Source organism: Lynx rufus, unplaced genomic scaffold (genome assembly GCF_022079265.1).
Source record: "Lynx rufus isolate CCGP_SWC_20201006 ecotype Redwood Valley unplaced genomic scaffold, mLynRuf1.p SCAF_3, whole genome shotgun sequence".
NCBI classification, from domain to species: Eukaryota; Metazoa; Chordata; class Mammalia; order Carnivora; family Felidae; genus Lynx; species Lynx rufus.
This window is the reverse complement of record NW_025814845.1, coordinates 30,194,635-30,445,821: the sequence shown is the minus strand read 5'-3', so window position 1 is coordinate 30,445,821 and position 251,187 is coordinate 30,194,635. Positions and strand designations below refer to the sequence as shown.

Genomic DNA, 251,187 nt, shown 5'->3' with positions numbered 1-251,187 from the left:
GTTTCCCCCCCTTCCCTGGTCGTAGTGGTCACATGGAGGAGCAAGCCCTTTACAGTGTGGCGGGTTTTCGGGGAAGGCGGGAGCTGTTTTGAGCCCGTGAACGTATCAATAAGGGGCCCCTTTGCCGAAGTAAAAGGGCGCGGTAAACCACAGCTGTTTCTCGCCCTCTTCACTCTCCCAACCTAAAAGGCAAAGCAGAAACACAAGGTCGTATTCGCTGGTCGAGGCGGGGGAGGAAACGAGAGCCGGGGCGGGCCAGTCAAGGCGCGGGTCCCAGCGGCAAGTTGGGAGGGACCGCGCGGCGAGCCAGACCGCCTCGGCGTTCCCTAACTGGGCTGTTGACTCGGGGCGTGTAGGGCGACGGGCGCGTGAACGCCACCCATGCGCGCGCCGCGCTGCCCGCGAAGGTTTTAGGGCCCACCGGCCCCCTCGCAGCCGGGAGACAAAGAGGTCGACGGCGGCCTCCGCCCGGACGGAGACTGCCGGCCCCCAACCTGCTCTGCCCGACGTCTGTCTGAACGCGCTGGCGGAAGCACCAAAACGTGGGCTTGTTTGCGATGCCGAGCTGCAGGCCCTGACCTTTGCCCTCCAGTTAGAGCTTCAGTTTTCAGGTGCCGAGAAAAAGCAAGAGGCTTTCTTTTCTTTTTCGATCACTGCTCCTCTCCTACGCCTGCCCTATTTTCCCCCGTAAACTCTGCTTTCTTTGGTTTGTTTCTTCTGTGTTCTGACGTGTAATGTTCAATGTTTTAAGGTACACGACTTTTTTTTACCCTTGCTTTCTGGTGGTGATTTTGCTTATCCATGTGTTTTCCCTCTGTTCGACTCCCTTTGCAGTTACTTTTTATTCCACCTTCATTATTTTTCATAGGGAAACAAAATAGCCTCGTGACAAAGTATTCCTTTGCATCGAAGAGACTGTCAATGTTGTAGTAATTGCTTTAAACTGAGTGGAAATTTGGGAACAGTTCAAGTGGATTTTTATCTTCATCTGAGTCTAAATACTCACACTCAATGGGAACATTCTAATGGGTTTTTTTTAGACTCAAATATTTGAGCAGAGACCTCGGATGGTAAATTTTCTAATGAAGCCAACTACACACAAAAATACAAAGGAAAAAAAAGGATTTTTCCTTTTGTATGTTTTTTTGTATTAGAGATCCTTGAGTGCCAGTGTTAAGAAAATTACAACAAAAATCTTTATTAATGCTTTTATTAAATTTCAAAACAGCAAACATTTTAATCAAGTACATAGAATCTCAAGCTATAAACAGCTGTTGCTGAGAACCTAACATTAACTCTGCCTCTGAACAGCCATTAAAAAAGACTAATAACAGTGATATATGCCACTTTAGAAATGAAAGAGCCCTAGTAATTATCAACTTCAAACAAATCTAGCAAATTAATATCAATTTTGTTCGTATGATATATGTTCACCACGATAATAAAAGCAGACATTTAAATTTTTTATTTTCTTTTGAACATTGTTAAAGATTCATCACATCTTGTCTGAACAATTAGGAAGTGTTCTTAACATTGGAAAATATTTTTCAAGCCAAGACATCGGCCAGCCTGAATTTTTTAGAAACAAATGCTTACTACTCCAGTAAAAGGAAAGCGTTGATATTACAAAGTTCTGAAAATCAGACTCAAAGAACAAAACAATCTTTGCTCAACACTCACAAAGCCAGCCTTCCTTTGTGAATAGTTATAAAATTTTTCTCCTTCCTTATTGGTTTAAATTCTAAACCAATAGGAAAAGAACAACACATCTTTCAAAGGATGAGACATCAGCATTGGATAAAACTTTGGATAAATAGATTGTTTATCATGCTCATTCTCATTCAAGATCATATACCTTTCAATTTCAAAGACGAAATTTAAGAATCTTTGAATAAGTATCTTGATATACCTTAAATACCAAAGCGCTACTCCTGATCACATTCTGCTCTCTGTAATCTTCCAATTGGTACATTAAAATTAATTATGTTAAAATATTTAATTCTCTGAAATGTCAGATGAACCTGAAGAATGATAAAATGCCTACAACCTAACACTTTAAATAAGATGAACCCTGTTGTTTCTTCATATGAAAGACTGGCCTTTAAGGAAATGATAAAGTTTCTGTTTTAGAAAATGTCTTAAATTTTTATACATAGAATGACCAATGCATCATAAATAAATCTTTCATATTTGTCTAAAGCCATGTTTGGCCTGCTTAATGGCTAAATTCTAAACCTGCTTGTTTGTTTATATTTATGTTTAGAACGTAAGTATGATTTCTTCCCAATCAAAAATAATCTCTGCCTTCACATTCCTATACTTTGATTTTGACTCAGAGCATTCCACTTAATTATAATTACTTACATATTTATAATTTCCCATAGTAGTTCATCAGTTCCTTGAAGATAAGTTCCATAACCCATTCAATCTTTTATTCCTCACTGCCAAGTGCAGAGCCTTGTACAAAATAAATACTCTATGGATATTTGCTGAGTGAAAGAATGAGTGAGCATTACTCTGTAACACAGCATATGGCAAATCAAAGAAAATCTGTCTCAGGATTTTTTCTTCCTCTACATAATAGCTAATAAATACTTGTTTTCATTCCCAATTAAACTTAGAATAGCATTGTTGCAAGAACTTTAGTGAAAGAAAGTAGGACCAACATATGCTGGAACTCCTGTGCTTTTCAATTTTGAATCTGGTAGAAACTGGATAGTGGGTAATATTGCTATTATCGAAAGTAAATAAATATCAATGAGCTTATCTTTATAAAGGATTGCTTTACCGTACTCAACAAGAACTGCAAACCCTGTGACTTTGGGAAAATTGCTTTAAGCTCTCTAAAACCCAGGTCTCTCATCTCTCAAATGCATTCATTATACCTACTTTTTGATTAATTAATAAAAGCATGTAAAAGTAAAAGCCCAATAGATGGTAGTTATTATTACTTTACAGATATTAGTGGACTCAATCAGGAAGAAGAATAATTTTTTTGCAGTTATTTATCTGTAAGAGGCAGGTATAAAGTGCTGTTTAAAAAAAATGTTTAATGAGGAAATAAATACCCTGAGGGAATGAATAGAATACTAAGAACATCTACCAAGAGGAGATAACATTGGAGAATTGAACTTTGCTAAGAGACTAGATCTTAAGTTTTCTAGATACATATGCACCCACAAGATAACCATGTAAGGTAGCAGATGTGTTAATCATTTCACAATATATATTAAGTTATCTTGTACACATAAGTATATATAATTGTATTTATTATACATCAGGAAGGGGGGAGGGGCAGAACGAAGAGGAGAAAAAAGTCAACCTACTGAAAAACCAAACAATACAAAAAATAAGCAAGCAAACAACAAAAACAAGCAAACTAAAACAAGAACAAATAAGGAGAATGGATGGCATTCCAGGCTGAGTGAAAACTTCATGAAAAACCAAATCTATGTTTCAGAAAGTTCACAGCTCCCCACTATTTCTATTGGCTTTTCTCAAACTGTAAGAAAATATGTAAATGAAGGATAAATAAATTATACATTTCTTTTAAACTAGAAGGCTTCTCATTGCACTCTGCTTTTCCTTTGAATAAATTCTCATGAGCTTTTAATATGACAATATGCATTATAAAGGAGAGGAATAGTATTATATAGTTCCAAACTTACTTGACCAAAAATCTTTATCCACGGAGAGTATCTCAGGACCCAGGATTTTATATCACATTTGTGAAGAAACACTCATTTGTATGTTTGAAGATAAAATCCCAACTCCTTAGCCCACACTTCCAAATCCTGTCATTAACCCTACAGAAATGGACTTCAAGTAGACTGAAAGCCTAGAAACACTGAGGAATGCTCTTGAAAATTTTATCTTTATTTTACCGAATTTCTCCATAAATGGGTAGGCAGGCATGAGGCAGTCTCCAAACTTGACAGAGAAGGGTGGAGATGGGATTGGCAAAGAGAGCATTAAAAACAAAAGCAAACAAAAGCCCTAAGAGAACTAGAACTGCAGAATAGCAAGGATAACTTTCTCATGCCTGGGATAATCCTGAGGATATGATAGCAACCACAATTCTTTGCCTATGTGGAGGATTTTTACAGGAAGCCACACTTCAGAAGCATATTATGGTAGCTCCAGCTCTATATAACTGTTAAAATTTCATATTGTTTACCAATAAGAAAACATAACATCCAGTAACCATTCCTGTTGACATCTGTCTGTCAAATACTCTCTCATCTGTAACAATCATACGCTTCCCCATATAACCTACTATCAATGATGTTGAGCACTGGCCAACAATCATTTATTTTCATTTATATTTGTCTTTACAAACCCAGCTCAAATTCCTTTTCTCCTGTAAAGTTCTCCAGTTACCCCAAACTTAATGAACTGCTTCTTCTTCTATGCCCACAGCAATTCATATGTAGTCTCTTACCCAGTTGCAGTGGTGACTGTTTATTGTTGTATATCTTCACTAAGCTGTGAGCTCTCTTCCCCTAGGCAAAGAAATGTATCCTCAGTAACTAGAAAATGTTCTTTAGCCATTGAAATGTAGTAGACCCTTTGTAGGGTACCTTCCTTGCTCACAATTTCCCCTTTAATTTTACTTACCCCAATTCCATAGAGTGTACTCCAGAATTTAAAAAAAAATAACTCCACCTCCCCAGCCACAGTGAATTAACCAAGAGTGGGTGTCTTTATCCAATTAGCCCTTCCTGGGAAATTTCAGAATTAGAACAAAGATGAAAAGCATCATTAGTAAAATCAAAAGACAGATGGTAAGCAAAAAATGCAATTCATATCAGAGACAAATGACTGATTTCTCTAATATACAAATACCTAGAAATAAGAAAAAGACCAATAATCCAATAGAAAAAAATAGGCAAAGCATACAAAAGATTACTCACAGAAAAAGAAAAATTACTCTTATATGTATGTGTGTTCCAGCTTTTATTGCAGCATTATTTGTAACAGCAAAAAATTGGGGAAAATCTAGATGTTTATCGATAGGAACTGGTGAAATATGTGATATCAAAATGTGGAATCATATGGCATTCTCTCAAGGCTGATACAGTACAGTTTCCAGAATAAATTGCTCATTAAAAATGTATATATGCTATACTGCCATTACTGAAAAAAAAAATGGAGAAGGAGAATACCTAGGTAGGTAGGTAGGTAGATGTATTTTATCGCATATACATAAAATAGCTTTGGTAGGAGATGGAACAAAGCGGTATCACTGGTTGCCTTGGAGAAATGGAAATAGGTAACTAGAGGGAAAAGCCTGGAGAGAATTTTCACTGTACATTTTGAACCAAAAGAATCTATTTACTATTTTTTTTAAATATCATTTAAGTAAGAATAAAATATTCAGGATTCTAGAGAGATTCAGTTTCTCTGTTCAACTAAGCCTGTATGAGGTTAACTCAAGAGTTGGGGGCAGCTATATTCTGCAAGAAGCCTGGGAAGCAAAGGAATCTGTCCTAGAAAGAATGAAGCAGACAAAGCGAAGACACATTGAGAGTTGGGAAGAAAATACTATCTGGCTCTCAGTGATTTGGTTGTAGTCTTTCCCCAGGCTAGCTGCATCCCTCTCCTTGGTTTCTTTAAAACACTCCTATTGTTGTAAGAAACCTCCCCTCTTTCAGGCTAACTTAAGGTGTTTTCTAATAGTGGTGTCCAAGAGAGTTTATTTTAGTAGGTTTTTGTAAATGCTTGTTAAAATGAAATGTGAAGTCTTTCTAATGAAATCCATTTCAGTTCTCAAAATGTGATTGTACTATTTAAAAATTTAAAAAATAAAATTAAAAAAACTCACTTTTTTCAAGTTGAGAGAGGGCAAGGTCAACAGGCATTCTAAAATATTCACCCTAAGCAAAAGTAGTATTTGCTGATGGAAAATATAAACTGGGCCTAGAGCCAAGTAGCACCTTCCACCTAATACACCTTCCTTTCAGATCCTGCCCAAGACCCAAGACTTCTCAGTTAATGTTTGGTGAGGGCATGCCTGAAAGATGAATTCTTGAATTGTGCTAATTAGGATGGAGCTTGAGGATTGGAGGACCCGTTTGTCGGTTTGGTTTAAGCTGATTTGTATTTTGATAGGAAAAGCATTAGGGAACAGAGCAAAAAAAAGCACCAATCCCAGTGCAAAAAGCCCCTGGGTGGTTATTATTTGAGCATATTCAAATATAAATTTTCAAGACCTAGGACTAGTTAACACTTTGAGGCTAAAACTTTCTGAAGGCAGTGTCTATTTCTTTTTCCATGTTTTCAAATCCATAGATAATTCTATTTATTTTATATCATCCTTCTTAGTATTGAAAAGATAGAAAGTACTTGGGAAATTCCTAGAAGGTCCAGAAAGGTATTTGGGTTTTTTTGTTTGTTTGCTTTTTGGTTTTTTAATGTTTATTTATTTTTGAGAGAGAGAGAGAGAGGGAGAGGGAGACACACAATCTGAAGCAGGCTCCAGGCTCTGAACTGTCAGCGCAGAGCCTGATGTGGGGCTGAAACTCACAGACCGTGAGATCATGACCTGAGCTGAAGTCGGACACTTAATGGACTGAGTCACTCAGGCACCCCCAGAAAGGTATTTGTAAAGCAGCTCTTAAAACAGCCTACAAATGAAGTTAAATATATTTTGTATGAGCCTGGTATTGTAATGGACATTCCAAGAATTATAGCATAAAAGCTGCATTTGCATTTATACACCTTTTATATAAGGTAAGTTTAAATAGGATGATGAAATTAGTCTGCTGTGAAATAAGTCAGAATAATTGCATTTAAACACTAAGGGGTAGAAGAGCACAATTTATTTCTATCATTGAAATCCCGTTGAAAAATTAAATAACATTATGTAAATATCAGGAGCTATTCTCAATATTTCTTGAGAATTTAGGGATATTGCATAACTAAAAGACACAGTGCCTGACCTTAAGGAGACTGTGGCAATTTTCCTGAGATAAGACATATGTATACAAAGTATCATCATTGTCATCTTTACTAAGAGGAGTAGGATGGTGAAATGGAAAATAATATTGGCTTTTAAACAGGTATAGGGTTCACATTTTTAGTTCTGCCATGTCATTAATCTATGAGCTCTGTGAAGGCAATTAATTGCTCCTAGCCTCAATTTTCTCAATTATAAAGCAAGGATAAGGATGCTAACTTGAGAGAACCATGTAAGAATTACATAGGACAATGTAGATGAAATTATCTAAGAAAATGCATACATATCAGGTGCTTGATAAATATTAGTTTACTCTCTAACTGAACTGAAAGGATTATATGTGTTTTTGAACTCATTTTTATTCGTTTGTAAATAATAGCGCATTAGTTCTATCATTGGTGAATTTTTAAATAAAGTTAGCTAAAAACTTCAATCATTTTGAGAATCAAAACTGTAACTGCTTTAAAATTAAAACTAAAAGAAATACACAGGGTTTTGTTGGGTTTTTTTTTAACGTTTATTTATTTTTGAGAGACAGAGAGAGACAGACTGTGAGTGGGGGAGGGGCAGAGATAGAGGAACAGAATCTGAAGCAGGCTCCAGGCTCTGAGCTGTCACCACAGAGCCCAATGTGGGGCTCAAACCCACGAACCGTGAGATCACAACCTAAGCAGAAATTGAATGCCCAACCAACTGGGCTACCTAGGCGCCCCCCAAAATAGACAGGGTTTTAATCAAGTAAACTAGGTAGGGGAAAAAACTAAGAATATAATTATTTTCATAGAAAAATGTTATTTATAATTCCAACTTGCTCTTTGAATATAATAATATCACCTAACATAAGTGCTTTTCAAATACGTAAAAATATTTACAAACCAAATATGCAGGTTTTGCTTTGTGTTCCCTACAGATGTAGGTGTTTCAAAATATGTCCTATATTGGACATTTGTTCATGATAGAGCATAGAAATTTCTCATTGTTTTGGTGGGTTGCTGGGGAAAAAAAAAAAGTGTTCCAATAGGTGAAAGTCCTATACTCTGAAAACGTTGATGAAAGAAATTCAAGATGACACAAAGAAATGGAAAGACATTCCATGCTATGGATTGGAAGAGCAAATACTGTTAAAATGTCTATACTACACAAAGCAATCTATACATTTAATATATTCCCTATCAAAATACCAACAGCATTTTCACAGAACTAGAACAAACAATCCTAAAATGCGTATGGAATCACAACAGACCTGGAATGGCCAAAGTAATCTTAAAAAAGAAAAGCAAAGCTGGAGGCATCGCAATTCCAAACTCTAAGTTATATTAGAAAGCTGTAGTAATCAAAACAGTACGGTACTAGCATAAAAATAGACACATTGATCAATGAAACAGAATAGAAACTCGAGAAATAAACCCACAACTATATGGTCAATTAATCTTTGACAAAGCAGGAAAGAATATCCAATGGGAAAAAAATGCTCTCTTCAACCAAATGGTGTTGGGAAAACCAGACAGCAACATGCAAAAGAATGAAACCAGACCACTTTCTTACATCAGACACAAATATAAATTCAAAGTGGATTAAGGGCTTAAATGTGAGACCTGAAACCATAAAAGTCCTAGAAGAGAACACAGGCAATAACTTTTTTGACATCAGCCACAGCAACTTCTTTCAAGATATGTCTTTTGAGGCAAAGGAAACAAAAGCAAAAATAAACTATTGGGACTACATCAAAATAAAAAGCTTCTGCACAGCCAAGGAAACAGTCAACAAAACTAAAAGGCAACCTATGGAATGGGGGAAGATATTTGCAAATGGCAGATCTGATAAAAGGCTAGTATCCAAAATATATAGAGAACTTTTAAGATTCAACACCCCAACAAATCTAACTAAAAAATTGGCAGAAGACATGAACAGACGTTTCTCCAAAGAAGATATCCAGATGGCCAAAAGACACATAAAAAGATGCTCATAATCACTGATCAACAGGGAAATGTAATCAAAACTACAATGAGGTATACCTCACACCTGTCAAAATGGCTAAACTCAAAAACACAAGTAACAACAGGTGTTGGTGAGGATGTGGAAAAGGGAGAATCAATCCTCTTACACTGTTGGTGGAAATGCAAACTGGTGCAGCCACCATCGAAAACAATATAAACATTCCTCAAAAAGTTAAAAATGAAACTACTTTATGATCCAGCAATTACACTACAGAATATGTATCCAAAGAACACAAGAACATTAATTCTAAGGGATACATGCACCCCCTATGTTTATAGCAGCATTATATACCATAGCCAAGATATGGAAGCACCCCAAGTGCCCATCGATTGGTGAATGGGTAAAGAAGATGTGCCATGTATATATATATATGTATATGTATATATATATATACACACACACATATACATATATGTATATGTATATGAATATATGTGTATATATACATACACACATTCAGCCATAAAAAAGAATGAAATCTTACCATTTGCAACAACATGGATGGAGCTAAAGAGTATAATGCTAAACAAAATAAGTCAGTCATAAAAAAATGAATACTACATGATTGCACTCATATGTGGAATTTAATAAGCAATGCGAACAAGCAAAGGGGAAAACATAAGAGAGAAACAGAAAGAAACAGACTCTTAATATTCTTTTTTTTAAGATTTAATTTTTAAATACCCTCTCCATCCAATGTGGGACTCCAGCTTAAAACCCCAAGATCGAGAGTCACATGTTCTACTGAGTGAGCCAACCAGGTACTCTTAATATTCTTTGTAGAGAACAATCTGATAGTTACCAGAGAGGAAAAGGGTGGAGGGATGGGTGAAATAGGCTATGGGGATTAAGGTGTTCATTTATCATGATAAGCACAGGGTGATGTAACTAACATTTGAATTACTATATTGTACACCTGAAACTAATATAACATAGATGTTCTATGTATGTTAACTAACTGGAATTAAAATAAAAACTTAAAAACAAAAGCAACAACAAAAACCTGTTCCAAAGCAGAAATCAATCATGATTTGTAGGATGATGTCAATGCATTTCCTCATTTTTCTTTTGGCTGATTCCAGAATATAGAAGGATTTGATCTGCATGGAACATAAAAGAGGAAAATTAAATAAGAATATTTTTGCAAAGTTGACTGGCATTGATCAGGGTAGCCCTACTCACTACACAAATTTTCCAGTCTTCATTTCAATTCACTAAATATATATTCCTTTGATGTATGTTGGGGTCCTGAGGGAACTTAGTGAATAGCTTCTCTCTTCTCTACCCAAACTGAGAGTAAAGAGCAAAAGTAAGTTAAATGAAGGGTCAGATATCACCTTGAACTGATGAGGGCTAACTGGAGGATGTAGCTCATGAGAACCAAACTGACCTGTCACTTAAACCCCAGAATACATTGTGTCCTGCATGGGGCTATAGGCACTTCTGCCTTTTTGGGTACCCTCTTCCATTTAAAAAAAAATGTGTTTAATTATATTTTACAACACTGATATAAATATATCAATGTTATATTTTAAACATTTTCTTTGACCTTAAAGTTCATTTTTTTTCCTTCTGATTTTAAATTAAACCATTAGAGACCTCTGAAAATATGCTAGACCCTAGACATTGCATCTTCTGTGTCCAATGGAGAAGATGGCCCTGGACAACACACTGGACCAAGTAAGTCTTAAATCCTGAAAAAAGTGTGTGCTCTCTGAGAGCAGCCTTACTCAAGAAAAAGAGAAGAAATGAGGCAAGATGCCTAGTCATTCTTCCCAAATTTACCAATTAGATGTCATTCATTCTTCCCTGGGATGGGTAAAGGGATAGTGAGAAGCTAGGAGTTATACCATCCTAGCTCAATCCACATAAAAGAAAATATCAGTAGAGAAAAAGCACCCTTCCCTTAGCAAGTCTGTCCTTACTACTGAAATGTTTGCTTTCAGTTATCATAATCTGATAATTCTGACCTTTCAGATTACGCATCTAGGGGTGCCTGGATGGCAGTCAGCTGAGCGTCCGACTCTTGATTTCAGCTCAGTCACGATCCCAGGATTATGGGATCAAGTCCCGCATTGGGCTTCACACTGACCGTGGAGTCTGCTGAAGATCCTTTCTCCCTCCCTCTGCCCTTCTCCCCTGCTCGCTCTCTCTCTCTTTCTCTCTCTCAAGTTAAAAAATAAAATCACACATCTAACTCTTCTTGCTCCAGTTTCTTGTTTGCCAGAAACCTTTCTGATTATAACTATATGGCTTTCCATATAGATTTTCCTACAAAGTAAGTATATCAAGCAGCTGATAAAACATACAATCTGCTCTTTGGTTTCACTTATCATTGTAAATTAATAAATTAGCCCTCTGATTTAATATTATTCTCACAAGAAATTGGTTGGCATGAGAATCCATGGATTTGTTTAACTCATTCATTTAAGTGATTTGACCATGTTACCAAACCAGGAAAATTGAGATTCGAAATCTAAACCATTGATGGCTTAATCTAAGGTACTATAACCCCAGAGGACCTCACCTCAGCAATCTGCAAATTTTTGTTAGCTGCAATTCATCTTTCCCATTCTGTAACCACAACATCCCTCTGCCCTCTCAGTTTCTAATAATAGTCTACCCTCAAATTAGACGGGTAGTGGGGGGAAAAAAAGGAAGAAACACTGTAAATTTTTTCCACAACTGTTATTGCCTTCCAGTTCTATCCAATGTCAGGGAATTATAAATACATGACTTTTTTTCCATGGCTCATAATTAGGGAAGAATTAATCATTATCAGTTAGATCTGTGTAAAAAATCATATTCTTTGCCTTTATTTTTCTTTTTAATTTTTTTTAATGTTTGTTTATTTCTGAGAGAGAGAGAGACAGAGCACCAGCAGGAGAGGGGCAGAGAGAGAGGGAGACACAGAATCTGAAGCAGGCTTCAGGCTCCGAGCTGTCAGCACAGAGCCCAATGTGGGGCTTGAACCCACGAACTGTGAAATCATGACCTGAGCTAAAGTCGGAAGCTCAACCAACTGAGCCACCAAGGGGCCCCTCTTTGCCTTTATTTTTTTAAGTTTGTTTATTTATTTTTCGAGATAGAGCATGCACACAAGTGGGGAAGGGCAGAGAGAGGGAGAGAGAGAGAATCCCTGGCAGGCTTTGCACTGTCAGTGCAGAGTCTGATGTGGGGCTCGAACTCACAAACCATGAGATTGTGAACAGAGCTGAAGTCAGATGCTTAACTGACTGAGCCACCTAAGCGCCCCAAAAATCATATTCTTTACAACAAATTATCCATTGGAAATTTTCATTTAGTCTTACCTACTTCCCTGGGCAGACAAGATGTCATCTTGGATCAAGATGAAGAGTAACTGGTAACACAACAAAGTTTATAATGGAACATGCCGATACTTATTCTTCGTTAAATATATATGGAGAGCCAATGATGTGCCACTCAGTAAGCTTCTAACATAACTGGAGACCAGGAAGCATTATCTAGCTGTGTGCCCAGGAAGAAAAGGAAATAGATTTTGGTAAATATATATTAATTTCTGGCTCAACAACTGGGATTATTATCCCTAATTTCAGAGAAAATGGAGGCACAGAGAGAGTAAATAACTTTCCTAAGGTCATATCTAGAGATCATAGACCTAAATCCAAGCCTGTTCAGTTCAATAGACATTTGTTGCATCCCTACTCTCTGGCAGGCCCTATGGTGGACATTGAGGGTACAGCCCTGGTCTTTTCTTTAAAAACTCCATTAGTTTCCTGACATCAATTCAGTAAACCGACCTCCATGGCCACTCATGCTTTCTGCCAGCCTTCTTGGTGGCATAGCTCCTCCTAACCAGGAGTGTTTTTACCCTATGATCTAGCTGCCACCTTTCACCTTTATTCCTTTTTAAAAATATTTGTAATATGTTTTGTTTTTGTCTTTTGAGACAGACAGAGTGTGAACAGAGGAGGGATAGAGAGAGAAGAAGACACAGAATCTGAAGCAGACTCTAGGCTGTGAGCTGTCAGCACAGAGCCGGACACGGGGTGGGGCTGGAACTCACAACTCTGAGATAGTGACCTGAGCCAAAGTTGGAAGCTTAACCACCTGAGCCACCCAGGCACCTCAATGTCTTCTTTAACTTTTTGTTCTGAAAAATAGTTTTAGGCTTACAGAAAAGTTATAAAAATAGTACTGAGTTCATGTATACCCCTCACCCAAGCTTCCTCTAAGATTAACAATTTGCATAACCATAGTTCAATGATCAAAAGCAGAAAGTTAGCATGCTATAATGCTATAGACATTATTGAGATTTTACTGGTTTTTGCCTTAATGTCTCTTTTTTATTGGCAGGCATTTTGCAGAATGTCTCTCAATTTGGTTTCTCTGATATTTTCTAATCATCAGATTGAAGTTATGCATTTTGGGCAAAAATACCATAGAAGTGATAGTGTATTCTCAAAGTATCATATCAGAGGGTAAATGATATCAATACATCTTACTGGTGGTATTAATCTTGTTCACTTAGTTACGCCAATATCTACCAGGTAGTAAAGTTACTTTTTTTTTCCTTTGTATTGATAAAAATCTCAAGGGAGTTACTTTGAGACTATGCAAAAATCCTGTTACTCCTCAAATTGTCACTCACTGATTCCACCATGCATCAGTGGATCTTGTCTGCAACAATGATTTCTGTTGCATTTGCCTAATAGAGATTGTATATTTCCCTTATTCATTCTACACTTACTAAATGGAATTTTTCTGTGAGGAACAGTAATTCTTTCTCCTTAATTTATTTGCTTAATTATATCTATGTCAATATGGACTTACGGATATTCTATGGGTTATAATTCAATATTACTATTTTGTTTCTCAAATTGTTCAACTTTAGTCATCGGGAGTTCCTTCAGGCTAGTTTCTGTATGCTTTTGACCTGTCTACTTCCTTTTTTAAGCACTTCCTTATTTTCTCATACCACAAGATATTCCAGTCTCCTTGGAATCAACAATTTCTCTCAGGAGCCCCTGGTTCCCTTTATGAAGGGATGGCATTTAGGAACCAACCTGAGTGCTAGATGTGCTCATTGCTTCTAGGGTATCTTAGTGAACAGAGCTAAGGGATTACATGTATGTATATTAGTGCACATATGCACCACACATATTTATATTTATTTCTATCTGTGTGTGTGTGTGTGCATAACCATGAGTTTTTCTGACACCATTGATTTCAGATCACAAAGTTTGTTCTAGCCTTTTCTCTTCCTTTGTTTTTTTTTTTAATTTTATTTATTTATTTTGAAAGAGAGTGCATGCACACTCACGCTCAAGAAAGGGGCAGAAAGAAAGGGAGAGAGAGAATCCCAAGCAGGTTCTGAGCTGTCAGCACAGAGCCCAACACAGGGCTCGATCTAATAAACCATGAGCTCATGACCTCAGCCAAAATCAAGAGTGGGACACTTAACTGACTGAGCCACCTAGCACCCTTCTCTTCCTTTATTTGTAACTTTCTTTCTCCAACAATAAGAAACCTGGCACTCATTATCTACAATTATGTTAAATCCTAGTATACACATAAAGTAGAGAATGCTAACTCATACCAATGTGAGAAACAGATTTATTAAGCACAGTATTTGTGTAGGTTTTTTTGTCTTCAGTCTACAGTATCTAGTCCATACACTGTTCACTTGTATTTTTAGTATCTTTTTTTCCCAACTAACATCTTCATTTACTAAAGTGTAAGTAGATTTAATCCTTTTTTAAAGTTTTTATTTAAATTCCAGTTAGTTAACTTACAGTGTAATATTAGTTTCAAGCATACACTATCACTCAGAATAGAAGGGGAAATAAAGAATTACCCAAACAAAAACTAAAGTTCATGACCACTAAACCAGTGCTGCAAGAAATATTAAAGAGGACTCTTTGAATGGAAAGAAAAGCCCCAAAGTTACAAAGACAAGAAAGGAATGGAGAAAATCTCCAGAAACAATAACAAAACAAGTAATAAAATGGCACTAAATACATTTAATACCTTTTTAATGCCTTCTTATCAGCATTTAAAGACGTAAGCCCTCTCCCAAATGAAAACCACTGTTCTCTCACCCCACATCCATTGTTCACAGTCCCCAGGGCTGAAGGCAGTTGAGTAGTACTATATTCACCATCTCCATTTCCTCTGCTTATATTCATTCTTGAAGTCATTGCCCTCAGACTTCCATCTTCACTACTCCCCAGAAACCACTCTTATTAAGATCACTTCTAATCTCTGTATTCCTATAATCAGCAGACAAATTTTTGCTTGACCTCTCAAAAAAATATTTCACACTGTCCAGCTCTCTCGTCCCTTGACACCTAGGGCAGAGATTAGTTTTCCTGCTTCTTCTCTGGCTAATCCTATCTGTTCTTTTTATCCCTTAACTGGTGATGCTTCCTGATTCTTTTCAGCACCCTCTTCCATTCTTACTGTCCAACTCCCTGAATAATATCAACATATCTGATGATTTTCATTACCATCTGTATGAAGGACCCAAAATCTAGAACTGCAATTTAGCTATTTCCAGCAGATGCCAGAATCATATAACCAAATGCCATTTAGCCAATCTTCACTTGAATATCTCAGAGAAATTTCAGAGGTAACATGTTCAATTGTTAACCTGTCATCAGACCTGATTCTCCTCAATAAGCCTATTTTCAAACACTTTTTAAAACTCTCTTTCCCTTCACTTAGTCTAAGACTTCAGGTATAAATGAATTAATCCTTTTTCATACTTAGTTTCATATTTCATTCAGTAATAATTCTGAAATGTGATACCTATTGCTGAAAACAACACACTTTCTAGTATTTAAATCATACTTGTCTAAAATCAAATGGAAATTTACTCTATAACACTTTCAGAGCAGGAAAACTTTTTTTTTTTTTTTTTTTGTAGCAATGAACTCCTTGCATACAAACATCATCTCCTGGCTTCTCTCAATAAAAAATAATTAAATATTTCTATGTTCCATTTACATTGCATTCATTTCAGTTCCAGAAGTTTGAAATGTATATATTTAAATTTTGTTTAAAGTACCAACTAATGAGGAAAATCCATATTTAGTGTTCCTTTAATTACACTTGCAATGTGTCCTGAAGTTTCCAAAGCCAAAGATTCCTGGGTTTCCTTCATGATTTTTCTGTATTATACCCTTTGCTCACCTACACACAATTAGCTGTACTGCAAATGGAATATTCTTTCTAAAATGTAAATCTGATTAGGTCACTTTCCTATCAAAACTCTCTCTTCGTGCTTCAAAAGATACCATCAGGAAAATGAAAAAACAATCCACAGAAGAGAATTGTTTTGCAAATCATATATCTGATATGGGACCTGTAGCTAGAATGTATAAAGAACTATTGCAACTCAACATCAAAAAAAACCAAATAACCCAATTTTTAAAATGGGCAAAAGATGGGGCACCTGGGGGGCTCAGTGGATTGAGTGTCTGACTCTTGATTTCTGCTCAGGTCATGATCTCAGGGTTGCCAGATTGAGCCCTCTGCTGGGTGTGGAGCCTGCTTAAGGTTCTCTCACTGTCTCCCCCTCTGCCTCTCTCCCTTTCTCTCACACAAGCGCTCTCTCTCTCTCTCTCTCTCTCTCTCTCTCCCTTTCTCTCTCTCTCAAATAAAAATAAATGAAAAAATTTAAAATATAAATAAACAAAAATTAAAATGGGCAAAGGATCTGAGCAGATACTTCTCCAAAGAAGATATACAAATGGCCAATAAGCACATGAAAAGATACTCAATGTTGTTAACCATCAAGGGAATTTTATTAACCATGTGCTGATGCTGAAGCACCAGTCCCTCCAGGGCTATCCAATAAATACTTAGATAGTAAAGGACTTGCCTGCATGTGCCTTTCATATGCCAAACCAACCAACCTAGAGCCCATATCCCTAAACACTCCCTTATCACTCTTATACTCCAGGCTAGTATTTCCCTACCCCAATTACCCCAAGGCCAGGTACCAGACAACTGGAGCAGCCCCTTTACCCCAGGGCCTGTAGAAATTATTCAGCCTAGCCAATTCTAAACCTGCTTACCTGCCTTGCCTATTTCTTCCCACAGAAACCACAGTAAAAGCTCTGGCCCTCCCCTCTTTACCTAACTTGGTGCCTCCCCTTTGGCTTCCTCAGCCATGGCTTGGTGTATCCCTTCCTCTTGAAATCTGTGAGTATGACAGCTGTCTTTTCAATGGCAATCTGATCTGTTGGCCTTGCCATACCTGAATGATAACAAAACATACATTTTAAAACAGAAATGCAAATTAAAAATATAATGAGATGCCACATCACACCCACTAGGATAAGGGTTATCAAAAAGATAAATAACAAGTGTTAGCAAGGATGTGAAGAAATTGAAAACCCTCATTCATTGCTAGCAGAAATGTAAAATGTTGTACCTGATTGGAAAACATTCTATAAATTTCTCAAAAAAAAATAAGTATATGGTTATCATATGACCCAACACTTACACTCTTAGGTATATGTCCAAGAAAAATGAAAACATGTACACACAAAATCTTGTATGTGAATGTTTATAGCAACATTATTCGTAATAGTCAAAAAGTAGGAACAATCCTAATGTCTATCAACTGATAGATAAAATGTGATATATCCATGCAATGGAGTATTATTCAGCCATAGAAAGGAATGAAGTATTGACGCATGTTGCAACATGGATGAAACTTGAAATCATGGTAAGTGAAAGAAGCCAGTCACAAAGGACACAAAATGTATGATTCCATTTATGTGAAGGGCCCAGAATAGGCAAATCTATAGAGACAAAAAGTAGATTAGCTGTTGCCTAGGAACAGGTGGGATGAGGGATAACAACTAAGGAGTACAGGTTTCTTTTGGGAGTAACAAAAATGTTCTAAAATTGATTTTGATGATAGATGCACAATTCTGTGAATATACTAAAAGCCATTGGATTAAACATTTTCAATGGATGAATTATATGGTTCATGAATTATATCTCAATAAAGCTATTTAAAAAAAACAAACTATGGGGGCGCCTGGGTGGCTCAGTCGGTTAAGCGTCTGACTTCGGCTCAGGTCATGATCTCACGGTCCGTGAGTTCGAGCCCCGCGTCGGGCTCTGTGCTGACTGCTCAGAGCCTGGAGCCTGTTTCAGATTCTGTGTCTCCCTCTCTCTCTGCCCGTCCCCTGTTCACGCTCTGTCTCTCTCTGTCTCAAAAATAAACGTTAAAAAAAAAAAAAAACAAAACTAAAACTCTTCAATGGCTTCTCACTGCCCTTAAGATATAACCTAAATCACTAAGATTAATAGGGCAATAAGAAATCTGGCTCCTGAGGCACCTGACTGGCTCAGTCTGTGGAGCGTGTGACTCTTGATCTGAGGTTTATTAGTTTGAGTTCCATGTTGAGTGTAGAGATTATTTAAAAATAAAATCTTAAGAAAGAAAAGAAAAAGGAAGAAAGAAAGAAAGAAAGAAAGAAAGAAAGAAAGAAAGAAAGAAAGAAAAATATGGGCCCAACTCACTTTTCCAATGTCATCATTCACTAGTCTTCTCTTCATCAGTCATTACTCTCCTCCTTTTACTCTAATTCTGGCCATGCTGGACTTTTTTTGCTCATTTCCCCAAACATGTGTAGCAGTTTTAAAATACGTTGACTGGGCGCCTGGGTGTCTCAGTCGATTAAGTGTCTGACTTCGGCTCAGGTCATGATCTCATGGCTCATGGGTTTGAGCCCCACATCGGGCTCTGTGCTGACAGCTCAGAGCCTGGAGCCTGCTTATAATTCTGTCTCCATCTCTCTCTCTGCCCCTCCCCTGCTCACGCACTCTCTCTCTGTCTCTCTCTCAAATATAAATAAACATTAAAAAATTTTAAATAATAAAATAATAAAATCTTAAAAATTAAAGAATGTAAAATTTTCTGATTTCTGGAAATAAAAGAATATTTCTAAAAAGAATATATCTTAAAAGAATATAAATTGTTTTGAGTTGAGAGAAAACATAAGGTAACATTTGTATGTATGATGTTTATTGCTACAAAAAAAATTTTCTTGCTCTTAAAGTATTGTAACCAATTTTTATTTAATTTTAGAAAATATTGTTTAAATACTAGAAAGAATATTATTTTAGCAGTATGTGTCATATTTCAGAAATATCATTAAATAAATATGGAGCAAGATATAATTAATTTATATCTGAAATTGTAAACCAATCCAACAAAAAATATTTTTTTAAGTTTAAAAAGTGTCTCCATGGGGCACCTGGGTGGCTCAGACAGGTATGTATCTGACTTTGGCTTAGGGCATGGTCTGTCTCACAGTTCATGAGTTCAAGCCCTGCATCAGGCTCTATGCTGACAGCTCAGAGCCTGGAGCCTGCTTTGGATTCTGTGTGTGTGTGTCTCTCTCTACCCCTCCCTTGCTTGCACTCTTTCTATCAAAAATAAATAAATAAACTTTAAAAAAAAAGTGTCTCCTTGCTCATAGAAAACATTTAAAAATATATGTAATGCTTGAAAGGAGACCAAATAAATAATATGAAATATACTTAATTTTTAAGTGGGCCAAACCAGCCTATTCCCTTTTATTTCTCCCCCCAGGAAACTTGAATATACCACCCTATTATTAATTTGTCCAATTAAAAAGATAAACATCATCACACAAATTTTTCCCCATTCCAAGTTTTTTTTTTTTAATTTTTTTTTTCAACGTTTATTTATTTTTGGGACAGAGAGAGACAGAGCATGAACGGGGGAGGGGCAGAGAGAGAGGAAGACACAGAATCGGAAACAGGCTCCAGGCTCTGAGCCATCAGCCCAGAGCCAGACGCGGGGCTCGAACTCACGGACCGCGAGATCGTGACCTGGCTGAAGTCGGACGCTTAACCGACTGCGCCACCCAGGCGCCCCCCAAGTTTATTTTATGACACAAGTCCTGATAGGTATTTGATGACTTTCAACAAAAGGGAGAAGTTTTGGTAAGCAGAATTCTAAGACGGCCCTAAAGATTCCTGCTCTTTGATGTATATGCCTTGCATATAATCCCCTCCCCATGAGCATGAGCCCAGTGAATATGATAGAGTATCATTCCCATGATTAGATAACTAAATTGGACTTCGAATTAATCAAAAAGGAGATTATCTTGGGTGAGCCTGCCCTAATCAGGTGAGCCTGTTAAAAGAAAGTGAATGTCAGATTTTCCTCATCCCTTGAAGAAAAAGTAAACTATCATTGTATCATATCATATCATTCCTTTATCTCAGGAAGGACCTGAGAGCAACCTCTAGGAACTAAGAATAGTCCTCAGCCAATAGCAAGCAAGAAACAGGAACTTTAATCACATAACCACAAGGAATTAAATTCTGTCAACATCCACAGTGAGCTTGAAAAAGGACCCTAAGTCTTAGATGAGATTGTAGCCATGGCCAACACTGATTTCTGCCTTAGGAGACCCTGAGCAGAGGACCCAGCTAACCCAAGACAGACTCCTGACTAATGTGAACTGTGAGATAATAAAATGTGTGTTGTTTTAAACTATAAGTATGTGATAATTTTTTATGCAGCAAAAATAACTAATACAAAGGAGACAAGAGACAAGCCTGCTCCCCACAGATTCTTTTTATTATTATTATTATTATTATTATTATGGTCAAAACACAGAGCATAAAATTCACCATCTTGTCTATTTGTAAGAATGTAGTTCAGTAGTGTTGTTTATTCACATAGTTTGAAACACATCTACAGAACTTTTTCATCTTGCAAATATGAAACTTTATACCTATTAAACAACAACTGTCCTTATCCCCTGGCTTCAGCCCTAATAACCTCTTTCTACCTTCTGTTTCAATGAATTTGTCTACTTTAGATATCTTGCATAAGTGGAATCATACATTATTTGTCTTTTTGTGACTAGCTCATTTCACTTAGCATGATGTCTTCAAGGTTCATACATGTTCAAGAACATGGCAGGATTTCCTTTCTTTTTAAAGCTGAATAATATTTCACTGTGTACATATCTATACTACATTTTGTTTATACATTCATCTGTCCATGTATATTTAAGTTCCTTCTACTTCCTGGCTATTGTGAATAATGTTGCAATGAACATGGATGTGAAAAATATCTCTTTGAGATCCTGTTTTCAATTATTTGGGGATGTATACCCAGAAGTGGGATTGCTGAGTAATTCTATTTTTAATTCTTTGAGAAAGTGTCATACTGTTTTCCATAGTGGTTGTACTATTTTATATTCCCACCAACAGTGCACAGGGTTCCATTTTCTCCACATCCCTGCCAACACTGTCATTTTTTTTTAATGTTTATTAATTTCTTTTGAGAGAGAGAGCAAGCAAGGCAGGGACAGAGAGAGAGGGAGAGAGAGAATCCCAAGCAGCTCTGCACTGTCAGCACACAGCCGGATGCGGGGCTCAATCTCAGGAGCCTTGAGACCATGACCTGAGAAATCAAAAGTCAGACACTTAACTGATTGAGCCACCCAGACACCCCTGCTTTTTTTTATAGTGGTCATCCTACTAGGTATGAGGTAATATCTCAATGTGGTTTTGATTTCCTTTTCCCTGGTGATTGGTGATGCCAATAATTTTTTCATATATGTATTGACCATTTGTATATCATCTTTGGAGAAATGTCTAGTCAAATCCTTTGCCCATTTTTTAATTGGGTTCTTTGATATTTTTATTGTTGATTTAGAGTTCGTTATATATTCAGGACATTAATCTCTTATCAGATATATCAAATATATGATATGCAAATATTATTTCCCATTTAGTAGGTTGCCTTTTCACTCTGTTGACTACGTCCTTTGATGCAAAAAAGTGTTCATTTGAAGTAGTCCCATTTGCCTATTTTTGCCACTTGTCTGTGCTTTTGATGTCATATCCAAGACTATTGTCAAGTTCAGTGTCATGACTTTGACTCTTTCAAATCTCAAGGAAGAATGCTCAGGGCACCTGGGTGGCTCAGTCAGTTGGGCATCTGACTTCAACTCAGGTCATGATCTCCCAGTCTGTGACTTCGAGCCCTGCATTGGTCTCTCTGCTGACAGCGCAGAGCCTAGAGCCTGCTTCGGATTCTGTGTCTCCCGCTCTCTGCTCCTCCCCTGCTCACGCCTCTCTCTCTCTCTCTCTCTCTCTCTCTGTCTCTCAAAAGCAAATAAATATTAACAACAAAAAAACTTTTTTAAAAGAAAAAAAGAAAAAAAAAAGAAAGAATGCTCTCCAGATCCAAATTCTTCAAATTATCTATGGTGAAAGCCTAGTTCTTTTACTTTCCAATCCATTGTCAACTAACACTTTTATAAAGTATGATAAACATTAATTATGAGAAAATGAATTTAAAAAACAGACATCAGGGGCACCTGGGTGGTTCATTCAGTTTAGCACCTCACTTTGGCTCAGGTCATGATCTTGTGGCTCATGGGTTTGAGTCCCAAGTCGGGCTCTGCACTGACAGCTTGGAGCCTGCTCCAGGTTCTCTGTCTCCCTCCTTCTTTCTGCCCCTCCCCTGCTCACACTCTCTTTCTCTCAAAAATAAATAAATAAACATTAAAATAAAAAAACAGACATCAAAATACAAGCTGACATTTAAAAAAAAATTAGTGTTTATTTTTGAGAGAGATTGTGCACGTGAGTGGGGGAGGGGCAGAGAGAGGGAGACAGAGAATCTGAAGTAGGCTCTGCACTGTCAGTGCCAAGACATGGGGCTCAAACCCACCAACCTCCATCATGATCTGAGCCGAAACGGGTCGCTTAACTGACTGAGCCACCCAGGCACCCCCAAGCTGACATTTTCATTATTAAATTAAACAGACATAAGTTATTCTGTCAAACTGCTATAACAATCTCTAAATGCTTGCTCTCAATTTCTACAATTATGTGGACACAGACAGGTAACACTAATTTAAGAACGAATTCTAGCCCACAGTGCAGACTCTAAGACTTTGAGTAGCACTTCTCTAGATCTTCTTCAAGGTATAATATGCAAAGATGAAGTGACCACCGTCTCAACGCTGGTGCTTCTATGGCTTACAGACAGAGCATCCCAAATAGTTATAATTTCCTATAACCACACAAAAACTGAGAATGCCTTTAAAGGAGCCACTCCAAAATGTGCCACTATGGCATGTGGATCATTTTGAGCTGAAGTCAATCAAGGCCCAGCAGACTCAAGGAAAACTTACCTCTCCTTTAACTACCAAAAAGAATTTAAATAGGGGGCTTGGCCCAGAAAGAGACCTATTCAACGTTTATTTATTTTTGGGACAGAGAGAGACAGAGCATGAACGGGGGAGGGTCAGAGAGAGGGAGACACAGAATCCAAAACAGGTTCCAGGCTCTGAGCTGTCAGCACAGAGCCCGACGCGGGGCTCGAACTCACGGACCGCGAGATCATGACCTGAGCCGAAGTTCGGCCGCCCAACCGACTGAGCCACCCAGGCGCCCCGAAAGAGACCTATTCAGAGACAACTTTTATCTGTGTGGCAGGACAACAACTAATTACCAAACAGGCTTTTGTTATCTCCTGAGAATCACCCTCCTCCTCTTTGAAGCCCCAGGCCATCATCCCATTCTTTGGCTGAGGATGGCATATAAGCCTCAACTACCTTACACGCCCTTGAGTCTCATATCTTTGGGGCTCTGGTATATAGGAAATTTAATTTGTTTTTGTACTGTTAATCTATCTTATGTCAATTTATTTATTAGACCAGCCAAAGAACCTAAAAGGGAATAAGGGGAAATTTTTCCACCCCTGCAGTTGGCTATCATAAAGGGACTTTCACTGATTGGACCTTGCTCACTCTAGGACTGCTCAGGTGAGAGATCCTGAGACCTCTGAAAAAAGCCAGCAGAAGGTTAGAATTCTTCCATGTCAGTCTCCCAAATCTCTACCTGCAGGATCTGATGGAAGTAAGGGTGGTGAGAGTCCTTTCCTTTTTCTAAACATAGATTAGCAGGATGGGAGCCTGGGTGGCTCAATCGGTTGAGCATCTGATTCTTGATTTCGGCTCAGGTTTATGATATCACAGTTCATGGGATCAAGCCCTGTGTCAGGCTCCACCTAGCAGCACGGAGCCTGCCTGGGATTCTACCTCCCTCTCTCTCTGCCCCTCCCCCATTCACATACATTCTCTTTCTCCCTCTCTGTCTCAAAATAGATAAACTTTAAATAAAAAAAAAAAAAGATAAGCAGGAGAAAATATTTGTGTAAACTAAGTTCCTTGGGTATAGCAACACTGGTAAAGATTTGGTATCAGTACTCTTGATCCCTATTGATCCCTTTCCTCCCAGAGATGGTCATTGTTTTCTTTTGTTTCTGCCATTGTGGGCTTGGCTTTATGACCAATGAGACTATTCTGTCTGGTCTCCATCAATTATAGGATGCATGTACCAGTATGCATCTGGCAGACAGCCAAATAGGCTGTGGATCCAATATGAAAAACCATACTGGGTCCAATTTGAACTGGACTAGGTCCAGTGTGAGGCAGCATTCCCTTTGTCTGACTGTGCCAGCTCTCAGAAGACTTTTTTATAAGGAGTCCGGTCTGTAAGGGGCCTTTCTCGTCTCAACCTTCATTGTCTTCGTAGTGCTAAAAGCCCCATTCTGGGGGCGCCTGGGTGGCTCAGTCGGTTAAGCGGCCGACTTCGGCTCAGGTCATGATCTCGCGGTCATGAGTTCGAGCCCCGCATCGGGCTCTGTGCTGACAGCTCAGAACCTCGAGCCTGTTTCAGATTCTGTGTCTCCCTCTCTCTGACCCTCCCCCGTTCACTCTCTGTCTCTCTCTGTCTCAAAAATAAATAAACGTTAAAAAAAACAAAAAAAAGTCCCACTCTGGCAGCATCTGCCTGGTGTCACAGAGAGCAAGTCTGTGACTGGGGGCATCTCACGTTCTTGTAGGAAACCAGAGAACTGTTTTCACTATATCATTCTTGCCACCTGTGACAATGGATGCCTCTGCTTTCTTAGGCTAACTCTGGGAGTGAATTTATTGGATCTTGTGAGGGCTGCATCTTTTGCACTGTCCTTTGAAATGCCTCTTTTGTTCTTGGTTGAGCCGTGAAAAGGCATATTGGTTGAATCACTATTGAGATTAATATAAGATTCTATTTGTCAATGGCCATATGATGGATCCTTTGAATTGGCTATTTTTGAAAGAAAAAAAAATTTAGAGAGCTCCCATCCTAAGCAATTGTTTTATTGGTACTAATGGAAGCACCAAATTAAAGAGAGGACACAAAGGAGTATTATAGCTGGCCTTAGAGACTCCCTTAACAAGATGAGAGAACAGAGATTAGACTTAGAACAAAAATGAATGTCCACATCCAATGTAAATTCCTCTTCTTAAAATCTGGCCCCATTTGCCTATTTTAACTTCCCTCTTCCTACAAGACTGGCAGAGAGCACTCCAGACTAATCTTCAGGCCCAGTGCATATAGGTTACTCATGTAAATGCTGAGAGCCTAGAATTGAATTTAGCAGAAATACCTGAAACAGGCAATAGGGCTCACTTTGCTGTTCCTACAAATTCTACTTCCCAGGGCTCTATAATCTTGCTCTTCCAGCTTCAGGCCTTCCTATGCAATGTCCTTTGTGGATTTATCCTGGACCCTGCTACAAAAGAATTCATGTCCTGTCTACAGCAGCAGACCTTTTAAATTATAAAGCCACAATATCTCCACTTTCAAAAGCTCGTACCAAATTTAGAGAAGAGTTAGAAAGATCAGTGGCCACTCACAATTCCACTCACAGGGAACTTGATTATCTGTTAAGGGGTGTTCTTCCCGCCCACAGTTATGTGTAGTTAAAAGAAACCAGACAGCTCCCTGAGGAAACCACCCACCCTCACCATTAACAGAGGAAACATAACCAGAATTTCCCCTAGGCCTTCCTACAATTGATCAGCTGAAGGCCGATGTTTAGGGGCTGATAGAAGCAATAGTAGAGGCTTTTCCCGCTAAGGTAAAGTGGTCCAAGGTTGACTTGTGAAGCAAATCAAAGGTAACATAGTTGGATGGATAAATCAATCTACAGTGCCATTTAGGCTGCAATCCAATTGTTTGAAGAGTTGACAGCAACTGTGCTTCTCTTACAAAACTTTGCAAAACTACAAATGCAGCTCTAGAAGCAGTTCAAAGTTCACCTATTCCTTTTTACCAACTCCCAAATCTCCCCAATTTATGTCAAAGGCTTATAAATATGGGCCTCAGAAAACCAAAGTCCTTCTTGGAGAAGTGTGTATTCTTTCTCTATGCCTTTGTGATGTAAGCGTTAATTTATCTAGGCCATTTCTATAAAGTACAAACTTCAGGGAAGTATTTCTTACCAGACGAAGAATGAAAAAGGGAAAGGTCATTTGAAACTTAAGACAAATGAAAAAATTCTTAAGTGTCTTCTCCAGAAATATTGGGTTTTTTAAAATGCTTATTTATTTTTGAGAGAGAGAGAGAGAGGGAGAATCTCAAGCAGGCTCCAGGCTCAGCACGGAGCCCAATGCGGTGTTTGATCTCACCACCCTGAGTTCAGGACCTGAGCCAAAATTAAGAGTCAGATGCTTAACTGACTGAGACATCCAGGCTCTCCTCATGGCAGTAATTTTAAAACAGAAGCTATAACATCTCTGTTTCTGTTTGTCTATATATATATACATGTGTTATAAATATATGGCATTTTCCTACCTCCAGATGGTATACTAAAATTAATTTGTAAAAGAGCTCTAATTGACTTAAAGAAATTTGTTTATATAAATTAAGTATTCCTAAAAAGTTCAGAAATAGAATAGAAATGAGCCCTAACACTTTCAGGTTCGTGTAACCTGAGAAAATAAATTTAAGTCAGTTTAAGTTGATTGGTTTAGTTAAAATATGTACATCTTTAGAGTTACCAACATTAAATAAAATATATTTATTCTACCTAGGGTTACTAAAGGTCAAATGAGTTCATGTTATCTGTTACAAAATTTATCAGCAAGAAAAATAGGTTAGTATGATGGCTGACTTTTGTCTAATGTCTCAAGAAGTTTGTGTGGGTAGCCTAAGCATTATTGTTAGGAAAAGTAAATTAAATGGATATGAGTAGGATAAAAAGGTTTTAGGTGAACTTTTTAAGTAGTTTCCCCAAATATTTTTGGTAAGTTGAAGCCTTAAATTTTGCTACAATAAGTTAAAGAATGAGTTACATTCATTAACTATCCAGTTCATTTCCAAATAAGATAAAATATTGAAATATTAATTACTGAGCATAGGCTTATCCACTTTTTGCTTCCTTATACAGAGGAACTGAAGATATTTGGATGTATTAGTAAACATGTTTTGTGTCATGCTGAGAAATTTACCATGAGAAATCACATGTTTCAAAAAATTATAAGTGTTTGTTAATTTGCCAAGCTGCAGAATGCTAATATAAAAGGAAGTTCATAATAGTTTAGTTCCTTATTTTCACTAAAAATGAAGGTTATTAGGGGTTAAAATTTTTCTTTTTTTTTTTATGTTTATTTTTTAGAGAGAGAGAGAGACGGCACATGCAGGGGAGGAGCAGAGAGAGGAAGACACAGAACCTGAAGCAGGCTCCAGGCTCTGAGCTGTCAGGACAGAGCCCAATGTGGGGCTTAAACTCAAGAACTATGAGATCATGACCTGAGCCGAAGTCAGACACTTAACCAACTGAGCCACCCAGGTGCCCCAAAGTTTTAAAAAAATTCCAATGTCTGTATTCTACCAAACATTTAAGGAATATTTAATAACTATTCTCAAACTATTACAAAACTAGAAGAGAAAGGAAAGCTTCCAAATTCATTCTATGAAGCCAACATTACCCTGATACCAAAAGAGGGTAAAAACACTACAAAAAAAGACAACTACAGGCTAACATCCCTGATGAACATAGATATCCTCAACAAAACCTCAACAAAATATTGGCAAACTGAAAAAAAAATATTGGCAAACTGAATCCAATAATACATTAAAAAAATCATTCACCATGATCAAGTAGGAATTATTCCCGGGATGCAAGTGTGGTTCAATATTCAAAATCAATCAATGTGATACATCACATCAACAAGAGAAAGTATAAAAAACATATGATCATTTCAATTGTGCATAAAAAGCATTTTACAGATGGCACAAAAATAGACACTCAGTTCAATGGAACAGAATAGAGAACCCGGAAACGGACCCACAAATGTATGGCCAACTAATCTTTGACAAAGTAAGAAAGGATATCCAATGGAATAAAGACAGTCTCTTCAGCAAGTGGTGCTGGGAAAACTGGACAGTGACATGCATAAAAATGAACCTGGACCACTTTCTTACACCATACACAAAAATAAACTCAAAATGGTTGAAAAACCTAAATGTAAGACAGTGAGCCATCAAAATCCTTGAAGAGAAAGCAAACAAAAACCCCCTTTGATCTCTGCCACAGCAACTTCTTACTCAACACATCTCTGGAGGCAAGGGAAACAAAAGCAAAAATGAACTACTGGGACCTCATCAAAATAAAAACTTGTGCACAGCGAAGGAAACAATCAGCAAAACTAAAAGGCAACCAACAGAATGGGAGAAGATATTTGCAAATGACATATCAGATAAAGGGTTAGTATCCAAAATCTATAAAGAACTTATCAAAGTCGGGGTGCCTGGGTGGCTCAGTCAGTTGAGCATCTGACTTCAGCTCAGGTCACGATCTCACAGCTCGTGAGTTCGAGCCCCACGTCAGGCTCTGTGCTGACAGCTAGGAGCCTGGAGCCTGCTACAGATTCTGTGTCTCCCTCTCTCTCTACCCCTAACCCACTTGCATTCTGTCTCTGTCTCTCTCAAAAAGAAATAAACCTTAAAAAAATTTTTTTAAAAAAGAACAATCAAACTCAACACCCAAAAAACAAATAATCCAGTGAAGAAATGGGGAAAACACATGAATAGACACTTCTCCAAAGAAGACATCCAGATGACCAACTGGCACATGAAAAAATGTTCAACATCATTCATCATCAGGGAAATACAAATTAAAACCACAATGAAATACCACCTTACACCTGTCAGAATGGCTAACATTAACAACTCAGGCAACAACAGATGTTGGCAAGGATGTGGAGAAAGAGGATCTCTTTTGCATTGTTGGTGGCAAGGCAAGGTGGTGCAGCCACTCTGGAAAACAGTATGGAGCTTCCTCAAAAAACTAAAACCAGAACTACCCTATCACCCAGCAATTGCATTACTAAGCATTTATCCAAGGGACACAGGTGTGCTGTGTCGAAGGGACACATGCACCCCCATGTTTATAGCAGCACTATCAACAATAGCCAAAGTATGGAAAGAGTCCAAATGTGCATCGATGGATGAATGGATAAAGAAGATGTGGTATATATACACAATGGAGTATTACTTGGCAATCAAAAAGAATGAAATCTTGCCATTTGCAACTACATGGATGGAACTGGAAGGTATTATGCTAAGCGAAATTAGTCACAGAAAGACAAATATATGATTTCACTCATATGAGGACTTTAAGACACAGAACAGATGAACATAAGGGAAGGGAAGCAAAAATAATATAAAAACAGGGAGGGGGACAAACCATAAGAGAGTCTTTAATATAGAGAACAGAAGGTTACTGGAGGGGTTGTGGGAGGGGGGTATGGGTAAGGGGCATTAAGGAATCTACTCCTGAAATCATTGTTGCACTATATGCTAACTAATTTGGATGTAAATTTTAAAAATAAAATTAAAAAAAAATTAAATGGGTTTAATTTTTAAAAAGGCATTCTTACAGAATACAATGTCCATTCATGATAAAAACCCTCAACAAAGTAGTTTAGAAGGAACACACTTCAACATAATAAAGGCCATATATGAAAACCCACAGCTAACATCATACTCAATGGTGAAAAACTGAGAGCTTTTGCCCTAAGATCAGGAACAAGACAAGGATGTCCACTTTTACCTCCTATTCAACGTAGTGCTGGAAATCCTAGCCACAGCAATCAGACAAGGGAAAAATGGCATCCAAATTGGTATCCATTAGTGAGAAGTAAAACTCTCACTATTTACAGATGACATGATACTATATATAGAAAACCCTGAAGACTCCACCCAAAAAAACTACTAGAACTGATAAATGAATTCAGTAAAGTTGCAGGATACAAAATTAATGTAGAGAAATCTGCTGCATTTCTATATACTAATAATGAAGTAGCAGAAAGTGAAATTAAGAAAACAATCCATTTAGGGGCACTTGGGTGGCTCATTCGGTTAAGCATCCAACTCTTGATTTCAGCTCAAGTCATAATCTTGCAGTCATAAGATTAAGCCCTGCATCAGGCTCCCTGCTGAGCGTGAGCAGGCTTGGGATTCTCTCTCCCTCTTTCTCTCTGCCCTTTCTCCACTGGTGCTCTCTCTCCCTCTCAAAATAAATAAGTTAACTTTAAAAAAAGAAAGAAAGAAAACAATCCCATTTACAATTGTATCAAAAATTAATACAATACCTAGGAATAAATAAAAGAGATGAAAATCCTGTACTATGAAAACTACAAAATACTGAGGAAAGAAATTCAAGACAATACAAATAAGTGGAAAGATACTCCATGCTCATGAATTCAAAGAACAAATATTGTTAAAATGTCCATAGTACCCAAAGCAATCTATACATTTAATGCAATCCCCATCAAAATACCAACAGCATTTTCACAGAACCAGAACAAACGAACCTAAAATTTGTATAGAACCACAAAAGACCCTGAATAGCCAAAGCAATCTTGAAAAAGAAAAACAAAACTGGAGATATCACAATCTCAGATTTCAAGTTATACTACAAAGCTATAGTAATCAAAACAGTATGGTATTGGCACAAAAGTAGACACATAAATCAATAGAACAGAATAGAGAGCCCAGAATAGAGAGCCCATGAATAAATATATGGACAATTAATCTTCAATAAAAGAGGCAAGAATACGTAATGGGGGAAAAGAAAGTCTCTTCAACAAATGGTGTTGAGAAACTGGACAGCTACATGCAAAAGAATGAAACTGGACCACTTTCTTACACCATACACAAAAATGAACTCAAAATGGAATAAAGACCTAAATGTGAGACTCAAAACCATAAAAATCCTAGAAGACAACCCAGACAGTAATTTCTCTGACATTAGCCATATAAATATTTTTCTAGATATATCTCCTGAGTGAGAAAAAGAAAAACAAAAATAAACTATTGGGATTACATCAAAATAAAAAACTTCTGCACAACAAAACAAAGCAAACAAAAAACAATCAACAAAACTTAAAGACAACCTATTGAATGGGAGAAAATATTTGCAAATGACTTATCTGATAAAAGATTAGAATCCAAAATGTATAAAGAGTTTATACAAGGGAGATTTAGGGAAGATGGCGGCGTAGGAGGACGCTGGGCTCACCGCGCGTCCTGCTGATCACTTAGATTCCACCTACACCTGCCTAAATAACCCAGAAAACCGCCAGAGGATTAGCAGAACAGAGTCACCGGACCCAAGTGCAGACGAGAGGCCCACGGAAGAGGGTAGGAAGGGCGGCGAGGCGGTGCGCGCTCCACGGACTGGCGGGAGGGAGCCGGGGCGGAGGGGCGGCTCGCCGGCCAAGCAGAGCCCCCGAGTCCGGCTTGCAAAAGCGGAGGGGCCTGACGGACTGTGTTCCGACAGCAAGCGCGACTTAGCGTCTGGGAGGTCATAAGTTAACAGCTCTGCTCAGAAAGCGGGAAGGCTGGAGGACAAAGGGAGGGTGAGCTGCGGAGCCCCCGGACGACAGAGCTCAGTTTGGCGGGGAACAAAGGCGCTCTCCAGCGCCATCTCCCCCGCCCATCCCCCAGCCAAAATCCCAAAGGGAACCGGCTCCGGCCAGGGAAATTGCTCGCTCCGCGCGAACACCCAACTCTGTGCTTCTGCGGAGCCAAACCTCCGGCAGCGATCTGACTCCCTCCGGCTGCACAGGGCCCCTCCTGAAGTGGATCACCTAAGGAGAAGCGAGCTAAGCCTGCCCCCCCTGCCGCCGTGCACCTTGCCTTCCCACCCCAGCTAATACGCCAGATCCCCAGCATCACAAGCCTGGCAGTGTGCAAGTAGCCCAGACGGGCCACGCCACCCCACAGTGAATCCCGCCCCTAGGAGAGGGGAAGAGAAGGCACACACCAGTCTGACTGTGGCCCCAGCGGTGGGCTGGGGGCAGACATCAGGTCGGACTGCGGCCCCGCCCACCAACTCCAGTTATACACCACAGCACAGGGGAAGTGCCCTGCAGGCCCTCACCACACCAGGGACTATCCAAAATGACCAAGCGGAAGAATTCCCCCCAGAAGAATCTCCAGGAAATAACAACAGCTAATGAGCTGATCAAAAAGGATTTAAATAATATAACAGAAAGTGAATTTAGAATAATAGTCATAAAATTAATCGCTGGGCTGGAAAACAGCATACAGGACAGCAGAGAATCTCTTGCTACAGACATCAGGGGACTAATGAACAGGCACGAGGAGCTGAAAAACGCTTTAAAGGAAATGGAAAACAAAATGCAAACCGCCACAGCTCGGATGGAAGAGGCAGAGGAGAGAATAGGTGAACTAGAAGATAAAGTTATGGAAAAAGAGGAAGCTGAGAAAAAGAGAGATAAAAAAATCCAGGAGTATGAGGGGAAAATTAGAGAACTAAGTGATACACTAAAAAGAAATAATTTACGCATAATTGGTATCCCAGAGGAGGAAGAGAGAGGGAAAGGTGCTGAAGGGGTACTTGAAGAAATCATAGCTGAGAACTTCCCTGAACTGGGGAAGGAAAAAGGCATTGAAATCCAAGAGGCACAGAGAACTCCCTTCAGACGTAACTTGAATCGATCTTCTGCACGACATATCATAGTGAAACTGGCAAAATACAAGGATAAAGAGAAAATTCTGAAAGCAGCAAGGGGTAAACGTGCCCTCACATATAAAGGGAGACCTATAAGACTCGTGACTGATCTCTCTTTTGAAACTTGGCAGGCCAGAAAGAATTGGCACGAGATTTTCAGGGTGCTAGACAGCAAAAATATGCAGCCAAGAATCCTTTATCCAGCAAGTCTGTCATTTAGAATAGAAGGAGAGATAAAGGTCTTCCCAAACAAACAAAAACTGAAGGAATTTGTCACCACTAAACCAGCCCTACAAGAGATCCTAAGGGGGACCCTGTGAGACAAAGTACCAGAGACATCACTACAAGCATAAAACATACAGACATCACAATGACTCTAAACCCGTATCTTTCTATAATAACACTGAATGTAAATGGATTAAATGCGCCAACCAAAAGACATAGGGTATCAGAATGGATAAAAAAACAAGACCCATCTATTTGCTGTCTACAAGAGACTCATTTTAGACCTGAGGACACCTTTAGATTGAGAGTGAGGGGATGGAGAACTATTTATCATGCTACTGGAAGCCAGAAGAAAGCTGGAGTAGCCATACTTATATCAGACAAACTAGACTTTAAATTAAAGGCTGTAACAAGAGATGAAGAAGGACATTATATAATAGTTACAGGGTCTATCCATCAGGAAGAGCTAACAATTATAAATGTCTATGCGCCGAATACCGGAGCCCCCAAATATATAAAACAATTACTCATAAACATAAGCAACCTTATTGATAAGAATGTGGTAATTGCTGGGGACTTTAACACCCCACTTACAGAAATGGATAGATCATCTAGACACACGGTCAATAAAGAAACAAGGGCCCTGAATGAGACACTGGATCAGATGGACTTGACAGATATATTTAGAACTCTGCATCCCAAAGCAACAGAATATACTTTCTTCTCGAGTGCACATGGAACATTCTCCAAGATAGATCATATACTGGGTCACAAATCAGCCCTTCATAAGTTTACAAGAATTGAAATTATACCATGCATACTTTCAGACCACAATGCTATGAAGCTTGAAGTCAACCACAGGAAAAAGTCTGGAAAACCTCCAAAAGCATGGAGGTTAAAGAACACCCTACTCACGAATGAGTGGGTCAATCAGGCAATTAGAGAAGAAATCAAAAAATATATGGAAACAAACGAAAATGAAAATACAACAATCCAAACGCTTTGGGACGCAGCGAAGGCAGTCCTGAGAGGAAAATACATCGCAATCCAGGCCTATCTCAAGAAACAAGAAAAATCCCAAATACAAAATCTAACAGCACACCTAAAGGAAATAGAAGCAGAACAGCAAAGGCAGCCTAAACCCAGCAGAAGAAGAGAAATAATAAAGATCAGAGCAGAAATAAACAATATAGAATCTAAAAAAACTGTAGAGCAGATCAACGAAACCAAGAGTTGGTTTTTTGAAAAAATAAACAAAATTGACAAACCTCTAGCCAGGCTTCTCAAAAAGAAAAGGGAGATGACCCAAATAGATAAAATCATGAATGAAAATGGAATTATTACAACCAATCCCTCAGAGATACAAACAATTATCAGGGAATACTATGAAAAATTATATGCCAACAAATTGGACAACCTGGAAGAAATGGACAAATTCCTGAACACCCACACTCTTCCAAAACTCAATCAGGAGGAAATAGAAAGCTTGAACAGACCCATAACCAGCGAAGAAATTGAATCGGTTATCAAAAATCTCCCAACAAATAAGAGTCCAGGACCAGATGGCTTCCCAGGGGAGTTCTACCAGACGTTTAAAGCAGAGATAATACCTATCCTTCTCAAGCTATTCCAAGAAATAGAAAGGGAAGGAAAACTTCCAGACTCATTCTATGAAGCCAGTATTACTTTGATTCCTAAACCAGACAGAGACCCAGTAAAAAAAGAGAACTACAGGCCAATATCCCTGATGAATATGGATGCCAAAATTCTCAATAAGATACTAGCAAATCGAATTCAACAGCATATAAAAAGAATTATTCACCATGATCAAGTGGGATTCATTCCTGGGATGCAGGGCTGGTTCAACATTCGCAAATCAATCAACGTGATACATCACATTAACAAAAAAAAAGAGAAGAACCATATGATCCTGTCAATCGATGCAGAAAAGGCCTTTGATAAAATCCAGCACCCTTTCTTAATAAAAACCCTTGAGAAAGTCGGGATAGAAGGAACATACTTAAAGATCATAAAAGCCATTTATGAAAAGCCCACAGCTAACATCATCCTCAACGGGGAAAAACTGAGAGCTTTTTCCCTGAGATCAGGAACACGACAGGGATGCCCACTCTCACCGTTGTTATTTAACATAGTGCTGGAAGTTCTAGCATCAGCAATCAGACAACAAAAGGAAATCAAAGGCATCAAAATTGGCAAAGATGAAGTCAAGCTTTCGCTTTTTGCAGATGACATGATATTATACATGGAAAATCCGATAGACTCCACCAAAAGTCTGCTAGAACTGATACATGAATTCAGCAAAGTTGCAGGATACAAAATCAATGTACAGAAATCAGTTGCATTCTTATACACTAACAATGAAGCAACAGAAAGACAAATAAAGAAACTGATCCCATTCACAATTGCACCAAAAAGCATAAAATACCTAGGAATAAATCTAACCAAAGATGTAAAGGATCTGTATGCTGAAAATTATAGAAAGCTTATGAAGGTAATTGAAGAAGATTTAAAGAAATGGAAAGACATTCCCTGCTCATGGATTGGAAAAATAAATATTGTCAAAATGTCAATACTACCCAAAGCTATCTACACATTCAATGCAATCCCAATCAAAATTGCACCAGCATTCTTCTCGAAACTAGAACAAGCAATCCTAAAATTCATATGGAACCACAAAAGGCCCCGAATAGCCAAAGGAATTTTGAAGAAGAAGACCAAAGCAGGAGGCATCACAATCCCAGACTTCAGCCTCTACTACAAAGCTGTCATCATCAAGACAGCATGGTATTGGCACAAAAACAGACACACAGACCAATGGAATAGAATAGAAACCCCAGAACTAGACCCACAAACATATGGCCAACTCATCTTTGACAAAGCAGGAAAGAACATCCAATGGAAAAAAGACAGCCTCTTTAACAAATGGTGCTGGGAGAACTGGACAGCAACATGCAGAAGGTTGAAACTAGACCACTTTCTCACACCATTTACAAAAATAAACTCAAAATGGATAAAGGACCTAAATGTGAGACAGGAAACCATCAGAACCTTAGAGGAGAAAGCAGGAAAAGACCTCTCTGACCTCAGCCGTAGCAATCTCTTACTCGACACATCCCCAAAGGCAAGGGAATTAAAAGCAAAAGTGAATTACTGGGACCTTATGAAGATAAAAAGCTTCTGCACAGCAAAGGAAACAACCAACAAAACTAAAAGACAACCAATGGAATGGGAAAAGATATTTGCAAATGACATATCGGACAAAGGGCTAGTATCTAAAATCTATAAAGAGCTCACCAAACTCCACACCCGAAAAACAAATAACCCAGTGAAGAAATGGGCAGAAAACATGAATAGACACTTCTCTAAAGAAGACATCCAGATGGCCAACAGGCACATGAAAAGATGTTCAGCGTCGCTCCTTATCAGGGAAATACAAATCAAAACCACACTCAGGTATCACCTCACGCCAGTCAGAGTGGCCAAAATGAACAAATCAGGAGACTATAGATGCTGGAGAGGATGTGGAGAAACGGGAACCCTCTTGCACTGTTGGTGGGAATGCAAATTGGTGCAGCCGCTCTGGAAAACAGTGTGGAGGTTCCTCAGAAAATTAAAAATAGACCTACCCTATGACCCAGCAATAGCACTGCTAGGAATCTACCCAAGGGACACAGGAGTACTGATGCATAGGGGCACTTGTACCCCAATGTTCATAGCAGCACTCTCAACAATAGCCAAATTATGGAAAGAGCCTAAATGTCCATCAACTGATGAATGGATAAAGAAATTGTGGTTTATATACACAATGGAATACTACGTGGCAATGAGAAAAAATGAAATATGGCCTTTTGTAGCAACGTGGATGGAACTGGAGAGTGTGATGCTAAGTGAAATAAGCCATACAGAGAAAGACAGATACCATATGGTTTCACTCTTATGTGGATCCTGAGAAACTCAACAGGAACCCATGGGGGAGGGGAAGGGAGAAAAAAAAAAAAAAGAGGTTAGAGTGGGAGAGAGCCAAAGCATAAGAGACTGTTAAAAACTGAGAACAAACTGAGGGTTGATGGGGGGTGGGAGGGAGGGGCGGGTGGGTGATGGGTATTGAGGAGGGCACCTTTTGGGATGAGCACTGGGTGTTGTATGGAAACCAATTTGTCAATAAACTTCATAAAAAAAAAAAAAAAAAAAAAAAAAAAAAAAAAAAAAGAGTTTATACAACTCACCACCCAAAAAAACAAATAATCCAATTAAAAAATGAGCAGAAGACATGAACAGACATTTTTCCATAGAAGATATACAGATAGCCAGCAGGAACATGAAAAGATCACTCATCATCAGGGAAATGCAAATCAAAACTACAATGAGGTATCACCTCACACCTGTCAGAATGGCTAAAATCAAAAACACAAGAAATAACAAGTGTTGGGAAGGATGTGGAGAAAAAAGAGCCCTCATGCACTGTTAGGGAGAATGCAAACTGGTGCAGCCACTGCGGAAAACAGAATGGTGGTTTCCCAAAAAATTAAAAATAGAACTACCATATGACCCAGTAATTCCACTACTGGGAATTAACCCAAAGAATTTGAGAACAGTAATCCAAAAAGATATATGCACCCCTATGTTTATTGCAGCATTATTTACAATAGCCAAGATATGGAAGCAGCCCAATGTCCATCAATAGATAAACAGATAAAAAGGAGCTAGTATACATATACAAGGGAATATTACTCAGCCATATAAAAGAATATAATTTTGCCATTTGCAACAACATGGATGGATCTAGAGAGTATAATGCTAAGCAAAATAAGTCAGTCAGAGACAAATATCATGATTTCACTCATATGTGGAATTTAAGAAATGAAACAAATGAACAAAGAAAAAAAAGACAAACAAAAAAACCCCAGACTCTTAAATATGTATATAGGGAACAAACTGGGGAGGGGTGAAATAGGTGATGGGGATTAAAGAGTACACTTACTATGATAAGCACTGAGTAATGTATAGAATTGTTGAATCACTATATTGTGCACCTGAAACTAACATAACACCCTATGTAAACTATACTGGACTTAAAACTTTTTTTAATGTTATCTCTTCATACAAAAAAATATATTCTAATATATGTAATTAAACCTACTCGAAATAATAGGGCAAACATCTAAGAATGCAGGGAAGGTAGAATGTGTGTTTTCAAAAAAAGAAGTATGAGGAAAAGAAATGCATTTTTGTTAAGGGAAAGGAAGGTAATTTTGTCCTAAAGGGAGACTGGTTATTTCAAAATGGGAAAGAGGGAAAACTATAAGACAAAATCTGAAAATTATGCAAGGTTTGTGGAAAAGGAATCTTTAGAAAGAAATTTTATGCATGGTCAGGACTGACTGAGATTGAAATGAATTTAATTAGATGAATGAGTTTTATCAACATTTTTTTTTCTTTTTTTTTGGGGGGGGGACACAGAGAGACAAAGCATGAACGGGGGAGGGGCAGAGAGAGAGGGAGACACAGAATCGGAAACATGCTCCAGGCTCTGAGCCATCAGCCCAGAGCCCGACACGGGGCTCGAACTCACGGACCGCGAGATCGTGACCTGGCTGAAGTCGGACGCTTAACCGACTGCGCCACCCAGGCGCCCCGGATGAATGAGTTTTAATATGAAAAGTAAGCTGGTGCAAAATTAGAATTTAGTTTTCTATCTGTACAAAGGGCAAAGTTTTCTTAGACTATTGGTCTGCTCTTAATAGATTATAAAATGTTTTTTCTTTACCTGTTAAAGTAATCTGCCTAGAAAACAAAGACTCTTTTTGCCAAAATAATTTTCTTGTGCTGCCTTTATCCGATCTTTGCTTAAGAAAGCTGAATCTTAGGGGCGCCTGGGTGGCGCAGTCGGTTAAGCGTCCGACTTCAGCCAGGTCACGATCTCGCGGTCCGTGAGTTCGAGCCCCGCCTCGGGCTCTGGGCTGATGGCTCAGAGCCTGGAGCCCATTTCCGATTCTGTGTCTCCCTCTCTCTCTGCCCCTCCCCCGTTCATGCTCTGTCTCTCTCTGTCCCAAAAATAAATAAACGTTGAAAAAAAAAAATTTAAAAAAAAAAAAAAAAAAAAAAGAAAGCTGAATCTTGGGGCACCTGGCTGGCTCAGTCGGGAAAGCGTGCAACTCTTGCTCTTGGGGTTGTGAGTTTGAGCCCTTCACTGGGTATAGAGATTACTTACAAATAAAATCTTTAAAAAAAAGAAAAAGAAGAAAGCTGAATCTCTTCTATTAAAAGATTTAAGCTTTTTTTTTTTTTGACAACTATTTAAGTTTTTATATTTGCCTATAGAATCTTTAATTGTCACTGTGGTAAAGTGGATAACCAAGTATTGCTTCACAGTAACCTATAATCCTATTTGATCAAATGTTTTAAAACTTTCTGAGGGGCGCCTGGGTGGCTCAGTCGGTTAAGCGTCCCACTTTGGCTCAGGTCAGGATCTCGCGGTCCGTGAGTTCGAGCCCTGCGTCGGGCTCTGTGCTGACTGCTCAGAGCCTGGAGCCTGTTTCAATTCTGTGTCTCCCTCTCTCTCTGACTCTCCCTTGTTCATGCTCTGTCTCTCTCTGTCTCAAAAATAAGTAAACGTTAAAAAAAATTAAAAAAAAAAACTTTTTGTCATTCTTTTACAAACTTCCGAAAATCAAATTCTGAACGAAGTCTTTTTGACCTCCAACTTTAGGATTTTCCACTGGGTTCCTGGAACATCTCAAAGGTTTGTTCTCTTGTTACAGAAAAAGAGATGTTACACGAATTAGGCTTATTTGCCATGTTAAATTTAATGGGAAGCATCGTCAAATAATTGATCCTAAAGCTTCTCAGAGTAGATTTGTATGGATATGTTATTAATATAAGTGTTCTTGATATTGTATGAAATGCCTAGAAAAATTGATATGTCCTGGTACAATGGTATCAGTCATAATTCTAACTATTCCCTTAAAATGTATGTCACATAAACAGATTTCCTTGTCAATTGCATTATAATGAAATCTCATCAGATCTTTAACCATGGCCATTTTTGGTGTTTTGTCATTGACAGTTATTGTTTTACCCCTGATCCTTTTATAAAAGTCTTCCTGCATGTGCTTCAACTTCAAGGAGATTCACGGCAAGAACTTGGACAAGTACAGGTTTCTGATAACTTTTTGGTCATAAAATGAATTGGATGAGAATTTCCAGAACTGATGAAAAAACTGGATTCAAGCAGAACAAATATTAGTTCAATGGGACTGAATGAACTGGGGAGAATGATTATAATTTTTTATGGCTTTTTGTTTGAAACATTGCTGTTTCCTTAATGTTTTGTTTTTCCAGATTTAAGGAAACCTTTTGTCTTAAGGTATCTATGACTTACAGCAATTTGGTAAAATACACCTTTGTAAACAAAGATGAAACATTTACCTTTTCTCCCTAACTGACCCCCCCACCCCCACCAGAAGTCAGAAACTCTTGACTCCTCTTTTCATGGCAATATAATTATTTGCATAAGTTCAGTAAGAGTCTGTTGTCCTTGTACCAGGACACAATTGGACACACATTGCTTACATTACCAAGGCTTTGGCTGGAATGTCTATTTGGAGAATGTGCATATGACCAGACAGCTTTAAGGGACTAAGGTTGGCTTTATGGAGCCAAGAAAGACCCTTGGAAAGATTGGCCTGGTAACTTGCTTACAGAGTTCCTGATAGCCTTACCAGGTGAGTAAGGAAGGCCACTTCCTGGCAGGCTCAGAAACCTCAGTCTATTTTTGGGGACCTTGAAAAGAAAGAAATTTACTCAAATCTGTAAGTACTGCAAGCAAAGTCAGATGCTGAGTACTTGGCTTGACTTCCTAGCCTCAAGAGGCTTTTAAAAGTCCAATCTGAGATTCCTTATGAAAAGTCTCAGCAAAGCAGATTTAAAAGAGCCTATTCTATCAATTACTATTCTTGCTATACTTATATAAACAATCAGGCCAACTTTATTGAAACCAGACTTAATTTGCAAACAAATCAGTCTTACTGTGGTTATCTTTGATAAAAGTGGGAGTGATTATAGACAGAAAAATTATGTTTCAGTAATACACCTTTGTGGATATAAAATTCTAGGGATATAAAATTCTAATTGTCTTTGAGGTTTTGTTTTCTACCTGTATACTGGACTAGATACTTAATTCTTTTAGTTTCCTCCAATATGTGGCTACAACTCTCCAAACTCACATTTTCAAATTTCTCTCACCCTTCTGACTTGGAATCATTGAAAACTAAAACTGCCCTTTACCTGAAGCCACGTACACTAACGCTGGACAACTTGTTACGAACTTTAAAGAAATCACCACAATAGCTCACATATGGACAATCTCCATGAGCTGTGTGGCTACTCAGAGAAATCACTAGAGACATTCAAAGTACAAACCAGCAAATTTTATCAGATTGCCACTGCCAGCCCTCACTCCATCTGAAGATGTTTCAAGCCTGGCATCTAGAAAGCTTCTTGATTGGCTGCCTTCAGAACCCAGAAACAAATTATAATCTGCTCCAACTTTTTTCATGTTTATTTATTTTTGAGAGAGAGAGAGAGAGACAGAGCGCGATCAGGGGAGGGGCAGAGAGACAAGGAGACACAGAAACTGAAGCAGGCTCCAGGCTCCAAGCTGTCAGCACAGAGTCCTCCGTGGGGCTTAACTTCACGTACCCCGAGATCATGACCTGAGCTGAAGTTGGACGCTTAACCAACTGAGCCACCAAGGTGCCCCTGTTCAGGTATTCCTATACCTACTATTAAATAGAGGCGAGTGTCAGAAAAGGATCCTCCCTTCTTAATTACAAGATTTTTGTTGGCTAAGTGGGAGGTGGAGGAGGAAAGTGTTTTGGCTGCTATGGGGCACTATGATGCAATGAGAGTAAATTTTTTTATCCTTTTGAATTCTTGTTTTAATTAGCTATCGTGATGTAGGTGCTTCTTATAGACCACTGTGCATTACCACATGAAGAAGAGTTGTGTTAAAGGTGTAGGGACTGAAAAATTTTCCCTTCTTCCTTTTTATATTCTTTGGCTGGTCTATTAATTAAATTGACATAAGACAGATTAACAGTACAAAAACAAATTAAATTTCCTACATACCAGAGCCCCAAAGATATGAGACTCAAGGGCATGTCAGGTAGTTGAGGCTTATATGCCATTCTCAGCTAAGGAATGGGATAGTGGCCTGGGGCTTCAAAGGGGAGGAAGGTGATTCTCAGGAGATAAAAAAAAAAAAAAAAAATGCTTGGTAATTAGCTGTTGTCCTGCCACACAGATAAAAGTTGTCTCTGGTAATAGGTCTCTTTCTGGGCCAAGCCCCCTATTTAAACTCTTTTTTGGTAGTTAAGGAAGAGGTAAAAGTTTTCCTTGAGTCTGCTGGGCCTTGACTGACTTCAGCTCAAAATGATCCACATGCCAAAGTGGCACATTTTGGGATAGCATATTCTGCTCCCTTTAGTCCTGCCCTTGAAATTTCCCCAAGAAGTTGCATGGTCTATAAGCTGAGTTGGTAGATTGCGCCATCTCATTGAACTAGTCTTTTAGTCCTAAGGGTAGGTCAGTTCACTTAAAAAGTTGTGTTTCATTTCTGGAAGTGGAGATGTGGGGGGCTCCTGAAGTTCGATCTATAGTTCAAATGATCAGGTATTTAATAAAAAGCATTTCTGGGTCCCCTGGGTGGCTCAGTTGGTTAAGCATCTGACTCTTGATTTTGGCTCAGGTCATGATCTCGCAGTTCATGGGATCGGGCCCCTCTCAGGCTCTGTACTGTCAGAGTGTGCTGGGGATTCTCTCTCTCCCTCTCTCTCTGCCTCTCCCCTAATTGCACAAATATGCGCACACTCTATCTTAAAATACATAAATAAACATGAACAATTAAAAAAAGAAACACCTGAAGAATTTATTTCTTTTACTTCATCTCAATGTTTTTAGCAAAAGAAAATCAACACCAGAAAAATTGAGAGGATGTGTTTCTGATTTTGTTGATGCCATGGCCTCTTACTAAAAAAAAGCTGTGGACCTGATTATATAGGCAGCCCCATATCTGTCCTTTTACATTTTGCAACATGATTCAATAAAACTCTGAAATCTCAGGGTGCCTGGGTGGCTCAGTTGGTTGAGCATCTGACTTCAGCTCAGGTCATGATCTCAAGGTTCATGAGTTTGAGCCCCACATGGGACTCACTGGTGTCAGTGCAGAGCCCGCTTGGGATCCTCTGTCCCCCAGTATGTCCCTCCCCTGCTTATACTCTCTGTCTCTCAAAAATAAATTAACACTAAAAAAAAAAGTTTTAAAAGTCTGATACCTCAATTACACTGGGAAGAACCCGCTTTGACACATCCTATATTTCCTAGAAGAGACCAACTACTGCTATGAACAGAGGAGAAGACTCAAGAATATGTAGGAGCTCTTAGGAAGGCAAACTGATTGGAAGGGTAATTGGGATTGGTCTCAAAGCTTAAGTTTGCATAGCAAGCAGGCTGCTTTTACTTAGATTATATGTTTATTTGTAGTGGTTTATGGTGGGGAAGGCAGTTGATGAAGAATGTGATTCCCGTCTGTCCTTGCACCCTGGGATTAGGATTAGAATGAAGCAAGTAAATTACTCAGCTAGGCTGTAAAATTTAAAAACTTCATAATCAAGGGGTGCCTGGGCGGCTCAGTCAGGTAAGTGTCTGACTTCTGCTCAGGTCATGATCTTGAGGTCTGTGAGTTCCAGCCCCCTGTCGGGCTCTGTGCTGATGGCTTGGAGCCTGGAGCCAGTTTCAGATTCTGTGTCTCCCTGTCTCTCTGCCCCTCCCCTGCTCACGCTCTGTCTCTCTCTCTCTCAAAATAATAAACATTAAAAAAAATTTTAATAAAAAAATAAAAACTCCATAATCAAGACAAATAATGCTTTAATGCAATGTTTTAAAAATTCAAATTTGGTGCAAAACCCCCCATAATGAAGAAAATATCAAAGCTTAAAAAAAATAGGATCAGTATTATTAATTTTCTCTTTTGTCTTGGGCACAACACTGGCACTGTCACTGAGCAAAGAGTACATGCAGACAGGACACGAAAGTTTGGACAGTGGTGATCAAGGCAGATGCTGGGATGTCACCTCCACAATTTCCAGAATTAAGATGGCGGAGCATTGACCTTTCTAAACTCTTCTTTTGAAACTCTCCTCCAAACACAAATCCGAATGAGAAACAGAAACACCAACCCCATCTTCAACAAAACTAGGAAATATCTGCACCCTGAACACAGTCTTTATGAAGACCAAAAGGCAGGTGGAGGAATGGTAACTAAATAAGCAGAGCAGAAAAAGGCCAAACTTGGAGAATGCTCACGAGTAGCAAGACCACTCACCCCAGAAAGGGTTAGCAGTTGAAGCCCGTACCCTGGAAGGCAGTGGTAGGAATGGGGCACTGAAAGCAATGAAGGGTGTCCGAAAAGATTGAAAAAAAGCAGTTAGCCCTACAAGCCCTTGCTCCACTCCCATCAGTCAGGCACCCACCCCTCCCCCACTCCCACAAGTACTTTATTGGGGGGAAACAATCTGAGAGGCCTTGGGGGAGCACCAGGCAGGAAGAGGGCGGAGGTGAGGATTTAATAAAAGTCTGCATACTGAACTGTGAGATTCCTCAGTCCCTTACCTCACCCTGTGGTACAGCACCAACAGCCAGGCTTATCCTTCTCAGGCAGCAGATTAGAGGCTCTCTCTAAAACTAAGTTGTTACAGAGAAAACACCTACATATACTGACATTTGGGGGACCACACCCACACCCACACCCACAAGCTGGCTGACTACCTCCTCAATCTAAAAATAAGCCCACAAACTGACAAGACCTGCCCACTCACACAGAGTTTCCAATCAGCTTTGCAGTGATTCATTTAAGAACCTGAACAAACATCCAAGGATCACCAGATCTTAGAGGAAAGCTTCCAACAGTAAAGACAGAGGCCAAAACAAATAAACCAAAGGGGGAGAAAAAGAATTCAGAGGAAACAGATAATGCAGATGGTAGAAGAAATTTTCAAAAAGTAAATTAATATTCTCAGGGAGATTATAAGCCTATGAAATAAGACTGAAATCCTCTCAGAAGGAAGGAAGGAAAGAAAGAAAAGAAAGAAAGAAAGAAAGAAAGAAAGAAAGAAAGAAAGAAAGAAAGAAAGAAAGAAAAAGGGGGGAGAAAAATTAGAAACAAAAGGTGCTTTGGGAAATAAAAAATAAGGGTAAAGTAAAAATAATAAAATTAAAGTATTAATCCAAGAGTTTCAGTATCTAACTATAAAAAGAGTTCTCCAAAAAAAAAAAAAAAGAACATTGGGAACAAAATTATCAAGGAAATAACACAAGAATATTTCCCAGAAATAAAGGCCAAGTTTCTAGTTTAAAAGAGCAGATTGATTCTCTCTCTCTCTCTCTCTCTCTCTGTGCCTTTCCCCTGGTTGTACCCTCACTTTCTCTCTCTCAAAATAAATAAATAAACTTTAAAATAATAATAAAATAAAAGAGCGTATTGAATATGCAATTATGTAATCATTACACCTAAAGCTAACATAATGTTATGTGTCCACTGTATCTCAATTAGAAAGAGCATACTGAGTGCTAAATATAATAAATTTTAAAAACACCAAGACATGTCAGCTTGAAATTTCAGAACACCAGAAAAGAGATGATGCTAGAAGTTTCAAAGGAAGAAGATAGATCACATAAAGAAATTGAGAGTTAGAATAGTATTGAATTTCTCCACAACACTGGATGCCAGAAGACAATGGATGATTGCCCTCAAAATTCAGAATTAAAAATTGTTTTTAACTTAGATATATTTAGACATGCATATCTCAAAATGTTAAACTTCCTTCCGCTCTTCATCAAGATATCATTAGAGGATACACTCCAGCAAAGTACGACATAAACCAAGAAAGAGTAGGTCATCAGATCCAGGAAACTGGGTAGTCCAAGGATAACTGTTGTGCAGTAGGTCTAGAAAGAAATCAGTACAGATCCAAGTAGGAAGACAAACACCTCCAGGAGGGAGGTCTACATGGGGAAGAAATGGCAATGATACCATGGAAAATGGAATTTATAGGCATTTTACAGAGGTCAGAGATTCAAAGAAAACTAAGCGGGGGCGGGAAGGAAGGCAGGGACTAAACATCATTATTCTATACTTACAGGCTTAGCAGTAAACAATATTTACATGCTAGTGGTATTGAAAACTCTGGAAAGTTAAGGAGGAATCCCATGTTTTCCTAAATACAGAAAAACTTGTATGCAGAAAAATATCCTTTACAGGATATAAAATCAGATATCAAACATAACCTAAATGTCCAATAAGAGGAGAATAGTTAAGTAAATTATGATATATCACTTGATAGAATTTAAACTAATAACATTACAGTCTTTTCTGTATACCAAGGACTCATTTTAGAGCCTGCCTGGAGAGCAGCTTATTACATTGAAAGGAGGAATTGAGAAAAGGAGATTGAAAGTTGCTTATGTGTTACTGTTGTGGGAAACTAAAACTAAATGCCTTGTAGAAATGTCAACCAAATACATCCAAAAACAGGCAACCTCAGAGCCCCATGTTGTTAGTATTTAGTATCATCCGGATGAAGTAGGAAAAAGAAGGTCTAAACCTAAATGTTTAGGTAGACCTGTCTCTGATGGCTTTGGGAAGAAAGATGCAAGGATTAGCGACATGATCTCAAAATGGTAGAGCCTAGAAAGAGACAGATGACTATGGCATTGGTGACCTACCACAAGAGTGACTGATTCACTGTGCAATAGGAAATAAGGAAGGATCTTGGATATAACCAGGAACAGAGGGCTCACGTTCTCCTTTTCCCAAAACAAGATCCTGGGCCAAAGAAACTGCCCTTCTACCCCAGCAGCTCCAGGCATGAAGTCCTGGCTGCTTCTGAACAGGATCAGTGAGGCAAGGAGGCAGGGGTCCCTGGAAAATCTACTGGTGACTCCAAGTCCAGAGGCTCCAAACTATATCTGCCAGAACTCTGAGCCTTTTATGCAATAGAGCTATTAGATAATATCAACAGAAATGCCCCAAGTGCTTGAAAATCTGATCAACTTTGCCTCTACATTAACTCCAAACCCACAAACAAGACAAATAAAAACACAGTATGAGAGGTACAAGAGTCTATATTACATTTTCTTAGTTAAGACTGTTTTGAAACAGAAACTGTTCCAACTCCCTTCAGACAAAAAAAAAAAAAAATTGCATAATGATACAGGGGAATCTCTTGAACCCATGGGTTGGAAACGTAGCTGGGAAACCAGGAATAGAAAACTGTCACAGTGACAAATGCCCTTTTAGTCTGTAGTCTGTTTCTCTGCCTCTCTCCCTTTCTTCCCTTTCCCTCCCTTTTTCTTTCCCAGCTTCCTCCATCTCTCCCTCACCCCTCCTCTTTTTCTGCCTCCCCTTCCCTTTTCCCTCCTCCTCTCACAGATTCTCCCTCTCCTTGGGTCTGCCTCATTCTTTTCCCTCTCCCACCCGTTGGCAAACCCTGAAAGGTAGTCTATCTTGAGCTCAGGCTGCTTTAAGAGAAACGTACCCCTTCCACATGCTCTCCCCAACTCTGTTGAATAAAATTCTCTGTGGTTTATCTTATCAGTCACTTTTGACCAATATTTTGAACTCACTGATTCCATTGTCCTTCTCTGGCAGCAGTGTGGCAAAAATCCCAGCCCTGGATCAATCCAACATTTCATATTATCTGTGCTGCTATGGACACCTGGAGAAAACCATTCTGTGCAGATTGGTATGATCGGAACTATGAATTCATGGTCTCCAATATCCACTGGGCCCTCAACACTGCCCAGGGTTTCTTTGATTCCCCTATTTGTTCACATACCTATTCTTCACAACTCTTCTCTGATCTTCTCCCATCTCTAATCCTACTGTCTCTCCCTCATGAGTACCAAGTCCCCTCATCTCTTACTTTAGAAAGAAAGGGAAAGGGTGCCTGGGTGGCCCAGTTGGTTAAGTGTCTGATTTTGTCTCAGGTCATGATCTCGTGGTTTGTGGATGGAGCCCCACATCAGGCCTCACACTGTCAGCATGGAGCCTGCTTGGGATTCTCTCTCTCCCTCTCTCTCTCTCTCCCTACTCCCCTCCTCTCTCTTGAAATAAACAAATAAACTTTAAAAAAAAAAAAAGGAAAGTAAAGTATAGTAATAATACAAGATCACTAGAAATAATACTAGAAGAATAATATAATAATAATAGAACTCTGTTAACTCTCACCAACTAACCATTGTTTCATCTTTCTCCCGTTAATTTTTTAAAATATTTATTTATTTTTGAGAGAGAGAGAGAGAGAGAGAGAGACAGGGTGAAAGCAGGGGAGGGGCAGACACACACACACACACACACACACACACACACACACACACATACACAGAATCCAAAGCAGGCTCCAGGCTCTGGGCTGTCAGCACAGAGCCCGACATGGGGCTCATGGGGCTCTGACTCAAGAAACGCGAGTTCATGACCTGGGCTGAAGTCTGACACTTAACCAGCTGAGCCACCCAGGCGCCCCTCATCTTTCTCCTATTAAATAGATAAGGCATTTTTTCCCCTACCTGAGGCTAACCCCTTTAGAGTGTTTCTTCAACCTCCCCAGGGATCTCACTCCACTGATAATCTGTCTTACATAGTATATGCTGAAAACTCACACCCTCAGCCCTTCAACTCCTACCAGCTAACACCCTTTCACATTTTTAGCTTAAATTTTTTTGAAGTATGGCTTAAGCACAAACTATTTTAGACTGTGCGCTGGAGGACATTGTGGTGACCTAGACAGATGTGGTCCATGTGAACTTTCCAGCCCAGGAGACAGTCTTTGAGTAAAGAATTCTAAGTCTGATTTGTGTTATTTAATGGAAAGTACAGGAGGCTGTGGAAATATATAGCAAGGAAATTTCACCTTGTCTGGGAAGTCAGGAAAGACCTTCTTGAGGAAGGTAAAATTTAAAGTTGCTGCTTAAGAAATGTATAAGAATTCAATAAGAAGAAAGAGGGTTAAATTCCATGCAGGCCCAACCAAATCCTATCAGAGTTTCATGAAACTTGACAAGTGTATTCTAAAATTGAAATGAAAACTGGGGCTCCTGGCTGGCTCATCCAGTAGACCGGGGCAACTCTTGATCTGGGCATGGTGAGTTTGGGCCCCATGTTGGGCATAAGCTCATAAATAAACAAACAAACAAACAAGCAAACAAACAAATAAATGAATAAATAAATGAGAGAATAAGGTTAAGAAGCACCAACACAATCTGAAGAGGAAAAAAGATGGAGGAACTTGTCCTATCAAGACCTATGATAAAGCTGTAGTCATTGAGACAGTATGGACTTGGTGCAGAAATAAAGTTAGAACAATGAAATTCTCTCTATGTTTGTACTTTCCTACTCATCGTTTAGGGCACAATATGAATTATTACTGCCTCCAGGAAATCTCTAGCTGTCCCCACTTTCAAAATCTTGACTAGGTTCCATCTCACGGTGCTTCCATAGCCCCCTTACTTCCCCAATGTAGAACTTAACACATTTACTCTAATATCTGCCTCCCCCACTCACCGTTAGTACAGAGATCGTTACTCTTTTTCACTGCATACTGGCATTCCTTTAAGGGAAGACTGAAAGTACTACCTTAAAAGCAGTATGAAGATAGTGCTATCCCACCCCACCTCTGCCCATTTCTTGCTACTGTTGTCTCCGCAGCTACTTTCCCTCATTTATTGAAGACTTTAGTAATTTTTACCCAGAGTCATATTCTCATAAAGCCATCCGGTTTTCTGGGTTTTAACCTCTACAAAGACAATCCATTCAAAATTTGTCTTTGCAGTTTCTTGACATTCTCATATTTCAGTAGATTCACCCTACCTCGGCTTCTCACTTGAAGGGTCATTAAGTCTATCTTCAAAATCATGAATTCAGCCTTTTACTGTGGGCATAAAGGAAGGTCACCCAAATGAGAACAGAGGTTATTTATTTAGAGCTTCCTATAGCAAAAGAGTCAGCCACCATCACTTACTTTTGAGACTCAAAGGCAAGTGGAAAAGCTTTATAGTAAAACAAAGAGAGAGAGAGAGAGAGAGGGAGAGAGAAGGCTCCAGGTATGCTATGATTGATGGTTGTTGGCATGAGGAAGCTGGAGGTATGCTAGCTAGAAGTGAGACGTCTTATATGATTGCTTTCAGAAGCACATTTAGCTCTCTCTTGTTCTGCGTTGGAAGGGAGGGTGAATGAATGAATGAATGAATGAGACCAGCAGTCATTGGCCAACTCCCGATCATTCCATGCCCATTGCTGCAGAAGTTGTGGTCAGAATTCTATTGCCATATATGGTTTGGCCATCATCCATTTCTGTATTCTGTCTTTTGCTACTTATTAAGCATAATCTTCAGTCTTTCCAGTTTATCTGTCATTATTCTCTGTTCGATGATTCCTCACCTTAATTTTTACTAGTTGCTGTCTCTTACTGGATTTTCAACTTCTCTCTACTGGATATTTTCCTTCAATATCCAAGTAAGTTGTAGTCTTTACCAACATAAAAAATAAACAACAAACCATCTGAACTCCATCTTTCCATCTACCAACATTCTACTACCTTTTGCAAACAAAAACCTTTTGAGAAGTTTGCAAACTTCTCAATTTCTCTTAATTTTTGGATTCACCAAAAGCCTCATTCCCACCTCTTCTCTCTACTTTCCTTGAGGCAGTCATAATTCTAAAATTGATGTGTGTCAGTACCATCCTTGTATGTATTTGAATTTTACCATTTACAAAGTTTTAATATTTGATCCTTTTGAAGTACAAAATAAACTCATTTCATTCAAGCAAATGTAAATGTACATAGATCTACACAATATGTACTATGGGTTTTTCGCTAAAACTTCACAGAAATAGATCTTTAAAAGCTTGCTTCTGGGGCACCTGGGTGGCTCAGTCGGTTAAGCGTCCGACTTCGGCTCAGGTCACGAACTCGCGGTCTGTGGGTTCGAGCCGCGCATCCGGCTCTGGGCTGATGGCTCAGAGCCTGGAGCCTGCTTCTGATTCTGTGTCTCCCTCTCTCTCGGCCCCTCCCCCGTTCATGCTCTGTCTCTCTCTGTCTCAAAAATAAAATAAATTTTAAAAAAAAGCTTGCTTCTTATGAATAATTGTATTTAATTTTTTTAATTTTGAAATAATTATAGAATCACTGGAGGTTGCAAAGACAGTACAGAGACATCTTGGGAGCCCTTCATCCACTTCCCCCAACAGTTACATTTTATATAACTATAGCACAATTTCAAAACCAGAAAATTGACATTGTTACAATGTATGTGTATAGTTTTATACCACTTTATTATGTGTAACCACCACTGCAATTGAAACACAGAACTATTGGGGCGCCTGGGTGGCGCAGTCGGTTAAGTGTCCGACTTCAGCCAGGTCACGATCTCGCGGTCCGGGAGTTCGAGCCCACGTCAGGCTCTGGGCTGATGGCTCGGAGCCTGGAGCCTGCTTCCGATTCTGTGTCTCCCTCTCTCTCTGCCCCTCCCCTGTTCATGCTCTGTCTCTCTCTGTCCCAAAAATAAATAAAAAACGTTGAAAAAAAAATTTTAAAAAGAAACACAGAACTATTCCATTACCATAGCCATACATACACACTCTACAAACTCTGATAACCACTAATTTATTTTTCATTTCTATAATTTTGTCAGTTGTAGAAAGTTATATACATGGAATCATACAGTATCCTTTCGGGATTGACTTTTGCACTCATCAATATGCCCTTGGAATCCATCTAAGTTGTTACATGTATCACCAGCTTGCTCCTTTTTATTACTAAGTGTTTCATGGTATGGATATTCCACAGTGTATTTTTATTTGTTTTTGTTTGTTTGTTTGTTTGTTTGTTTGTTTGTTTTAGAGGGAGAGTAAGAAGGAGTGGGTCAGAGAGAGAGAGAAAGTAGGCTCCACACTCAGGGCAGAGCCCGATGCGGGACTCAATCCCATGACCCTGGCTGGGATCATGACCTGAACCAAAATCAAGAGTCAGACACTCAACTGACTGAGCCACCCAGGTCCCCTGGATATTCCCCTGGATAGTTTATTTAACCATTCACCTATTGAGGAACATTTTGGTGACTTTTAGGTTAGAATAACTACAGATAAAGCTACTATGAGCTTTCATATACAGTTTATATGTGGACATAAATTTTCATTTCTTCAGGATACATGCCTAGTGTGCAAGTGCTGAGTTGTGTGGTTAGTTTATGTATATTTAGGGTTTTTTAAGTTTGTTTATTTATTTTGAGAGAGAGAGTGGGCGGGGGAGAGGGGAGGGCAGAGAGAGAGGAATTGAGAGAATCCCAAGCAGGCCTCACACTGTCAGCACAGAGTCCAATATGGGGCTCAATTTCATAAACCCTGAGATCATGACCTGAGCTGATACCAAAAGTCAGACACTTAACCAAATGAGCCACCTAGGCACCTCTATGTATGTTTAATTTTTAAGAAATTGTTGGGACGCCTGGGTGGCTCAGTTGGTTGAGCGTCCGACTTTGACTCAGGTCATGATCTCACAGCTCGTGAGTTCCAGCCCCGCATTGGGCTCTGTGCTGACAGCTCAGAGCCTAGAGCCTGCTTCAGATTCTGTGTCTCCCTCTCTCTGCCCCTCCCCTGCTCATGCTCTGTCTCTCTCTGTCTCAAAAATAAATAAATAAATAAATAAATAAATAAATAAATAAATAAATAAAACATTTAAAAAATTTTAAATAGAAAAAGAAATTGCCAAGTTTTTTTCCAGTCTGCTTATACCATCGTACATTCCCACAAGCTATGTATGAGCGATCTAGTTTCTCTACATTCTCCCTATCATTAGCTATTGTCACTACATTTTGTTTGTTTATTATGGCATTTCTAATAGATGTGTAGTTATATCTCACTATGACCTTAATTTTCATATCACTAATGGCTGGTGAAGTTGAACATCTCATTTGCATCAGTCATTGTATATTTTCTTTGGCAAAAAGTCTCTTCGTGTCCTTTACCCATTTTCTAATTGGATGTTTTTAATGTTGAGGGTTCTTTTTATACCCTAGATGTAAGTCCTTCATCAGTTTATAGTTCTACATTTTACTTTTTTTTTCATTTTGCTTTGGAATCTATAATCTGTTTTAAGTTAATAATTACATTTATCCATGTTGATACCTGTAGTTTAGTCCATTTATTTTAACAACACTTTAGAATCCCATTGTATGTCTAAATCAGAGAGTATCTGTCCTTTCCTATAAACGGGACAGTCAAGTTATTCCCATAAACAGTGATCATCCCTATTCATTTTATTTGATGGGATATCATTTTGTGTACACTATTCACTTCTCAACTCATCTCAAGAACTTATTTTGCTAATTTTAATCATTGCTTTTCATTTGTCATCTTACTTGATCACTCAAAAACGTTTTATTTTTTTGACAGCTTTCCAGTGAAACATTTTTTCCCTTGAATTTCTGTTACAACACACATTTCTGGTTTTCCTCCTACTTGTTGGGTCACTACTTTTCAGCTTTTCTTTGGAATTTCTTTACCCAGTCTTTCAACATTGGAGTCTTGGGGCACCTGGGTGGTTCAGTCAGTGAAGTGTCCAACTTTGGCTCAGGTCATGATATCGAGGTTTGTGAGTTCAAGCCCCGTTTAGGGCACTCTGCTGTCAGTGCGGAGCCCTCTTCAGATTCTCTGTGTCTCTCTCTCTCTCTCTCTTTCTCTGTCCCTCCCTCTTTCTTCCTCTCTCTCTCTCAAAAATAAATAAACATTAACACACACACACACACACACACACACACACATGCACATTGAGGTCTCCCAGGCTCAGTCATTAGCCTTCTCTTCTTGACACTATACATCCTTCCTTTCCACTGTACATTCTGTCCATTTCCATGATTTCAAATACCAAATTAATTTCTTTGTAGAAGACTTCTGAGCTCCAGATCTCTATCTCTGACTCCCAATTCAAGTCTCCATTCAGATGTCACACATTTGGTTATCTCAAAACTTAACATTGCCAAAACCTCAGTACATCCATAGCCATTTTCTTATAACTTAAATCTAATTTTATGTAACTTTCCAAGCTCCCCCACAACCTTTGAGCCTCTGTATATGTCACTTTTCTCTGCCCAGAATACCCTCTCCTTTTTCTTTTTTTCTTAAGAAATTTTTTTTAATCTTTTTAAATGTTTTTATTTATTTTTGAGACAGGGAGGGACAGAGCATGAGCAGGGGAGGGGCAGAGAGAGAGGGAGACACAGAATCTGAAGCAGGCTCCAGGCTCTGATCTGTCAGCACAGAGCCCGACACGGGGCTCACACTCGCAGATGGTGAGATCATGACCTGAGCTGAAGTTGGACACTTAACCAACTGAGTCACCCAGGCGCCCCTCTCCTTTTTCTTTACATAGCTAATTTTTCTACTCATTCATCAAGTCTCATTTTATTTTATTTTTTAATGTTTATTTGTTTTTGAGAGAGAGAGAGCAGGAACAGGTGAAGGGCAGAGAGCAAGAGGGAGACAGAGGATCCCAAGCGGGCTCTGTGCTGACAGCAGAGATCCTGATGCAGGACTCAGACTCAAGACTCAAGAACTGGGAGATCATGATCTGAGCTGAAGTTGGATGCTCAACTGACTGAGCCACCCAGGCGCCCCTCGTCAAGCCTCGATTTAAATATCATTTCCTCTGCAATATCTTCACTAATCATCTCCAATTCAGGGTCATATTCCCCTTTACTTTTCCTTCATAGACACTATCACAGTTATAACTTAAGTATTTTGTTTATGTAATTATTAATATCCATCTCCCCCACTGTGTATTTTTTAAATTTATTTTTTTAATGTATTTATTTTTTAAGTTTATTTAGTTATTTTGAGAGAGAGAGAGCACAAGCAGGGGAGTGGCAGAGAGAAGGAAAGACAGAATCCCAAGCAGGCTCCAAGCTATCAGTGCAGAACCCAATGTGGGGCTCGAAGCCACAAACTGTGAGATCATGGCCTGAGCCAAGATCAAGAGTCAGATGCCTAACTGACTGCACCACCCAGGCACCCCCACTATATATCTTGCTTACTGTTATATTTCAGACATTAACACAGTGCTTGGCACATGACAAATGTCTAATAAATATTTGTAGAAAGATGCATAATTTTTAGGGCCACCTGTGTGGCTCAGTCAGTTAAGCGTCCAACTCTTGATTTTGGCTCAAGTCATGATCTTACAGTGTGGTGAGATTGAGCCCTGTGTTGGGCTCTGTACTGAGCATGGAGCATGCTTGGGATTCCTTCTCTCTCTCTCTCTCTCTCAAGGAAAAGAGAGAAGAAAGAAAGAAGGAAAGAAAGAGAAGAGAGAAAGAGAAAGAAAGAGAAAGAAAGAGAAAGAAAATCATTTTTATATGAATATTTGAGTAGCTGAATGAGGAAATATTTGAATGAAATATTTCAGGAATCTTAAAAATATTTACCTTATTGACTCCAAATTTACTTATTTCCAAATCTAGTTGGTTATCAGAATCCCCTGAGAAACTTCTATAAAAATAGAGATTTCTGGGTCTCACTCTGGACCTACAAAATTAAGCTCTCTGTGAAAGGACACAGGAAAAAATTCCTTAGATTCTTCTGATGATTAGCCGGGTTTTGGAACCACTGGGTTCAGTGGGAAGAATATGGGTTCTGAAGTAAGACTATCCTTGCTGTTTATCAGCTCTATAACCTTAGGGAAGTAAATTTTGAGACTTCCATCAGGCACAGTCTCCTCATCTATAAAATACCAATCCCTGGTGCAGAAGAATAAATACAATGATGTATATAATGTATTTGACATGCATGTTAAGTAATTTGCAGTTAGTGCTAAGGTACATTGGCAGTATAGAATATTCTACAGCTGTCAAAATAATCTTCCTAAAAATTCTTATCCTCCTATGTCTGAGTCAAAGCCCTAGAAGAAAGGACATTATTATGCTTTATGCTTCTTTATGCTAAAGAATAATTATTATGTTTTTGCCTACTTTTAAGTTGTATATGATTTATATAAATGACATAAATTTCTTGGATGTTTCTGCATCTGGGTTTAACTTTTTTTTTTTTTGCTTATTATAATATTTCTGAGACATATTCATGTTGGCTCATGTAGCTATACTTCATGCCACTTACCCGTATTTTTAAAATTCCTAGCGCCCCAGAACTATATTACAGTGATAGAAATCAGAAGAGTGGCTGCCTCTGGTAGGCTGGAGCAGACTAGACTAGACATAAGGGAATTTGAAGATGAACGAAATGTTCTATGTCTTGTTTCAGGGAGTGATTACTGAATGTATGTAATTGTCAAAATGTATTTGAACCAAACGTTTAAGATCTATGAATTTCACTGTATGCAAATCTTATCTACATAACGTGATTAAAAGCAAACAAACAAAAACAACAAAAAGAAACTGTAGTCTCAGGCATTCTAATTCAGTAGGTCTGTGCTGGGGACCAATGCGTATTTTTTTAAATAAAGTTCTAGATAATTCTGAGGGGCACCCTCAACTGAGCAGAACTGAGCAGAATAACACAAAATTGGGGCAGGAATTAGGAAGAAAAGTCATCTGTCAAAGATCTAGAAAACATCTCATGGCATTGTGTGACCTCCCTAGACTTCTTATAGTATAGTTGGCATATTTTACAATAGCAGAAATAGCAGTGTTTGACCCCAAATCAAGCATTAATGGCAGCTAGGCCTGACTGCAATAAAGCTAAGATTTTTACAACTTAGTAACAAACAATATAATTGAATTGAAAAATTTGTTAATATTTTTGAGAGAGTCAGAATGTGAGCAGGGGAGGAGCAGAGAGAGGAGACACAGAATCTGAAGCAGGCTCAAGTCCCAGAGCTGTCAGCACACAGCCTGGTGCAGGGTTCTAACCCACGAACTGTGAGATCACGACCGGAGCCTAAGTCAGATGCTTACCCTACTGGGTCACCCAGGCACCCCTTAACCAAATTTTTTTTATAAAAAAAATTTTTAGAGATTTTTTTTTTAATTTTTTTTCAACGTTTATTTATTTTTGGGACAGAGAGAGACAGAGCATGAACGGGGAAGGGGCAGAGAGAGAGGGAGACACAGAGTCGGAAACAGGCTCCAGGCTCTGAGCCATCAGCCCAGAGCCTGACGCGGGGCTCGAACTCACGGACCGCGAGATCGTGACCTGGCTGAAGTCGGGCACTCAACCGACTGCGCCACCCAGGCGCCCCTAGAGATTTTTTTTAATGTTTATTTATTTTAGAGAGAGAGAGAAAGACAAGAGTGCGAGTGGGGGAGGGGCACACAGAGAGGGAGACAAGAATCTGAAGTAGGCTCCAGGCTCTGAGCTGTCAGCACAGAGCGGGATGCAGGACTTGAGCTCACGACTGTGAGATCATGACGTGAGCCAAAGTCGGATGCTCAACCAACAGAGCCACCCAGACACCCCTCTTACCTGAATTTTTTTAAGTTTATTTATTTTAACTTTTTTTCTTAACGTTTATTTATTTTTGAGACAGAGAGAGACAGAGTATGAACAGGGGAAGGTCAGAAGAGAGGAAGACACAGAATCTGAAACAGGCTCCAGGCTCTGAGCTGTCAGCACAGAGCCTGACACAGGGTTTGAACTCACAGACCGCAAGATCATGACCTGAGCCGAAGTCGGATGTTTAACCGATTGAGCCACCCAGGCACCTCAGTTTATTTATTCATTTTAAAGTAATCCCTACACCCAATGTGGGGCTCACACTCACAACCCTGAGATCGAGTTACTTACTCTTCTGACCAAGCCAACCAGTTGCCCCACAACTTAATTGAATTAATTCTTTCTCACACATTGATAGAGGCACTACTAGGAATATATCTACACCTTACATATGTAGGTGCTCTTTACCTCTTTAAATTATCTAGTCTCCCTCCCACCTCCTTTTTTACCTTTTATCTTTTTTCTCCTATCTTATGTTCCTCTCAGAGTCAAGTCAAGGAAGGGATCTCTCAGTTCACTCTTTGCATACGACTTGATTTTTTTAAATATAATTTTCAGTAGACATTTTGAGAAGCTCTTTTGTGCAAGTACCATTTTAAAGATGATGTGCATACTCATAAATTTAGAGAGAGTTACCTCTCCAATGATGCCAATTGAGGGATTAAATTCAACTTCAGTTGGATGCACTCTCTGGAGAGGCCCCTAACATGGCATTCCTTGTATGCATTTTGCCAGTGTCCTGGCCAGAGTTTTCTGCCTCTTATCTTTCATGTTCTCACTGCATTATTGAAAATCCTCTTCAAATTTCAGTTCTCCTATAATAGGTAAATGTGAAAATTCTCACTGTGCTCAAAAACAGTTGGGCAAAGAACAATTGATTAAATTGGAATCTATTTATATTTCCACTGTAGAAAACATTTTTTCTCATTATAAAAGCAATACATGTGTGCATCAATTAGGAGTCTATTGTTGCAAGCAGCAAAACACAAATTTGGGTAACTTAAGCAAAAAAAAAAAAAGTTATCAGAAATTTGTCAGAGTAGTTCACAAAATAAAAAAAATAATAATAAAAATAAACTAAAAATCTGAGAAGATGGGTACAAGGGCAGGGCCAGGAATCCAGAAGAAATGACCAGTCTTTTCATGGGCTGTCTTTCCACAAATATTTGCCAAGCTCCAACCACACGTCTGGTACCACCCCGGGCCCAGTTTGATCAGACATGGGAGTAAAAGAAAAGGGGAGGGCCAAGCAAGGGTTTACCAAAGAAGAAATGCTTGAAACAGGTCTGAGAGTTTCCAGGTGGCCAAAGGAGAAAACAGCATGGATAAACATACAAAGATGTCAAAAAGGACAGATGGCAAGTAAGGGGAGGGAAAATGGTGAAGAAAGCAGGGAAGGATACCAGAGGACTTTATGTCTAGTCCCAAATTTTGTGTGGAACTGAGGGTGTAGAGATGGGGCTCAGGAGAAGGGAGAGGAATTCTATCTAAATTGTACCCAGACAGTATTGATTGTTAAGAATGCCTCTATCTGAAGCTTCAACTACACCAAAATCACATAAGAATGTGAAATTGGACACGGGGACACCTGGGTGGCTCACTCAGTTGAGTGTCCAGCTTCGGCTCAGGTCATGATCTTGTGGTTCATGAGTTCAAGCCTCACATGCCGGTGCAGAGCCTGCTTCAGATCTTCTGTCCCCCTCTCTCTCTGTCTTTATTCTGCTTGCACTCTCTCAAAAAGAAATAAACAGTTGTTTTTTTTTTTAATGTGAAATTAGTGTGCCAAGGTGGCTCAGTTGGTTGAGCATCCAGCTCTTGATTTCAGCTCAGGTCATGATCTCACAGTCGTGAAGTTGAGCCCCATGTTGGGCTCCTCCCTGAGTGTGGAGCCTGCTTGGGATTCTCTCTCTCTCTCTCTCTCTCTCTCTCTCTCTCTGCCCCTCCCCGCCTTGTGCTCTGTCTCTCTCACTCTCTCTCTCAGATTAAAAAAAAAAAAAGGAATGTGAAATTAAAATCAAATGGGGCTGGCCTGAGACTAATCGGGTGGTGAGATGATTCCAAATTGGTTAAAAAGACCCAAAAGTCTGATATCAATTTGGTATGCAAAAAGTCAAATGATCAAAATGCTTGGACAACAAGAACAAGAATGTTCTGGGTAAATACGAGAGACAGGAGCTTAATGCTCATAGGCAAACTATGCGTGAGACAGCCAGTTCTACTTTAAGAGCTAGGGATGTTATAGACCCGTTTATTCATGAAATATTCAGACTTAATCATAGGCAATTAGGAAGAAGAAAGGAAGAAAAGGAGACACCAATATGTTTAGTATTTACTAACGCCAGGCCTTGTTTTAGGAGTTTTATAAACATTATATAATTTAATCCTCAAAATAATAAGATAGAAGCTATTATTTATATATGTTTTATGGGAGAGGAAACTAAAGGTCAGAAATCCTAAGTAGTTAGTAAGCTATGGAACCAGAGTTTGCTGGCCTTAAAACTCAGACTCTAACTCACTCTGAAATGACTTTAATCAGGGGAACATTATCATTTTTGAAATGTAGAAAGACCCCTCTGGTAACAGCTAAAAGGAATTCAGGAGAGTAAGGGTATGGCAGTGGCAAGGAGGTAAGCAGGGCAGTGTGAATGATGCATGAAGCCTGGAAGACTAATTAGGAGTCTATTGTGGTAGTCTGGATAAGAGATGTTTAGGATCAGAGCCATGGTGATTGCAGACAGGATGAAACACAGAGCACAAATTAAAAGGGGGAAAAAAGGAAATAGAATTATTAGGATTTGGTGACCAAAATCCTGGCCCTGGGGGCATGTCATGGAGAGAGGGGCTGGCTCTGTGCTCTGTGTGTGTTTGAAGAACTAAGTGTTGGGATTCTGGGTGTGTGGTGATTTGGGTCAAGTACAGTGAAGCTCCAAAGAGATGTCTCATTTTGTGGCCAACCTTTATATATGCAGGGTCACTCAGGAAATGCACAGGGAGTTTGTGGGGAGCAGCCATTGAGATTGTGGGAGGACAGGTCCTCCTTGGACCTTGGGCACAGGCCCAGACAAACACCATGCTGAGCCTCCAGTGTCTAACTGCTATGGTGGTAGAGAGGTAGCTATGGCAGTGGTAGCATGCTCTCAGTTTCAAAGGTAGACATTTGAGCTTTAGCCCCCAAGGTTCCTTGGAAAATTCAGTGGTCAGGGTCTTGCCATGGCTGACCCAGCAATCCGTAAAGAGCAAATGGAACAGACTCTCCGATTTCTTTGAGGTCATTATCTACAGGCCTGAGTAAACACCTGGGGTTATTGGATTTATTATGAGTAAAGAAACTCTTGGAAGAAAATAACCTGTCCTTTAACCACGAAATGGAGGCTCCAGCTACTTAATTAGAATAGTGGGGGAAAAAATGTGACCTGATGTGTAGTGGCACATCAATTAAACATTACATTTTAGGTAGAGGAACAGCATGCATGAAGTTCAGGGTGCAAGATAAAAAACCCTGATTTGAACTGGATTACACAAACAACATTCTGCTATTTCCACAAGCAAGCTGCTCTTCCTCTTGTATTGTTTACCCTAGCTAATGAGTGAAATGTAAAACTAGAGGAGTGATGACAAAAAACAAAAATTAAAAAGCTTAAGAAGGGCTATCATTTGGGGTCTCGTAAGCCATGTTACTCTTTGTTCAGTTATCCATTGATTTTGGAAAAGTCTGAGTCATTATCTCTTTGGATATTCCATTTCATTCTATTATCTGCTTCTGAACCACTATTAGGAATATTTTAGATCTTCTTGCTCTATTCCCAATGTCTCTTAACTTGTTATTTTTCATTTCTTAATCTCTGTATACTATATTCTATGTATTTTTCCTAGATAAAATTTCCAATTCCTTAACTCTCTCTTTAGCTTGTTTGATAAGCTATTAGGTCTGACCATAATTTCTAAAATTTCAATGATTGCATTTTCCTTTTTGGAAATTATATTTGTGAAGTAATTATATTTCTTCTTCCTCTTCTTGGAGGAAAGAGTGTTTTCAAAGCTCTGGACTTCTTTATGTTCTGAAATTTTCAATTCCTTATTATATGTCTTAATTAGTGTATGTGTATTTTAAGTATATATCATTAAGTCTATATTAAATAATTATATTTTATACTCTCTACTGAATAGTTATCTGTCATCCTTGGGTGTCTCATTTGGATGATTATTATGTCTCTTTTGATGGACGCTAGAGTTTCCTTTTACGTTTTGAAATTTCTGTATTGTAACCTCATATTCAGCTAAGTTTTACTTTGGGAATCTTGTGAAGCTGGAGTTAAGAGTGTGTCTCTCCAGAGAAGTTTTTACTGACACTAAGCCATTTTTTTTCACCAGCTTTGTTAGTGAATTTTAATAAAATTCACTAACTTTAAGTGTACAATTCAATGAGTTTTGATAAATATAAACAGATATGGAACTGCCACCATAATTAAGATATGGCCTATTTCAGGGCACCTGGATGGCTCAGTTGGTTAAGTGTCCAACTCTTAATTTCAGCTCAGGACATGATCTTGTGGTTCAAGAGATTGAACTGTGCCTACAGTGCAGGGCCTGCTTGGGATTCTCTCTCTCTGCCTCTCCCCCATTTGTGGCTTGCTGTCTCTCTCTCTCTCTCTCTCTTTCTCTCTCTGTCTCTCAAAATAAATAAATAAACTTTAAAACTTTTTTTTATGTTTTATTTATTTTTGAGAGCAAGAGAGACAGAGCACAAGCGAGAAAGGGGCAGAAAGAGAGGGAGACACAGAATCTGAAGCAGGCTTCAGGCTCAGAGCTGTCAGCAGAAAGCCTGACATGGGGCTCAAACTCACAATCCATGAGATCATTACCTGAGTTGAAGTCGGACGCTTAACCAACTGAGCCACCCAGGTGCCCCTAAATAAATAAACTTTAAAAAAAAGATACAGAACATTTCTATCAGCCTAAAAAGTTCCTTTATGCTTTCTTGTAGCTAATCCTCTTCTCTTATCCCAGGTAAATGTTGATTTGCTTTATGTCATTATACTCGATTCCTGTAGAATTTCATATAAATGGAATTACACAATATGTAGTCTTGTTTCTGATCCTTCCATTTGGCATAATCCTTCTGGTATTCTTCTATGTTAAGTGTATCAATGATTTACTCATTCTATTGCTATACCACAATCAATATAACTTATTCATCAATCAGTGGACATTTAGGTTTTTTCCAGTTTTTGAATACTGTGAATAAAACTGCCATGAATATAGGGCAGCTGGGTGGCTCAGTTGGTTAAGCATCCAACTTCAGCTCAGATCATGATCATAGTTGGTGAGTTCCAGTCCCGCATCTAGCTCTGTGCTGACAGCTTGGAGCCTGGAGCCTGCTCAAGATTCTGTGTCTCCCTCTCTCTGCCCTACCCTTGCTTGCACTCTGTCTCTCTCTCTCTCTCTCTCTCTCTCTCTCTCTCTCTCTCTCTCTCTCAAAAATAAACATTAGGGGCGCCTGGGTGGCGCAGTCGGTTAAGCGTCCGACTTCAGCCAGGTCACGATCTCGCGGTCCGTGAGTTCGAGCCCCGCGTCGGGCTCTGGGCTGATGGCTCAGAGCCTGGAGCCTGTTTCTGATTCTGTGTCTCCCTCTCTCTCTGCCCCTCCCCTGTTCATGCTCTGTCTCTCTCTGTCCCGAAAATAAATAAACGTTGAAAAAAAAAAATTTAAAAAAAAAAAAATAAATAAAATAATAAACATTAAAAAAAATTTTTTTAACTGCCACGAATATTTGTGTACAAGTGTTTGTGTAGACTTTTGTTGTCACTTCTCTCAGGTAAACACCTAGAAGTGGGATCCTGGGTTATATGATAAATGCATGTTTACCTTTATAAGAAATTGTCAAATTTTTCCAAAGTAGCTATTTGGAAACTGCCAAACTTTTCCAATATGAGCATTTATTTGCACTCCCGCCAGCAATATATGTGAGTTCAGTTGATCCATAATCTTACTACCACTTGGTATTATCACTCTTTAATTTTAGCCAATCTAGTACAATGGTATCTAATTTTGATTTTAATTTGCTTTTCCCTAAAGATTAATGATGTTAGGCATATTTTCATACATTCATATATATTCTTTCATGAACTTACAGCTCCCACCTTTTGCCTATCTTTTTTAAAATCATACTGCTTGTTTTCTTTTTATTGAGTTGTAAGAGGTTTTTTTTTAATGTATTCTAGGGGCGCCTGGGTGGCTCAGTCAGTTAAGCAACCAACTCTTGATTTCAGCTCAGGTCATGATCTCATAGTTCATGAGATTGAGCCCTGCGCTGTCAGCACAGAGCCTGCCTGGGATTCTCTCTTCCCTCGACTGCTCACAGGCACACGCGTGTGCTCTCCCTCTCTCTCTCAAAATAAATAAACATTAAAAAAAATGTGGGGTGCCTGGGTGCCTCAGTTAAGTGACCAACTCTTGTTTTCGGCTCAGGTCATGATCTCATGGTTTGTGGGTTTGAGCCTTGCGTTGGGATTCAGGGAGACAGCTTAAGATTCTCTCTCTCCTTCTCTCATTCTGACCCTCACCTGCTAGCTCTCTGTCTCTTTCTCAAAAAAAAAAAAAATAATAATAATAATAATAAACTTTGAAAAATAAAAAAATAAAAAATGTATTCTAGATACACGTTCTTTGTCAGACAAGTGTTTTGCAAATATTTTCTCTCACTACGTGGTTTTTCTTTCATTTTCTTGACAGAGTTCTTCAAAGAGTAATCATACTTAATTTTTTCTAATGTTTATTTATTTTTGAGGTGGGGGAAGGGCAGAGAGAGACTGAGACACAGAATCCGAAGCAGGCTCCAGGCTCTGAGCTGTCAGCACAGAGCCCGACGTGGGGTTCAAACTCACGAACTGTGAAATCGTGACCTGAGCCGAAGTCAGACGCCCAACCGAGCCACCCAGACACCCCTCAAATTTAATTTTTATAACAATTTTTTTTCTTTCTTGGGTTGTGCTTTTTGTGGCCTATGTGAGAATTTTCTTCCCCAGCCCAGCCTTGTTTTTGGAAAAACTTAGGTTTAGGTCTATGCTCCATTTCAAGGTAAAATATTTTTATGATATAAGGATAAAGCTTTATTTTTGCTTACGGATATCCAAACATTCCAACACCTTTGTTGAGAAGGTTATCCTGTTTCCCATTAAATTATCTTGGGACATTGACCATATATTTGTGGGTCTACCCCTGGACTCTCTATTCTGTTCTATTGATCTGTACATGTCAATCCTATGCCAATATCACACTCTCTTGATTACTGTAGTTTTATAGTAAATCTTTTTTTTTTTTTTCAACGTTTTTATTTATTTTTGGGACAGAGAGAGACAGAGCATGAACGGGGGAGGGGCAGAGAGAGAGGGAGACACAGAATCGGAAACAGGCTCCAGGCTCCAAGCCATCAGCCCAGAGCCTGACGCGGGGCTCGAACTCACGGACCGCGAGATCGTGACCTGGCTGAAGTCGGAGGCTTAACCGACTGCGCCACCCAGGCGCCCCGTTTTATAGTAAATCTTAAAATTAGGTTGCATGCATTCTTTCAACTTTGTTCTCTTATAAGATTGTTTTCACTATTATGGGTCCTTTGCATAAAATATCAATTTTAAAACCTGTTTGTCAGTTTATACAAAAATTCTGCTGAGATTTTCTTTAGTATTACATTGAATCCATAGACCAATCTGGGGAGAATTAACATCTTAACAATATTGAGTTTTCTGATCCCTTAATGCAATATCTGTCTCTATTTACTCAGGTAGTAAATTTTTCTCAGAATAGTTTTGTAATTTTCAGTGTACAGGTCTTGCACATACTTTGTTAAATTTATCCCTAAGCATTTCATGATTTTTGGTTCTATTGTAAATGGTGTTTAAATTTTTTAATTTCCAATTGTTCATTGCTAATATGAAATACAACTGACTTTGTGTATTGACCTTATATCTTGAGAGTTTGTTGAAATCACTTATAGAATTAGAACTTCTTTGTAGATTCCTTAGGATTTTCTGTATAGATGATTGTGTCATCCACAGACCATTTTTTATGTTAAATTCTAACTGGGAGTTCCCAGACTGATAGTAATACACTGATGGTATATATTCAAGCTCCAAATTTAAGTGTGGACGTATTAGGTTAGTAGCTATAAATTCAAACAGAATACTTTCATTTTACTGTCTGGATCCCAGGCCAAAACAGACAAGCTTTCTTGTCCTTTCCCTATGCCAGGAAGCAGAGTTTTTCTTCGCCCACTGTCACCTAGAGTTATAAGTCTTGACTTTATTTTTTTTAATGTTTATTTATTTTGACAGAGAGAGAGAGAGAGTGTGTGTGTGTGTACGCATGTGTGTGTGTGTGTGTGTGTGTGTGTGTGTGTGTGTGTATGAGAGAGAGAGAGAAGAGGGGAGGGGCAGAGAGAGAGGGAAAGAGAGAATCCCAAGCAGTCTCTATGCTCAGCAAAGAGCCTAACATGGGGCTCGATCTAATGACCATGAGACCGTGACCTGAACTGAAATCAAGAGTCAGATGCTTAACCAACTGAGTCACCCAGGAGCCCTGAAAATCCTGACTTTATTAAGGGGACTTTATCCCAGCTTCCTACCTCATGAGATGTCAAAGCCTTGTTAAAACCTAAGCCCCATGGTTATCAAGATGGGAAAACCCCACCTAGGTCCAGGGGTACCTGAGAGAGAGCCCACTTGCCTACTGCTCTGGTTTTACCTTCTTTGGTTTTAGCTCTCACGTAACAGTTACCCATTACTATAAATGAACTAATGTGTCTCTTCATTTGGCTGGTCCTGATTAGTATCCTTTATAACAAAACTGTCATTGTAAATACACCACTTTCCTGGGTTCCATAGTCATATTAATGAATTGCTGAACCTGAGAGGGAGAGGGGGTCATGGGAACCCCCCCCCAATTGGTAGCTAGTTGGTCAGAAGTACAGGAAGCTGGAGGACTTCACTTGCAACTAGCACCCACTTTAGAAAGTGGGGCAGTCTTGTTGGAGATTGTGTCCTTTAATCAGTGGATTTAACTCCAGATAGTTAACATTAGAATCAAATGGTATTGCAGTACATCAGTTGGTGTTAGAAGTCAAGGGAAGTCCAGGTTTAAAGGTTGAAGGAAATAGACTATTTCTTGAGACAAGCAGGAGCAAAGTCACACTACAAAGAGACATGCATACTGGGATGGGAGGAATTTGTGGCCATTACACAGGTTTATTACACCTACCTTCTTGCTGGCTTAGCTCTTCATTTCAAATAATGTTTGGGGGCACCTAGGTGGCTCAGTTGGTTAAGCATCCAACTTTGGCTCAGGTCATGATCTCGTGTTCCATAGGTTCCAGCCCTGTGTCCAGCTTTGTGCTGACAGCTTAGAGCCTGGAGCCTGCTTCAGTTTCTGTGTCTCCCTCTCTCTCTGCCCCTCCCCTGCTCATGCTCTGTCTCTCTCTCTCTCTCTCTGTCTCTCAAAAATGAGTAAACATCAAAAAAAATCTTTTTTAGGGGTACCTAGGGGTTCAGTCGGTTGAGTGTCCAACTTTGGCTCAGGTTACAGTCTCACGGTTCCTGAGTTCAAGCCCCAGATTGGGCTCACTGCTGTCAGCATAGAGCCAGCTTCAGATCCTGTCTCCCTCTCTTTCTGCCCCTCCCTGCTTGTGCTCTCTCAAAAATAAATAAAGCATTAAAAAAAATTTTTTTTTTAAATAATGTTTGTTAGGGGCACTTGTGTGGCTCAGTTGCTTGAGCTACTGACTCTTCATTTCCGCTCAGATCATGATCATCCCAGGGTCGTGGGATCCAGTCCTGCATCAGCCTTCATGCTGAGCATGGAGCCTGTTTAAGACTCTCTCTCTCTCTCTCTCTCTCTCTCTCTCTCTCTCTCCCCCCTCTGCTCCTCTACCCCTCTGCTCCTCTCCCCAGCTCTGTGCTCTCTCTCTAAAAAAAAAAATTAAAAATAAAAAAATTAATTTAAAAGATTGTTTATTTTTCAATAGTTTTTATTTATTTATTATAATTTTATTTTTTAATAAAATAAAATAATGTTTGTTATATTTTATGCATCACTTCTAGATGTTTTGTAGGGAGGTTCTCCTGGTTATCAGTTCACAGTATTACCAGATAAGGAAGCTCTCCGTATTACTTAGTATACTCAAGTGGGTAGTTAGAGACTAAGAAGGAAAGGCTGAAAGGAAAAACACTGCCAGTACCACAGAAAGATACACTTAAGAGGAATCTAGAGAATAGAGAAGATGAGGGGATAGGCACCACTAGTTAAATGTGTAAAAACAATGAATTATCTAGGCAGCTGGGGTGGGAGTTGACTTTGAGCTAAAAAAAAGAGTATAAAATATAGAAGAAATCTAGCAGAAACAAAAAGAATATAAAATATTAAAATGGCGTAGAAATCCTCTCTGGAAAGAAAATTCCTGCAAGAAAGGTAAGTTTCTTCTCAAAGGAAAAAAAACAATGCTTCAAAATACCATCTTTGTTTACCTACAGAAATAAAAAATTACCCAAAGCTGATATTCTTATTACTGTTGTGCTTGTACAGTGTCGTCCTTCCATTTAAAGTCACAGATACAGCGGCTAACATTGGAGCAATCAGACAGAAAAGCACAAGGAAGTAGCAGTTGACTTTCCGTAGCAGAGCTCAGCACAGGAATTGTTTTATTGCTGGGACTGCTTCTGTTGAATATGCAGATACATTAAAAGTACCACTGGGTTATACAGAAAAGCTAGAGTTACAGAGCATGGCTATCAGGCCAGTCCTTTAGGGGAAGTAGGAAAGCGACAAGGGGAAGTAAGATTAAATCACTTGACAGGGGATAAATAGTCTCTCAGGTAGTAATGGATTCCTGTTTAGACTGGAGGGTGTGTAGACAAGATAGGTACTCCACCTTCAGGCATCAGCAAGAATACTTTCCTATCTGGACATTTTCCCTTTCAAAGTATGGTTCATGTATCAGATGTTGTAAATGTGGAACTCAGGCTAGGCTGCTGCCATGTCCGTGTTGAATTACCTGACCCAGATCTTCTTATCTGTAGACTCTAGAACCCAAATACCTTCATGAGGTCAACAAAAGAAACAGGTGGGTATTGAACTGTTCTTTGCACTTTCACTACAACTTTTGCGCAGCACACAGCATATTCTTGGGTCTATACTGCAGTTTGGTGGGAAAAACAGTAGACTAAAAATATCACATCTCTTTTACAAAAATGTTCAGAGCAGCTCTCTTCTTAATGACCAAAACCCATAAATAACTCAAATGTCCATCAAGAGGTAAATGGATAACTTGTAGTATATCCTTACAACAGAATAATGTTCAGCAACAAACACAAATATAAGCGACAGCATGGATTAAATTTAAAAACAGCATGCTGAGTTAAAGAAGCCACATATGAAAACATATATGTTATATACTCTAAATTTCACTCATGCGAAGTTTTAGAATAGGCAAACTAATCTGGTGGATTCATTCACCACTCTCCCCACTATTATGACAAGCTAGCTACACTGGCATTCTTTTTGTTCTTTGACATCAACAAGTACTGTAGCTTTCCACCTCAGAACCCTTGTTCCTATTCTGCCCCCTGAGTAGAATATTGTCTTCCTCTTTTAATCAGGATGATTCCCACAGTTTACATATTCTTTTTTTTTTTTTCCTAAGGAAACCTACCCTAAAACCCAGACTTAGGTCAACTTTCAGAACATTATCACAATCATCCTAATTATAAATAAATAATTATTGATATTAGTACTTGTTAGGGACTTCTCCACCTTCAACTATGACTATCTCGATGTCAGGGACAATTTATGTGTGCTCTCTGTTCTATTCCCAGCCCCTATCACCATTCTTGAAAATATAGTGAGAAAATAATAAATATTTGTGGATCAAATAAACAGCCAAATGAATGAATTTCCACGTTCTCATTTTCAAAAAATGAGACTTTTTTTATTTGACAATGGTTTTGTAATATTATTTTCCTTTTTTTCAAGTTTTTATGTTATTTCAGTTAGTGAACATAAGTGTTATATTAGTTTCAGGTGTAAAATATAGTGATTTAACAAGTCCTTACATCACCTGGTGCTCATCATGTTTGTAATATTATTTTCTTTTTTTAAATATTTTTTAAGTTTGGGGCACGTGGCTCAGTTGGTTGAGCATTCGACTTTGGCTCAGGTCATGATCTCGGGGTTTATGAGTTCAAGTCCCACATTGGGCTCTGTGCTGACAGCTCGGAGCCTGGAGCCTGCTTCGGATCCTGTGTCTCCCTCTCTCTCTCTGCCCCTCCCCCGCTCATGCTTTGTCTCTCTCTCTTTCCCAAAAATAAAAATAAAACATTTAAAAAAATATTTTTTAAGTTTATTTATTTATTTTTGAGACAGAGAGCACACAGACACACACAAGTGGGGCAGCAAGGGGAGACAGAGAGAGAGAGGGAGCTGGAGAATCAAAGCAGGCTCCAGGCTCTGTGCTATCAGCAGAGAGTCTGACTTAGGGCTCAAACTCACAAACCATGAGATCATGACCTGAGCCAGGGTGTCACTTAACCGACTGAGTCACCCAGACGCCCCTATAATATTACTTTCTACACAGGAAATGAAAAAGTAATCTAGTCTTCTCTCTAATTTGGTTATTCAACTTTTTTCCCTATGCTAGTTTTAAAACATTTATTTTGGCTCTACAACTTCTTCTGGTAATGACATATAGAGTTTTAGAATCATTGTTACATTTGAGAAACCCCTGTCAATTTTCTTTCGTGTATGAGATACAAGATTACATGGCATCTGAAGATCTCTTGTGCAGTGACAAACCTTGAATGCTCTGCATTGTCAACATTCATTAACAGTGTGCAGTAGGAGAATTCCTGGAAGCCATTTCTACATTGAGACAACTGGCAATAACTTAACACAAAAGTGATTTCAAACTACATAAATGCATTCCACTAAATCCAAACTAAATGTATCCAAACTCAGCTGGATTCCAAAAATGCCTAAGGACACACCAATGCCTCCCCACATGAGGGAGGTACTAAGGAGGGTAGTCAGAGTGGATAGTAAAGTAGTCTTAATCTATGGTTAAACATTTTGCAACAAAATCTTATAACTGTATGACTCTGCTAAGGTCCTTCTCAGGCGGTGCTGAAACTTGAACTTCGTTAGCTTCAAGGTAAATCAATCTCTGCCTACCTCACTGGGTTGTAGATAGCATTAAACAATATACTGGATGTGAAAGTAATTTTTTAAACTATAAAGAATTACACAGAGGTAAGATGGTGATAATGATGATGGGCTCCCAGCCTCAGTCCAAGTTTTGTCCACTGTACATATGTGTGGGAGCTCCTGGTGAGAAGGTTTATCCTAAGAGGACAGACAGGACTGACACATCTCACTCAGTAACAAACCCTTGGTAGATACAGTAAGAGATGATTTCTTTTCCAGTCAGGCCCTCCATGAACCATGTCTCTCATCCTTTTGTGGGAATCACGTGAGGGGTGCATTATGAACAAACACTAAAATAACTATTTCATTGCAATAACCTTATATAAGTCATTGGGCCAAGGAAATTTTGTTGGAAAACTCCAAAACTCCACTCCAGAATTCTTAGAGTTTCAAAGAAACTCTATGGCACAAAAACAGACACACAGACCAATGGAATAGAATAGAAACCCCAGAACTAGACCCACAAACGTATGGCCAACTCATCTTTGACAAAGCAGGAAAGAACATCCAATGGAAAAAAGACAGCCTCTTTAACAAATGGTGCTGGGAGAACTGGACAGCAACATGCAGAAGGTTGAAACTAGACCACTTTCTCACACCATTTACAAAAATAAACTCAAAATGGATAAAGGACCTAAATGTGAGACAGGAAACCATCAGAACCTTAGAGGAGAAAGCAGGAAAAGACCTCTCTGACCTCAGCCGTAGCAATCTCTTACTCGACACATCCCCAAAGGCAAGGGAATTAAAAGCAAAAGTGAATTACTGGGACCTTATGAAGATAAAAAGCTTCTGCACAGCAAAGGAAACAACCAACAAAACTAAAAGGCAACCAACGGAATGGGAAAAGATATTTGCAAATGACATATCGGACAAAGGGCTAGTATCTAAAATCTATAAAGAGCTCACCAAACTCCACACCTGAGAAACAAATAACCCAGTGAAGAAATGGGCAGAAAACATGAATAGACACTTCTCTAAAGAAGACATCCGGATGGCCAACAGGCACATGAAAAGATGCTCAACGTTGCTCCTCATCAGGGAAATACAAATCAAAACCACACTCAGATATCACCTCACACCAGTCAGAGTGGCCAAAATGAACAAATCAGGAGACTATAGATGCCGGAGAGGATATGGAGAAACGGGAACCCTCTTGCACTGTTGGTGGGAATGCAAACTGGTGCAGCCACTCTGGAAAACAGTGTGGAGGTTCCTCAGAAAATTAAAAATAGACCTACCCTATGACCCAGCAATAGCACTGCTAGGAATTTACCCAAGGGATACAGGAGTACTGATGCATAGGGGCACTTGTACCCCAATGTTCATAGCAGCACTCTCAACAATAGCCAAATTATGGAAAGAGCCTAAATGTCCATCAACTGATGAATGGATAAAGAAATTGTGGTATATATACACAATGGAATACTACGTGGCAATGAGAAAAAATGAAATATGGCCTTTTGTAGCAACGTGGATGGAACTGGAGAGTGTAATGCTAAGTGAAATAAGCCATACAGAGAAAGACAGATACCATATGGTTTCACTCTTATGTGGATCCTGAGAAACTTAACAGGAACCCATGGGGGAGGGGAAGGGGAAAAAAAAAAAAAGAGGTTAGAGTGGGAGAGAGCCAAAGCATAAGAGACTGTTAAAAACTGAGAACAAACTGAGGGTTGATGGGGGGTGGGAGGGAGGGGCGGGTGGGTGATGGGTATTGAGGAGGGCACCTTTTGGGATGAGCACTGGGTGTTGTATGGAAACCAATTTGTCAATAAATTTCATATATATAAAAAAAGAAGGGAAAAAAAAAAGAAACTCTAAGTGATAGACTTAAACCTTAAAACAGTTCAGTTGACTGAATAATAAAATACCCCTGATTCTGCCTATGCAATTTCATATTCAAATATAATAAGAAGCTATTTATTTACATGCATTGCTATATTGGCATGCATAATGAAAGCTATGGTATTTTTATTAAAACTTATTTAAAGTCAGTATATAACACTTTCCTATTTCTCCTGGGTCTTCGGCCAAGCCAGTCCATTTCAGAGTTGAAATGATTGGATAAATAATGTAAAAAAGGAAGAAGAGAGCAGCAGATTCTATATTTAAAATTTTTTCTATATTAAAAAAAAGTTTTTTTCTATGTTAAAAAAAGTAATATTGGGAAAATCTAATTCTACTCCATGTTGACCCTAATTTCTCCCATATCTGGAATGGAGTCAAGGATAATAGCAGTGAAAGTCTAATAATACAACTGGATGTAAAGTATCTCCTTCTTCCCTTCCTCTCCTTAGTACATCATTTGACAAATGTACTAGTTCACTTCTTTAATTTGTTTGTTTTTAATGTTTATTTATTTTTGGAGAGAGAGAGAGAGACAGAGCATGAGCAAGGCAGGGGCAGAGAGACAGGGAGACACAGAATCCGAAGCAGACTCCAGGCTGTGAGTTGTCAGCACAGAGCCCAATACAAGGCTCGAACTCACGAACTGTGAGATCATGATCAGAGCTGAAGTTGGACACTTAACTGACTGAGCCACCCAGGCACCCCTGTACTAGTTCATTTCTAATGAAATACCAGAACTATACTTTGAATAGGGAAAGCCAGAGAAGTATATCTAATATTAAACAACCATATTGTTGGCCAGTCACACATACACACATAGTTCAGGATGTTTTGATTCAATTGAACAAATATTTATTGAGTGTCTATAGATCCTAGGCACGGTTCTAGGTGTTTCCCACACAGCTGTGAACAAAAAAGATCCCTGCACTCCCACAACTTATATTGTAGCAGAATATGTACAATAGTGCGTTGCTTCAAGTTAGTGTCAGATTTCCTAACTCAAGAGTCACAAGGCAGTTAGGATTTGGAAAGAGCTCGTTTACTCCTTTTTTTTTTTTTTTTTTTTGAGAGAGAGAGAGAGAAAGCAGAGGAGAGGCAGAGGGAGATGGAGAGGGAGAGAGGGAATCTTAACCTTAACCAGGCTTCATACCCAGTGCGAGGCCCAATGCAGAGCCTGACACACACAACCAAGAGATCATGACCTGAGCCAAAATCAAGAGCCTGATGCTTAAGTGACTGAGCCACCCAGGCACCCCATCCTCTACTTTTTTCGTATCAGCCTCCCCAACCACCAATGGGCAGGGGTCCTGCCATCTAGGCCCACTGTGCTGTCCTATTCGGCTATCCCTTTCACTGCTAACAAAGAAAAAGCATCCTTACCTTTGGCCCTTCCCTTTCTTTTCTTCTCTCTCCATGACACCTGCACCCTTTCCCCAGGATCCTATCTCTTCTTCACCTCTGGCACAAGGTGTGACCCAGTCAGCTCTATGCTACTTTAGATGTGACCTGGTGTGTATAAGATCCTATCAGTGGAGTACATATGGTCAGACTTTCACATTACAAGACTGACCTCTCCAAATGTGTTAATATTCCAAAAGCGTCTCTGTCTCTTTCTTGGCATTCAGTCACACCATTGCCAAATGACTTTCTGTTCCCCATGGTATGTGCTATGCCCTGGTAAGGGAACAGCATACAGAGAGGAAAAGAATGTCTGTCCTGCCACACTAACATCGAGACAAACAGGGATGCAGATCAGGGCACAGAAATGGAGTTTCTTATAGATAGTAGTTTTCTGTTTCATTTTATGAAAAAAAAATACTGTATTATAAATTTTGAACTTATTAATATATATTAAATATTTATTAAAATGTGAATAATGTATTCATTTTTAAGATTAAAGAAGTCAAAACTCTGAAAATTGCATTTAAATAATTGAATTCAATGCTAATGGAGATTTTTTTTAATAAATTGGTGGGTACATTGGGAACTTTGTGTGTGTGTGTGTGTGTGTGTGTGTGTGTGTGTGTGTGTGTGTATTACATCTTCTTTATCCATTCATCTCTCAGTGGACATTTGGGCTCTTTCCATACGTTGGCTATTGTCAATATCGCTGCTATAAACATTGGGGTGCATATGCCCCTTCAAAATAGCACACCTATATTAAAGGTATATTTTAGACATGACCCTGCCTATCTGGCCCTAGCTGATTAGACCAGACATGGACCCTGGAGAGACAAACCATAAACAATAAAAATAATAGATAAATAAATTATTTAGTATGCTTGATGATAAATGCTATGGGTAAAAGAAAACAGAATTAAATCTGTTGTATTTAGCATTTGGGATTTGGACTAAGAAATTCTAGTTTAGTCTGGCTGATCTAAGATGAAGGAGATCTAGAATCAGAAGATGAGGGATGGTTCTCTTCTGCATGCCAGGTAAACTGAAAAGCAAAGAAACATGTCTCTTCAAAGAGCAAGAATGAAGCAGGTGTTCAGAAGAAAGTAGACTGTATCCTGATGATTCTCAGTTCTTCCATTCCTTTCTTGAGGCATAGCTGTAATTCTTCTCATGGGTTCCCTAAATACTATCTTGTTTATCTATCAATTGATCTATCTATTATCAATTAATCTATCTGAACAAACTTTCAGAAAGCTTAGAAAGTACATGAAAGTGTGAAGAAAGACAAAAGCATATATATCCCATAACCTCATGTACTTTCCAAGCTTTCTGAAAAAGTTTGTTCAGAAAAAAGATGGTTCCAAAATATTTAAATTAGGAAAACAAATTTATTTTTTAAATGTGACAGAAAAAATCTACATCTACTGAGATAAAGTACCTAAAGTGCTTAGCATGGTCCCTGGCACCTAATAGGGGCTTAATAAACATTGGCTACAATTGTTAATAATATTATTATTATTATTATTATTATTATTATTATTATTGCTGTTAGTTCTCTTTGATTGAAAGGAACAAAGGAAACTAACACTAGCTTAAGAGATACATAGATAGATAGATAGATAGATAGATAGATAGATAGACAGATGATAATGTTACCATGAAAACATGGTAATAAAAACACACTAAAACTTCAAGTTGCCTGTTGAATTCAGGGACAATATCTTGTCCACCTCTGCATCCTCAACATTTATCTGCCTGATAGTAAGTACTAAGTAGTTTAATGTATCAAAACCCAAAGGTTCTTAACTGGCCCCTCTCCATTGTATTTTTTAAAATACACATGGGGACGAAACTAACTTCCATGGAAAGTTCTAGTCTCAGTACGTGTTTAGTTCAATCAATCACTGACTCTATACCTATGGTTTTGATATTTAAAGTGGCTTTCAGATTGACAGCTCTGAGGCACTGGGTATGCTCAAACACCAAAGATTCTGCCATTATGTTCACTATCCTGTGCTTTATAAAGACTAAAAAGATAACTGATATATTCCAGAAATATTTTCAATGGTGGACAGAAAAGGAGTTTTCTGGTTAAATTTCAATTTGTCGAAGAATTCAATTAACAGGAAACTTCCTATCCCCTGAAAATCATGATGAATCTCAGTTATGATTAGAAGGTGAAACAGCTCTTATTAAATTTCCTACAGATTCACTGCTTAATTTTCTTTAGTCTCTGGACAAGTCTATGCATAATTGAACTCCGAAGAGTTTTTCCAAAACAGTATCTATCTAGGTAGCCCACAGTCCAAGAACTATTGAGTTTCTGGAATTACTTGAAGCAATTCAGAAGGCAAAGTTGTGCAAATTCTTGGCACATTCCTTCGACAAGTCAGATAGTGTTGGCTACCAGTTCTAACGTGGTTACATTTCCAGTTCAACCAGAAATTTGAAGTTCTGCTATTTATACTTACAATCTGCCATGGTTATTATTATAATGACATTTGATAGTTGTAAGTCACAGAAAATATTACATTTAGAATTATTTGATTATTACACAGGCAGACAGTGACTTCAGTCCATTCAAAATTACACAACCTTGTTTAGTACATTATACATTCTCATTCCTAAACTGCTTTCAAAATTCCAGTTTTGGACTTTTGCATATAAGCTGACAAATGAATACTTTGAGCCAAAGCTTGGTGAAGCTGGGTGCCAACCAACAGTTCCATTTTTGCAGTTTCTCCACCGTAGTCGTGTATTTATTTAAATATTTGTTTGCATATTGTTCTTATTTCATAGGAATGTGAGAAAATGGAAAAATGAAAATGCAGATTCTAGATAAATTGAGGCTCACAAACAGTACAATTGAGAAAAATGTAGAAATAAGATAAACTGTTGGTCATAGCTTTATAAATGTTCTACAGGTCTCTTTCAAAAGCATAGGGTTAGATTCAAAAATGAGAGTGATGAAATTTGTATCTCAGAAGGTAAAATACTAACCAATCAACTTTAAGGTGAATTTTACATGTGGCTGGTGTATTGGTTTCCTAGAGCTGCTGTAACAAAGTACCACAAACACAGAGATGTTTGAATAGCAATTCATTCTCTTACTGTTCTGTCCAGAATTAAGAGGTCAGCAAGGCCATAATCCCTCTGAAGGCTCAAGGGAGGAATCCTTCCTTGCCTTTTTCCTTGCTCCTGGTATTTGCTGGTCATCCTTGCCATTCCTTGGCTTGCAGCTATATCATGCCAATCTCTATCGTCACCTGGCCTTCTTCCCTGCATATCTTCTTATAAAAATACCAGTCATTGGATTTAGGGTCCGTTCTAATCTAGTGTTACTTCATTTTAACTACATCTGCAAAGAACCTACTTCCAAATAAGATCATACTTTGAGGTTCCAGGTGGACATGGATTTGAGGGGGTACTATTTGATTCAGTAAAGCTGGGTTCATGGATCATGATTAAAATTTCATGAAGTCCAATTGTTAATTCTAAACCAGGTCATATTTGGTGGTGTAAGATCAGAAATGTACTCAAATTAGCTCAAGTAAAAGAAAATTTACTGTAAGGAAACAATTCTTAGGGGGAGTCCAAGGAAAACAGAACAACGAAGACAAAAATTAGGACAGGTCAGGTTTCCTTAGCCTACACATAAGTAGAGAGCTAAAGACTGTTACGGTTTTGCATTGATATAATTCAGCTAAAAGTCCCATCTGTTGCTGAGTCTTAGTTCACATCCTGTCTCATGATATTTTGTTTGGCTCAGCTCCGCCTATGGACTGCATGTTCTTGGTTCAGGTGTCACTGCAGGCTCAGTCAGCTGTGTGTGTGTGTGTGTGTGTGTGTGTGTGTGTGTGTGTGTGTGAAAGACAGAGAGAGAATATGTAGGGCTGGGATAGGAACTGCTCTCTTAAAAGAGTTTGCAGTTTGCAGGGGGGGGGAGGTAATTATTATTATCCTCTCTAATACATTTCAATAAATGAATCTCTTCTGTCTTTACTATAGTGAAGAAATATTTATCATAAGTTTACTTTCTTATTTTAATCATATAAAACAATAGGAGTCTGACATCCCAAGCTTCATAATAAAAAATACATTGTAATGTGATTGTTCAAAGTTTAATTGCCCTGAAAATTCTTTCAGTCCTATAATCATTTATCGTACTAATACTAGCAACTTGAGGAAAGAAGCAATTTGAGAAAATATAACTCCAAATAATTTCTCATTTTGCTACCACAATTAGAAAAAAATAATCAGGGGTGCAGAATTTCTTTGACTCTGGGAACTGTAATTTCCAAAAATATTAGATTAAAATATAAATATTTTTTGAAATTTCTTGAGTTTGTCTTCTTACTTTTTTCTCTTCTGAACATCAGATGCCCTGAAATGGTTTAATCATAATCTTTGGGTTAAAAACACATCCTTCATTGGTACATGGATTGTCTTTCTTCATTTATACATTCATTCACTTATATAAAGAACATATGTGAAGCCACCACTCTTCCCAAGACGAAAGCTTCAACAGGAATATATCTACTTGTGCATTCATTCTCCCATCTTGTTCCCCAGGGTTCCCTGCTTCTCTTTGTACTTCAGGGGTAACCACTACCTTGAACTTTGCTTTTGAATATTATAAACAAGATGTCATATTATGTCACTAAAATTTACTCATGTTGTTTATACCTGTAGTTTCTTTCATGTTTTGAAAATATTTAGTTTTAGTTTGTTGTCCCTGCTAGTTAAATAATATTTAATTTTGATTATACAAGTTTAAGAAAGTTAATGTAACTAATGATGATGCAGATCAGCCTTCACAGTTTAAACTGAAGAGAGATGTGCATGGAGACTAAGATATTAGACAAAATTCAAAGAAAGTTTTTAAATTACTATGACAAACAAGTTAATCATTAACATCTTGGTCATACTAGACCGAAATGATTCAGACTTCATATTTTTTGTCTTTATCAGTCATTAGTGAAACATGTCAAACTTACTTAGTTCACTGTAGATATGCTATTGTATGCCTAAATATTAAATTTTAGCAAATCTAAGCCAAGATGTCAGTGATATCTGGAAAAACACTAAAATAAAGCACCATTTTGTTCAAGTTTCATAGTGATTATGCAGATGGTTAATTTCTATGTGACCAGAGGTACAGGGATGATTCATATTTATAACTTGCGAAATTACTCAGGACAGATTTAGCTAGTTACATTTCAAATTGAAAAGCAAATAAGTAATTTCAAGTAAATGGAATAAACACATTTTTAAGAACTGCTTTAAATATCTTGAATATTTTTATCTTTGGTTATATTTTTACTTTAGTCCACTTTCACTATGCACAGCTTTACTCTCTTATTACCCCAGTTCATCCTTTTAAACTACCATCCTGCTCAACATCTGTAGCATTTAGTATGAACAACTTATTTTCCACCCTCATCTTCTGTCAATCACTCTTCCAAACTCTGTACTCTAGAACTGTACTGTCCAATAGTCACTAGCCATATGTCGCTATTTTGATTTTAAAATTGTTTCCCTGTTTGCATTAGCCACTTTTCAAATGTTGTATAGTCACATTTTTCATCATCTTCACTGTTATTACCTGGTCCTTATTAACATCTTTCCTCGGGATTTTTGTAGTTGTCTTATACTTGGTTACTCTACTTCTACACTTGCATCTCTATGCTGTTTCCAACCCAGTAGCTAGAATGATTCTTTCATATTATATGTACATACATATATATGTGTGTGTATATATGTATATAAATTATGTACAGTTTAGTATGTGCCAGTAACTACTCTAAGCACTTTACAAATGGCAACTTATTTACTCCTCATAAAGATCCTCTGAGAGAGAAACTATTATCCCTGTTTTACAGATGAGGAAAATAAGGGACAGAAAGACTAAGTAATTTGCCCAAAGTTGCCTGGCTCATGAAACACATATCATGTTAGTTCTCTGTTTAAAATACTTCAGCAATTCCCCATCTCAGTTATAGTACAAGCCAAAGTCCTTCCAAAGACCAAAATGCCTAAAAGGCTAGATGTGATCTGCATTCTTCCTATACTCATTTTCTTCCATAGCAATTTATTTATTCTCTTGTGTATCTCTCCCCAAATGAATTAAGCTCCGCCAGGGCAGGCAGGGATTTTGGTCCCTCTCCCCACTATCAATTTTTTTCTCAGTGCCCAAAACAAAGCCTTGCTAGCAGGCACTTTAAATAATTGCTGCACAAATAAACATATCCCTTCTCATTTACTCCAAGTGGAAATAAAGTTTAAGGAAAGAGGTTAAAAGCAGAGATTTCAGAATTCCTGAATTTTAGAACTGTATAAATTCAGTTTTATTTATGTGTTGTAATCCTTAGGACTTACTATCTTGTGAGTGTTCATAAAGACAAACAATATTAACAAAGTCATAAGTTGTGTAAAATTAAAATTTATGAGCATATACAAAACTCCACTTAATAATGGGTAAATTACTCAGAGAAAGAATAAAAATGAAAAGCACCACTCTTTTGTTATTTAAATGTGACAGGGTAAAAAAAAAACACTTTGAGAGGGAGCGCCTATAAGAGAGTAGATTTCGATGGGTTTAATGACCATTGAAGTTCAATGGATTGTCTGGTACTCTAAATGTCCAAGAACAAAGCATTGACTTTGGGGCAGTCCTAGCAAATCAGCAACTGTGGCCAGTTCTATTCCAAGATGATCACTCCCTCGAGTAATATATCTGAAAAACAATTCAGTGAGTACAGTACCTTTAATATTTTTCAGACCCAGTAAATACCAATGGATATCCATCAGAAATAATAATCTAATATAATTTTAAACTTTGGTAGTGGTCAGTTTCAAGAGCTGAATGCTATTTCATATTATTGCATTCTTTTTTCAACTTCCTCTTCTGATATGTGTGCATCTGAGGTTCATTTGCTTCATTTTTTTTTTTTTTTAATACATTAAACTTCTCAAACCTGCAGCATTGGGTTTTCCTTTGGATGAAAGAAAAAGTTATGCTGGGTATACTTAGAACATTTTTTAAACATATTATTTTTTTCCCCATATTCACAAAAACCATCTAGCTAATTTGTAAACATGCTCACTTCTGGGTGCCATTCTCAGAGATCCTTATTCTCTAGGTTTGAGAGTGGAGTCCGGAAACCTACGTTTCAGACCTTTCGTTGAGAACTACTCGACTCAATGCTATTTCATATTTTGCAACTTTCAAAATATTAATTTTAGAAATCCAAAGAGGGGAGGGCAAACTCCAGTGACTGTCCGAAGAAACAAGACTGAGTAGCTCATGTTGTGCCATATTGTAAAACTTTTCCTCAGTTTGCAGATCTTCTGTCCCTGGAGAGGAAATCTGTTCATTTTCACCGAGTAATTAACAGTCTTTCAACCAGTTCCGTCAAGTCTCTCATGATCCCCAAAAGTCATGAGCTCATCTCCACGGCATAACGTAAAGCTCCTTTCGTCCCTCGTGCCCTTACAGGACCGCCGGGACCGGGTTCGCTTCCCGCCACAGGGGCTCCTCCTCTGCTTGCCCTTTGGTTTCAATCCTCCCAGAGGCGCTCGGCGCGGCAAGTCTTGGCGCCAACCGGGTGGCGGCGCTGTCCGCCCCGCGCGCGGCCGCCCGGGGCCCGAGGGAGGCGGAGGCACGGCCGGCGGAGGAAGGGGAGGGAGCGAGGCGCGCTCCCTGCTCTCGCGTGCTCTCGCACCGCTCGCGTGACCGGCTGGTGTGTGCGCGAAGCGCCGGCTCCCGGGGGCACGTACGGCCGGGCGCGCGCCGCTGCAAGGGGCGTCCGGGTCCCGGTCGGCGGACCCGGCCGGCGCTAGGTGCCGACGGGCGGGCCGCGGGGGTCCGGGGCGGACACAGGCGCACACGCTCCCGGAGGAGCCTTCTCTGAGGCTGCTCTTCCTCGGCCAGACGGAGAGCGGCAGTGTCTCCCCGCCCAGCGCACAGTCGCCCCGCGTCTCCCCCCGCGGCGGCTGCTCCTCCTCGGCACCGCCAGCCCCAGCGCCGCTCCGGGGCGGGCGGCGGCGGCGGCGGGACCCGCGGAGCCGCTTTGTGTGCAGCCCGACGAGGGGCGGCGGCGCAACCACCTGACAGAGGCCCGGGCGCTCGATGCACCTTCCGCCCGCATGAGGAGGAGGTAAAGGCGGCGGCGGCGGCTCGGCTCCCGCCCTCGGTTGGTGGAGGGAGAGGACGGAAGGGGAGACCGGAGGGGGGGGGGCGCGGGACCTAGGCCCGGCGGGGCTGCCCGGAGGTACCAGTAAGGCCTGGGCAGCGCCGGACGGCGCCGAGCAGTCGGAGCCGAGAGAAGCCGCCAGGGTCCCTCACCCGAAGTTGAAGGAACAAAATGTGAAGTGCAGAGCCGCGTCAGCCGCTTCCTGGCGTGGGGTTTGGGGTGGAGGGCGGCTTGTTTTCCCCTCCCGCGGGACAGGGGAGGGGCGAGAGCGTGGCGGGGACGCCCGGGGTCCCGAAGCTCGGCCCGGCAAAGGCGTTCGTCTCCCGGAGCCGCCGTAGCGTGTGGGTCCGGTTGGGTCCCTAGTTTTGCGGCCTAAGCCGAGCCCTATAGGCCTCGCGTCTCCTTTCCCGGAGGGGACCGACCGGGCGGGGACTCGGGGTTTCTCTCCGACCGAGCCGGAGCCTTGGGGGCCTCGCCAGGCTCGGGAGGATCCCAAACTTCGGACCTCGGTGCTTGGGGGTGGATTTCATTGTGAAAGGTGGAATGGGAAACTCCTGGCGCTGCCTGGCGCTTCCCGCGGCCGCGGCGGCTGGTGCTGGAGAGCCCCGTGGGTCCGGGGCTGGCGGGGCCCGCGTGAGTGGGGGCGGCGGGGCGGCCACCAGGGTCCAGGCCCGGGAGGATCGAGCGGCGGGGCCGCAGCCGAGTCTCCGGCCTCCCTGGAGAAAGCGCCCTTTGCAGATTAGAGATTTTTGAAATGAAAAAAGAGGTTACAAAGTCTCCCCTTTCTCGCTGAACTTTTGTTTTCTGACCGATAGAGGCCGGTAGAGGACTGTGAAAGAAAAGTTGTCCCCCAGGATGGACTTCACCGCGCAGCCCAAGCCTGCCACTGCCCTCTGTGGCGTCGTGAGTGCAGATGGGAAGATCGCTTACCCGCCGGGGGTAAAGGAGATCACCGACAAGATCACCACGGATGAAATGATCAAGCGACTGAAGGTAAGCATCTGGACACAGTGTTCACACTTAGACCTCTGTGGTGGGAGGTGCTCTCTCCTGTTACTGCACTGCTAGGCCTGGCCTTTACTGTGTCACCTACCAGGTTTTCTTAGGTATCTTATAGTCTCCTTTTTTACTCTCTCCGAGAAGTATTGTTCTATCTTGGCTATATCTTTGAATAGTAAGTTCTGTAGAGACATAATCATTATGGGAAATTAAAAGGAGTGTGCCTGTTTTTTCAAACATAAGAATTTAAGTGTTTCTATAACTTTTTTCTAGAAATATTTATAAGAATACTGTTCATAGTAGATTACAACCTTAAATGTAGGCAATAGTTTGCCTAGGAAAGTTCCTGTTTTCATCAGCTTCTAAGGAGACTGATTTAATCACAAGGGCATTTTATTAAATTGTCACAATTTTCTAATATCCAGAAACTTAAATATGTATTTAGTATGGTTAAACTTTGACAAGATGTACTGACTTCAAAATTCAGAATTGAAGTAAGGTGATGATTTAGGTCCACATGTTCAAAGGGGTTTTCAAGAGAGAGTATTTTAGTTCTTTTTAATAAAGTTAGCTTATTTAAAGCATGATGATCCTAAGATTAAAGTTGTAAGTTTCAGCTTAGGTTGGTCAGTTTTTTTGCTTTCTGTTGCATAGACATAGATTTTGCCCACAGCCTTACAGGATAAGTGCTGTTTTTGTCAAGGGATCAACTTGATGCAGTGGTTCTCAACCAGGGCATCTTTGACCCCCCACTCCCACCCTGGAGACATTTGGTTGTCACAACTGGGGCTAGGTTGGAGCAAGGAAAGGGAAAGATTTGAGGCAGGGAGTCCTGCTAGGAAACTGTTAATAGGAACATAGGTGAAAGATGTTGAAATCTTGAAGTGGGGCTGTGGTAGTGAGAAGAGAGGTAGGGAAGGATCTAAGAAATGTTTCCTACTTAGAAATCAATTAGACTTGGTGGGAGGTTAGGGAAGAAACAATGTTGATAGTATTTCTATCTTGGGCAACTTGATAAAGTGTATTTTTAGGGAATCATCTTGCCCCTTTGTTCTTAGAGCTTAGTGTAGTGCCTAGGAAGTGTTTACAATGTTGTGAGTGTTTAATGAATATTTAAAGTATTCCTGTAGCTTAGTTTTTAAAATCTAATTAGATTCTGCAATTTGTTGCCTCTCGGGAAGGAAGAGGACACAGTAGCTTCCATTAAAATAAACTTGATACTAGGTATATGTGAAGTGAGGTGCTTGATTGATGCTCCTTAAGGTTATATTGAATGTTTGGAGATGCTGAAAAATTATGAAATACAAAGCTGTTAAGTATAGATCTTTTAATTTTTATTTTCATATTAAGAATATTGAAATCTTGATTTCTGGTGATGGATAATCTGGTTAAAAAAGAGTTACCACAAGCATCTGGCTTCGGCTTGCGTCATGATCTTGCAGTCTGTGGGTTCGAGCCCCAAGTTGGGCTCTGTGCTGACTGCTCGGAGCCTGGAGCCTGTTTCAGATTCTGTCTGTCTGTCTGTCTGTCTCTCTCTCTCTCTCTCTCTCTCTCTGCCCCTCCCCCACTCCCGGTCTCTCTCTCTCTCTCTCTCTCTCTCTCTCTCTCTGCCCCTCCCCCACTCCCGGTCTCTCTGTCTCTCTGTCTCTCTCTCTCTCTCTCTCTCTCAAAAATAAATAGACATTAAAAAAAAAAAAGAGTTACAACTATATGTACTTCTGTGCTTGAAGGTAGATTATCAGAAATACTGTTACATAAATGGGCATATGACCAAGTTTACAATGAGCATTAGGTTAGAATATCTTTTTTTTTTTTCTTTTTAAAGTGTATTTTTGAGAGAGAGTGAGCATGATCAGGGAAGGGGCAGAGAGGCAGGGAGACAGAATTTGGGCTCCATGCTGTCAGCACAAAGCCCAGCATGGGGCTCAAACCCAGCAACCAGTGAGATCATGACCTGAGCCTAAGTCCGATGCTCAACCAACTGAGCCACTGAGGTGCTCCTGGGTTAGGATATCTATTTCTTATGAGTTCTTGTGGAAGTTAAAATTAACATACATATGAACCATTTTGAATATCCTGCTAAAATTTTGCTTTTCTTAGGTGCCTGGGTGCCTCAGTCAGTTAAATGTCCACTCTTGGTTCAGGTCATGATCTTGCAGGTTCTTGAGTTCAAGCCCCAAGTCAGGCTACAGCTCAGAGTCTGGAGCCTGCTTCGGATTCTGTGTCTCCCTTTCTCTCTGCCTCTGCCCTGTTCACACTCTGTCTCTCTCAAAAAAAGTAAATAAACATTAAAATCTTAAAATTTTTTTTTAAATTTTCTCAACAATCTTATGATTTTGTTTTTCCCCTGTTTTTCTAAATCTGTTTTGACTTTGTACTTTCTAGGAATCCCTGGTTGGTTAAAGTAGTACTGTCTCATAGGAAGTGGAGATTTTTAACAGTGTTTAACTATTTTTGATAATTTTTGTGTTTATTAGACCATTATGCACCAGTATTATAAATTTAGTAGTTTTTTTTATTATAGCAACAATGTTCAAATGCTGTATAAGTACAAACAGGGCTTAAAGGCAGGTAAAATCTTGGTCAGTGGAATTCAGAGATGTTTGGTCCATTCTCTTCAGTATTCAAGAATGGAACAAGCATTTTTACAAGAGAACCGTAATTGTGGACTTACAAAGATGTTTAAAGAAATTTTGGAACTCCCCATATTTCACAGAAGAGAAAATTCGGCCCAAAGTGGCCAAGTAACATGCACCAAGATCAGTCATAGAGCAACTAAATGGCAGAGCCAGAACAATAGCATCATATTTATTTTCATTCTTAGAGCTGATTTCCTTCAAAGGAATCTAAACTGAGTAGAACTAAGAAGTTGTGATTTTTGTTATGCGTTTGAAAATGGTAAAGTGAAAAGAGAAAGGAGTCTAAGTTAATTTGCTGTTTTGCAAGATGTAGGACAGCATTTTTTTTAACATTAGAAAGTATTATGATGCTTTGAAACTTTCTTGAAAGTAGTTCTTAGAGTAGGTCTTTGGAATTGCTAAAACACTTAGATACATTAGAAACTTTAATTTCAGGGGCGCGTGGGTGGCTCATTTAAGCATCCAACTCTGATTTTGGCTCAGGTCGTAATCTCACTGTCAGATTGAGCCCTGCTTTGGGCTTCAAGCTATGCGCTGGGCGTGGAGCCTGTTTAAGATTCTCTCTCTCTCCCTCTCACCCTCTCCCATTTGCTGGCACATGTGCTCTCTCTCTCTCTCTCTCTCTGTCTCTCTCTCTCAAAAAAAAAAAAAAAAAGCAAGTTTTAATTTCAGCTTCTAAGGAATTCACATATTCTTATGTCCAATCACACTGGCCTTCTGTCACTTCCTTGTACATGCCATGTTCATTTCTGCCTAAACTGATTCCACATTATGTGATCATATGTGTACCCGTCTCAACTTCATGTGCCATTCATTTGTTCTTCTGTCACTCATTTGTTCTTCTTAGAGGAGGTCTCTTAGATTTCCCATTACATATTTTTTTAATTCCTTCATATCACTTATTACAGTTATATACATTTATGCATATGTGTATTGGGTTTGTCTCCCCAACTTGTATGTAATCTTTGCGAATACAAGGACCATGTCTGTTTACTTTTATACCCTGCCAACTCCCAAATTTAATGCCTGGAACATAGGTGCCCAACAGATACTTGTTCAGTGAATGAATGTTGGATTAGAAAAGATAGTAATAGAATAGAGAAATAATTTTGTTTTTGAAATAGGATAGTTTGAAAATATTGTGAATGGCAACCAACTTTTTATCTGAGATTATATACCAGAGATGATAATGTAGATAGTAGAATTTTAGAACCAAAAGGTAGCTTAGAGGTTATTTGGTTTTGTCCTGATTTTCCAGATGAAGAAATGGAGCCTGAGATGTTGTGACTACCCCTAGTTACAGAAAGCTGAAAATGATCATTAACAGTTTTGTTATTTAGGGTTGCCTGGCTGGCTGAGTTGGTAGAGCATGCAACTCTTTTTTTTTTTTTTTTTTTTTGTTAATGTTTTATTTATTTTTCAGAGAGAGGCAGAATTGGGGGGTGGGGGGTGGGAAGAGGCAGAGAGAGAGGGAGACACAGAATCCAAAGCAGGGTCCAGGCTCTGAGCTGTCAGTACAGAGCCCAACGCAGGGCTTGAACTCACCAATTGTGAGATCATGACCTGAGCCAAAGTCAGATACCTAACCAACTGAGCCACCTGACACCTCAGAGTATGCAACTCTTGATCTCAGGGTTGTGAGTTCAAGCCCCATATTGGGTGTGAAGCCTACTTAAAAAAATAATAATAATATATAAACAGTTTTGTTGCTTACATATGGTACAATTATATGCTGTACAAATGTTAGTTATCTGTTAGAAAGGATAGCAGGTAGCTTACTACTAAGGTTACATTAAGCATCAAGATCAATAGTTCACAAATGGCCTGCCTTCTATATAGTTAAGGATTCTGAAACTAATGTAGCAGTCATGTCTGATAACTTTTATAACATATTCAAATACACCTATAAACAGTGTTGTACAAAGTTCCATTAAGTGCTTCTGCCCACAATTTGTTATATGCAATCTGTCTCATATCATGTATTACCAGAGAACTACATGCTATTCACATTTTGTTCATTACTTGCTTTTTTGGAAATGGGAAGTCCTTGATAAGGCTTGGTTTTTAGAGAGGGGGCGGGCAGGTTAAAGATTGTTTCTTTTTTTTTCTTTTTTCTTTTTAAGTATGTATGTTTTTATTTAAGTAACCTCTACTCACAGTGCCAAGATCGAAGAGTCATATGCTCCTCTGACTGAGCCAGCCAGCTGCCCCAAAGATTGTTTCTTATGTCCATTTCTTATTACTTGGTCTTAAGAGCTCAGTACCCCCAGACAGTTCTCTGGCTATTAACTCCATACCCAAATCTGCCATATTCTTTTTTTCACAGAAATCAAAATTTTTATTACTTTGGTGCTAAGAATTAGGAAAGATAAAGTAATAGGGTTTTATTGTTGTGAATATGTCCCCCATTTTTCTCCCACCAGCTGTTATTTCTGTGTTTTTGTATTTTTCTGTCACTTTCCTCTATGTGTCCACAATTCCCCTCTGCCCCACACTCTCACTTTTGCTTTCTGTAGTATGCCTTGTTTGATATAGTTAGGAATTAGGATATAGAGTGCTTGATTAAGGTAGAGCATCACTCTTTTCTCATCAAATGTAGGTTGGGAGAGGGGAGGAATAGATTAGAGGCAGGAAGGCCATGAAATCTTTTCCTTTCTTTTCCTCCAGGTGGACCCCAGAAATACATACTTTGGTTATAATTATTTTCACTTCCATGAAAGAATTTTATTTATTCCTAAATGCCACATAGGATGCTAATTTTACATATAATTCAGTATGTAACTTCTAGTCTCAGTTCTGTCCATATATCATATTTTAATATTTGTTTTAATGCAAAAGATTCTGCTAAGAAATTAAAAACTTAAATAGGCAGGGTGCCTGGTGGCTCAGTCAGTTAAGTGTCTGACTCCTTTGATTTCGGCTCAGGTCATGATCTCACCATTTGTGAGATCGAGCTCCATATCAAGCTCTGCGCTAATAGGAAAGAGCCTGCTTGGGATTCTCTCTCTCCTTCTCTCCCTCTCCTCCTTCCCTGCTTGTGCACTTGCTCTCTCTTAAAATAAGTAAATAAATATTTAAAAAAATAGGCAAGATTTCTTAAAATGAACCCCTAAAATATAGCCAATGTGTATTTGTGAAGTAATACTAACTGTAGCACAGTTCTTATTTTAGACTTCCATTTGCATAGAGGAACTATTTTGGTCATTTGCTGCTGTGTAACAAACACCCCAAACCTAGTGTTTAAAAGAGCAAGTAAGGGGCGGGGGACAAAATAAATATAACATAAATTTTATCATTTCAGTCATTTTTAAGAGTACAGTTTTGTGGTAACAAGCACATTCACATTGTTGTATAACCATCACTACCGTCCATCTTCAAAACTTTTTCATGTACCCTAACTGAAATTTTGTATCTATTAAACAGTAACTCCTTAATTCCCCCTTCCCCCAGCTTAGGCAACCACCTTTCTACTTTGTGTCTCTGAATTTGACTACTCTTAAGAGCCTAGTATAAGAATCATACAATATTGTCCTTTTGTGACTAGCTTATTTCACTTAGGATAATGTCTTCAAAGTTCATCCACATTGTATGTATCAGAATTTACTTTTTAAGGCTGGATAATATTCCACTGTGTACATGTGTCTGTGTGTGTGTATGTATGAAACCACTTTTATTTATTCATTTGTGGACACTTGGGTTGCTTCTACCTTTTGACATCTGTGAGCAAATTTTCTTGTTAACAATTTTGTGAATCAGGAATTTGGGTAAGTATTGGCTTAGCTTGATTATTCTTCTCTACATTGCTTACTGTGCTCATTCAGTAGTATTCAGCTGGTGTCTAGACTGGTCTAGAAGATCCACACTGACTTCTCAAACAGTTGGTGCCTTGGAAGGAACAGCTGTAAGGCTGAACTCAGCTGTGCTCTTTTTTCCTATCTATGATGTAATCTTTGGGCTTCTCTGCATGGTTTCAGGGCTCTAAGACACTGTGGAGGAAGTTGCCGGTACTTTTTAAAGGCTTGGTTCAGAACTGGCAATGTCATGTCTACCTTACTTTAATGGTTAAAGTAGTTGTGGCCCAATCTACATTCAATAGGAGAAAAAATGATTGCTTCTCAATGGAAGAAGAAAGGAATTCGTAGCCATCTTTAATCTACCACAGGAGCTCTTATGACAAATTAGAGTATGCTAACTACAAACTTTGTAGCTGTATTCATAAATTTGAAAAACACTTAATTTCAAAAACAGTAGTATATATCTGCAGCCAACTTGCTAAATTTGTAAAGTTTATTTTAAATACTGTCGGAAAAATTTGTAAGAATTGTTTTTTTTTTTTAATAAATGGGGAGCACTTGGGTGGCTCAGTTGGTTGAGCATCTGACTTCAGCTCAGGTCATGATCTCACGGTTCTTGAGTTTGAGCCCCACATTGGGCTTTGCACTGACGGTGCCAAGCCTGCTTTAGATTCTCTGTTTCCCCTCTCTCTCTGCTCCTCCCATGCTCACGTTCTCTCTCAAAAATAAATAAAACATTTTTAAAAATTAAAAAAAAAATTTTATATGTGCTAGTTAGAGAAAAATTATGGGAGAGTCTCATGATTTGATCTTAAAATCCTGTTTCTTTTATTATTTGAATTTTTACTAGAGAGTATTTCTGCCTAATTATGATGATGATTTTTCCAGTGCTACCCCCTTTTTAGGAATTATCTAAAAAGAATTATCTCAACTTTTTTGGGGGGTGCCTGGGTTGTTTCGTTGGTTGATTGTCCCACTTTTGATTTTGGCTCAGGTCATGATCCCAGGGTCATGGAATTGAGCCCCAGGTTGGACTCTGCACTGAGCATGGAGCCTGCTTAAGATTCTCTTTCTCCCTCTACCGCTCTCCCCCACTTGGCTCTCTCTTTCTCTTTTTAAAAAGAAAAAGATTTACCTCAACTTTTTATTTTGAGACATTTCAGACTTCTGGAGAGTTGGAAAAAATTGTACCTTCAACACCCATATCCCTTCACTTAGATTTACCAATTGTTAACATTTTGTTACTTTTGTTTGCTTTTATGTTTCTCCATATACACGCACCCAGAGGGAGACAAACCTACACTTTTTATTTGAGAGCTACCTGCAGAAATCATGACATTCTGCCTGTGAATGCTTCAGCATTCTTCTTAGAATAATGATCATTATCACACTCAAATTGGTACAGTTATCTGTTACACTATCCATAATAAAATTCTCCCAGTTGCCCTAAAAATGACTTTTTAAGAGTTGGGTTTTTTCCTCCATCCAAGTTTCAGTATAGGATCATTTGCATTTGTAATGTTTCTTTAGTCTACTTTAATCTAGAAAGTTCTGTCACTGTTTTTGGAGGGGAGAGTTATTTACGATGTGACATTTTTGAAGCATTTGCCTTATAGGAGTTCCATAGTCTATTTTTGTCTCATTGCCTCATGCTTAGATTCAGGTTGAACTTTTTTTAGCAAGTACTTTACCACGCAAGTGGTAATGTATAGTTAGTTGCATCATCAGGAGGTGTAAAATGTCATTTTATCCAGTTGGTTTATGCTAAATTTGATCACTTGGTTACAGTTGGTCAATTCTTTACATTGTAAATGTACCTTTCCCCACTTTGCAATTAATAAGGAATGTTTAAGGTGGCAGTTTGATTTGTTTTCCAGCAATTACTTATCTGATTTAGCATCTACTTTGGTTGTTATAAAATGTCACCTTTTTTGACTCTATCACTCCTGCTACATGTGTAGATTCTGTCATTCCTTCTACATCCGTAGAGAAGAGCCTGCCCCCACTCCCCTTTAATTACTCATAAGGGCTCCTGGCTGGCTCAGTCCGTCAAGTGTCCAACTCTTGATTTCAGCTCAGGTTATGATCTCATGGTTCGTGAGATTGAGCCCTGCATCAGGTTCTGTACTGACAGTGTGGAGCCTGCTTGAGTTTCTCTCTCTCCCTCCCCCACAGTGTCTCTCTCTCTCTCTCTCTCTTTCTCTCTCTTGCTGTTTCTCTCTCAAAATAAATAAACATTAAATATTAAAAAAAAATAGTCATGGATTCTTCATTCAATGCATTGTAATATATTAGTATCTTTATTCTCTTTGAGAGACAAATTATCCCAAAATGAGCATGCTGGCTTTGGTGTCCTTTTGAAACATCTAGTATCTTTTTGACATGTCTCTCTGAGTCTTTCAGCACTCCTTTTTTTTTTTTTTCTGGTACAAGTTGTTCACCTTGTGCTTTCTTGCCCCAGATTTGGATAGCTCATTTTTTCCAGAGAGGCCTATTTCCATTTTCAGTAGAGAGTGGTGTTTATAAACCAAGGTCTAGGCATTGGCATCATGTTCACATTGGTAGTAGGATTTAATTTATCCAGGTCCTTTCAGTGTGTAGACCTAAGAAATGTACATAAATACTTTAAACCATGTATTCATTCTGTTTAATTAAAATCCAACACTGCAGGGGCACTTGGCTGGAACAGTTATAGAGCATGCAACTTTTTTTTTTTTTTTTAAGTTTATTCATTTTGAGAGAGCACACGTGTAAGTAGGGGAGAAGCAGAGAGAGAGAGAGAGAATGAGCAGGGGAGGCGGGGGAGAGAGAGTCCCAAGTAGGCTCTGCACTGCCAGTGTGGAGCCTGATGGGGGGCTCAAACTGATGAACCATGAGATATGACCCTGAGCTAAAATTGGGTGCTTAACCAACTGAGCCATCCAGGCACCCTTAGAGCATGCAACTTTTGATCTTGGGATTGTGAGTTCAAGCCCCACCTTGGGTGCAGGGCTTACTTAAAAAAGAAAAAGAAAAAAAACCCAGCACTGCGGTTTTTCTTAAACTTCTCCATTTCCTATTTGTTGTTTTTTTTTTTTAATGTTTGTTTATTTTTGAGAGAGAGAGAGAGAGAGAGCACGAGCAGGGGAGGGGCACAGAGAGAGGGAGACACAGAATCTGAAGCAGGTTTCAGGCTCTGAGGTGTCAGCACAGAGCCCAACGTGGGGCTTGAACTCATAGAGTCTGAGATCATGACCTGAGATGAAGTCAGATGCTTAACCAACTGAGCCACCCAGGCACCCCTCCATTTCCTATTTGTATCATCCTTTTCCTACAGTATAAACCCTGTTTTCCCTTAACTTTGATAAATTTGTTTTCTTTGTACTACCCTAATCTAAGCTCAAGAAAAAATTCAGTGCTATACCAGTATCCCTTGCAAGATTTTTTTGCAGTTTTTTTTGTCCCCCTAGGGTTGTACAGAGTACCATATTTATTAGTTACTTGAATTTGAATTCTTTTGTATGATTATGTTATCAGTTTTATATATATACAGTTGGTTTCTGTTTGTATTCAGTTTTTATTTTAGGAGAGAGAGAACACAAGCAGGGGAGGGGGCAGAGGGAGAGGGAAAGAGAATCTTTAGAGCCTGATGCAAGTGTCAATCCCGTGACCCTGGGATTGTGACCAGAGCCGAAATCAAGAATCTCCTGTTCAACTGACTGAGCCACCCAGGTGCCCCTGTTTGTATTCAATTTTTATACATACATATATAACTTAACTCTTTATTTCCACTGATAAATGTAATCTTTGCTTGATTTTTCCTTATTGTACTGAAAAACACATATAACATAAAATTTATCATCTTAATCATTTTTAAGTCGACAGTACAGCATCGTTAACTATGTGCATTTAAAATATATATATATTTATTTTGAGAGAGACAAAGCAAGCGAGGGGCAGAGAGAGGGGGAGGGAGAGAGAACCCCTAGCAAGTTCCGCACTGTCAGTGCAGAGCCGGACCTGGGGCTCGAACCTACAAACTGTGAGATTATGACCTGAACCAAAATCAAGAGGTGCCCCTGTGCATTTTTTGTGTGCCTCCCTCTGCCCCTTCCATGTGCACATTGTTAGTACAACAGATTTCTGTAACTTTTTCATCTTGCAAAACTGGAACTCTGTACCCACTTAACTCCTTTCCCCCTCAGCCCCTGGCAACCATCATTCTGTTTTCTGTTTGTAAGAGTTTGACTGCTTTAGATCCCTCATATAAGTACAATCACACAGTATTTGTCTTTTTGTGACTGGTTTATTCCACTTAGCTCATGTCCTCAAATGTTAATAATAAATTGATGCCAAATTATTAAGTTTAATACTTGAAAAGTAAGTTCAGTGGCAATGTGTAATTGTCCTATAATTTCAAATGTCTGAATTAAATATCCTTCATCTAGACATTATAAAATAAGTAGAGGTAAATTTTTCATTGTACAGAAAGAAAATCATTGAATAAAAATGTTTAAAGGATGAGTGAGCATGTATAAGAAGACTAGTTTGTTTTTGGCAGAAGTTTAGAAATTGGTTTTCTTCTTGAAGCATGTACCTAAATTGCTTTGAAAAAAGTGGTAGAAATCACCAGGCAGTAATAAAATGAAATTGATTTTAGATCTCTTGGGAGTAATGTTAAATAATTTTGTTTATTATATTCATTTATTTTAGGTGATATCAAATTTTTAAAATTATAACATACTATTGCTGTCTCAATTCTTTATATTTTTCTATACTTTTTTATTAATCACTTAATGCTTTTTTTAAATAGGCTATTTTTTAAGAGCAATTTTAGTTCATAGCAAAATTAAATAGAAAGTACAGAGTTGGGTGGCCCAGTTGGTTGAACATTCCACTGCTCTTCAGGTCATGATCTCACAGTTCATGTGTCCAAGCCCCACATCAGGCTTGCTGCTGGCAGTGCAGAGCCTGCTTTGCATCCTCTGTCCCCCCCCCCCCGCCCCTCCCCTGCTTTTGTGAGCACACACACTCTCTTTCTCCTTCAAAAATAAGTAAACCTAAAAAAAAAAAAAAATACAGAGTTCCCAACAACTTTGTCTGCCCTCCTATCCCCCCGTCTTTTCCCCACCTCCTCCTCCCCATACATCTAGTGCCAGAGTAGTATGTTTTGTTATGGCTGGTGGACATTAACACATCATCATCACCCAGAGTCCATATTCCTTTTTTAAATTTTTCTAAATAAAATTTTGATTATATTATAAATGTATTGTTTTCATTTTCATTGAATGATACGGAATGAGTATATCCATATTATTAAATAATCCCTTAAAACATTTTTTAAAAGAATTTATTTTTTAGAGCAATTTTTGTTTCACAACAAAATTGAAGGAAGGGAAGGTATAGATTTCCCATATACACTAAATCCAGTAAAACCTTGAATTGTGAGTAACTTGTTCTATAAGTGTTCTGCAAGATGAGCATACATTTCTAATAAATTTTAACTTGATAAACGAGGGATGTCTGGCAATATGAATGTCACATGATCACAATTGAGCCAGTGGTTCTTGAAATTTGCTTTGATATATGGTGCTTTGGATTACAAACACGTTTCTGGAATGAAATATGCTCACAAACCAAGGTTTTGCTGTACCTCCTTCCCCCCACATGCATGACTTCCCCCATTATAAGTATTAGTCACCAGAATGGTACGTTTGTTATCAACAATGAACCCATGTTGACACATCATAGCCACCCAAAGTCCATAGTTTACCTTAGGTTTACTCTTAGCATTGCACATTCTTTGGGTTTGGACAAATTCATATTGACATGTATTCATCTTTACAATAACATCTAGAGTATTTTCAGTGCCCTAAAAATTGTCTGTGCTATGCTAACTAACTTGGATGTAAATTAAAAAATAAAATAGTGCCATGCTTATATATCCTTCCCCCCTTCATGGAAAATCTCAAATGTTTATTATTTATGTATTACTTATTTTTTTTTTTTAATCTAAGTTGAATTGTTCTCTTAATATTCCTTATTTTGACTTCTCTTACTTGGCCAAAATGGAAGTCTGAGTGCCAAATTTACTGATTTTAACTGGATGCAGAAGTTTGTTTGTTTGTTTGTTTTGAGAGAGAAAGAGGGCGTAAGTGAGCAAGGGGCAGAGAGAAGGGGAGAGAGAGAGAAGCCCACAAGGGGCAGAGGGAGAGAGAAATGGGGCTCACCCGCTTTAAAACAGGGCTCATGCTCACCCAAAGTGGGGTGGATGCAGAAGATTTTAAATCTTGGAGATAATGAGCATACTTTAATCTACACTAGTGGTTCTTAGATTTGTAGAATTCTTAAATATTACCTGGGGCACTTGGGTGGCTCAGTTAATTGGGTGTCCAACTCTTGATTTTGGTTCAGTTCATGATCTCACTGTTGTGGGATCCAGCATCGCATGGGGCTCTGTGCTGACAGTAAGGAGCCTGCATAGGATTCTCTCTCTTCCTCTCTCTCTACCCCTCCCCCCCACTCATGTATGTGTATACACATGCATGCTCTCTCAAAAAAATATTTTATTTTTTTCAAAAAATATTTTTTAAAAATGTTTAAAGTGAATCTCATTCTCTCATAATAAATAAATAAACATTAAAAATAATTAGATACCTGGTTTTAAAAAGAATTAGAGGAGCATCTGGGTAGCTCTGTCAGTTAAGCTCCTGACTTCTGATTTTGGCTCAGGTCATGATCTCACAGTCCTTGAGTTTGGGCCCCACCTTCTCGTGCTCAACGCTTGCCTTGCTGGAGCCTGTTTTGGATTCTCTCTCTCTGCTCCTCCCCCACCAAATAAATAAATAAACTTAAAAAAATTAGATTATGTGGTACTCTCCCACCCTCCACCCCCAATTTAGTAGCTTAGAGGTGGGCTCAATTTTTGCACTTTTCCCCCTATATTTTTAGTCAGTCCCTCCAGTGTTCTTGATACAGAGAATATGCACTGAGAACCCCAGAAAGATATTTTACTTACTGCTAAATTTCATATTAACTATTCTCAAAAATTTTATCTAAAGATTTTTAAAATTAGTTCTAGGATTTTTACATTAAGCTTAAATTCTGCCCAGAAACAAACTTTACTCCCTAATTATTTTAAACTTAGCTCTATCCTGAAAACATTTGAATTTATTTGGAAGGCACACAACTATGTATACCATGACCTCTTTTACCTTATTTGGTGGAAGTCTATTATTTAGAACTCTTATTAATCTACATTTTGTTATACAATTTTACTAGTAGTTATACAAATTTAATCTAGCAAAAATAATCCCTAAGGGTAATTAGCTTACAAGCTCATTTGATGGGTTTATTTACTTATGAAAGCAGACATTCTGGGTTTCCAAATGAAGTCTTCATTCTAACCTAGTCTTTCTAATTTGAGCTGATGGCTATAAATATAGCATGTTGGAGTTTTTAAAAAATTCAAATTGGTAATTTGTATATATTTTACTAATGAGAGTTGTACTTTTTCCAAAATAGAAGGGTCAGTAAGCATTGATCTGTTTTGCATTTTCAATAGTTTGTGGCATTCCAAAACTAATTGTTCTTATTTACATATGTGATATGATTCCTGTGGGACTTTTTTCTTTTTCTTGTGGGATTTCTGAATCATCAAAAATACAGTGTTTATGGCTTTATCACTTATCACCTCACTTTAATTATTTGCAAACTGGCAGTGCTTGAAATATATGATAGTAATTAAATAAAACATTTCAAATAGCAAATCACCCTATCCTTTAGTAAGAGGGCTGCTTTTGGGATTTTTTTCTTTTTCTTACTGTTACGTATCTTTTATGTATTTCTTTGTATTTATCTGGTATAGGGTTCTCTGAGTTTCTTGGATGAATAGTTTATCTTTCATTATTGAAAAATATTATCTCTTGAAATATTTCTTTTCATTTTTTTCTCTTTTCCTACTGTGCCTACAGTCTGTTCAGTAATGTTCAGCAGTTTCATACGGTTTTTGTTTACATGCTGAAATTCCCCATTTTTTTTTTTTCAACGTTTATTTATTTTTGGGACAGAGAGAGACAGAGCATGAACGGGGGAGGGGCAGAGAGAGAGGGAGACACAGAATCGGAAACAGGCTCCAGGCTCTGAGCCATCAGCCCAGAGCCTGACGCGGGGCTCGAACTCACGGACCGCGAGATCGTGACCTGGCTGAAGTCGGACGCTTAACCGACTGCGCCACCCAGGTGCCCCTGAAATTCCCCATTTTTAATGCATGTTGTCCACCTTTTCTATTATATCTTTGAACATATTATAATTATTTTAAAGTACTTGTCTGATAGCTTTAGCATTTGGGCCATTTCTAAGTATGCTTCTACTAATTTATTTGTTGACAATGGAACTATCTCCCCTACCCGCCATCTTTTTTGATTGAATGCTGGACATGATGTATAAAAAAAAACAGACTGAGGCACATAATATTTATGCACAGAAGTAAACATATCTCTTTTGTCAGATTGTTAACTTTAGAGATTGAATCAATTCTTATCTAATTGAACTGGATTTGCTATATATTGCTTTTTTGTCTGTGTGTATGTGTGTATGAATACATCTATCCATCCATCCTTTTTTAATGTATTTCAAAGTGAGTTGCATTCATCATATATTTTACCCCTAAACACTTTACCATGAGTATCATTAATTCACGGTTAGTATAGTTTTTTTATGTGAGAGGGTAATTAATATACATATTTTAACTACTGTTTGATGAGTTTTAATAGATGCTTGTTCATGTATAACCCAAATTCTTTTTTAGGGTTTTTTTTTTTTTTTTTTTTTTGAGAGGTAAAAAAAGAGGGAACACACACATAAGCGGGGAAGGGGCAGAGGGAGAGAGAAAACCTTGAGCACACTCCATGCCCAGCGCAGATCCCAGCATGGGGCTTGATGCACACAACTGTAAGATCATGACCTGAGCCAAAATCAAGAGTCCAATGCTTGACCGACTGAGCCCCGGAGGCACCCCTAACCTAAACTCTTATCATGATATGGAACATTAACATCATCCCATAAAGTTCCCTCATGCCCCCTTTTAGTTAATCCCTGCTCCTTTACTACCCCCGTAAGGGTAACCACACTTACAGTTTTTTAAAACCAAGGTTAGTTTTGGGGCGCCTGGGTGGCTCAGTCGGTTGAGCGTCCGACTTCGGCTCAAGTCGTGATCTCATGGTCCGTGAGTTCGAGCCCCGCATCGGGCTCTGTGCTGACAGCTCAGAGCCTGGAGCCTGCTTCAGATTCTGTGTCTCCCTCTCTCTCTGCCTCTCCCCTGCTCATGCTCTGTCTCTCTCTGTCTCAAAAATAAATAAAAACATTAAAAAAAAAAAACCTAGGTTAGTTTTGCTTCTTCTAAAACTTCATATAAGAACTACATAGTATGTATTTACCTGTGTGCAAGGCCTTTTTCATACACTGTAACGTTTTTGAGATTCACCCATGTATCATTAGTTTGTATCTTTTCGTGGCTCCATACTATTCCGTTGTATGAATATTCCAGTTTGTTTTACCATTCTTGTATTGATGGAAATTTGGACTGTTTGTACTTTAGGCTATTGTGAATAAAGGTGCTATAAACATTTTTGTATAAGTCTTGTATTGGGCATATGCTTTTATTTATATTGGATAAGTACCTATGAGTGTAGTCATTGGATCATAAGATAGGTTATGTTTAATTTAGTAAGCAACTGCTAGTCTTTTTCCCAGAATAGTTGTACTGTTTTACAATTTCACCAACAATGTATGGTAATACTGTATTTTCAAGGAATTTGTCCATTTCTTCTAAGTTATTTGGCCACATAAAGTTGATATTCTTTTAATGTCTATAGGCTCTGTAGTAATACTCCCCTGTTGCATTCCTCATGTTGGTTCTCTTTTTAAAATTGATATGTCTTGGATGAGGTTTGTTAAATCTGTTACTCTTTTCAAAGATCTCACTTTTGGTTTTGATAATTTTCTCTATTTCTTGTTTTCTGTTGATTTCAGTTCTTTTTTTAATATAGATTGGGTTTCCTAACAGGGTTTTCTCAACCTCTGCACTCTTGACACTTTAGAACAGGTAATTCTTTGTTTGGGGGGGGGGGGTGTCTTGTGCATTGTAGGATGTTTAGCAGCATCCTACAAAAGTACCCACTAGATACCAGTTTCAGGTCCTTACCTCCCAGTAAAAACATCTAAAAATGTTTCCAGACATTGCCAAATGTCTCCGGGGGGGAACACCAATTGGTTTGAGAACCACTGTCCTGACATAAGCTTTTTAAAGCTATTCATTTCTTGCAAAACACTGTTTTAATTGCATCTCACTAGTTATGATGTTTTCATTATCATTTAGTTAGAAATGTTTTCTCATTTTCTTTGTGATTTTTTTCTTTGACCTATGAGTTCTTTAAAAATTGTGATTTAATTTCCAAATATTTGAAGTATTTGTAAGTATCTGATTGTTAATGATTTCTAATTTCTGTGATGAGAAAACATATTCTATAAGATTACAGTCTTGGAATGTATTAAGTTTTGTTTTTTTAACCTAGCAATATGGCCTCACTTGGCAAGCATATCATTTGCACCTGGGAAGAATGTGTATTTTGTTTGTTGGACATAATGTTCTATAAGGTCAGTTAGTGTCCTTTTGGTCAGGGGATTGAAATGGTTATTCATCGTCTAAGTCTTTACTGATTTTTACAAATTTTGGCCTGGTTCTACTGCTGAGAAAGAGTGATAAAGCCTCAACCTATGATTGTGGAATTGTATATTTCTCCCTTAATTCTATTGATTATTTTTTCATTTATTTTATAATTCTGTTCCAAGGCACATATTGTTGGTTTTATGATTGTTAGACCTTCATAATAAGTTGGCATTTTAACATTATGAAATGTTCTTGATATCTAAGCTCCACCTTTTTTTATGTTTTTGTCTGCATTATATATTTTTCAATTTTTTTTTAACTAGTATGTCTTTATATTTAAAACGCATCCAGCTTATGATTGGGTCATGCTTTTTAAATTTTTTAAAACTGCTATATCCATTTGAACAATTTTTGCATTTAAATTAGAGTGTGTAAGTCACTTATATTTAATTGATGTGGTTGGATATATATCTACCATTTTGTACTGATTCTGTTTATCTGTTTGTTTTTCTCCTTTCCTGTCTTCTATCTTAATTTGCTTTTTTTTTTTAGAATTCCATTTTAATTATCTATTGGCTTTATGGGCATACTTTTGTGTTCTGCATCTATATCTGTCTGGTTGCACAGGGATTGTAGTACACGTTTTTTAATTTTTGTAGTCTACTGACTTTTTATACTGCTTTGTGTAAAATGTAATGACCTTTTATCAGTATGGGTCCATTTATCCCCCTCCCTTTATGCGACAGATATATTTGTAAACCCCACACTAAACAGTTTTGTGTATTGTATTTTTTTTAAAGTTTATTTTTTTTTTTTAGAGAGAGGGCGCATATGTGTGAGCATGAGCTTGGGAGGGGTGGGGGAATTGTGGGGGTCAGAGGATACAAAGCAGGTTCTGTGCCGATAGCAGAGAACCTGATATGGGGCTCGAACTCATGAACCAACCATGAGATCATGACCTGAGCTGAAGTCAGATGCTTAAACAACTTCTAAGTTGGATGCTTAACCACCCAGGCACCCCAACATTTCTGTGTATTAAAAAAAAAGAAAAAAATTTTTAATGTTTATTTTTGAGAGAGGGAGACAGAATTCAAAGCAGGCTCCATCCTGTCAGTGCAAAGCCTGACGTGAGGCTCGAACCCACAAACTGTGAGATCATGACCTGAGCTGAAGTTGGATGTTCATCCAACTGAGCCACCCAGGTGCTCCAACAGTTCTGTGTATTTTAAATAAATTGCAGGGGAAATAGACTTTAATATTTTTGCACTTACTGCATTCCTTGGGTTTTTCATTTCTTTCCCAAATATTGGATTTTCCACCTGATGATAATATCCCTTCAGCTTGAGCAACTTTCCTTTAGTATATTTTAGTGAGGATTTGCTGAGGTAATTTTATATAGTTTTTATTTGTCTGGAAATGTCTATTTAGCCTCCATTTTTGAAGGATATTATTGTTTTGGATATAAAGTTCTGAGTTGAGAGTTTCAGTACTTTATTATTTTTTAAATTTTTTTAACATTTATTTTTGAGAGACAGAGAGTGTGAGCAGAGGAGGGCCAGAGGGAGAGGGAGACACAAAATCCGAAGCAGCGTCCAGGCTCTGAGCTGTCAGCACAGAGCCCAATGTGGGGCTCGAACCCATGAACTGTGAGATCATGACCCACCCCAAAGTCGGACTCTCAACTGACTGAGCCACCCAGGCGCCCCATGAGTTTCAGTACTTTAAAGACATAATTCCATCATCTTGTGTTCTCTAGTGTTTCAGATGAGAAGTCAGTGATTATATGTATTTTTTGTTCCTTGTATGTAATCTGCAATTTCTAACTGCTTTCAAGGTACTTCTCTTTTTCTTTGATTTTCAGCAGTTTTCACTGTGATGTCTCAAAGGATGTGTTTCTTCCATACTTGTCCTGCCTTGATATCACTGAGCTTCCTGGATCTGTAAATTTATGTCTTTAACCAGATGTAGAAAATTTTGGGGGGTGCCTGGGTGGCTCAGTCGATTAAGTGTCTGACGTTGGCTCATTGTGATCTTGTGGCTCGTGAGTTCAAGCCCCACATCGGGCTCTGTACTGAAAATTCAGAGCCTGGAGCCTGCTTTGGATTCTGTGTCTTCCTCTCTCTCTCTCCCCCTTCCCTGCTCATGCTCTCTCTCTCTCTCTCTGTTTCTCTCTCTGTCTCTCAAAAATAAACGTTTAAAAAAAAAAAAAACACTTTGGTCATTTCTCTTCTGTAGAATCCAGTTACACAAGTTAGATTTTTTAATGTTTCCCTCAGATCACTGGAGCTCTATTTTTTCTCAATCATTTCTGTCTGTGTTCTTCAAATTGGATAATTCCTATTGATTTTCAAGTTTACCTACTTTTTCTTATGTCCTCTTCAACCATATGTACAGCCTGAAAAATGTAAAGTCTCAAGGACTTGGGAGATGATCTGTGTGGCATTAACATGTGTCTTCTTTTTAAAAATGTATATAATTTATATAAAGTGCATAAACCTTAAATGTAATATTCTGTTAAGTTTTATATGTGTATTTACGCACAATCATTATCCAGACAAAAGTGCAGAACATTTCTGGCACTGTAGCAGGCTGACTAGTGTTTCCTCACCAGAGATAGACACTCTTCTGATCTCTATCAAAATACATTAGTTTTGCCATCAAACTAGATACAAATGGAATCATGCAGTATCATGTCTGAGATTCAACCTTATTGTTATGAGGTGCAGTAATTTATTTATCCATACTTTTGTTGATAGGTGTTTGGGTTAATAGTTTTTTTTGCTCTTCTGAATAACAGTACTTAAACACTGTATGTGGTTTTTGGGTAGAGGCAAGGACTCCTTTATCTTAGGTAAGTAGACTTTTTGAAGGGCCAGATGGTAGATATTTTATGCTTTGTGAGTCAGAAGGGTACTGTGTAGGTACTTACACAATAAGGGAAGACAAATTTCCACAAATTTTTTTTTTATAATTTATTTTTAAATTTACATCCAAGTTAGTTAGCATATAGCATTTCAGGAGTAGACTCCTTAATGCCCCTTACCCATTTAGCCCATTCCCCCCTCCCATAACCCCTCCAGCAACCCTCTCTTTGTTCTCAATATTTAAGAGTCTCTTATGTTTTGTCCCCCTCCCTGTTTTTATATTATTTTTGCTTCCTTTCCCTTAAGTTCATCTGTTTTGTCATATGATATTTGTCATATGATATCTGTCATGATATTTGTCTTTCTCTGACTAATTTTGCTTAGCATAATACCCTCCAGGTCCATCTGCGTAGTTGCACATGGCAAGATGTCATTCTTTTTGATTGCCAAGTAATACTCCATTGTGTATATATACCACATCTTTACCATTCATCTGTCAATGGACATTTGGGCTCTTTCCATACTTTGGCTATTGTTGATAGTGCTACTATAAACATTGGGGTGCATGTGCCCCTTCGAAACAGCACACCTGTATCTCTTGGATAAATACCTAGTGGTGCAGTTGCTGGGTCGTGGGGTAGTTCCATTTTCAGTTTTTTTGAGGAACCGCCATACTGGTTTCCAAAGTGGCTGCACCAGTTTGCATTCCCACCAGCAGTACAAAAGAGATCCTCTTTCTCCGCATCCTCGCCAACATCTCTTCTGATAGGTGTGAGGTGGTATCTCATTGTGGTTTTGATGTGTATTTCCCTGATGATGGGTGGTGTCGAGCATTTTTTCATGTGTCGTTTGGCCATTTGGGTGTCTTCTTTGGCGAAGTGTCTATTCATGTCTTTTGCCCATTTCTTCACTGGATTATTTGTTTTTTGGGTGTTGAGTTTGACAAGTTCTTTATAAATTTTGGATATTAACCCTTTATCTGATATGTCGTTTGCAAATATCTTCTCCCATTCCTGTCAGTTGCCTTTTAGTTTTGATGATTGTTTCCTTCGCTGTGCACCTTTTTATTTTGATGAGGTCCCAGTAGTTCATTTTTGCTTTTGTTTCCCTTGCCTCCTGAGATGTGAGAAAAAAGGTGCTGTGGCCAAGGTCAAAGAGATTTTTGCTTGCTTTCTCCTCTAGGATTTTGATGGCTTCCTGTCTTCATTTAGGTCTTTCCTCCATTTTGAGTTTATTTTTGTGTATGGTGTGAGGAAGTGGTCCAGGTTCATTTTTCTGCATGTCGCTGTCCAGTGTTCCCAATACCACTTGCTGAGGAGACTGTCTTTATTCCATTAGATCTTCTTTCCTGCTTTGTCACAGATTAGTTGGCCGTACATTTGAGGGTCCATTTCTGGGTTCTCTATTCTGTTCCATTGATGTGAGTGTCTGTTTTTGTGTCAGTACCATACTGTCTTGATGATGACAGTTTTGTAATACAGCTTGAAGTTTGGGATTGTGATGCCTTCAGTTTTGGTTTTCTTTTTCAAGATTGCTTTGGCTATTTGGGGTCTTTTCTGGTTCCATACAAATTTAGGACTGTTTGTTCTAGCTCTTTGAAGAATGCTGGTGTTATTTTGATAGGGATTGCTCCACAAGATTTTTTTTTTTTTTTTACAAAACTCAAACAATAATGATTCAGTACATTTTTTTGTAATACAGGTCTATTAATGAGAAGAGTGGAATTGTTGGGGGGGGGTAGTAGAACTAACATTTTACTTAATTGAGGTTCAAAGTTTGTGTTCCCTATCACCAGAATTGATTTCAGATGTTCACCTATTGCTAATTTGTAATACAGTTTTGTGTATTTCATTTAAAAGTGTTTTTTCACAGAGCTAGACATTCCCAAATATTGATTGATACCTGTTTATGAGCATATGATTTAATTGAACATACTCATTGTTTGGGAGGCATTTATAGAATTCTTTTATATTCTTCTCTTGATAATTGCCTTTTAGCATGTCATTATATTGTAGATTAATTGCTTCCAGTTATAGGGTAGATGGAAGCTCCTTAGTTACAGTTTGAAATGGGCTTTGAAATGTGGAAATTTCTTGTACATGTGCACTACAGTCCTAAAAATGCTGCTGGAATTGGAGTTTGAGCCTGGAAATAGAGCTCTCACTTTTTGTTAAAACTTTTGGCAATTACAGGAAGAAGGAGCTTGACATTTCTTGTAATTCAGCTGATGTTGTTGAAATTACTTTAATGTGTGAGCTTCACATATAAGTGCTTAACAATCCTTCAGTTATAACTGAATTCATGGAGAAACATTACCCAGTCTGCAGCCAGAGCTCCTTTCTAAAGCCATTCAGTGTTTAAAAATACTAACAATAGGGGCTCCTAGGTGGCTCAAGTCAGTTAAACATCTGACTTTTACTCAGGTAATGATCTCATGGTTTGTGAGTTCTAGGCCCATATCTGGCTGTCTGCTGTCAGCAAGGAGCCTGCTTTGGTTCCTCTGTCCTCCTTTTTCTTTCTGCCCCTCCTCTGCTCTCTCTCTGTCTCAAAAAATAAAAATAAACATTAAAAAATTAAAAAGGGGCGCCTGGGTGGCTCAGTTGGTTAAACGTCTGACTTCAGCTCAGGTCACGATCTTGCGGTCCGTGGGTTCGAGCCCCGCGTCGGGCTCTGGGCTGATGGCTCAGAGCCTGGAGCCTGCTTCCGATTCTGTGTCTCCCTCTCTCTCTGCCCCTCCCCCGTTCATGCTCTGTCTCTCTCTGTCTCAAAAATAAATACACGTTAAAAAAAAATTAAAAAACATAAAAATACTAACAACAAGTACTACTATACAAATACAACCAAGGGCTATGAGTGCTGAAAGAAGCTGAAGACTACTGGAGTGACATTGGCAGGAATAGCAAGAAAAATAAGAAGAAAGTCCTTTTTCTCTCTTCCTGCCCTCCTATCACTTTGCTTCCTGTCAAAAGAAGTCTGTGCAATGTATTTTCCAGAATCCTAGTCTCATCATCAGAGAACATAGTATAGAAGGGTGGTTTTGGAGTTGACAGACATTATGTAAATAATTAGCACACCGTTCTCCTGATATTTGAATTTCCACAGAACAAGAATAATTATTTTCATGCTTTCATTTAAAAGGTACAACTATCTGTCTTTAAGAAATGAGGATGCTCTCATCTCTTTCCAGATGCTCTCAGTAGTCACATTAGCCAATCTTTGGGTGACGATATACCCAATTCTGGGTGTTAATTGCTTTTCTAGTTAAAACACTAATCCACCTGTATAGTCTAACTCAGGGGTTAGTCATATCTGACCTGGTGCTTATTTTTATAGACTTAGAAGCAAAGAATTGTTTTTATATTAAATGGTTGGGGGAAAAAATCAAAAGAATAATAATATTTCATAATACCTGAAAAATTTATGGAATATGAATTTCAAAGGCAATAAGTAAAGTTTTATTGGAACACAGCTATGTTCATTCATTTACATATTATCTGTAGCTGCTTTCATACTAATATAGCAGTTAAGTAGTTATGACAGAGACCCTGTGGCCTACACAACCATAAACATTTACTTTCTTGTCCTTTACAGAAAAAGTTTATCAGTCCCCTAAGCACATATATTGGAAACCACCACTGACTGTTCTTATCTAAAATAATTAGGAGGGGTGGGCATCTGGGTGGCTCAATCGGTCGAGCGTCTGATACTTGATTTTGGCTCGAGTCATGATCCCAGTGTCATGGGATCAAAGCCACACGTCTGCTTGGGATTCTGTCTCTCTCTCTCTCTCTCTCTCTCTCTCTGTCTCTCTCCTCCCCCCCTCCCCTGCTTGACTTGCATGCACTCTCTCTCTCTCTCTCTCTCTAAAATAAAAAAATAAAAATAAAGTAATTAGATAGAAGGAAAAGAAAAATAAGTTAATACACCAACACACAGATCTTAACAAGCAGTGACACCAGAATTGCATAGCTGTTTACAGCCCTCGTTTTTGTACTGGTTATAGGGCCTTAGTTAATAACCTTCTTCCATAACCCATTCTGTTTCTTTTGCCTTCACCCAGTACTTCGGCTTGAGTTGGTCAGGTTTTATTTTTAACTTGGTAAATTGTCCTTAAACTTCATCCTCAAGTGATCTGACTGAAACCCTTGACTTTATTAGGACAATGTAGTTTCCTATGAACTTTTAATATTGCACACAGAAATCCTAAGGGTCACCTGGGTGGCTTAGTCGGTTAAGTATCCGAATCTTGATTTCAGCTCAGGTCATGATTTCATGCTTTGTGGGTTCAAGCTATGCACTGATAGTGTGGGACCTGCTTGGGATTCTCTCCCTCTCCCTCTCCGCCCGTCCCCCACTCGTGCACGCCCATTCTCTCTCTCTCTCTCTCTCTCTCTCAAAAACAAACATTAAAAAACGTTAAAAAAAAAAAAAACAACAACAAATCCTAAGAAGTGCCTTAGCTGTTGAGTTATGGTACCACTGCATAACAGGGTAAAGGCAGAAATTGAGGGTAAACATTTAGAAACATATTTCTAAAATTGCCTATTTTCTGTTGCTACAACATCTAAGCGCATTATTTTGTATTTTACAATTGTATTGGAATTTTTTAAAGAGCCACAACTGGTTAGTTATTCACCCACTGGATGGAGAACACTGTCCTGGCCCATCTGCTTAATTCAAACCTTTTTCTCCCTATTCTGATTGCATAGTAGCAACCTAGTTTTCCCATAGTAACCTCTTTACCTGTTGTTTCAGTGGCTTGAATAGCCCAGATGGGCAGGTGGCAATTTCAGCTTTAGTGTAACCATTCTGTCCTATAAAAGAAGTATTCTTATGGAAACCCAAATCTCTAACAGACCAAAAGTTTTAGGGATAAGTGTAAAAATTCTTTGAATGTAATGTAACGTGGTAGATTTAATAGAGGAAGCACTCTGATTTCCAGCCTTCAAATTCCAGGCCCATGTACTGTAAGGGAAGTAGCATAATTTATTGGTCACAAATTTAGAGCATATGTCACATTTTATAAAAGAGAACCTCACCTTTTCAGGTCATTGTTTTTTCCCATGGTATTATAACAGTAAACCATTCCACTGCACTGTAAAGCTAGCTGTTAGTGATAAGACAGGTAGAAGACAGATCAATTCCATGAATGTGAGCCCACTGTCAAAAAAAAAAAAAAGATTACCAATTAAATTATAATCTGATGATTTTTTTAACAGCTAGAAATTTTTACCTTGTTGAAAGAGCTCATGTAGATAACAATTTTTTTTTCATATTTTCACATTCATAAAGGAAAATGAAATAAATTGGCTGTCATTCTGAAAATGTTCATATTCAGAGTTTGGCCCTCTTAAATCTTTTTGACTAGATACTGACATTTATGTTTCTCCATATGTCATTTTCATCAAAAATATTAGTTATGCAGAATATCTTTTAAGAGTGCTCCATTTTTGTTTTTGAGTTGTTCTTCCAAGCCATTAACACTTAATGCTGCAAGATTTGGTGCTAGTGTTTTGTAGATGTTATCAGACATTATCGTAGCATAAAGTTTTCAAACTGAAGTTTGTATGAGTACAAGCAACAACAATTCTCCTACAATGACTTCTGGCTGTCACTTTCTGTAAGACCACTAATTTTAAGACACATCTCTATATCAGATGTGTTAAAAGTGGGTCTTAGAATTGATAAAATACACTAATTATTAATCACAGAGCCATGTATGCTAGATAGTAGGCTGGGAACTTCATGTTCGTTATCTGAAATATCACAATCTCTTAGGATGATATTCTTGTTTTTGTCTTACAGACACTGAAAGGCTAATTTATTCAGGTCGCATATGCATTAAGAAGCAGAATAAGATTCACACCTGTGGTCTGAATAAATCCAAATTTAATTTGTATTCTTTCTGTGCTGTAAGGGAAAGCTCTGTTTCAGAGATTAAGGTAGAGTGGATATATATGCTCATCAATCGTTAGCATTGCTGGCCTGGTGGACTCAGCCAATAGATACCACTCTGGATTGGAGATTGAAAGTCAAGAATTACCAAATCCAGGATGGGGGTGTGTGTAGTATTGTTAGAGCATGATTGAAATGGTACATTTGGGTGTGGGCCAACAGGAAGATAAAGATAAGCAAGGGGGAGGTGGCAGGTGTATAGAGTATGATTGAAGATTTAGAGTTCAGATTAAAGGCAAATGGTAGATTTAGTAAGACTAAAAAATGGAGGAGTTGGGAGATAGAATGTTTTAAAAAGGAAATTTTACAGTTAAGGATACTAGAAGTAAAAGTTTTGGGGTTGTTTTAATGTATGTTTTTGAGAGAGCGCAAGCGGGGGTAGAGACAGAGAGAAGAGGACAGAATCTCCAAAGCGGGGCTCTATGCTGATGGGCTGACAGCAAGCAGCAGGCCTCATGTGGGGCTCGAATTCACTAACTGTGAGATCATGACCTGAGCTGAAGTCAGACACTCAACCAACTGAGCCACCCAGGTGCCCCTAGAAATAAAAGTTTCTAATGAGGGGGTTCAAGCAGGATAAAGATGAAAAAAACATTGATGAGATAAATTGATGAGAGGTACTTTTAGTAATTATGCTGAGACAACAGTTGTGAACTAGGGCTGTCTGAGGCAAATTGGGATATATGGTCCCTCTGTGAATAAGGAAATATAATGCCAGGATCTTAATTGGATCTTTGACCTAGAGTGAATTGTAAATTTAAACTCTTAGTCTGGTAATTCTCAACTGAGAATCTGAAGATTGATGTCTAAATCCCAGATACTCAACAAGTAATGTAAGTAAAATCTTTTCTCTGAAGTTAACTTTTTCTTCTCTTGAAAACAGGTAATTTCTCTTTCTCCCTCCTCCACATTTATAGTAAAGGGCTATATAGTACACACACTATAATCTAATGTGTCCCTCCCCACCCCTCTTTAATTTGGTGGTATTACAATATTGTCTGATAATTCCCTAGGCCTTTTACTCTTAATAGAAGGAAAGCACTCTGCCTTGCAGAAGAGTGTCCTGTCTTTGAGCCTTTGCAGTCTCCTGTAGTTTCTCGAAGTGACTATTGTCCTCCCTCCCCATTTATTTAGAACTTGTTAGGGGAAGAGTAATATATGGTATAGATGTCAGTCTCCAGGGATTATATAGGAAAAGTCATGGTTAGCTTGTTTGACTTACATGGTCTAGGGCAATTATGGGTCTTCCCTTCTAGTTACTCTCTTTCCTAATGTCAGAAGGTGGTTTATGAATCATAGTTTTGTCAGTTGAATCTTTTTAATTGCCTTAAAGGAACTATACATTTAACATTTAAAAGAATAGTTTTGTAGAAAAATATGAGGATTTTAGGAGAGCTCTGCAATTCATATATTGATCTATATGCAATTATGCATATATGATCATATATGCAATTCATATATTGATCTATATATTTTTAAAAAATTTTTAAAAACGTTCATTCATTTTTAAGAGTGAGAGAGGCAGAACATGATTGGGGAGGGGCAGAGAGAGTGGGAGACACAGAATCAGAAGTAGGCTCCAGGCTCTGAGCTGTCAACACAGAGCCCAATGTGGGGCTCGAACTCATAGAACACGAGATCATGACACTGAAGCCAGATGCTTAACCGACTGAGCCCCCCAGGCGCTCCTATTTTCTTTTTTTTTTTAATTTTTTAAAAAATATTTTATTATTTTTGACAGAGAGAGACAGAGCACAAGTTGGGGAGGGGCAGAGAGAGAAGGAGACACAGAATCCGAAGCAGGCTCCAGGCTCTGAGCTGTCAGCACAGAGCCCAACACAGGGCTGGAACTCACAAATTGCGAGATCATGACCTGAGCCAAAGTTGGACGCTCAACCGACTGAGCCACCCAGGCGCCTCGTATTTTCTTTTTTTTTTTTTTAACAGCTTTATTGAGATATAATTCACATAGAAGTCACCCATTTAAAGTGTACAGTCACTGGTTTTAGTATATTTACAGATATATATGTGAAACCATCACCACAGTCAGTTTTAGAGCAATTTGATCACCTCAGAAATCTTGTATCCTTTAGTTGTTGCTTTCCTATGCCCCTCCAACTCTAAGCAGTAACTAATTTACTTTCTGTCTCTGTACATTTCCCCTATCCGGATATTTCATATAATTGGAATCATAACATGTGGTCTGTCACAACTGGTTAATTTAGCACAATGTTTTCAAGGTTCCCCCATTTTGTAGCATCAGTATATCATTTCTTTTTATGGCCAAATAACAATCTGTTGTATGGTTGTATCAAATCTTGTTTATCTGTTTGTCAGTTGATGGACATTTGGAGTGATTCCACCTTTTAGCTATTAGGAATAATGCTGCTATACAGGGGGCCTGGGTGGCTCAGTCAGTTAAGTGTCCAACTCTTGGTTTCAGCTTAGGTCATGATCTCATGGTTCGTGAGTTTAGGCCCCACATCTGGCTCCATGCTGACAGTGGAGAGCCTGCTTGAGATTCTCTCTCTCTCCCTCTCTCTCTGCCCCTCCTGGGCTCGCTCACTCACTCTCTCTCTCTCTCAAAATTAATAAACTTTTAAAAAGGAATAATGCTGCTATAAACATTTGTGTACAAATCGTTGTGTGGCCATACATCTTGTTTTTAAAAGTGGAATTATGGGGTAACTGGTCATTTTGAGGAGATGACAAACTTTTCCAAAGTGTGTGTACCATTTTATATTTTTACCAGTTTATGAGACTTCCAATTTCTCCACATTCTTTTCAACAGTTGTAATTATCTAAAGTGGTATCTCATGTGAGTTTTGATTTGCATTTTCCTGGTAACTAATGATATTAATCTTTTCATGTGCTTATTAGCCATTTATGTATCTTGTTTGGAGAGATACCTGTTCAAATTCTATGCCCTTTTTTAAATTGGGTTATTTGTCATTTTTATGACTGAATTATAAAAGTGCTTTATATATATTCTGGATATAGGCTCCTTATCAGGTATATGATTTGCAGAAATTTTCTCCTGTTCTGTGTAATCCTTTGAAGTACAAGTATTTCATCTTGATGAAGTCTAATTTATCTTTTTTTTTTCCTTTTGTCACTTATACTTTCGGTGTTGTATCTAAAAATGATTGTCACAAAGATATATGCCTGTTTTTTCCTAAGAAATTTCTAGTATTAGCTCTTACATTTAGGTCCTTGCTCTGTTTCTATCAAAGTACTGAAAAACTGAAATTGATAAAGAGTTGCTAATTTTTGTGTATTCTATAAGGGTCCATATTCATTCTTTTGCATGTGAATGTTCAGTTATTCCAGCACCATTTATTGAAAAGGCTGTTCTTTCCCCATTGGATGACTCTGGTATATCATTGTTGAAAATTAGTTGAAAATAGTTGATCATTGATGTATGGGTTTATTTCTGCACTCTTAATTCTGTTCCATTGATTTGTGTGTCTATCCTTGTGCCAGTACCACACTGCCTCCCACCCTCCCCCAGTTTTATTGAGATATAATTGATTTACAACACTGTATAAATTTGAGGTGTACCACATAATATCTAGATTTACATATATCGTGAAATAATTACTACAGTAAATTTGGTTAACATTCATCATCCTGTGTAGATACTAAAATGCTTTATTTCCCTTGTGATAAGAACTTTATATACCATCATGATTACTGTTGCTTTATAGTAAGGTTTGAAATTAGGAAATGTGAATCTTCCTACTTTGTTCTTCTTCAGCATTATTTTAGCTACTCCGTATGAATTTCACAATCAGCATGTCAGCATGTTATTGAATGTGCATATCTGTTTGGGAACCACAACCATCTTAGGGCTGTCTTCCCATCTATGAACATAGGATGTTTCTCCATTTATTTAGATCTTTAATTTCTTCAATATTTTGTAGTTTTCGGAGTCTAAGTTTTACATTTCCTTTGTTAAATTCTAAATATAATTTGTATTACTGTAAGTGGAATTATTTTCTTAATTTCATTCTCAGATTGTTTTTTTCCCCAAGTATTTAGAAATTTGGGTTTTGTTTACTGACCTTGGATCCTGCAACTTTGTAAGAGTTATTTATTCATATTGGTTTTAATGAATTCCTTAGGCATTTTTGTAAATAAGATCATGTAATCTGTGAATAAAGATAACTATACTTCTTCATTTCTAATCTGGATACTTTCATGTCTTTATCTTGCCCTTGTGTCCTGTCTAGAACCTTCAGTATAATAATGTTAAATAGAAGTAGTAAGAAGCAGACATCCTTGCCTTGCTCCTAAGTGGAAAAGCAACCAGTTTTCCACCACTAAAAATGATATTGGCTGTGGGTTTTTTGTAAATGCCCTTTATCATGTTGAGGAATTTCCCTTCAACTCCTAACTACTTGAATATTTTTATCATCAAAGGGTATTAGATTTTGTGAAATATTTTTTCTGCATCTACTAAGATGACTATGTGATTTTTGTTTTTTATTTTATTGATATGATGTATTACATTAAGTGATTTTCAAATGTTAGACCAACCTTGTATTCCTGGCATAAATCCCACTTGATCATAATGTATAATTCTTTTTATAAGTTGCTAGATTTTGTTTGCTGGTATTTGTTGAAGATTTTTGCATCTGTATTTTTAAAAAGATAATGGTCTAATAGTTTTCTTGTGATATCTTTGTCTAGTTTTGGAGTTAGGTTAATACTGAACTCATAAGATGGGTTGGAAGTGTTTTCACCATCTTTTATATTTTGGAAGAGTTGGGGGGAAATTAGCATTAATTATTTAAATGTTTGGTAGAATTTAGCAGTAAAGCCACCTGGGCCTGGGCTTTTCTTTGTAGTTTTTTTATTGGTATTTCAATCTCTTCATTTGTTAAAGATTTATTCAGATTTTCTATTTTTTTCTTGAGTAGTTTGTGTTTTTCTAGGAATTTATGCACTGCATCTAAGTAGTCTAATTTATTAGCATACAGTTCATCACAGTATTCCTTTATAATGTGTATGTATATCCTTTTATTATAATGACCTTCAGTAAGGTTGATAGTAATATCCCCTCTTTCATTTCTGATTCCAGTTATTTGAGTCTTCTCTCTTTTTTCTTGGTCAGCCTAGCTAAAGGTTTGTCCATTTTGTTGATCTTTTCAAAGAACCAGCTTTTGATTTTCCCTTTCAGTAGCAATCATCAAGTTCTCCTGGGCAGAAGTATTTTTTTGGCAACTGATATAGGAGTCTTTGCCCAGTTCTGCTTCCCTGCCACTGTCTACTCTTTCCCACCATTCCCTTTTCATCTTGTCCCTGGAGAATTTCCCTGTACTTGCTATTGCTTATCCTTTGGCTTTCACTGCTTGTACCATAATTAATTCCATCTGTTTTTTCCCCACATATATACACTTGTCTGCTTGAACCTCATTTTTCTTTTCCTTCTTTCTTCTAAATTCGAATCCACTTAACCTTAAGATAAGCCAGCAGCTTTTCATTGCACTTTTGAGTAGAAAGATCTTGAATAATGATTGATCATTTAAAGAGTAGGGCAAATAATCCACCTTTAGGAAAAGGAAAGTTAGAAAGCTTGAAGTTAAAGTAATACATCAGTGACATCTATAAAGCTGCCATGTGCCCCCATCTAAATTATTTACTGTAGTCTTCACCTAAATACACTGAGAAAAGTAGGCTTTTTGAGGTGGCCTGAGAACATAACCAGTTAGTATTTATAGCACTATAACAGTATAGTTTCTATAGTATACTTGCTTTATGTGTAAGTATTTTATTTTTCTGTAGCCATTTTGGATAACCACTCATCCTGCTATACTATACTATATAATAGATAGGTTGAGACATGAGAGTGATAAGCTATACTGCCTGGACTTGAATTTTTATGCTGTTGAGCAAGTTACCTAGCCTGTTTCCTCATCTGTTAAATGGAGCTGTTAATGCCCTTCCATAAGTAATCATTGTATTAGAGGAGTTAATAGTATGTTTCAATTACTAGATAGGCACCTGGGTGGCTCAGTCGGTTTACCATCCGACTCTTGATTTCCACTCAGGTCATGACCTCACAGTTCATGAATTCAGGCTCCACATTGGGCTCTGGGCTGACAACATGGAGCCCGTTTAGGGTCTTCTGTCCCTCTCTCTGGCCCTCCCACCTCTCAATAAATAAATAAATAAATAAATAAATAAATAAATAAATAAAATAGCTTGAAATATGAAATATGCCTTCACATAGCAAAAACTCAAATGAGAGCTGTTAGTACTAATACAGATACTACCTATAAAAAATATGCTTTCACTGAGAATTTTCTCTATTATATGAAGGTCAAACTGTAGAATAATTAATGGCTTTGTATAATGTTGCCTTAGCTCATTTTGCCTTTCAGCCTCACAAGTACCCCAAAGTTAGAGAACATCTAAGATTATGTTTTTTTTTTTAATTTTTTTTTGTTTTGTTTTTAATGTTTATTTGTTTTTGAGAGAGAGAGTGAGCAGGGGAGGGGCAAAGAGAGAGGGAGACCCAGAATCTGAAACAGGCTCCATACTCTGAGCTGTCAGCCAAGAGTCCCAATACAGGGCTTGTACTCACAGACTGCGAGACCTGAGCCTAAATCTGACGCTTAGCCGACTGAGCCACCCAGGTGCCCCTTTATTTATTTTTGAGAGAGAGACAGCTTGAGCAGGGGAGGGACAGAGAGAGAGAGGAAAAGAGAGAATGGATGCGGGCTCAAACTCCCAAAACCATGAGATCTTGACCTGAGCTGAAACTGGATGTATAACCAACTGAGCCACCTGAGGCCCCTCTAAGATTATGTTAAAACGAAAGTCACCTCTGAAGCCTCAGTATAAGTATGAGACTCTCAGCTTTAAGGCTACTCATATTTTAGGACCTTATGAATTTCCCTTGAAGCTAAAATAGCTTCTGTGATGACTGCCTGTGTTAGAATTAGTGCCCAGGTTATTTTTAGAATCCTAGGAGTACTAGGTTACCTTAAAACATGCCCTCTAATTTAGAAACTTGCAGGAATCATTTGTAGTTTTGTAGTATATGCTTATTAAATGGTTTGGGACTGATAAAATGGACCTTTAGAATAGATTTGGGTTTGGAGTTCAGGAAGAGGATTGTGGTATGTGTAGCATCTAACTTTTCTTTTTTTTTTTTTTTTTTCTTTCTTTTTTTTAAAATTTTATTATTATTTTTTAATTTACATCCATATTGGTTAGCATATAGTACAACAATGATTTCAGGAATAGATTCCTTAATGCCCCTTACCCACTTAGCCCATCCCCCCTCCTACAAGTCCTCCAGTAACCCTCTGTTTGTTCTCCATATTTAAGAGTCTCTTATGTTTTATCCCCCTCCCTGTTCCTATATTATTTTTGTTTCCCTTCCCTTATGTTCATTTGTTTTGTCTCTTAAAAGTCCTCATCTGAGTGAAGTCATATGATATTTGGCTTTCTCTGACTGACTAATTTCGCTTAGCATAATACCCTCCAGTTCCATCCACGTAGTTGCAAATGGCAAGATTTCATTCTTTTTGATTGCTGAGTAATACTCCATTGAATATATATACCACATCTTCTTTATCCATTCATCCATCGATGGACATTTGGGCTCTTTCCATACTTTGGCTATTGTTGATAGTGCTGTTATAAACATTGGGGTGCATATGTCCCTTTGAAACAGCACACCTATATCCCTTGGATAAATACCTAGTAGTGCAATTGTTGGCTCATAGGATAGTTCTATTCTTAATTTTTTGATGAACCTCCATACTGTTTTCCAGATTGGCTGCACCAGCTTGCATTCCCACCAGCAGTGCAAAAGAAATCCTCTTTCTCCACATCCTCGCCAACATTTGTTGTTGCCTGAGTTGTTAATGTTAGTCATTCTGACAGGTGTGAGGTGGTATCTCAGTTTATTTTTGATTTGTATTTCCCTGATGATGAGTGATGTTGAGCATTTTTTCATGTGTCGGTTGGCCATCTGGATGTCTTACTTGGAGAAGTGTCTATTCATGTCTTTTGCCCATTTCTTCAATGGATTATTTGGTTTTTGGGTGTTGAGTTTGATAAGTTCTTTATAGATTTTGGATACTAACCCTTTATCTGATATGTCATTTGCAAATATCTTCTCCCATTCTGTCGGTTGCCTTTTAGTTTTGCTGGGTCTGCTTTTCTTTTTTTTTTTTTTTTTTTTTTAATATGAAATTTATTGACAAATTGGTTTCCATACAACACCCAGTGCTCATCCCAAAAGGTGCCCTCCTCAATACCCATCACCCACCCGCCCCTCCCTCCCACCCCCCATCAACCCTCAGTTTGTTCTCAGTTTTTAACAGTCTCTTATGCTTTGGCTCTCTCCCACTCTAACGTCCTTTTTTTTTTTTTTTTTTTTTCCTTCCCCTCCCCCATGGGTTCCTGTTAAGTTTCTCAGGATCCACATAAGAGTGAAACCATATGGTATCTGTCTTTCTCTGTATGGCTTATTTCACTTAGCATCACACTCTCCAGCTCCATCCACGTTGCTACAAAAGGCCATATTTCATTTTTTCTCATTGCCACGTAGTATTCCATTGTGTATATAAACCACAATTTCTTTATCCATTCATCAGTTGATGGACATGTAGGCTCTTTCCATAATTTGGCTATTGTTGAGAGTGCTGCTATGAACATTGGGGTACAAGTGCCCCTATGCATCAGTACTCCTGTATCCCTTGGGTAAATTCCTAGCAGTGCTATTGCTGGGTCATAGGGTAGGTCTATTTTTAATTTTCTGAGGAACCTCCACACTGCTTTCCAGAGCGGCTGCACCAATTTGCATTCCCACCAACAGTGCAAGAGGGTTCCCGTTTCTCCACATCCTCTCCAGCATCTATAGTCTCCTGATTTGTTCATTTTGGCCACTCTGACTGGCGTGAGGTGATACCTGAGTGTGGTTTTGATTTGTATTTCCCTGATAAGGAGCGACGCTGAACATCTTTTCATGTGCCTGTTGGCCATCCGGATGTCTTCTTTAGAGAAGTGTCTATTCATGTTTTCTGCCCATTTCTTCACTGGGTTATTTGTTTTTCGGGTGTGGAGTTTGGTGAGCTCTTTATAGATTTTAGATACTAGCCCTTTGTCCGATATGTCATTTGCAAATATCTTTTCCCATTCCGTTGGTTGCCTTTTAGTTTTGTTGGTTGTTTCCTTTGCTGTGCAGAAGCTTTTTATCTTCATAAGGTCCCAGTAATTCACTTTTGCTTTTAATTCCCTTGCCTTTGGGGATGTGTCGAGTAAGAGATTGCTACGGCTGAGGTCAGAGAGGTCTTTTCCTGCTTTCTCCTCTAAGGTTCTGATGGTTTCCTGTCTCACATTTAGGTCCTTTATCCATTTTGAGTTTATTTTTGTAAATGGTGTGAGAAAGTGGTCTAGTTTCAACCTTCTGCATGTTGCTGTCCAGTTCTCCCAGCACCATTTGTTAAAGAGGCTGTCTTTTTTCCATTGGATGTTCTTTCCTGCTTTGTCAAAGATGAGTTGGCCATACGTTTGTGACATCTAACTTTTCTATGCCACACAATTTAGGTATGAGAGGATAACCTTATCTCATTAAAAAATGCTAACATTGGGGCGCAAGGGTGGCTCAGCTGGTTGAGTGTCTCACTTTTGATTTCGACTTAGGTCATGATCTCATAGTTGGTGGGACAGCGCAGAACCTGCTTGGGATTCTCTCTCTCCTTTTCTCTCTGTCCCTTCCCTGCTCATGCTCGCTCGCTCTCTCTCTCTCTCTCTCTCTCTCTCAAATATACATGTGGGTTTTTTTTTAATTTTTTTTTTTTACATTTATTTATTTTTGAGAGAAAGAGAGACAGCGTGAGCAGGGGAGGGGCAGAGAGAGAGGGAAACACAGAATCAGAAGCAGGCTCCAAGCTGTCAGCACAGAGCCTAATGCAGGGCTCGAACTCACAAACTGTGAGATCATGACCTGAGCCAAAGTCAGACGCTTAACTGACTGAGCCACCCAGGCGCACCTAAATATACATGTTTTTTAACTCTAACATTAAGTAAATATGTTAGTAACAAAACAAATTAAACCTACTAAAACCTACAAAACCTAGTAAGACAATTAATTTTTTCCCAAAGAATAAGTTAATTTGTTGAAGTTGAATGAAATAGGTATGTTGGTGCTTTGTTGTTGTTTATTGTGGGATTTTTTTCCCCTCTTGCCCAGGTACAGGGTTTCTTTCTTTTCTTTTTCAATTATAAATTATTCAGCTTACTTAAACTAAAAAGTTAAACCCTTCACCCATTTCTCCCACCCCCTACCTCTGGCAACCACCAGTTTGTTCTCTGTGTCTGTGAGCTTGGTGTTTTGTTTTTGTTTTTGTTTTGTTAAGATCCCACATAAAAGAGAGATCATATGGTATTTGTCTTTCTCAGACTTATTTCACTTAGCATAACACCCTTGAGGTTCATCCACGTTGGTGCAAATGGCAATATTTCATTATTTTTTGTAGCTGAATAATATTCCATTGTGAGTGTGTGTGTGTGTGTGTGTGTGCGTGTGCGTGCGTGCATGTGCGTAAAACACAATTTCTTTATTCATTCTTCTATGGACACTTAAGTTGTTTCCATATCTTGGGAGTTGTAAATAATGCGTCAATGAATGTGAGGGTGTAGATATTTTTTCAAGTTAGTGTTTTTGTTTTCTTCAGGTAAATACTCAGAAGTAGAATTGCTGAATCATTTGGTAGTTCTATTTTTATTTTTTGGTTTTATCTTAATACTAGCCCTTAGTCTTGAAATGTATATTGATTGCACAGTTAATGACAAATCAGAATTTCAGAGATATTTCCATTCTCAGACTTGGTCGACCACTAAAGTGTAGAGCACATCAAGATTATTCTAGTATGTTTCATTCCTTCAGAAAACATTACACATTTATATCTTACTTTGTAGGACCAGTGTAGAATATGCACAATGTGGCCCCTAGACCTTAGATCAAAATCGTTTTGAGGATTCATGGTTTTTACATTAATAACCATTGCAAGGTGACGCTGTAAGCAAGGTGATGCTTTGTAACTGATAAAGTGTTTACAATTCAAAGGAGTCAGTGATCTTTCAGACTAGGGTGGTCAAATTGGGCTTCAAGAAGAGGAAGTAGAATTTGGGCAGAAACTTTAAGAGCAGGTAATATTTTAATCAAGAGTGTATTTTGAGGTGAGGAGTATGGTTAGGGGTAGAAGCAGTTCAAAGATATATTCATATATTTCTTTACTAAGTGTTGAGCTCTCTGAGCTCTTATTTCTGTGCAAAGCCATAAAGATGCTCAGGATGTTTTTGGAAGATAATAAACAATCCTAGTTTGACTACAGTGAAGAGTTGAAATCAATATACACTTTAAATTTACAAGTATATTCATGTACATATGTGTACATGTACACATATATACACATACCATCTGTATATACATATGTATACATACGGGTATATATACATGCATAAAAGTAAGATAAAAGTATGAGTTATGTTTTAAAATGTCATAAGATGTTGGTTGGTGGGAACCATGGTTTGAATTGTGGTAACATTAAAGTAGATATTTTAAGAACAACTTGGAAGCACTGAGTTTGATTTTGAAAATTAGACTAAAATAGGGTATGATGTAAGAAGGGTATAAGAAGAAATGTAAGTTTTATAAACTGTATTCAGTGTGCAAGTAACTCACTTTTTTTTTTTAATGTTTATTTGGGGGTGGGGGCAGAGAGAGAGAGGGAAACACAGAATCTGAAGCAGGTTTCAGGCTCTGAGCTGTCAGCACAGAGCCCGATGTAGGGCTCGAACCCACAAACCTCAAGACCATGACCCAAGCCAAAGTCAGACACTCAACCGAGCCGCCCAGGTGCCCCGAAAGTAACTCACTTTTGAGATAACTAGTTGGGGCTCTTAAGAATATGGAAGTTTTTGGGGCACCTGGGTGGCTTGGTTGGTTAAGTGTTTGACTTTGGCTCAGGTCATGATCTCGTGGTTTGTGAGTTTGAGCCCCGCGTTGGACTCTGTGCTGACAGTTCGAAGCCTGGAGCCTGCTTCAGATTCTGTGTCTCCCTCTTTCTCTCTGCCCCTACTCTGCTCGTGCTCTGTCTCTCTTACAAAAAATAAATAATAAACATTTAAAAAATTTAAAAAAAAGAATATTGAAGTTTTCTTGAAGGAGATTTAGAATCTACGTGCAATGAAAAGACAATAATTGATAAGTTTGGTCACTATGTCACTTGAACTTTGAGCTTTAGGCCCAAAGTCTGCTCTAATCTGTTGAACTCCAAAATTAGAATATGCATTAGATAGACTTATTTTTGTAGTTCTAATGGTTTATGCATTAACTGTGTTCCTGCCTCACTTGCTCTTTCAGGTTTCACCTCAGCTGTATATTAGATAGAAAGATTTATGTTTAAATAATCACATGAAACTGGAAAAGGGGATACATACGGGCAAACAGCTCAGTACTCATTCTGATCTGGTGGTCCATGTATATACTCAGTGAATGAGCCACCATTTTAGTATAAAAATTATGTTTATTTAATTACCATGTGTATACGTTTTCACCTCTGAAAGGTGGATTTTTTTTGCTGTTGTTTAAAGATTAGCATACGTTAGAGATTGTCTGAACTAGTTGTTACATTCATAATTCAACAAGTAGAGTGCTATGTATCCGTACAGTTTTATAGATTCTGGACTACACAAATGAATACATTTTATTTTAAAAGTCCTAGTGAGGAAAGAGAATAATAAAAGTAAAGTGAAGAAAATTTTGAGAACTTAAAACCCTGGGATGTGAGAGTTAAAATGGTGTTCAGGAAGATATTAGATTAGTAATCCTGAGATGGAGGTTTTAGTTTTTAGTACTAGACCTACCATTAACTCATTTCTTCAGTTAATATCTCTAGTTTTCCATTTCTCTCTCTGTATGTCTTCCTCTCCCCTTCTCCCACTTCTTCCCCTCCCCCCCCCCTTTTTTTTTTAAGTTTATTTGTTTATTTAGAGAGAGAGGGAACAGGAGTATGGGAGGGTCAGAGAAAGAATTCAAGCAGGCTCTGCACTGTCAGTGTGGAGCCCAATGTGGGGCTCAAACCCATGAACTAGGAGATCATGACCTGGGCTGAAATGAAGAGTCTGAGGCTTAACTGATTGAGCCACCCAGGCGCTGCTCCCTTCCCTTATTTTTAAATGGAGTTGAATTTTTTTTTTTTAATGTTTATTTCTGAGAGAGCGCGTGAGCATGAGCAGGGGAGGGGCAGGGAGGGAGAGAATCCCAAGGAGGCTCTGTGTTGTCAGCACAGAACCTGATGTGGGACTGGATCTCAAACTGGGAGATCATGACCTGAACCTAAATCAAGAGTTGGATGCCCAACCAAGCCACCCAGGCTTGGTTGAAATTTCTGAAATCTTACACATTATCTAAAAGGTGATTAGGTTAGCTGTTTAGGTGATTAGGTTAGAGGAAATCTGAGGGGTGCCTTCATTTCATGAATTTTAATATTCTTTAAAAAAAAAAGTGTATGCCCACTTTGTGCCAGTCACTGTTCTAATCAGTAAGGATATAGCTGTTAACAGACAAAAATTATTTTCCTAACAAAATTTAGGTGAAAGAAGCGTGCAATTTATTTTTTAAAGTTTTTTTAATGTTTATTTTTGAGAGGGTGGGGGAAGGGCAGAGAGAGAAGGAGACACAGAGTCTGAAGCAGGCTCCAGGCTCTGAGATGTCAGCACTGAGCCTGACATGGGGCTCTAATTCACGAACTGTGAAATCATTACCTGAGCTGAAGTCAGACACTTAACCAATTGAGCCACCCAGAGACCCCTATTTTTTAGTTTTAAAAGTAGAATTAGAATACTTTGTAAATGTAATTATATTTCCATATCTGACATTTCTATGTCAAGCTAATAATGCGATGATAAATATGTTCTATTAAAATCAGAAACTTTTTTTCAGACAAGTCTTGTTTGGTGAAACTTTCAACTATTAGTATATGTGTGTTTGTCCTGTATTTTATGGTAAATATTCTTTCTTAATTTTAGTTTTTTATTTTGATATAACTTCAGACTTGGGAAAGCAGCAAGAACCGTAAAAAGAGCCTTCTTTGTTCTCCAGATGTTAACTTTTTCCATTTTTACTCCTCTTTTCCTCTCTCCCTTCTCCCATGCCCTATATGAGCACAAAGCCATTTATAACAAAAACACTACATTCAGTTCTTTAAGATGCCATTCTTGATGTTTGTATTTGGGCTCATCTGGACAGTGATGTTCGGTCGTCCACATCTGTGTTTTTGCCAGGTTAGGTCATTCATGCTGTAGTTGTCTGTATTTAATGACAGTGTATATGATAGCATTCCTCTCTTGAAGACTTAACTAGCTATTCCTAAGGACCAAATGTTCTTTTGTGTTTCTGTTTGTTTTTTTTTTTTTATTACACTGTTATTACTTCATCTAGAACTTTATATTCTTAACTCGTATTTTGATATATTTGTGTTTATTTCGCTTGGTTGTTACATTAATTAACATGTAAGTAAGAAAAATATTTCTCCAGTTTTAGAAGTCATTTGTACCAATTTTTTAAATTGTGGCAAAATATACATAATATAAAATTTCCCATTTTAACCATGTTTAATAACAGTTGAGTGGCATCAAGTACATTCACATTGTTATGCAACTATCAGCACCATCCATCTCCAGAACTTTCTCGTTATCCCTAACGGAAACTCTGTACCCATTAAACACTAAGTCCTCATTCCCTCCTCCCTCTAATCACTGATGATCACTGTTCTACTTTCTGTCTCTGTGAATTTGACTACTCTGGATATTTCATATAAGTTAAATCATACGTGGGGTGCCTGGGTGGCTCAGTCGCTTAAGTGTCCGACTTTGGCTCAGGTCACGATCTTGCAGTTTGTGGGTTTGGGCTCTGTGTTGGGCTCTGTGCTGACAGCTCAGAGCCTGGAGCCTGCTTCGGATTCTGTGTCTCCCTCTCTCTTTCTGTCCCTTCCCCCCTCATGCACACACGCATGTGCATGCGCACGCACTCTCTTTCTCTCTCTCTCTCAAAAATAAATAAAAATGTTTTTTTAAAAAAAGTTAAATTATATGTCAGTCCAAATAGGATGTAAAATATTGGCAAGGAAGTAATAAGCATTATCATAGCTTTCAAAAAATACTTTTTACTACAACCCATGTTAAGAAATACTTTATATTGTGCTCTCCAGTTCAAACAGCCATGTATGTGATATTAATCTGAAACCAGATTTGAACTAAATAATAACCTTATCATATGTGACGCACTCTAATAGTTTCTTTATTTTCTTCTCTCCCTTCCTTCTGTGCTGGTATTGATCTTGTTCTGGGACTTTGTGATCCAGAGTGCACAACCTACCTTATCCATAAACTTAGATGATAATAGTACCTACTTCTAGGAAATATTGTCATAAGTAAACCTTTGCCATAATGATTGCTCTAGAGCCTCACACACCTAATAGTTCAGTACCAGCACAAAATGGATGCATCCTTCCTGTCTCTTCAAAGCTTAATGCTACTGCTGCTACTCTACACCACAGAATGCCTTTACTTCACAGTTGCCAGCCAAAAAATATATATCTATATCTGTATAGAGATAATAGTAGAAGCAATAGTAATACAACTTCTTCCACACTTCCACTTACAAAATCATGAATAAGTACTTGTGATTGGCTAAACCAAAATTACAACTGTAACCCTATTGTAAGGGAACCTAGGGTATATAGTTTTTTAGCTTTCCTGCCTCTGCAGTACAGAAAGGAATATTAAAAAAACTGCAGAATGGATGCGGTTTCAGTTAATTTTTGTTGTGTAAAAACCTAGTAGGTTAAAATTATTGTTTCTCACAGTTCTGTGATTTGACTGCTCCATGTGGTATCAGCTGGGGTTACTCTTACAAGCTAAATTTAGCTGGGAGCTCAGCTAGAGCTCTGAGTTCTCTACATAGTCTGCCTCTTTGTGTGTTTCTCATCTTCCAGGTTTGTATGCGTGGTCTCTTCTTTCTTGGATAGTCTGGTTTTCTTAAGTGTGGCTGCTAGGTTCCAGTAGGAAGCATTCCAGCCCTGGTGTGCAAGTGGTTATCAGGCCTCTCCTTGCTTTATCTTTGCTAATGTCCTGTTGGTCAAAGTAAGTCGTGAGCTCAAACCCAGGGTCTTTGTGAGAGAGGACCAAACAAGATGAAAATATTAGGAGACATACTATGGTAGGTAGCCTCCAAGATGGCCCTGAATGATCTTCCTTTCCTTATATTCCAGCTGAATAGGACTCTCCTGAGTAATTAATAAGCTATTGTGGAAATGAAAGTATATGCTTTGTGAGGGTAGGTCATAAAAGATTGCCATTTATGGGGCACCTGGGTGGCTCTGTTGGTTGAGCATCCGACTTCAGCTCAGGTCATGATCTCCCGGTTCATGGGTTTTAGCCCTGCATATTAGCTGCGGTGCTGACAGCTCAGAGCATGGAGCCTGCTTCAGATTCTAGGTCTCCCTCTCTCTCTGCCCCTCCCCCACTTACACTCTGTCTCTCAAAAATGAATAAATATTAAAAAACAAAAAAAAGATGCCGTCTACAGCTTGCATTCTTGGGTCACTACTGGGAGAAAGCTAGCTGCCATTCCATGAGGACACTCAAGCACCTGTCCAGAGAGCCCCTATAGAGAAGAACTAATGCCTTTTGCCCAAAGCCAGTACCCACTTACCAACCATGTGAATGATCTGCCTTCAAAACAAATCCTCTAGGTTTGTCAGGCCTTCAGATGATTATAGCCTTGATGGACTACAGTTTCATGTGAGAGTTCAAGCAAAACCACCTAGCTAAGTCACTCTCCGATTCTGCCTCCACAGAAACTGTGTGACAAATAAATGTTTGTTGTTTTAAGGCATGGAGTTTGGGGGTATTTTGTCACATAGCAGTAGATGACAAATACATATACTTTTCTCCTGACATATATTTTTTGATGACTCCCATTTCATGTATAATAAAATATAAAACTCTTTAGTTATGGCATTTAGGAGTACGGTTTGTCTTTTTTACTTTAACTCTCACCTACAACTGAATTTGCTCAGATTGCTTCAGAATACTTAGTAAGATATTTCTAAATGACTTCAAAGTTTGGCTGAATTAGCTTTGAAGGAGTCATCAACCTTGTGAGTGAGACATTCATTTACTGGCTACCTCTTTTTTTTTTTTTTTAATGTTTATTTATTTTTGAGAGAGAGAGCACAAGTGGGGAAGGGGCGGAGAGAGAGGGGGACAGAGGATCCAAAGCATGCTCTGCGCTGTCGCAGAGCCCAATGCGGGGCTCAAACTCATGAATCATGAGATTGTGACTTGAGCTGAAGTCAGACCCTGAAGTTCGACACTTAAGCGGCTGAGCCACCCGAGCGCCCCTGAATAGTCCTGTTTCTGTGTAAAGAAACTGAATCTGAAATTAAAAACCTTCCCACAAGGGGCACCTGGGTGGCTCAGTCAGTTGAGTGTCCAACTCATGATTTTGGCTCAGATCGTGATCTCACAGTTAGCCTACTTGGGATTCCCCAGTACACCTCCCCACCCCACCCCACCCCGCACCCGCCCTTCCCCCTCCATGCATGCACTTTCTCTGTGTCTCAGAAATAAAACTTAAAAAAAAAGAGGATTATTCAGATAGTGTATTTCATGTGACAGCCCCCCCCACCATGTATTATTATTATTAGAATGGGTAATATGTCCTCTGTTTCATTCCTAATACTGGTAATTTGTGACTTCTCTCTCTCTCCTCGATTTATTCCTGTAGAGGCAAGTCAATTCTATCAGTCTTTTCAACAGTCAACATTTGGCATTATTTGGTTTTTCTCTTTTGTATGTTTGTTTTCCAATTCATTGGTGTCTGTTCTTAATTTTTCCTCTTTTGATTCTACCTTTTTATTTAACTTGGTATTTTTCTAACTGCTTGAGATGGACATGTAGATCACTGATTTTTCATTCTTCTGATGTATACTTTTATGGCTATAAATTTCCCATAAATACAGCTTTAATTGCATCCTACAAGTATTGATAATTTATATTTTCATTGTCATTCAGTTCAGAGTATTTTCTAAATTCCTTTATGATTCCTTCTTTGATGAGTTGAACTTCACTAAATATTTAAGGAAGAAAGATAAAACCAGTCTTACTACAAACTTTCCATGGTAGAAGAGAAGGGATCACTTCTCAATTTGTTTTAAGCCAGTACAACCTCATTTCTAAAATGGACAAGTTATCTTAAAGTTATAGGTCAGTTTCTTTCATGAATAGAAATGCAAAAATTGAAATAATAGCATCTCAAATCTAGAAGTGTACAAATGCAATGACCTAGTTGGCTTTATTTTAAAATGGAAGCGTGGACTAAAATTAGATTTTAGGAATAGAAACTTGGATTAAAATTAGAAGACTAGTCAGTGGGATTTACTTTCACAGAATTAGGAAAATATGTAGGTGCAGAAAAAATGATAAGATTCAATACATATGATAATGTCATCTTCTGTATGATTTATTTCACTTAGTATAGTACCCTGTAGGTTCATCTGTGTCATGAATAGCAAGATTTCATTCTTTTTTTATGGCTGAGTAATATTCTCTTGTGTGTGTATGTATCACCTTTATCCACTTATCTGTTGGTGGACATTTAGGTTGCCTCCATATCCTGGCTATTGTAAATAATGGTGCAGTAAACATCAGAGTGCATATATCTTTCCTGATTAGTGTTCTTATTTTCTTCAGGTAAATAGCCAGAAATGAAATTACTGGGGTGTATGGTTTCTATTTTTAATTTCTTGAGGAACCTCAACACTTTTCCACAGTGGCTGCACCAATTTATTCCTACCAACAGTGCATGAGGGTCCCCTATTTCTCACATCCTCTCCAACACTGATTTTGGCTCAGGTCATGATCTCCCAATTTGTGAGACTTCAGCATTGCATCAGGCTCTATGCTGAGAGTGCAGAACCTGCTTTGGATTCTCTCCCTTTACCCTCCCCTGCTTGCACACAAGCACACACACGATCTCTCTCTCTTTCTCAAATAAATAAACTTTAAAAAAGGGGGGTGGGGTGCCTGGGTGGCTCAGTCAGTTAAGCATCTGACTCTTGATTTCTGCTCAGATCATGATCTTGTGATTCTAAGTTTGAGTCCTGCATGGGCCTCCATGCTCACAGTGTGGAGCCTGCTTGGGATTCTCTTTTTCTCTTTGTCCCTCTCTCTCTGCCCGTCTCCTGCTCATGTGTTGCTCCCTCCCTCACCCCCAAGAATAAATAAATAATTTTTTTAAATACTTAAAAATAAAAGAACCTAAGTCAAGACAGCTTTTATAATAAAATATAAAAGAAACGTAATTGATGTTACAAAATATCATATGAATTTGGCTGTTCATATGAAGCTAAGAACTTTTTACCTGGGGTAGGTGTAAAATGATAACAGTCTTAAATGACTCTCACGAAGAATCCAGGCTCAAGGATTGGAAGAATATTGTTAAAGTGTCCATACTACACTTGATTATGAATCCTCTGATAGTGATTACTAGTTTGTGTTGTAATGGACATGAGTTTTAAAAAATATATATCCTCTACTAATTTCTAAATATTAGGAGTTGAGTATTTTTTTTTTCCTTTCATACATTTTTTCAGATGGTAGTAAAAACTTTTATGGATATGGATCAGGACTCAGAAGACGAAAAACAGCAGTATCTCCCACTAGCCTTGCATCTTGCATCTGAATTTTTCCTCAGGAATCCCAATAAAGATGTGCGTCTCCTTGTAGCATGTTGTTTGGCTGACATCTTTCGAATCTATGCCCCAGAAGCTCCGTATACTTCCCACGATAAACTTAAGGTAAATATAGTCTTTACAGAATTAGTTTACTTTTCTAGTTTAGGTTACCTTTAGGGACATAGTTTTTATTATTATTCACCTATCATCATAAGATTATATCATAAATTGTAAAACAAATTATTCATTCAATTAAAATTCTTTGTATATCCACAAAAATGGTATTTTTATGAGGCATTTAGGGTTTAGATCAAAACTAGTCCCTGTCTCCTCATCTGTAACCTTCATGATAACCCATCACAAAGCCCAGATGGCTGAATTGTAGGGATAAATAGTGGATTAATGACACTTTTAAAACAGTAGTGTAACATAATTTACATATTCAAATGATGATTTCCCCCTGCAAGTTACATGCACAATTACATTATGCTCATCTTGGAGATTTCTGCCTTTGTTTGGAATGTTTGAGGAATTCTTTTCAGTTCCTCTTGAGCTCACTCCATATTCTGAATAATTTTATTCTTGGCAAATTTTAATACTTTGAGCTGCTTTCTTTTTAATAGTCCTCAAGTCAGTTTTTTGCATATTGATTCTATTTTGGGTTAAAACTTCTAAAGAAAGCTTATTAAGAAATGGCACACTATTGTCATGAAAAGTACAACCTTTAAACCAGTCTGTTATTATTTTTGTTCCACACAAATTTGTAGTTGCACAACAGATTCAAGCTAGATACTAAAAATTACTATTTACATGTAGGAAATAGTAATGGAAAGACTCTTGTGCAGATTCTTAAAATGAAGACGGTTGTTTGGCATAATGCAAGATGAAGATAGTAAGTAGAAGTTCTGTAGTCGAAGAAAGGGTAATAAGATACAGAACTTATGTTTCTCCTAGAATGAGAAAGCCTAAAGATTTATGGCAATAGTAAACTTTTTTTTTTTTTTATCATTTCTGAAGGATATAATTTTATATGATTTGCTCTGTTCTCATTATTTGGTATAATGGACTAAACCAGTCTCACTCAAGTCATTCAGCTAAAGGAGAATTTTTTATAATACGTAATAGAGAATATATATACAGATTATTATTAGTGTATTGTGAAAGAAAGAGTATTAAGTATTTGTATCTAAACTAATGTATTTTATTTTGTTTTAACAGGACATATTTTTGTTTATTACCAGACAATTAAAAGGTTTGGAGGATACAAAGAGTCCACAGTTTAATAGATACTTTTATTTATTAGAGGTAAAAAAAAATTTTAATAAATATCATGCTATTCGTGTAATAAATTCCTTTTAGTAACTTTCTTGTGTAAAATGAATTTTTTTTGTTTTATACAAATCCCCTTTAATAAAATATCTTCTTTAAGATGAAGTACATTCTGCTGGAAAATCTATTCTATTTGAAACTCTGTTTTCATTTTTCTATTTTTATTCTCTTCTAATCTGAAGAGGGATTAAGTTGAATTAATTTTCACTGTTCCTTATATATAGTATGCGTATATGTCTACTAATATCTAACAGTTTAGTATTTTTCAGTTAAAGGATAATGCTAACAGATAGAGGTCTTTTAAAGGTCACAGTATATGAAGAACTAAAGTTTAACAACTTTAATTTTGTATAGTTGGATCTTCATAAGCTTTAATATACATTTGTAATTCTGAAAATGAAATTTTAATAATGAGTTTGCTTTTGTGTAATTATTCTGTGCATGTGTAAATAATCATTTATTTATTTATTTATTTATTTAAGAACTTAGCTTGGGTTAAATCATATAACATCTGCTTCGAATTGGAAGATTGCAATGAAATTTTTATTCAACTTTTTAGGACTCTCTTCTCAGTGATCAAGTAAGTTATTTTTTAAGCATTTGTTTGTCTTTTTTTCTTGCTGTGCATATATTGGAGTACTGTGTACTGTGTACTGTGCCTGTAACTAAGATCTTTTAGATTTTTAACAAGGTGTTTTCCTTAGAAGACTTGAAATGAAGAGGAACATAAGATCTGTTGTCTGAAAGCTGCCTTTGCTCTCATACTACCATTTGAAATTATAGTATCAGTTATATTGGTTGAATCTTATAAAGCAAATGGTGTGAGACCTTATATAATGAAGTACTAAGTTATGAGGTGGAAATTATAAGTATTTAAGTACCATTAGTGAGTGCTGGAAATCATAGTACTTCAGTGGAAGCACACTGACTCCCATTTTTGAGCTAGAAAAAAATCTTAAGCATTGCTCTTTACATAAGTAGCAGTAATGCACAGGGAAAGGAGTGTGGTAGCTTGCCCAAGGACACATCACTGAACAGGACAGCCCAAGCTCTTGATTTCAGTCCAGGGTTGTGTTGTGTTTTGTTGTTCTGTTTTTTTGTACAGTAAACCAAGCATTTTTCTGAGATATGTTTTATAGCATTGCACTATATACAAACATATCTCAAATAAATTTTAAAAATTTTTTATAAAGTTTATTGAGAAAGAGAGAACATGTGCACAAGTGGGGAAGGGGCAGAGAGAGAGAGAGAGAGAGAGAATCTCAAGCAGGCTCTGCACTGTCAGTTTGGAGCCTGATGCAGGGCTCAGACTCACGAACCATGGGATCATGACCTGAGCCTAAATCAAGAGTTGGATGCTTAACCAATTGAGCCACCCAGGCACCCTAAATTTAAAATTTTCTAGGAACCACATTTAGAAAGATAGAAAGAAACAAGTAAAATTTATTTTGATAATATACTTTATCCCACAATATCCAAAAGCATTATTTAAAAAAAATTTTTTTTAATGTTTATTATTTATTCTTGAGAGAGAGAGAGAGAGAGAGAGAGAAAGCAGGGAAGGGGCAGAGAGAGAGGGAGACACAGAATCTGAAGCGGGCTCCAGGCTCTCAGCTGTCAGCACAAGAGCCCAGCACAGGGCTCTACCTCATGAGCTGCGAGATCATGACCTGAGCCCAAGTCGGATACTTAACCAACTGAGCCACCTAATCGCCCCTCCAAAAGCATTATTGTTTCAATATGTGGTTCTGTTCATACTACAAGTGTTTAATAGCCAAGTGGCTATTATTTAATGGCTTCCATATTGGACAGCACATTTCTAGGGTTTTCTGTAGTTTTTTATGAATACTGTCATGTTTTGTATTTCCTTAGATAGAATGGTAGGAATAGAATTTAACCTGGAATAAACAGGAAAGGACTGGACTGGAATGGTATAGAAATAGACGTTTATAAAGAGACTGCATGAGAAGGGGCGCCTGGGTGGCGCAGTCGGTTAAGCGTCCGACTTCAGCCAGGTCACGATCTCGGGGTCCGTGAGTTCGAGCCCCGCGTCAGGCTCTGGGCAGATGGCTCGGAGCCTGGAGCCTGTTTCCGGTTCTGTGTCTCCCTCTCTCTCTGCCCCTCCCCCGTTCATGCTCTGTCTCTCTCTGTCCCAAAAATAAATAAAAACGTTGAAAAAAAAAATTAAAAAAAAAAAAAGACTGCATGAGAAAAAAGCTTCCTGTGGCAACTAACTGAAGGCCTGTAAATAAATGGTAAAGTATATAAACTTTACCTTTTGTGTTAGTTAGCTTTTGCTGCATAACAACCCAAAACTTGGTAGCTTAAAATAGCCCCCATCTTATTTAGCTCATGATTCTGCTTGGCAATTCTTTTTGGTTTGGGGTGGTCTCACTTATGTATTTGCAGTCAGTTGGCAAGACGTCTGGCAGTTGGCTGAGAAATAGGACAACTAGGTCATGTGTCTCTCTCATCTTCTCATCATCCAACAAGGTAGCCCAGGACTTTTCAAATGCTGACTAGGTTTCAAAAGTAGCAAGAAAAAGCATGATTTACCTCACAAGCACTTTTTAAACCTCTACTCACTTTATGTTTACTTATATTTTATTGGCCAAACAAAGCACATGATCAAGCCCAGATACAAAGGTTGGTTAGACTCCATATCTTCATGGGAGGAACAACATTTTAAAGGCATATGAATACAGAGATGAGAATAATTTGTGGCCATTTTGTGCATCCTGTCACATTTTCGCAACTTTTTCTTTTAAAATTAAAATCAACAAAATTTAAAAACTCCTAAAACTGCCATCAGTCTGCCCATCTTATTGACCTTAAATATCCCCTTAAGTCCATTTCGCACTCTGCCCTTACACTTCTTTCCTCTCACAATTGCTTGTACATACACACACCTTTCTTTGATCCATTAATATTTTTATTTCCTGAACCTAAAGATCTAAGTTTATTGTTGACCTCATTATCTGTCTACTTAATTCACAATGAGGTATGAGTAAAAGACTTGCCTTTTGAAAGAGAAGCTCATTGATTTGTATTTACTGACACATTTACCATTTGTCTGGTGCTCCTCATTTCTTTGTGTTGATGCAGATTTCTGTGTGCTATTATTTTTCTTCAGTCTGAAGGACTTCCTTTAACATGTTCTATAGTTCAGGTCTGGTGCTGATAGAATTCTTTCAGTTTTTATGTGTCTGAATATCTTTATTCCACTTTCATTTTTGAAAGTTATTTCATGGTAAGAGTTCTAAGTTGATAGGCTTTTTTCTTTTTTTTTCTTTCAGTACTTTTAAAGATGTTGCTCCATCTTTTTCTGGTTTTCATTGTTTCTGATGAGAAGTTTTTTCATTTTTAATCTTTGTCCCTCTCTACACAATGTATCTTTTTTTCTCTACCCACTTTTAAGATTTTACCTTTATTACTGGTTTCAAGCAATTTGATTATGATGTACCATCGTGAAGTTTTCTTTCTTCTTCTTGTGCTTGAGACTTACTGAGGCTTGGATATGTAGGTTTAGCCTTCCCACTACGAGATGCTCTGTGAACTGTGAGATTTTTCTATTATGATTGGAAAATGCACTATTCTAAGATCTTTGTAAGTTCCAAGGATTCTTCGCTCTGCTCCCTCCTTTCAGGTAGTATCTTCCCTAAACTGAAGAAATTTCTTCACATGCAAGTCCTGGTCTTTAAGTATTTGAAGATTCAGGGGATACCCTTTACAAACCTGCTTTCTGAATAGGTCTCTCCCCTCTGATATTCTAGTCTTTCCCCTGCAAACTCTAGTCTTTCCGGACTCAGGAAAACCACTAGTCTCTGTCAGGATCTTCCCTACCCACACTGGAAACTTACCAGTCAATAAGCTGGGAAAATTGTCAACCTCTCTCAGAAACATGTGCATGATGTTCAATGTCTGAAACTGTTGTTTCATATATTTTGTTCAGTTTTTTAGTTGTTTCAGGTAGGAAGGTAAATTCTATCCCAGTTATTGCATCTTGACTAGAACTTGTTGAAACCATCTTCACTTTAGTCCTTTCCTATCCCAAAGTATATTTGGGTCTGAGAGTTCACTACTCTCTTCACTTTTTTTGTGTGTGTGTGTCAACCTGAATATTTCTTTTTTTTTTTTTAACCCCCTTACACACACTACCCCTTAACACTATATAGTTGATTCATCATGATCTAATATCCTTTAGCAGACAGGATATTTGGAAGAAGGCATGCAATGGGGTATCTTTCCAAAAGTTCTAGGAAACGGTGTATCTAATGTGATAATTTTTCTACCAACTTAAGAAATTTTCATCTTTGCATTTTACCATCAAGTACTCCACAGGTCTTCTATACATTATTTCATGTTATTATTTTTTTCAATTAAGAGATATGTAAATAATATTAAAATTTGGTCTTGATTTAAACTTCCCTGTATATAGTAGTATAACTAAATTATATCATTTCTTTTGATTTGTCTTTACGTATATATCTGATAAATGTGAAAGTAGACAGGTCAGGTCTTTAGTTAAGATGCAGTCAGAAGGAGAGAAAACTAGATGTTCTACCACTTATAAAGGTTTTATAGCTAGTCTTTTTAGATAAGCACTATATCAGCGGTAGAGACATTTATTGAGGAAGCCTACATTTGACTCTTCACTGGCTAAGGAAGTAGGAGTAAAAGTGACTGTAGGCTTGATTTTTCATTTATTTGAAATTCTTTGAGAGATACCTACTGACGTTTTCAGAACCTTCTAGTCATAAATTCTGGTAAACATTTGATATCAGACTTTTGATTTCAGTATTGGTAAATTAAATCTCTAGTGACAAAGATTTATAGCAAAAATTACTTGTATTGGTTGAGGCTGTTTTGGTGTTTATATAAAGTTTTATTTTGGGAAATATATTAAGATCTAAAAGGATACAAGGGATGAAAGACTGTCTGCTTTCATTATCTTGTACTTTCTTAATTGAAATTTTATCACCTTTTAGAATCTGGGGTCATGTAAGCAAAGATGTCCTTTCTTTGAAGTTGATGTTTTTGTTTGGTTGAATTTAACTCACTCTGAATCCTAATTGTATAGCGACTTAATTCATTTTAAAGGTCTTTGGTTTTGTAAAATACGGTACCATACAGCTGAGGGAGAAAGTAAATAGAGCAATCAAAATTTCTTTGCCATTATTGGCATGGTTCCCTCAAGTGGAAAATTCTTTTATATCTGAGATAGTTGTTTTAAACTGGGAAATATAATTTTCTTTTTGTAAGCCCGATTTTTTTTCTTTTCTGTTTTTTTTTAAGCAATAGCCACAATAAAAAGGTACAAATGCACATGCTAGACTTGATGAGTTCTATCATCATGGAAGGTGATGGAGTTACTCAAGAATTATTGGACTCCATTCTTATTAACCTCATTCCTGCACATAAGGTCTGTATAGTATGAAGATATTAAAGGTTAATGTTGTTTAACAACTAAAAATAGTTGTTTTTCACTGATTGCAATGTCATGTAATTATTCCCACTATCATTCTCCAGTCCCAAATAAAATAATGTAACACACATCAGTCTTGTAGCCATTGTTTTTAGAAGGTTTACTGATTAACATATTATAATGGTAGAAGATTTTCATTCAGTGAAGTGCTGCCTATTCTCTGGAAAACAAGAATTTTTCACATTCACCACTCATATCGAATGTGGGAATTAAAAGAAGTGAGAGTACTGTCTTGGTTAGGTTTTGGTTGGTGGGGGGGGTGGTTTATGTGTTTTTATGGAAAGAAAAAAATATTGCCTCCTTTGTAACATAGACGTGGAACATAGGAATTGTATTTCTTTTCAGAATCCATATCCTACATTTTTCTTGGCCATTTTCAGAAAAAGAGATTTGGTAGAAGCAGGAACTATATGGTTAATGTTAAGGGGAAAGAGATGATTCAGAGCTGTGTATTTCTCCGTGGTTCCTTTTTCTGTTTCTCTCTGCTAAGTCTTCCTAAGGAACTGAAGGACTTAGCTTTCTACAGACTCTACCACAGGGCCATACTCAGTCTACCTTAGTGATATTCACCTTGCTCTTTTCCTCTAATGGTTCAGTGATCTATTATCAGATGTTAGATGAAAGGTGTATCTAATTACACTTCTCTAATAACACAGTTAATTATAAGTTCTTCTCCTGCCTCTAAATATGATTTGCATTTTATTAATTCAAATGAATCTGTAATTGGCCAGAATTTTGAGAGTATGGCAAACAGGGGGAAGTATATGTCAGGCAAAATAAGAAAGGAAAAACTCTGAGGAATAGATAGCATATTTGGTGTTTATATTCTAGTTAGTATTTTTATGATTAAGAAATATATATATATATATATATATATATATATATATATATATATTTCCTTTTAGGAAATAGAAAGGTTGCCTTAATTTTGAGCTAATCTTATCCTTTGGCCAGTAGAATAAAATCTTGGAGCAAGGGTCAAGAATCTGTGGCTTGTGAACCAAATCTGGCCTACTAGCTATTTATGTAAATAAAATTTTATTTGAACACAACCATGCTCATTCATTTTCATTTTGCCTATGGCTGTGCTCAACAGCAGAATTGCATAGTTGCAGCAGTAACTGTATGACTCAAAAAGCCTAAAATATTTACCATCTGGCTCTTTGCATAAAAAGTTTCCTAGCATCTTTTTGGGAGAGGTGCAGGATGATGGTGAATGAATCTCAGTTTGGTCCAAAACTCCCAAGTATAGAGATATTGATAGGTACTCTTTAAAATGAGAAATCCATTCCAAGTAAGTTTTTAAAAATTAAATATGTCTTTTCTGCGATCTTTCTCAGACCCTTTAATTTGTTACAGTGTACAGGGAATCTTGAGGAGCAAACACAGTATTCAACATTTCACAAGTATAATTGACCAGCTGTTTTTCTTGAGATACTTTGCAGGTGTACTCTTTCTTAGAGGACATATTGATTAGGCAATGAAATACTTAGGATGATGGGTTAGGGTGTGTGTGTGTATTCATTTAGGATTCAGGGGTAGAATTGACAGTTCAAACTGGTTAACAAACCCAAAAACCCTAAGGTCCATTTTCTATTTAATAAAACTAAACATACTATAGGGTTGAGCTTTTGGCTAACTAATGTATGTTTGTTTTTGAATTACAGCACTATTTGCAACTTCTGCATTTAAGACCACTTGTCTAGAGAATATTGGGTAAAACCTTAAATGAGATCCAGTGATATTTTTTGCTTTATAGTTTATAGATTTGAAGATAATAGCGTTATGGTTCTATCTCATAAATTCACAAACTCCTTTGTAACTTTGCATATTTTTATTGTGTTTCAGAACTTAAATAAACAGTCCTTTGACCTTGCAAAAGTCCTGTTGAAAAGGACAGTCCAGACTATTGAGGCATGCATTGCCAATGTATGTATTTCTGTTTATATTTACTCTATAATTGTATAATTCTTAATCCATTGTATTAACTTACTGGGATCTTTTACATATAGTTTTATTTAGCCTATAAACAGTTTCACCTATTTAAAACAAATACATAAAAGAACTGATATATCCAGATGTGACCAAATACAAAATACATATATAAGCTTTGACATTTTTAAATGGCATAAGATAGAAGATATTTTATGAAAACTTGTCTACAACTTCACCCCTTTTACTGCGTTTGTATTTATATTTATCTTTTTATCTCCCCAATATGCTGATCTCTCTTACTTTCTCCTTTCTTTACCTTTGGCTCTCTGTCCATTTATCAGTTAATTCCACTGTTGCACATGTGCTCATACCCCTCTATTTTTTCAGATATGCTATATAAAATTTTGAATTGTCTGTATTTATATATATCTCTATATTTTGATATTATCTTATTTATAATAGAAATGACTATAAATGTTTTTTGAACTGACATATACCCATAATTTACCTAACCATTTCCTTATTATCTTGCATTTAGATTTTGTTCAATGTTTTCTTTTTAGTAATTAATTATCTTTGTGAATGTAGCATTTATCTATTGTTGAATTATTTTCCACATTAAAAAAAAAAACCCAAGTGGGAGTATATTCAGTGGTATGGATTATTAGTATTGTTTATATTACTAAATTAATATTTAAACATGGTAAAACTAAGTTTCTTTTCACCAAAGAATATACAGTGAAAAGTGTCTCCCTTCAACCCTGAATACCCTTTTTTTAGTTCTCATAAATAACCTCTACCAATAGACTTTCATATATCCTTCCAAAATTACTGTTCTGTGCTTATTCATTTTTTGTGTATGTGTATTTTTTAACTTGTTAAAACTATTTTTAATTTTTTTTCTATGGTCTGTATAATAAGTATGAATATTACCTAACTTTTCATGTATGTTGCTTTTCAAAGGACATATATTGTTTGATGATACTACCAGAAATATACTTAGGTCAGTTATGTGCAACTTCCTCTTTAGCATTTTTAAATATATTTTTTATAAGTGTGTTATGTATGTTGGCAGGGAGTAGAGGTCTCTTTTAATTTGTGCTTTTGATAGTCTTTGTTTCTTCCCAGCATTCTTTTAAATTATCAGTTAGCTTTTATATCATCACCTTTTCTTTCTCTTGGTCCTCTGAATCCAAATGTATTTGACTTTCTCTGAGTATTAAAAAAAAAAAAAAAAATTCAAGGTGCCTGGGTGGCTCAGTCGGTTAAGTGTCAGACTCTTGATTTAGGCTCAGGTCATGATCTCACAGTTTGTGAGATAGAGTCCTGTGACAGCCAGCGTGACCCTTTCTACCCAAGGGTCAGAGAAAGGGAGAAAGAGAGAATCCCAGGTGCTGACAGCACTGAGCCCGTTGCGAGGCTTGATCCCATGAACTGTGAGATCATGACTTGAGCCAAAATCAAGAGTCAGACGCTCAACTGACTGAGCCATTCAGGTGCCCCTAAGTATTCTCTATTATTAAACTAATGGCAAAATTAGTCAGACTTGAATAAAAAACAAAAAGACTGTCTTATAAATTTTTCTGTTTTAAAGAAATTTCTCTGTAAAATTCTTTATAATGAGTGACAAAACTAAGTTGTTTTTTTTATGAAAGTTAAGATTCCTAGAAATGCTGTCTTAATTTGGAAGAAAGCTAATCTTTTTTATCTTTCTCCCTGGACATTCCTTTTTTGATATTTAGAGGTTTATTTTAGTGACTGTTCTATCATATATTAGTAATTGAAATACCTGTTTTGTTTCATCCCCTTCAGTTATATATGTAATGCCTAAATCTATGTTTTTTACACACATGTGTATAAAAAATATGTCAAATTTTTTAATTAAATGGATGTTTTATTTTTGTTTACTATCTCCTGTAGTTTTTCAATCAAGTCCTGGTGCTGGGAAGATCGTCAGTAAGTGATTTGTCAGAACATGTATTTGATCTGATTCAGGAACTTTTTGCGATAGATCCACATTTATTATTATCTGTCATGCCGCAGCTTGAATTCAAACTAAAGGTAGGACTGACTATAATTTTTAAGCTCTTTAAGCTTTAAGAGAAAAATTTATATATAACTGTAAAAGATGTAAATATAGTTGTTCTATATAAAAGAATAAAATGTGAGTTCAACTTCTTACATTTAGTTAAGGTATACATTTTTTAATCATTTCAGTAAAACAGTCTCTCTCATTTGGGTGTCATAGAATTATATTGGAAAATTATAACTCTCCTAGTTGCTGAATATCTGATAAACACAATGACACAAATTATAGGTATGCAAAATGGTATTATCCCTTACAATACATATTGTTATTAAATAGTATTTATTATTATGTAGGTATGTTTTAGAACTTCAAAAGATTTCAAACTGAGTGCTCAAAGAGTCTTTATTTAACTGTATGAACCTTCCATAGTACAGATCAAGGACAAAAATTTTACTGTATGACTTAGGGCATACTCTTTTTTTTATGGCCAGCTCAACAAGGAATTCATAACTCCTCAAATATATGAAAACTTGACACTTGATCTCGTATCCCAATCACACTATAGGAGATAACAGCTTATATTTGCTTAATATTCTGGACTTTTTGAAAGGCTTTATTATATATCCAGTATCTTACTTGATCCTTAAATCAAACTGTGGTATAGTTAGGACCAACATTATGGTTTTGATTTTTGAAGTGAAAACCTTAAGATGAAGTATTTTGCCCAGTTACACAGTTAAAACAGATTTGAGGGGCACCTGGGTGGCTCAGTTGGTTAAGTGTCCAACTTCAGCTCAGGCCATGATCTCACATCACGGTTTGTGGGTTCGAGCCCTGCCCTGGAATCTGTGCTGACAGCTCAGAGCCTGGAACCTGCTTTAGATTCTGTTCTCCCTCTCTCTGCCCCTCTCCCACTCATGCTCTGTCTCTCTCAAAAAATAAAATAAGCATTAGAAAAAAATAAAAAGATTTAGGATTAGAACTCCAATTTTTAGACTTTTTAAAAAACATGTGTACATGATAATTAAGAATTGTCCATATTGTCTTTATTATAAATGTTCATTATTTATAGTATAAAAGGACATCGTACCAAGCTTCTAAGAAACTCTGTTATATCTTGGGGTGGGGGGGTTATAAATAAAAAAAATAAAAAGAGACCCTGTTATGTGGAAAATATCACATGAAGAACAAGGTTTTGTTTTATTTTTTAATATTAAGAATTTAACAACAGCCTAAAGATGTTCCCATATCAAATTATTTCTAGGTATAAGGCATTAAAATTTTTTCTCTCAATCTCTTCATACAGTCTGAATATGAAAACTCACACCTCTTCAATCCTTAAACAAGATTGCCATGATAGATGGTGGGAAGGAATTAAGAACTAGATTTCTAGGTTTCTTTGTGTGGACTTAAAGTAACTGAGGGAGACACAAGTGATTTTTGCACCAAAAAAAATTTACCATAACTATAACCATATTCCAACTTCACTCAAGGAATATATTTTAAATTTTAAAAAGGTAGGGGGGGCAAGTTTTCATTCAGTTTCAGTAGTTAAAAATATAGATATGAAATGTCACATCATTTGAAGTAATCACTAAACTACTGAAGTAGTTACCAGTAGAATAAAACTTCTACTTATTTTAGTTTTTGACATTTAAGAGATAGATTGATTTTTCTTTAAAAAAATAAATCATGTTGATTAGTTGATTGGGCTTACTAAAAGATTCTAATCTGTATTGTTGTCACATTGCTTGAGAAAAACTTCATCAAAGAAAATCATTTTTATGATTATAAATGTTAAAGCTTGATATAGTTTTCATTTTTACATGTTTGATAAGTGTGCCTCTCTTACCCATAAAACCCCTATTCCTGAAAGATAAGCCATTCGTAACAAAGACCATATCCCATCCCTTTATTTTTTTAATGTAGTATCTTTTTCCATTAATATTTCTTTATTTGATTTCTGGTATTACTGGTATTTCTGGTATTCAAAAACAATTTGAATGTTTGAAAAAAATTAGCAATTGCTTTTAGTTACTGTCTTTGTTTTCCTAGTGAATATGTGATTTTTAGTATATGTGCTGCCAAACGAAGTGAGCACATGAATATGTGATTTTTAAAGTTTCACATACCATATGGTTTCAGAATAATTTAATTTCTATTAAGATGTGACATCACTAGTGAAACTGGAACAGAATTCATAGCATATATTGATTTAGGATAAGAAAATTGGAGGCCTTTATCGAAAAACAACTTCAAACTAAGTTTTGATTTTTTTTTGTAGCGTTCAGTTCACCTGACCTTTAAATCTTCTAAAAATTCTTGCTCTTCCATTAAAATGAGTTTTCCTGAATCATGACATTCTTCAGTGTCCTGTTCTCCAGTAAGTTAGGGGATCCTCATTTAAAATTTCATATATCAAAATTTTAATTGATATGAGTTTACCCTGGAGCTCAAATGGCAGGAAAGATTTCTTACAAGAAAACTTACTAGGGTGGGAATTATTTGCAGCTTTTCCCTTCACAGAATTTTTTCTCAAACTCTTAGGGAATGTTAGAATTGAATGATTATCTTCATATTTCTACATTATAGATTGCAAACAAGCAGTTGGAGGGGCCATAAATTAGCAGTTGTAGGGGGTGTGAAATAAGAGCAAAGAACCAAATGATCTAACATGGACTCACATCAATTTCTACATAGTAAATAAGAGCATATGAGCATATGATATTTTAAAATTCTCGTCATTGTAAGCAGAAATAGGAAATTGTAGCTTCTTGGGAATATATCATGTTGTTTTCTATAATCTGATGAATAAACCTTGACTTCATTTATTTTCTCTTTTTCCTTAGAGCAATGATGGAGAAGAACGATTAGCTGTTGTTCGACTTTTAGCTAAATTGTTTGGTTCTAAAGATTCTGATTTGGCAACACAGAATCGTCCTCTTTGGCAATGTTTTCTTGGACGGTAAGAGGACATATAGTTCTATGGATTCTAATTTTTACGTTTCAGAGGCCAGTCAGTTTGGTCTGCTTGATTAAAACCATACATTTCAAAACTTCAATTGATACGTTTGTTTTTTAGTATCTATGTTGCTGTCTTTCTTGGAGAACAAATTGTAGATCAGATTTTTTATGAAGAAATGCTTATTATTTTATTTACCACATAACATTTTTTAATCTTTCTGTGCTAAAATAATGTCATTAGGCAACATCTGAAAATGTTCAGTCTTAAGATTTTTAAATCATGAGACTGAAGACATAATGATCCAGGCCATGCCATTCCTCAGTCCAGCAATGTATTCATTTACTAGTGTTTATCTTTTAGGTTTGTAGCTTATCTAATTGAATGATGTATGTTGTGAACTAATGTGGTATTGTATGACTTTGAAATTGAAAATAATTGCTCTTCATTCAGATAGCTTTTTTTTTTTTAAGTTTATTTATTTATTTTTAGAGAGTGAGAGTGCACAAGCAGGGAGGGGCTGAGAAAGAGAGAGAGAGTTCGAAGCAGCTCTGTGCTGTCAGCGCAGGAGCCAGATGTGGGGCTCGAACTCATGAACTGTGAAATCATGACCTGAGCCAAAATCAAGAGTTGGACACTTAAGCAACTGAGCCAGCCAGGCACCCAATTCAGATAGCCTTTAATGTTCTTTCTCAAGAATCTAGAATTACTAGATTCTATTCAACATGATGGTAAGGTTGAAAAATATGAAATTTATCAGATTCCCTCTTGCATTCCCTGTACATGTTGCTTTGCTTCAAACCATGAAAAGCCAGTTTTTACTGTTAGTATTCTGGAGAACATTTTAGATTTATCAATTCAACTGGTTCAGAAGGTGGGCTTAGAAATTATGTTAAGATAAATTCATTATAATAATCGTAAGTTAAATATTACAGTATAACAAACAAATCTGAGAAATCTCTGACACTGACATAATGACAGTCTTAAGTTACTTTCCCAGAACAGACCATTCTGAAGGTCTTTAAATGCTATTTTGAATAATGAAACTTGATTTTATGAGAACTTAGAGATAATGAAGCAACTGTACTTGTAAGTAAACAGAAGAGTGATTTTTGTCCTTGTGATTGCCTCAGTGTTTATAGCAAAACAATCACTTGTAAAAACTAAATCAGCTGTAAGCAGTTTCTTATATTCATAATTTTACATTCACTGCTATATCTAATAATCAGTCTCTGATTCATAGAAACAAAGAAGTATTACCAGTTTTACCATATTATTTACCTTAGCTATTTAGCAGTAAGTGTTTTGATACTTTGTAATTTACTTGATCATAAATGGTAATGTTTTCATTTTTTTCTGGCAGTTAGAAGATCATTAATCCTAGGGGCACCTGGGTGACTCAGTCAATTAAGCGTCGAACTCATGATCTCATGGTTTGTGAGATCGACCCCTGCACGGAGCCACCTTGGGATTCTCTCTCTCCCTGTCTCTCTGTACCCCATCCCCCCCACTTGTGCTCGCTCTCTCTCTCTCTCTCTCTTTCTCTCTCAGAATAAATATTTTTAAAATATTTTAAAAATAAAATTATAAATCCTAAATGCACGATTTATTAAAGTAAAATTGTTTAAGGAAGTAAAAGGCCATGGACGTAAAATGTTTATTAAATAACTTTAATTGGTTATTTTATGAGATTACTTCAAAAATAAAAATATTTCTTGCTTTTTAGAATCACTTTATTTATAATTAATAAATGTTTTTTAAATTGCCCATAATAAATTTTAAATTTGAGAATTGCTGAGCTTAACTCTTTATTTAAATTTGTGGATCTACATGAAGTGTTTCATACTTATTGCAATTTTACAATGTACTAGACCTTTTAAAAGAGCATTTAAATACAAGTTTATCGGAGGGTTTGAAACTTTTTTGTTGTAAGGCAGCATGACACAAGCATTTTATAAAATCATCTTTGAACTTCTGGATCTGCCTCTCTCTTGCTTTCTACCTCTTATTCCTCCTAGTATTTTCCCTCTATAAACTTTTTTCATGTAGATTTTTTAGGTTTTAAATATTTATTTTTTGTTTGTTTTGTATCCTTTTAGACTGTTAAATTTGGGGCACTACAGAGTTAGATAGTGTGGGTTGAGGGATATGTTTATACTTTTGTTTGTTTTGGTGTGGTAAACATTCTGTTTTCAAAAATGTTTTTGTGAAAATACGTATTTCTTTATATTCTACCTTCAGAACCCATTAACTGTCATAATAATTAACAGCCATTTATATAATGTGGATATACCTTATTTGACAGTAATTATGTTGCCTTTACAACTAATCTTTAGCAACTTTTTCCATGTAGATTTAATGACATTCACGTTCCTGTGAGATTAGAAAGTGTGAAATTTGCCAGCCACTGTTTAATGAATCACCCAGATTTAGCAAAGGATCTCACAGGTAAGCTGGCTGATTTATTACAAATATGGGAGCAATTACACAAATACATTTAGATGGGAGCTTTGATCTTAAATTTAGTTTCTGAATAGGTTTTAACTCTGACACTATTTCAGATTTCTATCAGTCATGAACTATAAATGATTTTATGTTTGTACAATAAAATTATATTTGAAATCTTCATATTGTAATCCTTTGGAATTTTTTGGAAATCGTAATTTGAGGAAGTAGACATTGGATTTGGCACAAATCATTATACCTATGTGATAATTAAATATAGTAATATATCTAATAGTAAGTGGGAAAGTATCTTCTGGAGTAGACTAGAATTTCTCATTCTTCACTTGAAGTTAGAGCATTTGAACTCACTTATTTGGTGTTAGTAAATAAATGCTTTTATCAAAATGGTATTTACCAAAAAAGAGGTATTGTAACTTAAGTTTTGAACTATATAAATCAGATATTGCTTTGTGATTTGACTTTTCCAGAGTAGTTGAGGAAAAATACATTCTTTCTTAAGATGTGACTTTGCAGTAATAGCTACCTAGTGTGGTCTAGTTTATTTTGTGATTATGTAGGGTATTGCCTCCTCAAAAATAAAATTATTTTAATTCATGCCACATTTTACAAACATTGTTTTGGTATGGATAAAAACATAAAGCATTGGTTTTTTCTGTCATTCTGAACATGACAAATATCATAGCTAACATTTAGCTTTAGTTTTTTTCTTATATTACAGAATATTTGAAAGTTAGATCACATGATCCAGAAGAAGCAATTCGTCATGATGTCATTGTTACTATAATAACAGCTGCCAAAAGAGACCTTGCCTTAGTGAATGATCAGCTACTTGGCTTTGTAAGGGAAAGAACACTGGATAAAAGGGTAAAATCTGAGGAATTTTATTCTTTTGTAATTTGCTATATTTAAAGTGTTTGTTAAATACAATAGGAATTATTCCTAGTATACCTAAAACTTTTATGTGTGAAGTTCAAATCAATACAGTACTAAGTAAAAATCTAAAAATTTTTATGTTTTCTGTGTATCTTTTAATTACCTTTACAAATGAATACATTGGGTTCTATAGCTTTTCAGATATTAGGCATGGGTTTGTCTTCTAGCCTACCTTTATAAAAAAGAGCAGCTCAATTAAAGTTTTATTTTACCTTTTCACTTATATGATGAGTTTCAAAAGAATAGTGATTGATCACCTATTTTTTTTTTTCTTATAGTTAGCATTTTCAAAATTTGACATGTTATATAAACTTAGCTGGGTCTATCACTCATTGAATTAAAAGAATATGTTACTTTATATGAAAATGATATTTCTGTATTGCTTTGCTAAGCTAAGGACAGAAATGATAGTTCTTTAGTTACTTTTTTGGGTGATTTCCTCTCTCTGGTTACAGTTAAAAACATGGGTTGATAAGAGTAGTACTAAGAACAACAAAAGTGGTTCCTAAGGAATAGTGTCAGCTATAAGCAAGAGACAGACATGCAAGGCAGGCTGATTAGGCATGCTTCTTACTAACATCTTTAACAGAGGTTGCCTTTGCAGTGTGCTATTTTATTTGATGCATTGTTTAAAACACACTGTCCTCCTGAAACCAGTGTCATTTAGTAATAATTTCAGAGTAAAACTACATTTCTTGGATATGAAATATAGCAAGAGGTATTTATTCTTTCTTTTAAAATAGAGGAGGCAAATATGTAAAGTGGGCACTGTTGAACATATTCAACTGTATCAGTAATTCTAACTTTGAACAAGTTTTTCCTCTTGGCTTTAATTTAAATGAAATGATACCCTACCTAGTGATTAGCTGGTAACTCTCTCCCCACCCCCATACACACACTTGATTTAAGGTATTACCATTTGTGTTATTTCCTCCTTTTAGTAACATTTCGCTCCAACTTCTGTAAATGTTTATACTTTCCAAAGGAGTTAAATAAATTAATCTTCCTGAGGGTGCATGGTATGGTCATATAGCATCTACTAGACATTTTAGGACCTGGATTTTGGTGTAATAAATTAGATGGCCCTGGGTATAGCCTTTCTGAAATTTGTTTTCTCCTCTATAAAATGTGAGGACAGGACTTAATCTTTAGATTTCACTGCTTACATTCTTTGGTTTCATGTGAGAAATGTCACATGACATCCATTACTTGTTGTATGGGGACAGAGTTTCATTCATCTACTAAATAGCCTAAAAATGAGGAAATTGTACAAAAAATTATAAAGAAATATTAATGTAAATAAACCAAAGATAATATGTTCTGACTTGTTGGGATAAATATCTTTTCTGGTTTTGTTTTGTTTTGTTTTACTACATCTCACTATCATGGTTCCAACTGTAGGTTTTTATAGTCTCCTTTTTATCTACCTTCCTCCTACTACCTTTCTTTCCTCCTAGTAAACCGTTCCAGTCTCTAGAAGTCCCAAAGAGTCTTCCAGTAACTAGTAGTATGTGGCTAGATAAATCATTTGCCCATTTAATCTATAAAGTAAGGAAGTTCACTTAAGATGATCGCTAAGGTACTTTCCAACTTTGTAATTCTAAGATCTTGATATTAAATTTTGCTCTTCTTATTCTGAGTTAATAACAAAAGAAATTTAATTAGGATACAGCATTCCAGACGATAGGGCTTTTGGTTGCAGAGTAAATCACACACTTTCTCTTTTACCTTTTAATCACTTCTAAAACTTGGGCACATTTTTTAAGACAGAATCTAATGAAGTCTTCTGTAAGATTTACTACTGATGGCTTGGCTGTGAGGGAAATAAAATTGGTAGGTTGATGTAGTAGTATTTGCATTAGACAATTTTTAAAGTAGTCAGATTTATAAATAAGAACCTGTTCAGTGTTGGTAAAGCAATTTGTTGCTTAGGAAAATAAATATTGTGCTAGTTTATATACATGTAAGTCTGATTGTACAACCTAGTTGAAGAAATGGCAATTTTTTACAGATTAGCATTCTGAAGTTTGGTATCTCACTCATTCAATAAACTATACTTTTTAGTGGCGAGTAAGAAAAGAAGCTATGATGGGTCTTGCTCAGCTTTATAAGAAATACTGTCTTCATGGTGAAGCAGGAAAAGAAGCTGCAGAGAAAGTCAGCTGGATAAAGGACAAGCTTTTGCATATTTATTATCAGAATAGCATCGATGACAAGTGAGTCTAATATGTTGGTAGAATGGTTGAATATAAAAATGCTTTTAATTTTTTTAACATAATTTACTTCTCTTTTATATTATTTCTAAATTTAGAAATCACTTTATTGTATTTATACATACTATATTTAAATAAGACTAGCAATAATTGTCAAGTAGCATAATTAATGAAATAGACACGGGCTTCAGAGTCAGACCAGAGGCCAGATGTTCATTTTGCCCCTTATTAGACGCGTGTCTTTGCACAACCGTCTTCTGTATATCTTGGTTTTATCTAAAAAAAAGGAGTAATAATAAAGCTTTCCTTACAAGATTGTAATGTAGATTAAATAAAAAATGAACATAGAGCTCCCTAGCCCAATGCCTGGCAACACAGCACTATTCAGTAACTGCTAGTTGTTATGCTTCCTTTTTTGAAACACTGTAAATATTAATAGAGGTAGTACTGTGGTTTTTTTTTTTGAGGTATAATTGATACATAGCATACTAGTTTCAGGTGTGTATAACATTCTATATTTGTATATATTGGGAAAAGATCACGATATGGCAACTTAGTTACAAATTTTTTTTCTAGTGATAAGGACTTAGGTTGTTTTCATTTTTCAAGTTTTACTTGTAATTCTGTTTTGAATTGCAGTGATGATTTTGGCTTTTGCAGAATACTTGGAATGTTTTGTTGCATTAGACTGACTGCTTTGGTATCATTGGCTGTGCATTTCATTGATAAATGAGGATCTCTTGTATTTTCTTATTCCAGTGATATTGAATAATAAATATAAGCTTAGCAAGAAAGTTATTGCAGTATTGGTAAGGAATTTAGACTGTGGAGAGAAGAGAGATCAGATGTGCCCAGGAAAATCTAACTTTTCAGGAAGCAATATGAAGGAAGATCCTTCTGATTTTATGTAATGACACCACGGGGAAAGAGTTGAACTATAACTAGAGGAAGTTTATGTTTTTGTTTTTGACAATTAGCTGTTCTTGATTGTTAGCTTTATATGTAGTGTTAAGTAATTTACTATTATAGATCAGGACTGATGAAGAAGAATAGGTGGAACAGCCTAGCACCTTGTGTTTAGGAGTAATGTATGACCCTTTTAGAACAAATTTTCCACACTGACAAAAAGTAAAGTCACAAATCGCAACTAGCTGTAAGTTTAAAAATAACTAGTCCACGGTACCTGCCTGGCTCAGTTGGTAGAGCATGTGACTTGATCTCATGGGTTGAGCCCTATGTTGGGCATAGAGATTGCTCAAAAAAAAAAAAAAAAAAAAAAAAAAAAAAACCCAACCCACAACTGTACTCCAAGAAAAGGAACCAGTCACATAATAATATTTTCCATTGTATTTGCACATATAGGCATCACCATTTGCACGTATAGGTCTGATATTTTTGCATAAGATGGTAAAAATATAAAATGCCTGTTGCTTCTAAAATATAGAATAATTATATTATTGGTGGGTATTTTTTGTTTCATAGACTGTTGGTAGAGAAAATCTTTGCTCAGTATCTTGTCCCCCACAATCTGGAAACAGAAGAGAGAATGAAATGCTTATATTATTTATATGCTAGTTTGGATCCAAATGCTGTCAAGTAAGTTACTTTTTAAATGAATGTTTGGAGTAAAGATTTTATAGAATTACTTCACCTTATCTAATTGTTGTTGATGGGGTTGTTGCTTCTTCTAGTTGAATCAGGAACCTCAGGTAAATATTTATAGAAAAAAATTTCACAAGTTCAGGTAAATTTAAAAGCAAAAATATTCCTATGTACATAGATAGAATTTTGGCACCTGAGTCCATAATATATATATATCGTTTCAGGGATTCAAAGAAATCCCCATGTCAAAATTACTTTTGTCTGCCTGTTGACTGGAGTCTGAATTACACTATTGGAGCTTTACAATACTATGTCTAAGAACTAAGTACTACTTCTTTAGCAAGAGAGTGTATCCAGATCACCTCTATGTAGAATGACCATATGATTGGTAGTCTGAACTGGGATATTTTTGAGACTGAAAGGCACTATTAATATTTTTGATCAGACAGTTGATATAAACTTTAACTGTCCTAGGCCACTGGGATATGTGGTCACTCCACTGTAATAAAGCTTTTTAAAAAGTAAATAAGTCCTGTTGTTGAGATACCTGGTTCTTCTGAAAAGAACCTCAGCGTGTGTGTGTGTGTGTGTGTGTGTGTATGTGTGTGTATTACAATATGTGTATATTTTGTATATTTATCTTTTAACTTTCATATAATTTCAAATTTACAGAAAGACTGCAGGAATAGTACAGAGCATTATGATGTCCTTATACCCAGATTCATCATTTGCTTTATCATTTGCCATTTGCATGTACTTTTTCTTTATCTCTACATAAATATTTTCTTCTGAACCATCTGAGAGTAATTTGCAGACATTAGATCCCGTTACCCCTAAATATTTCAATGTATATTCCCTAAGAATAGGATATAACCAGAGTATTCTTGACAAATCAAGAGATTTAGCATTGATACAATATTATTGTCTAATCTAATATGTATTTAAATTTCCTCAGTTGTCTCATTAATGTGCTTTATGGGTTCCCCCCCCCTTCTAGTATTACAGATTGCATTTGGTTGTCATGTGTCTGGTCTCTTAACTTGAAGCCATTGCTCTCTCTTTCTTTGTCTTTTAGGACTTTGATGACTAGGGAAGAGTATTGCATAGTCCAGTCCAGTTATTTTGTAGAATATTCCCTCAATTTGGGTTCATCTAGTGTTTCCTCATTATTAGATTAAGTTTATACATTTTCAGCAGAAATTCTACAGAAGTAACGTAGTATCCTTAGTGCATCGTGTAAGGAGGCATTAGCCATCATTTGTTTTTAATTTGTGAGTGATTCCTAATGCTCACTGTAGATAGTAAATCCCTGGCCTAAGGTTTAGTCTCTGTTTATATTTCAGAATATTGGCAAACAATACTCCAAGATAGACTAATATCTCAGAGGTCCTCTAGACACCTGGAATTATGGACTGTGTTTGTGAAAGAAAATCTGCTTTCATAGAGAGAGTAGTCTAGAGTAAACACACTCAAGTTAAATTTGGTTCCTTGAATCTACATCATCTAAGAAGTTCATTTTTCCAGCCTTTCATACATATGTCTTAGCTTGCCATGAAAAGCCTTTACAATCTGATCCTTTTCTACAGTATGTTCCAGCTTCCTGATACTACTCCATTCATAGTCTGTGTTCCAAATCTGTAAATTTTTTTTAAGTTTCCTTTGTTGCAGGCATTTTGATGACATTTTATCTTTTATGCCAGAACATTCTAGCTATCTCTGCTTAGAATGTCTTTCAGTCCCTTCATTTACCTGGAAAGATTTTTTTCATCCTCCTAAACTTCTCAAATATTTTCTCTCAAAAGAAGGTTTATGTTTACCATTTTAAACTAACCTGTCTTGGGGCGCCTGGGTAGCTCAGTCATGAGCCATCAGTCTTGATTTTGGCTCGAGTCATGGTCTCCCGGGTTGTAGGTTTGAGCCCCACATTAGGCTCTGCATTCACAGAGTGGAGCACAGAGAGCAGAGCCTGCTTAGGATTCTCTCTTCCCTCTCTCTCTGCCCATCCTCTACTCTGTCTCTGTCTCTCTCTAAAATAAATAAATGTTTAAAAAAAATTTTAAACTAACCTGTCTTAATCCTAATAAATAAATGTCAGTGCTGGTGCTTAAAATTTTAGGTAGATATACAAGCATGGTGTATTTATACAAGGCAACAAGAAAAGTAGGATGGTTGAGTAGTTACCAGAATTGTTATATTACGTTATCTCTTTTTCATGCTTATAACTTTATTAACAGAGCTCTCAATGAAATGTGGAAGTGTCAGAACATGCTCAGAAGTCATGTACGAGAACTATTGGATTTGCACAAGCAACCTACAGTAGGTTCATGATTTTTTAAATTAATAGTTTGTTATGGTCATTATTCAGTTTTTCTCTAGTTACATATAATGAAGCAAGCAAAAAGTATTTTGAGTATTTTCCAAATGTCAGTTACACATAATTTCTGTAGTTTTCTAAACAAAATTTTCACTGTAAATGAATATAACAAAATTTTATTTTCTAGCATGAGCAAAGAAATGGTGATGTCTAGCTTATCACTTTAGATACTAAGCATTTATACATAGTTCATCAATTTTCAAATAATTAGAATTAAGTCTCAAGATAAAATTCTATATAAAGTCATGGTTTTTTTTTTTACTCCATGATTTTTTGGTCCTTCAATATAGAGTCAGTATCAAATCCAGTGCCAATCCTATAAATATGCCAAAGTCAAATTAACAAAAAAATTCTGCCCAATGTTTTCTGGAAGATGGGGGAAAGAAACTTGAATAATTTCTTAATATATTTCTCAATGTGTTGCTAGAATAGGTGTTCTTAACTAGGGAATCATAGACAGAGACCCTTCAAAGATCTATTGATGCTAAAGCAAGGGTTGGCAAACTTTTTTTGTAACTGATGAGGTTGTAAAAATTTAGGCTTTGCCAGCCATAAAGTCTTGGTGAACTTCTCAACTCTGCCTTTATAAAATTGCAAAAGCAGTCATAGACAGTATGTAAATAAACAGTGTGTGTTTCAGCAAACCTTTAATAAAAACAGATGGTCTGTAGGACCATAGTTTACCAATTTCTGATCCAAATTACTCAAATTTCATACTTTATTGTGTTGGACAATATGGAAGTACTTTTTGTATATGTGCTGCTGAAGCGAGCACCAGAAGTACTTTTTGGAAAGGAGGTGATTTTCTGAGTTGTTTTTGTTTGTTTGTTTGTTTGTTTTGAGGTTATTTTAGTAATAGGTCATAAAATAGATAATAGAACTATTCAGGAAGAATTTTTTTTTCCTATTCACATTTTTAGTTAATTTTCTTTGATGTATGGTTTCACAGTAATTTTGGTATGATAATTGTTTCAGTTATCTTCAGTTCAATCTTCTGGCAAGATGTTTTCTCTATGGAAATTTTATATTCGTTTTTTAATTTTTAAATACCTTCCTTCTGACATCACCTTTCCTTCTGTTTGTCCTGACTTAATAGTTGTTGCTACTCCACAATTTTTTGTTACCAACTTCTGGTATAGATTTTCTGGTGGCTGGTTTGTGATGATTTTTTTTTTTTAATTTTAAAAAATGTATAATACTGAGTTTGGATTTTCTTACAGAAATTTGTTCATATGACTTTTTTGTTTTAAATTTCAGTCAGAGGCTAACTGTTCTGCCATGTTTGGAAAACTGATGACCATAGCAAGTGAGTTTGCTTATTCATTCCATATATAACATAATAAACATCAAAACAGGCAAATAACTTACCCAATGGGACAATTTAATACCAAGTAAGAGAAAATAATTCAGCATAATTTTTAAGAGAGCTTGCTCTTAGTTTAGCAGAGTAGTTTTTCTTTTATAATACTGATTCTCTTTCATTTTTATAGAGAATTTGCCTGACCCTGGGAAAGCACAAGATTTTGTGAAGAAATTTAACCAGGTTCTCGGTGATGATGAGAAATTGCGGTCTCAGCTGGAGTTATTAATCAGTCCAACCTGTTCTTGCAAACAGGCAGATGTTTGTGTGGTTAGTAAATTATACTTGTACATTTGTTCTTTTAGCTTTGCTTATTGAAATTTATATTTCATTAAAACCTGCCTTACATAAATTATTTGTGTTAATTTAACTATAATGTGAGCTCTAAATTACTCAGGAGTATATCTGTGATCAGCTTAGTTGTCTCACCAGTGTTCAGCCAAATTCCAGGGAAAACACTAGAGAACTAAGCTAGGGAGATTGGTCCTAGGAATTGAGCAAGACAGTATGCTTTGCATTTAGTAGACATTTGTTAATGTAAATAGAACTTTCTAAATCCTTGTGTGTGCATACATTTTCTTCACTTCTGTATTAGGATGGAGATAACCCTTGTCAATAAATTAGCAACAGTTACATTGTCATATATGCATTTACAGAGAAGGTAATTTCCCATTTAGGCTTTTGTCTTCATTCTATTCCTGGATTCTTTATTTTATAGAAAACCAGTATTCATTGAAAATATCAGGAAAGAACTTCATCCATTTTTTTATTCAGCATTTTATGAGTTTTGTGTTTGAATTTCACCTATACCATTTACTACCAGTGTGACCTTTAGTAAGTTCAATATTTTGTAGCCTCATTTTTCTCATCTATGTGTGAAAACCTCACAGGATCGTTAGAAGATTGTGTGTGTGTGTGTGTGTGTGTGTGTGTGAGAGAGAGAGAGAGAGAGAGAGAGAGAGAGAGAGAGAGAGAGAGAAAGAGAGTGTGTGTCCTAATACATGGCCCTTTAGGATTTAAATACATTGTATTTCTGTGGTATAGCGCATATATTACAACTGCTATGTTTGGGACTAGGCTTACAGAGATGAATAAGAGAAAAAAAAAATATTTCAGATACTTATGTGTAACTTTGTTCTAGAAAGAATTAGAGTGGGATAATTATGTAATAAAGGGATGAGGACTATGATACATGTGTATAAGAAATGGTATGAAAGCATGGTGTAGGTATTTTTTATTCATTCTAGGGATACTCGGTCACTAAGTGGATCTAAAAAGACCAGGAATTAGGAAAAGATGAGGGGAAGCCAAGTTAGGGAAGAGAACAGTGGACTCTTCTTTTGGGTCTGGGAATATGGATATACCAACCACCCAGACTCCCTCAACCTTTGCACTTCTGAATGAGTGGTTTGCCGAAAACATTTAAAGGTTTCATTTACTTCTTTGAGATTTAGAATTCTAGCTCCAGAGTGCTGTGTCCTGCAGGGCATCAACTAATATAATTGGATCATAGAATGAAATAGCTTGAAAAGACCTTAGAAATAGTTGGTTTAAGCATTTGATTTTACAAATAAAGACATTGAATTTTAAGGTTTCTTATCCAGTATTTTACATCTGGTGATAGTGGCTGAGCTTCAGATAGAGTCTAGATCTATCATAAGTCCACAGTTGTGTTCTTTCTATACATTCCATTGTTTACCGGAAGAGCCAGTTCAAACTGAGTACTGCTCAACAAATGTGCACCTTGAGAAAGAACAATCAGGTGGTGTTTTTGGTCTGAGAGCAACAGAAATTAAGCTTGAGTTTGAAAAAATGGCAATAACATGAATTCCTACTATTTGTCAGACCATAAATATTTAAAAGTTTCTAAATCCAAAAAGTATATGCAAAACAGATGTTTGTAACCAAAATATCTCAGGATGAATACCACAGCCATGCAGTGTAGCCAATCAGTGCTCCTGATTTTAGCAACCAGGAAAGTAGAGATGAGGACTGCAGTTGCACTGGAAAGAGCAAGGTGATGATACTTTTTTGGAGGGGAAATTATTCTGAAGATATTTTAGGTAATGGTCCACAGAATAGCTAATAGAAGTCTATTCTAGAAGACTTCACATTTTTTAGTTTGTTTTCTTTGGTGAATGGTTTCACAGTAATTTGTTTTCTGGCTTTTACATGAGCATTGTGTATTCTGAGCACATTATTTAACTTATCTGTATATTGAGTATAAAATAGGATTTATAATACTCTTTAAACACTCAGGAAAACACCACTGTTAGTTTTTGCCATTTTCCAGAATATCTATATCCTTTTGTCCTTCTCCCCAAGGGCTACTGGTATTAGTTATATACATCCTCTATTATCACATTCTTTTTTCTTGCTGCTTTCATTCTGAAATAGAAGAAAAGAATAAAGAAATACACAAAATTTAGTTTCTGTCATTCTGTGTAGCTTTCATTCTCAGAATTTCTCTCTATCTCCTACTAATGTGTATGTATCACCACTTCCTTTTTTTCTAAATGACAATCACTTCTTCTCAAGAAGTGAACATTACTCAGTAACAAGAGTTTTGTAGGAATGGAGATCTAATACTTTGAGCAAGGAATAACAATAGACCCATACTATGGCTTAATACATATATACACGATGGTATAGTGAGAGAGGATGAGCAGTGGTATTGCAGTGTGTGCTGTTCAGGTTTGCTTTCCCTTTGGACTTCAGGTATTGAGTTTCCACACCTTTATTCTAGAGAAGGATCACATATTTGCTATAGCATGAGCTCTGCTTGCTATTTGATGCTCTAGCATGACCATGGCTCCTAAATTTCAAGATTTTCCAGGAAGCTTATTAATGGAGCATTTGAGACAGTCCTAGGTTTAAATTCCAGCTGTACCATTTACTACCATTGTGACTGTTAGTGAGTTACTCAGTATTTCTGAGCCTCCTTTTCTTCATCTATAAATATTATCAACCTCATGAGATTGTTAGAGTAAGATGGAATGAAATTTTGTGTATAACTTAAAATAAGACCCTTGCGCTACCCCATAAGATGTAAATAAATGGTAATTTTTGTGGTACTACATCTACATGACAAACACTGGCAATTCTTAAAATAAGTGGAAAGGGATCACAAATCTCCATCTTTTTAACGGTCTCAAAGTGATTCTGCTAGAGTACTTCACAGATCACACCTTAAAAAACCCTTCTACAGGGTTATCTGAATATGCATTGTATCTTCTGAAGGCCAAATTTTGGGTTGTCCCTTGATCAAGCCTACACCATTATAATGCACTGCATAATTTAGTAAATTGTATTATACATAGTCTGTCACTGAGGTTGTAGTTTAGGTGACAGAGGCAGGCATATATTTCAATAGAGAATATAGCGTGGTAAGTATTCTGAAAGAATCATGTCCTTTGTAACACAAAGGAACAGCCCCCATTCCAGGCCAGGGTGGAAATTGGAATAGTTTATTCGAGAATAAGTGGTTCCTGAATTGAATCTTAACAATTATGTAAGTAGGGATTAGACCACTACATCAAGAATGACTGGCTGTATTTCTAGCCTCAGTAACTGGATGTCGGAGAAGATATTGGAGGGATAGAAAAAGATAACGATGTGTGGCCTCTCAGCAGTTGTGTTTAGAAGTCTGGAATTCAAGACTGGTTGGTATAGTTCCTGGAGGAGGTAAAGAAAAGAATGGAAAGGGAGAGAGATGCTAATGCATGCTATTTAGTAACAATCATCAAATGTTTCCTGTTTTCTTTTAATTTAATCTTTCTATAGTTAGAATGATATACAGGGGTGATGTGATTTATAGTAAGAAATATATATTTGGTCTTTGTCCCCCATTTCTGGTACAGAAGTAAAAACCCTTTAAGTTACCGAAGTGCATAAAGCCACATAGGTGTCTTTTGTTATGTTAGGCCTAAGGATGGGGACTGGTTGCCTCTGGAGCCAATTACATGATAAGAGGGTTGGAAACTGAGGTCAGTCACCAATGGCCAATGATTTGATCAATCAACCTATGTATTGAATCTTCCATAAAAACTAAAAAAGACAAAGTTCAGAGAGCTTCCGGGTTGGTGGACATGTAGAGATTTGGGGAGAGTGACAGACTCACAGAAGTAATGGAAGCTCCCTGTCCTTTCCACATACTTTGCCCTATGCATCTCTTTCATCTGACTATTCCTTAGTTATATATCCTTTTATAGTAATCTGGTAAGTAAAATATTGCTCTGAGTTACATGAACTACTCTAGCAAGTTAATCAGACCCAAGGAAGGAGGGGGTTATGGGAACCTAGATTTACAGCCAGTTGGTCGGAAGTATAGGTAACTACCTGGGCTTACACCTGGGCAGGGGCAGGGGCAGGGGTGGGAGGCAGTCCCTTAAGACTGAACCCTTAACCTGTGGGAACCAATCCTATCTTGGATAGACAGTGTCGGAATTGAGTTGAATTGTAGGACACCCTGCTGGTGTTTGGAGAATAGCTTGTTTATTGGGAAGTCCGCCCTGCCCTCCATACACACACATTGGAATTACGTTTAGGAACTGAAAAGAACAGGTCACTGAATCATGAAAGTTAAACCTTTAGAAGCTGCTTCTTGTGAGAAATTATGCTTTATCTAGTTTACTGATTCCAGCTGTGAAAATTGATAATGTTAAATCTAGGAGACATTTTGATTAGGAAAACAGCAAAGTATATGAGAGGAGATACTTACTGTGTATGTGAAAAGAGTACAATTTTTTTAACAAACATTTATATTTTTTATTGTCAAAATGAGAAAGGAAAAGTATGAAGAACAAAGGAGATATATAAATGCAGAATTTTTAAGCTCTTTAGTGTTATAATAACAGGATTAAAAAATTATAAGCTTGTTGAGAATAGGGACTATTTATTTGTTTGACATTCTTTAAGAGTGCTTAATATACTAAACAATTTCTGTGACTATTAAGTATGTATCAGTAATAGTATCAATCTGCAGTGTTAGCATAGTTGATGAGAAATTTTGGAAACATTGTCAGAGATGCAGAAAGAATTCATTTTCTTTATTCATTCTGTCATTTCCTAAAATGATTGCATATGATTACTTCTGTTTGAAGCTTTGTCAGTTATGAAACTTCTTGTTGGTCTTAGATGTTTCTGTTTGTGCATTGGAAGTATGTGTGGGTGTTTTGTTTTTTTTTTTTCTTAATTGCATAAAGAAAACAAAGCTACAAACTAGTTGGTTTTTGTTGCCGCAAACTAATTTGGCTTGCTGCGTATTCCCAGTATCACTTAAGATTATCACATACAATAATTATTATGAAAGATTACTTAAATGTAAGGTTATATTGGAATATAAAAACATTAGGTTTTAAAAGTTAATTATATCTAGTGTTGTTATGTACATAGGTGTATTTTATATGGTATTATTACTAGGTTTATATAATTGTGAATTATTCTTTTTCCCTTTAGCATTTCCTTTATTTTTTCTATGCTTGTTTCTAGTACCATAACTGTCTTTCTTAATGCCTAGTTTTTTTTTCTTTTTTAGTAACCTATTCCAGGGTACTGACTAGTGTAGTTTGCCTAGCAGTTTTCCAGTAGGCTTATTTGTTATTAAATGATCACTGACTTTATTTTAGGTTAAAGCAATTAAATTTTATGCTAGGGATAAAAAAAAAAAAGTCCCCTTTTGGGGAGACCTGCACAAAACAAATTTGATTTCAAAAGATAGTAACTGTACTTAAATTCAGATTTAAAATGTATACCTGTGGGTTAGAGCAAAGTATGTAAGGACTGAGCACTGACTAAAGTATTTTTATTTTCTCAAATGCTAAAGTTTTGCTAAGTTAATTATAGTTTGCAAAATAAATCAAGCATCTCTTAATGACTAATAAGTTTTCCCGAGACTTACACTCTAATGAGAAACATGGATGGTATCCAATTTAATATTGTCTTTATAAAATTAACTTGTGTCAAGATATCACTGAAATTATAGTAGAAATTGTTTCATTTTTCCCTTGTCCCCTGAATATATATTTTTTTATGTTTTTTATGAAAAAACATATAAAGTGACTATTATTTGTTACTGCTTTATAGTTTGGGATGTACTTTTAATATGCATTATCTTCTCACCCAAAACTTATATTTATTCAGCAGAAATATTCATTAAATGTTGATTAAATTGTGTTGATTAAATTTGTGATTAAACTTCTTCCCCCAGTGCCCAACACTTTGTGAATTTAACCTTGTCTTTGGGAGAATCAGGCTCTCTAATAAAGTCCCAATATATTCTTTAGAAACTCCAGCAATAACATGTTTTCTTTGTAGGAACTATTTGATGTAATGCCACCATCTTTGGAATCACCTATGTTTTTCCAGAACTAAAAATTTTATAAATAATTACATACTTATGAATCTCTCCCTCTTTAAAAAGACAAATCATTAACTGAAAGCATAATATTCTGTCAAATTATGAAATAAACTAATAAAAGATACCCATGAAAGTATTAATTGTTAACTTTTTGAAAGAGCATTAAAAAAGATTGTTTACTAAGCAATAATTTCATGGGAGAAATATAGGATAAAAGGCATAAATCACACAATGTTATCCCCTTTCTGTCCTCCACAGTACAGATTTTGCAGTGATAACCTAATGAGTATATAATTCTAGTCAGGGTCTAAAGCAGAAATTTAGTCAAGTCTAAAGCAGATTCTGCTGGTTTTGAATCTTTAAATGCTTTTGATACCTATAGTCACTTTTATTTTGAAAAATATGAATGTGAATCATACTTACGGTAAAATCTTTCCCTTCTATAGAGAGAAATAGCTCGAAAACTTGCAAATCCTAAGCAGCCAACAAACCCTTTTCTAGAGATGGTCAAATTTCTGTTGGAAAGAATTGCACCTGTGCACATTGATTCAGAAGCCATAAGGTAAGCCAGGAAATCTATTCACTCAAAAATAGAATATGGTCTGAAACCACAGTGTGGTAAGTTTAAATTCTGGGTCCCTAAGAAAACCTAAAAAGTCTCCCTGTATACCTTTTTAATATATCATTCAAGTTGAAGGAAGGGCTTACTCTTTTTCTAGTCTTTGACTTACTTCAATGATTTTAATTTTTTTAGAGTTCTTGTGTTTTATTTTTAGCCTATCTGTGCTCATCAAAGAAAACCCTAGAACGCAAAATATGGAAAAAGAAGAAATTTTTAAATCTATAGGCTGTCAGTCAATCTTTGAGTTTTCTTAGCCATTTTGATGGCCACACAATATTCCTGTAGTATGTGTTGTATCATTGTTCAGTTGAGATATGTGAAAACAGAATAGTATTTTGAAAAGAGAACAAGTTGCCATTAGACTAATCTGGTGTCACAGCATGTGTCTGCTATATACCAGTTTGTGTCTTTGAAGAAGCCTGGTAATCTATCTGAATTCTTAATTTTATTTTTAACTTTAATATGTGTATAACATCTCCTTGTCATATGATTGTCAGAATTAGAGATAACATAAAAACTAAGAAACCTGGCACAATAGACATTAACAGCTATTGTTTTTTATTAAGTGTTTTCCATAATTTCATGCATTTCAGTTGTTTCTGATGATTTTTTTTTTTAATTTTTTTTTTTTTCTCAACGTTTATTTATTTTTGGGACAGAGAGAGACAGAGCATGAACGGGGGAGGGGCAGAGAGAGAGGGAGACACAGAATCGGAAACAGGCTCCAGGCTCTGAGCCATCAGCCCAGAGCCTGACGCGGGGCTCGAACTCACGGACCGCGAGATCGTGACCTGGTTGAAGTCGGACGCTTAACCGACTGCGCCACCCAGGCGCCCCTCTGATGATTTCTGTTGTAAACTTCTGTGAATACTTTTCCCTTGCGCTAATCATTTTTCCTGTAGACAAGCTGTATATCTTCCTTTTCATGTTGGGTCACTACATAGTACTTACTGGTTCTCTCTCTCTGTTTTCTTTTGTTTTTATTGGTTCTCTCTCTCTCTCTCTCTCTCTCTCTCTCTCTCTCTTTTTAATGTTTATTTATTTTTGAGAGAAAGAGGGAGACACAGAATCTGAAGCAGAGCCCCAGGCTCCGAGCTGTCAGCACAGAGCCCAACGTGGGGCTCCAATTCACGAACCACGAGATCATGACCTGAGCCAGAATCGGATGCTTAACCAACTGAGCCACCCAGGCAACCTTTATTGGTTTTCTTTTTAAATAGCTTTGGATTAGGAGACCTGATTCTAGCTATTAGTTATTTCACTGTATGTGAATTACTGCTTTAGTTGTATTGAAATGCCAGTTGTATTGGTTTTCTAGGGCTGCCATAACAAAATACCACAGACTGAGTGACTTTAACAACTGAAATTAATTTTCTCACAGTTCTGGAGGCCACAAGTCAAAGATCAAGGTGCCATCAAGTTTGATTTCTTCTGAAGCCTCTCTTCTTGACTTGCAGATGGCCTCCTCTCACTGTCTCCTTATAGGGTCTTACTTTATCTGTGTCCTAATCTTCCCTTCCTATAAGAACAATAATTATATTGAATAATGGCTCACACATTTCACCTCATTTTACCTTAATTATCTGTGTTAAGACCCTACTTTCAAATATACTCACATTATCAGGTACTGTAGATTAGACTCCAACATTTAATTTGGGGGTACACAATTCAGCTTATAACAGCAATGTCTGTCTACCTTTTTCTCTTTTTTTTTTCTAATGTTTGTTTATTTTTGAGAGAGTGAGTGAGTGAGGTAGGTGCAAAGAGAGAGGAGGACAGAGGATCCGAAGTGGGCTCTGCACTGACAGCAGAGAGCTTGACATGGGGCTCGAACTCACCAACCACAAGATCATGACCTGAACTGAAATTAAGAGTTGGAGCTTAGAAAAGTAAGGTTTTCAGAGAGTAAGTGGTTTGTTCACAGCTGGGTAATGACAAAAACCCTAGATTTATTTTATTTTTCCAAAGGATGGAAGTAATTTTATTTTAATTTTTTTGTTTTTACTTATTTATTTTTTAATTGGCTTTTCACCCAATGCAGAGCCCAGTGCAGGGCTTGAATCCACGATCCTGAGTCAAGACCTGAGCTGAGATCAAGAGTCAGGCACTTAACCAACTGAGCCACCCAGGCACCTCTGTTTTAATTTTTTTTATTTGGGTATATTTCAGACACAATGTTAATTAGTTTCAGGTGTACAGCATAGTGATTTGGCATCTCTATACCATATGCTATGGCTCACCACAAATATAACTACCATCTGTCACCATACAACGCTGTTACAATATCATTAGTTATATCCCCTGCACTGTACCTTTTATTCCGATGATGTATTCCATAGCTAGAAGCCTATATCTTCCACTCCTCTTCACCCCTTTTGCCCATCCCCCTTCCCTCTTGCAACCATCAGTTCTCTGTATTTATAGGTCTGATTCTGCTTTTAGTTTGTTTATTCATTTGTTTTTTTTACATTCTACATGAGTAAATCAAAAATATCATAAATCATACTTGTCTTTCTCTGACTTATTTCACTTAGCATAATATCATCTAGGTCCATCCATGTGGTTGCAAATGACAAAACCTTATCCCTTTTTATTGCTGCATATTATTCCTGTGTGTACACATACATACATACACATACCACATCTTTATCTGTTCATCTGCCATTGGACACTTAGGTTGCTTCCATGTCTTGACTATTATAAAAAATGCAGTAAACATAGGGATACATATATCTTTTCAAATTAGTATTTTCATTTGAAATACCCAGTAGTGGAATTACTGGACCATATATTTCTGTTTTTAATTTTTTGAGGAACCTCCCTACTATTTTCCACAGTGGCTATACCATATATTTATATTCCCACCAACACATTTATTATTTTTGATGTCAGTGTCCTTTGCTCTATGCCATTTGATTTTAATGGGGTCAATCAGTATATAGTACATGTAGATAGTACTCTTGCTTTTGCATATTGACTTTGAAAGATACATATAATGGCATTTGCTCTTTGTCTCCATGAGGCTTCACAGGGTTTCATTACTTTAGTAAATTATAGTAAAGCTAGTGGTTGATCTCCAGTCTTAACAGACCAAACACTGCTTTTTCAGTAGCATCATGTTTGGGCTCAGAGAAATCAACTTATGGTTAGGGTTTCTGAGAGACTACTTTCATGCAAAATTCTAGTTTATTTTAATGAGAAATATGTCATATAATATTCTTTCTGTGTAACCAAATCTTTATGGACTATTGTGAATAAAGGGTTTGTTTCTTCATTTAACACACATTTAATGGAGCAATTTGTAAAATACATTGGGTAACTAGGAAAGGATAGTTATTTAACCCAAATTGTGTGGGATGAATTTGTTATTAGAGCAGGTTCTGAAATAGATCACACATAAAATGGGTAGTGAAAGATCAGTAGGAATTATGGAGAGTAGTCAGGTGGAGATTGCAGAAGAACAGGCCACTAGCCCTGTGTCCTTGGGTAGATTATTTAAGCTACTCTGAGCTTTAATTTCCTCACCTTTAAAATAAGGATAATAATACATTTACAATACAATAACAATACACAGCAATAAAATAACAACTGGAATTGTTGAGAGGCTTAAATAACATGGATATATAAAACACTTAGCACAATGCCTCGCACATAGTAATTACCAAATGAACTTTAGTAGCTATTCTAGGAAAAATAAATAGACAAAAACAAAGGCAATTAATAAGTAGTTAGAAAGTAGTATGTGCTTTAACCATAATGAAGGATTTTGGAAGAAAAGAATGAGGATAGTAGAAAATCATCCTAAATATAACCAATTTTTCTTTAGTATATTTCCCCCAGACTTGTGTTTATACAAATACACATATGTGTGCTCCAGTTAGTTATTTATCCATAGATAGTGGTTGAAAGTGAAGTAGTGATTGTAATAGTGGGAGAGAGGAGTAAAATTTTACCTGCAGGGAGAGGGTAAAATTTTAAAAGAGAAAGGTTGAAGACTGAATCCTAAGGAAAATTAATTAAGAGGTTGGCTACAAGATCAGGAATTCATTAAATTTTTTAAAAATTTGACAATATAGTATGGTGACAGATGGTAACTAGACTTATTGTGACCATTTCATGTTTATAAATATCAAGTCACCCTCCTCTACCCCTGAAACTAATATAAGATTGTATGTCAATTCTTCAATTTAAAAAAAAATTGTTTTTAAGGAGGCATGGTCAAAAGTGGAAAATCAGGGGCACCTGGGTGGCTCAGTTGGTTAAGCGTCCAACTTCAACTCGGGTCATGATCTCACAGTTTGTGAGTTCGAGCCCCGCGTCAGGCTCTGTGCTGACAGCTCAGAACCCTGAGCCTGCTTCAGATTCTGTGCCTCCCTCTCTCTCTGACCCTCCCCAACTCACACTGTCTCTGTCTCTCTCAAGAATAGATAAACATTTTTTAAAAAATTTTTAAATGGAAAATCAGGAAAGAGTGGTAACACAGAAGCTAAAGAGGGACTAAAAGTTGGAGAGGTCAGATGCTATCCAGAAGTAAAATAGATACTAAAAATCATCCATTGGATTTAGAAAAAGAAAAAACGTCACTATGGCTAGGATAGTTTCTTTGGAGTATCAGGGGCAAGCTCAGTTTACCAAGGATTGAGAAGAGCATAAGCTAGCCCTTCCCAACATCCACATCATGGTCCACAGAGAAAATGATAAAAATTGAGCAGAGAAGACTGCTCAAACCCAGAGGTGATTGACTTAGCTCAACAGGATCCTAATAGGGTCCACTCTGCAGCCTTGAGATAGGAGAAAATCCAAGGGATAAATAACTTGTTACACTTCCAAACTCTGCTTTAGGAGGTAAATTGGGATGTAGGACAGCCACTGTGGACAGTTTAGCTATAAAATGTTAAAGAGAAAAATTAGATAATGGAAAGAGAGTAAGCCTGAGGAAGGGTCTTTTGTTGTTTTTAATGAAGAAATTTTGAATATTTAAATACCTTTGAGAGGTGCTAATAGAAAAGAAGAGAGGCTGAAGATGGGGGAAGGGGGGTAGAATTATGATAATGCAACATCCCTAAAGAAGAGGAGCAGAAAGAAGAAAATCTTCTCCATGATATGAAAAAACGATAGATACAAATTAGAGGAATTTAGAAGATAGGGTATAGAAAATTAGTTTTCACTCATGGCCTCCTTTATTCTCTGTCAGGTTAAAAGTAATATAAGTAGTCTGCTCAGTGGAAGAATTTAGACCTGAGTTAGAATGGTGAAGATTTATAACAGTTGTTATACAAATTAAAAGAGAAAGAGACACATAGAAGACTTCCCAAGCAATTTTGAACAGACACTTGAATTGGTGATAATCTTTTGCTTCATGATACCCCTATGAAGCATATGGAGTATGTATTATTTCTCTAATTTAGAAATGAAAATACTTTTATAAGAGAAAGGACTGCGGTCCTGGTTTTAAGACTTGGGTCTCTTACAGCTTATTGACTCATAATGATGATCCACCCACATTATAATGAAGGCAGAGATGATGCACTGTATTGTTTTGCACTGTATTTCCAGGATAGACCCTAAGACTTGGCACATAATAGGTGGTCAGTAAACACTTATTAAATAAATGCATACACAACCTCTTAAAAATAATTAGATACACTCATAAATTTTTTCAAACACATTTGTAATCTTGTTAAATTCATGTATCATTTTACAGGATTTCCTCCAAATAGAAAGCATACTTCAGATATTCTTCTCAAATTGGAAATAACTTTTGTTTTTAATATATGTCAGAGCTAAAACTTGTAGAGCAAAATACTGGGTAAGCAAGATAAATAGGACATAAAAAGCATAAACAATGATGGAGCACCTGGGTAACTCATTAAGTTAAGCATACTACTCAATAAATGATCCAATTTAAAAAAAGGGGACAGATTTGAACAGACTTCACCAAATAACGTATACAAATAGGAAATAAGCACAGGAAAAGACAACCAACATTATTACTCATTAGGGAAATATAAATTCAAATTTCAGTGAGAAACCACTACATACCCATTTGAATGGCTGAAATCAAAGATACTGTCCATACCAAGTATTGATGATATTTCAGACTGACTGAACCAAGTGTTGGTGATACAGGAGATAGTTTGCTGTAATATTAAGTATACGTATTAATATTACCATACAACTCAGGAATCCCAGTACTAGATATTTGCCTACAAAAAAAAAGAAAACCTAAATTCCCATAAAGACTTCAAGTTAATTGCTTGTAGCAGCTTTATTTATATCTTTAAACTAGAAATACTCTAAAGTTCATCTGTTGGTAATTAGATAAACATACTGTGATAAATCCATACAATGTAATACTTCTCAGCAATAGAAAGGAACAAACTATTGATTCTATGCAACGATGTGGAGGAATCTCAAGAGAATTATGTCACATAAAAGATGTCAGACACAAAATACGTGAAATTCTAGAAAAGGTAAAATTATAGTGACAGAAACCAGATCAGTAATTGCCAGTGTGGAAAAAGGAGATTGACCACACGGGGCATAAGGCAATTTTTTGTGGAGATGGGAATATTTATATATATATTCACAATGAAACACCAGTTAATACCCACTGGTATGGCTATAATAAAAAAGATGAGTGGGAGAAGACATCAAAAAATTGTTACCCTCATATATTGCTGGTGGGAATATAAAATGATGAAGCTGCTTTGGAAAACAGTTTGGCAGCTGCTCAGTAAGTTCAAACATAGAGGGGTGCCTAGGTGGTTTAGTCAGTAAAGCGTGTGACTTTGGCTCAGGTTGTGATCTCTCAGTTTGTGAGTTTGAACCCCGCATCAGGCTCTCTGCTGTCAGTGCTGAGCCCACTTCAGATCTTCTGTCCCCCTCTCTGCCCTTGCCCACCTTGTGCACATTGCCCCCACTCATGCACACTTGTGCTCTTTCTCTCTCAAAAATAAACATTTGTGGTGCCTGGGTGATTCAGTCGGTGAAGTGTCCAACTCATGATCTCAGCTCAGGTCATGATCTCAGTTTGTGAGTTCAAGCCCCACATTGTGCTTTGTGCTGACAACATGGAGGCTGCTTGGGATTCTGTCTCTCACTCTCTCTGCCCCCTCCCCTGCTTACTCTCTCTGTCTCTCTCAAAACAAATAAACTTTAAATATTAAAAAAAGTTAAAACAGAGTTACTATATGACCCAGCAACTCCACTCACAAATATATGCCCAAGAGAAGTGAAAATATATGTCCATACCTGGATATGAATATTTACAGAAACATTATTCATAATAGCTGAAAAAAAATAGAAAAAAACTCAAATGTCCATCAACTGATAAACTGTCTTACATGCATATACTAGAAGGTTATTCAGGATTAAAGTAAATGAAATACTAATACATAGTATAACATGGATGAACCTCAAGAACAGTTTGCTAGGTGAAAGGAGTCACTCATAAAAGACTACGTACATATCGTGTGAGTCTATTTATATGAAATATTCAGAATAGGCAAATGTGTAGCAGCAGAAGGCAAATTAGTAAATGACTAGGAATAGAGGAGATACAAGTGAACAGCAGTGACTCCTATTGGAAAAGGGATTTTTTGGGGAATGGGGTGAAATCTAAAATTAGATTGTGGTAATGGTTATACAACCCTGTGAATATAAACTAAAAACCACCGAATTATACATTTTAAATAGGTGAGTTATATGATACATAAATTATATTTCCAGCTAGTGTTTAATACACTCCTGTTTTTTAAAAAAATGTTTATCAATTGAAGATACTGAGGAAGTTTTTAAATTATTCTTGTGATGTTAAAAGGGAAATAAAAGTACTAAAAGTGGTTTAAATTATATAGAAGATGTATGTGTGACCTTATGTATTTTATACTTAAAATTTTTTAATAGTTTGACTAAAATATGTGTATTTTTCCAAGGGAAAAATTTTAACCTGAAACAGTTACGATTAACTTCCATTTGTTAAATATTTGCTATGTACTAGGTCATTTGCTGTAATAATTTAATGCCCCCAAAATAAGGGTTGTTGTTTTTTTTTTTTCAGTTTACTGATGAGGAAACAGCCTCAAAACCAAAAATCACATCTATTGCAACAACATGGATGGAGCTAGAATATATTATGCTAAGTGAAATAAGTCAGTCAGAAAAAGACAAATATCATATGATTTCACTCATATGTGGAATTTAAAAAACAAAACAAATGAAAATAGGGAAAGGGGAGAAAAAGAAGAAGAAAGGGAAACAAACCACAAGAGACCCCTAACGATAGAAGAGACCCCTAACGATAGAGAGCAAACTGAGGGTTGATTGAGGGAAGTAGGTTGGGGGGGGGGGATGGGCTAGGTAAGTGATGGGTATTAAGAAGGGCATTTGTGGTGGGGCACCTGGGTGGCTCAGTCAGTTAAGCGTCCCGACTTCAGCTGAGGTCATGATCTCACAGTTTGTGAGTTCAAGCCCTATGTCCAGCTCTATGCTGACAGCTCAGAGCCCGAGGCTTGCTGCAGATTGTGTGTTGCCCTCTCTCTGTGTCCCTCTCCTGCTCACACTCTGTCTTTCTCTAAAAACTAAATGAACATTTAAAAATTAAAAAAAAAATTTAAAAACAGATAAACATAAGGGAAGGGAAACAAAAATTTTAAAAAAAGGGCATTTGTTGTAATGAGCACCGAGTGTTGTCCGTAAGTAATTAATCACTGAATTCTGCTTCCAAAACCAATATTACACTGTATATTAACTAATTAAAACTTTAAAATAAATTTAAATTAAGGATTTAAAAAAAAATCATATTTGTTTTTACTTAAAATAGTACCACGTTGGGGCGCCTGGGTGGCTCAGTTAGTTAAGCCTCCGACTTTAGATTTCAGCTCAGGTCATGATCTCACAGTTTGTGAGTTCGAGCCCCGCGTCAGTCTCCATGCTGAGCATGGAGCCTGCTTGGGATTCTTTGTCTCCCTCTCTTTCTGCCCCTTCCTGTGTGTGCACACGCTCACCTGCACGCTCACGCTCACCTGCACGCTCTCGCTCTCTCTCTCTCTCTCTCTTTCTTTCTCTCTCTCTCTCTCTCTGAAAATAAATAAACATTTTTAAAAAATAAAATCAGGGGTGCCTGGATGGCTCCATCGGGCACGTGTCCGACTTCAGCTCAGGTCATGATCTCACAGTTCATGAGTTCTAACCCCATGCCCAGCTCTGTGCTGCTAGCTCAAAGCCTGGAGCCTGCTTCAGACTCTGTATCTCCCTCTCTCTGTGCCCCTTCCCCACTTGCACTCCATCTCTGTCTCTCAAGAATAAAGAAACATTTTTAAAAAGCGTTCACCTTGCTTATTAATTAATTTATTTAATTAATTGAAAGTACCATGTTGCTACATAGTCTGATTTTTATTCACAGGTAATGTTCTGTTTTGTGGTGGTTAGGTATGTTTGAAAAACTAATTCCATAATGTTGGACAATTAAATGTTTTTTTATTGATGAATCTGTTTATGAATATAACATGATGCTTCTAATGAACTTCTTTTCTCTAAATCTTTAGGAATAGAATTACTGATTCAGTAAATTAATCACCAAGGATTAATTTAAACTCCTTTGTCCATGTATTTGTTTTTTACTTTGAGTGAATTGTCATTTCTTCATTTAGCAACTGCCATCTATTGTTTTTCTATTGTTGTAAACAATCTCTTTATATATAGAAATCAATGTTAAATTATATTTCCAGTACATATCATTTAATTTTAATCTTGTTGTTTTTCAGTAGAGTTGTACATGGAGTTTGGGCAAGGTTGTGGGTAGATAAAGTAAAAATCTCAGCTGTCAAGTTGGGAGCAAAGTTTAAAAAGTCACAAAATAAGGTTGCCTGGTGGCTCAGTCCATTAAGCATTCTCCTCTTGATTTCGGCTTGGGTAATGCTCTCAGTAGTTCGTGGGATGGAGCCATTGGATTCTCTCTCTTTCACTCTCTCTACCCCTCCCCCACTCATGCACAAGGTCTCTTTTTCAAAATAAATAAACATTTTTTTTTAAGTCACAAAATAATTTTTTCCTCCAGGAACGTACTTGTAGCTAATGTTTAGGTTCTGTATGTGTTCTACCACAATGTAGTTAGGAATTACTGATCTACTAAGGTGGCTAATTTAGATTTTCTTATTTTAATAGTGCACTGGTAAAACTGATGAATAAATCAATAGAGGGAACAGCAGATGATGAAGAGGAGGGTGTAAGTCCAGATACAGCTATTCGTTCAGGACTTGAACTTCTTAAGGTACTTTTAAAATAATTCTGTCTCCATGAATTTACAGTCTTAATTCCAATTCCCTTAAGGATATGCAAGGGTTGGGCTTTATTTCATTGGAAACTGAAAAATTAAACATTTGTAGTAGAAATCATATTTTATAAAAATGTATGTCTTTCACATTACAATAATGTAATTGTTTTACATTATAAAATCATGTTTTGATGATTTGCTATTTCATTCCTCATTTGCATACCTGTATTTAACAACATGTGCTTGTAACAGTATGTTCTAAATGATCTAGTCTTAACTTTCATCTGCTGAAGGAATTATATGACAGTATCTGTCTTATCAGGAAATTTTTAAACAATTGTTACTCATATTATGCCAAAGAATTCAGAGAATAGAGCAATTAGTAAGAGGCAGATCAGGCAAGACTTTGTGGACAAGATATGGCTTAATTTAAGGGTAACACAGCATCGTGAAAGAGAATAATTCTTGGCATATTTTAGGGATTGTTGGGAGTCTAGCCTAACTAAAAAAAAAGGATTGCTTTGGGGAATAATGGGTTACAGGGTTGGTTTTAGATTGGTAATGCTCTTTGAGCAGAAAGGTATTATCAGGGTCTTTCCTTCTGGCTTTCATTATGGCACGGCACTAAACAGAGCTTTCATCAGATGGAGTAAAGAGGAAATTGAAGGAAAGAGATATTTAGATAACTATAATGTATGAACTGAGGGAGAAGAGACAAACCAGTGCAATGGACATTAGATAGAAAAGAGAGTGATGGGATTGTATTGGAATAGTCTTTAATTTCATGGAAAGATTTTGTATTTTTAATGATGAGATATTTTTATATAGTTTTAAGAGTGAAATCTTGAAGATAAGCATTTTTCATAGTTTTGATTCATTTTTTCAAATTTGATTCTCCATTTTTCTGTAAGTAAAATTTACAAGGTCTTATATTATCAACCCTATTACTAACATGTCAACATACTATCTAAATATTATCAGCAAGAATCTCACCGAATGAGACCATCTCTTTACTTTATAACCCATTAAATAAATGCTTATTAAGTAAGTTAATGAAGATTACATACTCCATCCCCTACCCACACCTCTCCACTTGTAGCCTTTATCTCTGATATTATGCTAACTAAGTTGTTTCCACTTCATGGAAAGTAAATTTTGTAGACATGTCCAACTTGCTATAAATTCCTTAGGGATAGACTGGGACTTCTAGAGTAATAAATAAAGGAGTAATAATGTACATGTTTTTAATCGTGACTAAAAGTTCACAGTTATGGCTTCTTTGTTTATAGTTATGACTAGTGAAATTTTGTGATGGATTTCACTTAAAATATTCCTTTTAGACTATCGTTTTGCCAGTGAAATAAAGCTCTGTGTTAACATTTTGTTTACATCACAGTATCACAGTCCATAAAAAAAGAGCCACATTTTTTGCATTCCCAGTTTCAGAACAGACTAAGAGGTAAAGAAGAAAATAGGGCAAAGGCTATATATCAACTCTCATAAGGAGTCTACTGCACAGTATTTCTTTTCACATGTCATTAAACACAACAAATTACAAAGGAGACTATGAAATAAAATCTTTATTCTGTATAGCTAGCATATGCAGCCCATCATTTTGAATTGTATTTATAGTAGAAAATAATTTTCTTCTTTGAATGAAAACCATTGTCTGTACTTCTAAAGCTATATCTATTCCTCCAGGTTCTGTCTTTCACACATCCTACCTCGTTCCACTCTGCAGAGACATATGAGTCCCTGTTACAGTGCCTCAGAATGGAAGATGACAAGGTAGCAGAAGCTGCTATACAAATTTTTAGAAATACAGGCCACAAAATAGAAACAGACCTACCCCAGATACGATCGTGAGTATATTTTTTCTCATGGTAAACACAAAAGTGTTTTAAGTGTAGGAGCCAGTCATTTTTCTTTTTCATGTAGGAAGATAGGAGAGAGGGGAGAGGAAAGACAACTTTTTCTTAGAAGCAGCTTTTCTGTATCCTTTGTATTATCCTTTCTCTGCCTTATACTCCTCCCCTACTATTAGAAGAACAAACTGAAAAAGAAATTAGAGGAACAAACTGAAACTTTGTTTATAACAAGATTATTTTTGAATATTAATATTAATAATCAAAAGTTATCACAGAATTTAGAATTTGTGGTTAGCATTTCTTCCTTATCTATGTACATTTTCTTCCCTCCAACTGGTTTAAATTCAGTAGCTGCTACTAACCTGTCTCACCAAAGAATGGGATAATCAACTAGTCTGTTTAACATTATATCTTATTAGTTGCCTGGTTATTGGCAGTGGTGGTTTTATAATTTTGATCTCTCCCTTAAGATTACCTTTTCTCTGGGGCGCCTGGGTGGCGCAGTCGGTTGAGCGTCCGACTTCAGCCAGGTCACGATCTCGCAGTCCGTGAGTTCGAGCCCCGCGTCGGGCTCTGGGCTGATGGCTCAGAGCCTGGAGCCTGTTTCCGATTCTGTGTCTCCCTCTCTCTCTGCCCCTCCCCCGTTCATGCTCTGTCTCTCTCTGTCCCAAAAATAAATAAACGTTGAAAAAAAAAAAAATTAAAAAAAAAAAAAAGATTACCTTTTCTCTTTCATCATAAGAATGAAATACATTTTGATATTTTTACTTCGACATCATAAAGAGGTTGCCTTAGGATCAAACTTGTGCTGAGAGTTTATGTTTAGACAAAAAATGTGGGAGATGTCTTTTGAAGAAAAAACACATTGTTGATAGCTGTTGAGTCAGAAATTCAGGGTATATGCAAATAGTTCTGGATATATCCAAATCAAACCGTTTTTCCTTACAGGGTAATAATAGGACAAGAGGACTACTGACTCCTAAAGTTTTGGTTTTTTGTTTTTTGTTTTTTTAATGTTTTATTTATTTTTGAGACAAAGACAGCATGAGCAGGGGAGGGGCAGAGAGAGAGGGAGACACAGAATCCAAAGCAGTCTCCAGGCTCTGAGCTGTCAGCACAGAGCCCAACACTAGGCTCGAACCCACGAACCGTGAGATCATGTCCTGCGCCAAAGTCGGACGCTTAACCAACTGAGCCACCCAGGCGTCCCCTGATTCCTAAAGTTTTTATTAAATTTGTAAGCTGATAGTTTAATTTGAGAAATAAGTCAATATTTATTGTACATTCTCTTCATTCTCAGAACTGTACTGACTAAAAGAATTACCACACTTAGTCCCTGGTCTCAAGGTGTTTATAGCCTAGAAATCATAATCTTTGTACTTGTACATTGGGGAAAAAAATCATTGACACACTAGGATAAAGTTTCTGGTGAGTTTTTCAAGGTAGGAAAACCTATTTTAATGTAAAGGATTTCTTCTTAAAGGAATTCTATCCCAGCAGAAGCAGTGGAAAATGGGGGTAGGTGAAATAGTTAACTTTGGACACAAGGAATAAAACGTATTGTTCTTAAGACTAATGAGGAAGGAGGGAGAGAATCATTGAAAAGCAGAGGAGCAAAAACAATGCAAGCCTCAGAAACAACCCTGATGACATCATCGGATTATATAGCACACTAGAAAAGCAAGGGAAAAGGTTAAAGTTGATTTTTGTGTAATCATTTCATTAGGCTAAGAAGAATTAGTAACACATTTAACAACAGTTTGATCAACACTATGTCTTTGTTACTTGTGTTATTTACAAGAACTGCTACTCTGGTAAATGAGTTTGTGAGAAAGACTTTAACAGTGTTCAGTTAAGGAGGCTACTGGGCCATGGAAATCTGTCTCTTAACAATTCTAAATCTGCACACAGAGAAATGTGTCATATTCGTAAGTGTCAAATCAGATTTATACTGACTAGCATATATTCATTGCAGTTTTTTGGTTGAGGTGCATGACCTGGGATCTGGGGTATTGCTTTTAATGTCTAGCCTCCCATTTTCATGAGAGGACCTTTTGTCATCATTGTATTTGATACCACTGACCTTATAATCTATAAAATAGAACCACTGCATTAAATGTATGACAAGTATCTTTCTTAAATTTTTTTTTTTTTGCCTTAAATAGCTTTTCTTCTGATTAAAAGAATACTTAAATGTTCATTGTAAAAAGCTAAAACTTGGGGTACCTGGGTGGTCAGTCGCTTAAGCATCCAACTCGTGATTTTGGCTCAGGTCCTGATCTCAGGGTCATGAGATGGAGCCTCCCATTGGTCTCTGTGCTGAGCGTGGGGCCTGCTTAAGATTGTCTCTCCCTCTCTCTCTGCCCTATCCTGTCATTTTCTCTCTCTCTCTTTCTTTAAAAAAAAAAAAGCAAACTGAAACTTTAGGAAATATAAGGGAGAGAAAGTCATTATCCACACTTTGATATTTCTTTATGAGTATTTTGTCTATCTACTTGCTGTGTATACCTGTTCTTTTATAGGTTGGTAGTTACATCTTCATATAATGTTTTCTTATATCATCAACATTTAATGCTTTAAGACTGTAATGTGTTATTTCCATATTGTCCTATTATTTTACTTTGACCTTCAATGTCAGTATGGAGGTTAAGTGCATGGATTTTGGAGAAGAAGTATACATTTTCACATCCCAACTCCACCATTTCCTAGCTCCATCACCTTAAGAAGCTTAAATAGGGGCGCCTGGGTGGCTCAGTTGGTTAAGCGTCTGACTTCAGCTCAGGTCATGATCTCATGGTCTGTGAGTTCGAGCCCCGCATCGGGCTCTGTGCTGACAGCTCAGAGCCTGGAGTCTGTTTCGGATTCTGTGTCTCCCTCTCTCTCTGCCCCTCCCCTATTCACACTCTGTCTCTCTCTGTCTCAAAAATAAATAAACGTTAAAAAAAAAAAAGAAGCTTAAATAAAATAATATTTTTGTGCTTTAGTTTCCTCATCTGTTTAATAAATGTAATAGCCCTCTTTGGGTGACTATGAGGATTAACTGAATTAATCCACATAAAAACACTTAGAATGGTGCTTGGTACAAGTACTCAATAATCGTTAGATGTTTTTATTACTCTTCTACCAATATATATGTGTCGTTATCCTTGCATACTTTGTTTTACTGCTTTCATTTCAGCCCTTTAATAAAACTTGACCTTTTGCTACTTTTTGTCTATGGCTACTTTAAAGTTTATTTATTTTGAGAGATAGAGAAAAAGAGCCTGAGGAGGGGAGGGGCAGAGAGAGAGGGAGTGAGAGAATCCCAAGCAGGCTCCGTGCTCTGCACTGAGCCCGACAGAGGGATTGATCTCACAACTGTGAACCCATGACCTGAGCCAAAAATCAAGAGTCAGACATTTAACTGACTGAGCCACCCATGTGCCCTTCCATGGCTGCTTTAAAGTAACTGAAGGGGAAGGGCGCCCGGGTGGCTCAGTCAGTTAAGCATCCGACTTCAGCTCAGGTCATGATCTCTCATGCTGTGTCGGGCTCTGTGCTGACAGCTCAGAGCCTGGAGCCTGCTTCGGATTCTATGTCTCCCTCTCTCTCTGCCCCCACTTCGTCCTCTGTCTGTCTGTCTCTCTCTCTCTCTCTCTCTCTCTCTCAAAAAATGAATAAACATGAAAAAAATTATTTTTAATAACTGAAGGGATTGTGAAAGGGAAGTGGGAAATTAGGAATATGTACTTGGAAGGTAAATATAAAAATATGGGGCAAGTTTTAGATTATAAATTCAGGGTGGTTTGTTTATTTCTCCATATTCATGAGGTGGCTTTAAAATAAAAATTATCTCCTGCAGTAGCCTTTTTCTTGAGACGTTTCTTGTATTATAGTTGGGGATAGAGAAGGAGCTTTAAACCTTTCTGCAGATGAGGTAATTTTTAACAGAGTCTTATCAGGGTTTCTGGCTGGCTCAGTTGGTGGATTCTTGATCTCAGGTCGTGAGTTTGAGCCCCACATTGGGTGTAGAGATTATATACGTGTGTGTGTATATATACGTGTATATATACACATATATACGTGTATATATAACACACACGCACATACATACATACGTACAGCTTAAAAATTAAGAGAGGCTTCGCTACCAGCAAAAATCCAAGCAGTTAAGGGAGAGGAAGCAGGAGACAACCAGGAGAACTACTTGTAGTATATGGGCTTTTTTTAAATTATGGTATTATTTTTTTGCAGGACCTTAATTCCCATTTTACATCAGAAAGCAAAGAGAGGTACTCCACACCAAGCAAAACAGGCTGTTCATTGTATACATGCCATATTCACCAATAAAGAAGTCCAGCTTGCACAGATTTTTGAGGTATATATATATATATATATATATAGGATGTGTTTATGTTGATTTTTATTCTTATGCTGTGTGGTTTGTTGAAGATGGAAGGTAAATTTTTTTTTGGCTATTTAGTTTCACCCTAGTATATATATTCCATGGGAGCAGGGACACTTTTTCCAGCACTGTATTCACAAACTTTACATCAGATTATATGTTCAAATACTACATTTAGAAGAATATTTTGTGTGTTTGTGTTAGAACATTTTAATTTTCACTTTATTGGCTCGGTGGTCCACTTATCCTCAGAAAGTATTAGTAGATAACTTTGAACCACCCAGTTTAAAGTACCTGTCAACCCTACCTGAAAATTAATCCTGTTTGCCTTTTCTTATGTATGATCCTTGGCCTGATTCCACTACTAGAAAAGTACTCTTGTTTCTGTAAATTGGATATAGTATCAACAAAACCATTTGAACCCTTATTTTTTATGGTCCATGGGCGTTTAAAATGTCCCCACAGGATAAGAAATCCACCAACATAACAAGCCTATTGTTGTACATGGCTTGAAAATAATGCTGATTTGATGATGCAGAAATGTTCTTGTTTTTACTTCTGCCTTTTACGTGGGCTTTTGTTTTCTTTTTCTTTTTTCTGCATTCTTTCATCATATTAAATTTCAGTAAGTACAATAAGAATCAAGTGTCTGATAAGGCTGAAGTTACTTTTGATCATATCATTAGAACAGATTTGTTTGGGCACAATAAATTCAGGAGGGTCAGGAGCATTTACTGTTTCCATAGAATGTAGATATTTATAAAACAAAATTGGTAATTTTGACTGTTTTATTTTTATAGCCACTCAGTAGGAGTCTGAATGCTGATGTACCAGAACAACTTATAACTCCATTAGTTTCATTGGGCCACATTTCTATGTTAGCACCAGATCAATTTGCTTCCCCAATGAAATCTGTAGTAGCAAATTTTATTGTGAAAGATCTGCTAATGAATGACAGGGTAAGTTTCTAATTTAATTAAATTTAGAATAATGAGACTAAAACTATTTATATCTTCATCACAGAAACATTTCTGCCTCTATTTAATTTTCTTTTCCTTTTAAATTATTGCGTGTTTTCCCTCATTTATTTACTTAAATTTCCAAATGACATCCTGACTTCAGTATAGCTATTACCAGAACTTAACATTAAAGAAAGAAAAAATGAGAACATGAGATGAATGAATCATTAAGTAAAAAATATAAGTCAAATGCTGTTATCCTAACATTTGAAGGACAATTTACTGGAGTGCTAGAATTTTATCAAGTGTTGTTAAAAATATAAGTAGAATTGTATTTAACATTTTGAATTGTATTTAGCATTTTGGAATATAATTACATTGCAGTTTTGGCACTAGACTTATACTCTGTTCTAGTTGCTGAAGTGTGTGGGTGGGTAGGTGCTCACAGTGTGTGTGTGCACATGCTAATTTATTAGCTCCGGGCTGGAACCCAGGAATGTATAGCTTGAAAAGGCTCCCCAAGAGATTCCTGAAACACATACCTGATTAAGAATTCACTTTACCAAGTATTAAATTAAAAATGAATGTTGAATAAGACAAGTCTGTTTTACCTGCTGGATCATTGTTGATGACTTTCAAGGGAGTGCTATTTTATCCAGCTTACCTATTCCTTCCACGTGATCCAGTAGTCTTGGAGCCTTCGATATCCAAACTTAAAAAGAAAGACATTTTAGTGCATTCCTTCCTCTCCCTTCCCCCATTTAGATGTAATAGACAAGGATAGAAGAACATAGCCAAAGTGTCATTTCCCACTTAACACATTCAGGCTGTGTTTTGCACTGTTGATAGATGTGGCTGGTAACCAGTGTGAAATTTAAGACCCCTCTTAAATGACTTGATTCTTGATGGATTGTAGTTTAAGGTGGCTCTTTTTTGTTGTTTATGAGGTAAAATATGCATGATTTAAACTTTGGCAATTTTGCTATATTTAAGTGTACAATTCACTTACGTCATACACACCAGCATTCTTGTTTTTGTTGTTGGGTGGGTATTTTTGTTTTGTTTTGTTTTTTAAGAAACAAACAAGTTGAGGGGCACCTGGGTGGCTCAGTTGGTTAAGCGTCCAACTCTTGCTTTCAGCTCAGGTTATGATCTCGGGGTTTATGAGTTCAAGCCCCACATAGGCCCCACGCTGATAATATAGAACCTACCTGGGATTCTGTCTTTCTCTTCCTCTCTCTCTGTCCCTCCCTTGCTCGTTTGTGCTCTCTCTCACAAAATAAATAAACACTAAAAAAAAAAAAAAAAAAAAAAAAAAGTTTAATACCATGTATGCCTCCTGTATACATGGGAAATACCCAGGAAAGCCAAATAACTCTCCAAAATGACCCAAGCCACCACCTAAAATATGTACCCACATTGTTGTGTAACTGTCATCACTATTTCCAGAACTTTTTAATCTCAGACAAAAATTCTGCATTCATTAACCAGTAACCCCCACAGCCTCTGGTAAACTCTGTTGTACTTTCTTCTGACTCTGAATTTGCCTGTTCTAGATACCTCTCATCATACAATATTTGTCCTTTTGTGCCTGGTGTATTTCACTAGCATAATCATTTCAAGGTTCATTTGTGTTATGTATCAGAAGTTCATTCATTTTATGCCAGAATAATATTGTCTGTGTAGCCTACATTTTGTTTATTCATTTGTTGATGGACAGTTGGATTTTTTCCCACCTTTTGACTTTGGTGAATAATGATGAAATGAACATTTGCATCCCTGTTTTCAAATCATTTTGGATATATGCCTAGGAACGGTATTGCTGGCTCCCAAGGTCATTCTATGTTGTACTTTTTGAGGGACTGCCAAACAGTTTTCCACAGTGTCTATACCATTTTGTGTTGTTTCTTCACAGCTTTGCCAATGCTTACTCTTTTCTGTGTTTTTGATAATGGCCATTCTAGTGGGTATAAAGTAGTATCTCATCGTTTTGCTTTTTGTTTCACTAATGATTTGATAGACATGGCTGGCAACCAATGTGAAGACCTTCTAACAATGTAGAGGGTTTTTTTTTCTTTTCATGTGCTTTTGGCCATTTATGTATCTTTGGATATTTAAAGTCATTTGCACACTTTTAATTGGGTTATCGTTTCTGAGTTCTCAGAATTCTTTATATATCCTATTAAACCCTTGTCAGATATTTGCCAAATCAAACAACATGAAGATTTTCTCCTATATCTTCTAAGAGTTTTATAGTTTTAGCTCTTAAATTAAGATCTTTGATCTATTTTGAATTAATTTTGAATATAAGGTAACAATGCATCTTTATTTTTTGCTCTTGGACGTCTAATTTTTCTAGCACCATTTGTTGAAGTAATTGGTCTCAGCACCCTTGTTAAAAATCAGTTAACCATATATTGAGGATTTTCTGCATTCTTTGTTTCATTCCATTGGTGTATGATTTGTAGTAAGTTTTGAAATCAGGAAGCTCAAGTCCTCCAACTTTGTTCTTTTTCAAGCCCTGGTGACTTTCCTGTAGGATTCCTAGAGCACTGCATTATTCAGCATGAAAAACTTAATGAAGGAAACTTCAAAGTTCTTTCTAAGAATTAAATATATTTAATTGTCTATAGTCAACAGGTGAGAAGAATGGAAAATTATGGTCTCCAGATGAAGAGGTTTCCCCTGAAGTACTAGCAAAGGTAAATTTGTGTAGGCCTTGATAACTTTTATGTTGAAATAATGAACATTCATAGATACCCTTTAACTTGACATTAAATGAGTATCAAAAGTTGTGTTTCTCAAAGAAATTGTAGTCCTCATGGAGTTACTTCCATATATGTCAGCATTTTCCATTGAACTTCCTGCCTGGTGAAATAATTTCAATGAGGCTGTTTTACACAGAAATTGTTTGTAGGGTATTGATGCTCAGAAGCATCTCAGGTCTAGCCTTACTACCACTGTCTACAAAAATATGAATATTAACTTGGCAAAAGTGGATAGCTGTCATCAAATTGGTAACTTTTGATAGTTGCAAAATGTACCTCAATAAAGCTAACTTTTAAAGTGGTAGTATTGGGTTGACAACAAGTCTTCATTATCTTAAAATCTGTTTCACCTTTTGTGGCTTCATAGTCATGTTCCATCAATTCCTTTTTCCAGGTTGTCAATAAATACTGTAAATAACACCTAGATGCTTTAGCTAATTTTTCCATGTGTATTGGTAGCAGTCTTTCGAGTGTAAACCTCCAAGTAATTATGACCACAAATAATTAGGGAATCTCCTAATTTTATATTTCGGGATAGTCACACAGCATCACACTTCATAATTTCTTCAAAATAGTTTTTTCAGTACTACAAAAAACAGTAAAGTCTATCTAAATGGCACATTTTAATCACTGTAACAGGTATAGTTTAAATAGTTATTTTTAAAAAATGTATTTTCAAATAATTTGAAGTTTTGGGGCAATGTGAAAAGCCTGAGATCAAGAGCCAGACTTTGGGCAAGTTATCTATTATAGTAATGTGTCCTAGTTGCCTTATCTGTTGGAAATGAAAATACCTCCCTTGTAGAATTGTTTGGGACATCAAATAGGTTAAAACATTTACAGCTCTGGGAAAAGTGCCTATTATAGATTCAACAAGATAAATATTCTTATTGCTATGGTTATTATCCTACAGACTTGTTTCATAAAACATATTTACCAGCAATTAAGCAACCTCATTAATCTAATTAACATAAATTAATCTTCCCTTTAATTGAAATTTTAAGTTCCATTCTTTTTTTAGCATGTTAATATTTTATAGGTACAGGCAATTAAACTTCTGGTAAGGTGGCTGTTGGGTATGAAAAACAACCAGTCTAAATCTGCCAATTCAACTCTTCGATTATTATCAGCGATGTTGGTTAGTGAGGGTGACCTGACAGAGCAAAAGAGAATCAGGTGAGATTTTTCTTCCTTTCCAATTTTTACAGCTCAAAATGTTAGTAGAACTTACATAGGAATTATTTGCCTAATTAATATTGAATGTTGTAATTGTACCATATGCTTTGGGATCAGAACTGATGTACTCGAGGTTTACATCTCAAGCATAATGGAATGTTTCTTTTAAAGACCAGACTTTTTCCAGGAAACTTTTAGTCATAATCACTATGTATTACAGTTGCCTTCAACATTTGGTTCACTTAAGCAAATACCTGTTGAAATACTGCTCTTTGCAAAACACATGAAAAGCATTGCAGAGAAAACATAAGATTCAGTTTCTACCTTTCACCCTGTATTATAGTGATGGAACAAGTGGCGTGACAGTACTGTGAAATGAATGCAAGTTTCAGTGGAGGTTCAAAGGAGGAAAAGTCACAGCCCTCCTGGTGGTTTGCAGAAGATTATACAAGGTTCTGCAAATGCAAAAAAAAAAAAGCAAAAGCCACATACACATTGTTTCCATTTCTACACATTGTCACTTTGTGAAATCACTATTGCTTCTATTTGTTGTTTTGTTTTGTTTTGGGAAAGCACCAGAGGGGAAGAGGGGCTGAAGGAAAGAGAGAGAACCTCATGCAGGCTCCATGCCCAGCACAGAGCCGGCTGCAGTGCTCCATCTCACAATCATGAGATCATGACCTGAGCCTACTGAGCCACTCGTGTGCCCCATATTCCTTTTAAGATGAAAATAAAAGCCAGATTTTTCATGATCCATGTTTGTTTCAATTCTTGATTTACTACAGTCCAGGAGTACCAGCAGATAAAACTACAGAGTTCTACTTGTGATGTTTTCCTACTTTAAAATGTTTTATTACAAGACAGATTTAAGTATTCATGTATGCATTGAGTATTGAGCACTGTCATCCTAGGTACTGCTATGCTTGTTTTAAAGGTATAAAATCTCTCCTTCTAAGGAATATGCATTCTAGTGGAGGAGATAGGAAATGAGCAATTTCAGTAGAGATGCTGAATGGTTTGATAAACTGAAGAAAACCATGAGAAATTATCTTTCTCATAGAATAAGCCAAGGGTAGCTTTGTAGGAACAGATTAGAAGATTAGAGCTAAGTTAGCAATAATGAGAAGTTTTAAATTGGGGGAAACTATGTACAGTGTATGGCAAAGGCTTAATAATGAGCTCTTTATAAATTAGTGATAAATAGGATACCCACTAGAGATGAAGACTACAAATTATCAGTTTACCTTTTTAAAAATGTTTAACATTGTATGGAGCCTGCTTGGGATTCTGGTCCCTCCCTTCCCCCATCTCAAAAATAAATAAAACATTTTTTTTTAATCATTTATATTCACTAGGAAAAGGACACTTCTCTCTTCTCTTTCCCCACTCTTTCCTTTTACCCACATTAAATAACGTGAGCAAAACTTTTCTAAAAAATAAAAATAAATGTTTAACATCACTAAATATAATAAATGCAATTTAAACATGGTGATACCTCTTGCCTGTCAATCAACAAAAAAATTTTTAAAGCCATCACTGCTTCACAGGATCAGGGAAATGGCTTCCCTCCTTACTCCTGTGAATATAAATTAGCACAGTCTTGGCAGGACAGTTTGGCATTTTGGGTATAGTTCCCTATAAATGTTACCCTTTGACTATTTTTATACTCATGAAATATAAGAGAATCATACAAAAATGTGTATATGAACATATTTTCAGCATTTTTTTTTATCATCACAGAAAATAGGGGAATGGTTAACTATGGAACACATGTCATGAAATATTAGGCAGATCTAAATTAGGTGTTACATATCCTATGCTAATTGTACACTAATGTAACCATGCTATGTAAATTTAGCTTGGGCTCTAGAATCAGAAACTTATACAACTCTATACTCCATTTACTAGCTGTGTGAACTTGTATAAATCACTTTTCTAAACCTGTTTCCTCATAGAGTGAAAATTAAATAAAGCCTGTGAAGTGTTCACTCACTGCCTAACAGAGTTAAGTACCCAGATGGTAGTTGTTTATTTTTTAATCCCTGAATCATTTGAGTCAGAAGCCATTTGAAGTTCTCTCAAAAATACCTATGTTCAGGACACCTGGGTGGCTCAGTCGGTTGAGTGTCCAACTCTTGGCTTTGGCTCAGGTCATGATCCCAGGGTCATGGAATCGAGCCCCACATCAGTCTCTGTGCTGAGTGTGGATCCTGCTTAAGATTCTTGCTCTCCCTTCCTCTGCCCCTCTCCCCAGCTCATGTTCTCTCTCTTAAAAAAAAAAATAATAATAATAATAATAATACCAGTGTTCACTTTGACAATCCTCCTGTGCAAGAGTGCCATGTTTTCTTGTACGATAATAATGGACTCAGCCAGCTTTCCTCATTTCCTAAAGTCTTTAAATATCATAACCATGCTATGTTTCACATAGAAGTTGAAAGAAGACTGTCCTTTCATCTCATCCATTGTCACATTTTACCATTTAGGAAATAAAAAACTACTGGGCGGGATGGTAGTGCTCAACCTCCTGGGGTTTTTTTGCTACAAAACAAAGTCTGCCCCAGAGACTAGTACCCCAAATAGACACTGGCTCTCAGTTCTTTCCCTTGTCTGCTACCTCCTTTTCCGTGGTATAAATCACCTCCTAATGGCTATATATGCATTTAAAAACTGTGGGAAATAGATTTGATATGATAGGTGGTTTAATCAGTTGTCTACAATGAATGTGTATTCCTCTTAAAATGAGGAATACTGTTCCTGATGTAAATGGTTCTTCCCAGCATTACACTTAGTGTAGTTGCGAATCATAAGCAGGGCTGTTTGTCTATGTATGGTAGAGGATCTAGGCTAGAACATAACTAAAAATGAAGGCAGATAAATTTATTAGTCACGATGATTTGAGCCTTTTTCCCCGTGTTGAGTTCAAGAACTAAAAGTAGCTTTCCCATATTTATACATTATGTCATTTTAAGCATAAGTTATGCTAAAGATCATAACACTCAAAAAGGGACCAAAGCATTGTTATGAATGATAATGGTTATAGGAAATGTTTATTTCTTTTTTGTTTGTTTATAGTAAATCTGATATGTCTCGCTTGCGATTAGCTGCTGGTAGTGCCATAATGAAGCTTGCTCAGGAACCTTGTTACCATGAAATTATAACCCCCGAACAGTTTCAGCTCTGTGCACTTGTTATTAATGTAAGTAATCATCTTATTTTTGTCAGTTACTTTCCCTTCAAAGTTAAGTACATTTACCTTCTATGGATACAGATCCATTTACTGTGTGCACAAACAGAATTTGTATTACAACTATTCTAACTAAATATCTTATACATATTGTTATTTATTTCCCCCAGTATAACTATGATCTTTTTTTAATGAAGGCATTCAGAATAAACTGCTGTTTGGTAAATGTTTGCCAATTTTTTTTCTTAATGAAATGAGGTTATTTTGTCATAGTTTTAAAGGTACTAGTATTTTTATTTAAGTATTTTTGGTTTTCTGCTGCTGTAGGATGAGTGCTACCAAGTAAGGCAGATATTTGCTCAGAAGTTGCATAAGGCACTTGTGAAGTTACTACTCCCATTGGAGTACATGGCGATCTTTGCCTTGTGTGCCAAAGATCCTGTGAAGGAGAGAAGAGCACATGCACGACAGTGTTTACTAAAAAATATCAGTATACGCAGGGAGTACATTAAACAGAATCCCATGGCTACTGGTAAGTAATTTTGAAAGCTCTCAGTGTGCAAACATATCTTGTCAATGTACCAACTTGGGGGGTGCAGGGGGTTTATTTCCTATATTTCTATTGTAGTTAATAATAACACTAGGATTTTTATAGGATGCTGTCACTATAGTTGTGATGTATTTAACATATTAAATCTGGTTTCTAGGTCCTGTTTGTAATGTATGAAACTGTTTGGGGGAATTACATTTTTCTTATGGGATCAGCAGTGTGGCTTGATTTAAACACATTGCTCAGATGTCAGAGAGTAAAGAATTACTTTCCTAGCTTTACCAAGGACTCAGTATATAATCTCAAATTATCCTTTTGGCTTGAATAGCTTTCCACATTGAAATAAAAGTGTTTCAGTATCCTCTAGATACCATGTTGCCTCTAATTTTAAAATAAATCAGGAAAAAGATGGAAACTGAAGTGGATAGAAAGCAAACTAGAGAGGGATTTTATAAAAGCTCTTATTACTGTTGTTGATAATAATGTTTTCACTTTAGAGAAATTATTATCACTGTTGCCTGAATATGTAGTTCCATACATGATTCACCTGCTAGCCCATGATCCAGATTTTACAAGATCACAAGATGTTGACCAGCTTCGTGATATTAAAGAGTAAGTCATGTAGAATTTCAAGAATTCTAGAAGTTATTTTTACTTTTTAATAAGATACCAAATATTTTTCCTGTTACTGTTCCCATTAGAATAAAAACTTCTCTGTGGTTTTATTTCTTATGAATTATTGTTTCATCTTAGAAAATTTTTCCATCTAACAAGCTCTTTTTGGTTCTTCTGATTGTTTCCTATTTGCTGTCAGCTGTGTCTTTAAAATAGGCTGGTTTGGGGGCACCTGGGTGGCTCAGTCAGTTAAGCCCCCAACTTCAGCTCAGGTCATAATCTGACAGTTCGTGAGTTCGAACCCTGCATCAGGTTCTGTGCTAACAGCTCAAAGCCTGGAGCCTACTTTGGATTCTCTGTCTCCCTCTCTGCCCCACCCTCCTGTGCACGTGCTCTCTCAAAAATAAATAAACGTTTAAAAAATTGACAAAAAAATAAAAAGTATTATGATTTTGGAGTGCCTGGGTGGCTCAGTCGGTTAAGCGTCCGACTTCAGCTCAGGTCGTGATCTCACGGTTTGTGAGTTTGAGCCCCATGTTGGGCTCTGTCCTGACAGCTGGGAGCCTAGAGCCTGCTTCAGATTCTGTGTCTCCTTCTGTCTCTGCTCCTCCCCCGCTCACACTCTATCTCTCTCTCTCAAAGATAAACATAAAAAAAAATTTTTTTTTTTTTTTTTAAATAAAAGTATGGCTTTTTTGAGAGGCGCCTGGGTGGCTCAGCCAGGTGAGCATCTGACTCTTGATTTTTGTGTAGGTCATGATCTCACAGTTGTGAGTTCAAGCCCCACATTGGGTTCCATGCTGACAGTGAGGAGCCTGCTTGGGATTCTCTGTTTCCCTGTCTCTCTGCCCCTCCCCTTCTCTCTGTCTCTCTCTTTCTCAAAATAAATAAACATTAAAAAATATAATAATGAAAGTATTATGATTTTTGTATGTATGACATTAAAAAATATAATAAAAGTATTATGATTTTTGTATGTATGTCATTAAACCTTATTCCTAATCTTATTTAAGGTTGTAATCAACATTTATCTATGCCTCCTATAGCTTTTGTCACTGAAATTGTGTCAGTATCTTAACTGGAAGAGATGTTATCTTGTCCAACATTACTGTTAAGCATTGGACTATGAGCTCCTTACATTTTGAAGCCTTGTCATTTCATTATTGTTGCTTCCAACACATTATTCCAATAATACTGTCTTTCTGTAACTAAAAACTTCTCTGGCCTTCAATTACCTTATTCATAAAATGAAGGAGATAAAATAGATAACTCCTAAAATGTCTTCTAATTCTAATTTTTATTTTTTTAATTGTTTACATTTGTATTTACAATTTTTTTTCTTTAAAAACTTTGAGTTTGGGGTTTCCCAGAAAACACTTCCATAAAATAAAAACCTGATGTATGTGTTTGCCTAGAACGTGAGGTCTATGTCAGAGAACATTTTAGCTGTATTTCAGTTGCAAAGCAGTCATGTGAAAGAAGGACTAGACTTAAGAGAAGAAGCTATAACATGGGAAGGAGAGTACTGATGTACAAGAAGTAATTGGAGTTAGAATTGAAATCACTGGCACTTTTTGTTGTTCTGTCTAGTATGCAACATTTTTAATATCGTTAAGCAATTATTTTAAGTTTCCATGTAAATTGAAGTGTTAAATAATATGTTTTTCAAACTGGTTATTTAACTTTGTGGAAATTATTAATTTATTGTGTCGCTATTTGCTTTGGCTATTCAGGATCTTTTATGGTTTCATAAAAATTTTAGAATTATTTCTTCTAGTTCTGTGAAAAATGCCATTGGAATATTGATAAGGATTGTATTGAATCTGTAGGTTGCTGTGAATAGCTTGGACATTTTAACAATATTCTTCCAGTCCATGAACACAAAATATCTTTCTATTTATTTGTGCATTCTTCAATATCTTTCATGTCTTCTAGTTTTCAGTATGGGTCAGAAGCATGACTGTGGTCAAGAAAAAATAGCTGTAGGGGCATCTGGATGGCTCAGTCGGTTAAGCATCTGACTGCGGCTCAGGTCACGATCTCACAGTTCGTGAGTTCGAGCCCTGCATCGGGCTCTGTGCTGACAGCTTAGAGCCTGGAGCCTGCTTCGAATTCTGTGTCTTCCCCTCTCTCTGCCCCTCCCCCACTCATGTTCGGTCTCTCTGTCTCTCTCTCTCTCTCTCCTTCAAAACTAAATAAAGACATTAAAAAAATTTTTTTTTAAAAGAAAGAAAAGATAGCTTTATAACATGAGAAATTGAGGGGGGGTCATATAATCTATCAAAATTACTTTTTTATTCCCTTTATAATACTTTTTTATTCTCTTCTTTACCAAAATGATATATAGCCATACTTTAAAATACATAGGATTAAATTCAGTCTATCAATAACCATTATACTGTTTTGGGAATCAGTCAGTCTTGAGTAACAGGAGTGTTTATCTCTTTATGGACTCTTAAGAATTAATTGAATCAGAAAGATTTATTTTAGTTACAAAAGACAATTTAAGTTTTTCATTTGCCATATTTTAGTTACAATATATTTAACACTAACATTAGAAGTTTCAGTTCCTTGGCATTACTATTATTTTTTTTTTTAACATTTATTCATTTTTGAGAGAGTGAGAGAGAGAGCGCGCACAAGTGGGGGAGTGGCATAGAAAGGGAGACACAGGATCTGAAGCAGGCTCCAGGCTCTGAGTTGTCAGCACAGAGCCTGACCCAGGGCTCGAACTCACAAACCACGAAGTCATGACCTGAGCTGAAGTCTGATCCTTAACTGACTAAGCCACCTAGGCAACCTGGTATTACTATTATTTTACTTTGAAAATGATCCCTAACCACCTCCTTATCCCTAAGAAAAAGAGTGAGATTTTACATTGTGTGGGATTAGTTGGGAGAATTTTATGTATTCTAACTGGAATTGTGTTAATTCATCCTTATATTTTTGAGACTCTTCAGTTGCTGTATTAAAGAAATGCAGTATTATAGGGGCCCCTGGGTGGCTCAGTCGGTTAAGCATCTGACTTCGGCTCAGGTCATGATCTCGCAGTCTGTGAGTTCGAGCCCCGCATCAGGTTCTGTGCTGACAGCTCAGAGCCTGGAGCCTGCTTCAGATTCTCTGTCTCCCTCTCTCTCTGCCCCTCCTTTGCTCATGCTCTGTCTCTCTCTATCAAAAATAAATATTAAAAAAATTTAAGAAATGCGGTATTATATAATGATTTGAGCTTGGATTGTGTCACCAAATAGATTTGTGCGCAAATTCTACCATTTTACCAGTTGTGTGAACTTACTTCATGTCACTTAATTTCTCTATGCTTTAATGTTCATATTTATAAAATTATAATAAGTTGTGAGGAGTGATTGAAGGAGATAGTATGTGTAAAATAATCAAACAGTGGTTGGCATATTAAAAAAAAAATCTTTCACCTTATTGGCTAACTATACTCCTGGTTGTTACTCTTTTTGATGCAATTATAAATGGGAATATTTTCTTAATTTATTTTTCTAATAATTATTAGTGTAAAAAATGCAACAGATTTTTATGTATTGATTTTGTTTTCTGCAACTTTAATTTGTTCTAATAGTTTTTTGATGGAGTCTTTAGGGTTTTTTTTATGTATAATATCATCTTATCTGCAGCTAATGACAGTTTTACTTCTTTTCCAGTTGGATGCCTTTTATTTCTTTTTCTTGCCTAATTGTTCTGGCTAGGACTTCCGAATACTTTGTAAATAAAAGTGGTAAAGACATCTTTGTCTTGTTCCTGATCTTAGAAGAAAAGCTTTCAGCTTTTCACCATTGAGTATGAAGTTATATGTGGTCTTTATTATGTTGAAGTATGTTCTTTCTATAATCATTTTGTTGAGAGTTTTTATCATAAATGTATGTTGAATTTTGTTAAGAACTTTTTCTGCATCAATTAGAGATGATCATGATTTGTATTCTTCATTTTGTTAATGTGATATACCACATTGATTCACTTGTGGATGTTGAACCATCCTTGCATCCCTGGAATAAATCCCACTCAGTCATGGTGTATGATCCTTTTAATGTATTGTTGAATTCAGTTTGCTAATATTTTATTGAGGATTTTTGCATCTATGCTTATCAGGAATATTGGCCTGTAGCTTCCTTTCTTGTGGCATCCTTGTCTGGTTTTGGTATCAGGATAATTGCTGGCCTTGTAAACTGATTTTGGAAGAGAGTCCTCCTCTTTTTTGGACAAATTTGAAAAGGATTGATATTAATTCTTCTTTGAATGTGTGGTACAATTCACCAGTGAAGCTCTGTGGTCTTAGACTTTTGCTTGTTGGAAGGTTTTCAGTTACTAATTCAATTTCCTTTCTAGTAATTGGTCTTTCACGTTTTGTTTCTTCATGATTTAGTCTTGGTAAGTTGTATATTGCTAAGAATTTATCCATTTCTTCTAGGTTGTCTAGTTTGTTAGCATATAATTTTTCATAGCATTCTCTTATGATCCTTTGTATCTCTGTGGTATCAGTCATAAATCTCCTTTCATTTCTGAGTCCTCTTTTTTGTTTTTTCTTGGTCGGTCTAGCTAAAGGTTTGTCAATTTTGTTTACCTTTTTTTTTTTTTTTTAATGTTTTAGTTATTTTTGAGAGAGAGAGAAAGAGAGCGTGGGAGGGGCAGAAAAAGGGAGACACAAAATCTGAAGCAGGCTCCAGGCTCCAAACGGTCATCAGTACAGAGCCCAACGCAGAGCTCAAACCCACAAACTGTGAGATCATGACCTGAGCCAAAGTCAGATGCTCAGTTGACTGAGCCACCCAGGTGCCCTAATTTTGTTTATCTTTTCACAGAACCAGCTCTAGTCTCATCAGTTTTTTTTCTTGTCATTTTCTCTATTTCGTTTATTTCTGCTCTAATTTTTGTTATTTTCTTTACTTCTAACTTTGGGGTTCATTTGTTCTTTTTTCCCCTGGTTCTTTGAGGTGTAAAATTAGTTTGTGACTTTTTATGTTTCTTGAGGTAGGCGTTTAGTGCTATGAACTTCCCTGTTAGAACTGCTTTTGCTTTATCCCAGAAATTTTGGTATGTTTCCATTTTGTTGGTCTCAAGGTATATCTTTTATTTTTCTTTTGATTTCTTCTTTGACTCATTGGTTATTCAGTAGCATGTTGTTGAATCTGTACATATTTGTGAATTTTTCAGTTTTCTTAGTGTAATTTTGTGGTTCCATATCATTGTAATCAGAAAAGATGCTTGATACCATTTCAGTCTTAAACTCATTAAGACTTATTTGTGTCAGGGTGCATAGATAGCTTAGGTGGTTGAGCATTCGACTTCGGCTCAGGTCATGATCTCACAATTGGTGAAGTTTGAGCCCTGCATTGGGCTCACTGCTGTCAGCACAGAGCCCAATTCAGATCCTCTGTCTCCCTGTCTCTCCGTTCCACCCCACTCACACTCTCTCTCCCTCTCTCTGAAAAATAAACATTTAAAAAAAAAAAAAAAAAAGACTTGCTTTGTGGCCTAACATATGATCTAACTTGGAAAATGTTCCATGTGCACTTAAGAAAAATGTGTATTTGTTGCTTTTATATGGAATGTTCTGTAAATATCTGTTAAGACCATCTGGTCTAACATGTCATTTAAGACTGATGTCGTCTTATTGGTTTTCTGCCTGGATGATCTATTCATTGATATAATTGGGGTATTAGAGTCCCTATATATTATGAATTGTAATAATTATATAAATACTATTTTATTTCTGTTTCTCTTTTTAGGTCTGCTAATATTTGCTTTATATATTTAGGTCTTTCTGTGTTGGGTACATAAATATTTACAAAGGCCCCTTTCTCATTATGTAACACCCTTTTTTGTGTCTTATTACAGTCTTTGTTTTAAAGTGTATTTTGTCTGGGGGGCTCATTGGGTTAAATGTCGAACTCTTGATCTCAGCTCAGGTCTTGATCTCAGAGTCATGAGTTGAAGCCCCATGTTAGGCTCCGTGCTGGATGTGAAGCCTACTGAAAAAAATAAAGTGTATTTTGTCTGATAACAATTGTAGCTACTAAAGCTTTATTTTGGTTTCTATTTACATGTAATGTCTTTTTCCATCTCTTCACTTTCACTGGATGTGTTTCTTGTAGGCAGCATATAGATGAGTCTTGTTTTTTTATCCGTTCAGCCATTCTGTGTTTTTTGATTAGAGAATTTAATCCATTTACATTCAAGGTAATTATTGATAAGTATGTGCTTATTGCCATTTTGTTAATTGTTTTATGATTGTTTTTGTAGTTTCCTTCTGTTCCTTTCTTTCACTTACTTTCTTTGTGGTTTGATGACTTTCTTTAGTGGTATGCTTATATTCCTTCCCCTTTATCTTTTGCGTATTTACTATAGGTTTTTATTTTGTAGTTACCATGATGCTTACATATAAAAACTTAACAACAGTCTGTTTTAAGTTGATAACAACTTACTTGATTCCATTCTAAATCTCAATGTTTTAACTCCTTACATTTTATGTTTTGATGTCACATTTTGCATCTTTTTATCTTATATATCTTTTAACTAATTATTGAATCATTTATTTTTACTACTTTCGTCTTTTAACCTTCATACTAGCTTTATAAGTAATTAGTCTACTACCTGACCTCTATTATTTATTTACCTTTCCAGTGATATTATTTCACATGTGTTCTTATTACTAATTAGGGTTCTTTTCTACTTATAGAAATCCCTTTAACATTTCTTTCACTACCGGTTTAATGGTGATGAACTCCTTTTAGCTTTTACTTTTCTGGAAAACTGTTTCTCTCTCCTTCCATTCCAAAAGATAATCTTGGCAGGTAGAGTATTCTTGGTTGGAAGTTGTTTTCTTTCAGCTCTTTGAATATGTCACGCCACTCCCTCCTTGCCTGGAAAGTTTGTGTTGAAAAATTTGTTGATAGTCTTGTAGGGGGGTTCCCTTATATGTAACATTTTTTTTCTTTTGTTGCTCATAATATTCTCTTCTTTAACTTTTGACACTTTATTGTTTTGTTTTTTTAAGTTTATTTATTTTGAGAGAGAGTGCATATGCTCAGGAGAGGCAGAGAGAGAATGTCAAATAGGCTCTGCACTGTCAGCCCAATGTGGTGTTACAACTCACAAACCGTGAGATCATAACCTGAGCCTAAACCAAGAGTCAGATGCTGAACCAACTGAGTCACCCAGGAGACTCTGTTTTATTGTTTTGGTTTTTTAAGAGAAAGAAAGCATGAGTGCATCTGAGTGGGGGAGGAGAAGAGGGAGGGAGAGAGAGAGAATCTCAGGCTCCACGCCTGGTGCAGAGCCCAGTGCAGGGCTTGATCTCAAGACCATGAGATCATGACCTGAGCCGAAATCAAGTGTCAGACATTTAACCAATTAAGCCACCCAGGTGCCCCAAAACTTTTTAATTTAAAAAAAATTTTTTTTTTTAGAGACCACGTGAGCCAGGGAGAGGAAGGGGTGGGGGGGGGGGGGAGAGAGAGAGAGAGAGAGAGAGAGAGAGAGAATGAATATGAGAGAATATCCTAAGCAGGCTCCACACTCAGTGCAGAGCCTAGTGCGGAGCTCCATTCTATGACCTGGGGATCATGACCTGAGCCGAAATCAAGAGCCAGATGCTTACTCAACTGAGCCACCCAGACACCCCTTGACATTTTGATTGTAATGTGTCTTGGTGTAGGCCTCTGGGTTCAAATATTTTAGAACTCTAGGCATCCTGGATCTGGTGTCTGTTTCCTTCCCTACATTCAGGAAGTTTTCAGTCATATTTCTTCAGAAAAGGTTTCTGCCTTTCTTTCCTTTTCTTCTGGAAGGTCTGCAAGGCAAATATTAGTCCATTTGATATCCTTTAATTTCCTTAAGCTGTTTTCAATTTTTTTTTCCATTTATTTTTCTTTTTGCTCTTCTGATGGGGTGCATTCCTCCTCCTTATCTTTAGATTGATCCGTATTTTCTGTTTCATATCTAATCTGCTGTTGAACCCCTGTATTGTATTTTTCAATTCTTTTATTGTATTCTTCAGCTCTGATTTCTGTTTAGTACTTTGTTATAATTTCATCCCTGTTAAAGTTCTTACTGTTCATCCATGCTGCTCCCCAGTTTGGTGAGCATTTTATGACCATTACTTTGAACTCCATCAGTTTACTTCTCTTCCTTTGGATAAGGGTTTTTTTATGAGGTTTTATCTTACTCTTTCATTTGGAACATATTCCTGAATTTCTTCATTTTGCTTGACCCTCTGTATTGGTTTCTGTATAGTATATGAAACAACATCTCTTCCAGTTTTGAAGGAATGACCTTATGGAGGAGTTGAACCTTTTCATTCAGCTCTACCCCATTTCTTGATCATCTCTCAAAACTTTGTGCTTGTCCAAGCAACCTGTTATATTTTTAATAGCTCCCAATAGTTAAGGATGTGCCAAGATCTGTCAGTGTCCCATAATGGAGGATCTCTGTACCTAGATTCAGACTGACTGGAAGCCAGACCTTTAGGCAGCTGCTTTTATTTAAAAGTATGCAGATACAGAGCCACCTGGGTGGCTCAGTCAGTTAAGCATCTGACTCTTGATCTCAGCTCAGATCTTGATCTCAGGGTCATGAGTTCAGGCCCTGTATTGGGCTCTGCACTGAGTGTGAAGCCTGCCTACATACATACATACATACATAATTAAGTAAAGTTAAATAAAATTGAATGAATGCATGCAGATATATCCAGTCCTGAGGAGCCACAAGCATAAACCTCACCACCAGAGCCAAGCAATCCTGAGGTATGTCCCCTAGGTGGCAAAAAGTCGGGTTCTAAACGAGTGTATGAGCACCTTTCTGGGAGATACCGACAAGCTGGAGAAGGACTGAGAGCACCAGGGTGGCATTGATAGCCTGAGTTCCTTTGGAAGCACCATAGGCCACTAAGTGTAGGCCAGACCTGAGTCCTGCCCCTAGTCCAAAGCTCCAGTACAGGCAAAGTGGCCTCTTCACAGAAAAACTTAAGAGTATACCTCAGTCTGCTGCCTATGCAGTGTCTGAGGGTGGTAGCCTGCCAAAGGCAGTCCCTTCAATTACCACAGTCCGTTGGGATCCAAGAATGCAAGCCGTTCCAGCCAACAGAGCCGGGTGATTAAGGGTTGTCCCCCCAAACATCAGGCACCAGGCTCCAAGCTCTCTTCCAGGAAACACTGGTGGAGGGTGAGTCTGAAGATAGTGCCTGCCTTCTGAGGTCTCTGGAAAGGATTTCAGTCAGCCTCTAGATGATTGCTTTGTTTAGAAGCCTGACCCTTAGGCCACAGTTATGATGATTAGCTGATAGGCTTACTTCTCAGAAAGACCCAGCTCCTGGGTCAGTGGCCTCTTGCTGTGCCCTGTAGGGTGGTAGCTGGTAGCACATTGGCTACCGTCCTTTGGGACTCATGAATAGAAGCCCCACTGGCCACCAGAGTTAGTTGATGTAAAGCTGTCCCTTGGCAGCAGTCACAAAAATTGGGGCGCCAGCAAAGGTTATGAACTTCTTTCTGGGTGATTATTACATTCCCCTGTGACCAGAAACACAAGCCCCTTTGTTCTTCCAGAGCCAGGTGTTGTAGAAATGTTCCCGTGGGCAGCACCCACAAAAGGCACAAGACAAATGTAAAGGTTCCCTTCTGGGAGCTACTGGTCCTCTAGAGCACAGCAAAGGGAGAATGCAAAGATGGCAGTCACCAGTCTCCATCCCTGGAGAGTGTTCCAGCAGCCTCCTAGATATGTAAGTTACATTAGATGCCTGCCCCTCAAGTCGAGGTTATAAGCAGGTTAGCTTTCTTTACTCTGAGCTGCCTGTGAGTTGGACCCTGGAGTGGGTCCATTCCAGCATATGAACCCTTTAAGAGGCATTTCTCAGATTGCTGCAGACTTGTGGGTCCCAGTATCTGTAGAATATTTTGGGGACTCCTCTCTCAAGTTTCATGTCTTAGAAGTTGGGTGCCCAGTGTGGGGTTTTAACATTTCACTCTTCAGAGAGAAGCTCTGTTCCCTCACAATTATGGGTCACAGCAACAGGGGTGGGGTTTATGGCGAGATTGTATCCCAGTCTCTCCTCCCCACTTTGATATGTTTTTATTTCTTGTTTGCCTAATGTGTAGTCATCACTCAGTCAGCCTTTTAAGTTTTTAAAGAGGAAATTGGTTCCATATGTAGCTGTAGATACAATATATTCCTGAAAGGAGGTGAGTTCAGGGTCTTACTATGTCACCATCTTGAACCAGACCAAGTTCTCTGTTTCTTATTCGGTCTTTTCTGTCCATTATTGAAAATAAGACGTTGAAATCTCTGTTTATTACTGCAGAATTAATCTGTTTCTCTCTTCAATTTCTGTCAGATTTAGCTTCATAAAATTTGGAGGCTCTGTTAGGTTTGTATGTGTTTTATGATAATCTTATCTTCTGCTGGATTGAACCTTTTATCATTGTAGTTGGCTGTCTTATAATCTTTTTTTATTATAATCTTTTTTTAATTTTTTTTAATGTTTATTTTTGAGAGAGAGAGCGCTCAAGCAAGGGAGGGGCAGAAAGAGAAGGGGACAGATGATCCAAAGCGGGCTCTGCACTGACAGCAGTGAGCTCGATGCAGGGCTCAAACTCACGAACTGTGAGATCATGACCTGCGCCACCTAGGTGCCCCTTATAATCTTTTTTTTACTTTAAATCTATTTTGTTTGATGATAAAATAGCTACTAGCCCTCATTTTGTTACTATTTGCATGAAAGAAAAAAAATTTTTTATTCTTTTACTTTCAGATGCTCCAACTTTCAGTTGAGTCCAACTTTGATTTTGGCTCAGGTCATGATCTCATGGTTCATGGGGTCAAGCCCTGCATTGGGCTCTCCGCTGAACAGCATATAGCCTGCTTGAGATTCTCTCCCTCTCTGCCCCTCTCCTGTTCACACACATGCCTTCTCTCTCTCTCTCCAAAAAAAAAAAAAATTTAAAGAATGTTTAAAGTGAATCTCTCATAGGTAGATGTAGGTAGATTTTTTTTTTTCCCATTCTGCTTATCTCTGCCTTTTAATTGGGAGTTTTAATCTGTTTTCATTGACATAATGACCAATAAAGAAAGAGTTATTTCTGCCATATAGCTGTTTTTCTCTGTGTTATATATGTTGTTACTTAACTTCCTTTACTACTGCTTCTCTTTTTTGTATTTAGTTGTTTTTTTGTAGTGAACCTTTCTTACTCCCTTTTTTGTGTGAATTTTTAGTTATTTTCTTAGAGATTTCAAATAATATTTGTAACAACCTAGTTTGAATAACAGCAACTTAGTTTCAATAGTATACAAACCCTGTGCTCCTATAATCTCTATCCCTCTACCTTTAATAATTGTTATTCATAGAAATTCTGTCTTTTTACATTATTTCCATTTACATAGGTGTAATTGTTACTCTGTGCATTTAATGCCTATAAAGTCTTTTTTTTTCTTGTTTGTTTCATTTCCTTTTCTCTCTTTTTTTTTAAATTTTATTTTTTTTATTTTTTAAAATTTACATCCAAATTAGTTAGCGTGTAGTGCAACAATGATTTCAGGAGTAGATTCCGTAGTGCCCCTTACCCATTTAGCTCATCCCCCCTCCCACAAACCCTCCAGTAACCCTCTGTTTGTTCTCCATATTTATGAGTCTCTTCTGTTTTGTCCCCTTCTCTGTTTTTATATTATTTTTGTTTCCCTTCCCTTATGTCCATCTGTTTTGTCTCTTAAAGTCCTCATATGAATGAAGTCATATGATTTTTGTCTTTCTCTAATTTCACTTAGCATAATACCGTCCAGTTCCATCCACATAGTTGCAAAGGGCAAGATTTCATTCTTTTTTGATTGCCGAGTAATACTCCATTGTGTATATATACCACATCTTCTTTATCCATTCATCCATCGATGGACATTTGGGCTCTTTCCACACTTTGGCTATTGTTGATAGTACTGCTGTAAACATGGGGGTTCATGTGTCCCTTCAAACCAGCACACCTGTATCCCTTGGGTAAATGCCTAGTACTACAATTGCTGGGTCGTAGAGTAGTTCTATTTTTAGTTTTTTGAGGAACCTCCATACTGTTTTCCCGAGTGGCTGCACCAGCTTACATTCCCACCAACAATGCAAAAGAGATCTTCTTTCTCCACATCCTCGCCAACATCTATTGTTGCCTGAGTTGTTAATGTTAGCCATTCTGATAGGTGTAAGGTGGTATCTCATTGTGGTTTTCATTTGTATTTCCCTGATGATGAGTGATGTTTAGCATTTTTTCATGTGCCAGTTGGCCATCTAGATGTCTTCTTTGGAAGTATCTATTCATGTCTTTTGCCCATTTCTTCACTGGATTATTTGTTTTTTGGGTGTTGAGTTTGAGAAGTTCTTTATAGATATTGGATGCTAACACTTTATCTGATATGTTGTTTGCAAATATCTTCTCCCATTCTGTAGGTTGCTTTTGTTTTGCTGATTGTTTCCTTCACTGTGCAGCTTTTTTATTTTGATGAGGTCCCAGTAGTTCATTTTTGCTTTTGTTTCCCTTGCCTCCGGAGGTGTGTTGAGTAAGAAGTTGCCGCGGCCAAGATCAAAGAGGTTTTTGCCTGCTTTCTCCTCAAGGATTTTGATGGCTTCCTGTCATACATTGATACCTTTAAAGTCTTATGTAAAGGGGTGCCTGGGAGGTTCATCGGTTAAGCATCTGACTTCAGCTCAGGTCATGATCTCACGGTTTGTGGGTTTGAGCCCCATGTCAGGCTCTGTGCTGACAGCTCAGAGCCTGGAGCCTGCTTAGGATTCTGTGTCTCCCTCTCTCTCAGCTCCTCCCCTGCTCACACTCTCTCTGTCTCTTCCTCTTTCTCTCTCTCTCTCTGTCTCAAAAATAAACATTAAAAAAAATTTTTAATAAATAAAATCCTATAAAAAAAGAGTTACAAGTTGAAAGTTCAGTAATGCTGGCTTTTATATTTACTTATGTGTTGTGTTTACTAGTGTTCTTTATTTCTTCTTACAGCTTTAAGTTACTGTCTAGTGTCCTTTTATTTTAGCCTTAAAGGACTCAGTTTAACAGTTCTTTTAAAACAGGACTACTAAAAGTGAACTCATTAACCTAGTGCTAAATTTTCCCCTTGTAAGTAGTCTCTTAAAACATTTACATAGAATATAAGCAAAGAAGTATGCATATATTATCATCATATGTTTTCTCCCCTGTTGATGCAGTAAAGCAATAAGTCCATTGGCTGCTTGAGAATCGTCCTAGGAACTTACTGCAAACAGAACTTACCCTAGATGTCGATTTAGGTTCCCAGTGATTCTAATGTTCATCCTGATTTGAGATTCACTTTTACTGAGAAATTTGGGTGTTCCCTTCAGATATTTTGTGTATTAAATGAATATACAGTAACAAGTGGAAAACAGCAAAAATAGTTTGAGATGTGACTGCTTAGCTGAATGCCTGGTTAGTGTGCATATCAGCCTCATAGCACATGCAATTCACAGCCATGTCACAGCAGAATTACATGCAAATCCTAGACCTACATAGTTTGTAAACAGTCAAAATGGGAAGACTTTGCTGTCCCCTGCTTTCCTCATCATTGCTGGGCAGTGACACATGTGAAGTCCTCTAAATGCTTATCAAATACCTGTAGAATGAATCTTTACATGCCTCAGGAAACTGTCAAACTTTCTCATTTTAAGCTATGTTTTCATTTTTAATGTTTTGTTTTATGGTTTAGTTTATTTATATTTTATGTTTATTTTGTTATTTTCAGACAACAGACCTTCCCAATAAGATATTTAGTCCATTAAACAAAACACCTACGTTTAGTCTCTTGTAATAGGCAAATGTTTATCATTTAGGTGCCTATGGTTCATGCTTGAAGTTTTAATGACAAAGAATGAAAACAATAGCCATGCCTTTATGAAGAAGATGGCAGAGAACATCAAGTTAACAAAAGATGCCCAGTCTCCAGATGAATCCAAGACAAATGAAGTAAGATATGTGTTAGGCTAGTGGGTATTTAGATCACTATAGGAAAAAATATGATGGTCCTTGTCCCATTTTTTTTTCTTATTACATAATATATGTTAGATTACAGAATGTTTATAAAAATATATATTTATGGTCAGTTTTATTGTATTTTGTTACAGTTGAGTTCTATTATTTGAGGAATGTTTATTACCCTGAAGAAGGACATTAAAACTTCTACAGAGTAGGGGAATAAAAATAAAACTTACTACTCTGCTATCTTATGAACCTTTTAGTAAGTTACACACAAGTAGATATTCCTTTTCCTTTGGTTTGGTTTGGTTTATTTGGGTTTTTTTGTTTTAATTTAAGTCCAAGTTAGTTAACATATAGTATACTAATGGTTTCAGGAGGTTTGTTTGTTTTGAATGCATACTTGGACTTCATGTTAATTAAGGTAAAGGTTTTTTTGTTTGTTTACCAGGAGGCTACATAAGAAGTGCCAGACACAAATGTAAAATGTTAAAGGAATAAACAATACCCACAGATCCCTCTTTTGCTTCATTTTGTACATTGGCTAGAATTGGTGCTTGTGGTTATTTTGTACTACTGAAAGTTACATATGATGTTTCTTTTTTCCTCCCTAGAAACTTTATACAGTATGTGATGTGGCTCTGTGTGTTATAAATAGTAAAAGTGCTTTGTGCAATGCAGACTCACCAAAGGATCCAGTCCTCCCAATGAAATTTTTTACACAACCTGAAAAGGTAATTTTTTTCTCCTCATTGTTCTACCACACTAAACTGATTTTTTTTTTTTTTTAATGTTTGTTTATCTTTGAGAGAGAGAGAGGAGGGAAACAGAATCTGAAGCAGGCTCCAGGCTCTGAGCTGTCAGCACAGAACCCAACACGGGGCTCAAACCCAAAAACTGTGGGATCATGACCTGAGCCAAAGTCAGATGCTTAACTAACTGAGGCACCCCCACACTAAACTGATTTAAATTTCAGTTACCATCAACTCTAGTGGCATATACTGGATTGTCTTGAGTATAGAGTATAAAAAATACCTCTTTGTAGTTGTATCAAGGAATGGGGGATTGTCATCCAAAGCCAATGAACAAGTATCATTCTCACCTTACAGAGTAGGAGAATGCAAATCAAGCTTAGTGGTAGTATTCTTATGTGAGCTATTCCTTCTGGATATTTCTAGTATGTAAGAGGAATTTTCAGATCTTAAATTATTTTAATCTCACTTTATTAAAACTATTTTATCAGATAAGGAATAAACCAAATGTTTGAGACATTATAAATCTATATACATCTGTATATGAAATAAAATGTTAGCATTAATGGAATTGGCCTTGGCAAATGATAAACCTGTATTCTAATCAACTGCTTCTAACTTGAGGCACTTTAGACAAGTTAACTCTTCTAAGCCTCAATTTCTGTCTAAAATGCAGGTGATAATACATATGATTATTAATATTACATCTAGGTTTTTAAGAGTTTGTCACATAGTAAACATTCAATAAATAGTAGTAATAACTAATACACAGTATATTTATTCTGCTATCAACAAATTAAGTTTTCCATGTAAGTAAATTTTCTAGCTAACTAAAGCTCTTTGTTTTTCTGAATCGGAATTTAAAAACTTTTTTTTTAACTCTTCTATCTATTTACCTCCTCCTTTGAGGAAGTATTTTGAAGTTTTAACTTTCCTGTGCTTTGTTTAAAAAACAGAATCTTTTTTTTTTTTTTTTTAATTAAGTAGTCTCCATGCTTATTGTGGGGCTTGAACTCAGAACCCTGAGATTAAGAGTTGCATGCTCTACTGACTGAGCCAGCCAGGTGCGCCCAGAAGCCTAAGTATTTTTAATTGGAAAAAATACGACATTTAAAAATTGTTTATGCATTTTCAAACCTGAAGATATGCTTCAGAATATTCAGGGTAATACCGTTCCTAAGAGTATTTTACAGAAGAACATACCAGGAAATGGAGCTTCCTACTTTGAATGCCATACTTTGCCAAAAATTTTAAACAGATTTTCTTTAATGATTTAGTATTCAGCATTTACTGTGCCTGGTTTTTGTTAGGAATAATAAAGATTGCAAAGTTATTGCCCTCTAATTGAATTTACTGGTCTTTATAAAGAGTCATATATAAGGGGTGCCTGGGTGGCCCAGTTGGTTAAGCTCAGATCATGATCTCACAGTTTGTGAGTTCAAACCCCGCATCAAGCTGTCTGCTGTCAGTGCAGGGCCAGCTTCAGATCTTCTGTCCCCCTCTATCTCTGCCCCTCCCTCTTCCTCGCTCTCTCTCTCTCTCTCTAAAATAAACATTTAAAGATATAATGAAATAAAATTTCAAAAAATAATCGTATGTGAGCTCTTGAATTTAAATTTACTTTATTGTTGGGGCGCCTGGGTGGCGCAGTCGGTTAAGCGTCCGACTTCAGCCAGGTCACGATCTCGCGGTCCGTGAGTTCGAGCGCCGCGTCAGGCTCTGTGCTGCCAGCTCAGAGCCTGGAGCCTGCTTCGGATTCTGTGTCTCCCTCTCTCTCTGCCCCTCCCCCGTTCATGCTCTGTCTCTCTCTGTCCCAAAAATAAATAAACGTTGAAAAAAAAAAAATTTACTTTATTGTTGACCTAAGGCTATCGTGATAAGAATAGTACCCAGATATAATCTTCATACAATAACTATCCCATGAACAAGGATTAAATTGTTGTGTGGCACCTGGCTGGCTCATTCAGTAGAGCCTTCAACTATGGCTCTCAGGGGACTCTGGATCTCAGGGTCATGGGTTTAAGCCCCACGTTGGGCATGAAGCCTACTTTATTAAAAAAAAAGAGAGAGAAAGAGAGATGGGGCACCTGGGTGGCTCAGCTGGTTAAGCATCCAAGTCTTGGTTTTGGCTCAGGTCATGATTTCGTGTTTCATGAGATCAAGCCAACTTTTTTTTTTTTTTTTAAATAAAAAACATAAAGGGACTCCTGGGTGGCTCAGTCAGTTGAATATCTGATTTGGCTCAGGTCATGATCTCATGGTTGGTGGGGCGGGGTCTGCTTGGGATTCTCTCTCTCTGCTTCTCCCCCTCCCATCCCCACTCCCCACCCCCATCTCTCTCTCTCTCAAAATAAATAAACTTTAAACAAAATAAAAAATAAAAAGAATTAAATTGCTGTTTGTCACTATACCTAACTTTAGTTGTTTTTGTTTTGATATCTGAAACTTAGTGTTTTTAGCCTTCTTAAAAAGAACTAGTTTTTTCTGGTTTCAGTGAACAGCTTTTCTCATTTCCTTTTCTTTTTTTTTTTTTTTAATTTTTTTTAATGTTTATTCATTTTTTGATAGAGTATGAGCAGGGGAGGGGCAGAGAGAGAGGGAGACACAGAATCAGAAGCAGGCTCCAGGCTGTCAGCACAGAGCTGGATGTGGGGCTCGAACTCACAGACTGCAAGATCATGACCTGAGCTGAAGTCGGACGCTCAACCAACTGAGCCACCCAGGCGCCCCTCTCATTTCCTTTTCTAATATGTTGCTTTTAATCTGGTATAAATTCAAACACTAGAAAACTAGGCATATTAAGATCATGAGCCTAGTGAGGCTATAGTATATCTTCATGAATAAAGTGAATGAACTTTGGTGCCTAGGCTTTGTAACGATTCTTGTAGCTGCATAAAAGCCTTTGTGGGGGGAAAAAAATGAAGGGAGGAAAGAAAAAAAGATAATAACTTTGCCTGGAACACATGCCAAAATTGTGACTTCTTTATAGGCACATTTAAGGGGCGCCTGGGTGGCTCAGTCAGTGAAGCGGCCGACTTCGGCTCAGGTCACGATCTCGCGGTCCGTGAGTTCGAGCCCCGCGTCGGGCTCTGTGCTGACCACTCAGAGCCTGGAGCCTTCTTCAGATTCTGTGTCTCCCTCTCTCTCTGACCCTCCCCCGTTCATGCTCTGTCTCTCTTGGTCTCAAAAATAAATAAAGGTTAAAAAAAAAATTATAGGCACATTTAAGCCATCTGTTCTTTCTTGTGACACTAGTATGAAGGTAAACTTAGAAAAGAAAAAATAATTTTTAAGTGATATTACTTAACAAATTAATAGACTTCAAGGCACCTGAGTGTCTCAGTCAGTTGAGTGGCAGACTCTTAATTTCAGCTCAAGTCATGATCTCATGGTTTGTGAGATCTAGCCGCACATTGGGTTCTGTGCTGAAGTACACAGAGCCTGCTTCTGATTCTCTCTTCCTCTCTCTCTGCCCCTCTCCAGTTCATGTTCACTCTCTCTCAAAATAAATAAATAAACTTGAAAAAAAATGTTTTAAATAATGAACTTCTTGGTCATAGTAAATCATTTTACTTATGTGACATCATTGTGGTTTATTTGTGCGCTGTTCCCCAGGATATTTAACAGAAGCATGAAAGGATTCTTAAGTTCTGTGTAGATAAAACTTTCAGGAGTCCATCAGTGTCCACATTAGGTGGACAATTCACTGAATGATATTTTGACAGTATATATACCTATGTGATTTGGACAGTCTTATGGTTCTAAGAAACACAATAGTAGTTTTTTTTTTAATTTTTTTTAATGTTTTATTTATTTTTGAGACAGAGCGAGACAGATCATGAATGGGGGAGGGTCAGAGAGAGAGGGAGACACAGAATCTGAAGCAGGTTCCAGGCTCTGAGCTGTCAGCACAGAGCCCGACGCGGGGCTCGAACTCACGGACCATGAGATCATGACCTAAGCCGAAGTCAGATGCTTAACCGACTGAGCCACCCAGGCGCCCCAAGAAACACAATAGTTTTAATTCAAGTGGCAGATTTTTTTCAACGAGGGTAACTTTCTTGAGATCCAGGGTGGAGTGATTTTAGTGAATATTAAGTGCCTAAAATATGCTCTGTACCATTTTGGATGTTTTGGGATCCCAAAAGAAGTCGATTTTATAATAGAGTAGAGAAAGTAGTTCAGTTAATAAACTGGAGCCTTGTTTGCCCTGGACTGTATGAAAAAAAAAAAATAGTGTGTTTTATTTAAAATATGATTTAAGTAATTGAGTTCTGATATTTGCTAGTTCTTAATGTGCCATTGAGTTAAAGCTAGACTTAATGATGTAGTTCATTTAATATGCTTTATTTGTTTTTTTTTTTTTTCAACGTTTTTTATTTATTTTTGGGACACAGAGAGACAGAGCATGAACGGGGGAGGGGCAGAGAGAGAGGGAGACACAGAATCGGAAACAGGCTCCAGGCTCGGAGCCATCAGCCCAGAGCCCGACGCGGGGCTCAAACTCCCGGACCGCGAGAGATCGTGACCTGGCCGAAGTCGGACGCCTAACCGACTGCGCCACCCAGGCGCCCCTAATATGCTTTATTTGAACAACTGATATATATATGTTAGCCCAAATGTAATTGTTATTGTAAGGCACAATGCCTGAGAAGTCTTATTTGGACGGTAAAAATAGACATATTCACTTTAATTTTTTTTTTTTTTTGATAGGACTTCTGTAATGACAAGAGTTATATTTCAGAAGAGACCAGAGTGCTTCTGTTAACAGGAAAGGTATTATGTAGTAGATAATTTGGAAATCTTTATTGCATGGGTATATTACTTCTGCTATTCTTAGAAATAACCTTTAAATATCCCATGGATTTTTATGTTCCTGATTCTTAGGGATCATATTGTGAATTATAGCATCTAAGGCATTTGTACTCTCAGGCTTTCTTCTGCCATAAATGACCCTTTTGAATTACGGCCTTGTGTTCTCATCAGTACTTAGTAGGCTTCAAGTTACTTAGAATCCACAAAGCAGATTTTCTTGAAAAGTGTCATAATAAATTTAGATATGTAAGATTGAAAGAAATAATTTTAAAGTACTAATGAGTTAGACAATTAATATTCTATAAAAGTAGCATGACACCTAACATAAAAGAGCAAGAGAAATTTAACTTTTGAGAAAAACAGTGCCTAAACTACTACTATATACATTTAATTGTTTATTCGTAAGATATTTTATTATGTCTTATTTATTATGTACTTCGCATTGTTTCAGGGGCACTTTTCATTTTGATTGAGCAATAAGGAATAATTAATTGCCTGGTTATTTTTAAGTAGAAGTAATGCTTGTGACTTGTATTCAGACAAACCCAATTTTGCAAAATTATCATTTCTAATAAATTTAGGATTTAACTTTCCAAAGTAACAACAATTCCGTGGCTTAAGCTAAACAGTTTCTTTTACATGTGTCTAAATTTATATGAATTCCTTATAGTAAGGTATAAAATAACATGCATATGTGTAACTTTTAGCCAAAACCTGCTGGAGTACTAGGTGCAGTAAACAAGCCTTTATCAGCAACAGGAAGAAAACCATATGTTAGAAGCACCGGAGCTGAGACTGGAAGCAACATTAATGTAAATTCAGAGCTGAACCCTTCAACCGGAAACCGATCAAGGCAAGTTTTTTTCTCCAGTTGTTTGTGTTAGTATCACTCACTAATTGGTTCATCTTTTAAAAGTTTGTTTTTTTTTTTTTTTAACGTTTATATATTTTTTGAGAGACAGAGCACGAGTGGGGGAGGGGCAGAGAGAGAGGAAGACACAGAATCCGAAGCAGGCTCCAGGCTCTGATACTTGGTTGATCTTTTAATTTTTACCTAAAGCACTATATCACAAAAATGGACTTTAAGAAACATTTGGGTATAAAATAATGGCACTAATGGGGCGCCTGGGAGGCGCAGTTGGTTAAGCATCCGACTTCAGCAGGTCACGATCTCGCGGTCTGTGAGTTCGAGCCCCGCGTCGGGCTCTGTGCTGATGGCTCAGAGCCTGGAGCCTGTTTCCGATTCTGTGTCTCCCTCTCTCTCTGCCCCTCCCCCGTTCATGCTCTGTCTCTCTCTGTCCCAAAAATAAATAAACGTTGAAAAAAAAATTTTTTTTTTTAAATAAATAAAATAATGGCACTGAGTTTCAGTATAATTAATGATGGAAATTCAGTGTATTATTACCTTGTGAAACCATATAACATTCTAAGTGTAAAAAAGTTAAATGGAACAAATGTAAGAATTTCTAATATATTATTACTAATGTATATGGAAATGTTTATATAAGAAAACACAGGAAAACTATGAATATATAACCGTTAAATAAATTGAATTTTTATGCTTTTTAATTTTTAATTCAAATTAATATAGCATGGGTTAAGATAACATTGTTATGACATTTCTAAGGACTAAGAATATTCCATGCTTATTTTAACATGTCACATTTTTACCATGTTAGCTACTACATAAGAATTTCCACCAGACTCTACTCTTAAAAACACTAGAAATTGAAGCTTTTAAAGATTTGATTCTTACTCCTGAAATTTTAAGTATAAACTCAGTTGGTATTGTTTTAAACACATTTTTAGCAGTAGAACCCCGAAATATAAAGTAAATTAACATGGAACATCTGTGGTTTACAGAAATGGTGGGTCTCCAGATACCTCCCCTCTGGCCTGTTCTTCCAGCCTCCTTCCCTTGCAGAGCATTAAGAACACAGACCAGTGGGGCACCTGACTGACCCTTGATTTCGGGTTTGTAAGTTTCAGCTCCACAGTGGGTGTAGAGACTACTTAAAAATAAAACCTTAAAAAGAAAAAAAAAAAAAAAAGACTGGAAACAACTATACTATACACTCATCTATCACTGTATTTTTGTTTTGTTTTAGGGTTTCCCACACACGAGAGAAAGTCTTAGAATAGTTTTGTTATTTCATTTCTTGATAACTAATCTTTCTTTCGGGTGGTTTTAGGCAGCCATTTGTGTCTTTCATTAGTAAGGTTAAATGGCACCAATAACACCATATAATAGACCAATAGTCTGTAACCACAGAAGATTTGAATTTTGCTAATGTTGCTTCACTTGACTGAGCTTCTGTTTCCTTATTGCTGTAGTGGGAGGGTAAACCTTCTGTCCAAGTGGTGAAATAAAGAAGCTTTGGTTTATTTTTCTTCAACAGGGAACAGAGTTCAGAGGCAGTAGAAACTGGAGTTAGTGAAAATGAAGAGAACCCTGTGAGAATTATTTCTGTCACTCCTGTAAAGAATATTGATCCGGTAAAGAATAAGGTAAATTTTAAAATTTAACAAGTGGATTTCTCCCAGAGATTCTTATTACAGTTTAATGGTAGAGGTTAAAAAACCCACACTGGACAAGTTAATATATACTACATATTCTACATTTTATATACCACCTCTTGGCTATATTTATTGTGCTTCACTCTCCAGAAAATGAGTCTTCCTATATCCGCTTATTTCAAGAGTTTATGTGGTCACCCATAACAGTATCCTTCTCCCACACTTCTGCTCTCAAAACTTGAAAGACTAGGAATTGAGAGTTTTTGAGATCTTACTTTCAAGAGTTTGTTGGCTCCTGTGACGAGCGTGTACATTATTAACAGCTGCATTCTTCATTGTTGACCTTATAATTAGGGCACCTAATTTTCTTTTTTTTTTTTTTTTTCTTAATGTTTTTATTTATTTTGGAGACAGAGAAAAACAGAGCATGAGCAGGGAAGGGGCAGAGAGAGAGGGAGACACAGAATCGGAAGCAGGCTCCAGGCTCTGAGCCATCAGCACAGAGTCCAATGCGGGGCTTGAACTCACAGACTGTGAGATCATGCCCTGGGCTGAAGTCGGACGCTCAACCGACTGAGCCACCCAGGCGCCCCAGGCACCTAATTTTCTTAACAGTTGTAGCAGGAGAGAAACATTGGTAGGAAAATCAGACCTGGCTCTGCCACTCACTAGCTGTGTGTTTACTTAGGCAGATTGCTTGACTTCTCTGGGCTTCCATTTAAACTGTAGAGTGAAATTGATAACTTACCTCAGTAGGAGTGGCATGGAAATACTATTGTTTGTTTTCCCACAGAATCATATTCTTCACACATTTACTTTTTATTGCCCACCATACACACATCACACACACACACACACACACACACACAGAGTATTCTTCAAATGTTTTAGGAATCCCTCTCAGGTACATAAAATACAGGGCTGTACAGTTATTCCACAATAAGTGAACTATCCCACTCAAGCTGAATAGATGAGGATGCATTTTTAGATCAGTCACTATTCAACCTCTTCCTATTTATTATCAGAACTTCAGTTTTTCAGTAGATTCAGATAACAGGGAGCCTCTCACTGTCAGAACTCTTGGAATTCAGAAGCCAACAGACTTAAGTATTGTGGAGTTCTTGTTAGAATTAAACAGTCTTGAGACTTACATGCAAAAGTGCATATTGCCACAGACATCCATTTAAACATACTTACCATGTGTATTAAGAGGTGGTATAGGAATAAATATTTATTTTTAAGTTTATTTATTTATTTTTGAGAGAAGGAGAGAGGGCACAAGTGGGGAAGGAGCAGAGAGAGAGAGGGAGACAGAATCTGAAGCAGGCTCTGAGATGCCAGCGCAGAACCCGACACAGAGCTCGAACTCACGAACTGTGAGATCATGACCTGAGCTGAAGTTGAACACTTAAGCAATGAATCACCCAGGCGCCCCAACATCAAATTCTGTGTAAGATACAAATTGATGTTATATGTCGATTATACTTTATAATGGAAAAAGATAGGGTTGCCTGGGTGGCTCAGTTGGTTAAATGTCCAACTTCCGCTCAGGTCATGATCTCATGGTTCACGGGTTCAAGCTCGCGTCAAGCTCTCTCTTGTCACCACAGAGCCCGCTTCAGATCCTCTGCCCCTCTCCCACTTGCATGAGCATGTGTGCTCTCAAAAATAAATGAACATTTAGGGGCGCCTGGGTGCCCTATCAGTTAAGCATCCAACTCTTGATTTCAGCTCAGTTCATGATCTCACAGTTCATGAGTTCAAGCCCCACATCAGGCTCCACACTGGCAGTGCAGAGCCTGCTTGGGATTGTCTCTCTCCCTTTCTCTGCCCCTTCTCTCTCTCTCTGTCTCTGTCTCTCTCTTTCTTTCTATCTCTCAAAATAAATCTTAAAAAAATTTTTTAATAAACATTTTTTAAAAATAGAAACAGTAAACAACATTTAAATTCTAATTTTTGAGAAGCCAAAATGTTACTTTCTAATTAATCTATGATGCTATATTGTTCCAAACCCTTATTTTAACTTTTTCACACTTCCAAAGAATGTTTTAACAAACTTGCTGTCACCTTGAACACACAGGGCTTGTATTTTGACAAAACTTAATCACCTACCAGTCAGATCTCCCATAAGTTGATGTTATTTCTTTCCGGGGGGTCTGAGTCAAAAGTCTTGTAGTCTCAAAAAACTATCTTGTTGGTATACTAAAAGAAGATAAAGATCTAAGAGAGTGTTTCTTGCTAACCCAATTTTTTAAAGAAATTAATGCATAAACCAATTTATTATGTATATAAAAATTATCCAGCAAACTATGCATGTCAACAAATCAGGACATTTTCTCCTGTTATTTACTCTGAGAGGCAAATCAAATTATAATATGAAAGATGAGTAAGGGAGGTAGTTAAAAGAAGCAAGACTCATCCCATGGATTCAGGCAGGCGATGCTGCCGGTATTCCTCTTTAGGAGTCTTCATTTTCTGTATACCTATGGCTGACCAATGGATTTCCTCTTTCATTTGCCTTTTATATGAGTTCTTTAGACATATGCACATAATGTTCATAAATATGTAAATACAGTGATGTAGAGAGTCATATAGTTATGAGAGAGGGTACAGGATGGCAGAGAGAGGGGGAGATAGAGAATCCCAAGCAGGCTGTGCACCAGCAGCACAGAGCCCAGTGTGGCATTCAGACTCACAGACCGTGATATCATGACCTGAGCCAAAATCAAGAACCAGTCTCTTAACCAATTGAGCCACCAGGTGCCCCAAGTCGCGTACATGATTTTTAATGCAGTATTTGTTTCCTTTTAAAAAGCCTAATCTTTGTTAATTTTTTTGTCTTATCATTTTCATGTGTGTGTATATACATTAAATATTTCCCCTTTTTTTGCCACTACAATGTTGCCTTAAATAGTAAATGTGCATTAAATATATACTGATAGTTTTATTTCTATGGGCTTAATTCCTAGCAGTGGGATTGCTGAGTCAAAGAGTAAAGTGTATTATAGATTAGATATTTCCATATTGCTTCCTTGAAAAAGTGGAACACTTGACATTGCTACCCAGCAGGGTGTTGACCCAACTCAACTTCTCATGCTGTAGTAGTTTTAACCTTGTTAGTATTCTTGCTCTCTTCCAGTCCAGTCACCATATAGCAGCCAATTTGATCTTTTTAAAATGTAATTTGAATTATGTTTGTCCTGTCTTGAAAGTCCTTCAGTGACTTTCATTAGCACTTAGAATGAAATCAAATTTCTTAACCTGTCCTGTAAGGCATTCATGATCTGGTCCATGCTTGCTTCTCCTACCTTGTCCCGTACCACTCTCCCATCACTCCTTATGGTCCAAGTTCCTTATATCTTCCAAGCTCTTTCCCTCTTTTCTCTGTGTACAATCCTTCACTTTTCACTTGATGAATGTCCTGCTTTGATACTGTTTTAAAAATATTCCTGGGGTGGGGTGCTTGGGTGGCCCAGTTGGTTAAGTGTCTGACTTTGTCTCAGGTTGTGATCTCATGGTTTGTGAGTTTGAGCCCTGCATCAGGCCCTCTGCTCTCAGCACAGATCTTGCTTCAAATCCTCTGCCCCTCTCTCTCTGCCTCTCCCTCACTCCCTCTCTCTCTCTCTTTCAAAAATAAAAAATAAAATACATTTTAAAATGGGAGTTTATTACTTTAACATTTTAGAGGATTTAATATATATATTTGGTAAACAAAAAAAAATTTTTTTCAGAAAAAAGTAGGTTAAGGATTGCAGCAAAAATGACAAAAATTAGAATGTGTAAGTGGAGTGAGAAATTGAAGAACTTCATGGCACAGAACTACAGAAATTTGATGCATCATAAAGAAAATAGCATATTCGGGGCACCTGGGTGGCTCAGTCGGTTGAGCGTCCGGCTTCGGCTCAGGTCATGATCTCCGTCTGTGAGTTTGAGCCCCGCGTCGGGCTCTGTGCTGATAGCTCAGAGCCTGGAGCCTGCTTCAGATTCTGTGTCCCCCTCTCTCTCTGCCTCTCCCCCACTCATGCTCTGTCTCTCTCTGTCTCAGAAATAAACAAACATTAAAAAAAAATTAAAAAGAAAATAACATTCAATTATGAAAACATGCTTTCCTTTTTAAAAAGTGATAAATTTAGAATATACCATTGATTGGGGTACCTGGGTGGCTCAGTCAGTTAAGTGGCCGACTAGGGCTCAGGTCATGACTAGCAGTTTTTGAGTTCAGGCCCTGCCTTGGGCTCTCTACTCTCCATGCAGAGCCCGCTTTGAATCCTCTGTCTTCCTCTTTCTGTGCCCCTTCCTCCACTCATATTCTCTCTGTCTCTCTCTCCCTCCCCCTTCCCCCCTCTCTCTCTCCCTCTCAAAAATAACATTAAAAGGGGGAGGGGCGCCTGAGTGGCTCAGTCAGCTCAAGTCTCAGGGTTCATGGGTTGGAGCCCCACATCCGGCTCCATGCTGAGAGCATGGAGCCAGCTTGGGATTCTTTTTCTCCCCCTCTCTCCCCCTCTCCCCCACTCAAATAAACAAACAAACAAACTTAAGAAAAAAAACAAAAAACATACCAAGTTAAAAAGACCTTTTTGGGGCACCTGGGTGGCTTAGTTAAGTATCCGACTTCAGCTCAGGTCATGATCTCCTGGTCCGTGAGTTCGGACCCTGCACTGGGCTATATGCTGACAGCTCAGAGCCTGGACCCTGCTTCAGGTTCTGTGTCTCACACTCTCTCTACCCCTACCCGACTCATGTTTGCAAGTGCGCGCGCACTCTCTCTCTCTCTCTCTCTCTCTAATAAATGTTAAAAAGGAAAAAATTTTTAAGAAGACCTTTTCCTTTAGAATGAGGGTGATAGCAAAACCAAGTAGATTTTCTCCGCTTTATATATACCATCTGTGCATATTATTTAATAAGCATTTATTGTGTACAGTATATGTGCCAAGTACCATGGTGGGCACTGCTCTCAGGCCCTGCCCTCAAGGAGTTTACATTCCTCAAGGGATATAAGCAATAGATTAGAAGCCTTGGAATTAAGAGTGGCTTAGTTGATGAAGTGTCCAACTCTTGATCTCAGCTCAGGTCTTGATCTCAGGGTGGTGAGTTTGGGCCCCACATTGGCCTTCACACTGGGTATGGAACTTACTTAAAAAAAAAAGCCATAAGGGGCGCCTGGGTGGCGCAGTCGGTTAAGCGTCCGACTTCAGCCAGGTCACAATCTCGCGGTCCGTGAGTTCGAGCCCCGCGTCGGGCTCTGGGCTGATGGCTCAGAGCCTGGAGCCTGTTTCCGATTCTGTGTCTCCCTCTCTCTCTGCCCCTCCCCCGTTCATGCTCTGTCTCTCTCTGTCCCAAAAATAAATAAACGTTGAAAAAAAAAAAATTAAAAAAAAAAAAAGCCATGGAATTCCAGCTCCTTTTGAATATTTTCAAAATACTTCTTTCTAGTATAGATCATTGCTATTTAAGGAACTTGTGTTTATAGAATTGTTTTGTGCTCTTTTAGGAAATTAATTCTGATCAGACTACCCAGGGCAACATCAGCAGTGACCGAGGAAAGAAAAGAACAGTAACCGCAGCTGGTGCAGAGAATATTCAACAAAAAACAGATGAGAAAGTAGATGAATCAGGACCACCTGCCCCTTCAAAACCCAGGAGAGGACGTCGACCGAAGTCTGAATCTCAGGGCAATGCAACCAAAAATGATGATATAAATAAACCTCTTGGCAAAGGAAGAAAGAGAGCTGCAGTCAGTCAGGAAAGCCCTGGGGGTCTGGAAGCAGGTAATGCCAAAGCACCCAAACTGCAAGACATAGCCAAAAAGGCAACACCAGCAGAGAGACAAATTGACTTACAAAGGTAATGTACACCATTCTTTCTGAACTTTGAGTTTAGACATTTTATTTTATTCTTAGTATGTGCCAATCACCCCCAAACACCTAGGCACTTGGGAATGAAAACTGCCCTTGGTTTTCCTGAGTAGGTTATAATGGCATTTGCTCTTACCTCATAACCTCCAGGATACCAATTTGAAGAGAGATCTCCTTTTTCCCTTTGGTTAATTTTTTAAAATTATTTTTGGGGCGCCTGGGTGGCTCGGTCGGTTGGGCGGCCAACTTCGGCTCAGGTCATGATCTCGCGGTCTGTGAGTTTGAGCCCCGCATCGGGCTCTGTGCTGACAGCTCAGAGCCTGGAGCCTGTTTCAGATTCTGTGTCTCCCTCTCTCTCTGCCCCTCTCCTGCTGGCGCTCTGTCTCTCTCTGTCTCAAAAATAAACGTTAAAAAAAGAATTATTTTTATCTTTTTTTTTTTTTTTAATGTTTATTTTATTTTTGAGAGAGAGAGAGCATGTGCGTAGGGGGGCGGAAGAGGGGGTGGGAGACAGAAGATCCAAAGCAGGCTGCACACTGACAGCAGAGAGCTCGATGTGGCACTTGAACCTACGAACCGTGAGATGACCTGAGCCGAAGTTGATGCTTTGTTGTTTTTTTTTTATAAGTTTATTTATTTTGAGAGAGAGAGAAACAGTGTGAGTGGGGGAGGGGTGGAGAGAGAGACAGAGACTCTCAAGCAGGCTCTCTGCTGCTAGCACAGAGCCTGAGGCTGGGCTTGAACCCACAAAACCATGAGATCATGGCCTGGCCGAAATCAAGAGTCAGACACACCAGCGCTTTTTTTCTTTTTTTTTTTAATGTTTATTTATTTTGAGAGAGAGAGTGTGTGGGCAGGGGTGGGAGGACTGGCAGAGAGAGAGGGAAAGAGGGAGAATCCCAAGTAGGCTCCATACCCAGCCAGATGCAGGGCTCAGTCTTATCACCAAGAGATCGTGACCTGAGCCAAAATCAAGAATTGGATGCTTAACGGACTAAGCCAACCAGGTACACCTCCTTTGATTAATTTTTAATTAGGATATCATGTTTTAATAATTCTTGTTAGCAAGGACAATATTAAGTTTTGCTTGGTATCCTTCACATAACTACATGGGCTTTACTTAATATAAAGGGCTGCCTTTTGGGTAAAAAAAGTCTCAGAATGGAGAAGACAGAAGTCATGACACACAAACAGGTATTTCCTGCTCTTTAATTCCTCTTGTTACAATTAATTTTAATATAAGTCAACAACTTACCTTTTCCTTCACTTTCCACTGAAACAACCTCACTCTCACTGAAACAGCTGTTCATCTTTGCTCATTCTTGGGCTGGGACTTCAGCTTTTCTCCCCTGTAATGGTGGTGTTTCAGCTGGAGTTCCAAAAGTTGGCTCCTTTCATATTTGGTGTCCTGTTAGAACTTAGCCCTACCCCCCCCCCTTCTTTTTTCCTTGTATACTGGTACCTAACTCAGCTCCCCTTGAATTAGACTGTAAGCTTCTTAATTCCTTCTAGGAAAGAAACAGTTTTGATCATCTCAGGATACCCTACCATCCTGCTTCAGTATTTTCATAAAGTACCGTATTGCCTGCAGCATGTGTGTTTACAAGTACATTTTTTAAGTTACCATTCATGAAATTTGAAGTTTGGAGCTGTTAAATTTTCCTATATTTTATCTGCCTCTAGATAGCATCTCATAGTAGCAGATCCAGGCCCAAACCTGATCTAAGTAATGAGTGTTTCTCCTACTCCTTTTTAGTTTTATGGACTAATAAATACAGTAATGAAAGATACTGGGGGCAAATTTAGCATTTTTCTCCTCAGATCTGCACCTTTGACCTAGAACATGTTTATAACCTCAGCCTCCTCTTTGACATCAGTAAGACAGTATAATAATACGTTCTTCAAAGGACTGTCCTAAAAATTAAATAGATTAATAAGCATAAAGTACTTAGCAAAGTGCCTTTCATAGTGAGTAAATGCTCAGTAATTGTTGTAACCATTTTTAATTATTTAATTCTAGTTTCTCTGTCCCTTACTATACTTTTCAATCATACAAAAGTTGAACAGTTTCCCTCAAGATTGCCAAGAGTTTTCTGAAGGGTTTCTGAAATTCTGTTCTAGCTGTTCCATTACACTGTGATGTGATCATCACATCATTACATTACATCCATTACACTGTGTGTGATCATCACACACAGGCCACTTGAGCCACCTGACTTACCTGTCATTAACTATCCTTTTGCCTTCTAACCAAAACATCCAGGTACATATTTAGTCCCTGAAAACACTGTCGGTAGCATCCAGACCTTGTCTCTGATTAGGGCATTATAAAACCCATTGCTACACGTATGCTGCACCATGTGTGCCCCAACATCATTAAACAAACCAACAAAAATGGCTTATTTGCCAGAGACTGGTCTTGATTTAAAAATAGTATTGAGCCTTATTCAAAAACTAAAAATGTCTTGAGTGATAAAGCACCTTAGAAATCTCAAGTATGCTGGTTAGTAGGTCACAGGGGGCATGTGTTAGCCAAAACACAGAGTTCTGTGATGATTCTGTATTCTCAGTGAAGTTAGATGGTTAAATTAGATGTTCATGATAACATTGTACTGTTAATTCAGTACAATAGATCAGGTATTTTGCACACATATTTCAGAAGCTTCTGATTGAACTGTTCACACTAACTTAGCAAAATATCGAAGTGCATTCTGAAACATTCTCCCAAGCTTCCTTTTATCTTTTCCTAAACCTAATACACAACTCTGTCCTTATATTCTGGCATTAGGACTTAAGCTTGGAATCCTGATGTACTCTTCGGTGAAACCGAACTTACTCCAGAAACTAAAGTGCTCATGATGCCCTCTTGCACAGAATTGAATCCCTTATAGGCCCATCAGTATTGCTCCTGATACTTCTCATTTGTTCTTTTAACAAATACTTAAAAGTGATAAGCATCATGCTGGGTGTTGACAATACAAATGTATCCAATATGGATAGGTTCTTGCCCTCAAAGAGTTGATTTCCTTAGCTTGTCAACTCCAGAAGAGAACAGAAAACTTTCACATTTGGTCTGTTGACTGACACAGTAAAAAGTATAAGAGTTTTTTTTGTTGTTGTTGTTGTTGTTGTTTTAGTTTACTACATAAAACAATGAAATTCCAACACATGCTACAATGTGGGTGAACCTTGAGGACATTATGCTAAGTGAAATAAGCCAGACCCCAAAGGACAAATACTGTACGATTCCATTTATATGAGGTATCTAGAACCATCACATCCACAGAGACAAAAAGAGTGGTGGTTGCCAGGGAGGAGGAAGAGGGAGTAAGTAGGCATTAGTGTTCAGTGTACAGAGTTTCGTTTGGGGAAGATGAAAACATTCTAGAAATGAAAGGCTGTGATCGTACAGCAGTGAATATACTTAATGCCATTGAACTGTGTACCTAAAGATGTAAAAATGGCAAGTGTTACGTCATAAAAATTTTACAATAAAAAAATTGCTATATAGGAATAATGATAACACTAAATAGTACTGATTATGAGCCAGGCTCATTTCTAAGCTCTTTGTTAACCTTTTAAATCTTTAGAACACCTCTATGTGGTAAGTACTGTCATCATTCCTAGGTTACAAGGAGAGGAAACCCGACATAGAGGCTCCATGTAGCTTTTGGTGTCTTTGTTTATATAAATAATGGAGCCAGGATTAAACCCAGTGTCACTCCAGAGTTTGTAACTACCATGCTATATTGTACTTCTAAGGTAAAATTAAGTCTTTGTTCTAAGGCATTACGTATACATACAAAACTTGTATAACAGAGTGCTTTAAAATACTTGTATATTGGAGCACCTGGGAGGCTGAGTCATCAGTTAAGTGTCTGACTCTTGATTTCAGCTCGGGTCATGAACCCAGGGTCATGGGATGGAGCCCCACATCAGGGCTCAGGGGCTCAGGGTGGGATTCATTCTCTCTCTCTCTCTCTCTCTTTCTCTCCCCCTCTCCCCACCCCCCCCCAAATAAAAATAATTTTTAAAAAATGTAAAAATCTGTGAGAGCAGGGGCTCCTGGATGGCTCAGTTGGTTAAGCATCCCAACTCTTGATCTCAGCTCAAGTCTTGAGTTTGTGAGTTCAAGCCCCTTGTTGGACTCCACACTGGGCATAGAGCCTTACTTAGCCTTTTTTTTATCTGTGAGAGCAGCCAGGAAGATACTGAAGACTCAGAGCTAGTACACGGAAGCTTCCTGCAGGTGCAGCAGGCAGCTTGTAGAGGATTCTTTGGTATCACATTATTAAGTTTGTATATTATAACAAATTAATAATCTCTAAGAATCAATCACTTAAGCATTACCTTTATAAAACATATATTTAGTGGAATATAAGTAAACAACTCACTTATCTTTCTCTCCCAAGTTTGGAATCATTGAGAAGGAGAAATAGTCTTAATCCTAATATGGCTGATTACAACATGGAAATCACAGGCCAGGTGGCTACTAATGTCTTGCCTCTAAATTGAACAACCACAAACCAACCAGAATGGCTCTTTTTGGAGGCAAAAAACAAATCTAGGAGAGGACAAGCCCAGCACGCTGAGCTCCTCCTACCTTACCGCCCCTCACCTATTAGATGGGTTTTTCCTCTGAAGGAGGAGTTAGGTGAGAGGAGAAGCTCTTGCTTCCAGATATCAGAATGTCTCTCCTTATTAGGGCAATAGGAGTGGTGGGGATTCAACTCCTCTAATCTCTTAACAGAATTAAGCTAAATCTTTCTCCTTGTTTTTTAGTTATACTAAAATGTAAGTCACTCAGTTCAAAAGTCAGAACTTCGCTGCTTATAAATTCATTTTGCCATAGTGTCCAGTAACTTTTCTTCTGTAATACCATTTTGAAATACTAATAACAAATTAGTTATTTCACTTTTTTTTAATGTTTATTTTAGAGAGAGAGCGAGCGAGTGCGAGCACAAGCAGGGGAGGGGCAGAGAGAGGGGAAGAGACAAAGAACCCCAAGCAGGCTCCGCACTGTCAGCACAGAGCCTAGCCCGGGGCTGGAACTCACAAACCACAAGGTGGTGACCTGAACTAAAGTCGGATGCTTAACCGACTGAGCCACCCCGGTGCCCCATGCAGTTATTTCAGATAAATAGCTCTTATTGTTTTATTATTGTAAACAAATCCACCACTGAGTAGCAGCACCTAATGACTAAAAATGAAAATTTTTTCATTGGTATTTTGTGTTTATATAGTTTATAGAAAGATTTCTTAAAACAAGCCTCAAGTGAAACATGAAAAAAAAAATTGAGATTTTTAGATAACTATAGAAATGAAATAATTCTGGTTTGGCTTATTTTCCTGTTTACATCTTTCCTAACTTTGCTTTCTTCTACTCCCATCCCCAAGGTAAAAAGAAAACTCACTTGCAAAGGGAGAAAATGAAGGCCAAACAGAAGCAGACTCCAGCTTCTGCAAAAACTTGGATTCAAAATGTCCCTGAACAGAAAATGAAGTTAACTTCAGAACACACTTTCTGCCTTGAAAACTGAAACTATTACTTCCTTTTCACATGACCACAAGTCCTTTGATGGAAATGTACAGCAGAAACTCTTGAGAGAGAGGCTAAAAGCAACTCTATCCTACCCTCCCCTCAGACTTTTCTTAGGAGAAGTCAATAATTAAGCAAATTGCTTAACACTTGGTTCCAGTTCCTGCATATCTGGAGTTTAAAGGCATAATACACCATTAATTTCCATGCTGCAGTTTTTATTTTAAAGAAAGTAACAGGATGTCCTTACACTGACACTGAAAATTCATCAATTTTAGAGCCAGGAATTCCCATGTTACACAAGAAAAAAAATAGAAGTCTACTGAATTAATTTTTTAGAAGAAAAGAAATCAGATTAAATATTTCTTTGTTTTTCCTTTTGGAAACTTTTATGTATAATTCTTTCTGCCTGCCTACTTTTCTGCAAAAATGAGATGTACAGATTTCAGTTCCCTGCTATGAAAAGTGATGTGGTGGCAATTTTATAAATGTTGCTTTCTGATTTTTATCAGAGTGAGAAAATAATTAAAATTATTATTGATTTCATATCACTTCATATTTTGATTTCCCCTCCATTTTAGTTTAATATAATTTGCAATAAATGTACATATTGTTGTTTGTTTCGTAAAGCATATCACTTTAAAATGGTTTTTACTCCTGTGATTATGTTGGAATATTTGGAATTTTAAAGGAGTAAAGACTGCCCAGCATTTGGTTTTATAATGTTTGTCACCAGATTTTTATTATTGATGTAAAGAAAAAGTCAATTTTTTAAAATAGTTGGACTTTGGCAGCTTTGTAAGGAAAGTTGGAAGTGTTCAGGATTGCTATCAATTTTCAGCATTGTGCTGTTGGGAAATAAGTATTTTGCTTTTGTCTGCCGGTCTGGGCTCAGTTTTTATGTTTATTTTAGAAGACGACTGTTGCATCAATATATTGTTTCTTGGCATATTGTTCAGCATAGGTAGTGTGTGCACTCTTTGTGTACACATCATCATATTTAAGTTTTTGCATAAAATAAATGCTTCTAGATGTCATACGGTAGTCTTTTTTAATCTTTTTATCATATTGTGAGTTTCTTTTTATGTGAAAGGGCTAAAGTCATAAAGAAACAACATGTTACAGTCAACTCTCCATTATCTATATAAAAGTGACTATGCCTCAGGTTTTGAATTTTGCAGTCATAATTTAAATCAAAATAACGAAGGCAAGTATACTACAAGAGCTAACTCAGGAGGAACTTGAAATTTGTCCTTTCTCACACGCAGAGTTGTAGCTGCCCCCCATTCTGTACTTTAGGCTCTTTCCCAGAGCCCTAACTGAATGTGTTCATTTGGTTTCCTTGCACATTCCTAGTGAGGGTTAGAGAACATTAAACGACATTTGCATTAGAACTTGGTCTTGATAGCCTCTGAGGGATGTGCAACAGTGTCAAAAAAAAGAATGATTATGTTAAATGTGAGATTTGCTGGTAATAAATGTCACTTATGATCTCCTAGATAATCAAGAGTTGGCTGTATATTGACCCAGTGAAAGATGGGTCATTCTTTCAAATATGCATGTACACACATTTAGGTATCGGATGATGGTTAGGGAACAATGGATACAAGTGATAGAAAACAGTATCTTTTAAAAGGGCAGGAAAAGCCCTCTCTTCCTTATTGCCTCTTCATAACCCTTTAGAAGGAAAGTATAAAATACTGCCTCCAACGTGCTGAATATCTATGCATAAGCATCAGAGAAGTCCCTCAAGGAAACAGTGGACATGTATATTTAGTAAGATTTTAAAGTGCTCTTAGCATCAGACAACTTGATTCTTAAGGCCACCAATCATATCACCAATAAAAAGCACACTGGTAAGGACCTTCTTTCTCCTTTTGATTACTCAGCATCACAGCCGACTAGATTATCTAGTGTTACTTCATATTTAACATAATGTAGCAGAACCATCTGCATCTGTTTGTGGCTGCTTAGATTTTTGCAGGAGAGGAGTTAGCTAAAAGGATCTGGTCCACAGGTGTATGTAAATGCCCCCCCCCCCCAATTTCATAATGTGATGCAAGCAAGTGTCTGGCACTAAGGGAAGGGAGAATAGGATGATAAGATTCAGATGCTAGGGGAGGGACATATAAGGGACATTTGTCAGTTTTCCTTTGAAAAAGGAAAGAGTTAAATCCCTTAGGAATTTGATATTCACATCTCAGAGAAACACAACACAAAGTGCAGACTTATATTTGAGAATTAATGTTAACCCTTTGTGTCTAGTTTGAAGCTTCTTGTATTTGTCTAAAACTACAAGCCAGAATTTTGTATCTCCTTTGATAAAAAGTGTGTATAATGTAAAGTAGTTTTGCATATTCTTGTGCTGCACATGGGCTGAATTTTTAAAAAAATTTTTTAAAGACTTGAAGCAGAACCTTGTAATTTGTGTAAATGATGAGTGTAAAATCCTACCATAAAATGCTAAAAATATGCATTGTTTCAAATAAAACCAAGAAATGCAGCATTATATAGTAGTGTGGAACCCTGAATATTCATGTACCCCCTGGTATGTCACAAGCTGATAAAATATCTTTGCATATTTTCTGTTTGGATTCTGGAGTCTGCATATCCTTATAAGAAATCGAATGTAATCATAACGAAATCAAATCAAACCTCCTGGCTACATACTCTGACCTACAGTGACTGAGGGAGAACATAATAGATGATAAATTCTGATAGACATTTGGGAAACTTTAGAAGTTGCTTTTTAACTTTTAAAAGTGGCCTTCCATTTATACTATGATACATCTATTGCAAATTTTGGACATGCACATTTAGTTTAAGGACTACTGGAGAACAAGCAGATTACATTAATGTATCTGGAATAAAATGCCTGGTTCTGTATTTTACTTTCAGTGAGATTATCATTCTACACTTTGATATTTGCATTGTCAAGACTTTTCTGTCTGCACCATTCATACGGATAAACTGTAGAAACTACTGGAGACCAACAAGTCTCTTAACAGCCTGACAATAGGCTTTGCTGCCTGCCTCATAATGATGGCATTGCTCACAAGAAGTTAAAAGTTGGCTATAAACCAGCAACAGTGTAGATCAACGGAAGCAAGTGTGCATAATCACACACCTCCTCAGCCTAGAAACCAGAGTTCTACATTTTTACTTCCATATCAGTAATAAACCTTTATTTCATGTCTTATTTGAAAGGCCAACAGGAACGTGTACAAGGTCTCATTTCTAAGGAATCTGGGCCAGGCTGGTGATTGGGATTTCTATTTGGGGGTATTTCTCAAATAACATTTATCAATACTGTCAACTTACAGCATTTTCCTCCTTTTTGTCCTCTAGTGACTCCTAGGAAAGACCATGCATTCTAAATAAGAGCCATTCCTTTTAGAAAACAGCACTGTATCCATTCTCCTGGGAGAAGCTTGGAAAACAATCAGTGGGGTCATTTATACATGTAAGGAGTAAGGTCCAAGTCTGGAAGCCAGTAAGAAAATTAAAGGATAAGTGGTAGCGATTTTCCTCATTATAGGTATTTGTTTAATCTGTCCAGACTAGGCACAATGCCAGAGACTGACATTAAAAACACTAAGTTGGGGGCCTTAGAAGGACTAGCAATATAAAGCAAATAGCACAACACAGGCAGATATGACTGCTTCAGGTCATTGTCTGGACTTCAGAGCCCTGATAGATGCTGTAGAAGCAGAAAATCTCTACCTTTTCAATAGAAGTGTAATTCTGAGAAGTATTAGGAGATGTAGGTTCCTAAAAAAGTGGGCAAAGCAAACCTCGGCCTCAGGATGAGCTGGATCTGATGCAGGGGTGGCTCTCCACGTTGAGAACCTCCTGGGCAGATGTGATCTTAAGGGAGGACAAACCCACCACTGGGGAAGGACCAGAAAGAAGCCTGCTATTTCAGCAGTGCAAACACACCTTGAGCACTTGCCATGAGTGAATCATTACTCCATCTGCAAACTCTGGAAGACCTGGTCCCAGTCCCCAAACTTGTTCACCCACTGTCCTGAATGCACTCCCTTCCCAAGCAAATTTGAGTGTGCTGGCAATTCCTGTGCCTTCTTTGCACAAACTATGTATACAAAGCTCTTTCCAAGAACTGAATTCTGGTGGAGACCCAAGCATGTCCCCTTGAAGCACCCCTTTTAGTTTTGATCTCAGCCTTTTTTAGAAAAGACTCACCCTGGTAGCCATATACCCCCCCTCCCCATCCCAAAAAAGTTCCTGTGACCATTTTCCTCAAAAAGGTTTGGCAATTTTGCCATCTGGTTTCACCTGGCTTACAATGGAGTATACCCTTCAAGAGAAAGTTCAGCCTCAAAACACAAGAGGACCCTGCCCTTTTGCAACCTACCTCAGACTAAGAACTGAAAGGCAAAAGGCTGTACCCCTAGAACTACCTTACTTATAACCATTTTACACAGGTTTATTTTTTTTAATTTACTTATTTATTTTGAGAGAGACAGCACAAAGGCAGGGGGAGGGGCAGAGAGAATCCAAGCAGGCTCCACACTGTCAGCACAGAGACAGACACAGAGCTCCAACTCATGAACCCACAAGATCACGACCTGAGCCAAACCAAGAGTCAGATGCTTAACCAACTGTGCCACAAGACGCCCCATTTTAAATGTCACATGTAGAATAGGTCCAGGAGGTAAGTAAGGGTTTGCATTTATTGACCATCTGGCATTGGCAGCTTGGTCTGCCCATGGAATCATAATTATGAACAGCAGGGCCCCTTTTTAGAAACCATAGCTCACTGGGATCAAAACTAGGCAGATCCCATTGCTTTCTCTGTCTCCAAAAATACAACTAGAATCTTGTACTGATCACAAGGCATCCACCATGCCCTAGTAGTCAAGTAGGTCCCAGTCTCCAAGGCTGAGTCAGAGGAAAAGTTTAATTTTTTTTAATGTTTATTTATTTTTGAAGGATAGAGAGACAGAGTGTGAGTGGGGGAGGGGCAGAGAAAGAGGGAGACACAGAATCTGAAGCAGGCTCCAGGCTCTGAGCTGTCAGCACAGCCCGACACGGGGCTCGAACTCACGAACTGCGAGATCATGACCTGAGCTGAAGTCGGATGTTCAACTGACTGAGCCACCCAGGTGCCCCCAGAGGAAAACTTTTTAACAGATTTTATAAGCCAAATATTACATCATCTCTACTCTCTTGCTGATTGCACCTTTTCGTGACAATGACAACATAAATGGCTTTAACAAAGTGTTTGTTGTCCAAAAACCTGATCTTCACTGATGCATTTCTATCTTACTGATAATTTTGGCATTTTGTTTTGAGAGTGACAACTACCTAAATATTACAGTCCAATGGAAGGATGAAGGAATTACAAATATCCATAACAATGAGTGGAGACAGGAAGAAAGCCATTGTGTAAACATGGCCTTTACGGCCATTTGGCTTTGAGGAGAATAGGGTTCTGAATGTGGGAAGGAAGAGATTAGAAGGATTTCTGCCTGAGTTCACTTCCATTTTAACATCCCTGCTTATGATTAATATTTTTCAGCAATAATAGTTGAGCAAAGAGGCTCAGAAAGGGCTGCCATTGCAACTAGAATCTTTGCCCCTTAGGAAAGCTGAATCATGAGAGCATGGACTGCTGAGAGGCAAAGAAAACACGCTCTGTAAATTCAGGCAGGAACCCTACAAGGCTTGGGTTGAGTACCTCACAAGAGCAACAAGGTAGCAACAAAGTGGTGATGGAAATGTGCCTTAAAGTAATGCAGGGGGTGGGGGGCCAGGGTGGCTCAGTCCATTAAGCATCAGACTCTTTAAATATTTTTAATGTTTATTTTTAAGAGAGAGAGCATAAGTGGGGGAGAGGCAGAGAGAGAGGAAGACATGATCTGAAGCAGGCTTCAAGCTCTGAGCTGTCAGCACAGAACCTGACATGGGACTCAAACTCACGAACCGTGAGATCATGACCTGAGCCAAAGTCTGACGCTTAACGGACTGAGCCACCCAGGTGCCCCAAGCATTAAGACTCTTGATTTTGGCTCAGCATGATCTCATGGTTCTTGAGTTCGAGCCCTGCATTGGCTCTGCACTGACAACACAAAGCCTGCTTGGGATTCTCTCTCTCTCTCTCTCTGGCCCTCCCCAGCTTGTACACATGCACACACTCTCATAAATAAATTTTAAGAAAAAAAAAAAATAATGCAGGGACACCTGGGTGGCTCAGTTGATCAAGCATCTGACTCGATCTCAGCTCAGGTCTTGATCTCAGTGTCGTGAGTTCAAGCCCTGTGTTGGTCTCCTGGGCTCTGTGCTGAGCATGAAGCCTACTTAAAAAAAAATGCAGAGGTAAGGAAGGCAAACCTGGCTCTGCTGGAGAATGGGGTTCCTCAGAAGTATTACCACCTCTCCTAGATACTCAGAAGGGCAAGTGCTCCAAGGGAAGCCCAGTCAAGGAACTCTAGAGGCTATGAAGGGGACTTGTACTGTAGGATCTCAGCCTGGCACACATGCCTTCTTTTGTGTTGGAACTGGTTGTGTAGAGGAAACCAGAATGTTTTCCTAGTTAGGAAAGCACCACTGAAATGCTTCTCATTTTCCTCATTTTCTTTCCTTCCTGAGGCAAGGATAAGTTCGGTTTCTTGAAAATGGCCACTAAGCACTTTTCCTACCCTAACCATCAGATCAGAGACTGCTGGTCCTTGATTGCCTAGTCTCACCTGGCTCTGTTTTAACTATAAAGAAAATGAGGCACAGAAGAAATTTGTTCTACCGAAGATCTAGTCCCCTATCCCACACTCAAAGCTAATGAAAATAACTTTTATCAAAGCTTAGCTACTGTAGGGGCACCTGGGTGGCTCAGTTGGTTGAGCATCCAACTTTTTTTTTTTATGTTTATTTCTTTTTTGAGAGTGGGGAAGGAGCAGAGAAAGAGAGAGGGAGTCACAGAATCTGAAGCAGGCTCAGCCATCGCCAAGGCATCCAAGTCATCAGCACAGATGCCTGACATGGGGCTCAAACTCACAAACTGCGAGATCATGACCTGAGCCAAAGTCGGACACTGAACCGACTGAGCCACCCAGGCGCCCCAAGCGTCTGACTCTTAATTTCAGCTCTGGTCTTCATCTCATGGTTCATGGGATCAAGCCCTGTGTCGGGCTCTGCGCTGACAGTGCAGAGCCTGCTTGGGAGTCTATCTTTCTCCCTCTCTCTCTGCCCCTCACCCACTGTCTCCCTCAAAAAAAAAAAAACTTAAAAAAAAAAAAAAAAGCTTAGGGTGCCTGGGTGGCTCAGTTGGTTGAGCATCCATCCGACTTTGGCTCAGGTCATAATCTTATGGTTAGTGAGTTCAGGCCCCACATCAGGCTAGCTGCTGTCAGAGCACAGCCTGCTTGGGATCCTCTGTTCCCCACTCTCTGCCCCTCCCCCGCTTATGCTCTCTCTCAAAAATAAACATTTAAGAAAAAAAAAAAGGTTAGCACTGTACATATACCGGTATATTTAATCTTCATAATAAGCCCATAAATCATCTACTATGTTCATCTCTATTTTACACATGCCATTGAAGCTCAGAGAACTTAAACAATAAGCCCAAGTCTCCTCAGCAAGAATGGGGCAGTTTAAAACCAGGAGTTTGGGCGCCTGGGTGGCTCAGTCGGTTAAATGTCTGACTCGGTTTCGGCCCAGGTCACGATCTCACGGTTCCTGAATTCTTCGTGAGTTCAAGCCCCATGTAGGGCTCTACGTGCTGACAGTGCAGAGCCTGGCTGGGATTCTCTCTCTCCCTCTCTCTCTGCCCCTCCCTCACCTGTGCGCATTCTCTCACTCTCAAATTAAATATTTAAAAAAGTAACAAAAAATTAAGGTATAAAAAAATAAAATCAGGAGTTTAAACCCAAACAGTCTGACTACATAACTCAGTGACTTGTTTTTTAAAGTAAACCCCTGTGCTCATTGTGGGGCTTGAACTTACAACCCCTAGATCAAGAGTTACATGCTCTGCCACCTGAGCCAGCCAGGTGCCCCTCAGTGCTTCTGGCTTAGGCTTTTCCACCAGATTACTGAGAGGCCGACAGTGGCTCTGAAACTTGATGGTGACTGAAATATGGGCAAGAAAGGAAACAGATAATGAATATAAGACAGTGGGGAGAAGTTGAGATGAGACTACCTATTGGATTCCATTGCCTCCATGTACATCTTCAGCAAACAATATCATGCATAAATGAAGATAAACATGACTCCATCAGCTGGTGAATGAATAAACAAAATTTGATCTATACATGTATATCAAATATATAAACAAAATGTATATATAAAATGGACTACTAAGAAATAAAAAAGAAGAAAATACTAATCATGCTACAACATAGATGAATCCCAGAAACATTATGCTAAGTGAAAAAAGCCAGACACAAAGAACTACATATCATATGCTTCCATTTATATGAAATATCCAGAGAAGGCAAATCTATAGACACAGAAAACAGAATAGTAGTTGCCTGAGGCTAGGGCTAAGAGCTAGAGCAACAAATAACTGTAAATGTGCCCATGGGATTTTATCAGAGTGATGGAAATGTACTAAAACTGGATTATAGTGAGGGTTGCACAACTCAATAAATTTACTAAAAACCACTGAATTATATATTTAAGATAATTTATACCTCAATAAAGTTTAAGAAAAATGAGACATGGGCATCTGGCTAGCTCAGTCAGCATGTGACTCTTGATCTCGGAGTCATGAGTTTGAGCCCCATATTGGGTGCAGAGGTCACTTAAAAGAAAAAAAAAAAAAGATGAGACATCTTCCAAAAAATATTTAACTATGCAAAACAATGCAGTATCTACTTAAGTACCAGACTGTAAAATCCACATCATGTCAAAAACACCATTATTAAAAAACAAAACACACCACAACTAATAATAATTGAATTTACAGGCAAAGCGCTCTTCCCATCAGTGAGCTCCACTCATCACAGGGTTACTTGCTGGAGTCGGTCTGGTTCTCAGCTAGGCAGATCTGGAAACCACTTTCTCCATCATGGCCATGGCCACAGGTGACCTTATTAACCAAGGACACAAAAGACTGTGTAAACCAGAGCCCAACACATTCATCATGACTGGTCAGTTCCTTCTGAGTTTCTGTCCTTATGAAATATCAGAGAACTCACTTGTGCATGCTCTGTCCACACATGGAGGAAAGGCCACCTAAGGACACAGTGAGAAGATCCAGGAAGAGAGGCCTCACTAGAAAATGGATCTGCTAGTAGAAGACCATCCAAGGGGGGTGCCTGGGTGGCTGTCAGTTAAGCATCTGCCTTTGGATCAGGTCATGATCTCATGGTTCGCAAGTTCGAACCCCACATCGGTGTCTCTGCTAACAGCAAGGAGCTTGCTTTGGATCCTCTCTCCCCTGCTCTCTCTCCCCTTCCCCTGGTCCTGTTCTCTGTCTCTCTCAAAAAATAAACATTTAAAAAAGAAAGAAAGAAAAGAAAAGAAAGCCCTAAGGATGGCTTCCTTGGTGATCGTGACCTCTCCCCCGCAGTAGGAGCCTCTACCAGTCTGGTTCCAGGATGGTTTTCTGCCCCTTCCCCATGGAACAGGGATTTCTTTTTCTTTCCCCAACCTTATCTGATCTTCACCTATACACTGAGGTAGACAGTTGCTTTCCTTCCCCAGCAGCTACAAGTTTTGTTACAGAAAAAGAGTCCAGGGCTTGGTTTCTTTTGCACAGCAATAGCTGCTCACCTTCCTAGGCCTGCACTACCAAGAAAGGTTTGTCTCTGGGCTCCACCTGTGCCCAGTAATCCTTGTGAGTGTTAATGAATGACCATGTAGAAGCACCTGAGTAGATGAAAACTCCCCTTGTGCCTGAGGCACTTTTGTTTAGATTTCAGGCCATTTGGTTACTTCAATTCTCTGATGGGTTCAAGAAAACGTATGACTTTGTAGAGTATCTAGCTTTTTCTTTCTTTTTTTTTTTAATGTTTATTATATGAAGAATTTATTAGATTTTTTTATTTTAGAGAGAGAGAGTTGCAAGCAGCGGAGAAGGGCAGAGGGGGAGAGAGAATCTTAAGCAGGCTCCACACTCAGCCCAGAGGCCAACACAGGGCTCAATTCCATGACCCTGGGCCCATTACCTGAGCTGAAATCAAGAGTTGGGATGCTTAACTGACTGGGCCACCCAAGTGCCCCTGGCTTTTTCGTGTTAGGGTGGTAAACACCCTCTTTAAGGCTTTCTTCACATTCTAGGCGGAAGACAGAAGCTCCTAGATTCAAAATAATCAGATAAACTGATAAGCCTCATTTACTTCAGCTTTGTCATTCTTTATGAAAATTTGGGGAGTTTGTGTGTTTGAATTTTTCTCTACTGAAATTGCCAGAATCAATCCTGAAAAGCAAAAACACTGACAGTATTGCAATTTCTGGAATATACTGTGACATGGGACTTTCTGAAATTTTGACACACATTAACTTTAAACTTTCTACTTAAGACCTTTCCAGGGTGCTTGGGTGGCTCAGTCGGTTCAGCGTCTGACTTCAGCTCAGGTCATGATCTCGTGGTCCGTGAGTTCGAGCCCCATGTCAGGCTCTGTGCTGACAGCTCAGAGCCTGGAGCGTGTTTCAGATTCTGCGTATCCCTCTCTCTTTGACCCTCTCGCGTTCGTGCTGTCTCAAAAATAAATAAACGTTAAAAAAAATTATATTTGGGGCGCCTGGGTGGCGCAGTCGGTTGAGCGTCCGACTTCAGCCAGGTCACGATCTCGCGGTCCATGAGTTCGAGCCCCGCGTCGGGCTCTGGGCTGATGGCTCAGAGCCTGGAGCCTGCTTCCGATTCTGTGTCTCCCTCTCTTTCTGCGCCTCCCCCGTTCATGCTCTGTCTCTCTCTGTCCCAAAAATAAATAAACGTTGAAAAAAAAAATTATATTTAAGACTTTTCCTACAATTTGTTGATCTCTTTGCAATACTTTTCAAAAATTAAAATAGTGTTCTTCACTTAACTAGTGAGAATAAATGACAAATCTGGGGATAGCCACTTTTTGAACAACATAAAAAATTGTGACAGTATCATTAATAAATTTGAAGGACTTAATGCTCAAAAAACAGAAATTTAGGGGCACCTGGGTGGCTCAGTTGGTTAAGCGTCTGACTTCAGCTCAGGTCATGAACTCTGTTCCTGAATTCAAGCCCCGTGTCAGGCTCTGTGCTGACAGCTTGGAACCTGGAGCCTGTTTTAAATTCGGTGTTTCCCTCTCTCTCTCTGCCCCTCCCTCACTTGCACTCTCTCTCAGAAATAAACATTAAAAAAAAAATTGAGAGAGAATTTCAGAGAAAATGGCAGAGTAGGAGGCTCCTCAGCTCACCTTGTTCCGCAGATACACCTAGATAACACCCACGTCAGTGTAAATAACCCAGAAAATGAACTGAAGATGGGCAGAACACATTCAGCACAGCTAAATGTAAAGAGGCCACATCAAAGAGAGTAGGAAGGGTGGAAACACAGTTTCCAAATGGGCCCACAGGACTATGTGTGGGAGGGAGGGACTCTGGGAAGATGGAGGGGGAGAGGAGCAGACCCACATCAGCCACCCCCAGGCATGAGAAACCAGCACTGTAAAGACAAAACCCTGTAACATTCGTCTTCGAAAAACCTAGGGGCCTAACTGCATGAGTGCTTACAAGCAGTAGGGCTTAACACCTGGAATTTTATTTTTTTTAAGTTTATTTATTTGAGAGAGAGAGAGACAGAGAGAGAGAGAAGAGAAAGAATCCCAAACAGGCTCCCCACCATCAGCACAGAGCCCCATGTGGGGCACGATCTCACGAGAAGTGACATCATGACCTGAGCTGAAATCAAGAGTCAGGACCAAGTGTCCCAACACCTAGAATTTTAAAATCACTGGTTTAGGCTCTGGGAGAGGCGCCTCTGTCGCTTAGTTGGTTAAGCATCAGACTTCTGTTCAAGTCACAATCTCATGGCTCCTGACTTTGAGCCCCACGTTGGGCTCTGTGCTGACAGCTCAGAGCCTGGAGCCTGCTTCAGATTCTGTCTCCGTCTCACTCTGCCCCTCCTCTGCTCATGCTCTTTCTCTCTCTCAAAAATAAACATTAAAAAAAATTTTTTTAATTAAAAAAATCATTGGTTTGGCTCTGGGAGAGACAGGAGGGTGACAGGAAACTGAGTCCCCATCCTTAAAGAGACAACATAACAAACACCCTCACTGAGATACAGCATACAAGCTGCAGTTTGAAAAACTCCCGCAGTATATGAGAAGATTTATTTATTAATCTCATAGCAAGTGCTAGAGGGGCAGGGATCTTTGGGAGACTCCTCCAAGAACAAAACAGCTGGCAGGTGCCATATCCCTCTCACACCTCCCAGCCTAGATACATGGACACTATAGGAACCAGCACAGCACATTCTCCACCTAGCTTGTTAACAGTGCATCCTACCTTATGTTCTCCTGTGGACATGTCCCCTCCATCCCAGCCTGGGCACTTTTCCCAGGCAGCTGCAAGCTCTCTTCCACAGCAGACCAATGAGGACCTTGCAGGCACCATGCACCCTGCCCCCACAACATGCCCTTAGCAGGAATCCATCCAAAGTGGTGCCACAAGCCTAGCAATGTGTAAGTAGCCTCAAGAGTGGTCACAACCACTCCAAAGTGACTCCCTCCCCAGGGAGAAGGGAAGATAACCACTCACACCAGTCAGACTGTGGCTGTAGCAGTGGCTGGGGGGCAAACACCTGGTCTGACTGCATGCCTTACCCACCAACTGGAGCTTCTCAGGGGACAACAGAGGAGGGAGCCCTGTAGTTTAGTGCTACCAAAGCTTGGCAAATGCCTGGTCTGACTCATCTCAAGCCCACTAACAACAGAGGAACCAAAACTTGCCCAAAAAGGCAAAAAGAGCCATTGCAGACGACTGGACTGAGGCAAATGTGGCTCAGCCACAATTGTAGGGTGCATGCAACATACATAGGAGACACCCTTCAAGTGCTGGGTTCTGGTGAACAAGGGAAAATGCACTGCAGGGCACTACAGGACCTCCTCTTCATAAGGCCACTTTCTTTCTTTTATTCTTTTTTTTTTTTTTTTTTTTTCTGAGAGAGCAAGAGAGCACAAGTGGGGGAGGGCCAGAGGAAGAAAGAAAATCTTAAGCAGGCTCCATGCCCAGCGTGGAGCCCAATGTGGGGCTCAATTTCACAACTGTGAGATCATGACTTAAGCCAAAATTAAGAGTTAGTTGTATGCTTAACCTACTGAGCCACCCAGCTGCCCCAGGCCGCTACTTTCATGAGCAGGAAATGTATCTGACTTTCCTAACACATAGAAACAAAGAGAGTTAGACAAAATGAGAAGACAAAGGAATATGCTCCAAATGAAAGTACAGGACAAAGTCACAAGAGAGCTCAATGAAACAGAGATAAGTAACATGCCTAACAGAGAATTTAAATTAATGGTCATAATAGGGCACCTGGGTGGCTCAGTCAGTTGAGCGACCACCTTTAGCTCAGGTCATGGCTCATGGTTAATGTGTTTAAGCCCCACATCAGGCTCACTGCTGTCAGTGCAGGGTCTACTTCAGATCCTCTGTCCCCCTCTCCCTGACCCTTTCCGACTCACATTCTTTCTCTCAAAAATAAATAAAACAAAACAAAAAAACTTTAAAAAATTAATGGTCATAAAGATACTCATTGTCCTGGGAGTAGCAGGGTTAGTGGAGGACCTCAGTGAGACTATCAGCAAAGAGATAGAAAACATAAAAAAAATCAAATATGAAGAATAACTAAAATGAAAAATACACTATAGAGCACCTGAGTGGCTGTCAGTAGAGCATGTGACTCTTGATCTCAGGGTTGTGAGTTTGAGCCCCATGTTGGGTGCAGAAATAACTTATTTAAAAATGGCGGGGGGGGGGGAAGAATCATCAAAAATACACTAGCATGGATAAATAGTAGACTACAGGAAACAGAAGAAGAGGTCAGCAACCTGGAGGACAGAAAGTGATTGAGATGAAGAGGACAAAGAAAAAAGTACTTAAAAATGAAAATGGACTAAGGGAACTCAGCAACACCATCAAGCATTAACACTCACACTATAGGAATCCCAGAAGAGAAAAGGCAGGCAGAATATTTACTTGAAGAAATAATAGCTAAAAACTTCCCAAATCATGAAGAAAACAGAAATATAGATCCAGGAGGCACAGAGAGCCCCCCCAACAAAATCAACCCAAGGAGGTCCACACTAAGATACATAAGAATTAAAATGACAAAAGGCAACAACAAAGAGAGAACTTTAAATGCAGCAAGAGATGGGTGTCTGGGTAGCTTACTTGATTTTCTAACTCTTGATTTCAGATCAGGCCATGATCCCAGGGTTGTGGGATTGAGCCCTATGTCAGGCTCCATGCTTAGCATGGAGTCTGCTTAAGATTTTCTGTGTCTCTTCCTCTGCCTCTATCCCCTGCTCGTTCATCTCTCTCTAAAATTAAAAAAAAAAAAAAAAAAAAAAAAAAGGATGCCTCAGTGGCTCAGTGAAGTGTCTGACTTCAGCTCAGATCATGATCTCATGATTTGTGAGTTTGAGCCCAGCATTGGCTCGCTGCTGTCAGCGCAGAGCCCACTTCAGATCCTCTGCCTCCCTCTCTTTCTGCCCTTCTCCCCTCCTCTCAAAAATAAAAATAATTAAAAATAAACATTAAAAAAATAAAACCATAGTCTACTACTTTTCTTTTTTTGTTGTTGTTTATTTGTTTTGAGAGAAATAAAATGAGATCATGACCTGAGCTGAAACCAAGAATTGGATTCTTAACCAACTGAGCCACCCAGGCACCCCTGCTTTTCCTTTTTTGTACTGCAAAATTTTAAAACATGGGTGGCATGTTTTATATATATATATATAAATATATATTATATATATATTATATATATTATATATATTAAAATATAGATAATTTTAAATTTTATTGAACATTAAATTTTATTTTATTGATCATATATATGATGTTCAATAAAATAAAATTTTCAGGTTTTTTTGTATTTATTTCATGATTTCTGAAAATAATTTTGTAGCATAAAAGGTATTCAAAAATGATTCACCCCAGGTGTTAAATACAGTGGGTATGTCACTGACAGAAAAATGTTACAGTACTGATTGGGGTGAATGATCTATATTACTACTGTTCCACAACAGTGGCAGTAAGGGGTGTGGGGAAATCTGGGGAAACTAGTAATCTCCAAAACAAAACAAAACAAAACAAAACAAAACAAAACAAAACCTCAGGGCACCTGGGTGGCTCAGTTGATTGACTTTGGCTGAGGTCATGATCTCTCAGTTAGTGAGTTCAAGCCTCGCGTCGTGTTCTGTGCTAACAGCTCAGAGCCTGGAGCCTGATTTGGATTTTTTGTCTCCCTCTCTCTGCCCCTCTCCCACTCACACTCCATCTCTCTGTCTCTCTCTCTCAAAAATAAAACATTAAAAAAAATTTTTAAAAACCAAATCTATTGAGGTGTTAGCTAATTAAAAGTGAATTTGTAATAAAGAAAAATCATAATGGTGACACTTATCAGCTACTGCATCATGACCAGTTGCAGATATAAGCAGCAGCAATGAACTACATTTTGCTATATGATTTGAATAACATTTATATATTTCAGTAATTTGTATAAAATTTAAATGTTTAAATAAGAAATATTTATATATTTTAAGCTATTTTCCACTTTTCTGCACTATTTTATATAGAGTATGTTATGCAGTTAAGTTTTCAAATTAGTCCACAAGTTACATAGTATCCAGACAGGATCAGAGTAAGAAGAGCAACAGACATCACCCAGAGATCCTGGACTTTGGCCAGGACACAGTACTAATGGTATTTGATTTGGCCCCTTTTAGAGGGCATAAGCACTTTGGGATGCATAACAATTTCATGCTTGCATAGTCCTCTTGTCCTTTGGTCTTCACTCTTTATTCTCTTCTTCTTACACCTAATACAATTAATTTACTTATAATTAATTTTACTTGCTCTTACAACTTGCCTCAAATCTTTTTTTATATATACCTGAAAAGGTATGGATAAGAAATATGTGAAGGAGGTTAAGTAGTAATAGACCCTTAAAAGAAAAATTATAATCAATATACAACCCTTATAAACAAAGCTTTCAATTCATATTCCTTTTTTTTCCAATTCATTTCTTAGAATAGCCCTTAGCCTGCTTTTACAGAGGCCTCAAATTCCAATCACCAGAATTACCCAAGTCATTTGGGACTTTTGAGTTGAGACACCTCACATTTCTATTTGGCTATTTAGATGCCTTATGTTTTCAAAATTTTGTTCATAAGCATAAACTGCCTGGATCTCTTTGGCATGGTTTATAAATAGCACCTGTGGGACTATTTCCACAGACCAAAATGATTCATAATAAGAATTCCAATCTGAAAACATTGCTGAGCACCAGTTCTCTGCCAGTCTTTGCACTAGGGATAAAGTTAAAAAAAAAAAAAAAAAAAAAGTAAAAAGACAGAATTCCAACCCTTAAAGAGGAAATGACTGACATGACAACAAATTGTACTAATTGTGCTATATAAGAATAGGTTACACAAAAAATATAAGAGACTAGAAAAAATTTACTGTGCCTGAGAGGGAGTTCAAAGAAACTTAAAAGGTTTCAGAAAAGTGACATTTAGTTAAGTAGGATTTCATCAGGAAGCCGATATGTATTCTAAACTGGGTAGAGAAATGGGGAGAATATAGTTTTGGAAATAGTTCAAATCCCAGCTACAAGATTCATTAGCAGTGTATAGATGACCTTAGGCAAATCACAATTCAGCTTGAATTTCTCACCAGCAAAATGAGATTTACCTGAAAGATCTCTATGGCTCCTCCTACTGACAGTGTATATTTGCAGCCATCTAACTCCAGACAATAATTCCTTCAAAATAGTAACAATACATTAAAATTTTAAAAATATGTTTAAATTGCATTTTGTATCAATTTTTATAGGTTTCTTTAAAAAAAAAAAAGATTTTACATCCAACTGTGGGCTCAAACTCACAAACCCAAGATCAAGTTGCAACCAACTGAGGCAGCTAGGCACCCCTTTATATACTTATTGATTATATATGTTTTGTATCCCACTTTTCTGACCAAGAGATTATTTTCCATCTCCCCAGCATCTTCAGTTCTCTCCCAGTGGCTTTTCTCCTTTTGTCACAAAATGTGCCCATGCACAAGTTTCTCTTACCTTAGAAAGCAAACCTTCACCTGACTCTATTGGTAATTATTTTAGTTCCCTTTTTAACAGCCAAACTTTTCCATTTTGGCTCACCATTCTCTAACTTCTTTTTTTATATATATATAATTTTTTTAATTTTTTTGAGAGAGAGAGCAAATTGGGGAGGGGCAAAGAGAGAGGGAGGAGAAACTCCAAGCAGGCTCCGTGCTGTCAGCACATAGCCCAATGTGGGGCTCAAACTCATGAACCATGAGATCATGACCTAAGCCAAAACCAAGAGTCAGACACTTAGCTGACTGAGCCACCCAGGCACCCCACCGTTTTCTAACTTCTAAACTGATTGCTAATTCCATGAGTTGATCAAAACTGCTCAGATTACTGGAAGAAAACTAACAAAATGCTGAAACTATTGCCAATATGCAATGACTGGTTCTCATCTGCTCCATCATTCTGATGCCATTAATGTTGCTAATAGTGCCATTTTTAGTCCCATTTCCTCTGTTCCTTTGGATATTTCTTCAATGCACATTTGACATTTATTAAGCACCAAGATTGTGTTTAAGGAGTTCACAACCAACTAGGGTAAACAACTAGCAAGAACATAAAGTATAATGGATATATGTACTGAAATACTTATAAAGTTCTTCTGGGGAGCACCTGGGTAGCTCAGTAAGTTAAGTGTCTGACTCTTGATTTAGGCTCAGCTCATGATCTCACAGTCATGAGATGGAGACCTGAGTTGGGCTCAGGGCTGGGTGTGGAGCCTGATTAGGATTCTCTCTCTCTCTCTCTCTCTCTCTCTCTCTCTCTCTCTCTCTCTCTCATAATCCCTATCAAAATAAGCATTCTTCACAGGGCTAGAACAAACAGTCCTAAATGTGTATGGAGCCAGAAAAGACCCTGAATAGCCAAAGCAATTCTGAAAAAGAAAACCAAAGCTAGAGGCATCACAATTCTGGACTTCAAGCTATATTACAAAGCTGTAATCATCAAGACAGTATGGTACTGGCACAAAAACAGACATTCAGGTCAATGGAACAGAATAGAGAACCCAGAAATTGTCCCACAAATGTATGGCCAACTAATTTTTGACAAAGCAGAAATCCAATAGAAAAAAAGACAGTCTGTTCAGCAAACGGTGTTGGGAAAACTGGACGGTGACATGCCGGAGAATGAACCGGACCACTTTCTTACACCATACACAAAAATAAACTCAAAATGGATGAAAGACTTAAATGTAAGACAGGAAGCCAGAAAAATCCTAGATGAGAATGCAGGCAAAAACCTCTTTGACCTTGGCTGCAGCAACTTCTTACTTAACACATCTGTGAAGGCAAGGGAAACAAAAGCAAAAATGAACTATTGGGACCTCATCAAGATAAAAATCTTCTGGATAGCAAAGTAAACAATCAGCAAAATTAAAAGGCAACTGACAGGAATGGGAGAAGATATTTGCAAACGACATATCAGATAAAGGGTTAGTATCCAAAATCTATAAAGAACTTATCAAACTCTACACCCAAAGAACAAATAATTCAGTGAAGAAATGGGCAAAAGACATGAATAGACACTTCTTCAAAGACGACATTCAAATGGCCAACCAACACATGAAAAAATGCTCAAAATCATTCATCATCAGGAAAATACAAACAAAAACCACAATAAGATACCATCTCACACCAGTCAGAATGGCTAAAATTAACAAATCAGGCAACAACAGATGTTGGTGAGGATGCGGAGAAAGAGGACCTCTTTTGAACTGCTGGTGGGATGCACAAGGGGTACAGCCACTCTGGGAAACATTATGGAGGTTCCTCAAAAAATTAAAAATAGAACTACCCTACAACCCAGCAACAGCAGTACTAGGTATTTATCCAAAGGACACATGAGTGCTGATTCAAAGGGGCACATGCATCCCAACGTTTATAGCAGCAATATCAACAACAGCCAAAGTATGTAAGGAGCCCAAATGTCCATCAACTGATGAATGGATAAAGATGCAGTATATATATTCAATGGAATATTACTCAGTGATGAAAAAGAACAAGATCTTGCCATCTGCAACAACTGGATGGAACAAGAGTGTATTTATGCAAAGCCAAATAAGTCAGAGAAAGACAAGTACCATATGATTTCACTCATTTGTGGGATTTAAGATACAAAACAGATGAACATAAGGGAAGGAAAGCAAAAATAATATAAAAACAGAGAGGGAGAAAATCCTAAGAGACTCTTAAATACAGAGAACTGAGGGCTGCTGGAGGGGTGTTGCATCAGGGGAAGGGCTAAAAGTTGTGAGGGGCATTAAGGAAGACACTTGTTGGGATGAGCACTGGGTGTTATATCTAAGTGATGAATCACTAAATTCTATTCCTGAAATATTATATGTTAACTAACTTGGATTTAAATTTTTAAAGTTAATTAAAAAAAAAAGATTCTCTCTTCCTCTCTCTGCCCATCCCCCACTCACATGGAAGGAAGCAAGGGAAGAAGGAAGGAAGGAAGGAAGGAAGGGAGGAAGGAAGAGGAGGGAAGGAAGGAGACAAGGGAAGGAGGGAGGGAGGGAGGGACGGAGGGAGGGAGGGAGGGAGGAAGGAAGGAAGGAAGGAAGGAAGGAAGGAAGGAAGGAAGGGTTCTTCTGAGAGATTTGGGAAGGTTCTTGAAGGTGGCAACATTTGGGGGTAGACTTGAAGGATAAGATTTCAATGCATAGAAATGGAAGAGAATCATATGCAAAAGAAGAAACAGTAATTTTAGATACATAGAGGCAGGAAGCACAATGTGTACTTAGAGAAACATTTAGGAAATAAAATATCTTGTAATATAAACCATTTCTTCAGAGTAGCCATATTTTTTTTTTAATTTTTTTTTTTCAACATTTTTTATTTATTTTTGGGACAGAGAGAGACAGAGCATGAACGGGGGAGGGGCAGAGACAGAGGGAGACACAGAATCGGAAACAGGCTCCAGGCTCCGAGCCATCAGCCCAGAGCCGGACGCGGGGCTCGAACTCACGGACCGCGAGATCGTGACCTGGCTGAAGTCGGACGCTTAACCGACTGCGCCATTCAGGCGCCCCCAGAGTAGCCATATTTTTAAATAACATGCTTTGAATAGTATTTCTTACTTTATAAATTCAGGATATATTTACCATCTGCTCTAAAAGATAAATAAAAATGTGGCATTCTTAGAACTCCCCCCAACTTGCAATATAGATTTATCACTACATTTCGTTAAATTGATTATCAAGTATTTATTGCCTTGAAAGTGTTTGGCTCATAAAGAGCTAAGTTGTGTATTTTAATTATATTTCTTCCTTTAAGTGGACCTACAGAATATTAGTTAAGAGTATCAGCTCTACAGCCATACTGAAGTTCACACTCTGAATATGGCACTTTCTAGCTGTGTTAACTTTGAGAAAATTATTTAATCTGTCAATTTCTTTACCTGTAAAATGAGGACAGGATCTACAGGATTGTTGTAAGATCAAATTAAATGAGTTAATACATGTAAAAAGTACTCAGAACAATTATGGGCACTTAGTATACCTAGGAAGGAAGGAAGGAAGGAAGGAAGGAAGGAAGGAAGGAAGGAAGGAAGGGAGGGAGGGAGGAAGGGAGGAAGGGAGGGAAGGAGGAGGAAGGGAGGGAAGGAGGGAGGGAAGAAGGAAGAAAGGGGGAGAGAAATAGAAAGGGGAAGAGGGAGAAAGGGAGAGAGGGAAAGGAAGGGAGGGAGGAAGAGAGGAAGAACAAAGTTAACTATTCCTATTACTATAGGGTCTTGTCCTAAAGTACCTACAATGGTCTTTCTCTTATGCATTTCCAGTTGCTTCATCCACATAGGACATGAAGTGTACAACTGCAAGGGCCTGACTTACATGGTAATAAATGAGGTTATGAAATAAGGCAATCTGTGTCTATATCAAGTATTTTATCAAGTTGTCTTTCTAAGAGTCCTCTCACCCAAAGCCACCTATCCTGCTCTAATAAAGCTTGGGGCTTTGTATATTGTTACCATGGGTTCTTCCTTTATTGCTTTTCTGGATTAGGTCCTATTTCTTTGACTCTGTGTATCTTTATTTCTTGATATACTCCATTTTCCTATAGAATATCAACAACTTCTTACAATGGTGTGTACAAGTAATATTTTTGAATCTTTGTATGTTAAAAACAAAAGGTTTTGGGGCGCCTGGGTGGCTCAGTCGGTTAAGCGGCCGACTTCGGCTCAGGTCACAATCTCGCGGTCCGTGAGTCGAGCCCCGCGTCGGGCTCTGTGCTGACAGCTCAGAGCCTGGAGCCCGTTTCAGATTCTGTGTCTCCCTCTCTCTGCCCCTCCCCTGTTCATGCTCTGTCTCTGTCTCAAAAATAAATAAACGTTAAAAAAAAAATTAAACAAAAAACAAAAAACAAAAGGTTTTATTCCATCCCAAGAAATGACTGATGAATGAAAATTTAGATGGAGGGGTGGTACCTGGGTGACTCAGTTAAGCAACCAGCTCTTGATTTCAGCTCATGTCATGATCCCAGGGTTGTGGGACTGAGCCTTGCATCAGTCTCCATGCCGATTGTGGGATTCTCTCTCTCTTTCCCTCTGTCCTTCTTCCCTGCTTGCACTCTAACATAAAAAATAATAATAATAAAAATAATTTTAAAATAAAAAGTTAAAAAAACTTATATGGAAAATAATTTTATCAGTGTTTAAAAACTGTTATACTGTCTTCTAGAATACAGTGAGTTTTTAAGAAATCTGATGCTATTGATTCTTGCTTGCTCTTTTCTTTCAAGGGACATTTTAGGATCACTGTTTCTGCTCAGGGCTCTAAATTTTGACAAAGATATATGGTTTTTTTCATTGATTGCACTAAGCTGGTAAATCTTTCAATCTGGAAACTGAAATCACGACACAGCCCTGAGATGTTCTTGTACTATTTATTTGGTAATATAATCCCACATTTTTTCTATTCTCCATTGATAGTTTGTTTTCTTTCTGGGATTAGCTGCTGAACTTCTGGGTTGATCCAGTACATGCCTCATATTCTTGCTTCTATTTTCTGCCTTTTTTTTACTCTCATTGAGACATATTCTACTTTATTTACTATTCATTTACTTGACAAATATTTACTGGTGACTGACCTACATATTTTTCTATGTTCCAGGCAATGTTCTAGGCATTGGAGATAAAGTAGTAAATAAAACAAATCTCAATCCTCACGTTGGACAAAATTAAAAGGTTAGATGCGCCAGGGTGGCTCAGTCAGTTAAGCATCTGGCTCTTAATTTTGGCTCAGGTCATAATCTCACAGTTTATGAGTTCAAGTCATGTCGGGCTCTGTACTGATAGTAAGGAGACCGCTTGGGATTCTCTCTCCTTCTCTCTCTGCCCCTCCCCCATGCTCACCCTCCCTCTCTCTCTCTCAAAATAAATAAACTTTAAAGCAAACAAACACACAAATAAATAAAAAGGTTAATAGTAAATACTACTAAAAAATTAACAAGTAGAGGGACATGGGAATGGAAGCAGATGTTGTTTTCGTTAGACTGGTCAGGAAAGGCCTGACATTTGAACTTCAACATGAATAAAATGATTGAGCAACATATGTGAAGATCTGGGGGAAGACTATTCCAGGCAGATAGGACAGAGTTTTCCAAGGGCCAGAGCTTGCAAGAAGCAAAGCATGAATGAAGCATGAAGTTCTTGACAAATATTATGAGGCTAGTATGTCTAGAAGAGGGTGAGCAAGGGAGAGATGGGATAAACCTGGAGGAATAGTCAGAAGCAGAGCAGGCAGTAAGGTAACAAAGTGTAGTGGCCATGGTAAGAAAACAGATTTTATTCCAAATTTAGTTAAAATTCATTTTGAGCTGAAAGTATCACTTTAAAAAGATAACATTCTGGCTGCCACATGGCAGACGGACAATAGAAACTCAAGAGTGGAAGGATGGAGGATGTCTAATAGTCAAAGCAAATGTGAAAGTGGCTTGCTTAGGCAGGTAGCAACAGCAGTAGGTAGAAATCAGGACAGAACAGTTGTCTTTGAACACTGTGGGGGTTGGAGGCACCAAACCTATGGGTAGTTGAAAATTCACATATAACTTTTGATTTAATTTCTAGTAGCCCACTACTAACCAGAAGCCTCACAGATGACATAAACAGCTGATTAACAAATATTTTGTATGTTATATGTATTATAAACTATATTCTTATAATTAAGCTAGAGAAAAGGACGTTAAGAAAATCATAAGAGAAAATACATTTACAGTACCTGTACTGTATTAACTGGAAAAAAAAAATCCACAGAGTGGACCCACAGTTAGAAGCTGTGCTGTTCAAAGGTCAACTGCATACTTAAAGGTTGAGCTAATAAGAGCTGCTAATGAATATGGGCCATTAGGCAGAGATAGAAGTGAAGGATGATTTGGGGGGGTGGTTGGCTTGAGCAACAGGGTAAATAATGATACCTTTCAAATACCTAAGGAAAGATAGAGGAAGCAGCAGTTTTGGGTAGAGGTGAAGAGAGTACAAAGATTCTGTTTTTTTAAACCTAAGTTTGAAATGTTCTGCACAGGGGTTAAAAGCATGGAGACGGTTGCATGAGTTCAAATCCTGGACTGGACAGGGTATGGAGCCTATAAAGGTTTCCTTTTTCTCTTTAAGATGGAGATACTACAAGTTTCCAGGTTGAAGTAAAAAGGGAGAAATAATGTAAGAGAAAAAGATGGGAGGAAAATCTGAAAACAGATAAGACAGAAGATAGTATCTAATAGATGCCAGTAGACCACTACACTTGATAATGAAAAGATGCAGTGCTCCTTGCTTATATCTCTCAATAATATAAGAAATTAGTTCAGGGGTGCCTGGGTGGCTCAGTTGGTTGAGCATCAGACTTAGGCTCAGGTCATGATCTAATGGTTTGTGAGTTCAAACCCTGCATTGCACTTGCTGCTGTCAGCACAGAGCCTGTTTTGGATCCTCTGTCCCCCTCTCTCTCTGCACCTCCCCCACTTGTGCTCTCTCAAAAAAAAAAAAAAAAATTAAAAAATAAATTAGTTCATTAGCTGTGAGAAATTAGAAGTAGCTGTTGGAGATTTGAAGCAAGTAAGTTGTACAATAGTCACATCAGAGAATGGAAAACTGAAATGATTAGGGAGATATAACATTGAAGCTAAGTGCTAAAAGCACACTTGAAAATAGTGGTTATCAGCTCGCAGGGAGAACATTCAGCATAACTCTGTGTGTTTTTCTCCAGGTAAATTCTGCTATGTAGGTATAGCAATTGAGTAGGCAGACACATGAGACTTTGCAAAGAAGATCAGGAAGCAAGGGACAAGGAATAATTATGATGGTTCATAGAATCTAGGTTGGGTAAAGAAGGGTGAATAACAAGGAGTATACATGTCTAAACTTCAGGAATCTGGGCTGTGAAATTTAAAAAAGCTACTGAGAATTTTAAATTAACCATATCAATGATCACTTTTTTATCTTTTTTTAAATGTTTATTTTTGAGAGAGAGACAGAGTGTGAGCAGGGGAGGGTCAGAGAGAGAAGGAGACACAGAATCCATGAAGCAGGCTCCAGGCTCCGAGCTGTCAGCATAGAGCCTGACTCAGGGCTTGAACCTGTGAACCAGGAGATCATGACCTGAGCTGAAGCTGGATGCTCAACCGGCTGAGCCACCCAGGCGCCCCAATCATCACTTTAGATGTAAATGGTCTAAACACACAAATTAAAAGAGATTGTAAGTAAAATCTTTAAAAAGGGTGGGGGGTGCCTAGCTGGTGCAGTCAGTGAAGTATGCAACTCTTGATCTCAGAGTTGTAAGTTCAAGCCCCACCCTAGGTGTAGAGATTACTTTTTTTTTTTTTCAACGTTTTTTTTTTATTTATTTTTTTGGGACAGAGAGAGACAGAGCATGAACGGGGGAGGGGCAGAGAGAGAGGGAGACACAGAATCAGAAACAGGCTCCAGGCTCTGAGCCATCAGCCCAGAGCCTGACGCGGGGCTCGAACTCACGGACCGCGAGATCGTGACCTGGCTGAAGTCGGACGCTTAACCGACTGCGCCACCCAGGCGCCCCTAGAGATTACTTTTAAAAAAATCTTAAAAAAAAAAAATATGAGTGCCTGGGTGGCTCAGCCGGTTTAAGCATCTGATTTCAGCTCAGGTCATAATCTCGCAGTCATGTGAGTTCGAGCCCCGTGTCAGGCTCTGTGCTGATAATTCACAGCCTGAGCCTGCTTCGGATTCTGTGTCTCCCTCTCTCTCTGCCCCTTCCTGATTCATGCTATCTCTGTCTCTGCAAAATCAATAAACCTTAAAATTTTTTTTAAAAAAATAAAAAGATTGTTAGACTGGATTAAAAAGCAAGATCCAATGGTATATATAATTACAAGAAATCTACTTTAAAAATAAAGACACAGATATGTTAAAAGTAAAAGGATAAAGAGAAATATATCATGCAAACACTACCCAGAAGAAAGGTGGAGTATATAGTTAATTTCACATAAATAGACTTCAGAACTAGGAATACTATCAGAGACAAAGAGGGACATTAGAAAATGATAGATGTCAATTCTCCAACACAGGGCACCTAAATTAACTGAACTTCAATATACACAAGGCAAAAAGATGAAAAAAAAAAGTATATAAAAAAATAAAACCATAAATATAATTGGAGAGGTCAACATTCTGCTCTCAGTAATTGATAAGTACGCAGGAAATCAGTACGGATACAGATGACCTGAGAAATACCATCAACCAACTTGACCTACCTGACATTCAGAATATTCCACCCAAAAATGTCAGATTACATATTCTTTCCAAGTACACATGGAACACTTACCAATATGGACGATATTCTGGGCCATATGGCAAATCTTAACAAATTTAAGTAACAAAAATCTGAAAAACAGATCTCTTATCTGTTATCAGAACTGAAAAACAGTTCTCTTATCAGACTACAAGAGAACTAAATTATAAATCAATTATTAGAAATATTTAGAAAATCCCTAAATATCTGGTATTAAGCAATAAACTAGTCCTTAGATCAAAGAGGAAGTCTCAAAAGAATTAAAAAACAATTTAGTCTGAAAGAAAATTAAATACAACATAGTAAGATTTGTGTGAGATAAATCTAAAGCAGTGCTTAGAGAAAAATTTTTAGCATTAAATGTTTACATGAGAAAAAAAAGATCTAAAATCAGCACCTGAAGTCTCCACCCTAACAAAAATGAGCAAAAATTAAACCCAAAGCAAACAGAAGTAAACAATAAATATTAAAGGGAAATTAATGAAAGTTAAAAAAAAATAGTAAAAAAAATAAATGGAACCAAAAGCTGATTTTTTCATAAAGCAATGATTGATAAATCTCTAGTCAGAATGAGTAAGAAAAAAATGGAGAAGATATAAATTACCAATATCAGGAATGAAACAGGAGCTATCACTAGATATCCCACAGACATTAAAAGAACAATAAAGGAATACTACAGAAACATCGATACCCATATGGGAATGCAAGCTGGTGAGGCCACTCAGGAAAACAGTATGGAGTTTCCTCAAAAAACTAAAAACAGAACTACCCTACAACCCAGCAATTGCACTAGTAGGTATTTATCCAACGGATACAGGTATGCTGTTTTGAAGGGACACATGCACCCCAATGTTTATAGCAGCACTATCAACAATAGCCAAAGTATGGAAAGAGCCCAGATGTCCATCGATGGATGAAGAAAATGTGGGATATGGCACAAAAACAGACACACAGACCAATGGAATAGAATAGAAACCCCAGAACTAGACCCACAAACATATGGCCAACTCATCTTTGACAAAGCAGGAAAGAACATCCAATGGAAAAAAGACAGCCTCTTTAACAAATGGTGCTGGGAGAACTGGACAGCAACATGCAGAAGGTTGAAACTAGACCACTTTCTCACACCATTTACAAAAATAAACTCAAAATGGATAAAGGACCTAAATGTGAGACAGGAAACCATCAGAACCTTAGAGGAGAAAGCAGGAAAAGACCTCTCTGACCTCAGCCGTAGCAATCTCTTACTCGACACATCCCCAAAGGCAAGGGAATTAAAAGCAAAAGTGAATTACTGGGACCTTATGAAGATAAAAAGCTTCTGCACAGCAAAGGAAACAACCAACAAAACTAAAAGACAACCAACGGAATGGGAAAAGATATTTGCAAATGACATATCGGACAAAGGGCTAGTATCTAAAATCTATAAAGAGCTCACCAAACTCCACACCCGAAAAACAAATAACCCAGTGAAGAAATGGGCAGAAAACATGAATAGACACTTCTCTAAAGAAGACATCCAGATGGCCAACAGGCACATGAAAAGATGTTCAGCGTCGCTCCTTATCAGGGAAATACAAATCAAAACCACACTCAGGTATCACCTCACGCCAGTCAGAGTGGCCAAAATGAACAAATCAGGAGACTATAGATGCTGGAGAGGATGTGGAGAAACGGGAACCCTCTTGCACTGTTGGTGGGAATGCAAATTGGTGCAGCCGCTCTGGAAAGAAGTGTGGAGGTTCCTCAGAAAATTAAAAATAGACCTACCCTATGACCCAGCAATAGCACTGCTAGGAATCTACCCAAGGGATACAGGAGTACTGATGCATAGGGGCACTTGTACCCCAATGTTCATAGCAGCACTCTCAACAATAGCCAAATTATGGAAAGAGCCTAAATGTCCATCAACTGATGAATGGATAAAGAAATTGTGGTTTATATACACAATGGAATACTACGTGGCAATGAGAAAAAATGAAATATGGCCTTTTGTAGCAACGTGGATGGAACTGGAGAGTGTGATGCTAAGTGAAATAAGCCATACAGAGAAAGACAGATACCATATGGTTTCACTCTTATGTGGATCCTGAGAAACTCAACAGGAACCCATGGGGGAGGGGAAGGGAGAAAAAAAAAAAAAAAGACGTTAGAGTGGGAGAGAGCCAAAGCATAAGAGACTGTTAAAAACTGAGAACAAACTGAGGGTTGATGGGGGGTGGGAGGGAGGGGCGGGTGGGTGATGGGTATTGAGGAGGGCACCTTTTGGGATGAGCACTGGGTGTTGTATGGAAACCAATTTGTCAATAAACTTCATAAAAAAAAAAAAAAAAAAAAAAAAAAAAGAAAATGTGGGATATATATACAATGGAGTATTACCCAGCAATCAAAAAGAATGAAATCTTGCCATTTGCAACTACATGGATGGAACTGGAGGGTGTTACACTAAGTGAAATTAGAGAAAGACAAATATCATATGACTTCACTCATATGAGGACTTTAAGACACAGAACAGATGAACATAAGGGAAGGGAAGCAAAAATAATCTAAAAACAGGCAGGGGGTCAAAACATAAGAGACTCTTAAATATGGAGAACAGAGGGTTACTGGAGGGGCTGTTGGAGGGGGGATGGGCTAAATGGGTAAGAGGCATTAAGGAATCTACTCCTGAAATCGTTGCACTATATGCTAATTAATTTGGATGTAAATTAAAAAAATAAAATTAAAATAAAAAAAAAAGAAATATCTATACCCATAGATTTAACATTCTGGATGAAATGGACCACTTCCTTGAAAAGCCCAAAATCTACTCAAAATGAAAGAGATAATCTGAATAGTTCTGTATCTATTAAAAACACTGAATTTGTACCCAAAATCTTCCAAAAAAGAAAACCCCAGGTCCAGATGGTTTCACAGGCAAATTATATGAAACATTTAAAGAAATAATATGAGTATTACAAAATGTCTTCAAGAAATGAAACAGGAGGGAAAGTTTCTCAATTCATCTTATGAGACTATCACTAGCCAAACCAAAAACATTACAAGAAAACTACAGAGCAATATCCCTCATGAACACAGATGCAAAAACTCTCAACAAAATATATTAGTAACTTGTGGGAACCTGGGTGGCTCAGTCGGTTGAGCATCCAACTTTGGCTCAGGTCATGAGTTCAAGCCCCACACCAGGCTCGCTGTTGTCAGTGCAGAGCCCACTTTGGATCCCCTGTCCCCTCCTCTCTCTCCCCCTCCTCTGCTCATGCTCTTTCAAAAATAAATAGACATTAAAAAAATATATTAGTAACTTGAACCCAACATCATATAACAAGGATAATATATCATGACCAAGTGGAGTTCATTCCAAGAATATGAGGCTAGTTCAAAATTTAAAAATTACATTAAATTAATTTCTTCTCTCAACACTCATTCAACATTACACTGAGAACAATTAGGCGATCATAAACAGAATACAAGTTGGAAGATAAGTATAACTGTCTCTATTCAAAGATGACAGGATAAAACAAAAAAATATAAACACCAATTGAGGAGACTCTGGGGGAAAGAGTGGCCTCAGGAAGTAATAAAGATTCAATTTTGTTCCTGACAATTCTAAGAATTAGGGCATGGTGGAAGAAGGTGAAGAGAGGGCCAGTTAGACTGGGTTAGATCATGCAATAGCTTTACAGGGTTAAAAGTTTAGGTGTTGTCAAATAACCCTGAGTCTTGAATTGGGTGAATAAAGTAGACCAAGATCGAAAGTATGATTGAGGCAGGGTTCCTGAGTGGTTCAGTTGGCTGAGCTTCTGCCTCTTGATTTTGGCTCAGGTCATGATCCCAGGGTTGTGTGATCGAGCTTTGCATGGGGTTCCACGTTGAGTCAAGATTCATTCTTTTTCTCTCTCTCTCCCACTCTCACCTCTCTCTGTTGTTCAGGTGCATGTTCTCTCTCAAACACAGACACAGACACACACAAACCATGATAGGATTAGGCCTTGAAGAGTCTTAGAAGTTTGAGTAATCAGTTAAGATTACAGCTTCCTCCTTGGGACTGGTTTCTTAAGCAGTTTGTTGTGATAAAGTGGGTGCCAGATGGTAGTGGTCTTAACATTATTAAAAGGAATGCTTTGGGGGCCCCTTAAAACCAAGAGAAAATTGGGGCACCTGGGTGGCTCAGTTGGTTAAGTGTCTGACTTTGGCTCAGGTCATAATCCCTGAGTTTGAGTCCAGTGTCGAGCTTTGTGCTGACAGCTGGCAGCCTGGAGCCTGCTTCAGATTCTGTCTCCCTCTCTCTGCCCCTCCCCTACTCATGCCTCTCTCAAAAATTTAAAAAAAAAAAAAAAAAATTTAAACTTTGTAATCATTGAAAAAAAATTTTTTGAGAGCACAAGCAGGAGAGGGGCAGAGGGAAGCAAACTTCATGCCCAGCACAGAACCAGGCATGGGGCTCCATCTCATAACTGTGAGAGGAGGCCTGAGCCCAAATCAAGAGTTGGAGGCTTAACTGACTGAGCTACCCAAGAACCTCTGTAATCACTAAAATTTCTAAGAGCTCTTTGTTTTGTTTTTAACATCTATTTGAGAGAGAGGGGAGAATCCCAAGCAGGCTCTGCACTGTCCGTGCAGAGCTATACACAGGGCTTGATCCCACCAAACATGAGATCATGACCTGAGCCTAAATCAAGAATTGGACATTTAACCAACTGAGCCACCCAGGCACCCCAAGTTTCTTTTTCATAGCATCCTGTTCGTTTTGGGTGGGTGCAATGAATTCTTCAACATCAATACCTTAATTTGTTTTAACTTCTAAGGTATTTCCTCCAGGCTATTTTTTTTTTCTTTTCACATTGGCTTCTCTTTCATGTTGAAGGCTTTTCTCAAATTTTATCTTAGTTTCCTGCATATGATTAATAGACACTGAAAGATGATTGAGAGTACTGTGACTATAGTTTATTGAATGCCAGGCTTCTTCTTAAAATAATCCTGGAGGGAGGGGTGCCTGGCCCTCAGAAGAGCATGCGACTCTTACCTCAGGGTTGTGAGTTTGAGCCCCACGTTGGGTGTGGAGATTACTTAAAATCTTAGGGGTGCCTTTAGATCCTTAAGCTCACGCTGTCTCTTGCTCTCCCCCCACCAAATGAAAGTTATATATCCTCATTTTCACTTAATTCCCATTTTTAGCCCCTTATCCAACTTATATCTTCACACAACACCTAGTTCCTTCAAGGCCCATCCTTCTCCACAGTTCAA

General features: G+C 37.7%; 1 protein-coding gene across 1 annotated transcript; it reads left to right on the top strand.

Moving 5' to 3' along the window:
- The first annotated feature begins 81,952 nt into the window (after positions 1-81,952).
- PDS5A (PDS5 cohesin associated factor A) lies at positions 81,953-222,419 on the top strand. The gene is made up of 33 exons (XM_047090487.1): positions 81,953-82,295; positions 83,147-83,324; positions 128,916-129,119; positions 130,215-130,301; positions 130,808-130,905; positions 135,621-135,747; positions 137,659-137,739; positions 139,666-139,806; positions 142,624-142,739; positions 145,090-145,184; positions 145,921-146,066; positions 148,200-148,351; positions 149,831-149,944; positions 152,185-152,266; positions 153,582-153,630; positions 153,815-153,954; positions 160,489-160,604; positions 170,832-170,937; positions 172,642-172,802; positions 177,042-177,165; positions 177,993-178,151; positions 180,785-180,853; positions 181,959-182,095; positions 185,171-185,294; positions 185,610-185,814; positions 186,330-186,444; positions 200,291-200,423; positions 201,047-201,166; positions 205,898-205,960; positions 206,707-206,852; positions 208,399-208,507; positions 214,008-214,360; positions 219,769-222,419. The coding sequence occupies exons 2-33, from the start codon at positions 83,187-83,189 to the stop codon at positions 219,770-219,772; spliced, it is 4,014 nt and encodes a 1,337-aa protein (XP_046946443.1). The 5' UTR covers positions 81,953-82,295; positions 83,147-83,186; the 3' UTR covers positions 219,773-222,419.
- The last annotated feature ends 28,768 nt before the right edge of the window (positions 222,420-251,187 follow it).

What these genes read in the sequence shown, in the direction of transcription:
- PDS5A (XM_047090487.1), top strand. Translation starts at nt 83,187, where the DNA reads ATGGACTTCACCGCGCAGCCCAAGCCTGCCACTGCCCTCTGTGGCGTC. An exon ending in ACTCTCTTCTCAGTGATCAA is followed by an intron (nt 130,906 to 135,620) that starts GTAAGTTATTTT and finishes TTTTTTTTTAAG; the next exon opens with CAATAGCCACAATAAAAAGG. An exon ending in TCTGTGCACTTGTTATTAAT is followed by an intron (nt 185,295 to 185,609) that starts GTAAGTAATCAT and finishes CTGCTGCTGTAG; the next exon opens with GATGAGTGCTACCAAGTAAG.